Here is a 214,547-nt window from a genome sequence, read left to right on the forward strand (position 1 = left end):
ACTCCCTCGATTGCAGGGGTACCGTTGGTACTTTCTGATAGGGTTAAATATTTGGGGATTGTTTTGGACAAGAAACTGTCCTGGAGACCCAATGCGGAAGATCGGGCCAGGAAGGCCGCCATTGCCTTGTACTGCTGCAGGGGAGCTATCGGAAAGAGATGGGGACTCTCGCCAAGAATAGTACACTGGCTTTATGAGATGGTGGTCAAACCGATTCTGCTATATGGGGTGCTGGTCTGGTGGAAAGCACTGGACACGGCGAGCACCTCCAAAATGTTAGTGTCAGTGCAACGGACGGCGCTGATCGGTATCAGTGGCGCTCTCAGAACAACGCCTACCTTGGCACTGAACGTCATGCTGAACATATACCCAGTAGATATTGCGGGAAAGGCGGCCGCGGCAAGGTCGTTGGTCAGGCTTCGTGATATGGGATATAGACTTTCTCACCGCGGACACTCTAGCCTTCTTACCAGTTTCGACTTCATCCCGGACAGAACGGACTACTGTATGCCGATAACAGCTCCCTATACAACCTTCACCCCAGTTATTCCAGAGAGAGAGGATTGGGGAAGAGGAATTATCTGGGGCATGGGACCGGTTAACTTGTTCACGGATGGGTCAAAGCTGGATGGAAAGGTTGGTGGGGGGGTCTTTTGTCAAGAGCTAAATTTAAGCCGCAAGTTTAAGTTGGCTGATCACTGCAGTGTATTCCAAGCGGAAATTGCTGCGATTAAGGATGCGGTGGATGGAATGCTATCCAGTGCTACCACGGTTAGGGAATTTAACATCTACTCTGATAGCCAATCGGCTATCAAGGCCTTGAGCTCAACTACAGTGCGATCGAGGGTGGTCTGGGAGTGCCTGACCTCGCTTGCGATTGCATCGAATTATTTTACAATTAAGATTATCTGGGTCCCGGGCCATAGTGATATCCCGGGTAACTGTCAAGCGGATCTCTTAGCCCGCATCGGTACAACTGAACCGGATGAAGATGGCTGTAGGGACTTCGGGATCCCGCTGGCCACCTGTGGATTGCTCCTCCATAGCTGGGCCTCGAATCAGCTCAGCAAACGTTGGGCGGATACCACGTCTTGCAGGGTAGCAAGATCTTTCTGGCCGAAAGTGGATGGCAGGAGGTCTGCTGAAATAATTGGGTTCACTAAGGCTCACCTATCAATGGTCATTGGGGTTTTGACAGGGCACTGTCCCATGGGTATCCATGCGGTACGTCTCAATATACTGGAAACTCCATCCTGCTGCAGCTGTATGGAGGATGATGAGGTGGAATCACCAAATCACTTTATGCTTGATTGTCCAGCTTTTGCCAGAATTAGGCGAAAGTACTTCGGTCGCGACTCACTTGGATCTCCCGAGGATATATCCAAAGTTGAGATCGGTATCATTCGGAGCTTTATCGTTGCTACCCAACGATTCTCTAAGTAGCTGGATCTAGGTCACCGTTATTTTTGGTGTATGTGGTATCACAACGGACCTTCGTGTTGTCCAAGTGAGCTATCCTTATCAGGGCAGCTACCACCTAACCTATCCTAACCTATCCTATGTATTTATTTGAAAATTTGTTTCTAGCACAACAACTTTGAAAAAATTATTTAACAGTGCTAGTCATGAATAGCATGAGCTATAAAAATTGAACATTTATAATAATAATAAATTAGATTAATCAAATTAAATTAAATATAACGGATAATAGTGAAATATTTATGTATGTAAAAAACTAAAGAAAAGCAATTAATAAATATTAAAAGACAGCAGTAGTGATGATAACCTTTGGCTGGTTATAGATCGAACAGTATTTAACAAATAAAGAAAGAAGACACAGAGAAAGGAAAAGGACTTAGAAATTAACATTTTAACAACAACAATTTGAGATCCAGTTTAAGAGTCGTTAAAAAATTATGTTAGCTCTTTTTTGAAGTGCAGAGCATTACTTAAGAGTCGAAGACTTGTAGGTAGGGAGTTCCAAAGACGTATTGCAGTAACAAAGAATTATTACTCAAGTCATCGTGTTAACGGAGAGACAGGCGGACGTACGGATATGGCTCAATTTAATTTTTTTTCGACACTGATGATTTTAATATATGGAAGTCTATCCCGATTCCTCTATACCTGTACAACTAACCGTTATCCAATCAAAGTTAATATACTCTGAGTGCAAAGCACGCTGAGAGCAAAAATTAATCAAAAAGAAGATTCTGATTTGTAAAACATGAAAAAGTATTTTTTTATGTGGCTGAAAAACTTCACAAAAAATTTAACTGTTCATGTCAGCTCCCACTTTTTAATATCAAAATGAAATATATAATCGTCAAATAAAACTGCGGTTAGGTTATATTACATATACATAGGGTTCAGATGCGTACTAAATAAGTCATTTGAAAGCGTTTTCATTTTTCCCAGCAAGGCTCGACTGAAAGGATACCAATCCATTGCAAGAAAATGCACCGACGTAGTTGATTAAACAATAGTACGATACAAGTAAAGAAAAACTCTCAAAAGAACAAAGCAGTTTCTGGTAGAATTGTCAGTTTGGCTTTAAAAATCAAGTGGAAAGTGTTATTTAAAGCCCTGGTACTGCATTAAAATTATAACATGTCGTTTAACTATTGTGTTCTTGGCGGATTTCTCTTAGTGAGAAAATCTCAAAGACGTCTGTGAATCGGATGTGAGCATTGCATTTGCGGGCCGACTACGATGAAATGTGCTCAAGTGAGTCATTTCGGAAATGCTATTTGTATGAGGAAATGTGTCGCATTTGAAATTTTTCGACCAAAATGGCGATTTATTCCAGTGTAAATGTGATATTAGGGTTTTTTTTAAGAGATTTAATAAATCCTAGCAGTTAAAGCTGTAAGTGGATATATCAGCTGAATTCAGTAAGCCGTCTCTAGTCACTATTAGATACTATTTGGGGTGAAAATCACTTTCGAGACAATTTGCCATTCTGTAAGCTGTCTCGCGTCTCCAACTTCACAAAAGCAATCACTTATTTGTGAGCTGGGCCGGGGCAGATCACAAACATGCAAATTTCAGAAAAAGGATGAAAATTATTCGCGAAGAACGCTTTAAATATGTTTTTTTATTCCTAAAATTAAAATAAGTATAGAAAAATTAGAAAACAGAAAATACTTAAAAAAAACATAGAACTCTATGTGTCGCAGCTGAGATTCGAACCTACACACTTAGGGATTTTCTATACAAAATTGTGAACGGAGTTTTCGCAATCTCAAGCGGCAGTTACCTACCAACGTGTGCCGTACGTACGGACGTTTGTCGTACGAAACACGTTTGACCGAACCCTCAAGCCCGTAGGAATCAACGTGTGCGTCTGTGTACATGTACATAACATATTTGTGTGTGTATTGTTTACAGCAAAGCACTGTTGCCATTGACCAGTTTGCATGCATGCTTATACAAACATCAACTTTTGGAATTACAATTTTTCATTGTGCAAATGGCAGAAACAAATACTGAATAAGAATTTCTAGTTCATTTATTTGTAACCTCCAATTTTATATAATAATTTTAGGATAATTCAACTAAATTTTAAACAATCATTAGGCCTTTTTGTATAATAATTGCAATTGTTCCAAACATAGCACACAAAATGTTTAATAGGCAAATCTGTCTTGTGAGAGAGCGATCAGCTGACACGTTCTTACGGAAAAAATCAAAAATGTTTTGATTTCTACGTTCCGGGCTACGTACGTACGTGCGTTGACCGTCGGTGAGTTTTAGTTTACATTGCACACTCATAAGATAGGTCGTGTCAGCTGACGCGGTTTTGGTACGTACGTTCGTAACTGCCGCTTCAGCCAAAATACCACCCAACGTTAAGTTGACAAAATGCAATGCTATATTATTTGTTCAATGTATGAGTAAAGCTGGAGACATTGGTGCTTTATCGGTAACCTTTTAACAGCTGATTCGACCAACCTTATGAGAATCAATGAAATCGATTATTGGTGCCGCTAAGGTCGTAACCGTATCGTAGCCAACCAATTGGGTTTTGGTCTACCGTCGTAACGATAAACAGCTGATTACGTTAGGGATACGGATACAGCGATACAACATACGGCATCAATGACTCCGGCTTAAATTGTCTTTTTGGTGAATTTCGCTGATATGGTGAATTGTTTTTCTGACTTTCGTTTACTGAATACCGGAATCATCTCAAGTCACAAAAATTGTCTCTAAAGGAAAATCGCAAATTTACAGACTTGAGATGAGACTGCATTACAGAATTCAGCCGATGATATAACTTTCATTGACGTCTGTGGTAGACTTAGCAACTATATCCACTAACTACCCGTAAGTGTTCTTATAGGGTGTTTGAATAAAAAAAGTTTTGAACACATGGCTAGAATGGCTTATAAACAAACAAAAAATTTAGAAGTGTCAAAAATCATTCGAATAAACTTTTTAATACTTTTCATTCTTAAAAATAAAACATTTATTGGAAAAAATATCGCAGGCAATTTACAACGCGCATTTTGTTACACATAAATTCTAAAGGTCTAATGCCCGTCAAAATATTTAACAATATGTCATTGCATGATGAATTTAATCCTGAAAACGGAGAGCAACAAACCACCATTATTGGCAGTTTGCCATCGCAAGGCAACGCCGATGAGAACGTTAACACACAAGTGACCAGGGAGCTAACACAAACAGACCGTATAAACAAACATTTATTGAAATCATTCCTTGAGCGCATAAATGCAGCTGGTCATTTCATGGAACATTTCACGACGCCAACAACTACGGCTGTGGAGGATAATGATGATTTCGAAGAGCAATTATTCATTGGAACACAAATTATGTAGTCTGTGCTAAATCCACTACGTATTAAAATGTATGTTTCATCTTTATACGTGTACTTTTGTTATTTATATAAATTTGATAAATAAACTATAAGCGTGAATTTCGCAACTTTTATGTTTTATTATTCAAGCTTCATATATTTTTATATTCTTGTATACATACACATATAGATATATATGCAATTAATGATTTCATAAGCTTTTCAAATAGGCGAAAAAGATCTTCGATCTGGTCTAATTTAATTTTATAGATGGGTGAGCTTAGGAACTATACATAAGGATAAACTTAATTACAAGCACATCATAAACAAAAATAAGGTGATTACTTCTAAATATTATTGTGAGTCAAGGACATAATTATTGATTAATCAAGCTTAACACTATTTTGACATGTAGCTATATTTATATTTAAATGCGACGCCTTTTGATGCTATGCACTGGTGGCGGTGTTGTGGATGGGCTACTATTCGATTCTAATGACATCGAACCACGCGTACGCTTTGGTGTACGCTTCGGTATATCAGTTAGCTTCGCTGTTACCTTTTTGTCCAACTCTTTAGTATGATGATTAGATGAGCTGGCTTTGTGCGTTGAAGTTTTATCTTTAAGCAATGTAAATAATTAAAAATTAAAACGAAAAATCAACATGAAAAATGTATGCATACCACCCCCACCGCTGCTCTTGATTGTATTATCAGTGGCAACAGCTATAATAGAAGGCGGACCACCAATAGAATCGATGCTGTTTAGCTGTGGTTGTTGCTGCTGAGTCTCTTCACTCTCAGCCCGCTTCTTTGATAGTAATGCTGAGAACTCTGTCTCCGGCAGTGAGAATTCTTTTTCTTCATTTGGAAATGGTAATGGTTCCAATTCATCTAATACATCCAAATTGTACATGGTACGTAAATGTGCCCAGATCGCTTCGGCTGGTACGTCACGTTGTAAATTCTTTGAAAGTCGATCAGCAATACATGCCATATAGAAATGTTTATTTATCCCAACTGGCTTAAGGCCCTCCAATGCAAAAAACAATTGTATTTCTTCCTCGGCCGACCATTCGATTTGTTCACTCTCGCTGGGTGGGTGCACGACTACAATTGATGCCTTTTCCCGCGACACAGTCATTTTGAAAAATCTCTGAGATTTCACAATTTATCACAAATCACACAGCACCACGTTTGTTTTTCGATGGAAACTTGATCAAGGTTCTTGAAAAAGAAAAATGAATGCCGGCCGAGTGGACAAAAGTTTGAGAAACACGAAAATTCTCAAACTCGTGTTTTTATTCTTCTCTGCATAAAATAATTGACAAGTTCTTTTGTCAATTTGCGGGGATTTTCTGTAGCCATAAATACCGCTTTTAACGTTCCGTTCTATATGAAAATCACAATTTTGTGCGGCACAGTGCGAATTTGGGTTGTCAAAGAACAGTCCTTATTACCGCAAAAATATTGTACTCAGGGTTGCACTAGTTGTTGTGTTTTGATATCACTGGAAATGCAGTGTCATAGAAACTGTTAGTATCTATTGAACAGTGCATCTGAAACGTTACAATTAACAATTCCCTTGCTCTTGTAAATTACAAATTTTCTGTTGATACAAGGCGAATTCAGGGAACAAGTGCAGTATACGGACAATGCTGATATAAAAAAACGAAAAATTGAGATCGATAGGTATTAATAAAAGAAACAACGATATATTTTTTTGTTTGGCAAACAACAACAACAAAAGTTATTAAAGGTCAAAGTTCATAATAAGCTTTTTTTTAAATCTAAATTACTTCTAAAGTATTGAACCGATTATCAACGTCGTTGGATAGGTATTTCCAATAACTTTCATTTGATGTATATCTTAAGTATATAACTGCAAAGAATTTCCTGAAATAATATAATTTTTTAGAAAACATATCAAAATTTTTAAAAACTTAATTTTTTTTAATTTAATTGCTGTATTAAATATATGAAAATATAGTTTGGTAGATGGGAAATAATTTAAGCTTTCATTTAAAATAATATATAATATCCTTAGTCCAATCAATGCAATGCCAACTGTCCCGTTCCTGGTATACCAAAACTTAATTCTGGGCAAATTAACAGTAATTCTGCGCAGAACACCTGGTATTTGTTTCCTTTATGTGCAGAACACCTTTCCGAGTTGGAGGCCTTCGGCCGCCCTTATTTAAATAACCCTGGGCTACGCCATGCCAAGTCCGGGTGGTTGCCTGAACCGTGGCAACATGCCACGGTACGCACTCTTTTGCGCGTTTTTAGGTGCAGCCTAATAAAATTACCACAACCATGTTTTGAAAATGGCAATAAGGCAATACTGGCTTTATTTCCATTAGCAATTGGAAATAAGGCCATATGGCTTTATTTCTCACACTGATTGGAAATAAAGCCGTATGGCGTTATTGCGTATGGCTTTATTGCACCCCACCGTCATCCACAATATTTCTGCGCAGAATCCTTTCACACATACATAGCCCCTTAAAAAATAAGTATTTATTTTGTAACTTACGTTTAAGTCACGCCGACATATCGACCTCATAATCATCTTCATCTTCCTCCTCCACAAGTCGTGGGTTGCATGGGTTGTAAAGGTTCCCAGCCATTTTAAAAAATGTTGTTAAAGGTTCAATATTAGTAGCTTTGCAATGCCGCAAAAAAATAAATTTTGCCAAATAGCCGCAGAAGACTTGCTTTTTGCGGTGGCATTTGGGCATAAAGACCTTGGCATGCTTCCATAACCCTTCGATCGTATTTGTATGCTGGCCAGTTTCGGGGTCTTTAAAGTTGAGCGAGTGGTTCACTTTAAAATGTACATAACCCTCATCATGTAAGCAATAATATGCCTATAAATGTATATTTATAAATGAATGAAATATATAATTATCAAATCAACGAACCTTCCAGAAATCGGACACAACTATGCTACAGGGTAAAATCCATTCTTTTATGATTTGCAGCAAAGTATCTTTGTCCCTTTTCTCCACAGGTACCATAAAACATCGGTTAGTTCCCCTCTCCACCCCACCGAACACCCATTGCCCTTCTACACGATACTTCCGACGACCAAACTTACTTTCGTCGATTTCAACAATCACCCCGTCCCCGCCAATCTTAGTCTTATTTATGATCATACCATCAAACACCACCTCACGACAAAAGCTGCTCCAATCGACCGCCGTATGTTTTGCTATCGTGAGCTCATCTATAATGAAATCGAGGGTAGTGTTTTTAATCCATAAATACGCGAAAGCTACAATTTTGAAAATGGGAAGCTTTGATTTATCGAAAAGTGTATTCTTTCTTAACGAGACTTTAACGTTACATCTATGTTTGCCCTTGCCCTTCTTGAGAGCACAACACCTAAATAATTTTAAAAATTAACTTGTTACATACACATAATCACATGCTAGCATATATAAGCTAACCTCCAAGAGTAACCGTCACCGCTATCAGCATTTTCAATTAACTTGAGAACATGGCCTGCACTACACAAATACTCGCCCTCGCTGGGAACCAATCCCCACTCTTGCAGTGTATGCAGGGCTGACTCACTTATAGGACCACTTTCACAGCACTCAAATATTTGATAAATTTGCAACAACTTTATATTTGCCATAATAATTTGCACTTGTATTTAACAGTTTAAATTAACACTTTTCAATAAATTGAAATAACGGTTATTATCCAAACATCTGTTAAGGTCCAGCTAATCTTCCAACCAACCTTATAGAAATCAATAAAATCGATTAATAGCGCCTTACCATAACGCCATATCCAATACATTTATTCTAATAAAATTGTTGGTTAACGCTATAGAAAATTTATTTAAGCTTTAAATACCAACGTATTAACGAAATATACATACACATACATACATATGTACAAATAAATATGCGTAATTTACTTAGTAAATGTAGCACTTTTAAACATCGAATTTTTTAAGTATTTTACGGGATAGGAATACAAACAGCATATCAAATGAAAGGTAATTTTACTACCTATACAATGAAATTTTGAAAACCGGTTCGATACTTAAAGAGAAATTTAGATTTAAAAAAATGTTTCATATGAACTTTGGCCCTTAATAACTCCTGTTATTGTCATTTGCCCACAAAAAAAATTGAGTAGTTATACTCACCTTGACCATGTCTATCAATCCTCATGCTTCTGTTTTTGATTTTGGGATTGTCCGTATACTGCACTTAAGCCGAGTTCAGATATGGATTCGCCTTGGTTAAGATATATAAAAAATCCTTTGCTGTTGTAAATTAAATTTTTTTGTTAAGATACAAGGCGAATTCAGGTATGGATTCGCCTTGGTTAAGATATTGTAACGAATTTATGGAAATTCCCCTTATTTGCAACCTTCTACTTATGTTCGTATTGCTAAACTGTTGAATAAAACACTCCAATATTCTGTATTACAAAATGGTCTTTATTAGATCATTTTAAGAGTGCTTCGCAATTAAACTTCACTTCGCAACTGATAGCGTGTTTAAAACAAACTGAATTGCCCATGCCTTAGCTGGTGCTGCTTTTATACTCTTCGGTTTCCTCGTTTGCATATTTCTAGGCGTTTCTACTTCTAGAATTTACTAGTTCGCTGAAGATTGCATACTTTTGTGAGTATCTCAGATATATGCATGTGTTTGGGCGTTTCTCGCCGCTGCACAGTGTTTCGTGTAGAACAAGCTAGCTGGACAAAATTATTTTATGAGATTTTCCGTTTCATATGCAGTCATTTATTACAACTACGTCATTTTTTTCAGCCATATAGTCTTTTTTTTAATTTTTTTCCAAAATTTTACTTCATATGCATATTTACTTATTTCATATACAGTAACTCATGTGAATAAGTGACATAGATCCAAAAAAATTTAAAGGACTTAAGATATTACTTTATTGTACTTAAATTGAATGGACTACAAATATCAATACTCTAAAAAATTATAAAAATTTGGAAAAAAAAAATGAAATTTTTTTATGAAAATTCGTCGAATTTTTCAAACATTTTTTAAATATAATTTAGTTTTTGTTATAGATCGTGACAAATTTTCTTATGGGAAATTAGTTAAAATATGAAAATTCGTCAAATTTTTCAAACATTTTTTAAATATAATTTAGTTTTTGTTATAGATCGTGACAAATTTTCTTATGGCAAATTAGTTAAAATAAATTTGCGAAAGTGAAAATTGTAAGAATTGTCCAAAAACGGGTGTCTACTTATTTATGTGAGTGAATGTACATATGTACATACATATTTTGTATTTATTTGAGTATTTATCCTGGCACTACAATTTTTACAAAATTATTTTATAGTACCAGTCAGGAATGTAAAAGTGAATTACAATAATAATAATTACAATGTAAATAATTAAATTAATTATGTGAAAGTTACTTATTACAAAAACTTAAAAGTAAACTATCATACAAAGTAGAAAAGGCAATAGATTTAAATTAAATTATCATCCCTGAATCGTGTCAAATCTTTGTTATGAGCTTCCTGTGGTTCCTCAGAAAGTTGACCCCAATAGGTAAAATTGCTGATTTTATAATATCAATACTATGCACTAAGATTTTATGAACTGTAACAGGCATATTAAACCATGTATAGAGATCTATGTATAGTTTTTTAGTCTCGACCGCAAATTTTTAAAATCTTTGTATATATATATTGTACCCAGATGCTAATGCGCGAAGGAGATTATCTCGGTTAGGCGTAAAGTCCATTATTGATATCTTTTGGAGTGGCACCACAAATATAACACTTTTGTGCGGAAGAAGTTTCAGTCAAAGCATTGCAAACTTTTCCGTCAATCATTGTTAGAAGCATATTGTGATTTACGGAAACTTCGTATTCTTCGAGCATGTACTTTGTTGGCAACAACGCATTTATCTCCTCTAAAACTTTGTTCGTTTCAAAAACAATAAAATCTTTTGTTTCTTTAGAAAAAATAAATTTAATTGGACGACAATACATGGTAGAAGAAGGTCGAGGATTCTGCCAAACAATGTTACACTTTTTCATTCTGTAATTGAACGAAAGAAAATATAAACAAAAACTCATCAGTGTCATAACTGCATGTAAACTTTTGCTTACATGTGCTATGGCCAGAGCTTCCATCGCAACCCCACTTTCTGATTAAAGTATACGTCAAGTTTGTAGGTAATAAACAAACAAAAACTTCTTGATTTGCTAAAACTAAACGCTCAACAGTTTTATCGAACTGGACTTTAATTTCCACACGTGTTTCACCCACATCAATTTCATTTGGATAGCATTCTGCCTTAGCTTTTCTTAGACTATAAAATGATGGATAAACCTTATGGCCTGCCTTCATGCTCCACTTCCGAGTCGTTTTGTATCCATGAGTCGTCGACCTGCTATCTACGAAGTATGCTAAAGCTTCTACATTGCTCAAGCATCTTGCATCTGGCTCACATGTCATCTTTTTGCCGGATATTTGAGTGGTTTCCTGTGATTTTTTTTATAATGTTAGCAACATTTCTGTTGCCGGACATACGCGTTGATACTTCTGCCGCATAAAGTATCTCACCAGGACTTCTAGATTGCAAGAGGTCATCCACTCGACGCCGTTTGGTTTTTTCACTGCAGCTAACAAAGTCCTTCTTTCGTCTTCCGGGGCCGGGGTTACCTGAAGAAGTGGTTGGTTGGTCTGATGGCAACTTTGAATCCACCGTTATTGTAAATGTGAAGTCTGGACCCGAAAGCTACTCCGAGTTTTTATTCAATAATCGCTCCTTATGTCTTCCAGAAGTGATCCACTTTTGATCCAGCTTCGACGAATATGCCGATATTTGTAAGCTTAAACTTTTTATCGAATACTCGGCTGCTTCGCTTAAATCGTACTTAAGTAAAACAAAACTCAATAATTCTTTATATCTGGTTTCCTTCGAATGTTGTATCCAAATATCAAAAACTCCGTTCTTGGTACGGTTATAACTAAACTGTTTTGTGTTGTTGATTTTCCGACAGGGTGAATAGTTGATGATTGTTGTGCTGCCATCTTAAGTGTCGTGGATCGTTCTGATTTGTTATCAGTTGTGCAGTATTTATATTACATTCAGGTACCAAATGGGGTTGTTTTGTGTAGAGTTCCTGTGTGGTTATACCTGCATTAGGATTGCTTTGTATGTACCTGTTTTTATGCCTTGGTGACTAGTGCGGTAGGTTGTGGCAGGTTGAAGTCAGTGATCTTCGCCTTTTTGATTTTGGTGTGCTCTTGTTGACCTAGCGCGTTTATTTTTGTGTTTTTTATGGTTACGTGTTTGTTCCCTGTACCTGGGAATTTGTTTTGCCGTTTGTAGATCAGCTTTAAAGGTTCAAATATATCGTCGGAGCTGGTACGTACATACATCCTATTTTATATGTAGAGATAACTAAATCTACAAAAAAAAATTAAAAATAGATGTGCAAAGAATTCGCAATGGTTTTTTCTTTCGACTATTAGAGAATACTTGCGACTATAACATATGTAAAATTTAGCCCGGATGTCCGCGGATGTATGTAACTTTTTTGTCCCTAAAGTTAAAAATATAGAGAAAAAATACCTTTTCTTCTTAATAACGGAATGTTAAATATATTGAAAATACTCTAATTGCGAAAGAATTACTATTAAACAATTTTACTTACCTTCGAACTTAGAATCCATTAAAAAAATTATATAAAAGTGTTCACTTAAAAGAAATATGAAGCTTAATATTCAACAAGAATTTTGCAAATTAATCAATGCATTTCACGGGCACTCCTGCCTTCTTACTTTAATTACTCAATATATATGAGCAAAAATATCAAAAAAAAGCAAAAATCCCGTTATTTTGTTTGTTTTCTTTCATTTCTCATTACACTTTTCTTGGAATAAGAACTTTGTTTTTGTCCAGCTAGCTTGTTCTACACGAAACACTGTGCGCTGCTGCATGTACATATGTGTAACATAATGATTGATTTGTTTATGTAGATACAAGTGACTGCTTTGTATCGGCTTAGAGATGATAGTATCTCTTAGTGTTGCTATATTCGTCGCAATATATAAAAAATCCTTTGCTCTTGTAAATTAAAAATTTTGTGTTAAGATACAAGGTGAATTCAGGTATGGATTCGCCTTGGTTAAGATATATAAAAAATCCTTTGCTCTTGTAAATTAAAAATTTTCTGTTAAGATACAAGGCGAATTCAGGTATAGATTCGCCTTGGTTAAGATATATAAAAATCTTTTGCTATTGTAAATAAAATTTTTTGTTAAGATACAAGGCGAATTCAGGTATGGAGTCAGGTATGGATTCGCCTTGGTTAAGATATATAAAAAATCATTTGCTCTTGTAAATTAAAAATTTTCTGTTAAGATACAAGGCGAATTCAGGTATAGATTCCCATTGGTTAAGATATATAAAAAATCATTTGCTCTTGTAAATTAAAAAATTTCTGTTAACAATTGTTTTTGTGTTTATCGGCCTGTTGATAAATGATTCAAAAATTATTGTTCTGGCCTTGAGCTCGAATCGAACCTTGAATCAAATTTCTGTTAAGATAAAAAAAATAAATGTAAGGCGCGATAACCTCCGAAGAGATCTAAGGCCGAGCTTCTCTTCCAATTTGCGTCGTACTCCTCTTGATTTTCCCTACAAATTGGCCAGACGGGACCCACATGTTTTATGCCGACTCCGAACGGCATCTGCAAGGCAGATGAGTTTTCACTGAGAGCTTTTCATGGCAGAAATACACCCGGAGCGCTTGCCAAACACTGCCGAGGGGCGACCCCGCTTAGAAAAATTTTCTTCTAATTTAAAAACCTTATTTCTAAAATTTTGATGTTGCTTTGCCCGGGGTGCGAACCCAGGGCATACGGTGTGGTAGGCGGAGCACGCTACCATCACACCACGGTGTTCGCCTTGGTTAAGATATATAAAAAATCCTTTACTGTTGTAAATTAAAATTTTTTGTTAATATATATTTGCGAAAAAATTAGGCCTATTTTAATGTGTTATTGAACACACTCAGATAAACACACACATATGCAGAAAGGTCTTGTTGGACTGCAACAGAAGTGAGTTTACCGGAACTAAAGCTTACAAATTCGCTTTACCAGGTTGAATTGGCCGATTAAAAAGGACCTCACTTACGGCGTTTTCTTTTCTGAAAATAATTTAAGCCTGTTCGTTCTTTTCTGCTACCTCGTAAGTTTGTGTGTTCCTTTCACAACATATTTTCCTTTGAATGAGAAGAGGGCCACAATTACCTACAAATTGAACCATTTTAAATGATAGTAGTTCCCCTACGTTCCGATAACGAGCACCATTACGTTACAAGCCCGATCCTCTTGGGAAAGATTTAATATGACCACATTTAACCTTCTAGGCCGTCCCACACCGCATCCCTTATTTTCATGAGGGACTTAGGGTCGTCAGAGCTCGCTTGATAAAGAAACAGGATTCCCCGCGAGTGGGTGAGGTTGACAATTGGAATGAAGAAGCTACAAATTGCGCTGGAAATCCCTTTAAAGGCACCCTTGAATCCTTTGGGTAATTTGGTTGCCTCTTACGACAGGCAGTGCTGCCGCGAGTATATTCTAAAACCCCTAACCAGCAGGGGGGTTGCCAAGTTCGTGGTCAAATTTGAGATAGTGAAAAACAAACAAGGACTAGATAGGCAATTGGAATGTAAAGTACTTTATCGGCAAAAGAGAATCCTGCTCTACAAGTCATTTCTCGTCCTCGTAACATGGAGCATGACAACGCCAGTTGAGGCGGCTCTGGTAGTGTTCGAGAGGAAAGTTCTTCGAAAGTTCGCGCTGGCAACAGCGATCATGAGCTATACGAGCTTTATGCACCCATCAACATAGTCCAGCGAATTAAAACACAGCGGCTACGCTGGCTAGGTCATGCTATGCGAATTAAAGATGATGCTCCGGTCAAGAAAGTATTTTTATCGCAACCCTAGTATGGAAGCAGAGGAAGAGTGTGGCGTTCACCGGAAAACGATTCAAGTTCCCTTAATGTAACCAATTGGCGCCAGTTAGCCCAACGAAGAGGCGACTGGTGCGCCTTGTTGGACGGCCGTAATCGTTGAAATGGTTAAGGGCCAATTAATGGTGACTTATAACCCTATAACCATAACCAGATATAAAATAATTAAAAAAAAAATTTTAATCCATTCAAGGTTCGAATCCAGCTCAAGGCCAGAACAATAATTTTTTTCTAATGATAATTATTGTTATTTTTTAATTTTTCTAAATTTGAAAAATTGTATTTTGATTTTGGAATAGTAAGTAGAAAAATTTTCAGACAAGCCATAGCTGCGCAGATAGATCCATTTCGAAGGGTACTAAGCCTTCATCATCAGTACGCTTTAGGCATGCTGCGCTAACCATTTAGCTATACAGCGGTGGTGTGTTTGACTGGCAGATTTTGCCATAGCTGCGCAATAAAACCGTTTAACTTAAAATTTTTTTTTTTATTTATTTTATTATACAGAAATTTCACTAGCAAAATTTGAACTTATGTGCTCCAAAGTATTTTGATGCCACTTCTACCGGACTGTATATAATAGGGGGACTCATGTAACCGTATAAATGCCTTATAAAGTGTGTAAACGTATAAATTTATCTAGTTTACGCAGGAGCTGTCAAATTTTGTATGAAAAGTCATTTACACAATTTGTATACATTTACGCGCACATTTCATTGTGTAAACGCGGTAAACTCAAAGGAATGCAACCTTGCAGACATTACAGACGGCATTTTCATCAAAAATCTCCAACATCAGCAAGTAAAGGCGTTTTAGTTTTGATTTTTCACTTAATCCTGGTATTTTTATACTCAGTTGAGCAGAGCTCACAGAGTATATTAAGTTTGATTGGATAACGGTTGGTTGTACATATATAAAGGAATCGAGATAGATATAGACTTCCATATATCAAAATAATCAGGATCCAAAAAAAATTTGATTGAGCCATGTCCGTCCGTCCGTCCGTCCGTCCGTTAACACGATAACTTGAGTAAATTTTGAGGTATCTTGATGAAATTTGGTATGTAGGTTCCTGAGCACTCATCCCAGATCGCTATTTAAAATGAACGATATCGGACTATAACCACGCCCACTTTTTCGATATCGAAAATTTCGAAAAACCGACAAAATGCGATAATTCATTGCCAAAGGCGGCTAAAGCGATGAAGCTTGGTAGATGGGTTGACGTTATGACGCAGAATAGAAAATTAGTAAGATTTTGGACAATGGGCGTGGCACCGCCCACTTTTACAAGAAGGTAATTTAAAAGTTTTGCAAGCTGTAATTTGGCAGTCGTTGAAGATATCATGATGAAATTTGGCAGGAACGTTACTACTATTACTCTATATGTGCTAAATAAAAATTAGCAAAATTGGATGAAGAACACGCCCACTTTTTAAAAAAAAAATTTTTTTAATTAAAATTTTAACAAAAAATTTAATATCTTTACTGTATATAAGTAAATTAAGTCAAAATTCAACTCCAGTAATGATATGATGCAACAAAATACAAAAATAAAAGAAAATTTCAAAATGGGCATGGCTCCGCCCATTTTCATTTAGTTTGTATAGAATACTTTTAATGCCATAAGTCGAACAAAAATTTACCAATCCTTCTCAAATTCGGTAGGAGCATAGATTCTATGACGGTAACTGTTCTCTGTGAAAATGGGCGAAATCGGTGGAAGACACGCCCAGTTTTTATACACAGTCCACCGTCTGTCCTTCCGCTCGGCCGTTAACACAATAACTTGAGCAAAAACCGATATATCTTTACTAAACTTAGCCCACGTACTTATCTGAACTCACTTTATCTTGGTATAAAAAATGGCCGAAATCCGACCATAACCACGCCCACTTTATCGATATCGAAAATTACGAAAAATGAAAAAAATGCCATAATTCTATACCAAATACGAAAAAAGGGATGAAACATGGTAACTGGATTGGTTTATTGACGCAAAATATAACTTTGGAAAAAACTTTGTAAAATGGGTGTGACACCTACCATATTAAGTAGAAGAAAATGAAAAAGTTCTACAAGGCGAAATCAACAGCCCTTGTAATCTTGGCAGGAATACTGTTAGTGGTATTGCATATATAAATAAATTAGCAGTACCCGTCAGATGATTTTCTGGATCACCTGGTCCACATTTTGGTCGATATCGCGAGAACGCCTTCACATATACATCTAAGGGCCACTCGGTTTTAAAACCCTCATTAATACCTTTAATTTGATATCAATATCGTACAAACACATTCTAGAGTCACCCCTGGCCCACCCTAATGGCGATATCTCGAAAAGGCGTCCACCTATAGACCTAATGCCCACTCCCTCTTAAAATGCTCAGTAACACCTTTCGTTTGATACCCATATCGTAAAAACATTCTAGAGTCACCCCTGGGCCACCCTAATGGCGATATCTCGAAAAGGCGTCCACCTATAGACCTAATGTCCACTCCCTCTTAAAATGCTCAGTAACACCTTTCGTTTGATATCCATATCGTACAAACATTCTAGAGTCACCCCTGGCCCACCCTAATGGCGATATCTCGAAAAGGCGTCCACCTATAGACCTAATGCCCACTCCCTCTTAAAATGCTCAGTAACACCTTTCGTTTGATACCCATATCGTACAAACATTCTAGAGTCACCCTTGGTCCACCTTTATGGCGATATCTCGAAAAGGCGTCCACCTATAGAACTAAGGATTACTCCCTTTTAAAATACTCATTACCACCTTTCATTTGATACCCATATCGTACAAACACATTCTAGAGACACCCTGGCCCACCCTAATGGCGATGTCTCGAAAAGGCGTCCACCTATAGACCTAATGCCCACTTCCTCTTAAAATGCTCAGTAACACCTTTCGTTTGATACCCATATCGTACAAACATTCTAGAGTCACCCCTGGCCCACCCTAATGGCGATATCTCGAAAAGGCGTCCACCTATAGACCTAATGCCCACTCCCTCTTAAAATGCTCAGTAACACCTTTCGTTTGATACCCATATCGTACAAACATTCTAGAGTCACCCTTGGTCCACCTTTATGGCGATATCTCGAAAAGGCGTCCACCTATAGAAATAAGTATTACTCCCTTTTAAAATACTCATTACCACCTTTCATTTGGTACCCATATCGTACAAACACATTCTAGAGTCACCCCTGGCCCACCCTAATGGCGATATCTCGAAAAGGCGTCCACCTATAGACCTAATGCCCACTCACTCTTAAAATACTCAGTAACACCTTTCGTTTGATACCCATATCGTACAAACATTCTAGAGTCACCCCTGGCCCACCCTAATGGCGATATCTCGAAAGGGCGTCCACCTATAGACCTAATGCCCACTCCTTCTTAAAATGCTCAGTAACACCATTCGTTTGATACCCATATCGTACAAACACATTCTAGAGTCACCCCTGGCCCACCCTAATGACGATATCTCGAAAAGGCGTCCACCTATAGACCTCATGCCCACTCCCTCTTAAAATGCACAGTAACACCTTTCGTTTGATACCCATATCGTACAAACATTCTAGAGTCACCCTTGGTCCACCTTTATGGCGATATCTCGAAAAGGCGTCCACCTATAGAACTAAGGATTACTCCCTTTTAAAATACTCATTACCATCCTTCATTTGATACCCATATCATACAAACACATTCTAGAGTAACCCCTGGTCCACCCTAATGGCGACATTTCGAAAAGCGTCCACCTATAGACCTAATGCCCACTCCCTCTTAAAATGCTCAGTAACACCTTTCATTTGATTCCCATATCGTACAACTAGAGACACCCCTGGTCCACCTTTATGGCGATATCTCGAAACGGCGTCCACCTAGGGAACTAAGGATCACTCCTTTTCAAAATACTCATTAACAGCTTTCATTTGATACACATATCGTACAAACATATTCTAGAGTCACCCTGGTCCACCTTTATGGCGATTTCTCGAAAAGGCGTTCACCTACAGAACTAAAGCCCATTCCCTTTTAAAATACTCGTTATCACCTTTCATTTGATACCCATATCGTACAAACACATTCTAGAGTCAGCCCTGGTCCACCTTTATGGCGATATCCCTAAATGGCGTCCATCCATAGAACTATGGCCTACTCTCTCTTAAAATACTCTTTAATACCTTCCATTTGATACACATGTCATACAACCACATTCCAGGGTTACCCAGGTTCATTTTCCTACATGGTGATTTTCCTTATTTTGTCTCCATAGCTCTCAACTGAGTATGTAATGTTCGGTTACACCCGAACTTAGCCTTCCTTACTTGTTTAATTTGTATAACAATCAAAAAAATTTTTTTGGAAATAATACAGCTGAAAAACAATCAAGTTTATCAAGAGTATTACTAGGTGCGTTCATATAACCGCGTGTGTAAATGGATATAATTTTACACCTTATAAGTTTATATGCTATCATGAGTCCCCCTAATATTTGTTCAAAGAGCCAAATCGGACAGACAAGTACGAGTTTTTTGAATATTAAGAAATTAAGAATTAAGGCTAAGAAAAATGGTGGATGGCGAGCTTGTGGCGATTACCGCAAGCTTAATGCTGTTACAGTACCCGACAGATATCCAGTCGCACACATTCACGATTTTTCCGAGAGATTGTATGGAAAAACGGTGTTTTCCACCATTGATTTGGTGCGGGCATATTACCAGATACCGATGGCAGAACAGGATGTACAAAAGACTGCTGTATGTACACCATTCGGTCTCATCGAATTCCTTTATATGCCATTTGGTTTGAAAAATGCCTCTCAAACTTTTCAACGATTTATGGATAGTATATTTAGAGGCATTGATTTTGTCTACTGTTATATTGATGACATCCTTATTATGTCTGAATCGTACGACGAGCATGAAAAACACCTACACACGGTATTAGCAATACTTCAGAAGCATGGATTGGGTATCAATGCCAGTAAATGCCAGTTTGGTAAACGCAGGTACGTTTCTTAAGTTATATTATCGACAATGAGGGGATACGTCCTCCGCCGGATCGTGTTGATTTTATCATTAATTTTAAGCGCCCTCAAACAAGAGGCGAGCTCGGGAGATTTCTTGGTATAATTAATTATTATCGACGCTGCATTCCAAATGCATCTAAAATTCAAGCCCTCTTAGCCAAGTTACACGGGGATTGAAAAAGAATGACAAGCGGGTAGTAAATTGGACCCCAGAGCTAATTGAGGCTTTCGAAAACTGTAAGCGAAGTATAGCAAACGCGGTAATTTTATCGCATCCGGCGCCTGATGCCGACTTAGCCCTAATATGTGACGCATCCGATACTGCTATAGGCGCTGCCCTGGAGCAGCGAATTCGTAATGTATGGTGTCCTCTTGGATTTTATTCGCGTAAACTCACCGATACTGAAAAAAACTACAGTACTTACGATCGTGAACTGCTAGCGATATATGACGCCATACGCTATTTCAGGCATATATTGGAGGCACGATTATTTGTTATTAAAACAGACCACAAGCCGTTGACGTACGCATTTTCTCAGAAGCCCGAAAAAGCCTCTCCGCGCCAACTTCGACATTTAGATTTTATTTCGCATATTTTGTACACCTCGCTGGTTCAGAAAACGTTGTTGCCGACGCATTTTCACGTCTTAATGTCATTTCTATGCCGACGGAGATTAACTTGGAGAGAATTAAGGAGGCACAAAATGAACATTCGGAGTTGAGCGAAATTTTGCAAGGGTTATCATCGCTCAAATTGCAACAAGTCGACCTTGGCAATAGTGTTAACGCATATGGTGACCTATCTACAGGTTCCGTAAGGGTCTATATTCCTCAAACTTTGCGATATTCTGTTTTCATTTCAGTGCACGGGTTATCTCATCCCAGCGGAAGAGCGACGCTACAGCAAGTGCGACGAAAATACGTGTGGCCATCGATGAGGAAAGATGTAACCTTTTGGGCCCGTAATTGCCTCCCATGTCAGCGGGCCAAAATTCATCGACATAATTCACAACTACCCAACAAAATAGATATGCCAGACAACCGTTTTGATCATGTGCACTTGGACCTTGTAGTCATGCCATTGGTTAATGGCTATCGGTACTGCTTGACGATGATCGATCGTTTTCACGATGGCCAGAAGCAGTACATATCTGCCGAAACAGTGGCAAATGCATTTTCGACATGTTGGGTGGCACGTTTTGGTTGCCCTAAAACGATAACTACTGACCAAGGGGCACAGTTCGAGTCCGATTTATTCAAATCATTAGCCAAAATGTTGGGTAGTAAGCACATCCACACAACTGCATACCATCCGCAGTGGAATGGTTTGATTGAACGCTGGCACCGATCATTTAAAGCGGCCTTGATGTGTAATTCTGGAGCAAATTGGACAGAGCTATTGCCAATGGTTTTGTTGGCATTGAGAACCTGTTATAAAGAAGATATCGACGCATCGGCTTCGGATTTACTTTACGGGAGTCACATACGCGTACCAAACGAGTTCTACGACGATTTGGATAAACCAGTTAATACCAAAGATTTTGCTAAGAAATTTCGAGATTACATGAGAATGGTACGGCCAAATCCAACAGCCCATCATATCAAGAGGAGTTTGTTCACTCATAAGCATTTAACAGACTGTACTCATGTTTTGTTAGGGACAGACGCAGTGCGCGAACCTCTTGAGCCACCTTATTCTGGGCCCTACGAGGTGGTGAAGCGTTCAACTGATCGTGTTTATGTTATCAAAATCGACGGAAAAGAGGTTGCAGTCTCAACGGAGCGCCTTAAGCCTGCATTTTTTATCGATGGCTCGTATGCCACAGGAATTGTGAAGCCGCTTAGGACATATGAGCGCTCAAAAAGAGTAAAGTTCGCTCCCGGCCTGGTCACTGGAAGGGGGGGTAGATGTGGCGGCTCACACCGACATCTATCCGTGAAGTCACGAAATTGACATGAAATATTTATGTACACAGCTGATGCAATTTGTGGATTCTATTGTATTGTATTTTGTTTGTATTTGTATGTGTATGAATTTCTAGAATCTTCCTGGAATAATAAAAGAATTGTTCATTCTTGTTTGTAAATCCAAAATATCTCAATTTTTGCGACACCTAGCGTGAATTTTTTTTACTAAAGTGGTTCCTGTTTCTGTATGTCAAATATGATTTCCAAATATGAGCCAAATCGGACCACAAATACGATTATACGATTATCAATTTTGTTTCCAAGTACGCAGGCATTGATCCTAAACATCTTTCATGCCGAAAGCTCATCATTCTAGACCCTAATGTATGGCCTTCCGGCGTTAATGTTCGGCCCTTTCGATTCATGCAGCGCCAAATCAATGACACCTAGCGCTTACAATAATAATATAACTGCTGAAAGTTCATATATTCCAAATTCCTTTGTACCGCCTACTGAATGTTTTGGAGTTCGTACCGCTTCCCTGGATGGTAGCCAGAAACATCTAATAATCTACTACCAAAATGTCTCCGGTATGCGCACTAAAACCAACTCATTCTTCAATATTAGTTCGCATGCTGACTACGATAATTTTGTTATAACCGAGACCTGGCTCAATCCTGAATTTCTGTATGGCGAGTTCTTCGACTCGAATTTGTACAACGTTTATCGTAAGGATCGTGATTTTTCAAAAACTAGTCTCTCCAGGGGTGTAGGGGTTTTAATTGCTATTCGCCGTCATCTCCAATCATCGCTTGTTGAGTTATCCGAGGTGGATTCACTTTTGGATCAATTTTGTGTCTCAGTTCGTGGCTGTTCCGAAATGTTTATTTGCGTTTCATACATCCCACCTTCTAGTATGGAATATCTCTATAAATCACATGTTGACAACGTTATAGATCTTGTTCGTAATCATGATGGTAGTAACTTTTGTATACTTGGTGACTTCAATCTACCTAATATTGAGTGGTCCTATGCTAACGATAGCTACACTTTAGTCCCTGAAAATGTACCTCATTGTTAATTTCTTAAGTGTCAATCTTTCCCAGAAAAACACCCTCAGTTATCAGTTATCGAGAACTCTGGACCTTGTCTTCGTTAATGATAATGTCAACTGTACTCTTAGTGAATGTCTTGACCCGTTGTCTTGCGCATGTTTGCATCACATCTCGCTAACCCTGGACATGGAATTTTATACCTTTTGTGGTATCCTTCCATATGACGATGCCCATAGTTTTTCATTTAGACGCGGAAACTTTGATATGATTTTTCAGGAAGCTTCGTCCATTGACTGGGAGTCTCTTTTTCTGGGAAAGGATCTTTCTAGCTGTTTCAACATTTTTAAAACTGTTATTAACTAAATCTGTATTGAGAATATACCTAGTGCGTTGTTACAAGATTCCGTGGTATACCAGAAAGCTGAAGCGGCTAAAGAATTTGAGAAATAGATTCTTCAAAAAATTCAAACTCACTAAGTCCTTGATCTATAGATCTAAATTCCTTCATTATTCTAAAAAATGTAAAGTATTGGGAAAAAGACTCCACAGGAATTTTGTTCGTAACTTTGAACTTGGTATTAAAGATAATCCTACACATTTTGTAGTATTCCGGCATCAGTTTTCTATAATACTGAACATGCCTCTTCACCTGCTCAAGCGGCTAATCTTTTTGCAGATTTTTTCCGCTCCAACTTTGTTGCGCACACGGAAGTCCGGCCGGAGGTCCCCGTTTGGGCTGACTTTTCTATCAACTTTGGCGCTTTGACTTTATCCCTTAAAGATGTTGTGGAGGGAATCCAAAACATAAAATCATCCACCTTTACCGATATTGACGGTAGTCTTATCTTTTTAAAAATTGTTTGACATTGGCGATCCCACTCCTTCTTATTTTTAACAAATCCCTCGAGTGTGGTGAATTTATCGATGCATGGAAGATAACTTTCATTAGCCCAGTTTTCAAGAGCAGTAATAAAAATAAAGTCGCCAATTATAGACCCATAGCAAAGTTGTCGACTATTTCTAAACCTTTTGAGTATATAGTGAAACAGAAAATGTATTTTGCGGTAAAACATTTAATCAGTAACAATCAGCATGGTTTCCTGTCCGGTAGATCCACTGTGACAAATTTAGAAATTTTTTCTGACTATTGCCTATCCGCTTTTAATAATCGTTTGATAAAGTTAGTCACTCAATCCTAATTTCTAAATTGCTTTCTTCGGGTTTCCACTCAACATTTCTTTCTTGGATAAGGTCATATATTCAACAGCGTAGTTGTGTTGTTGTAATTGACAATACGCACTCTCTTTTATTGCCACCTCCGGCGTGCCGCAAGGTAGTATTTTGGGGTCACTGCTTTTTAATCTTTATAAATGATATTTCGGCCTGCTATCAGCGCTCTAACTTTCGTTTGTACGCTGATGATTTAAAGGTTTTTGGAACCATTTCGAATGCCACTGACGCGGAACGGATCCAATCTGATCTCGACAATGTCGCTGTGTGGTGTAATACCAATAATGTGCCGCTAAATGTTGATAAATGCTTTCATGTTACCTTCTCCAACGTTCGCGATAATCTCCCCACCTCTTATTTTATTGGAGGCACCCGCCTCTCAACCCTTAATGAGATAAAAGACTTGTGGGTAGTATTCGACTCGAAATTTTCTTTCACTACTCATTTAAATGCCACCATTGCTAGGGCATATTCAGTGCTCGCCTTTATTCGGCGCTTTAGCTCTGATTTTAGAGATCCCTACACTTCAAAAAATATTGTTCACTGCGCTTGTTCGCTCTAAACTTGAATATGTTTGCTTTATTTGGAGGCCATATCACGAGTACCATATTAAGAGGCTGGAACGTGTACAAAAAACTTTTGTTCGTTTCGCATTGCGATTGTTCAATTTCTCTGATCCTATTCCCTCGTATGAAGACAGGCGTGCACTTATTAGCCTACAGTCTCTTCAATGTAGAGGAACCATTATCTCTCTTACTTTTGTCTATGACATTATTCGCCGAGCAGTTGATGCACCTTGCCTCCTCGCGAGTATCCGTTTTTGTATCCTGAGCAGGCCACTTCGTGGCAGAGTTCCTTTTTATACGGACAATGCCAGGACCCTCTATGCCTCTAATGCACCTTTGTTTAGACCGAGTTTAATCTATTCTCAAATTCTTTAACCATCGATTTTTCTTTGCCAAAGCACACCTTAAAATCAATACTCAGTGATATTTGTTCTGTGTAATCTGCAATTTTATTATAATACAAGTAGTTTGTAATTATCGTAGTTTAACATTAGCTAAGCTAAAATCTGTTATATAGTCTGAAAGGCCTGAAACACCATAGACTGTTAATAAACAAATAAATAATAAAATAAAAAATTTTAATTATGTAAATGCGTCGAGGATTATACGATTTTCACCCATGACGCAATGACATCAAATTAGACTGCTTATGATTTCGAGGGCGGAATCCTTGGCCGAATAGTCACTCCCTAACGTTTCAAGGTGTTTCTCTGGTGTAGCTCGGCAGCATAGCGCGACAAAATCATCCGTTGGAAAGTTTTCGGAGCTACACCTAGAGCTTCTAGGAAAGTGACGTCGACGAAGGTATGAGTTCGAAGTCGCAGTCCTATAGCTTCTGTACTGGCATATGGTGTGAGGGTCAGGAGGCTTGGTAGCGACTGGTGGTAGGGATTCCTACTGTTCGCACATCGGGAATTGCAGCTCTTAAAAACAGCCGAAAAAACTGGAGGCGCCCTGTGCCACGAGAGCCATGAGTATTCATAGACCATTAATAGCAACCCTAAGTCGCCTTTATGCGTGACCGCAAGGAGCGACAAATGATTTAAAGAAATTGTGTTCGCGACGATTATTAGGAGTTAACCCTAGGTGAAACTACGCTTTGCACGAGATATACAGGCAAAAGTGTGACTATTTTATGTATCTCTATTTCTTTTCAGCAGACGTAGCAGTACCAATTCCAAAGACCGGGGTAAGGTTCGAAGCCTCTCTGGAGCAAGCGAACGAGGGATAATCCCTTCGCAAGGAGCTACTCCTGAAAATGTTTGAACGGTCTGCGAGATTTTGATGCAAAAACCACGGATCTTTCGGAAATGGCCAACACGTTGATTTCCTTAAATACATATAAACAAAACCTTTCCTAAATATAATTTTTTTAAATAGAAAAATCAAGCTTTTAAAATAAGAACACCGGCGTACGCCGGCGCGCTGCCGGTATATAATAGAGCCTACGCCACCGCCGCCGATAAAGTGATCGGCGTAAACCTCTACCTCTACCTTTTTTTCATAGGTCGCTTTCTATTCATGTATGTATTATGTGTTGCAAATATGAGCCAAATCGGACCACAAATACGATTTTTTTGAATACCTCGATCCATGCGCCACCTAGCGGTGATTCTTTTCATAGGTCGCTTTCTATTCTTGTATGTATTATGTGTTCCAAATAAGAGCGAAGTCGGACCACAAATACGATTTTTGCGAATATCTCGATCCTTGAGCCACCTAACGGCGATTTTTTTTCTTATTATTGCGTTGTCGTCGGGTGCTGAACTATATTCCAAGTTTCAAGCTTGTAGCTTATCGGGAAGTTATTTAAATTTTAATTACAAAATTCGCGCTGGCCGGCCGGCCGTGCAGCCTGCCTGTCAAGTCAACCTAAATAAAACCGTTTAAAAACAGCTGATCGAACCTACCTTATGGAAATCAATGTAATCGATTAGTGGTGCCATACCATAACGCTAATGCCATAACCATACCATAGCAAACCAATTGGTTTTTGGTTTCTCGCCATATCCGTAACCTAAACATATTTGAGTTGGAGTATTTAATAACTTTTTGTAGATTTTATTTATTGTTTTGGATATGTTATTTTTTGTGGAATAAGTTTGTAATTTTTTGCGTTTTTTCCATTTTTATGAAAATGTCAGATGTTTAAGGTTATGGTACCATTAATCGATCACATGGTAGATGGTTATGGATATGGGTATGGTTTCGAGTATGGCATTAGGGTTAAGGAGTTTAATTAGCCCTTAAAGTAAGTAAGAAAACCAAGCATAAGGGTGATACCAATCTCATTTCCTGTTAAGAAAATAAGTAGAAAAGTAAGTTTCACTAAAAATAAGAAGCAAAACAAATAGGAAAACAACGGAAATAAATACATATGAGCATATAGGAAATGCTTATAGTCTAATATCTACGTGTTTATGTTTTTAAAAAACAATAATATCTACTGCGGCGGCGCGAGCATGGATAAAAATCTCTCACTGAACCGTCGACCAGAATCGCATGAATTCCATATGCTCTTCTAGTGTTTAGTTGTCTGTATAACTGGGTGAAAGGACAAAGGATACGAACAGATGACACTGTCACTTCGTTGCATTGAAGATAATTTTCAAATGCGTTAATTTGCAGTTGAGCATTGACTTTTTCGCGTAACGGACACGCATCAAACAGTACAGCGCATCAAAGAGCATTTGAAGACACAAGAAAAAAAATTGGAAGGCAGCAATTCACAAAAGTCTAGTACTAATTGCATAAAGGAAAAATTCTAAATAATCTTTTTTATTCAAGAAAATAAAAAAATCTAGCTAAAAAATAATAACAAATTTATAAATAATTGAAAAGGGCATACACGAAATTGAAAAAAAGGGGCGTTGGTGCCTTTTCGGGCAATATTTGCTATATCTCAATTAATTTGTGGAAACGTGCCGGTAGTGAAAAAGCTAACGTTTTTTTCTATATAAGAGATATTTTTTATGCTTAAATAGCGAGAAAAAACGCTGAGAAATAATTTCAAAAAAATAAATTAAATTTGATTACACATTTTCAAGCGTTTTAAAGCAATTTGAAGGCACTGCGGGTAGCTGTGCAGTAAAAAGGGGAGAAAATATCGATTTGTAACATATATTTAAATCGTTTGCTAACGAAAATTTTGCAAAGCAACAACAAATGATAGCGCATTGACAGTTAAGCAAGCATCGGGATAATAAGCGAACCCTGCACGAAAGGCGGTGAGCTGTGAAGTGAACTGGAGCAAATGCTAATTGGACAAAAAAAAAGAATACAAGTGAGCTGAAGTGAGCATTACAACAACAGCAAACAACAAACAGCAAAAGTAACAGCTGATAACTAAGCGAAACCCTCAGTGCTTCCCGGGTGAAGCATTTTTACTGCGAAGCGGAAACACAATAAAATAGAGACACAGAGAGAAAGTAAAGCAAGAGAGTTACAGCAAAAATAGCAGAAGAACAACAACAAAAAAGGCAACTGAGTGCGTTTAAAAAAGATTTAAAAAATACGGATTAAACTAAAGCAAAGAAAAACCACTTGTTTTCACTAACATTTCTTAATACCAAAAAAGTGTTCAAATTAAAAACTGCATTCTTAATTATTCGCATTTCGTCGTAATTCTTTGTTGTGTTTACGTCGTCATAAACTCAACTCAGCTTTGTCAATAGACAATACAATATTTTTTTTTAAACCAGCCACAACGGTTTTCGTATAAAAATTTGTTAACACTGTGCCAGTAAAAAAAAAAATTATAAAAATGTTGCCATAAAGAAAACGCACAAACGGTTGACTTGGCCTCTAGTGCAAGTTAAACTTCCTAGCGATATTTTTTTTAAAATTGTGTTTGAAGTTTACTATTTATTCAAAAATTTAAAATATTGCAATAACAAAAAGGAAAAACTAATTAATAAAAGTAACAACTCAAATTTTGTGCCAAAGGCAGCGCCTATAGAAGTAAATATACATAAATACTACAAACCAAACATGCTAAATAACTTTTAAAAATGTATCAGTAATGGAGCCTTTAGTGTTTGGAGATTTCTAAAGGGCCAATTAAACTTCCTTAAGGGCCAATTAATGGTGACTTATAACCATAAAACCATAACCAGATTAAACAGCTGATCGAACCTACCTTATGGACATCAATGTAATCGATTAATGGTGCCATACCATTACGCTAACGCCATAACCATACCATACCCAACCAATTGGTTTTTGGTGTCTCGCCATATCCATAACCTAAAAATATTTAAGGTGGTGAATTTAATAACTTTTTGTAGATTGTATTCATTGTTTTGGATACGTTATGACTAAGAGACTTTTTTTTGTGAAATATGTTTGTAATTTTTTGCGTTTTCTTCATTTTTATGAAATTTTCACGATTTTTAGGTTAAGGCACCATTAAGCGATCACAATGGAGATGGTTATGGATATGGGTATAGTTACGTCTATGGCGTTAGGGTTAAGGAAGTTTAATTCGCCCTTTAACCCTAACGCCATAGTCGTAACCATACCCATATCCATAACCATCTCCATTGTGATCGATTAATAGTGCTTTAAGCTAAAAATCGTGAAAAATTCAAAAAATGAAGAACACGCAAAAAATTACAAACATATTCCACAAACAATAAGTCTCTTAGTCAAAACGTATTCAAAACAATGAATAAAATATACAAAAAGTTAATAAATTCACCAACTAAAATATTTTTAGGTTATGGATATGGCGAGAAACCAAAAACCAATTAGTTGGCTATGTTCAACGTGACTAGCATCAGGCGTAGCAACAACGATAATAGCAAACAACTTGGCTTTCTTGCGTTGATCTAATATAGTTTCCCTCACGTGTTTTGCACAAATTTCTATAAACTCGTTCTGAATGTCTTGTAAACGTTTGTGCTGCTGTTGTGAAATCCTACCTTTCTCCAAGTATCGGACCATAATGGCTTATGAGATCTTAGATGCCCAACAAATGTCCACGTTTCTTTCACCAAGATATATACTTTCGCCTTTGAAAGCTAGGCCTCTTTCACCCAAAAATAAAATAGTGTCCAAAATTCTATATAAAATTTCTTTCCACTTTTGAGTTTCAGTGATTAGCTGTTCATTGATAACTGTATCAATTGTAGCCTTTCGAATATCCGCCAGGACAACAAATTTTAGGTCGATTTAAAGTATTGGTGCTTAACAGACGACATGGTAGGCAATAAAAAGCATTGCTACTGGCACTCCACACTAACCAGTCACGCTCCACTTTCTCTCCATTTGGCAAGATTCTGTTGAACAACGAGGTACGAAATGCCTCGTTATAACAATCACGTGGAAGAACAACCGGACACTTTTAATGACCTCGACGAATTATTTCGTTGACTTCTTCAGATCGCAAAAACTCAGTATTCACGGTACCGATATCGGAGTCGTTTAAATAATCTGGACTTTGATACAGAGTTTGTGGTATTGTTGGAAGACTTTTTGAAGATGAACCTTCATCAGTGTCACCACGAAACTTTACGATTTCGGATTCATGTAAACATACATTTTTGTTTGATGTTTTTATTGTCTCCTCACTATTCGAAGGCCCAGGAAAAAATCATTATCAATATTCGTTGCTTTTGAAATTCGGCTTAAAATTTGCACATGGAACAACTAAAGAATCTCCTGAATTAAAAAAAAAATGTTTTAGTACCTCTAATCGGGAATCCCCCCATTCTACCTCCCTCTCGACGGGCCTGGTTATGGCTTGAGTGTTATGGTATGGTGCCATTAATCGATTACATTGATTTCCATAAGGTTGGTTCGATCAGCTGTTTTATCTGGTTATGGATAAGTCACCATTAATTGGCCCTTAATGATTAAAAGCACTGTGTCAAACTAAAAAAAATACTTCACAGTGATGATATTTTTCTTCTACGCCTAGTGGAGCATAGCGAGAGCGGAATTTATATATTTTCCAAGCACTCTCAAAATCTTAAGTTACGTGTAAGAACCAGGCGTTTGTACAGTTTAGATTGGGTAAGGTTGAACTGACCGGTTCGTCAGGACCTCACATAGACTGAATGAGTCCATTATGTTACGAGAAGTTTGCTGAACGACCAAACTGAAAAATCCTATCAGAAACCAAGATCTATGTTATAAAATAACTTCGTCATCTTCGAAAATACTAGAAGCTTTCTAGGACCTTTGCTATTTGCTGCTTCTAGATCTGATAGCTGTGCTACTCCTAATAGTTTAATTCTTAGCCTGACGAGCGCAGGGCATGACCTTAAAACGAGCTCGATCGTTTCCTCCTCCCTCCAACCCACACTTCCTACAGCTGCTATCACGGACAAGGCTTAATTTAAAATCATGTGAGGCCAGAAGATAGTGTCCAGTGAGAATACCTATAATGAGCCTACAGTCACTTCTTTTCAATGATACGCGTAACTAAGTTAGTCTAAAGTTGTAAGACGTGCACATAATCTTCGACGCTTTGCAGCCCTGCGCTGCTTCCACGCCTTTACTGTTTGGTCGTTAATGTGCAACTCTCGCTTTCTTTAAACCGCGCCCAATCTACGTCTAAGGAACAAACTTCGCGAGATGCGCCATCGGTGTATACGTGTATCGCATCGTCGGTTATTTGAGCGCCCTTGCAACAACTTTCCACCTCTATTGTGGCTCTATGGTGACCCATTAGAACGCAGGTTAGGGAACCAGGTAGCCTGTTCGACTTTCCTGCAATTAAGCAAGCAGCCGATCGATATCGATCTGGATGTACTTCAATGTACTTAAGACTCTCCATGATCACCTATTTAGAGACATTGTTGAAAGCCCCAACCATGTCTAAGAAGACTCCCAAGGCGTACGCCTTATATACCAAGGCTTTGTCTGTATTTATAACCAGCCTATGCAGTGCCATGTCTATCGACTTGCCTTTGGTCGTTGTTGTTGTAGCAGTGCTTCACCCATGTAATAGGTGCGACCACTCACAAATTGTCATCAGTATTCTCTAACGGGAGTCCAAGCAAACTTTCAGTTTCAACAGGGGTGGACCAGAGTGAGAGGGATATTAGAGGCCTTGGTACCACATTGCAATTAAAGATATGGTTGGTGTCATGTGGGGACACATTGCAATCATGTTGTGTTGTGGAGAACAGTTTTTCATACATATCTATCAGCCTCTCAAAAGTTTTGGGCAGAAATGATGTTAAACCCATTAGCTGTAGTCTTTGGGATACAAATGACTGATCTTGACCGCCTTTTGTAGAAAAACGACACGGGAAATTCTCCAAGAGGTGGGTACATGATGCAGTCTTATGCACCCGTCGAATATTATTTTAAGCTATTCCACAATCGCTTTACTCGAGTTTTGTAGCATGGCTGGGAGTATACCATGTGGGACCGACGATTTAAACTAAAAGAAAGCCTTCACCGCCTATTCGATCTTAGTATCGGTCACGAGGCCCGGCTCTACGGCTTCGTGATAGAAGTGTAAAAGCGTCGAGAAGCGCTTCAAGAGCCTCTTCACTACTACTTGACCATTCCCCGTTCCCCTTCTTTATGAATCCCTGCACTATATTTACCCTAAGTAGAATTTTTCTCAAGCGCGCTGTTTTGCTGGAGCACTCGATGTCCGCACAGACATTTTTCCATGAGGCTCTCTTCACCCTGTATATTTCGCGTTTCTAGGTCCTCAACAGATGTCTGTAGTCGTCCTGCACACTTCGTACTATTTATTCACTCATACATTTTTTGACATATATTATGAAGAACAAGTTTGGTATTCTTTGCAAAAGACCGCCGCTAAATTTGCAGCATATGTTGGCAGGGTCTCGCTGAGTTAATTTAGCCATGTCTGTCTGTCCGTTTGTCTTTCTCTCTGTTTGAACGAAAACTGGTTCCTCAATTTTTGAGAAATGTCGATAAAATTCGGTGAGCAGTGAAATTTGCGTATCCCAGTAATCATATGTCGGAATCGGCAGTATCGGACCACTATAGCATATATCTCCCGTACAACCGATTGTTCGGATAAGGTTTTTCGAGAGGCAGTTTAGCAGCTAGAAGCTTGGACGTTCGCACAATTTTTACATATAAGGCAAACATTGTTGCATTAAAAAATCGTCTAGATATATAATATATATAAGATATATAATATATATATATTAGGGCGGGTCAAATTGTATGGGGAAAAATGGGGGAAAAAAACTTCAGGTGCACATCCAGTTTCTGAATCTATGGGTCATACTGAGTAATATTGTCCATGGGACCATAGGTCTGAAATGAATTGGAGCCTCCCTAATTTTGTTAGAAAATTTTATATCCCAAACGGAATCCGAATTTGACATTTATTTTCATGTATTTTATTTGTGAGAGCCGCTATTCGGATTGGGATATAAAATTTTCTAACAAAATTAGGGAGGCTCGAAATTCATTTCAATATTACCCAGTATGACCCATAGATTCAGAAAATGGATGTGCCTTTTCAACAATAAATTTGACCCACCCTAATATATATAATATAAATATATAGATTTTATAAATTTTTAAAATTTCATCACATTATTGTCCAGCTTCATTCATGAGGTCTTTGGCACAGCCCAAGACAGCGCCATCCCGTCTTGTTATTATTACCATTTATTTACATAAATTAGCAAATTTTACATACAATTTTTATTATTTCTTAATAACCGCCGTCAATTAACGCTTCAAACACATTTTTACGCAATCCGTTACTATTGGACAGCGCAGCGCCGCAACAGCAGCAGTTGCAGCAACTTCAGTTAGTTTTGCCGTTGCCGTTGTTGTCGTCGTCGTCTTAGACGTCGTTCTCGTCAATAACGCGATAGTTACTGTGGTAAACAACGTTCGCTGTTGTGTGTCCAACGTTCGCCCTCGCAGTTGTAATACAAAGTAAAAATTCCGCCGACGTTGTTATTGTCGCAACTATTCGCTTACATCAAAAAAAGCCGATTTAAACCAATGCATTTAGGTTTCAAACGTGCAAAACGCCAAAACCAAAAACGTTTTTCGATTAGTAAAAAATGTCTTTACCCCGAGAATGGAGTACTCCGGTGAGTAATGATAAAATAAAATTTTTTAATTTATATGTAAGTATGTGTTTATATCCAGTATTATAAAAATATTATAGCGTGATTCTCACTTAGCTCGTAGTGGACAGTTTCTATAACATTGTCGAATTTTCATTTGTAACAAGTAAGGAAGGCTAAGTTCGGGTGTAACCGAACATTACATACTCAGCTTAGAGCTTTGGAGACAAAATAAGGGAAAATCACCATATAGGAAAATGAACCAGGGTTACACTAGGTTGTGTTTGTATGACATGGAAGGTATTAAAGAATATTTTAGAAGGGAGTGGGCCATAGTTCTATAGGTGGATGCCATTTTAAGAATTTTTTATTTGTCTAGAATACTTTTAATGCTATAAGTCGAACAAAATTCTACCAATCCTTGTGAAATTTGGTAAGGGCATCGCTTCTATGATGATAACTGTTTTCTGTGAAAATGGACGAAATCGGTTGACGCCACGCCCAGTTTTTATACACAGTCGACCGGCTGCACTTCCGCTCGACCGTTAACACGATAACTTGAGCAAAAATTGATATATCTTTACTAAACTTAATTCACGTACTTATCTGAACTCACTTTATCTCGGTATAAAAAATGGCCGAAATCCGACTTTTTCGATATCGAAAATTTCGAAAAATGAAAAAATTACATAATTCTTTACAAATACGAAAAATGGAATCATGGCAGGAATACTGTTCGTGGTATTACATATATAAATAAATTAGCGGTACCCTACAGATGATGTTCTGGGTCACCCTGGTCCACATTTTGGTCGATATCTCGAAAACGCCTTCACATATACAACTAAGGGCCACTCCCTTTTAAACCCTTCATTAGTACCTTTAATTTGATACCCATATCGCACAAACACATTCTAGAGTCACCTCTGGTCCATCTTTATGGCGATATCCCGAAATGGCGTCCGCCTATAGAACTATGGCCCACTCCCTTTTCAAATACTCTTTGATACCTTCCATTTGATACCCATGTCATACAAATACATTCCAGGGTTACCCTAGGTTCATTTTCCTACATGGTGATTTTCCCTTATTTTATCTCCAAAGCTCTCAGCTGAGTATGTAATGTTCGGTTACTCCCGAACTTAGCCTTCCTTACTTGTTTTTATTTAGAACACATATAGTAATAGGAGTAACGTTTCTGCCAAATTTCATCATGATATCTTCAACGACTGCCAAATTACAGCTTGCAAAACTTTTAAATTACATTCTTTTAAAAGTGGGCGGTGCCACGCCCATTGTCGAAAATTTTACAAATTTTCTATTCTGCGTCAAAAGGCCAACCCACCTACCAAGTTGCATCGCTTTATCAGTCTTTGGTAATGAATTATCGCACTTTTTCGATTTTTCGACATTTTCGATATCGAACAAGTAAGGAAGGTTAAGTTCGGGTGTAACCGAACATTACATACTCAGTTGAGAGCTATGGTGATAACATAAGGGAAAATAACCATGTAGGTAAATGAACCGAGGGAAACCCTGGAATGTGTATCAAATGAAAGGCATTAAAGAGTATTTTATGAGGGAGTGGGCCATAGTTCTATAGGTGGACGCCATTTAGGAATATAGCCATAAAGGTGGATCAGGGTTGACTCTAGAATGCGTTTGTACGATATGGGTATCAAATGAAAGGTGTTAATGAGTATTTTAAAAGGGAGTGGGCCTTAGTTCTATAGGTGGATGTCGTTTCGAAACATCGCCATAAAGGTGGACCAGGGGTGACCCTAGAATTTGTTTGTACAATATGGGCATCAAACGAATGGTGTTAATGAGTATTTTAAAAGGGAGTGGGCCTTAGTTCTATAGGTGGATGCCGTTTCGAAATATCGCCATAAAGGTGGACCAGGGGTGACTCCAGAATGTGTTTGTACGATATGTGTATCAAATTAAAGGTATTAATGAGGGTGTTGTATAGGTGGTCGCCTTTTCGAGATATCGCCATAAAGGTTGACCAGGGGTGACCCTAGAATTTGTTTGTACAATATGGGTATCAAAAGATAGGTGTTAATGAGTATTTTAAAAGGGAGTAATCCTTAGTTCCATAGGTGGACGCCGTTTCGAGATATCGCCATAAAGGTGGACCAGGGGTGACCCTAGAATTTGTTTGTACAATATGGGCATCAAACGAAAGGTGTTAATGAGTATTTTAAAAGGGAGTGGGCCTTAGTTCTATAGGTGGACGCCGTTTCGAAATATCGCCATAAAGGTGGACCAGGGGTGGCTCTAGAATATGTTTGTACGATATTGGTATCAAATTAGAGGTATTAATGAGGGTTTTAAAAGGGAGTGGTGGTTGTTATATAGGTGGTCGCATTTTCGAGATATCGCCATAAAGGTGGACCAGGGGTGACCCTAGAATTTGTTTGTACAATATGGGTATCAAAAGAAAGGTGTTAATGAGTATTTTAAAAGGGCGTGGGGCTTAGTTCTATAGGTGGACGCCTTTTCGAGATATCGCCATAAAGGAGGTCCAGGGGTGACTCTAGAATGAGTTTGTACGATATGGGTATCAAATGGTATTAATGAGTTTTAAAAGGGAGTGGTGTGAAGGCGTTTTCCAGATATCGATCAAAATGTGGACCAGGGTGACCCAGAACATCATCCGTTGGGTACCGCTAATTTATTTATATATGTAATACCTGCCAAGATTTTAAGGGTTTTTTATTTCGCCCTGCAGAACTTTTTCATTTTCTTCTACTTAATATGGTAGGTGTCACAACCATTTTATAAAGTTTTTTCTAAAGTTATATTTCGCGTCAATAAAACAATCCAATTACCATGTTTCATCCCTTTTTTCGTATTTGGTATAGAATTATGGCATTTTTTCATTTTTCGTAATTTTCGATATCGAAAAAGTGGGCGTGGTCATAGTCGGATTTCCTTCATATTTCATACCAAGATAAAGTGAGTTCAGGTAAGCACGTGAACTAAGTTCATTAAAGATATGTCGATTTTTGCTCAAGTTATCGTGTTAACGGCCATGCGGAAGGACAGACGGACGACTGTGTATAAAGAATGGGCGTGGCATTAACCGATTTCGCCCATTTTCACAGAAAACAGTTAACGTCATAAAATCTATGCCCCTACCAAATTTCACAAGGATTGGTAAATTTTTGTTCGACTTATGGCGTTAAAAGTATCCTAGACAAATTAAATGAAAAAGGGCGGAGCCACGCCTATTTTGAAATTTTCTTTTATTTTTGTATTTTGTTGCACCATATCATTACTGGAGTTGAATGTTGACATAATTTACTTATATACTGTAAAGATATTAAATTTTTTGTTAAAATTTTACTTTAAAAAATTTTTTTTTTTAAAAGTGGGCGTGGTCCTTATCCGATTTTGTTAGTTTTTATTAAGCGTACATATAGTAATAGGAGTAACGTTCCTGCCAAATTTCATCATGATATCTGCAACGACTGCCAAATTACAGCTTGCAAAAGTTTTAAATTACCTTCTTTTAAAAGTGGGCGGTTCCACGCCCATTGTCCAAAATTTTACTAATTTTCTATTCTGCGTCATAAGTTCAACTCATCTACCAAGTTTCGTCGCTTTAGCTGTCTTTTGTAATGAATTATCGCACTTTTTCGGTTTTTCGAAATTTTCGATATCGAAAAAATGGGCGTGGTTATAGTCAGATATCGTTCATTTTAAATAGCTATCTGAGATGAATACTCAGGAACCTACATACCAAATTTCATCAAGATACCTCAAAATTTACTCAAGTTATCGTGTTAACGGACGGACGGGCGGACGGACATGGCTCAATCAAATTTTTTTTCGATCCTGATTATTTTGATATATGGAAGTCTATATCTATCTCGATTCCTTTATATATGTACAACCAACCGCTATCCAATCAAACTTAATATACTTTGTGATCTCTGCTCAACTGAGTATAAAAAGTGGGCGTGGTCATAGTCCTATTTCGTTCACTTTAAATCTGAGATGAGTGCCCAGGAATTTACATACCAAATTTCATTAAGATACCTCAAAATTTACTCAAGTTATCGTGTTCACGGACAGACAGACGGACGGACGGATGGACGGACATGGCTTAATGAATTTCTTTTTTTGCCTAGATCATTTTGATATGTAGAAGTCTATATCTATCTCGATTAGTTTATGCCGTTACGGGGTACCGTTATGCGAACAAAATTAATATACTCTGTGAGCTCTGCTTAGCTGAGTATAAAAACAATACGCACATAGCAAAAAGGCGTGGATACCAAGTACTGCGGATATTCTATGTGTAAACATACAAGATAAGAAACTGGCAACATTCCGTTAACGAATCTTTATTTTAGTCACCTTTTACGACAGGCATACCAGCGTATACCAAGCCCGATAACCTGCTGGGGTAATTTTCATCGTGCCTTTTGTAAAATTTTGTGAATAACTACAAAAAATCACCCATTTGTTTATTTTTGCCATTATTTCCAAAGAAACAGCAGTGCATACATATCTTCGTGCATTTGCATACATAAAATGCGTAGATATGCTCAGAGACCTTACAGTCTTGGTTACTGTGCTGGTTGGTTGCTGTTCTGTCCGGCCGGCGAGACCGAGCCCAAGTAGCGTTCTAGATGCCAAGTGGTTAGTTCTATAAACCTGTTGATGTCATTTAACGAGCCATTTGATACCTCTGTTAGATTGGACAGCATGAAACCGCTTAGAGTTGGGTACCTGATATTAGCCAGACCTGGATATTCGCAGAGGATATGGGTGACAGTTTTCTTGCAATCTTCTTGGTTGCAACTTCTGCACCTGTCATTGAAGGGTGTCCTCAATATTTGGGCTAAATGGCCAATTTAATGTAGTTGTGGCTGCATCCTAAGTATATGTAAGTATGCCACTTTTCATTAATGCTAAATTTACTGCGACTGCTTCAGTGATTGCTGTCAGTTTATCTGGTTTTTTACTGGCGTCTATATTTCTGTGACCTGGTATACATCTGAGTGTAATATTCGCTGAGGTTGCTGCATTGCGCGGCACCTTCTTACAGTTCTGCTTGAAAGACACCAGATGACTTTGGGAAACGGATATAGAGTATGACTTCTAGCTGTTCGGAGACAACTGCACCAACACCACAGCCAATTTTGGAACTCTCAGTGTAGAACGAGGTGACACCCTTACATACCATATCGGCTGACCAATCCTTTCTCGAGGGTATCCTCCCCTTAAGGTTATTATCAAGTTCAATGTAGGCGAAAGATAATCTGTATTGTAGTCTTACACACTACTTCTAGGCTATTGGATGGATGCAATGGATTCCCCAGGGGCGAAGGACAAGAATTTGTTGGGATGGGTTCTCGGCATCAGGGAAATGAAGGTAATGAATAGGCAGACTAACTCGCTAAGCAGGTTGCATTCTATGGTCCAGAGCCCTTCTGTGGGCTCAGGGAGACCTTTACTTAGGGAAACCATAAGTAACTGGGAAAAAGAGGTGCACACAACAATTGGCTTGATTGCTCTGAGCAAAGGCAGGACAAACAAATTGCTTGTACTCCTAGCAACGAGAGTATCAGCCAAACTCATTGATCTAAGCAGAGAGGGCCTACGAACGCTTACTAGGTATTATAAGGGAGACTGTTGATATTGCTCAAGGTGCTTAGTTTGCTACATGTGGCAGCACGCCACCTTTAATGACACGCCAATGTCAAAAGTGCATAGAATGTGAATAGTCTGGGGTTGCCCTTGCCGCAAGGAGTACAAGAATTCGTATGCTTAGTGGCGGACCTGCAAAGCTACAGGGTAGTCTCTAAATATGGCATGTAGATTAAAGGTTTTGAAGTACAGTGTGACCAAAAAGACTGTCGGATTCTTCTCCCTTTCGGCTTTTCTACAGGATTGCTAACATTGGTGTTGGCGTCTATTGTGGAGTGGCCTGTGCGAAAGCTATGCTGACGGTGGAACAAACCACTTCCATTTTCTCAAAAGTGAGAGAGGACGACCACCCTAATGTAAAAAAAAACTAAAATGCACTTGAACTTTTCAATTCCAAAAAAACAATGTGTTTGCTGCATTACTAAGTAAGTTTAAATCATGGGTTTCCAAAAATTGAAAGTAATTGCGCTTTCGTATACGCAAGGAGAGCACAATTGTGCTATGGAACGCAAACCGCTGGTTTACATGTAGACAATGCATACTTTGTTATACTTTTACAATGTTCGAATCAAATGAATCACGACATAAATGTCGAGGTTTTCATGACAAATGCATGCAATGTTTGTTTGTATGTGTGAAGGTTGGAGAAAAAACTGTGTTAAGGCTTTTGAGCTCATGCGAATTCGGTTTGTGATGACTAAGCATTTCTTTTTCTAGGCTGTTCCTATTAAAAATACATTTTTCATATAACCAAAGGACATACTCGTTATTATTTAGAATGTATTAACTGAAATATTTCATTGAGCCAGAGTTTAGCAAACAGAACGTGTAATGTTTGTATAAGGTATGTGAACCGATTTTTAACCCAACGGTTTTTGTGCCAGATAACCGATTTGTTCTGTTAAATATTTGAACCATTAACTGAACCGAAATCGTTCACAGATACATGGACTGAAAGTCCATTGTATTACCAGAAGTTTGCTCAACGACCAAACTGAAAAACCCTATCAGACACCAGGACCTTTGTATTGTACCGAATTTCGGGAAATTCCGTTCATCTGAACCTTCTGCTAACGTTCGAATCGCTAAACTGTTGAATAAATCATTCTAATATTCTGTATTGCAAAATGGTCTTTATTAGACTACTTTGGGAGTAGTACAATTATACTTCACTTCGCAACTGATAGCGTGTTTAGATCAAACTGAATACTGACTACTCAGCTTGCGCAGCTTTTATACTCTCCGTTGCTTCATGCGCATATTTCTACTAAATCTAGACGCTTCGCCTTCTATTACTGCTGTATCTCATGCTTTGTTATTGAGCTACATATATGTATGCGTGTGTATGTATGAGTAACAACTTCGGCTGATGACTGCATCTGTGTGTGAGGTATCTCTTCGTTGCCTTGTATATAAGAGTGGCTGCTTCATGTTTTTGTTGTTGCGTGATTATTAACTAGCCTAGTGATGTCAACATTCGCCACAGTATGTTATAAAATAACTCTGTCCCCTTGGAAAATACTAGAACATTTCTAGAATCTATGCTACTTGCTGCTTCTAGATCTGACTGATGTCCCACTCTTAATAGCTGGAGTCTTAGCCTGGCGAGCGGTGGGTATGAGCACAAAACGTGCTCCATCCTTACTTCCTCCATCCAACTGACAAAGCCTAATTTGAAAGCATGTGATGCCAGAAGGCCATCATGAGAATTCAGTTCCCCCTTTTCAATGATATGAGTAATTTTGTTAGTCTGAGGCACTTGATTCCACGCCTTTCCTGCTTGATCGATAACGTGTAACTCTCGCCTTTAATTTAATACCGCCCAATGTGATTGGGGCGTCTACGGCGCAAGTTCCAAGGCCTGCTCCCTTTTTAGCTACCTCATCTGCTTGTTCTTTTCCATCTATTCCCATATGCTCACATTCTAATACACTTTAAGATATTTTTTATGAGAGATTATAGGTATAATTGGTACTAGTAATGTTAATTCGGCTGCAGTTTCAGGCTATTTTCCTCCAGTTTGGGTTTTCTAATGCTTTAGTCAAGGCTACTATGTTCCGCCTAAAAAATACTAGTGATCTGGCAGCTTTTAGAAACTCTTTATTTCCGGATCAGCGCAGTGTACCGCAAATCCTACACCATCCTTTACCTTGGAATAAGTGTATCGACTCGCCTGCCATTTGAGCAACCTTGCCCCAGTCTTGCACTTATATTGTGGCTCGAAAAGAATCATAGAGTGCCGGATAGGGAGCTAGTGTGTATGTTCGTCCTATATTTCATGACGCTACGCTATGCTGCAGTTTTTAACGCTATGCTCTTCGCCACTACGTCTACAGGTAGAATGCGCAGAATGGCATACAGTGCAGTTATCGGGGTTTGTTTTCAGGGCTCTGGTTATGACAAGCATTGACAGCCTGCATATCCCCTCAAATTTTTTGAGCTAGGTACTTTTTTGTGTGCCCGTGCACCAAACAAGGACTCAATAGTATAAAATAGGCTTTACAATCGCTATAATCGCCTGCTAGCTAAAGCCTAGTCCATTTCGGAACCTTATACCTCCTTGTGAACAAGACGATATTCGTCTTCTCAGCATTAACACTCAACCTGACATTAGATGTCCAAGTATATATCTCCCGTAGCGCACGATCCATCAATGAGTTAATTGTTGGAAGGTACTTTTCACTTATGACAATTACAATGTAACGGGTCTCAAATCGTGCCGCCTTAGTACTTGGTTGATGATGAGCACCACAACAGAGGTGATAATACTCCTCCTTGCGGCGTGCCCTGTCTACGGAGTTTGTGGCCTCAGAAAGCCCCCACTGCGAAGTAATCCTCCTGCGATTAAGGATGCAGCCGATCTATCTGGGAAGGGCTGGATGTACTTCAATGTACTTTAGACATTCCATAATTGCCTGCTTAGAGACATTGTTGAAAGACGCTACAATGGCTAAGACGACTTCTAAGTCGGATTCCTTATATTCCAATGCTTATTTCCACGCTTATTTCCGCCGTGGTGTGCTGGTTGCGTGCTCCGCCTACCATACCGAAGACCCTGGGTTTTTTTTCCAATTAGAAAATTTTTCTAAGCGGGGTCGCTTCTCAGTGAAAACTCATCTGCCTCGACGACGTCGTTCGGAGTCGGCATTAAACAAGTAGGTACCGTTCCGCCAATTTGTAGGAAAAAATAAAAGGAGCACGACTCAAATTCGAAGAGAAACTCAGCCTTAAATCTGGAGGTTATTTTATTTCTCTATATTTATAACCACCCTGTGCAATGTCATGTCTACCAACTTGCCTTTTGGTGTACGCATGTTGTGTTCGTTTAGGCGAACAGTTTTTCATCCATCTTGTATTTTATGTACACATTTATCAGTCTCTCAGAGGTTTCGGGAAGAAATTATGTTAAGCTAATGTGCTTCTAGTCTTTGGGATACATTTGACCGATTTTCCCATCATTTAGTAGGAAAACTAAAGGAGCAGTTTTCCAAGAGTGCAGTACATGATTCAGTCTTATGCACTCATCGAATATTATTTTAAGCCATTCAACGATGGCTATACGGCACGGCGATTTAAACTAAGAGAAAGTCTTCACGGCGCATTCGATCTTGGTAACGGTCACCAAATCTGGCACTACCCGCTCCGTGATCGCTGTGTAAGTGCTGACTGCTGGCTCTTCTGCATCATCTACCGATGAGAAATGTTCCCCGATCTTCCTCTTTATTAGTCCCTGAACTAAATTTCCTCTTGATAGGACTTTCCTCAACCGCGCTTTTTCACTCACCCGATTTCCGCAAAGAAATTTTTGCATGACTCTCTTTGCCCTGGAAACGTATAAGGTAGTGATAGAACTTTTAGAAAAAGTATCGATACCGGTACTCATATAAAATACTCGGATCAAAGTATCGATGTTAGTACTCATACTCAGTAAAAGGTATCGAGTATACTCGATCCAAGTGAGTACTTCGCAATTTTTACCAAAAGTTAAGAAACTTTTTTAAATGAGATATTTTTTGATTTTAGTAGCAAACAAGTAAGGAAGTTAAATTTTGGACGAAACCGAACATTATATACCCATTTGCACGCTCTTACATATATTTTATGGATACATTTTAAGAGAAACGTCACGTACATTAAATGATTTAAAAAAAATTTTGATGAACTTATGGCATTGAAAAAAAGTTCTTTCAGTTAGGTTAGGTTAGGCGGTAGCTGTCCTGGTCCGTTGTGATACCACATACATTAAAACAAAGGCGACGAAGCTATAGTTTCTTAGAGAATCGTTGCGTAGCAACAAAATATTCTCGAATGAGACCGATCTCAGCCTTGGATAAATCCTCCAAGTAAGTCGCGACCGAAGTACTTTCGCCTAGTTCTTGCAAAAGCTGGGCTATCAAACATAAAGTTATTCGATGATTCCACCTCATCATCCTCCATACAGCTGCAGCAGGATGGGGTTTCCAGTATAGTTAGACGAACCGCATGGACTGCCATTAGACAGTGCCCGGTGAAAACCCTAACGATCATTGATAGATGAGCTTTGGTGAACCCAATTATTTCGGCATACCTCCTGCTATCCACTTCTGGCCAGATAGACCTTGCTACCCTGCAAGCGGTGGTGTCCGCTCAACGCTTTCTGAGCTGACTCCAGACCCATTTATGCAGGATCAAACCACAGGTGGCCAGCAGATTCCCGAAATCCCTACAGCCATTTTCATCCAGTTCAGTTTTACCGATGCGGGCTAGGAGATCCGCTTGACAGTTGCCCGAGATATCACTCTGGTCTGGGACCCAGATAATCTTAATCATGAAACAGTTCGATGCAATCGCAAGCGAGGTCAGGCACTCCCAAAACACCCTCGATCGCGTTATAGTTGAACTCAAGGCATTGATAGCCGCTTGACAATCGCAGTAGATATTAAATTCAGTAACCGTAGTAGTACTGTATATCATTTCAACCACCGCATTTTTAATCGCAGCAACTTCCGCTTGGAAGACGCTGTAGTAATCAGTCAACCTTAACTTGCGGCTTACATTTATCTCTTGACAAAAGACCGCCCACCAACCTTTTCGTCCAACTTCGAACCATCCGTGAGCAAGTTAGCCGGTCCCCTGCCCCAGATGAGTGCTCTTCCCCATTGCTCTCTCGGGAGAATGACTGGGGTGAAAGTTGCACAGTGAGCAGCTATCGGCATACAATAGTCTGTCCTGTCAGGGATAAAGTCGAACACTCTTACCTTTATAGGGTGTCCGAAGTCAGAAAACACATAGCCCATATCACGAAGCCTGACCAACGACCGGGCCGAGGCCGCCTTTCCCGCAATATCACTGGATATATATGTTCAGCATGACATTTAATGCCAAGGTAGGTGTTGTTCTAAGAGCGCCGTCGATACCAATAGGCGCCGTGCGGAGCTTTTACCACATCGTCGATGATCGAATCAGTTTGTGATTGAGTTATGGTGTTAATGGATCGAACTGTGTTGATCTTAAACAGGTAGACTATCGGCACTTGGTAAAGTATCGGGGAAATTTATCGCGGTGAAGTATCGATGCTTTTCTAAGTACTTGGAAAAAAGCATCGAGTACGAAATACTCGAGTATTTTTTGGAAAAGTGTCGATACTACTCACTCAGTAGGTACTCATAACGATCTATCACTACGTATACGTAGTTACGTATACGCCCTGTAGTGCCAGGCACCAGTGCTATGTATGCATATTTGTATATAAAATGCATACGTATGTACATATGTGACCCGGTGTATGAAAAGGTGGCTTATGACTCAAAAAAGAAATTGCGAGAAACAGCTTTTAAAGATAAACAATGCATTTCTTCAGTTTCTTAGTAGTAGTAATTTTTTTTGACTCATAAGCCACCTTTTCATAGACCGGGTCACATATGTTTCTGGATTATTTTTTCTATACATCTGTTCTTCATTTAAAAGTATAAAAGCCTGCTTTTATACCTACATACATATGTAATTTATAGGTATTTGTATGTACATACATACATACACATATCTCCGCCTGGAAAAAATTTGTTTTCATTGCAAAACATGCCCGCTTCAAACTTAGGCCAACAATATTTGTGTTAGAACAAAAGACATATGTTCTTGAACTTCTACAGCTTCTTAAATACTATAAACCTACTCTGAATATATGTAAATGAATTTACTATCATTTTTTATTTATGTACATAGTTACATATATACATGTATACATATATATTGCCATGCCACCCAGCTGATTTCCTCACACAATTTTTTTGCAGTTGTCCGAGATTTTTTTTTTTCAAAATTCCACTTCACTGCCTAAATTGTTCTCAAATATTTTTCTGTTCTGCGCATGTTCAAAAACTTTGTCTGCACTGGCAATATTTTAAATTTCATTTTGTATTTACTTACATTTTTTTACCCAGCTGAGCAGAGCTCACAGAGTATATTAATTTTGTTCGCATAGCGGTACCCCGTAACGGTATAAACTAATCGAGATAGATATAGACTTCTATATATCAAAATGATCTGGGCGAAAAAAAAAATGTATTTAGCCATGCCCGTCCGTCCATCCGTAAACATGATAACTTGAGTAAATTTTGAGGTATCTTAATGAAATTTGGTATGTAAGTTCCTGGGCACTCATCTCAGATTGCTATTTAAAATGAACGAATTGGGACTATAACCACGCCCACTTTTTCGATATCGAAAATTTCGAAAAACCGAAAAAGTGCGATAATTCATTACCAAAGACGGATAAAGCGATGGAACTTGGTAGATGGGTTGACCTTATGACGCAGAATAGAAAATGGACAATGGGCGTGGCAACGCCCACTTTTAAAAGAAAGTAATTTAAAAGTTTTGCAAGCTGTAATTTGCCAGTCGCTGAAGATATCATTATGAAATTTGGCAGGAACGTTACTCCTATTACTATATAAGTGCTAAATAAAAATTAGTAAAATCGGATGACGAACAAGCCCACTCTTAAAAAAAAAAATTTTGCTTGTAAGAGTTAATCGGGGATTGCCCGTATGTATGAAAACATTTATTTCAAGCAATTTTTAATTTTTATAATTTATTTAATAATTTGGGAAAAATTTAAACAACGTGACATCAGGATGGACAAGGCGACAGCTGTTTCGATTATACCTTGTAAATGTCTTCAAAGCCTTTTCTCTCGGGAGTGGGATTCGAACCCGCACTCCTACGATAGTTGAAATGGTTACAAACGCATTCAGCTACGTCTCAGCTACGTGCCTTAGTTGTTGTAAAGTTTTTCCCAATTGCCTTCTTTTGCATATATTAATCTTCTACACATCACATACTTCGTATGTAATTATGTGTTGAAGTTATGCATGTTTGTAAGGCGGTTTCAGAGAAACTGGTATTGTTGCTGTTTTTGTTCTATTTATAGAACTACAACGAATTAACCAAATGTTGTCTCTTTGTAACCATTTCAACTATCGTAGGAGTGCGGGTTCGAATCTCACTCCCGGGAGAAAAGGCTTGAAGAGATTTACAAGGTATAATCGAAACAGCTGTCACCTTGTCCGTCCTGATGTCACGTTGTTTAAATTTTTCCCAAATTATTAAATAAATTATAAAAAAAAATTTAAGTAAAATTTTAACAAAAATTGAATATCTTTACAGTATATAAGTAAGTTATATCAAGATTCAACTCCAGCAATGATATGGTGCAACCAAATACAAAAATAAAAGAAAATATCAAAATGGGCGTGGCTCTGCCCTTTTTCATTTAATATGTCTAGAATACTTTTAATGCCATAAGTCGAACAAAAATTCACCCTTTCCTTGTGACTTTTGGTAAGGGCATAGCTTCTATGATAACTGTTTCCTGTGAAAATGGGTGAAATCGATTGAAGCCACGCCCAGTTTTTATACATAGTCGACAGTCTGTCCTTCCGCTCGACCGTTAACACAACAACTTGAGCAAACATCCATATATCTTTACTGAACTTAGTTCACGAATTTATCTGAACTCACTTTATCTTGGTATTAAAAATGGGCGAAATCCGCCTATGACCACGCCCACTTCTTCGATATCGAAAATTTTGAAAAATGAAAAAAATGCCATAATTCTATACCAAATATGAAAAAAGGGATGAAACATGGTGATTGGATTGGCTTTTTGACGCAAAATATAACTTTAGAAAATACTTTGTAAAATGGGTGTGACACCTACCATATCAAGTAGAAGAAAATGAAAAAGTTCTGCAGGGCGAAATCAAAAGCCCTTGGAATCATGGCAGGATTACTGTTCGTGGTATTACATATATAAATAAATTAGAGGTACCCGACTGATGATCCACATTTTGGTCGAAATCTCGAAAACGCCTTCGCATACACAACTAAGGGCCACTCCCTTTTAAAACCCTCATTAATACCTTTAATTTGATACCCATATCGTACAAACACATTCTAGAGTCACCCCAGTGCACCTTTATGGCGATATCTCTTAAACGCGTCCACCTATAGAACTAAAGTCCACTTCCTTTTAAAATACTCTTTAATACCTTTCCTTTGGTACCCATGTCATACAAACGATTTTCCCTTATTTTGTCTCCAAAGCTCTCAGCTGGGTATGTAATGTTCGGTTACATCCCAACTTAGCCTTCCTTGCTTGTTTCAGTTGCCTTTTCTACTTGCTATTTACTTTCATCAATTCCTCTGTTTTCTTTTGTTAATTTCCTTAAATTCACGTCCATTGACACCGTTGTTTTTTGGACATTGCATGCAAATAGAATTGAAAATATCGCAATTACGTACTGCTTATGTATACCTATATACATATACTCGTAATATATATGTACATCGCCCATTGCTCTGTGAAAATCATATTCTAGGGATCAAAATAAGAAACTTTGCCGAAGGAACCATACCTCTAAAACGAATTCTGATGTCCCCCCCTTTGGGTCGTAGGGGCAAATTTTGATAAATCCCACTTTGAAATGCCTATGTTTTTTCTTTTTGGAGTTTATTTTTCTCTTTAGAAATTTATTTAGTCAGAACAAATGAAAAAATTAATTTAACTTAGTAATAGAAAAGAAATTAAAAAAAAAATTATTAGAAATTAGCGTTTTTACAACCCTCTTTTAAAACCAAGGCATCACTGTGATGCATTTGCATGTCGTAAACATAGTTGTGTGGGTTTTTTATTCAAACGTTTTAAAAAATGAAGGTATCACTGTGACCCAATTGCAGATCGTAAAATTGCTTGTGTTGTTTTTTTAAGCCACCACAAGACACAGCAGGTAGAATTGAAATTGCCCCTACCCAAAAGTTCGACCCAAAGGGGGGGGGGGGGCATCAGAGTTCGTTTTAGAGGTATGGTTCCTTCGGCAAAGTTTCTTATTTTGATCCCTAGAATACGATTTTCACAGAGCAATGAGCGATTTTTAAATCGGCCCGCCCTAGTACATACATACATTAAATTCGTCATCAGTACTTTCGATGTAGGTGGTGCGCTAGGTTAGGTTCATGGCTCTTGAGCTGAATGGTGTTAATTGGAAATCAGTTGGGCTTATTTTTGTTGCAGCGTTTATATGAAATCAAAGTTAACTCCGAAATTAGGTTAGGTTAGGACTGAATCTGTCCTTACTGTAAACTAAATTTTTTTGACGACCAAACGAAATCAGGTACCAGGACTTATTTTATAGAATAACTCCGCCCTCTTGGCAAATACTAGAAGTTTTATGGGACCTAGCTTTATTGCTGCTTCGAGATCTGGCAACTCTGCTACCCCTAATAACTAGAGCCTTGACCTGTGAGCGCAGGATACGAACACAGAACGTGCTCAACCATTTCTTCTGGCAGCTAGCACTTCTTACACTTGCTGTTACTGACATGACCTAACTTATAAGCGGTTGAAGGTAGAAGGCAGTTTCCAGTCTGTGAGTCTAATATCGTAGGCTTTGCACATGATCTTAGACATTTTGCAGCCCCGCGCTTTTGTCAACGGCTTTCCTGCTTGATGGTTCATATGCAGCTCCTGTCTTCTTTTAATTTCTCCCAAACGGATTGAGACGTCTATTGTCGTTTCAGCGAGTGTTGCACGCTCCTTTGCCTACCCATTAGCCTTTTCTTACCTTCTATCTGAATAAAGATGTATGGTCCGGCCTAAGCGAAGTTTTTTCAATGCTTCTTTCCTTCAATGCTTCGATTGATAACATTTGTTATCGATAGCAATTCTGTAACTCGTCTATATCTCATCGATGGCGCATGCATATATCAAACCGATCACTTATTCATAACAAATCGTTACATTTTTCATATCAATCAACAAATTTTCGATAACAAATCCATATCTTTTCTATAACTTTTTGATAACATATTGTGACGAATATTAACGTCACTAATTGATACTCACCATCAGCCGAAGAAGTACTCACATATACATACGCATATGGCTATGCGAGAAAATATAAACTACAAATATACATGTACATATATGGCTGGTAACCAGGCGTGAAGTTCGCGAAGTTACTAGACCTTAGGAGAAATGGGTGAACGAGGCAACAGAGAGTATAAAAGCAGCGCAAGCTGAGGCATGACTAACCAGTTTGATTTAAACACGCTATCAGTTGCGAAGTGAAGTTTAATTGTGAAGTATAATTGTACTACTCCCAACGTAGTCTAATAAAGACCATTTTGCAATACAGAATATTGGAGTTATTTATTCAACAGTTTAGCGATTCGAACGTTAGCAGAAGGGTTGGAATAAGCGGATTTTTCCCCGAAATTCCTTACAATATTAATAACTTTTCGCTAAATCAGCGATAATATTTCGATAGCAAATCCATAAATTTTCGATAACCTTTTGAAAACATATCGATATTTTTTCGATAGATTATCGAAAAACTTTTTGATAACAAACCGATAACTCGTGATTCAAAAAACGGAAACTCACTGATAACCTTCACTGTTGTTAGCAAATTTATCACATTTCGATAACTAAACTATAACTCGTCGATAACACACCTAAATTAAACCGATTGCCGGTCGATAACAAACCGATTAATCATCGGTAACCAATTGATAGCGCACCTTCCCTTAATTTGCTGTGTTATGATTTCGCTCTTATATAAAAGGTCTAGTCAGGGCAGACTAAAAGATAGGTTTTCCTTTAATATTTTATAGGCCGGTTTAATCCTTAAAAGCATACCTGCGGTAGTGCGAGGCTTCGCGTTGCGTTTAAACACAATTATATAAAGATCAAAACGCACTAGAAAAGCCTTGGTCTAAAAATATGACAATAAATTATCTAATTAATTAACAAGAGATAATAGATAATTGATAAGACATTTGAGTCAGTTATAACAAGTAAGGCAAGCTAAGTTCGGGTGTAACCGAACATTACATACTCAGCTGCCAAATTACAGCTTAAAACTTTTAAATTACCTTCTTTTAAAAGTAGGCGGTGCCATGCCCATTGTCCAAAATTTTACTAATATTCTATTCTGCGTCATAAGGTCAACCCACCTATCAAGTTTCATCGCTTTATCCGTCTTTGGTAATGAATTATTGCACTTTTTCGGTTTTTCGAAATTTCCGATATCGAAAAATTGGGCGTGGTTATAGTCCGATTTCGTTATTTTCATACAGCGATCTGAGATGAGTGGAACTAGAGGTTTACGCCGATCACTTTATCGGCGGCGGCGGCGTACGCTCTATTATATACCGGCGGCGGCGTCGTGAGCGGCGCGCCGACGTACGCCGGTGTTCTTACTTTTCTTGATTTTTCTATTTAAAAAAAATACTTAGGAAAGGTTTTGTTTGTATGTCTTTAAGGAAATTAACGTTTTGGCCATTTCGGAAAGATATTAGGTTTTTGTCCCAAAATCTCGCAGATCTTTCAAAAATTTTCAGGAGTAGCTCTTTGCGGAGGGATTGTCCCTCGTTCACTTACTCCAGAGAGGCTTCGGACCTAAACCCGGTATTTGGAATTGGTACTGCTGCGTCTGCTGAAGAGAAATGGAGATACATAAAATGGTCACACTTTTGTCTGTATATCTGGTGCAAAGCGTAGTTTCAGCTGGCGTTAACTCCTAATAATCGTCGCAAACACAATTTCTTTAAATCATTTGTGGCTCCTTGGCTGTCACGCACAAAGGCGACTTACGGTTGCTATTAATGGTCTATTAATACTCAGGACTCTCGTTGCGCATGGCGCCTCCAGTTTTTTCGGCTGTTTTTAAGAGCTACAATTCCCGATGTGCGAACAGTAGCAATCCCGACCACCAGTCGCTCCCACGCCTCCTGCCCTCACACCATATGCCAGCACAGAAGCTATAGGACTGTGACTTCGAACTCATATCTTCGTCGACGTCACTTTCCTAGAAGATCTAGGTGTAGCTCCGAAGACTTTATAACGGATGTTTTTGTCCCGCTATGCTGCCTAGCTACAACAGAGGGACAAACATAGCTAAATAAATTTATTTTTTTCGCCCAGATCATTTTGATATATAGAAGTCTATATCTATCTCGATTAGTTTATGCCGTTACGGGGTACCGTTATGCGAACAAAATTAATATACTCTCTTAGCTGTGCTCAGCTGAGTATAAAAACAGATTAACGCTTTCTTGAACTGCAGTGCATTATTTATTTGCCGTATTCTAGTTGGAAGGAAGTTCAAAAGACGGATCGAAGTGACGAAGAATTGCCATTGAGAAACTAACATACGATATTTAACATGCGTGAGAAGCATTGACCTTGTTGAATGAAGAAATTGAAGCCTTCGAAATAGGTAATGAGGTTCTTTGGTTTAAATTATCTTATGTAAGGTAGTAAGAGTTCTAACCTTTAGAAGGTCGTCAAAGGATATGTCTAGCAAGTCTTCAGAGACTTGATCAAGCCTATTCAGGCTATATACATATCTGGCAATGTTATTGTAAGGAACATTTAACTTCTTTTTGCTCGCATAGCCACAGCTAGAAAAAATCTCACAGCCATAAAGAACCGTAGGTATTAAGTAAATAAAAGTAATCGTATACGTAGCGGGGTGAACTGTGTAAACCAGAATGCTCCGTACACTTTTCCTACCGTACTAAAGATATGGTCTTTCCATGTCAATATTTTGTTAAAAACTATACCAAGATTTCTTGTCGTGTCAACATATTCTATAACAGAGTTTTCGAACATAATATTATCTAAGGCATTTGCAGCGAGCGGCTTTCTACGAATGACGATATATTTCGACTTTCTAGGATTTAGACTTAAGCCGTTCATAGAAGCCATACACCTATTTGGCCCAGATCGTGATTCAAGTTACTTATACATAAAGTGGTACAATCTACAGGACAGCACGTACACAATTGAACATCGTCAGCGTAGACGTGGACGTCGCAATACTTGAGAACACTAGGCAGGACATTAATGTACAATACAAATAACAAAGGACCCAGGATTGAACCTTGACTTCTACTATCTACACATACTGTCTGGGATCTGTCGTCTAGATAAGAACTGATATCTTTTGCGAAAAAGGCAATATTCCCATCGTTCGACCTTGACTTCTGTATCGTGTTGAACAAATTTAAAATGTTTATGTGAATGTTTATGACATACTCCTAAATGCAATTAGTTACTTTTTATTTACTTTTTGTTTAAGCTTTGACTCTCCTCTTGATGAGTTCATTTATTTATTTATTGATTCATTGGGCGGCGCTGCAATGGTGAGGCGCTTTGCTATTAAATCGATTAAACAAAAAGTGAAGTAAATTGTATGCAATTTAAGTAATTGATTGAGTGCGGGTAACTGCATATTTATTTATGAAGCCAGTCGTTTATTGCATACATTTTATACTTATTCATATGTACAGTGACAGACGAAAAAATAACACCATAGCACAAACATTTTAAAAGGAATTGTTATATGATCAAACAATGGTCGAATTAGAAAGCTTTTTAATCAAAACATCCAAAATATCACCCTTTACCAGTTGCCACTGAGCAGTCGAATTCTATTTGTCGAGCATCATATATATTGTAACGAAGTTCGGACTATTCCGCTTATTTGTAACCTTCTGCTAACGTTCGAATCACTAAACTGTTGAATAAATAACTCCAATATTCAATAATGCAAAATGGTCTTTATTAGAATACTTTCACAATAACACGTCTACGCTTAAATCAAACTGATCCCATGCCTCAGCTGGCGCTGCTTTTATACTCTGCGGTTTCCTCGTTTGCATATTTCTAGGCGTTTCTAGAATTTACTATTTGTTTACCAGCTATAAACTCACCAGCTATAACTACAGATGCACTATTATAGCTTCTCGCATAGCCATATGCGCGTGTATATGTAAGTATACTTCCATCGATGATTGCCTACTTTTGGGAGTATCTCAGATATATGCAAGTGTTTGTGCGTTTCTCTCCGCTGCTTGTATGGACATAATGATTGATTTGTTTATGTGCATACAAGTCACTGCTCAGTATGGGCTTAGAGATGATAGTATCCCTTGGTGTTGCTAATATTCGTCACAATATTATTTCTAATTGCTGTTTTTATGTACGGGTCCCTTTTACGCTCTTATTTGGAATCCAAATCTATAAATAAAGTTTTGGTTGTAAAGCTGGAGATTCGAGCTATTAGCGAGCTTTGGGCAATTTTGGTCATAGTGCTTTTGTTTAGCTATATTTTACAAAAATAATTTGTTAAAAATAAACGATTGTGAGCACACAAAGAAATCTATTTGTACTAGGGCACTATTGTGAATATTTGCACTGCATTACAGGCAGTTGCTATTATACGCTAGGTGGCAGCGCAAGCTTTAAGTTAATAGAACAGCTGCTTTCTGTCGATATTTGATAAGAGACTTATATCGGTTGCACAAGATGCGCACGGGTCAGGCTCGTATATATTAATTCTAATTGCTGTTTTTATGTACGGGTCCCTTTTTCGCCTTATTTGGAATCCAAGTCTATAAATAAAGTAAAGATGGAGACTCGGGCTATTAGCGAATAAAGTAAAGATGGAGATTCGGGCTATTAGCGAGCTTTGAGCAATTTTGGTCGTAGTGCTTTTGTTTAGCTATATTTTATAAAAATAATTTGTTAAAAATAAACGATTGTGAGCACACAAAGAAATCTATTTGTAATATGGCACTATTGTGAATATTTGCACTGTATTACCGGCAGTTGATACCATACGCCAGATGGCAGCGCAAAATGTAAGCTTTAATTGATTGATAGAACAGCCGATTTCTGTTGATGTTTGATAAGATATATTGGTTGCGCAAGATGCGCACGGGTCCGGCTCGTTTTTAAATAATTTCCGGGGACGCTGTTTGGTAGCTCATTGGGGGCTATACCTATCTATCCCTATCTCTGTCTCTATCCATGCACCTTTATCGCTATCTCTTTTATTTGATTTCCACTGCTCCGCATGCGCATTTCAATGTGCTCTCATCCAGCAGCAGTCCAACATTCTAAGTGTCTGCACATTAGGGGAACTAAATTCCTTAAGGAAAAATAGTTTTTTTTAAGTGGGTTCGCCCCTCGGCAGTGTTTGGCAGAATGTATTTCTGCCATGAAAAGTGTGTCAGTGAGGATTCATGTTCGTCAGCTATTCGTACTGCTACTACAACAATATCATATGCATAGCCGACAATTTGCGTTTCTCCAGGAAGGTTTCTCCAGGTCATACATCGCATTCCCAGGCGTTGGCCCTAGAACATATCCCTAAAATGTGCTTTCTTGGTTCCTCATCTGTGTCAAAGAAGTGTACTCTGTCACTAAAATAGCTGCCAATTATTCTGCACAGGTAATCCAAAGTATATAAGCCACCTGGGCTTGCCAGGGTCTGCTGCAGACGTTCACTAGTAATACACTGAGGAATCTTTCCTATCGAATGCAACATACAAAGTTGCCTGTATAAGGATGACTAGTCGGAAATCTTACCAAGTTTCAGCAAAAGTACCAGTCTTTTTCATGAGCGGGGGAAAACGCCCTCTAGGATACAGGCGCTGAGGAGAGCTATAAATACGTATGCTCTAGACCTTATCGCTGATTTAAGTGCTATACTTGGCACTCCACCCGGTCCTGGAGACTTAATATCCCCAACTCTTCGTGTTGCATCTAGTACCTCCTGCTCTATTATTTCTAGGATTTCCATACCTTCGAGGTCTTCACTTTTATATGTCCAGTAATCTTGTGCCGGAAAGTGAGTTCCTACGATTATTCTCATTATAATCGGGTATGTAGGCTGCCCTGATTTCCGGCCTTTAATTTTCGCCACCACCGTTATGTAAGCCAATCCCTAAGGATCAAGTTCGGCACTATCCATCAGTTTCTTGAAGCACGCTCTCTTGCTCTTTTTTTATAGTATTTTTAAGCGCCGTTTTTTGGGCTATGTAAGTATTGTGTAGAACATCATATCGTGGCGACGAGCGTGCCTTGTGTGCACTTCGTCGTGCTTTGTGGCATTTTCTACGCTCCTCCGCTATTTCCTCGTTCCGCCAATATACCGGAGTCCGATTTAATTTAGCGCGACTTCTGGGTATGGCAGCATCACACGCCATACTTAAGGACTTATGTAGATATTTGAACCGACAGATCTTCCGCATATGTCCTTCGTATTTTGGCATCATTCAATACAACATCAAATGCTTCTGGTTCAAAACGGTGTTGTTTTCATCTTCTTCTTTGCAGATCCTATCCCTACCTTTATCAGTATCTTTATCCCAATCCCTGTCCATATCTCTATCCCCCGTCCTAAACCCTATTCCTATTTCTAACGTAACATATTCCTATTTCTAACCCTTCCCTATTTCTAACCTTATTCCTATCCCTTTACCTATCCACACTCCTCTCTTTCTCACTTCTAAATTATTATAATTTCCAAACAATGAAGTTTAGATTACTGTTGCTATTTTTTGGTCGCCGCTGTAAGCTAATATTAAAAGGTATGAAATTCGCTTGAGTTCAGGAATAAAAGTATAAAAAGGATTGTTTGGTCCGTCTTTTTACTTCCTTTATATTAGGTCGGTTGAATGTTTGTCCGCTTTTCATACAAATCTTGCAATCGATTTTTAAGTAACTTTTCATTGAGCTACAAACGTGAAACTTTACATATAGTTTAGAACACCGTGACAATGCAACAAAAGGAAAAAAAATCCATTAGGTGGCGCACGGATCGAAATAATTAGATAAGAATTTGAAAATTTTCAAACCAGCTTTTAAGTAACTTCTCGATGAGCTAGAGACTTGAAATTTCAAACTTAATTCAGAGGTCGATGACAACCGATGACGCGATACAAAAAGATTCGCTAGCGGGCGCACGGGATGAGATATTTAGAAAAATCGTATGAAACGGAGGAATTTCGGGACTGATTTTTATGTAAGTTCTCACTGAGCTACAACTGTAAAACTTCACAGATAGGATTTGACGCCGAGAAAATTTAAGAAAAAGAGAAACAAATTCCGTTAGGTGCCGAACGGATCGAAATATTTAGATAAGCATTTGGAAATTTGGTGTTTTAAGATCGATTTTTAAGTAACTTCTAACATGAAACCTCAGAGATAGGTTAAGACACCGTGACAAAGGAACAAAAGGAGAAAACAATTCCGTTAGGTGGCGCACGGATCGAAAACATTAGATAATAATTTGGAAATTTGAAACCGGGTTTTAAGTAACTTCTCGTTGAGCTAGAGGCAAAAAATTTAGAGCTTAATTCAGAGGTCGATGAGAGCCGATGACACAATACAAAAAGTTTCGCTAGGGGGCGCACAAACGGAACGGAGGGAATTTTGGGTTTGATTTTTATGTAAGTTCTCATTGAGCTACAAGCGTAAAACTTAACAGATAAGTTAAGACACCGAGAAAATGTAAAAAAAGGAGAAAATATAAATAAAATAAAAACATTTTAAGCACTTCCTTTATATAAATGGACAAAAACCAGCAAAAAATGTCTCCTTATATGAATACATATTCTTGCTAAACTTTGATTTTTAAATTTTGACATAGAAATTGCAAAAATATTTATGAGAAGTAAAAATATAAAGGGGGAGCGCAATTGATTGACTAATAATATCTCCTTTCCTACCAACTTTCCAATCCACTTTTATATTTTTACTTCTCATAAATATTTTTGCAATTTCTATGTCAAAATTTAAAAATCAAAGTTTAGCAAGAATATGTATTTATATAAGGAGACATTTTTCGCTGAATTTTGTCCATTTATATAAAGGAAGTGCTTAAAATTTTTTTTATTTTATTTTAATTATCTTCTATAAACACAATATTTGTAATGAAAATATCGCTTTGCGTGTTCTCAATTTATTTATGTCATGTAAACACCGCGATGTACTTCATTTCATTAAAGAATTATTAGTTTGAAAAGGCAATTTGTTCTTTTTCGTGGCACTTGGAGTCATGAGCAGATTAATTGCTATGCAAAATTTCCTTTGTCTCCAACTGGCGCTGATGCGCGGTTTTGATACCCCAAATTGTTCATTTAATCAACGGAAATTTTGAAATTTTGAACGTCGAATTTTTAAATTTTAGTATGACATCTTTGTCTCAATCCATCTATGTATGTATGTATGCCGCTGAGTTTAGCTAGCTGAAATGCTAATTAGGCTTAAATTCCTCCATCACTCATGCAACATTAGAAGCCAACAAGCCAGTGATGGTGATTGAGCTATGAGCCTTGAAAGCCGCCTAGAACTTTACGAAGACGCTATGCTATTCCCGGTGCTTTCTGCTTGCACTAATTCTGGATAGCGAAGAAGAATTTACCGCAAGTGCACTTAACTTTAAGCACATCCAGTTCAAACCCTTCCGGTTTAAGTCCTGGAGAGAAATAAAACAAGTTCATAGAGGCTCACGCAAGACCTACCTACTCAGTGCAACCAGAGCTCCTTGCATAATCCCGTTGGGACACATACCAGATACCAACATCGCTATCTCATATGCAAATGACTACACTCTGACCCTATTCCTGTTGAGTTGATGATTTGTTGTCTAGTACTCAAAACTAAAGCAATAATGGTAAGCCACCGCTTTACGGAGTCTCCTTCCATTGATATACTTATATACCTTACTGCTAGTGTAAAGTTCAGATAAGCGGTGCTGAATGGGCTTATTGAACGGATGTGCACCCTGAATTATTCAGTCGTAACTTGCATGAACGGCCAGTAGTCATTCCAAAGACTTTAAAACTACGGACGGAAAACTGATTTACTATTGAATGAAGTTTTCCTTAAGGGAATACAAACCCTAAACATACAATCCAGTATTAGGTCATCCCGTTCGTTCTTCCATAAGAAAGACGCTCTTTACAGAAGCTTTTACAGAATAAAGAGGAATTTATTGATCACACCATGTCTTGGAGTGTCGACGAAGAGACAGGGATTTCTGGGAAACCTTTTCTCTGTTTTTCGTGTTTATAAGAAAAATAAAGTGGTTCAATACGAATTATTAAAAAAGATCTCATATTAAACGAATATGCCCCACCCACACATTTTGAGGGCATTCGCAGTGGACCTTATGTCTCTCCGGGAACAAGTATAGAATAACAGCGCATGCCCGGGCTCTCAACATATTTAGTTCAAGGTTTTTTCGCGACGGATGAGGCCGAAAAACTACTTAATGCACCATCGTGGTTGCTGTCGTAGCAACCGTATTTCGTAGAATAAAAACGTCCATATTTTGGAATCGTTGCCTACTCAGGGACCGCTTCTCTATTGCCTAATGTCATCTCTAAGACAGCACCTTGTAATGCGCTGCAGGTGGCGTGGGATTTGGAATCGGTTCTCTATGGCAGTCAGCATGTCCGCCAAGCACAAGTCTAAATCTAAGTTTTTGTAGCGATAAGGACACTCCCTTGTGGCCTTGGGGAGTGTTATCGATGTTGATTGTCCTTTGCCGGATGCAGATCCGGTACGTTCCGGTAACAAGCACCATAAAGGTACTAGCCCGACCATCTCGGGAACGATTTGGTATGACCACATGCAACCTTCTAGGCCACAACGTCCTCCCCCCCCCCCCCCCCCCCCCTACTTGATACCTACTTTGAAGGAAGTATCGACTACTGAGGCTAATATCACCTTGTTTAGGCTGTCACTTCGAAAGGGCCCTATCTCAGAGAACTTAAGAAAAACGTCCTACATCAGAATTGGTTTAAAGAACGCCCTAGTTCAATTATTTGTTTGTTCGGACACATTACAATACATTGAGTTCATACTGAATGAATACGAATTGCGAAATAGGGCGCTATTCAATGAAGTTTTGATATAGGGCTTTTTTGAAAGAGACTTTCGACTAAGACATTCCTGAAACAAGGTCTGCTGTAGGTCACTATTCAAGAGTTTGCTGTGATATTCGGCTTTTTAAGTAACAGCCGTGATAGCGTTATATTTCACCCAGCATTCGATATATTGATGGTCACTGCCACGTAGTTCAAGACCTGCTTGCCATCAGATATTGAGTTTAGAGATTATTCTAAAAACTTATGCAGCGCAAGTGTTGAGCTAAAACGTCCATCGCCCAATGCTATATCCGAACATTCATGATTTGTAGTTATTAGACAATTAAATTTAATATTTCATTAATTTTAACTTAAATTGAAAATTTTGTTCTAATCTTTATCACCTTTATTTTCTTTTAGAATTCACGGGGATCGTTACAAGGCACGAGTGAATCGTACCCAACTGGTAGAGTCCAGCACCAGTCGGGAGGGTTCATTCTCTCATCCACGGAAGAGCGCGTTGGCGAATGTGGCGTTTACATCACCGACAAACATAATCATCAGTTGTACGCCACCGATATACCACCCTCGCCGCCACCATCGCTTATCGGCCATTCATGTGAAATACCAACGACTGTTTCATGCTCTCAACCCGCCCCGCCATCATTGCTCACCGAATGTCAGCAATCGACTGGTTCACTCTTCTCAGTCGTCTCGGCACCACCGGTACCGCTTGCCGAGCTTGACGTCGTTAAACAAGTTGATGCACTCAATAGTGCTGGCCTCGCCAAAGTCATCGGCATTACACCGGGACTCGGTCTACAAGCGGGCATTGGTTTGGGCTTGTCAACGTTGGGTGGCAGTGCGCATAATGCTTTTTCTACAACATCAATGGATGCAGCAACGGCAGCAACAATACTGGCAGCGGGTGGAGCAATTGGCTGCACAATGGATGGCACAGCCACTATCGCTGGCACCACAACGCATGGCATACAACGTCGACCCGCCACATTGCCAATTAATGCACCCTATTGCCCGGCGCCAACTAGTCGCACATTGCATGCCAGCCTGCTGGAACATCAAATCACTGAAATTGATGAAGACGATAATGAAAATCTGTTGACTGTCTCTAGTATTACGGCGCGTCCTTTAATTGCTAAATCGCGTGAAATATGTTCAAATCGACAGCTACAGCTGATTGAACAATCTGCCAAACGTGTAGGCAAACAGGCACGACGTGCTAACGCATCCATACGTGCCGCCGACGGCAAGGTTGCCGATACGGATCAGTGCATTGCGGGCAAGCGCACCACATCTGCTTCATCACGTTCCTCGGTTAATGCAGATCCACCAGATGGTGGCTATGGTTGGTTTATTGTTTTTGGCGCCTTTTCTGTGCAATTTTGGGTTGCAGGTTTGGTTAAGTCTTATGGTGTGCTTTATGTGGAAATTATGGAAACATTTCCGAGCTCTACGGCAACGGTGGCATCTTGGATACCAGCTATACTCTCGGCGTTATGCTTAGTTTTGGCACCGGTGTCGAGTGCGCTATGCCAGCGCTTCTCTTGTCGTTCAGTGGTTTTTGTTGGTGGTCTATTTTGTGCGCTGGGTCTAACGCTAAGCTATTTTGCTACAAGTTTGCTGCATTTGCTGATAACTTTTGGAGTTTTGACTGGTAAGTTTGAAGCAGTGATGTTTTTGTCGGTGCAGTGAAATAACGCCCGCGGGCTTAAATAAGTTCCCCTAAATTTTTTGTTTAATTGACTTTATCCTACTCTACCTTTATTACCTCATTCAGTTTTCTACATAAATTTGTTTAATATAACTTCACTTTATTTTATTTCAATGAAATTTTTTTAATTTCATTAAATTTTTTTTTTTTATTGCCCTTTGCTTTATTTTATAATTTATAACATTTGTTTTTTATTTCATTTTATTATATTTTATTTTGTTTTATTTTATATAGTTTGTTTTTATTAACTTTTATTTATTTTTTCTTTTGATTTTTATTTCTTTCTTATTTTCTTTTACTTTACTTTATTTTATAATTTGTTTTTCATTTAATTTTATTTTATGTTGTTTTTTGTTTTATTTCATTATATTTTATTTTGTGTTGTTTTTATACTCAGTTGAGCAGAGCTCACAGAGTATATTAAGTTTGATTTGATAGCGGTTGGTTGTACATATATAAAGGAATCGAGATAGATATAGACTTCCATATATCAAAATAATCAGGATCGAAAAAAAATTTGATTGAGCCATGTCCGTCCGTCCGTCCGTTAACACGATAACTTGAGTAAATTTTGAGGTATCTTGATGAAATTTGGTATGTAGGTTCCTGAGCACTCATCTCAGATCGCTATTTAAAATGAACGATATTGGACTATAACCACGCCCACTTTTTCGATATCGAAAATTTCGAAAACCCGAAAAAGTGCGATAATTCATTACAAAAGACAGGAAAGCGACGAAACTTGGTAGATGAGTTGAACTTATGACGCAGAATAGAAAATTAGTAAAATTTTGGACAATGGGCGTGGCACCGCCCACTTTTAAAATAAAGTAATTTAAAACTTTTGCAAGCTGTAATTTGGCATTCGTTGAAGATATCATGATGAAATTTGGCAGGAATGTTACTCCTCTTACTATATGTACGCTTAATAAAAATTAGCAAAATCGGAGAAGGACCACGCCCACTTTTAAAAAAAAATTTTTTTAAAATAAAATTTTAACAAAAAATTTAATATCTTTACAGTATATAAGTAAATTATGTCAACATTCAACTCCAGTAATGATATGGTGCAACAAAATACAAAAATAAAAGAAAATTTCAAAATGGGCGTGGCTCCGCCCTTTTTCATTTAATTTGTCTAGGATACATTTAACGCCATAAGTCGAACAAAAATTAACCAATCCTTTTGAAATTTGGTAGGGGCATAGATTTTATGACGATGACTGTTTTCTGTGAAAATGGGCGAAATCGGTTGATGCCACGCCCAGTTTTTATACACAGTCGTCCGTCTGTCCTTCCGCATGGCCGTTAACACGATAACTTGAGCAAAAATCGACATATCTTTAATGAACTTAGTTCACGTGCTTACTTGAACTCATTTTATCTTGGTATGAAAAATGAACGAAATCCGACTATGACCACGCCCATTTTTTGATATCGAAAATTACGAAAAATGAAAAAAATGCCATAATTCTATAAAAAATACGAAAAAGGGATGAAACATGGTAAGGTAATTGGATTGTTTTATTGACGCGAAATATAACTTTAGAAAAAACTTTATAAAATAGTTGTGACACCTACCATATTAAATAGAAGAAAATGAAAAAGTTCTGCAGGGCGAAATAAAAAACCTTTAAAATCTTGGCAGGTATTACATATATAAATAAATTAGCGGTATCCAACAGATGATGTTCTGGGTCACCCTGGTCCACATTTTGGTCGATATCTGGAAAACGCCTTCATATATACAACTACCACCACTCCCTTTTAAAACTCTCATTAATACCTTTAATTTGATACCCATATCGTACAAACTCATTCTAGAGTCACCCCTGGTCCACCTTTATGGCGATATCTCGAAAAGGCGTCCACCTATAGAACTAAGCCCCACGCCCTTTTAAAATACTCATTAACACCTTTCATTTGATACCCTTATCGTACAAACATATTCTAAAGTCACCCCTGGTCCACCTTTATGACGATATCTCGAAAAGGCGAACACCTATCGAACGAAGGCCCACTCCCATTTAAAAATACTCATTAACACCTTTCATTTGATACCCATATCGTACAAACATAGTCTAGAGTCACCCCTGGTCCACCTTTATTGCGATACCTCGAAAAGGCGTCCACCTATAGAACTAAGGCACACTCCCTTTTAAATTACTCATTAACTCCTTTCGTTTGATACCCATATTGCACAAACGAATTCTAGAGTCACCCCTGGCCCACCTTTATGGCGATATCTCGAAACGGCGTCCACCTATGGAACTAAGGATTACTCCCTTTTAAAATACACATTAACACCTTTCTTTTGATACCCATATTGTACAAACAAATTCTAGAGTCACCCCTGCTCCACCTTTATGGCGATATCTCGAAACAGCGTCCACCTATGGAACTAAGAATAACTCCCTTTTAAAATACTCATTAACACCTTTCTTTTGATACCCATATTGTACAAACAAATTCTAGGGTCACCCCTGGTCCACCTTTATGGCGATATCTCGAAAATGCGACCACCTATACAACAACCACCACTCCCTTTTAAAACCCTCATTAATACCTTTAATTTGATACCCATATCGTACAAACACATTGTAGAGTCACCCCTGGTCCACCTTTATGACGATATTTCGAAACGGCGTCCACCTATAGAACTAAGGCCCACTCCCTTTTAAAATACTCATTAACTTCTTTCGTTTGATACCCATATTGCACAAACGAATTCTAGAGTCACCCCTGTTCCACCTTTATGGCGATATCTCGAAACGGCGTCCACCTATGGAACTAAGGATTACTCCCTTTTAAAATACTCATTAACACCTTTCTTTTGATACCCATATTGTACAAACAAATTCTAGGGTCATCCCTGGTCCACCTTTATGGCGATATCTCGAAACGGCGTCCACCTATGGAACCAAGGATTACTCCCTTTTAAAATACTCATTAACACCTTTCATTTGATACCCATATCGTACAAACGCATTCTAGAGTCACCCCTGGTCCACTTTTATGGCGATATCTCGAAAAGGCGACCACCTATACAACAACCACCACTCCTTTTTAAAACCCTCATTAATACCTTTAATTTGATACCCATATCGTACAAACACATTGTAGAGTCACCCCTGGTCCACCTTTATGACGATATTTCGAAACGGCGTCCACCTATAGAACTAAGGCCCACTCCCTTTTAAAATACTCATTAACTTCTTTCGTTTGATACCCATATTGCACAAACGAATTCTAGAGTCACCCCTGTTCCACCTTTATGGCGATATCTCGAAACGGCGTCCACCTATGGAACTAAGGATTACTCCCTTTTAAAATACTCATTAACACCTTTCTTTTGATACCCATATTGTACAAACAAATTCTAGGGTCATCCCTGGTCCACCTTTATGGCGATATCTCGAAACGGCGTCCACCTATGGAACCAAGGATTACTCCCTTTTAAAATACTCATTAACACCTTTCATTTGATACCCATATCGTACAAACGCATTCTAGAGTCACCCCTGGTCCACTTTTATGGCGATATCTCGAAAAGGCGACCACCTATACAACAACCACCACTCCCTTTTAAAACCCTCATTAATACCTTTAATTTGATACCCATATCGTACAAACACATTGTAGAGTCACCCCTGGTCCACCTTTATGACGATATTTCGAAACGGCGTCCACCTATAGAACTAAGGCCCACTCCCTTTTAAAATACTCATTAACTTCTTTCGTTTGATACCCATATTGCACAAACGAATTCTAGAGTCACCCCTGTTCCACCTTTATGGCGATATCTCGAAACGGCGTCCACCTATGGAACCAAGGATTACTCCCTTTTAAAATACTCATTAACACCTTTCATTTGATACCCATATCGTACAAACACATTCTAGAGTCACCCCTGGTCCACCTTTATGGCGATATTTCGAAACGGCATCCGCCTATGGAACTAAGGATTACTCCCTTTTAAAATACTCATTAACACCTTTCTTTTGATACCCATATCGTACAAACGCATTCTAGAGTCAACCCTGATCCACCTTATGGCTATATCCCTAAATGGCGTCCACCTATAGAACTATGGCCCACTCCCTCATAAAATACTCTTTAATGCCTTTCATTTGATACACATGTCATACAAACACATTCCAGGGTTTTCCTCGGTTCATTTTCCTACATGGTTATTTTCCCTTATGTTGTTACCATAGCTCTCAACTGAGTATGTAATGTTCGGTTACACCCGAACTTAACCTTCCTTACTTGTTTTGTTTAATTTTATTTTGTTTTATTTTTTTTAAGTCAATTTATTTTATTTTATTTTGTTTTATTTTATATTAGTTTGTTTCATTTCATTTTCTTAATTTTTTCTTTTGTTTTTTATTTCCCTTTTATTTTATTTTATGTTGTGTTTTGTTTAATTTAATTTTATTTTATTTTATACTAGAAGACCCGGCAGACGTTGTCCTGTCCTAAATTTGGCCTATCTGCATACATTTTAATAAGCTTTTTCCGTCTGACTCTGCCCTCCCCCCTCTTCACTTTTTCCTAATCCTTTTATTCACTCCTCCCTCCGTCTTTTTCGCTTCATCTATCTCCATCTTCGTCTCATTCTATCTCTTTCTCAATCTCCTTCTCTTCCCTCTCTTTTCTCTTCCTTTTCATTCTTCTGCATCCCTTATTGCCTGTCCCAGAGGGTGGTATGTATTTTATTCCAGTCCCAGTCCCACTCCGAGTTTCAGTCCCAATCCTAGTCCCAATATATTACTCTGTACCAAAGCACTCATCAACAGCTTTCATTTGATATCCATATTGTATAAACACTGTCTTGGCATTCACTGGCCCACGTTTTGGCCTATATCTCGAGACCCTGTACCTATAGTAACCACCGCGTGAGGTTTACGCAACTTGTGTGAAAGTTTGAACAAAATCGGCCGATGCATCTCTTCAAACACCGGCGACCAACTAACACACATTTTAGCTTTTCTTTTTATATATATAGATTTTTATTTTTCACACTTCACTATAATATTAAAACGAAATGCAGATTTTCGTTGCTTTTGAAATTCGGCTTAAAAATTGCACATGGAACAACTAAAGACTCTCCTGTATTAAAAAAAATGTCATAGTACCTCTAAGTCGCGGGCCCCCTCATATATATATATTTGTATTATTTAATTATACTTAATTTTTCTTATTTTATCTTATTTTATTTTATTTTATATTAGTTTATTTTATTTTATTTGATTTTACTTTACTTTATTTTATTTTGTTTTGTTTTATTTTTTTTAAGTTAATTTATTTTATTTTATTTTGTGGTATTTTATATTAGTTTCTTTCATTTCATTTTATTAATCTTTTTGTTTTTCTTTTGTTTTTTATTTCTTTTATTTTTATTTTATTTTACTTTACTTTATTTTATAAATTTTTTTTATTTCATTTTATTTTATTTTATGTTGTATTTTGTTTTATTATATTATATTTAATTATATTTTATTTTTCTCATTTTATTTTATTTTATTTTATTTTATTTTATTTTATTTTATTTTATTTTATTTTATTTTACTTTACTTTATGATTCAAGGTTCGATTCGAGCTCAAGGCCAGAACAATAATCTTTTGGAAAAATTTGGAAAAATTAAAAAATAACAATAATTATCATTAGAAAAAAATTATTGTTCTGGCCTTGAGCTCGAATCGAACCTTGAATCATTTATCAATAGGCCGATAAAAACAAAAACAATTGTTACTTTACTTTATTTTATAAATTTTTTGTCCATTTTATTTTATTTTATGTTGTTTTTTGTTTTATTATATTAAATTTTATTTTATATCTGCTTTATTTAATTATATTTTAGTTTTCTTATTTTATCTTATTTTATTTTATATTATTTTATTTTATTTGATTTTACTTATTTTATTTTATATTAGTTTATTTTATTTTATTTGATTTTAGTTTACTTTATTTTATTTTATTTGTGTTTTATTGTGTTTTGTTTTATTTTGTTTTGTTTTATTTTTTTTAAGTTACATTATTTTATTTTGTTTTATTTTATTTTATTTAATCTTATTAGAAAAATTTAGATTATTATATTTTATTTTGCATTAGTTTGTTTCATTTAATTTTATTAATCTTTTTCTTTTGTTTTTCATTTATTTTTGATTTTATTTTGCATTACTTTATTTTATACATTTTTTTTTTCATTTCATTTTATTTTATTTTATGTTGTTTTTTGTTTAATTTTATTTCAAGTTAATTTATTTTATTTTATATTAGTTTGTTTTATATAATTTTATAAATTTTTTCCTTTTGTTTTTTATTTCTTTCTTATTTTATTTTATTTTACTTTACCTTATTTTATGAACTTTTTGTTCATTTTATTTTATTAAATGATGTTTTTGGTTATTAATTTGTATTATTATTTATATTAATTTTATTTTATATTTGTTTTATTTGGTTTGATTTTACTTTACTTTATTTTATTTGTATTTTATTGTGCTTTGTGTTATTTTGTTCTGTTTTATTTTTTTTTTTTATTTGATATTTTTTTTTATTTATTTCTCTTTTTTTCAATTTTATTTTATTTTTAGTTTAATTTAACGCTCATGGACATAATCTCATAACTTATCCCTCTAATTTTTTTATTTCGCTCCACACAGGCATTGGCGGCGGTCTCTCCACAACGCCAGGCATTGTTATTGTCTCACAATATTTTGACAAGCATCGCGCACTTGCTAACGGTATTTGTGTGTCGGGAACTGCCGCTGGAAGTTTTATACTACCAGTGCTTATAAAGCATCTAGCAGAGAATTTTGGCTTTCATGGCACAATTTTGATTTTGGGCGGTTGTATGTTTCATGTTTGTATATCGGCAACACTTTACCGGCCAATAGAAGATTATAATAGTGAGCATAGCAAACTAAATGAGGAAGAGGAAGAATCGGCAAAACCGTTAAATGACATCAATATTAGTACAACGGGTATGCTCACAGGTTCTACATATTTGGATACGTGTGATGGCACATTAAATAATAAATTTATTGAACATCTCTTCATGGAAGAATCAAAGAATCGTTTAAACGATCTATATTCTGGCAAGGAAACACGTAAGTACCGTTGAAACTTACTGAAAGTTTGCAGGATTACTCAAAAATGATAATATTTTCAGCAACTGAAAAGCAACAAGCCGCCGCACAAGAGAATGATGATGAGATCAAGGATGTTATAGGTGAGACCACATTTATTAAACCCATGAAGAAGGTGCGCAGTTCGGGTATTATGCATTCGGTGGAGGATCTAAGCACCGATTCAACTTGGATGTATCGTAAGAATTCCGGCACTGATTCGAATCGTGGCAGCCGGCGACGTCGCAATGTTTTTGCTAATGATGAAATTATATCCAAGATACAAGCACATCTAGAAAAACCGCTCTCTCCACCCGTGGTGGTAACACGTGGATTAAGCAAGAGTATGGAAATACCTACACCAGTTAGTAATTTTACGGATTTTAATAGACGTGCCGAACTGCATGATCTCAATGGCGCTATAGTGGCTCAACAACCGATTGGCATTCGAATGAGTGATGAGGACGACGAGAATGACGATAATGAAGCGCCACGTACTTGTTGTGAACGCATAGAAATGTATTTGGATATTAGTTTATTGAAGGATACCACATTTATATTGATGTGCTTGTCGGTGACTTTGATGTCGGTCGGTTGCCCATATATGCTTTACTATCTACCAGCGCATGTCATTTCAATAGGTAAGTAAATAAAATGTGAAGCTCGTTGATTCGTTAAAATTTGGTATAAAGAAACGAAGCTTTCGAAGTTTTAATGGGATTAATTAACGAAGTGTTTCTGCAGAAGCGCTCCCCCACAGCAGGAAGCACGTGTAAGCTTGTAAAATAAAGAGTTCCTCCCATCAACTCCTTAACAAAGCTTCCTAAATATCTCGAGATCCTTTGCCTTTAGAGTACAACCCAAGTAATTATAGGAGCTTATCCTGAAACTAATTAAATCACACTTTCTTAGTTAGAGCTCTGTTCAGGTACCTGTTATCAAGAATGGACTCTAGTTAGAGTTTTATAGAATTTGTAACACCAATATCCAAATCAATTTGGAAGTATCATTATTAAACCCCAACCGCTGACAGTGACCCCGTCAGAACCCCACTACCATTGTAACATAAACCTATGCAAACGCAAAAATTTCGGCAGACCGATTGCTATACACACACGGCAAGAGGATCTCGCCACCCTGCAAGAGGTAGTGTAAATACATCGTTTGATTAGCTGAACCGAGGCCCATCTGTACCAGAGCAGATAGATCTACACATCCCGTTCAGATGTAGTAGCCCGAACCCATCCTGCGATTAGGGTGACCAGACGACCGTATTAATATGTATTTAAACCGTAATCCGTATTTTTCACATCGGTCCTCTGGTCACCCTACCTTCGATGCAATCGCAAAGGAGGTCAAGCATTCCAAGACCATTCTCGATCCCACCACAGTTGAGATCAGGGTCATCACAGATGGATAATTTGCCATCCACCGCATTCTTAATCGCGAAAACTTTCGATTGGAAGACGCTATATATTCATGAGTGCGAAACGTAGCATGAATTGACTTTTTTTAAGGGGGCAGGGAGCTTCTGGACCGCAATAAGATCACCCCAACTCTCCCGCGCAAGAGACCGATTAAAATTTCCAGTTAAGAAGACAAAACACAATTACATCGTTATTCGGGAGCGATTTTCCGATTTACTAAGAGCTTTGAGAATATTTTTGAGATTTTATCGAAGAAATCATACGTAAACCAAGCCGTTTTAAAAATAATCGTCTAAATTTAAGACAAGGATTCAACTCCTTTTGAAAGAATCATCATTTTATCTGTTCTACGTGATTCGAATTCAAATTTCGTGGAGTTGGTCCCTCGACTATCTTCGTCATTCGAAACTGATTGACCAGCAGCATGGCTGTTTCCTTATTTATCAATTCGCGACTTATTTTTTAGCTCTGCCACAGCTGTATTTTTTATTGACCCTTGTCTGAAATGTTTTTAGATCAATTTCATGATTCTGCAGCAGTTACGAAACTGTATGCGATATTTTCCTTACTCCAGCCTTTCTGGTTTTTTGCTAAGACGAGAGCGACAAAATCGACGTATCCTCATGCCATCTAATTCGCGTATGTGTTGAGTAAACTTTTGCCATCATTCCAAGGTAGTCGGGACAATGTTGTGGTTAAATTTTTCACAGTTGGGTTCAAGCTGGATGGAGGATTAGGATTCGTGTTCCGATGGCGTTACGAGGTCAGCCGCAGATGGTTTGTAGACTGTTTGTTTGGACAGAAAGGCTGTCGTAGCTGTATAGATGATATCGAGGTGACATCCAGCGAGAGTTGGAGTGGGAGTGAGAACCGGGGTGGGAGTGAGAGTTGGAGTGGGAGTTGGAGTGAGAATTGGAGGGGGAGAGGATGAAGATAAATTGATTAAGGGATGGACAAGAATAAGAAGAACAATTTAAAGAGAGAAGAGGGGAATCAAGGCTCACTTTTTGAATATAGGCAAATGAGTTTGCGGGCAAGAAAAAGTCTGCCGTGTACACTCTTTTATAAACTAAAAAAATTTGTTTCTCTCTAATTCTCAGGCAACAACAAAAGTCAAGCAGGCTACCTTGTTGCAGTAAGCGCTGCATTGGATTTATGTGGCCGTTTGGGACTTGGCTGGTTGTCAGATTTACAATTGTTTGATCGTAAAAAGACCTATATATTTTGGTAAGTATTTAGTACGCACGCTTAACAAACTCATTTTGCACACAGAAACAAATATTTTCATTTTAGTATACTTGGCGCTGGTATTGCTGTACTCACCATACCATCGGCACATTCACTTGCTCTACTTGGACTCTCCGCCGCTGTTTATGGTTTCTGTTTGGGTAGTTGGTATGTTTTGATGCCCGTACTTTTGGCTGATATCTTCGGAACGGATCGTATAAGTTCCAGCTATGGATTGGTGCGTATGTTCCAGAGTATTGGCGCTATATCAGTGCCACCTTTGGCTGGTTTTCTACGTGACCTTTCTGGCAGCTACGATATTTGTTTTTATTGTATGGGTACTTGTATGGTTTTGGGTAGTATACCGTTACTTGTTTCTGCATTACTTGAGAGTAGAGAAGGTGATCCTTTCGAACAACCCGATGAAAGTGATGAGAATTCAACGGTATCTTAAAGAAAAAAAAAAGATATAAGACGGAAAGGAATTATTTTTGGATATCGCAAGTATAAACATTTGATAGTGATACATTACTATGTATTAAAGTAACTTTTAGCCCCCAAATAAATAAATTTAATTTTGAATAGTGAATCACAAAAAAAGCACTACTATTCCCCGGTAGCTAAATAACACAAGTTTGATGTTGTTTTAGTCACTTCGTAAATGCGTTTGAATTCATATGCATAACTGGAAATTTAACTAACAAATACTGCAATATTTAGAAAATGCAAGTAGTTGTGCAACTATACACAAAATGTGTGCCATATACACATAACATACACCGCTTGGCATTTGAATAGGTTCAAAATATAGTTCTCTAAAAAAAAAAATTTTGTCACGAATATTAGCATCACTAAGTGATAAATCCCTAAGGTTATTAAATAAACCACAACAACAATAAAGCAAGCTGCCACTCCTGTGTACGTAGACAAATCAATCATCATTTACACAATACATATAAGGCAACGGAGAGATACGCACAAATACATGTAATCATCAGCCGAAGTAGTACTCACATATACACACGCATATGGATACAAACTACAAATATACATGTTTATAGCTGGTAAACAAGCATGAGGTTCACGAAATTACTAGACCTTAGGAGAAATGGGTGAACGAGGAAACCGAGAGTATAAAAGCAACACAAGCTGAGGCATGACTAAGCAGTATGATTTAAGCACGCTATTGGTTGTGAAGTATAAGTGTTATTGTGAAGTACTTTGAAAGTAGTCTAATAAAGACTATTTTGCATTATGCAATATTGGAGTTATTTATTAAACAGTTTAGCGATTCGAACGCTAGCAGAAGGTTTGGAATAAGCGGAATTTCCCAAAATTCGTTACAATATTAATGTATGTGTTTAACCTCTTCATGGTTTTTACTCAATATCGCGAAGGGATTAACAGTCACGCCACTTAGATGGGTGAGTTTGTACTTTGTCAGAGCGACGCATTCGCAGAGAACGTAAACTGGCATTTCATTCTTCAGTCCACAAAAGCGGCAGATTATGTATACGATAGATTTAACTTACTTAGATCATATCGTAGACTTCAGTGTTACTTATAGTACGCGTTGAGAGTTCCGAGGTACTCTCTAATGAGATTAATGAGTTTGGGCTGACTTTGTCCTGGTCATTTAATCCAGTGTTGTTGTTACTTATGGTATTCTTAGTGTTTGTCACAGAAATGTTCTGGACCATAGAATGCTGCTAAATAACGCTGCTTGACTAGGTAGTCTGCCTGTTCATTATTTTCGTGTCCCCGTTGCCCAGGAACCCATCCTAACAAAACCTTGTTTTTGGCTTCCAAATTATTTGGGACCACAATGCATTCAATACTAGCTCAGAAGTAATTGTATAAGACTACAAGGCAAGTAAGGCTGCCTGGCTTTCTGACATAATGAGGATACTCCACGAAGCACGTGCCATTGGTAACGATTTCTTGAAGTTCGTCGCATAGATGCCAGCTCCTGTTTTTCTGTCATCAAATTTTGATCCATCCGTGAAATATACTGCTGAATCTGGGTCAGTATATAGGCACTAAGTGCATCAGCAGGGGACTCAGTTGTTCCTACCAGCTCAATACTGATTTTTCTTCTATTTAGCATGGATAGCACCCAGCGAATGATCATTGGGCTTATATGCTTGCCAATCATAGCTTGTTCGATAGCTTGATAGGTCGTGTTCATAGAGCAGAGCGCTATATTATTAGACTTCAATGCCTTAACAATTTTTTCCCTGAGGCTATGAATAGCCGTCTCCGTGGATTTTTCTGATAGATAGGCAAATTGAGTTCTACACAGAGGAAATTTGGTTAGGTGGAGCTCCGTAATTTGCTGATTCAAAGTTTCTCCATATGCTTTCAGAGAAACTGATGCTATTTGTTGCTCGTGTTTCCCTGGTTTTGGTATAAATACTACCTTAATCTCCGTCCACCTGTTTGACATATGTATAACCGAAGAGTAGATATGCCCTATATATACAGGCATAGATCACATCCGGTCCTGGTGACTTGAATGGGTTGAAGGTAGAAAAAGCTCTTTCCGCTCACTTGATAGTGAGCAACAAAGGCTTTTTTCTCTATCGTTATTAGTCGGCAAGCCTCTCACTATATGTATGTGAGTGCTGATAGCTTGTTATACAATTTAAGAACGTCCTCTCCAAAATTTGATTGAAACACCTCCTTTGCGAAATACGGTTGAAGAATGCCCTTACTCAGCTCAAATTTTTAGAATTTATGATGAGATAGAAAAAAAAAATTCAGAGATGGGACCTTTTTCAACAAAATTTTTAAACTAGCCGTCTTTTTTTTCATTTTTGATATAGAACGTTTCCGAACTGGCAGCCGAGAGAGAGTGATATTTCACTCAGCAGTCGAAATGCTCGATATAAATTGTACTGAAGAAAATCATGAGATTCGTGAGGTTTTCTTACCCCGATCTGTAATATGTTCGACTGTGGTATAACCGTTCGAAGGGGTGAGACTGATTAAAATCGAACATTTTCAGACATTGCTCAAAATTGCCTTGGCGTCTTCAGCGTTGTGTCATCTTCAGGAAACCCACTTGTGTTCGAACCCAAGTTCACAGTGAAAAATAGTGAAAGCTGAGTAGATTTTTTACTTCCTTTAAATAAGATCCGTTTCATGCTTGTCCACAAATTTTAATACAAAATTGGGAGTTCGGGGCTTCTAGGCAGGGAGAAAAAGGTCCTCTAGATGACGCACGGATCGATGTAACATAGTTCGGAAGGGAAAGTTCTGTGATCAGTTTTGAACAGATTTGCAATTGCGCTACAGACTCCAATCTTCACGGAAAGTTAAGAGCACCGAGATAACTTCTTTTATATAAATGGATCAAAACACAATGGAAATTGTGTCCATAAAAACAGACATTCACACTTATCGCGAAGTTCACACGGAAAAGTGTTCGCCTTCACTTTTTTTGTTCGGGTGAACTTTTTCCGCCTTTCGGCAATTTCGGGCGAACAAAAGTTCACTTCGAAACAGCTGATGGCTCTATTGTGAACTAGCAGTGAACAAATAATTTACTTGCAATTGTGTAAATTTTGTAAACAAGCACATATTTCCTTAATAGACATCAAAAATAGAGGTAAAAATGTATAAAAATATGTTTAGTATTGCACTTAGGTTGGTATTGATTGAGCGCGAGGAGAATATAAATGCGAAAGCGATTCGGAGGCAATTAAGGGACTTTTCTAACCCTTTGGAGCTAAGTGATCCACTGTAAGTTAAAAACTTCTATTTTCAGCACTTTTGAATAACAAGTTAATTTTTGTTCAATTAACTTTCGCCAATATTACAGGCCAAACAAGCCGGCATTCAAATATTTGCTAGATATTCTTAACAACTCCTTGCCACCATTGAAGCAAAAATTTGGAGTTCCAGTAATTGTAAATTTCGTTTTTTCGCAGAGGGAGGACATCAAACAAGCGTTGGAAAGGACCGTGAGGTAGGTCTTAGCCAATCTTGTTTCAGTGGGGTACTTTCAGAGGTGTTGAACATTTTGAACCGTTGCTTTGTCCGTAATGGATAACTTGGCCGACTTTAAAAGAGCAACGTCAAACTGCAAACCATTTTTATACAAAGTTCGGAATGCTAGGAGTTGTAGGATGTTGGGCCACCCTCCTGTCCCCTTCGCATAAATTGTATTTTTAGACGCATTTCGTACATATCTTTTTTGGTCATTCCATACGTAGAAAAAGATACGTTGCCATAAAAATAGAATTTAAATACTAAGCAATAAAAGAATTTTACTTTTTTCCACTCAGCTTCAGTCTTAACAGGTGGACCAAGGCTATTTAAACATAAAGTAAGCTTTCAGAAGTCCGGCACTTTTTCCCGATCATCTTGTCAAGCAGCATTTGCGATTGTGCATTATTTATTGATGTACTCCTAATAATAAAAGTACATATAATTATAAGAATATCAAATTTCCAAACAAAAAATTACTTACATTTTCCTTTTCTCTCCTTCGCCTGTAAAATATAATTGAATAAATTTGGGTTTCCCCGCTATTCATTTCGCCCGAACAAAGAGTTGCCGATAAGGTGAAATCTTTTTCGAACACGAAAAATTGTTTCGCCACCCTCTGCGATAGGGTGAACAAAAACTGTAAATACTTTCGGGTGAAAATAAAACTCGCGATAAGAGTGATTATTTTAAATTTTAAAAGTAGCTTTTGTAAACACCTTAAAGGTAGGACAATTCATCGAAATAAGGCGACCAAGTACTTAAAGTACGTTTAGAATTGAAACCTCGTCTTTAAATTTAAAATTTTGAACCTATTCAGATGCCCGGCAGTGTATTAATATCGAATTATGATTGTATAAATTAAAGCATATACTACAGATGATTATTTTCATAGATTACCTTTAGACATTTATGTACTCGTTACTGACGCAGTCGCCAAATAATGAATTTATTTTTTAAATATTAAATTTTAAGTAACCAACTACTACACACATACATCCATATATTTATTTAGTTCTGCACATATTTCCACACTATAGACTTTTCTTTCATTGAAATTAGTAAATTGAACTATGTGAGAGCTCGAGAGAAGAAATTGAATGGACACTTTAGCCCATAGCTAAGAGCAAATTAGGAAACAGTTGCTACATAGTAACAGCAACTGAGAATCCAATCTTAAAATAAAGCAAGTTAACTGCTTTGAAGATCGATCAAAACTGAAAGAAGTCGTAAAAAACGTGGTATTCCATTCTATTCTTAGGTATACATATGGATTCAGGGATAGAAACTGTTAGGTATCTTAAGCTAGCCCAACCTTACCAGCCCAATAAAAAACGAGACCGTACTAAATTGCACAATATTTAATGCTAATTTAATACGGGCAAATAAAATTTATTACACTTGTTTTTTAAAAAATATCGAGGGTCGGGCTAGCCGAGTCCTCTGTGTTTTACTTTTTTTGCTTTTTTTTAATGGGAAAGAAACTGCATTTCATTTCAACTTAAAAGTTTTACATATTAAAAAAAATACTCAAATATTTTTAGACTCCTTTGAAACATTTTAAACACTTTTTGGGTGTCATTTTTTGTACTACACTTTTTAGTCAAAAACTGTAAAAAAAGCCATAAAATCTAAAAAAAATAAGGTTTCAGTTGCACTTATATAGACCAACTAACATTTTTTTCTTTTAACTACAAACGTATATGGGCAAATCCACCAAACCGTTACCTTTTTGCTCATCTACCCGTTAAAAGGAATTAAAAGGCAGACCTCAAAAACAAACACATTCAAAATTCTTGTGCCGTTTTAAATTCTAAAGTAAGTGGCAGAATCACTGGTTTCATAGTTAGCACGTCTTAACTTTTTGCGGTACCACAATCTCCATTTTAATAATCGGAAATGAAAATCTATAACCACTTGGTGACAATTTTCGCATGGCAAATACATACCCAAACTCATTAACATTAACGCACTCAGAATGTTTATAATTAGGGTATTCACTGTTAATTTTTGATATTAAAATATTTAAAAATTTACGAACCGGCGCACGGTGGGGTATTTGATCAATTTAGCTGGCCAAAATTAAAACAGCAGTTATTTCTGTTCAAAAAGTGGTTGTCACACTTCATTGTTATGAAAGGAAATATTTGACAGTAAATTCACTGTGTTCCGCGCAGAATTACTATGGATCGGACCCCCGGTTTCGTATGGACCCGGTGTAATTTTTTGGAATTATATGAGATATGTACATATGTCAATATGGGTATCAAAGGAAAAGTATTTTACTCCGCATTTGTTTTGACATTTTTAAGAAGGGTTGCCACTTAGGTTTGCCACCTAACATTCTTTTTTATTTTTCTTTTTATATGCACTACCATCTCGGAAGCGGCTTAACCGATTTGAATCAAATTTAGTACATCGATATAGTATTACATTTTAAGACTTTTCACGTTGGTGTTGCCACCGAGGATGTTTTCACAAGGTTGCCACCTTTTGCCAATAGGGATATCAGTATCTTACAAAATGTATCACCACTCAAAAAATCGATATGAATTAAAAACACACTTATCTGTCCTAAAAGAAAATGTAACTAGATTTGATTAAACCTAAACAAGTGAACAAGTATTTAGGTTAGAAGGGTATATTGCTTTTTAATCCAAAAATACATTGAACTGCACATAATTTTTATACAATTTTAAATGTTCGCGGTTAGCTTCGTTGACGTTGCAGATGGGTTTTTGGGTGGGTATCAGTGAGCTGCAATTATTCATCTTTTAAGGTTATTAATGGACTAACGAAAAAATGTGTAGTGCGTACACAAACAAAGAATATTAAGCACTTTATCCACTAAAACACATTTAAATAGTCATGCTTCGTAAAATGAATAACCGCTCATAAGCCACGAAGCAGCTCAGTACTCAATTGTCTTATTGAGCAAGAAAGTCAACTGTGTTATGCGAAAACACTAATTGGAATAAGTAAGACTAACAGTGCAATAAAATGAATAGTCATATCAGTCTTCTGACGCTAGCAACACAACGATGTACACCAAACTAAAGTGAATACAGCGGTAAAGAAAAACCGATAATAAACGCAGTATACAGTGTATTACATACGAAACCAACGTGCTGCTGAGTTAAAGCGACTATGATTTCAATTTATACCAAACATTTTTGAATACGCGAACTTCGGTGGAAAGCAGCGGAGCGTAACAAAATTCTAGTAGGTCACTTTCACCACACCAAAAACTTTAACACAATTTCTAACATAATTTAAGCACAGAAATACACTGATTGGAGTTTTAGAGAGTAAAAATGTGAATTCTGAACACATTAGATGAATAAAAAGTGTACAAATAATTGTTAAATAACAAATACAGACAGTGGTAGTTTAACAAATTCTGCTGTGGTAAGTGGTGAATGTGACCTACTAGAATTTTGTGAAGCTTGCCTCACACGATTTTTCGTCCATGCAATGTCTCTATATTATACCGTTTCTGTTTATACTCAGCAATGTCATATATGTATGAGACATACTATGTGTTGCGGGGCACTCGTATGTATTTTCTATTTTATGTGCTAATCACTCATAATATTTTTCTGTACTTGACTAAGTACACATTTACGCCCCGATTCTAGTGTGGTAACAATATTCTTCACCACGGTAACGAAATCATGTGGCAACTTTTACACCCTTTTGGTATTCTACCCGCGAAAGTAGCCGGATAATTTTTTACCCACAAAAGTAGGTGGTTACATTGAAATAACCACACAACAGCTGTTGTTTACAAAAAAAAAAACTGAAAAATAAAGAATTGTAAGCGCAAATAAGTAAAGATAATAGTAAAAAAGTGTTGCCTCTTGCTATACATTTACATTTGTTTACATTATGTACTTTCACAGAATAAATTACAATATACCTATGTAGAAAATTATCATGCATAATATGCATATACACATCGTCCCGTTTATTCGTTAACCTCGTATCTACAAGTGAGACATTTTCGGTAAAGCGAACACGGCTGCCACACCATGTTTTCATTTGGGACCAAAATTCATCGAAAAAAAGGACCAAATTTTTGTTTTATTTTATTAGTACAAAATAAAAATTTTTTTAATGTTTCCATATAAAATTTTACTAAACATAGTGAAGACTTTCCTTTAATTCAAGCTGAACAAACAAATATATGTGCATGCAACCAAAAATGGTACTATATTTTGACATAGGATAAGTCTATGTCTTTCACCAACCAAACGTTGCGAACCTAGTTTTTGTCACAAAGCACTTGGTTCTAGCATTACGTTATTCATTGCAATGAAATAAAAAGTATAATGCTGTTAGGTTTTAGTAAGAAACGGTTCAAAATTTGCGTTCTAGTGTTGCCGAACTATTATGTGGAAAACTCAGTAAATCATAAATGAAACTCGGTAATTTTGTTAGTGCTATTTTTATAGATACTTACTTTTTCCCTTAACGTTTAAACTTCATATCAGAGCCTAGATTCAGTAAGTGTGAGTTTTGATCCCAAAACATTTCTTCCGAAATCAAATCTCTTTTGCATTTGCTTCCTTCTGTCTTCGAGTTAAAATATTTCTTGTGCCAAGATACTTAGTTTTCAATTATCTTGTATGGCTTAATAACACAATAGTCCTGGAATTCCTTAAGGAGGAAGATTTAAATATCAACGTGTCAAACGAGAAGTAATGCATAGAATTTCTTTGAATAAGTTTTGAAAGTGTTAGGCTCACGGCAGAGTGCTCGCTATAAGCTATGCTAGGCGAGAAGTAATTTTTATTTTCATATATCTTACATAGTGTTGTATAACGGATCAAAATATCTAGCCGTTATTAATATTATTAAAAACAAGAGTTTTTGTTTTGATTAGTCGGTTATTTCATCAACAATTAACGACAATGTGTTTGCCAACACTTTTCTTTTTAATGCCTGGCATAAATTACATCCTAGGTTAAATTTTTTTATTCTGGCACATTTTATTGACTGAGCAATTTTTCATGGTGACAGTTCCATTGAAGTAAATTCAAAATTATATGATGGCTAACGAAAGTGTGGTGAATTTTTGGGTAATATTGTGAATATTATATCATCGGCCTAAACACCCGCGCTGTTAGTTCTGCTTACTCCAAGCTGGAAAAAGAAGCGGTAAAGATGGGTTTGATGGTGAATGAGGACAAAACGAAGTACCTGCTGTCATCGAGCAAAGAGTCAGCGCATATGCGCCTTGGCAACCACGCTACTGTTGGCAGCCATAATTTCGAAATAGTAAAAGACTTCGTTTATTTGGGAACCAGCATCAACATTAGCAACAACATCAGCACTGAAATCCAGCGAAGAATCAATCTTGCCAATAAATGCTACTTTGGACTAGGTAGGCAATTGAAAAGTAAAGTCCTCTCTCGGCGAACGAAAATCATACTCTACAAGTCACTTACCGTACCCGTCCTGCTATATGGGGCAGAAGCATGGACCATGACAACAGCAGATGAAGCGGCTTTGGGAGTGTTCGAGAGAAAAGTTCTTCGAAAGATTTATGGACCTCTACGCGTTGGCGATGGCGAGTACCGAAGAAGATTTAATGATGAGCTGTACGAGCTATACGCAGACATCAACATAGTCCAGCGAATTAAAACGCAGCGGCTGAGCTGGCTAGGCCATGTTATGCGAATGAAAGATGATGCTCCGGCCAAGAAAGTGTTTCTATCGGAACCCGCCTATGGAAGCAGAGGTAGAGGGCGGCCCCCACTCCGTTGGAAGGACCAGTTGGAAAACGATTTAAACTCCCTTGGTGTGACCAATTGGCGCCGGTTGGCGGAGCGAAGGAGCGACTGGCGCGCCTTGTTGGACGGCCATAACCGTTTAGACGGTTAAGCGCCAATTAAGTAAGTAGTAAGTAATTGTGAATTTTTACCTGAGTGAAAAAGAAAGAAAAGTACCAATCGTGGCCAAAATTGAAGATAAGGGACCAGCGGACCAAATGGGGTTGGAAGGGACCATTTTTGGTCCAAATGGACCAAAGTGGCAACCGTGAAAGCGAAGAAAACTACCTTTCAAATTTCTCCACAGACACTGGTGAGTTTTTCGGTAATGACAGCGTTACCACTTTGACCAGAATCGCGGATAAAAGAACTGGTAACGATATTCGGTTACATAATGTTCTGGGTACTATTTTACCGGTAACGCTCAGAATCGGGGTGTTAGACACAATTTTTTGGCTCATGACTAAGTGCACTAATTTTATTAGTTCTCAAAGCAGGTGTGTATGTATACTATTCAGTGGACATCTGGGAACGCCAGGGAGTATATTTAAAAAAAAAATTGGAATATTTTGAAAAATCGACTTTTGGACAGCTAGATTGATCAAATACCCCACCGTACGGCGTCACTTCCCTGTAAGACACCAAAGTCAGATTTAGCAATGCACTAGAAAACAATTTGTTCAAATGAAAACGTTCGGTTTAAAAATACACATAAATTAAAGACAATACACTAAATAAGTAAAAACGAGTATTTGTGCTCAAATAAAATTGTAAATTCCATTAAAAAACTCATATATACAGTCACTGTTATCCCTGGTATTTAACCGACTGTGTTCTTACACCAGACGCACAAATATTTCTTCGCTAGACCAGCTATGGATTCGTAACATACGATCACGGATTGAAAACTATTTTCACTCAAGCGATACAAATTAGGCTATGCAACTATTTAAAAAAATAATAATATATTATGGATCTAAAGAGTACGCGTTGTCATTAGTTCACATATTTCATTAATCCGATACACAATTTGGGAGTTATTGTGTTTTAAAAAACAGCATTCGATCACGGATCGTATATTACGTTTCGACCCCAGAGCTTCCTTGTGTACGTGTCCTAAACAATCTTTAGAAAAAGGTAACTGGAAGCGTACTACTTGACAGACGCAATTTTTCTTGAGCATTTGTCGAGCGTTTCTTTGTAGAATACCGTGCTAAAGTGTTAAAGTTTTAACGGTTAGTAAATTAACACGGCCAGCCTAGATATTTTGTAACCCATTTATGTATATTATTTCGTTTAAATTCAATATCATCTTATTTCAAGCCTTCTAATTTACACTTTTAAAAAGCCAAAAAATGTTGTTGTGTTTTGGAATATTAAGAATCCTTTTTCCTGAAGCGATTATCCATTTCCTGCCATATAAAGATGAATGAAGTTCTAGCGATTTATGCGAAAACGTGCTGTAATCTGAGGTTTAGCTCAAAATTTGCCGATTATGATTTTGATCTACTTTTAGTTACTATTATTTATTAATGTACATAAGACACGAGGGACTGTTTTAACAGACTCTGAATAACGCTGCCCGAAACTGCATTTAACGGATTACCGACGAGTTTTTGGCAATTAAAGTGTCGGTTAGCTTTAACCAAAATGGCAAAAACGGCTCTAAAACTAAAAGTAAAACTAATTTATTGATAGAAATTAGGCTACTTTTTGACCAATGAGGTGATTTGGTACAAGAGAATCTTCACTATTGTGATCCAACGTTTCGTTAGTTTTGTCTTACTCCTGATGAAGCTAAGTAGTTTACCGAATCGTTGGGTTATACTAGTGAAAATCCTCTTTTTGCACTAAAGCACCTGCTATCAAAAATTAAATTAACTTATGCTAAAACTTATTATTTAAGAATTCATGAGCTTAGCACCGGCTTATAATAATTGAATATGCAATTATTATGTTTTCTAAGAGAAACTGAAAAGAAAGAAAGAAAAATTTTATCACACGAATCACACGGTGAAAACTGCAGTTGATAACATTACGAAATTGCCTGATGATGACTACGTGGCGGTTTTCGAAATGGTAGCATCGCAATATGCCAGTAAAATGTTTCTTTCTTTCTTTTCAGTTTCTCTTAGAAAAGATAATAATTGAATATTCAATTATTATAAGCTGGTGTTAAGCTCATGAATTCTTAAATAATAAGTATAAATTGAACACATCATTAAACAAACAAACATAAATTATGTTAAACAAGTAAAACGAGCCTATTACGAACGCCTGGTAGATCCTCACATATAAAAACTGGTATACTTTCTGGTACCGATTTTAGTGTGGGACTTTTATGATTTCCAAATACCTATGTACAGCTGCGAACTAAAAAATCAATGACAATTTATAGGTCATTTCATCAAGTATATTTTTCTTTTTTTTAATTTGCGATAATTTGAGAAAAATTTCATGAGTTATTTAACTGCAAACCAATCGCAAAGATGTTTTCAAGAAGTATGCATGAAAATTTCGATTCATTTACTTAAAATTAAAAAAAAATTGTTTCGAGTATACATTTTTGTAGCCAAATTAATTTTAGTCTTAGTCTTTAGTCGCATTGATTTTTGACATTTTCTTTTTCTATTTATTTATTTGTATGTCTTATATACATTAAAACATTACATTACATTAAAATCCACGTCAAGTGATACACACGTGTAAAAAATTGTTCACCCTGAAGACGATTACCGTGTGTAATCGAAATATATTGGTAATATATAAAAAACCCTTGTGTTTTTATTTCAATTCAGACCTCAAGCCAGCTAAAAAAATAAAAGTGATTCATTAGACATTATAGTTCAATTAATGTTAATTAAATTTTCGAAGGATATTTTAGATTCTGTTCTATATGATGGGTGCAAAAGAATTTATATGGAAAAAAATCTAAAATACTCTCCGGAAAAAAAATTTCAAAAATCCATTCAAAATCCTGAGACACTTAAAACTTATACTTTGTTAGACTTAAACTGATTGGGCGAAAAAAACACATACTCGAAAAAAATTTTGAAATTACCAAGTACAAAATCGAAATTTTCCGTTCAGACTTATTCAGCCCAATTCTAAATATTCCCTCGGAATTTTGTTCTCGCGAATTTTTTTATTCCCGCGGAAAAATTACTCCAATTCTTTTCTCCTAGGGAGAACAATAATTGGGGAATAGGAATTTCGAATTTTCGAAGTCAGCTGTTTTGTCAGTTGAAATTTAGTTGCGCATTTCTTATTTTGTTTAAAAAATTTAAAAGTTTAATTACTGTTGCAAATTTGTTTGAAATTAAGAAATAAAATATAAACAATGCACAGTATTGCATTTCATGTGGTATTCACTGAAATGAGTAATGAATTGGTGCCACAGCAACATCAACAGAGGAGCATAAAAAGAAGAAGACGGCGGGATAACACAAATCCGCCGGAGTTGCCTCCTTACATTCAGCAAAGCAATTTTCTGGCGGCCAAGTCGAGTTGAATTCGTCTTTCGTCATATGTCAAAATCTATTTAAGCCTTCTTAAAAAATCCTTGCGCAATTTCTGGATGGCTGCATCAAATATACCAAGAGCTCTTAGGTTGCTTATGATATACTCTTCGACTTAAAATAAAGAATATTGTGGTAGAATGTACATATTTTAGCACAAATTTATACAAATAAATGTTCTTTCTTAAAAGAACCAATTGCCTTTAACTATTTTGATGCATTCCCTTTAATTTAACAGGTGAAAAAACTCCTAAGAAATGGCAGAGAAATCTCCCTCTCACTCACATTCATAATACCTACTTTTCTTCCATAACCGGTTTCCGTATTTCGAACATTGTTCAGAATAGGAGGAAAGGGAGAAGTGAAAAAACTCACAAATATTTTTTATTTAGAATACGAGGAATGGGAGAAGGGAAAAACTTGCACGGAATTTTTGTTTAGAATGGGGATGCTTGAGTTTTCGAAATTTTTCGAAATCGTTTTTCAGATTTGTTTGCTTGGTTACAGTTACATAACTCATGCATTTTTTTTTCGAAAATAGTAGAATTGATGAAATTTGTTAAAATAGTTACTGATAATTTCGTATTCTCAACTCTACATGGCTCTAAATGGTTAATGCCCGGATTTTCAGTGCGAGTTTAAACTACAGTTAAAGTTGACTAGAGTTTAACCTTGCCACTTTGTTCGATAACATAAAAGTTTGCTGCTCATCTCAGCTTAAGCGGCCAATGTGGCAGGGTTAAACTGTAGTCAACTTTAACTGTAGTTTAAACTCGCACTGAAAAACCGGGCCTAAATGTGAGTCATGATGAAAACTCATAGAAAATCTCGCTGATGTATGTATTACAACAAAAACTACAAAAGCGTTATTTGCGTTACTTGCAAAGTAATAGAAGACACAGTAGTGGTCTGACTTTTCACTTAAAACTCAATATACATGTATATACGTATGTTTATATTAGGGTGTGCTAAAAAGTAACGATAACTTTTTTTCGCTGTCATCCGAAAAAAACAGAGAATATGTTCAAACAAAAATTGTTTCAGAGGCGGAGCACTAAGTTTTAATTTTAAGACGTCCTAAACGGAACTTGAAGTTTTACAAACTAAATAAAAGCAAAAAAAAAATTGTAATTTTTTGATACACCCTAATATGTACACGCCAGAGTACATGTGAAACATACTACATTGTTCACTCAAAAAAATTACATCAAATGTAATATACTAAGTTGTAAATATATATCAACTAATATATGATTGTTTACGACATAGAGACATGTGAAACTCTTTAAAGTGATATAAAAAACAAGAAAAAAAAAAAACAAAGAAATTGTAAATAATAAGTAATGCACTACTTACATATGGGGTATTCCATCCCATTTCGACCAATTTTGAACCCGACCCCTTTAGAATTGGCTAAAAGTTTTTCTTCTTTTTCTAGCTTACGAAAGACGTTTTTCAGAAGTTTCTCAAATTTTTTCATCCAACTCAAAAAAAGTTATGAATTTTTAAAAAAACACCGTTTTTGTTTTCAAAATGCTATAACTTTTTTAAAAATTAACCGTTTGGGATCTTTTTTTTTTTCATTTGTCCTTAAATGTACTTTTCGGAAAAAATTCAAAAAAATTATTAAAGTTTTTTTTTTTGTAATTATTCAGTTTTTCGAGATTTTTCGAATTTCGCCCTTTTTTTTCTCATAAAAAACTTCAATCAATTCTGCAATCATCCCCACTAATGCCGGAGTGGGCCGAGAATTTTTTTTTTTTATTTAATTGAAAAAAAAACTTTAAAATTTTTTTTGTATTTTTTCCAAAAAGTACATTTAAAAACATATTTAAAAAAAATGATCCCAAACGGTCAATTTTTGAAAAAGTTATAGCATAGTGAAAAAACACCGTTTTTTTTAAATATTTAAAACTTATTTTGAGTTGGAAAACGGTGTTTTTTTCAAAATGCTATAACTTTTTCAAAAATTGACCGTTTGGGATCATTTTTTTTAAATATGTTTTTAAATGTACTTTTCGGAAAAAATACAAAGAAAATTTTAAAGTTTTTTTTCCATTAAATAAAAAAAAAAAAAAAATCTCATCCCACTCCGGGATTAGTGGGGATGATTGCAGAATTGATTGAAGTTTTTTATGAGACAAAAAAAAAGGGCGAAATTCGAAAAATCTCGAAAAACTGAAAAATTACAAACAAAAACTTTAAACATTTTTTTGAATTTTTTCCGAAAAGTACATTTAAAAACAAACTTAAAAAAAAAAAGATCCCAAACGGTCAATTTTTGAAAAAATTATAGCATTTTGAAAGCAAAAACGGTTTTTTTTTTTTAAATTCATAACTTTTTTTGAGTTGGATGAAAAAATGTTAAAAACTTCTGAAAAACGTCTTTCGTAAGCTAGAAAAAGAAGAAAAACTTTCAGCCAATTCTAAAGGGGTCGGGTTCGAAATTGGTCGAAATGGGATGGAATACCCCATATACATACATACTAGGGTGGTTACAAGGTATATGGTGAATTTTAATTTTTGTTCTATCTTTCGGGGCACCCTCCTAAAATATGCCAATAGATCAGAAAATGATTATTGCAAAGTTTCAGGCCAATCCAATAATATTAACACGTGTCTCATTGAGGTCAAAGTTAGGAAAAGCAGCGAGTTTTCAGAAAAAATTTGAGTGTTTCGTTAGTAAAAGCGAAACCATTTATGCCAGGAACTTCACTCGTATATCATTCGATATGTAATTTCATTTGTATTAATTTTGATCTTAATAATATTTTTATAAAACCGTTGTTTTTAGCAGTAATACAGTAATACAAATAAAATTACCTATCGAATGATATACGAGTGAAGTTCCTGGCATAAATGGTTTCGCTTTATTTATTTATAAATATTTTTTGAAAAATCGCTGTTTTTCCTAACTTTGACCTCAATGAGGCACGTGTTAACATTATCGGATTTGCCTTTGCAATAATCATTTTCTGATCTATAGGCATATTTTAGGAGGGTGCCCCGAAAGATAAAACAAAAATTAAAATTCACCATATACCTTGTAACCACCCTAATACATACATATTTAACATTAACATAAAATAATAATAACGTATACACTACATATAATATTAAATGTATAACATAGAAATTATTCTTAAATAAAATAAAGTTTAATGTCGATATCTTAACTGTGAGTTTTTATTTACATTTATCAGCCGATTAAACTAAACTAAGTTAAGAACAGCAGTCACTAAAGTGGGGAATGTTTTTGTTGTTGTAGCGATAAGGACATTTCCCGAAGGCCTTGGGGAGTGTTATTGATGTTGATGGTCCATTGCCGGATGCAGATCCGGTACGTTCCGGTAACAAGCACCATTAAGGCACCAGCCCGACCATCTCGGAAACGCTTTAGTATGACCACATGAAACTTTCAAGGCCAAAGCGCCCTCCCACCCCCTAGATCCATGAGGAACTTGGGATCGCCAGAGCCTCGGCTGTTAAAGTAACAGGATTCGCCACGGGTAGGTAAAGTTAACAATTGGGTTGAAGAAGCTATATTTTGCGCTGGCAACACCTTGAAAGGATTGCGCTACACATCCCCTTGAATCAAAATGGTATTTTAGTCACCTCTTACGATAGCCATACCTACCGCGGGTATATTCTAAGTCCCCTAGCCCGCTGGGGAGTAAAGTGGGCAATAGAAAAGTAATGAAAAAATTCCATCCACCGAACCAATGGACGAGATACACCTTGTGGACGTTTTCTAAAAGAGCTTCACTTTTTCGCCCAACCACTCAGAGAGGATGTGCACTAGGGTGGGTCGATTTGTATGGACGAAAGTTAACCGATATCGCGCCATAAATTTTTGGATAGTATTTGGGCTCAGTAAAACAAAGTAAAAAAAAATAAAATTTCGCAGGCTCGAAAATTATTTTTTTGGGTATGCGTACTGGAACTTTTTTTCCTGAGGCCAAATTCTTTTGAAAAATCGATGGCGCGATATCGATTAATAAATCCGGACGCCATTGAAGAAGACCGCAACATGAAACCATTTCACAAAGAAGAGCTCAAAACAGCCTCGCGCCGCATGAAACCTAGAAGACACCTAGGCTCTTACGGAATACCCTTGGAGGCAATTAGGTTAGCTGAAAATATCTGCCTGGTGGAACTTTTGTTGCTCATGTACAACAAATGTTACGAAGCAAGAATTTTCCCCACCAGATGGAACACAGTTTCTTCTTCCCCTCTACACCGCAAACCTTCCACCAACCAATCATAAAGTGATGTTCTACTTTCCCTACCCACCATATATGTATATTGAAAGTTTTTATATAACGCTACCAACTGCCGTATACTTAAAACTTCTGGATGTGATGATCGATCATGCTTTGCTTCAAAAAATGGGGAAAGGCAAAGAAATACCGTTGACCACCTATAAAACATTTGGCCGTTCTTGTCTTACACGTTGCTAATATGGGCTCCGGATCTACACAACGTTCAATGCAAAAAAAAATTGCTGCCCTGCCAAAAATTCTCACTAAGAACTGCCACGTGATGTCTTCTTAAAACGTTACAAAGCTAGGCGAAAAGACTCACAGTTAAAAAAGTTATCAGATGCTGAAAAAGCATCACAACAAACAGTTTCTACATGCGGCTGCCTCCAAGACGAATAAGGAGACATCACTGAAAGCAGGGATGCACCTTAACGTTAAGCTAATCGTTTATCAAAAAATTTCCACCGTTTCCGTTGAAACACTTCGAAATATTATCGATAAAGAAATTACCAAGATAAATTGTATCTCGTTTTTAACCGAAACGAAAAGCTTTCGTTAACGCTAAAAACGTTAACGAAAACGTGATACTTTATGTTTGAATTGTGCTGGCAATGCTATAGCCATGGTGAAGCCGTAAGGTGGCAACAACGAGCGCACATACACACACAAACTCTATGTAATTTGTTTGTGTAATTCGTTGGTGGTAATGTCAAAAATACTCTGAGAAATGTTCGTACTGTCAAAATTCATGAGAAAAGTTGCAATCAGCTTGGCTAATGCTTTCACCTTTAATGACTCCGCCATCAATCAGCTTTGCCAGCATAGTTTGAAATTAATAATCAACATAAACGATTTGATTTCGTTTTGATATGGCAGAAAACGAAACGAAATCATTTCGTTAATTTGACGATCTTAACGTTAATAAACGAAACCAAATGACTTCGTTTCGTTTATTAACGTTGATTATCGTAACGAAATGATATCGTTTCGTTGGTTAAGCATGCCTGACTGAAAGCACTATTGTGACTCCACTGTTTGATCTAAAATAACAAGTGCTGCCTGTAAATGTTATCACAATGAACCGGAGAAGACAGCACAATTACCATGGAGCTGTGCGTCTTACTGGCTCAACTTCGATCTGGATACTGTAATATGTTATACGAGCCGGACCCGTGCGCATCTTGCGCAACCAATATAAAAGTCTCTTATCAAATATCAACAGAAATCAGCTGTTCTATCAATCAATTAAAACTTACAGCTTGCACTGCCATCTAGCGTATGGTAACGACTGCCGGTAATGCAGTGCAAATTTTCACAATAGTGCCATTGTACAAATAGATTTCTTTGTATGCTCACAATCGTTTATTTTTAACAAATTATTTTAATAAAATATAGCTAAACAAAAGCACACGACCAAAATTGCCCAAAGCTCGCTAATAGCCTGAATCTCCATTTTTACAACCAAAACTGTATTTATAGATTTATATTCCAAATAAGAGCGAAAAAGGGACCCGTACATAAAAACAGCAATTAGAAGTAATATATATGATAATTCTAACCTATCCATAGTGAGCCCAGGCATGCCCTGCATGGGGTGCGTCCCCAGATGACACAAACCAACTATGTATGGTGGAAGCAGCGCCTCTAGCAGGAACTTCTTTATGGTGCGACCCTGCTGAAACTCCTATTCCCCTCGGACTCCTGATAGAGAGCATCTCTGACCATTTTTCAATAACTAAGCGCCACGACAGTCGCTTCTTCGCTGTGTTAACTGGTGCTAGTTTGTAACAACAAGGGAATTTAAATCCAGTCCCTCCAGCGGAGTAACGCTGAGCTCTTCCTCTACTTACGTCGGCGGGTGCCCATAAGAACCTTCCTCACGGGAGCATCATCTTTCATTCATATAACATGGCCTAGTCAGAGCAGCCTGGACTAAGTTGATGTCTACGTAATGTTCTTACAGCTCACCATTAAATCTTTTGCGGTACTCGCCGTCGCCAATGCGTAGGGGTATATAAATCTCTCGAGGAACTTTTCTCTCTAACTCTCCCAGAGCCGCCTCACCAGATGTTGTCAGTGCCCTTGTTTCTGCACAATATTCCAGTACGATTCCGATAAGGTACTTGTAGAGCATGATTTTCCGGGAGAAGGCTTTAGTTTTCAATTGCCTACTTAGTCTAAAGTAGCATTTGTTGGCAAGTTCTAATCTTCACTGAACTTATTGGCTTACGTTCTTGTTTGTGTTAATGCTGTTTCATAAATAAACGAAACAACAACTACCTGACTAAATTGAGTCATAATTTAATTAGTTTATGTGCAACAAAAAAAAAATATACACAAATCAACAATGAGGGATAACAATGAGAGGTTCGCGTGGAAAATAAAACTTATGTAATACGCATGCAAGTCGGCACATACATAAATACAAAATTGTACTAACTCCTAAGTACTCAATGAGTACTCCTAAGAAGAATAAAATCTATTTACAATAGTAAAGGGCTCGATCAGCAAATATCATCACATTAAATCTTTAAGATGTAAGACGACAGTCATTTAAAACTTCTCAGCATCTGGCGGACCGTACTCAGAAGCCGGTGCTGGCGGTGGACCATATTGGGCAGCAGGTTTTTTTTGTTGCTTATATTTAATAAAATAAACCTCTGGTTTACTTGGTTCCGTTGGCGCAGGCGATGGTAAGACCAACTGCTGTGATTCCTCCGGTTTCTTTACCAATACATACACCAATGTTTTATGTTCATCCTGTACGGGAGGTGGCAGCACTTGTTGTTGCGGCGTTGGTGGATTTGGTGCCTTAATGAAAATAATCTTATAATGTTTCTTCGGCGCAGCTGTCTGGATGGGTGCTGACGATTGATAAACTTCTGGCTCCTCTGGCGGTACATGCACATATACATTTTTAGTGACGACAGGCTCAGCAGTGGCAGCAGGTGGACCATAAAATTGCGCCGGTGGACCGTAAATTGGTAGTGGTTGCGGTGGTGGTTGTGTAGGTGGCGGGCCATATTGTTCGGCTGGTGCTGGTGGTGGACCGTATTGTTTGGCCGGTACTGGTGGTGGTCCATAACGTGATGATGGTGGTTCAGGGCGTGCCATAGCCACAGCTATGATGCAGGCGAATATGAATAATTTTAGCATTTTTCAACGTTCGATTTCTTAAGCCGGCGTTGAAGTTTAACGTTCGAGCGTTCGTATTGAAATAACGTAATTGTTTGGGTCACAAAAAGCTTTTATATGCGCCTGAAAAATGCTGCAGTCGCTTGCGTATCGATGGATTTCGCTTTCGTTTGCCATTAAAGTTGGTGGCTATTTCGTCAGAACGACCACCCACTACCCGTATTGAGCTTGGCTTATTATGCTTTGCTTCGTTTTAAAATTGTTGCCTACGCTGTGTGCTCAATTAATTTTATTGACATATATTGCATGTATGTATATATAACGTGTGAGTGTGTGTGTGTTGGTATGTGCATTTAATTTTTGGCATAGATTTATAAATTATTTTGATGCGCCGGTCGTAGTCCCACACCCGCAAACTGAGACAGCGTGAACGTCCGTTAAGTGCCGTGCTGCAGTCGTGCGCGCCATCGACGATTACGCGATATAAGCCAAACTGCGTACGTTTCCTGAATGCTTAATGTGATTTCCGAGTTACATTTACTTACTAAAACAATAATCAGAATAAGCGCAATTCGAATTCAGCAATACTCTCATACATATGTACGTGCATACACTAACTGTCACTCATGTGAGACCAGTTTTACTTAAGTCGATTGCTGTCAGTAATCGCGAAACTTGCGACCGATTTGACACTTGGGACCCCATATAGAACTCGATAGAAATGTTATATGACTGAGAAGGATGGCCTATCCAATCATAGCTTGATAAATGAATGTATTGCTTTATGTTGGACCAAGATATTGTGGCGAATGTTGACACCACTAGGCTGTTAGTAAACAATCACGCAACAACAAGAACATTAAAGCGAGCCACACTGGTGTACATGAATGCATCAATCATCATTTATACACATACATAGACGGCGGCGAAGAGAAAACTCTCCAACACATGTAATCATCAGCCGAAATAGTTGCTCACACATACACACGCATATGGCTATAAACTACAAATAAGCATGTACTCATATAACTAAACACCTTATTAGAAATATGCAGACGAGGCAACAGAGAGTATAAAAGCAGCGCAAGCTGAGGCATGACTGATCAGTTTTGATTTAAGCACGCTATTGGTTATGAAGTATAAGTGCTATTGTACTCTCAAAGTAGTCTAATAAAGTCGATTTTGCATTATTGAATATTGGAGTGATTGGAGTCTCCCAAAATTCGTTACAATATGTAGAGACACTAACCCTGTTGGCAATGTGCAAACAATTTGTGATTGCGCGTAGTAAACGCCAAATGCATGCGCGCTAGAAACCTTTCCCCCGATGAAAGTCATGCCTTCTGGATCAGCGCTCGTCAAACGAACCCACCTCGAGGGTTAGGAGGATTTCACTCTACGGTACTTTACTGCATTGTATGTTCCTCTGTACGATTTGCAGTACCATTTGGCTATTTGTAGCCCTTTAGCATCTTCGTCGTGACATCCGCGTCCCCTACATCCTCGGGCGCTCAGTCTCCGGTTCTGTTGAGTCGAGCACTGCTCCCAAGCGTTTGATAATTCTTAGTGCTGCACGGTACCTTTCTCCACTCTACTTGCCGTTTTGATGTGTATGCTTTTTAATCACGGAACTCCTTGATGCTGTACTACTTTCGCTCTCGTACACCACAGCCGCGCCGTTTACTGTGGAAGGACCATCAATACCTCCCGAGGTAGTCCGGTATCAGGAAGGCTCCCTGGCTGCAAATTATCCAACAGACATGGTCCGCTTAACACTCAGTCACCGACATCCCGCCGCCTTCTTATGAGGCGGAACGGCGTAGATGAAAGCCCATAAACCGCTCAGCCACATTTTTGGGCACTATGGAGTTCGGCTGAGCCCTCACATCATCAACATGATGCCTACGCTCGTAAGGGAGCAGATAGAAATGAGTGGGCTAAATATATATAGCGGCAAGCAAAGATGCTTCAAAAAATTTCCCGGGAGTTGAACACAGGATCTGTGGTGTGGTAGGCGGAGCATGCTAGCACCACACCGCGCCGCACGGCGAATAAATCTTAAGGGCGTCATCACGTATCTGATGGCAGAAACTGTCAGGATCAGATCTTCCCCCTGATCCTGCCAACGCCCGGGACTTCAAACAATATGGAAGATTTTCCGACTTGAGTTCATATCTGAAAGCAACTGGTTTATTGAAAACTAATTAGGAAGTATGTATCTGATTGGAGGAATGTGTCTCCATGCGGGACTTGCCCAAGGTATATCAATGTCTCATTCACAAAAGACTATTCTCAATTACAAATGACGCTTTCGCATTTTCATTTGACGCTTTCTTATTTCCAAGTGACTTTTTTATATCGAAATGAGGCTTTCGCATTTACAATTGATTATTCTCATTTTCATATGATGCCTTCGCGCATACATCCGACGATCCTAAATCGGACCTTGAGCAGCACCATTAACTCCATAAGGGTTGGGCAGCACATCCCCAAGCCATTTGAAAAAAATCAAAGCATCCTCTCACGACAAAAAAAAACGTGAATGTGTTGGTGTTAGGCGAATAGAATGGAAAGAAAACATACAACTTTGCAGTTCATGTTTGTTGTCGGAAAACTATGCGCGTAATTAGATAAAATACTAATAAAATAACAAAAGGCGATGTGTAATAATTTGTTGGTAAAAGATTTAACGCAACAAAGTAGTAAATAATTGTTTAAGGCCCGGTCTTTCAGCATATGTTCAACTCAGTTTGACAGTTAAACTACGCTTAAACTTATTCTGCAGATTTCCAGACTACTTTAAGTGAAGTTTAAGCTGAGCTTAAGCGACCGATCTGGCAGGATTAAACTCTAGTTAATCTATCGGTTATTGACGTTCGTTCGCAATGGCGTCAAATATACCCAACAAGCATTTGGGATTAAGTACCATTAGAGCTCATGTTGATAACTAGCATACTTCTAAAATCACAAGAGTTGTTTAGAAACAGTGGCTGAACTTGAGAATCATAGCATTTTCAGCAAAAAGGGGAATCTTTTATAAAACAAAAAATGCTGTTATCTACGTTGAAAATAGATAGTTTTAGCTCGAACTCAAGTGTGGCTTTGTAATTGCACTCAAATGTAAAATTCCAATATTCCAAAGACACGTTTAATTTGTTTTTAATTTATAACGCTCATTACTGCTACCAACCAGGTTTTTATTTCTCACAATAAACTGCTGTTGCCTTTGGTGGTACCATCTCAACTCGATATCAATTGTAGAAATGTTGTTGTTGTTGTTGTAGAAGTGCTTCGCCCCATCCAATAGGTGCGACCGATCACAAATTGTCATCAACATCCTCTAACGGGAGTTCAAAAAAAACTTGCTGTGTCAACAGGGGTGGACCATAATGAGAGGGGTGTTAGAGGCGTTGGTTCCACAATACAGTTGAAGAGATGGTTGGTGTCATGTGGGGACACGTTACAAGCAGAACATATGTTTTGTATGTCGGGGTTCATTCTGGATAGGTAAGAGTTTAGCCTGTTACAGTATCCAGATCGAAGTTGAGGTAGAGTGACTCGCGTTTCCCTAGGGAGTGTGCGTTCCTCTTCTGTAAGTTTTGGGTATTGTTCTTTGAGTACAGGATTCACCGGGCAATTCCTGGCATAGAGGTCCGACGCCTGTTTGTGGAGTTCACTGAAGACCTGCTTGTGTTTTTTAGCTTCATACGGCTTTGTTCTCAGGTGCCGTATTTCCTCACAATGCTTACGGAGATGACTCCTTAAGCCTCTGGGCGGTGTTGGCTCATGAATCAGATGTCTGTTGGGATGCCAAGGTTTCTGGATATTCAACAGTAACTGTTTGGTTAGCATTTCTTTTCTCTCCTTAATGGGGAGTATTCTCGCCTCATTATGTAGATGGTGTTTGGGGACATAAGACAACCCGTGGCGGTTCTGAGGGCAGTATTTTGGCAGGCCTGTAGCTTCTTCCAGTGAGTAGTCTTTAGGCTTGGCGACCATATCGGGGACGCGTAGCATGCAATCGGCTGGCCAATTGCTTTGTAAGTGGTAATGAGCGTATATACCTTCACCACCAGAAGGAGTTACTATCGTTTCCTACGCCGATGACTGCAGAATAATGGTCACAGGCCCAGGCCCACAGATCGATTGGCTTTGCAACAAAATAAACGGCTACCTCCCTGATCTCTCCAGTTTTCTCGCCCCGCGAAACCTGACATTATCACCGACTAAATCATCGGCGACCTTATTTACAACATGGACGTCCCAAATGTCGACCATTTTGAACATCCACGTCAATGGCACTACGCTACCGACTGTCTTACACCCCAAAATCTTGGGTGTGACGTTTGATCAGGATCTACATTTTGGTGAGCATGCAGCTGCAATTGTACCGAAAATCCAGAGCCGCAATAAAATCCTCAAATCTCTTGCTGGCTGTACTTGGGGTTAACATAAAGATACGCTCATTGTAGAAATGTGCTGCATATTGATTTGAGAACTATACATTTCCCAAAATCTCTCAAAGGTTGGAGAATAATTTGAGAATGACGTTGGAGTTCAACTCGAGAACTATAAGTTTTATAAAATGTCTCAAAGGTTAGAAAATGTTTGGAGAATGATGTTGAATTTCAACTTGAGAACTATCAGATCTAAGAAAAATTGCTCTGTAGTTTAACTGGAGTTCAAATTTGACTGGAGCTAAGCAAACTTAGTTTAAGCTTAGCTTAACGAACTACTCAAAAACCGCGCCTAAGTGTTGTTTACATTTTGCATTTTCCATCTCTTTTTAACACAATTTATACGCCAGTGAAATGACAACAATTAATCAGCGCTGATGAGATGAGCCAACCATAAAATTGAGCCATGCCTACGTGTATACCTGTTCTGATGCGTGAATCAACGACGAGTCGAGAGAAAATGTGATGGCCCTTAGAGTAATCGAGCGAAAGTTCACTAAATTCACTGAAAAATCTTTAAAGCTTGGCATTATGCGGCAGTTACTCACGAACGTACGTACCAAAAACGTGTCAGCTGACACGACCTATCTTATGAGTGTACAATGTAAACGAAAACTCACCGACGGGCAACGCCCGTACGTACGTAGCCCGGAACGTAGAAATCAAAACAATTTTGATTTTTTCCGTAAGGACGGGTCAGCTGATCGCTCTCTCACTAGACAGAGTTGCCTAGTAAACTTTTGTGCGCTAATTTTTGACCGTTTACAGTTTTATGCAAAAACACCTAATTAAAGTTTGAAAAATTGTGAAAATAATTCGAAATAATTATGTAAAAGTGCAGATTATAAAAATGTAATCTATTTATATTTATTTAATATTAATTCCAGCCTTTTACAACATCAAAAATTAAATTGGAAAAAGTTGATGTTTCCATAAGCATGCATGCAAAATGGTCAATGGCAACAGTGTTTATCTGTAAACAATACACACACAAATATGTTATGTACATGTACACAGACGCACACATTGATTCCTACGGGCTTGAGAGTTCGGTCAAACGTGTTTCGTACGACAAACGTCCGTACGTACGGCACACGTCGGTGGGTAATTGCCGCTTTAGTCCCGCAGATCTATCATTTTCACCACTAGTGTTTATGGCATTTTTAGGTAGGACATAGTAAATAATCAATGTATGTAATTTAATTACAAAATTCGTTTACACTTTATTCGCAATAATTTTTCGCAGCTATTGACTTTAACATGCCGGTGCTGGTCTCTCTTTGCTGCCTGCACCATCACCACAGTGTTGACACTTATTTGTGGGCTTCCCGGCTGTAAAGTACACAAATCGTCCAAAAATTAAAAAAAAGTGTATATTATTGCTCTCTTTTGTTGGGCGTTGGGTCCGGCAGCGGTCATTGCATTGCAATAAGTTATGTAATTCTCCGAGTAAGGTGGCAGTGGCTGATTGTGAATGATCGTAAATAATACTTATTCGTGCGCGTGTGTAAGTATGTAACTACTTCGGTCAGGGCTACTAATTACGTGATAATTTTGTTTGAATTACTTTGTTCCATGCTGTACTCGTTATGGTACTCGTTATGTCGTGTTTGTAGGTAGGCAAGTATATATGTATGTATATTAGGGCGGGTCGATTTGTATGGACGAAAGTTAACCGATATCGCGCTATCGATTTTTCGATAGGATTTGGGCTCAGAGAAAAAAGGTCCACTACGGATACCCAAAAAAATAATTTTCGTGCCTGCGAAATTTCATCGAAAAAATCGATTTTTCGACCAAAACAAGTGTCAAAACGCAAAAAATATTTTATTTTTTTCAAAAAATAGTTATCGCATAATTTGAAGTGGATTCGTTTTCATCGAAAACATTTTTGCATGTATGCTGAAAAAACTCTTAAAAAATGGCGAAAGGGTAAATTTTTCGACCAAAACCCAAAAAATATTTTTTTTTTTTTTTTTCAAGAAACTGTTATCGCCAACGTTTTCAGCGGACATTTTTGAGTCGGACAGGGTATACATACACGGAAATTTTACAATAAATGAAAATTTTTTTAGTAGGTCATGAAAAAAACCTTAAAAATCAAAGTCGAAAAAAAGTCAAAACAATTAAATTTCGCAGGCTCGAAAATTATGTATTTGGGTAGGCGTAGTGGACTTTTTTTCCTGAGCCCAAATCCTATCGAAAAATCTATGGCGCGATATCGGTTAACTTTGGTCCATACAAATCGACCCACCCTAATGTACATATATATGCATGTATATGTTTACATTTTATTACAATTACCAAAAATGGGTTTTATCAACAAGAATGCACTCGATTTGCGATGTCATCGATGACAAAAGAGAGTGAGCATGACCTTTAAATTTGTACACGTACTCTTCGAGAGCGAATTTAGCGGTTAAAAGTTCAGAAAAAAATAATGAGCATGAATTACAACGTTTATATTAAGACAACACTTTCTTGGTGGCACCCCAATTTTTTGATATATTCATCTTTAGGACTCAATGGAGTTTACAGCAGCATCTGGCCAGCAAGACATATGGCTCCAAGCTGATGTCTATAGATATTTAGTATATATATTTCTGAATCTAGTAAGCTGAGGTCGTGCACAGAGCTTAGGACTCAATCCTCGCATTTGACCAATTTTATTATGACATGTACCTACAATGTTCGCACCCATATTGGCAAAGCTGCTCCTGCCCGCCTCGTTAATATCCTCGTAAATGCAAAAACTGACATCACCGCCCTACAAGAAGCGTAAAGGATGGCACAAGACATGAAATCCGCCTAACTAGAAAGATCGAAGGTGGTATTCCGTTCCTCATGTCCATGCACCAATAAAAGATAAGGATAAGGCGAAAGCTTTTACTGGTAAGTCAATAAAGACCTAACATAGACTGAATGTATGGTGTTACCAGATTTTGTTCGACGAGGGGAAAAGCCCAAAAACAGTCCAGATTTCATATTATAAAATAACTCCGTCATCTTGGCAAATTCTATAAATTTTCTCGAACACAGCCGAAATGATAGCCCTGCCGCCCTTTGTATATCGTTGTCTATTACCTCCGCATCTTTACGCCAACCCTCAACCCCTAATGTGGCTTCAAGTTCTCTTTTGAAGCTCAGACACGGTGCCATGTAGTCTGTCCGCTTTATGTTGAATGACATTGGTCTGCTCTTAAACTGCCCCGATGCGTTACATCTTAAACTTCCTAGTCCATCGGAGAAATAATTGTTGGCAGGCATTTGTCAATTACGATGACTGAAATACATCTGCATTGACTAGTCCCGTGTCGCAGCGTCCACAGCAGTGAGAATACTTACTACTCCGTCCTGCGGTGTTTTTGGGATTCAGACGATTGATTATTTTTGCTTTTTATATGGAGACATATCTGTTGTTGTTGTTGTATAAGCGATAAAAACACTCCCCGAAAGATTTGGGGAGTGGTATCGATATTGATGGTCCTTTGCCGGATATAGATCAGGTACGTTCTAGTAACAAAGCATCATTAAGGTACTAGCCCGACAATCTCGGGAACGATTAACATGACCACATTAAACCTTCTGGCCATCTCGCCCCCTAGTTCGTTGATGAACTTGGGGTCACCAAAGCTTCGCCGGCTAAATATGTGCATGATACATTTATATTTGTAACAGAATTCCCCTCGCGTGGGTGAGGTTGACAATTGGGTTGCGGAAGCTGTAAAGCTGTTGTTGTTGTTGTTGTTGTAGCGATAAGGTTGCTCCCCGAAGGCTTTGGAGAGTGTTATCGATACGATGGTCCTTTGCCGGATACAGATCCGGTACGCTCCGGTACCACAGCACCATTAAGGTGCTAGCCCGACCATCTCGGGAACGATTTATGTGGCCACATTAAACCTTCAGGCCATTCTCACCACCCTTTGAGGCAAATACTGACAGCGACGATGAAGACAACTTTCCACCCTCATCGTCTGCAGCCACAGTCACAGATACAAAGCTCTGCGACGAAAAAGTCAAATTTATAAATCCCGTTCTTTCTCAAAAACCAGGGATCTGCTAACTCTTCTAAAGGGAATTAACTCCGTATTAAGCTTCATGTCTCACTTTGAAAAAGACAGATAGTAGCTACACTGAGCAGCCTAAAGAAAGTAAAGTAAGTTCTTACTTAAAACTCAGTTTTCGGACGGCACAGCATGCTATCAACACTCACAAATAATGGGAGGCTTTTCGACCATTGGTAGAGAAAACAGCCTAGCAACAAAGCTCAACACTGCCAAGTGAATATAATGGGCTTTGTATACTTTTAGTCCATTCAAGGCACCTGCTACGGATAAGGTGTATCATTGGCTGACAGCAGGGAATGAGCTACTTAGCCCCAGCCAAACTATGTTACACCAGGCATCTCTCCTTATCGGCTACATTCCAAACATGTAGACAGGCGTTAAGATAGTTATTATATCAAATCCAGAGAAACCCGAGCGAAGGTAGTTGCTCGTATCGACCAATTAGCCTTTCTCCTGAAGAACGTTGAGAAAATCTTGGAAAGGCATACTGAAAGGTCAACCTAAACAAACTCCCTCTGTCAAGGAATCAAATTGCCTATCAGGCAGGAAAATCCACAAAGACGGTTTTCAACAGCCTTACAGACAAAATTTAAATGGCTTTGGAATCTTAAAATATTACCCTTTGCGCTTTGATTTACATTTCAGAGGCTTTTGAGAGTACGACACAGCATGCTTTCGAACAAGCTGTGAAAGTTCACGGAAGTTTGATGACGGAAAAACGGATGCTGGTATTTATGGGCCGAACTTCATTGATACTAACGGGATACTACCCACCATTTTTTTTGAGTGTCTAGAATGAGTGACTCCTTAATAGCCTGAAGGCCAAAAACAAGGCTTTGTCACTTGGGCTCACAGAGGTCAGGGACATGAAGGTAATGATCATGCAGACTAACTAGCCAAGAAGGCTGCTATGGTCTAGTGCTCTTCTGTGATCTCACAAAGGCACACACTAGGGAAACCATAAGTAACTGGAAAAGAAAGTAGTTCAGACAACACTGTGATGAATACCCAGGCAATGACAGGACAAATTTTGTATACTGCCAGCAATGAGAGTATCAGCCAAACTAATTAATTTAAGCTGAGAGGACCTACGAACTCTAACTGGGTACACTATACGGAGCACTGTAGTCTACGATATCAGTTAATCCGATACACAAATTTATCGCTTTTGTGAGCTGGGGTGATATCGGGTAAAAAGCTCGAATGGATACTTAAGTACACTAAAAGCGTCCACATACATTAATAGGCTGCAAGGTCAAGCACAATAGATCTAAATAAAGGTTTGCATCGAGAAAAAAAAAAACATTCATGTAGAAATTTACCGGCTCCAATTTGATCGAATTTACTAAATATCTCACTCTGCGCACCACCTAGCCAAATCTTCATATTCTTTAAGACGTTGTCAGCGGGTTGTGAGCACTTTCGAGTCGCTACCTCACCAGGGAGGTTGTTTGAAAAACTAAACTCGGCTTTTGTTTTCTAACTGTCTGAGTCCATTTCCAAGATAGTGTAGTTCCTTTGCCCCATATTTCGTTGTCATCGGGCTTTAAATAGCATTTCCGGTTTCTTCGCTGGGAGGTAACCCGAAAATTCAACGAAAGAAATTGGAGGTCAAAAGGGAAAGCGACCTAATATACATACTTCGTGCATAAAGGTACTAAGGAAGGCTAAGTTCGGGTGTAAAAGAACATTACATACTCAGCTGAGAGCTTTGGAGACAAGATTGTCGTTTTCAGGGATACATACAAATGGTAATACTAAAAAGTGGAGTAACTTGCGCGTTTTATCGGTTGTGTTATGATAAGATAAGAGAGCGGTCTGGTGTGAGTTTTCTCGACTGCAATGATGCGCTACATAATTTTCTATACTCAGGTGAGCAGAGCTCACAGAATATATTAATTTTGTTCACATAACGGTACATTGTAGCGGCATAAACTAATCGAGATAGATATAGACTTCTATATATTAAAATGATCTGGACTTGAGTAAATTTTGAGGTATCTTAATGAAATTTGGTATGTAAGTTCCTCAGCACTCATATCAGATCGCTATTTAAAATGAACGAAATCAGACTGTAACCACGCCCACTTTTTCGATATCGAAAATTTCGAAAAACCGATAAAGCGATGAAACTTGGTAGGTGGGTTGACCTTATGACGCAGAATCGAAAATTAGTAAAATTTTGGACAATGGGCGTGGCACCGCCCACTTTTAAATTTGGCAGTCGTTGAAGATATCATGATGAAATTTGGCAGGAACGTTACTCCTATTACTATATGTATGCTCAATAAAATTAGCAAAATCGGATTACGAACACGCTCACTTTAAAAAAAAAATTTTTTTAAAGTCAAATTTTAACAAAAAATTGAATATCTTTACAGTATATAAGTAAATTATGTCAACATTCAACTCCAGTAATGATATGGTGCAACAAAATACAGAACTAAAAAAATTTCAAAATGGGCGTGGCTCCGCCCTTTTTCATTTAATTCGTCTAGAATACATTTAATGCCATAAATCGAACAAAAATTTACCAATCCTTCTCAAATTTGGTAGGGGCATAGATTCTATGACGGTAACTGTTCTCTGTGAAAATGGGCGAAATCGGTGGAAGCCACGCCCAGTTTTTATACACAGTCCACCGTCTGTCCTTCCATTCGGCCGTTAACACAATAACTTGAGCAAAAACCGATATATCTTTACTAAACTTAGCCCACGTACTTATCTGAATCTGGCCGAAATCCGACCATAACCACGCCCACTTTATCGATATCGAAAATTACGAAAAATGAAAAAAATGCCATAATTCTATACCAAATACGAAAAAAGGGATGAAACATTGTAACTGGATTGGTTTATTGACGCAAAATATAACTTTGGAAAAAACTTTGTAAAATGGGTGTGACACCTACCATATTAAGTAGAAGAAAATGAAAAAGTTCTACAAGGCGAAATCAACAGCCCTTGGAATCTTGGCAGGAATACTGTTAGTGGTATTGCATATATAAATAAATTAGCAGTACCCGACAGATGATTTTCTGGATCACCTGGTCCACATTTGGGTCGATATCGCGAGAACGCCTTCACATATACATCTAAGGGCCACTCGCTTTTAAAACCCTCATTAATACCTTTAATTTGATATCCATATCGTACAAACACATTCTAGAGTCACCACTGGCCCACCCTAATGGCGATATCTCGAATAGGCGTCCACCTATAGACCTAATGCCCACTCCCTCTTAAAATGATCAGTAACACCTTTCGTTTGATACCCATATCGTACAAACATTCTAGAGTCACCCCTGGCCCACCCTAATGGCGATATCTCGAAAAGGCGTCCACCTATAGACCTAATGTCCACTCCCTCTTAAAATGCTCAGTAACACCTTTCATTTGATACCCATATCGTACAAACACATTCTAGAGTCACCCCTGGTCCACCTTAATGGCGATATCTCGAAAAGGCGTCCACCGATAGACCTAATGCCCACTCCCTCCTAAAATGCTCAGTAACACCTTTCGTTTGATACCCATATCGTACAAACATTCTAGAGTCACCCCTGGCCCACCCTAATGGCGATATCTCGAAAAGGCGTCCACCTATAGACCTAATGCCCACTCCCTCTTAAAATGCTCAGTAACACCTTTCATTTGATACCCATATCGTACAAACAAATTCTAGAGTCAGCCCTGGTCCACCTTTATGGCGATATCCCTAAATGGCGTCCATCCATAGAACTATGGCCACTCTCTCTTAAAATACTCTTTAATACCTTCCATTTGATACACATGTCATACAACCACATTCCAGGGTTACCCTAGGTTCATTTTCCTACATGGTGATTTTCCTTATTTTGTCTCCATAGCTCTCAACTGAGTATGCAATGTTCGGTTACACCCGAACTTAGCCTTCCTTACTTGTTTTTATATTTTGTTGGACCATATCATTACTGGAGTTGCATGTTGACATAATTTATTTATATACTGTAATTATATTAAATTTTTTGTTAAAATTTGACTTAAAAAAACTTTTTTTTAAAGTGGGCGTGTTCGTCATCCGATTTTGCTAATTGTTATTTAGAACACATATAGTAATACGACTAACGTTCCTGCCAAATTGCAACTTGCAAATCTTTTAAATTACCTTCTTTTAAAAGTGGGCGGTGCCACGCCCATTGTCCAAAATTTTACTAATTTTCTATTCTGCGTCATAAGGTCAACCCACCTACCAAGTTTCATCGCTTTATCCGTCTTTGGTAATGAATTATCGCACTTTTTTGGTTTTTCGAAATTTTCGATATCGAAAAAGTGGGCGTGGTTACAGTCTGATTTCGTTCATTTTAAATAGCGATCTGATATGAGTGCTGAGGAACTTACATACCAAATTTCATTAAGATACCTCAAAATTTACTCAAGTCCATCTGTGAGCTCTGCTCACCTGAGTATAGAAAATTATGTAGCGCATCATTGCAGTCGAGCAAACTCACACCAGACCGCTCTCTTATCTTATCATAACACAACCGATAAAACGCGCGCTGTCACATTGACTGGTATAAACAGTTAGTTGGTCTAAAAATTTTCTTCGTTTCACATACTAAATTTTAAGTCAGTGCAGTGCTGCAGAAAAATGTTTTGGAAAAGTGCAAAAAAGGAACCGAAAAACTCGAATGGATATTCAACTGCATTGGTGCATCAGGATCCACGCACGAAAGTACGCACTGCCAGCGCAGCAACGGAGACAACAAACACTACGGAACGAAATGCAACAATTTTTGATAATCTAAGAAATAAAGTGACACAGCAGACAGTAAGGCAAACGGTGACGCATCAACAAACAGCGAGGGTTACAGAAATTTCTATACGACGTACACCAACGAAGGAAGAATTGGATGAATTACTAAATGTAAGTGGAGCTAATGCAACATTTTTCAAATCATCAACACCTTGGAGTAAACAAGAGACAACAGTGACACAAATAAATGGACAGTCGGAAACTTCTTTCGTACAACAACAACATACGAAATTGAATCAAAGAAGCACAACAACAAACACCGCAACTAAGGGTGCAGAAAAATCAAGATCGACAACAAAAGTGTTTGCAGGTAGTGAGTCGCGCACCAAAGTTCCCAATTACACCGACAGCTTTGGCATAATCTCACCTCTTCGCGCATTGGCGCCTCCTAGTACACCGGCAGTTGTGAGTAGTGCGCCTTTAAGTCATACAACACTTACTACATATAACACTCCACTTACAAAATACAATGCCAATCAAAATGGCAGCATGAACAATAGCTACAGTGCTGGCAGTACGACTAGAAAAGTCGCTGCAAGTCCTACTTGGAGTAAAACTGCAACCGGCGCTTCTAATGATTTCTCAACTAGTGGTACAGCGCCTACTAACGCGAAAACAACAACGATATCAACACTCACAACTTCAAATTATGTCTCACCCTATGCGAATCGTATACGTGGACCATTGGCTACGAGTTACACGTATGCGCAAAGCAAACCCGCAGGCACATTGATTACAACAATGTCTGAGACTCATGCTAGAGCAGATGCGAATCCCACAGCAACAAGCAAACAAATAAAAACAAACCAGCCGCCTATAGAAATAATGGTTAAACCGTTGCCGCAGCTTAAATATCACACTCGTTTGACTGAGACTTCGACTAAACCTCAAAACACGATTGGCATGATTAGTGGCATTAAATCTAAGCTCAGACCTGGCTATGCTGTGATCTTCAATTCAGTCGACTTTGCCGATAAGGAACGTTTTGAGAAGCGTGACGGTAGTGACTATGATGCGAAGATCATACGTGAGACACTGGAGCAATATAAGCTTAAAGTAGACACCATTAAGAATCCGACTGTGAAAAAGATAAAAGATTTTGTGAAATCGTGTAAGTACTGACTTTTTTATTATGTGTATATTTTTGCTCACAGTATATGGAAATCCTGAATGTGAGCGTAGGCGTGAGCGTAGTCTTTGTAAGTGTTGTATGGGAGATATATGTACAATGTAAATGCAGGGCTAGTGAGTGGTATTGGTAATAGAGAGTGTAAGCGTAAAAGCAATCACTACACTGTAGCGTAATGTGGGCACAACGTAGTTAGGTTAGGTTAGGTTGACCGGCCACAATAAAGGCCTCACATAGACTGAATGTGTCCATAGTGTTACCAAAATTTGTTTGACGAACAAACGGAAGAACCCCAATCAGGTGCCAGGACATATGTTATAGAATAACTCCGTCCTCTTGGCAAATACTAGCAGTTTCCTAGGGCCCAGCTTAATTGCTGCCTCAAGATCTGGCGACTCTGCCGCCCCTAATAGCTGGAGCCTTGACCTGGCGAGCGCAAGACATGAACATAGAACGTGCTCAACCGTTTGTTCCTGCAGCTCACAACATACGTAAGAATAAAAACAATAAAAGAAAAGAAGAGAAAAGAAAAGAAAAGAAAAGAAAAGAAAAGAAAAGAAAAGAAAAGAAAAGAAAAGAAAAGGAGTGGAAAGATAAGAAAAGGAAACATAATGAGAAAAAGGAAAATTGGGAAAATGGAAAGAGAAACTATGTAATATATAAATTATAAATTTTGTTTTCGAGTACTAAGGATACCAATGAGTTATTGAGTTTTTTGCTGATTTATCGGTTTGTTATCGAAGTAATAACGATTTCTTATCGAAAAAATACCGATTTATTCATAGAAAATCTGCCGATATGTTAGCGAGAAGTTATCGATATGTTATCAAACATTTATCGTTTTTTAAGTTATCGGTGTGTTATCGAGATTTTATCGAAAAGTTAGAGATTTGTTATCTTGTGTATCGACTTGTTAAGTTTAAACAAGTTTTATCGATTTATCAACGACAATAAAGGGAAAAAAGAGATAGAACTGCGAATCAGCGAGAGTGAGAGGAGAAAGAATAGAGAAAGAGTGAGAGAGTGGAAATAGGAAATTGAGATAAAAATGAACGTGCGGGGGAGGATAGGAAGGAGAAGAACTTAGAGAAGGAAAGGAGATGAAGCAAAATAGAGATAGGTTGAGGGAGATAAATTACGTGGGAGCAGAAGAGAGCAAAATGGAGAAAGTGAAAGAGGGAAGCGCAAAAAGCATAATTTACTTTTAAACCGCTTGTTATTTGTCGCAGTGGGACCGATAACGTGAATTTAAGATTATCGAAGCGTATTCCAATAATGGCCGCACCAATCTATCATATTAAGAGAGTTTTAGTAATATATGGATCATTGAATTCTTTAGATCATCGTTTGAACGAATACCAAAGTTTCTTTGGCTCTGTTCATCCAACATTTGTGAAATTTTAAGTGGAGTTTAGGGTCCATTGTAACGCCTAACTCTACGAAAGGCCAATGTGGTTGCTCTGTGGAACACCAGAGCCAATACGATAGATTCAGACCGACAATTATTAAATATAACCGTTTGTTTTCTTTCCTTCAAGTATAACAATACGTAGGAGAGAAGCAAAGGCGGGAAGCCCAATAGACGGAGTTTGAACAGAAGAAGCGAATGGGAAATTTTAACGAAAGCTGTTGAATGACATCGATTTCGCTATTAGCCTTAAATCCGTTCAGTACATGAGTTGTGAACTTCTACCAAGTTAGTTACGTTAGACTTAACCGTGCAAAACCATGTTGAGACAGAATTATTGAAGTTATTTGATTTAAAGACGGTGGCAAACGCAAATATTAATCATTATAAAATATATAATTATTGTTTTTACATTTTTAAGCAGTAATATAATAATCCAATGCCACTAAGATCTTAAGCGCGCCTATAAATATTCCACACAATTAGGGTTAAAAAGCATATACAATTAGTATGTACCTAAATTTTGAATAAAGGAATAGCAACAAAAAGGCAATATTTAGAGAACAATTGCAATGCAAGCAGCGGGGCATTCATATGGACGAGTGGTTAAAGGCACTAGTATAAAGTATGAATGTTGGAGATCAGCTGATGAAGAAGTGAAATTCAGAAACATGTCCTAGTAATCATCGTCGCTTGTAAACTTTGCAATTTTCTCTAATATCAATAAGTAATATTTTAATTATTTTCAAAATTGATCTTTAACCCTGCAGTAACAAAAAAGGACTACACTCATTACTCTTGTCTCATAATTGCCATACTAAGTCATGGTAGTTTACATGACTCGATCGCTGCCAGCGATGGGGAATATAATGTCGATGACACCATGCTATACCCATTATTGGATATACCAAGTTTAAAGGAGAAACCGAAAATATTCATTATACAGGCATGTAAGGGTGCGCTTGTACCCGGTGAATATAAGAAGGATGCTTCAGTGGCACGTGGATCTCCAAGTGAAATACTCAAATGTTATAGTACATTTGAAGGTTAGTTTTTTGTTTTTATTTATTTTTAAGAACTACTAAAAATTAAGCACTTGTTTTTTTAGGTTATGTTTCGTATCGTACGGAAAAAGGTAGTCCATTTGTCCAGGCTTTATGCGAGGAAATAAAGCTTAAAGGACAAAATACCGATATTGAGCAGCTAATGAAGAATGCCATTGAATCTGTGAAGATTCGTACACGGTGAGAAATTTTAAATGTTTTTGAAATCATACTAACTATGTAGGTACAAATTGCGACTTAATGGTGTTGTAGTTTACCTAACTGTAGTCTTTCTATCTGTAGTCTTTAATAATTTGGAGCTGATAATCTTTTATTGCGCAAAATAAAATTGACGCATCATATTTTGGTAGTAATTAAAAATGTTTACTTTTCTTGAATAGGTCAAATCAGATTCCATGCATGACAACTAATCTTACAAAACCATTCGTGTTTGGAAATTATGTTTAAAATGTATTTCTTATTATTTTGCTTTACTTGTAAAAATTTAAAAACATTTTGCCTTAACTTATTTATGCATCTACATATTTCAATATAGTAAATTGAAAACTATTTACAACATATGTGTATTTTTGTAAGCCCTAAAATAAATTTGTGTAAATATAAAAAATTAATTGAAAATAAAAACGTATCATTGTTATGATATTTGCATCGCACTATGGTGCTTTTTGCGTTTTTTCTTTGCAAAAATGATAGCTTTTGAACTATTTTTGAGAGCTTTTGATGATTAAGGCCCGGGTTTTCAGTACTTGGTTAAGCTAACTTAAACTCTAGTCAAATTTAAACTCCAGTTAAACTACTGAGCAGTTTTTCAATCACGGTTTAAGGGCGCATTTGGGGTATGATTTTTTGTGCGGCAACATTGGCTTTTAAACGGTTTTATTTAGCTTGACATGACAGGCTGATTGGTTGGCTGGCTGGAACGAATTTTGTAATTGAAATTTAAGTAACTTCCCGATAAGCTACAAGGTTGAAACTTGGAATATAGTTCAGAACCCGATGACAACGCAATAATAAGAAAAAAAATTGGCGCTAGGTGGCGCAAGGATCGAGATATTCACAAAAATCGTATTTGTGGTCCGATTTGGCTCATATTTGGAACACATAATACATTCAAGAATAGAAAGCGACCTATAAAAAATCACCGCTAGGTGGCGCAAGGATTGAGATATTCAAAAAAATCGTATTTGTGGTCCGATTTGGCTCATATTGGGAACACATAATACATACAAGAATAGAAAGCGAAATATGGAAAAAATTGCCGCTAAATTGCGCAAGGATCGAGATATTCAAAAAAATCGTATTTGTGGTCCGATTTGGCTCATATTTGGAACGCATAATACATACAAGAATAGAAAGCGACCTAGGAAAAAATCGCCGCTAGGTGGCACAAGGATCGAGATATTCACAAAAATCGTATTTGTGGTCCGATTTGGCTCATATTTGGAACACATAATACATACATGAATAGAAAGCGACATATGAAAAAAATCGACGCTAGGTGGAGCAAAGATCGAGATATTAAAAAAAAATCGTATTTGTGGTCTGATTTGGCTCATATTTGGAACACATAATACATACAAGAATAGAAAGCGACCTAGGAAAAAAATCGCCGCTAGGTGGCGCAAGGATCGAGATATTAAAAAAAATCGTATTTGTGGTCTGATTTGGCTCATATTTGAAACACATAATACATACAAGAACAGAAAGCGACCTAGGAAAAAATCGCCGCTAGGTGGCGCAAGGATCGAGATATTCACAAAAATCGTATTTGTGGTCCGATTTGGCTCATATTTGGAACACATAATACATACAACAATAGAAAGCGACCTAGGAAAAAATCGCCGCTAGGTGGCGCAAATATCGAGATATTCAAAAAAATCGTATTTGTGGTCTGATTTGGCTCATATTTGGAACACATAATACATGCAAGAATAGAAAGCTACATATGAAAAAATCGACGCTAGGTGGAGCAAAGATCGAGATATTAAAAAAAATCGTATTTGTGGTCTGATTTGGCTCATATTTGGAACACATAATACATACAAGAATAGAAAGCGATCTAGGAAAAAAATCGAAGCTAGGTGGCGCAAGGATCGAGATATTCGCAAAAATCGTATTTGTGGTCCGATATGCGTCATATTTGGAACACATAATACAAATATGAATAGAAAGCGACATATGAAAAAAATCGACGCTAGGTGGAGCAAAGATCGAGATATTAAAAAAAATCGTATTTGTGGTCTGATTTAGCTCATATTTGGAACACATAATACATACAAGAATAGAAAGCGACCTAGGAAAAAAATCGCCGCTAGGTGGCGCAAGGATCGAGATATTCACAAAAATCGTATTTGTGGTCCGATTTGGCTCATATTTGGAACACATAATACATACATGAATAGAAAGCGACATATGAAAAAAATCGACGCTAGGTGGAGCAAAGATCGAGATATTAAAAAAATCGTATTTGTGGTCTGATTTGGCTCATATTTGGAACACATAATACATACAAGACTAGAAAGCGACCTATAAAAAAAATCGCCACTAGGTGGCGCAAAGATCGAGATAATAAAAAAAATCGTATTTGTGGGCCGATTTGGTCCATATGTGGAACACATAATACATACATGAATAGAAAGCGACCTATGATGTTCGCTTTGGCTCATATTTGGAACAAATATTACATACAGTCCGGTAGAAGTGACATCAAAATATTTTGGAGTTGGAGGAGGGACAAGCATACGTGGCGCAGAGTCGAGTAAAGTCTTTGGAAGGATTATGTATTGAGGACTTATATTGTAACAAATTGTCAGGAAAGAGTCCTGGTAATAATGAGTCACTAAATGAACTAAATAGAATGAGAAATAATGGACAATTAAATAAAGACTAAAAACTTGAAAATAAAATAATTAAAAACAAATTTTTAAGTTAAACGGTTTTATTGAAAACAATACTTACATGAAGTAATAATAATACTAAAAGCTAGAAAATGATTAGGTAGGTCATAGGTACTAGTCATCACACTCCTCATCAATATAGGGCGTTGATCAGACAATTCAATAAAAGCGTTGGGCGAGTGAACTTTGTATGTTGTTACGTGATTTTCCATATGAATTTACCTCAGCTGATGTTCATAGCGAGTTAGCAGCACGGCGACGTAAGCCAAGTGAGTCCCTTACTGAGTATTATTATATAATGCTGACTATTGGAAGGCGAGGGGATATTGATGAGCAATCAATAAACTCATACACCATCGACGGTTTAAACGACAGTGGGCTTACTAGAACGCTATTAGCGATGAGTTTACGAACCAGCAATGAGTTGAGACAACGTCTTGAAAGTTTACGGTCAACGGCAGAAAGAAGCGGACATCGAAACATACTATGTGGGAGTTCATCGGAGTACAGCCCGGTAACAGTCGACACTAAAGAGAAACAGGTGAAATGTTATAATTGTAATGTATATGGTTATGTGGCAGCGAAATGCCCGCAACCTCAAAAGAAGCAGCGATGTACTAAGTGTTCAAAAGTTGGGCACGACGCAAAAAAGTGTTCAGCAGAATCTAAACATACTGTTGCAAAATAAATGGAAATGAAAATATACAACAAATGGTTCCGCCAATTGTCAAAGAGGTCGAGTGTGAAGGACGGAAGTACCAAGCCCTTATAGATACTGGTAGTGATCATTCACTTATAAAGAAGTCAGCGGTGTGGTTTAGCGCAAATCGAATGCCAACATATCAACGATTGAAAGGTTTTGGTGGCTCTATAGTTGAGGTTACTTACATTGTAAATACTAAGATTAAATTTGCAGACAAGGTTATCAGTGCCAAATTGTATGAGGTACCAGATAACATGCTCAATTATGACTTTTTGCTAGGAAGGGATGTGCTATGCGGTCAAGATCGTCGTTTGATAATTGATTCTGGATCAATAGTATTGGAAATTAAAAGCGGAACACAGTTCAATGTAAACAAGAATTTAGTTCAGAAACAACAGCAGGAAGTACTCAAATTATTAAATGATTATGACGAATGTTTTGCAGAAGGCATATCTACTCTGGGAAGATCCAAAACTACATTAATGGACATACGTGTTACTACTGAGAGCCCAATTGTGGGTAAACGGTACCAGGTACAATTTGCAAAACAATGTGAACTTTAAAGAATATTAAAAGAACTCTTAGACAATAACATTATTCGACGCAGTTCTTCTCCACACGCCGCGTCTGTAGCGATGGTAGCAAAGGCCAATGGGGAGAGCAGGATGTGCGTAGACTACCGTGCATTAAATACAGTTACTGTAAGGAAACATTTTCCCATGCCAGTGGTTGAGGAGCAATTGGCTAAGTTAAGTGGCGGACAATTTTTTACAACTTTGGATATGACTAGTGGATATTATCGAGGCCCGATTCAAGAAGATTGTAAGAAACTTACAGCGTTTCTGACGCATGAGGGATTGTATGAACACAATGTGATGCCTTTTGGGTTAGTCAATGCACCGATGGTATTTCAAGAAATGGTAGTACGAGTAATGTCGTCATTGAAGCACAGAGACAATGTACTCAGTTATGTGGATGAAGTGATCATAGCTATCCCGTCATTCGAGGAACGAAAAATAATAGTTTTAAGAGAGGTGTTGGAAGCGATTAAGCAAGATGGTCTTACGTTACGACCTTCAAAGTGCCAATTCTTGGCGAACGATGTTATTTTCTTGGGTCACGAGGTGTCTAAAGCAGGTATAGCTCCGGGGAAAAAGAAGACGATATGTGTTGAAGAGTTTCCTCAGCCGACAACTGTTACCCAGGTAAGGCAATTTCTTGGATTAACAGGTTTCTTTCGCAAATTTGTTGAAGGCTACAGTCATATCGCAATTCCACTCACTATGTTGTTAAAGAAGGATGCCGGTTTTGAGTGGGGTTCTTCACAGCAACAAGCTTTTGATCAGTTGAAGGGTGCTATATCAAGCAAGCTAGTGTTGGCGTTATACGATTCTCATAAGCAGCACGAGGTACACACTGATGCTAGTCATGTGGGCCTTTCTGGAATTTTATTCCAATATGGAGATGAAGGTATAAAGCTAGTTTTCTTTTATAGTAGGCAATGTAGTGAGCCTCAGTCGAGATATCCGAGTCACGAGTTGGAAGTATTAGCGATAGTTGAAACGTTAACACGCTTCCGTATGTATCTTTTGTGAAAAACATTCACAGTAGTAACTGATTGCAATGCTATTGTTACAACGAAAGCTACAACACCACTTCTTCCACGTATTGCGAGATGGTGGTTGAGATTACAAGAATTTGACTTCAAAACGATTCATCGACAGGATCATAAAATGCAGCATGTAGACTGTATGAGCAGATCACCTAGTTTACCACCAAGCGAATGCCAGACGGTTGCAGAGAATATTTTAGCTATCGCAACAGAAGGAAGCCATGATTGGGTGTATACAATGCAAAAGCAAGATAAGAAACTTCAGGATATCGTGGAAGCATTGAAATCTAGTTCAGTATCAGCAAAGCAAATTCAACAAGATTATGAGTTACACAAGGGTAGGTTATACCGCAAAGTTGAAGGTGGACGACGTTTGGTAATTCCTCAGGCCGTAAGATGGCGTATCACGAAGACTTGTCATGATGATTCCGGGCATTTTGGTGTTGAGAAGACATTACAACGACTTCAACGAGATTTCTGGTTTCATCGTATGAGGCGTTATGTTAAAGGATACATAGCGGCATGTCCAGAATGTTGCATATATAAGGTAAGAGGCAAACCCGATGGGCAAATACATCTCACAGAGATAACACCAATGTGCGTTTTCAAAATATACAATTTTGAAGGCGGTGCGAAATTCAAAATCAGCTCCAGTTATTGGAATGCTACAAAGTGATGTCGACATTTGGTCAACCAGTTCAGATAACTACGGATCGTGGTACAGCATTCACTTCAAAAGATTTCGAGACATTCTTACAAACATATGGTATTCGACATATTAAGATTGCAGTACGGACTCCGCGTGTAAATGGTCAAGCCGAACGTGTAAACAAGACAATTTTGCCAGCGATACGCACTATGATGAAAACTACAAAAGAATGGGACTCTATATTACCCACTGTACAATGGAGTCTAAATTCACAGCTAAATGTAATGACAAAAGTGAGTCCGAATGATGTCATATTTAACTACGACATGCGTGACTATAGTTTGAATAGGCTTATACAGTCAATTCACGACGAAGAAAACCAGGAAACAAATACCAAACGAGGTGACTTATATTTACAAACGAAAGAGCAAATTGAAAAAGAGAGAATAAAGTGGAATCAGCGATTTAATCAACGCCATCAGGGGAGTCACACAAGTTAGATGCGCAATACAAAGGCCCATATACGGTTATAAAGGTTTTGGATTATGACCGACATATTGTAGAAGATATTCCCGATGTACCTGTAACTCAAAGACGTTATTGCGGAATTATTTCAAGTGATCAAATGAAACGTTGGTGCCAGCTTAGTCCAGAACTTGAGATAGAGAACAGCGATGATAGTTCAACCAACGATTAATCGAGGCCGCTTAATTGAAGTCAGGAGAGGCCGAACTGTAAGATACTGTGTCACAGGATTTGATAAAATACTATGAAGTAGACTAGGAAATATGAATTTAGGTTTTGTCATAATTTTTCAGTTTAATTGATTTAAATTTTTATGTTCAAGCGAATTTACTGATTTAATAAATAATTTTTATAAAACGATCGACGTTCATCCTTGACAACTTTCTAAAAATGTGAGGCGTAGCATAACCTGATTAAGGTTCAGTTGGTCTTATATATGACTATCAATAGAAATAGCGTCCAACGCTTTTATTTAATTGTCCGATCAACGCCATAGATTGATGAGGAGTGTGATGACTAGTACCTAGGACCTACCTAAGTATTTTCTAGCTTTTAGTATTATTATTACTTCATGTAAGTATTGTTTTAAATAAAACCGTTTAACTTAAACATTTTTTTTTTAATATTTTATTTTCACGCGCAAACGAAACGTATACGTGTGTAAAAAAACACGGCTAATATGTAGTAAAAAATCATACAATTTTTGTTTACACAGCTATAATTCAAAAACGGATGGATCGACTGTAATATTTCTTCTTTGCAATTAAACTTTGAAATATTTGCCTCCGTTCTGCAACAAAAAAAATACTTGATTTCTTTCTGATGACAGTACAATTGTTTAAACAAAAGTAACACTTTTTCCAAAAATAATGCAGTGCGTGTGTTTGTTCGCTATGATACAAGCAGACTTGCTTTTAGTGGGATATTCACTTCACATTATGCGTCACATACATACATGTTTATACATTTGTACATTGTCAAAACGTGTTACTATTGTTTTGACCTTCAGAAATGATATGAAGATATGCACTGTTTAGCGTGCAACAAATTGAGCTTAGACGTGTCAAAGTTGACAAGCGAAACTCATCCATAAACTACAACACAATTACAAAAAATTACAATATAAACATTCAAAGTCGTTAATATCTAATTTATTTGTAACTGTGCAAATTGTTATTGATGATAATGTTAAGTAAAAATGTGCATATTTATTGCAATCAAAATTTATAGCTCAACTTCCTGCCATACATATCAAATAGATGCAGTATACAGTTGTTACTAAAAGTTTGCATATAAATTTCACAGATTTAATATAAGCACAGTCGTAAAAATTTGAATTTCCATTAACAACGATAAACAAATTTTTACTCTAACTGGCATATGTCAGTATTTGCAATTATAACATGCAAAAGTTGCAGCGAATTTCCAACATGTGATTTCACTCCCACGAAAAATGGCAAGGTTAGGCAATTATTTGCTATAAATACCTTTGATGATTATTTATATCGTTAGCTTAATGTGAAAATGTGCTAAGTCACTTTTTTTGAAAAATTGTATTTTAAAGCAGTTTTAAAATTGAATTCAAAATACATCGATTATAAAAAAAAAATATTTAAATTTTTAATTTTTACGTGCTGTGGGCAATGATGTGTAAATGTGCTAAGTCGTCAGCTGTTAAAAAAAATGTGCTAAGTCAACCTGTCAATAATATCAATCTGAATTACTAGATATTTCTTTGTGCGCGCATTTTATTTATTTATTTAATTCATTCAGTCTAAAAGTAAAGTGCTTTGTTGTTGTTGTTGTGTGTCTTTGCCGGATATAGATCCGGTACGTTCCGGTAACAAAGCACTATTAAGGTACTAATAGCTCGACCAACTCGGGAACGATTTATATGACCACATTAAACCTTCTAGGCCATACCGCCCTCCACACCCCCTAGCTCCATGAGGAACTCGGGGTCGCCAGAGCCTCGGCTGTCAATGAAACAGGATTCGCCACGGTTAGGTGAGTTGACAATTGGGTTGGAGAAGCTATATATTGTGCTGGGAACCGCTTGAGAGGGTTGCGAACACAATCCCTTGAAACTGGATTAACCCAAAGAGACATGCCTTTGGTGTATGATAAATGCTTTGCGCTGACTATAATCTACTTCAATTCTTACATGTCGATAACTACATGCTTTCTTACAGACTAGTTAAAAATAGAAAACAATTCAAGCTTAAACTTATATAAGCTGCTTTTAAAATTAATAACACTACTGAATCGATTTTCTAGATGTATAGTCCTAGTTATAGGTTCATTCATAGCATAATTCGTTTTATGACTTATTTCGATAAATAATCTATTATGCCGAAGATCACGCAGTGGAATATATGGAATGAACAAATTAGATAAATCAGAGCAATTCGTGCTAAAGTTTATTACATTATAGGCAAGCATGAGTGACCAAGCAATTTGTGACTGCTGGTATATGATGGGAGGCCGTCTGGCCAGTGAAGCATACGTAAAGCAATTTTGTAAACATTTTTGGAACTTTCTCAATTTTATAGGAGTTAGATTCATAGAAAGGATTCCATATTATTGAGCAATATTCAATACCACTTCTGACCAAGGATATATAAAGTGCCTTCAACGTCATAGGGTCCTTAAAGTCACTGGTGTTACGTCTACCGACCCCAACCATTGCAACAAATTTTGAAACAACGAAATCAATGTGACTATAAAAAGAGAGTTTGGAGTCAAAAATTACACCCAAGTCTTTACTCTCTTGACAAAGATTAAGATATTTATCATTTATTTTGTAGATAAAGTATGTGGCAGTTGTCTTTATGGAATAAGACACAACACAGCATTTGTTTGAATTTAAAAATAAGTTATTGTCTGCGCACTATCTGGCAAAAGAGTTCAGATTAGAACCGTTAGAGATTTGAGGCCGAGTTTCTCTTCCAATTTACGTCGTGCTCCTTTTTTTAATTTTTCCTACAAATTGGAGGGACGGGACCTACTTGTTTTAGGCCGACTCCGAACGGTATCTGCGAGGCAGATGGGGTTTCACTGAGAGCTTTTCATGGCAGAAATATACTCGGAGTTCTTGCCAAACAATGCCGAGGGGCGACCCCGCTTAGAAAAATTGTCTCCTAATTGAAAAACCTTATTTCTAAAATTTTGATGTTGCTTTGCCCGGGGTGTTAACCCAGGGCATTCGGTGTGGTAGGCGGAGCACGCTACCATCACACCACGGTGGCCGCCAATAGTTAGAAATAGTTTGACAAATAAATAGTATTTTTTGTGAAATATATAGTTTTAGTGTTATATTTCAATCATTAAAGGGGAGGAGTGATGGGGAAACATATTGAGTAAAAAGTGCTAAGTCAGGAGAAAAAAAGCTGCTGGGTTAGCACACATGACTTTTATTTAACTTTTTCAAAGCTTCTACACTCAAAAATATTGCAACTAAGGTATCCTCATTCACAGTTTTGAAAAAAAAGGTTATTTCAAAAATTATTCAGTTTTTTTCGTCTCCTGTAAAATTCGTAAAAAGTGACTTAGCACATTTTCACATTAAGCTAACGATATATGTATGTATGTATATAAAAATGAATTTCTGTGCGTTAGTCTCGCTTAAACTCAAAAGTGGCTTGACCAATGCCGAGAATTTTTCTTGTTTCGTTCGTTATGGTCCAAGGATGGTTTCGAAATTTTTTTTTTTGTAGAAGTAGGCGGTGTCTCGCCCCCTATTAGAAAAAAAAAAACTTGATTTTTTTTATAACATCCGTTGCAGCTGCCGGTGCTAGCGGGTATGACCCTGACACTGAGGGACTCTGCCAAATACCTAGGAGTAATTTTGGATAGGAAACTATCCTGGAGGGAAAACGCTCAGGAGCGTGTGAAAAAAGCAACGGTGGCACTGTACAGCTGTAGGGGAGCTGTTGCACGAAGATGGGGACTATCACCGGATATTACCCTGTGGCTCTACACCGCTGTGGTTAGACCAATCCTTTTATAAGCGGCAGTGGTCTGGTGGACGAGCTTAGATACTAAATCAAACCTACGGGTATTCCAGAAGGTACAAAGAAGTGCTCTAATCTGCGTGGGGGTGCTCTGTGCACCACCCCTGCGGAGGCGCTGGACACTATTTTTAATGCGTTGGCAATAGATTGAATGGCCAAGCAATGTGCGGTCTTTTCTGCTCTGCGGCTGCGAGAGTTATCTGGATGGAGAGACAATGTTGGATGGTCATGCAGCCATCCTTAAGTATCTGGACTCGCCTTCGCCGGGCTATTGCGCTCCGACTGTATTTTTCATGAAGTACGAGATTATTATCCCGGATAGGGCTTTTTGGTTGAAGGAGCCGGACCTGAGCGATAGGCTCCAGATATATACTGACGGCTCCGACCTGGATAATAAGGTGGGTAGCGGTGTTTTTGTACCTCAACTAGGGTGGAATCTATCATTTAGCCTACCCGATCATTGCAGCGTCTTTCAGGCGGAGGTGGCTGATATAAATGAGGCCGCTGATCACCTGGGGAAGGCTGCTCACGGCTATAACATAATATAATAAAAAGTTGCATTTACTCTGACAGCCAGGCTGCATTAAAATCACTTGGATCGGTCACATGTAAGTCCAGGGCAGTAGAGAAGTGCCGCAAATCTCTTAACCAGATCGCTGAGCAAACTTCCCTTAGTCTGGTGTGGGTGCCTGGACACGTGAATATACCGGGCAATGAGATGGCTGACGAACTTGCAAGAGGGGGCACAACCGTTCCGATTTCGTCGCCCTGGAAGGGATTGAGCATGCCGCTCGCTACCTGTAAGCTCATTTTGAAAGGGGTTTTCCTTAGGGAAGCGGGTGTGAGATGGAGCAATCTTGAATCCTGCTACCACTCTAAGCTCGTGTGGCCTGAATGGGACGCGAGACGCACAAAAAGTCTCCTTCTTTTTGGTAGGGGGGGGGGGGGGGGGGGGGGGGCATATCTCTGGTGGTTGCACTTATAACCGGCCACATAGCAATCGGGAGGCACGCACAACGGCTGGGTGCTTCCTATAATGATTACTGCAGGAGCTGCAAAGACGAAGAGGAGATAGAAACAAACACTTCCTGTGCGATTATCCCGCGCTTTGGCAAAAGGGGAAGAAATTTCGGGGATCTCCCTTCTTTGACGATCTTTGTGATCTGGCTAAGTTGGAATCTAAGAAACTCCTGAAGTTTGCTGTATCGACCTGTTGGTTTGAGTAGGGGAGAGATCCACGTGGTATCACAATGGGACCTTTTTGCGCCTAAGTGCACTGGTGCTCGCATCGGTGGCCACTCTAACCTAACCTAACCTTTATAACATCAATTATTTGAGTGGAGGTGCAGTGGGAGTGGCTATGAGGGTTAAACTGGGAATGAGAATGGGAGTAGAAGTGAGAGTTGGAGTGAGAGTGGAAGGTGGAGTTGGGAGTGGGATCGGGGTGTTGGAGTGGGATCGGGAGTGCGAGTGCGAGTGGAAGTTAGGTTGGGAGTGGGAGAGAGGGTGGGAGGGATATAAATGGAATAAGATATTGTAACGAATTTACTGAAATTCCTCTTATATGCAACATTCTACTAACGTTCGAATCACTAAACTGTTGAATAAATAACTCCACTATTCAATAATGCAAAATGGCCTTTCAAGTACTTCACAATACTACTACTTCTCGACAGATAGCGTGCTTAAATCAAACTCATTGCTGATTGCTCAGATTGCGCTCTTTTATACTCTTCAATTTCCTCGTTCCATACTTCTAGGCGTTTCCAGAATTTACTTAGTTACTAGCTATAAAATTATAACTACAGATGCACGTGTATAGCTTCTCATATGCGCGTGTATATGTGAGTGATACTTGCACAAATTATTGCCTACTTTTGGGAGTATCTCAGATATATGCATGTGTTTGTGCGTTGCTCTCCGCTGCTTGTATGGACATATGTATAGACATAATGATTAATTTGGTTATGTGCATACAAGTCACTGCTCAGTATCGGTTTAGAGATGATAGTACCCCTTAGTGTTGCTAGCGAGGCTTACTTTTTGAATGTAGGCGAACCAATTTTCGGGCAGGACAACGTTCGACAGCGGACAAACTAAAATGTAAGCAACTGTTCATGAATTATCTTAAAATTTGAAGTGTACGCCTAGACAACTACGAAAGTATTTTTATCGGAACCCGCTTATGGAAGAAGAGGCAAATGGCGGCCCCACATCGCTGGAAAGATCAGGATGAAAACTATTTAAATTTCCTTGTTATAACCAATTGGCGCCAGTTAACCCAGAAAAGAAGGGACTGGAGCAACTTGTTGGACGGCCATAACCGTTTGAACGGTTAAGCGCCGATTAATTAAGTAAGTCCAAACAACTTTTGTTTTTGAATTAATTAGAGCTCGTCCACGGGAGCAAATTCAATGACCACAGTGGTCATTCCACATACAACGTACACCCAACGACTTAACGGACCATAACCTAGCCTTATGGTATATCAAACTATTTTGTAACTTAAAACAATGACGATTTTTAGAAATTCTTCTTTATAAAGTCGTATCTCAGCGAAGTCATTAATAAAGTATTATCTGACGATACACGACTCAACCTTCTAACATCATCAAGGTATTGCTTATGAAGGACGGTACCAATTTAATCCTGGTTGATGTGTGGCACAGGTTCTACGCTTCCCAAGGCAACCGACCAAGGCCGTCATTTCAGTGTAACCCCATTTGATTTGTTGCGTCCCTCCCACAAATTGTTATCCTCCCAGCAGCTCCTTGCAGCGGGACTGCGCCATACACTCCTGCTCCGGGAAGGTATCGAACCCAATCCGGGTCTTGCTCCTGATCCCGGTCCTAAAAAACAAAACAAATAAAAGAGTTGTCTCATATGTGCGCAGACTACAAGGTCCAAATACGCGCACGCTGTCACTGCTACAACAACAACGCACACGCTGCTGTACATCGCAGAAAGTGCACTCAGTGACTTAAAAAAAGTTTGCCATTTAGAAGCTGCTTATAAAATAGACAGTTGATCATCACGTTATTTGGCTCCCACATATGCTCACTGCCACCAATCTTCAACCTGACGATGTGACCTAGCATTGGAAGCACATTTCTCACTCACTGCGTTCAGCTTCGTCGGTAAACATAGGACACAGTTGGGACCATCTTACTATCTAACAAATAGCCAATTCAAATAATTAGTCATATAATCTCTGTTAATCTAACAGAATAAAGTACAATTAATTGACGTCAAATAAAAGCCAAAATAACACTGTACCCTCCTCTCTTTAGTATGCGCAATGCAAGGGAACTATTTTCTCCTTCTTTTGCTTTCTCAAGCGTATGGACTCTTGTTGTTATGATGCTTCGCAATGGAATGCATTTTAAGTGAAAACTCGCGCTTGTGTAACATCGCAATAAGACATCTGGTCATTTGGCTTGCAGAAGTCATGACAATTGAATTGATTCCATTATGACAACACTTTTTACTTCCTTTATATTAGGTCGGTTGTATGTTTGTCCGCTTTTCATACAAATATTGCAATCGATTTTTAAGTAACTTCTCATTGAGCTACAAACCTGAAACTCTACACATAGGTTAGAACACCGTGACAATGCAAGAAAAGAAGGGGGGATTCGTTAGGTGGCGCACGGATCGAAATAATTAGATAAGAATTTGAAAATTTTCAAACCAGCTTTTAATTTTAAGTAACTTCTAAATGAGCTAGAGACTTGAAATTTCAAACTTAATTCAGAGGTCGACGACAGCCGGTGACACGATACAAAAAGATTCGCTAGGGGGCGCACAGGATGAGATATTTAGAAAAATCGTACGAAACGGAGAGAATTTTGGGATTGGTTTTTATATAAGTTCTCCTTGAGCTACAACTGTAAAACATCACAGATAGGAAAAGACGCCGGGAAAATTTAAGAAGAGGAGAAAAAAATTCCGTTAGGTGACACACGGAACGAAATATTTAGATAAGAATTTGGAAATTTGGTGTTTTGAGATCGATTTTAACGTAAGTTATCATTATGCTGCAAACACGAAACCTCAGAGACAGGTTAAGACACCGTGACAAAGGAACAAAAGGAGAACAAAATTCCGTAAGGTGGCGCACGGATCGAAAAAATTAGATAATAATTTGGAAATTTGATACCGAGTTTTAAGTAACTTCTCGATGAGGTAGAGACTAAAAATTTAGAGCTTAATTCAGAAGTCGATGACAGCCGATGACACAATCAAAAAGATTCGCTAGGGTGCGCACGGACTGAGATATTTAGAAAAATCAAACGGAACGGAGGGAATTTTGGGATTGATTTTTTTTGTAAGTTCTCATTGAGCTACAAGCGTAAAACTTAACAGATAGATTAAGACACAGAAAAAATTTAAGAAGAGAAAATAAAAATAAAATAAAATAATTTTAAGCACTTCCTTTATATAAATGGACAAAAATCAGCAAAAAATATCTGCTTATATAAAGACATATTCTTCCTAAATTTTGATTTTTAAATTTTGACATAGAAATTGCAAAAATATTTATGAGAAGTAAAAATATAAAGGGGGAGCGCAATTGATTGACTAATAATATCTCCTTTCCTACCAACTTTCCAATCCAAGTAATGTGCGCTCCACTTTTATATTTCTACTTCTCATAAATATGTTTGCAATTTCTATGTCAAAATTTAAAAATCAAAGTTTAGCCAGAATATGTCTTTATATAAGGAGAAATTTTTCGCTGATTTTTGTCCATTTATATAAAGGAAGTGCTTAAAATTTTTTTATTTTATTTTTATTATCATGTGCCAATTGTCTTTAGACTTTTTCTTATGAGCTATGGACAAATGAAAAAAGCAGCATTTAAATACAATCATCATTAATTTGCGCTTGTCACGCAAGTCATCCCTGTTTGAAGACAACCGAAGCCAATTGGGAGCACCAAGGTAGAGGCAGACTTGATCTGGCTTGCGGGCTCCAAATTGGCGTCAGTTATCTCGGAACGGGGATGAATGGCGTGACTTCTTTCAATTAATAATGATGAAGATGTATAAACACGGTTGTTTTTTTTTTTTTTGCGCATAGGACGTAAGTAAAAGTTTAAAAAGAATTCGCGCAAATCTATAAGAACCGAGACAGTTTTCTAATTTATCTTAATCGTCTCATCATAACAGCACTGATTGGGGTATTAATGTGGCACCGTCTAATAATTGCAAATGTTGAGCCTTTTGCGAACTCCAACGAACGATTTCATCCGCAGCTGTAGGGAGGATGAAGGGATATTGACTACGACATCTATAGAAAAGTTCGGGTAAGGGGTAATGGTGGTCTTCGCTTTTCTCACCCATCACACTGTGCAATACAGTGTATTTTAACCCGGTCAGGTGATGATTACTTAGAAATAATTAAAATCTGTATTGATCCTGCCACCTGCTATCCAAGAGGCTATGGCCCTGATATCAGTGCGCTACTTAGAGGTGAATACCGTCTTTTTCTTGGTGGACTTTCATTAATTTCAAAAAAGCTAATTGGAAACACTAAAAACCTTTCAAAAGTCAATATTTCGCATTCCCGTCTGCCGCACGTTTTCAACTTGTTGCTAAAGTCTTTTGTCATTCCAGAACAATGGAAAATGGCAGGGATAGTTCCACAACCAAAGCCTGGGAAGCCAACTAACGAAGGTGAGTCAGGCCGACCGATATCAATCTTTTCGCCAGTAGCGAATATTTTGGAAACCGTCCTACTCCCTCATTTTAGTACGAATCTTCGCTTAGCCATCCATAAGTACGGCTTCCGCAAAATGCATAGCACTGCCATCGCGCTATATGCCATACACTCGCTCGTGGCACCTTACATGTCAAAAGGAGTCAACAACGTCACACTACTCCAAGACATAGAAGATTCAACTCCTTCCCCCGCAAATTATCTGAATGGTCTGCAAGCGTCAGTTCAGTTTAGCAACGAAATCTTACAACCTAGGAGAATTAAACAGGGGGTGTCACAGGGTGGTGTGCTGACCCCAGTTCTGTTTAATTTCTGCCTGTCAAAGCTGCATTCCTCACCAGAAGGAGTTACTATCACTTCCAATACTGACGACCGGATGATAATGGCAATAGGATCTGGCTCTCCAATAGACGAATTAGTTTCTAGAACAACCGGCTATCTCCCATTCTCTCTAGTTATTTCGCCTTGTGCGACCTGATACTATCACCGACCAAATTCACGGCCACATTATTTACGACGTGGAAGAGGTAACGTTCGATAACAATTACACCTCGAAGGTATATGCCTCCGAAATTGTATCTAAAGTACAAAGCCGCGACAAAATCTTCAATTCGCTTGCCGGCAACACTTTAGCTTTATCTACATAGTGAGGCAAAAGAGCTCAGCATAAAAGAGCATAGTGAAATGCTGAACAGAAAGTTTTTGCGAAATTGTCACAAACCCGCACGCCCTAGCAAACAACTGCTTGATCGAGCCCCTATCACTATGATGAGATACGGCAGCTGCGTACGCAACCGTTTGATCGAGATAAGCATAAGAAGGCCCTAAGCCGAATCCACACAGAGTCGGTAGACACCTTTTCCAGATCGCGCCTGGTGAACACCGTTATCAGCATACACTATCAAACCTTTGCAGAAGAAGAAAGCAGACAAGAGCGACAGGAATCACTTTGGCCCAACTTCGTTCTGGATACTGTAACAGGTTAAACTCTTAATTGTCCGTAACGTATGTCCTGCATGCCATGTGTCCCCATATGACACCAAAATCTTTTCAATTGTAATGTGGAACGTACCCCTATAACAGCAACATCCCTATGAACCAACCCTGTTGGACTCCCGTTAGAGGACCTTGTTGACAATTTGTTAGGGGTCGCACCTATTGAATGGGGCGAAGCACTGTTAGCTCAACAATAACAACAACATGAGATATTAAATGTTGGACATTTCTTTGGGGATGCCTTGCTTCCTTAACGGTTTAGGGAATTTCAACTCTTCTTCTTCCTTCACTCCTGCGCTCGCATTACCAAATCCATAGCAACATAGTAGATCAGATAAAGCGGTGGTTAGGAAAAATAAATCTTATATGATTTTTAAACTGCAAAATCTTTTGTGATAAGTTTTGAAATTGAGTGGAAATTCTAATTATTTTATTCTTTTTTTTTAAAGAAATTTTTAGTGATTGACAAGAGAAAGATAATGACAATTTGTTTTATTCAACCGGTTTTAGTTATCATGTACATACGTAAGCGTACTAATTTTTTAAACCTAAAAATATATATAACAACAAATGATAAATCTGTAATTTAGCCGGTAAATCCAATTGACTTCTACCCAATGACTCATCAAAGTTTTACGCAAGCCATTTGGGATTTTTTCTCTAAATTACAACACGCACGATTTAAGCCAATTGTTGTGAAATTACTGTTCATAAATATATAAATAAATAGAATGGGAAAATAATTAGTTTGAATTTCCCCGCTGAGTAACTCCCACAGTAACGGAAAACTGTAAATGTTAACAGCAAGAGCGAAGAGCGTAGGCCTACGAGGGGTTACAGTTATGTTTCCGGAATTTGAGAATAAAAGAAACATTAACATAGTTAGAGTCTTTTTATTTATACCCAGCTGTACTTGTACACAGGTTATTATAACTTTGATTGGATAACGTTTGGTTGTACAGATATAAAGGAATCGAGACTTCCATATATCAAAATCATCAGTATCGAAAAAAAATTTGATTGAGCCATGTCCGTCCGTCCGCCCGTCTGTCCGTTAACACGATAACTTGAGTAAATATTGAGATATCGTCACCGAGCTTATCTCAGAATAAATTGGTATTGAAAATGAGCGAAATCGGATGATAACCACGCCCACTTTTTATATACATAACATTTTGGAAAACACAAAACCTGACTATTTAGTAAATAATACAGTTAGAATGTTGAAATTTGACATGTGGACTGATATTGAGACTCTTGATAAAAATTTGAAAAAAAAAAAATGTCAATGGGCGTGGCACCGCCCACTTGTGACAAAATCAATTTTAAAAATATTATTAATCATAAATCAAAAATCGTTAAACCTATCGTAACAAAATTCGGCAGAGAAGTTGCCTTTACTATAAAGAATGCTTTGACGAAAAAGTAACGAAATCGGTTAAGGACCACGCCCACTTTTATTAAGAGATTTTTAAAAGGGTCGTGGACGAAAAAAATAAGCTATATCTTTGCAAAAAAGGGCTTTATATAAATGGTATTTCATTTTCCAAGTGGATTTATAACAATAAATAGGAAAAACTTCAAATTAAAAAAAATGTGCGTGGCACCGCCCCTTTTATTACTAAGCAATTTTCTATGTTTCGGGAGCCATAACTCAAAGAAAAATTAGCTCAGAATAGAAGCATATGTATATGTATTATTGCGCAGCCTTGTAACACTATTAAGCACACAAAACAAACAACAACAGCATTTCAGGTGTACACCTGGGTATGTAATTTCGGTTTCACTTGAACTTAGACTTCCTTACTTGTTTTTATTAGCTCTATGCGCGGCAGTAAAACAAGTTATCTTAACTTTATAATAAAAAAAAAAAAATAAATGTAAGGCGCGATAACCTCCGAAGAGATCTAAGGCCGAGCTTCTCTTCCAATTTGCGTCGTGCTCCTCTTGATTTTTCCCTACAAATTGGCCGGACGGGACCTACATGTTTTTATGCCGACTCCGAACGGCATCTGCAAGGCAGATGAGTTTTCACTGAGAGCTTTTCATGGCAGAAATACAATCGGAGCGCTTGCCAGACACTGCCGAGGGGCGACCCCGCTTAGAAAAATTTTCTTCTAATTGAAAAATCTTATTTCTAAAATTTTGATGTTGCTTTGCCCGGGAGTTGAACCCAGGGCATACGGTGTGATAGGCGGAGCACGCTACCATCACACCACGGTGGCCGCCGTACTCTTATATATATATACTCTTTACTATATATATATAGTATATCTGCATAACTTTGAACAAGCTCTTACCTCTTATTTTTCTCCCACTTTCTCCCCCTTTTCATTATCCTATTATTCACTCTTTCCTCTGCGTCTCTTCCTCCCTCTGCGTCTCTTCCTCCCTCTTCGCCACACTTCTTTTCCGCTCCATCTATCACTATCTCCCTTTATTCGTCTAGCTCTTTCTCTTTCTCTGTCTCTTTCTCCTTCCCCTTTCTTTCTAGTTTTTCTTATTCTCCATCCCTTATTCCCAGCCCCAGTCGGTCCTTGGTCAATTTCCCGGTCATTCGTTTGTTTTTTATAGCTGTGTGGCGGTCGTCGTAATGTGGTGGTAGCGTAATCCGTCTACCACACCGAAGATTCTGGGCTTAAGCCCCGTGCAAAGTAACATCGAAAATTTAGAAAAAAGTTGTTTGAATTAGAATACAGTTTTTCAAGCAGTGATTTGGACAACACTTAGAGTGTATTTCTGCCAAGAAAAGCTTCTCAGTGAAAATTTATATAACTTGCAGATGCCGTTCGTAGTCGACATAAAACATGTAGTTCTCGTTCCGCCAATTTGTAGGAAAAACTAAAGGAAGCACGACGCCAATTGGAAGAGAGACTCGGCCTAAAATTTTTACTAATTGTTAGCAATTTGCCACGCCCCTATAATATATATCTTCCTGTCATATTAAAAATGTTCATCTCACGTAGCTAAGCTTTCAAATGCAAAAAACCGTTTTAAAATCGTACCATTCTGTGTAAAGTGATGGCATTTCAACCGTATTTATAGATTATTTCAAACTTAAGATATGATTGTAGCGACCTTTTTACTTTGACTTTATCAAACTGTGATTTTTGCTGGCTCAAGGTCCAATGTAATAAAACACTTTTTTAAATATTTCCCAATATATTTCAATCTACTTCGGAGATCGTCTTCAGGGGCTATAACAATAACAAACAAATATTCACATATAAAACTGCATACAATTGGGGTACAATTTTTCCATACATACATACATTAATTCTCTTGTCCGATACACGACACTTGTTAGTTCGCGATGCAGTTCAGAACTAATTTTTTGTTTTTTTGTGAGTCAAGTAAGTGTCTATAAATTTGTGAGCAATTTTCTGTGTCCGTTTTGTAGTTTAGTCTCTTGCTTGGTGGTGTATTTGCTATATGTAGCATTTCTAACGTAAACCTTTTGCTATAATTTGTCTCCTGCTCTAGTATGCTCACCGCTTTAAAATCTGGTTGGTGTCCGTTCCTTGAACAGTGGGCCGCAAGTGCTGTTGCCAGATAATCTACATTTAATATCCGATCTGTGTCCTACTATTCTTGTTTTTAATTTGTTCTTTGTTGTACCCACATATTCTTTTCCACAGTTATTATTTTCATTTCCCGCACATGTAATCTTATATATTACATTTGAATTTGTTATTTTGCTTTTCATGTTATTAAAAAATATTGTAACGAATGTTAGCAGCACTGAGCGATGCTATCGTCTCTAAGCCGATGCTAACCAGTGACGTGAATGCACATCAATAATTCATCATTATGTATCTACATAAACGAATAAATAATTGAGTCTACACATATGTACGTATACGAACATCTGAGCGGCAATGCACAAATACATGCATATATCTTATCTGAATTGTCACAAGAGAGAGCAATAATTTGTGCACGTAGTTGTGGCTGGCGATTTTGTAGCCGAAACAACTAGTAACTTCTGGAAATCGAAGAGCCTAGAAGTATGCAGCGTAAACTATAAAAGCAGTGCAGGCGAGTAAGAAGTAATTCAGTTTGATTTGAATTGTCAAGCAGTTACGAGTAGACGATATCTAGCGAGCAATAGCACTATTATTTTGATTAGTGGAGTTTCATTTGAGCTATCAGTTTGGTTATTAAGCTATTCGTTGCACAGTTTGAGTGTATTGTGAAGTACTTAATAAAGGCCATTTTTCCATCATTCAATATATTCAATCGCATACAACAAGTCCTTCGCATAAAAGAAAGGTGGTGTGATATCAAAAAATTGTCTATCAATCCTAAAAAACTGTCCGGTGCCTTTTTGCCGCAGAAGAAAAATATAATAAGAAATCTGATTTTAATTGGAACCTCTAGGCTAACACTGGACGGGCTCTCATATTAAATGATCATCTAGATGCTACCTTAAACAAAGCAACATGAGATTTTTTCGCCTGCACTGGGGCTATCTCCCAAAATTGTATACTAGAATTTAATACTGTTGTGAAACCAATAGTCAGATATGCTTCCTTAGTCTGGTGGCCGAAGACCGCGCAAAGAACGGCAATAACAAATTTAAACAAACTGCATCGTCTAGTTTGTATTGCCATGCACTTAGTGCCTTATAGATATCCGATCCGGCCTTCCCTATTTTAATAGAGAAGTAAGCAACACTTGCTGCTCTACTATTTCAAAATATCTGAAAGTAATAAGAAAATAAATAAGAAATCCCGTATTTCAACTACGCGATGTATTGGCCTCTACGCTCAGACTTTTCGACATTTCGAGGTGTTCATTGTGGATAGAAATCTTTGGGAAACAAGGAGTCCATATACTGACCCTAACTCTGGTTGAGCTCTGGTTTACGGATGGATTGTTTTTTTTTTTCAGGCAGACATCCATGCAATAGATGTTTGCGGTAGATAATGTCTACTAAGAGGCTTATCATCGAGAAGTATTCTCAATATATGAGACAGTCAGGCAGCCTTACGTGTTTTGCCGTCTTACACAATTACTTCTAAACTAGTTGATGGATGAAATTGAGCCCTAGATGATCTGGTAGCAAAAAGCAAGGTTTCGTTGGAATGGGTTTCCTGGCATCAGAGACATGAAGGAAATAAGCAGGCAGACTATCGAGCAAAGAACGATGCTTTAGCAGCATTCTATGGTCCACTGTCCTTCTGTGGACTCACAAAGACACATACTAGAGAAACCACAAGTAACTGGGAAACAAAGCAGTGCAGACAACATTGGAATGAATACTCAGGGCCTAAGTTTTTATACTCCCAGCAACGAGAGTATCAGCCTAACTCATTACTCTAAGCAGAGAGAACCTACAAACTCATTTGGGGTACTATACCGGCCACTGTAGTCAACGAGTCATCTAAGTAAGTTAAATCTAACCGAATCACAAATTTGCCACTTTTGTGAGCTGGATTATGAAAGATTTATGGACCTCTACGCGTTGGCGATGGCGAGTACCGAAGAAGATTTAACGATGAGGTGTGCGAGCTATACGCAGACATCAACATAGTCCAGCGAATTAAAACGCAGCGGCTGCGCTGGCTAGGCCATGTTATGCGAATGAAAGATGACACTCCAGCCAGGAAAATGTTTCTATCGGAACCCGCCTATGGAAGCAGAGGTAGAGGGCGGCCCCCACTCCGTTGGAAGGACCAGGTGGAAAACGATTTAAAATCCCTTGGTGTGACCAATTGGCGCCGGTTGGCAGAAAGGAGTGACTGACGCGCCTTGTTGGACGGCCATAACCGTTTAAACGGTTAAGCGCCAATTAAGTAAGCAAGTAAGGTTAACGTTCTATGTGAATGCGACGCGTTGGCAAGGCAGATACTCTCTCATCTAGGTGGTGTGACTCTTAATCCCTACGTGAAACAGATTTTTTAAATTGGAAGAAAGTTTTTCTAAGCGGGGTCGCCACTCCAGTGTATTTCTGCCTTGAAAAGCTTCTCAGTGAAAACTCATATGCCTTGCCGGCGACGTTTGGAGTCGGCGTGAAACATGTAGGTGCCATCCCGGCAACTTGTAGAAGGCACTAAAAAGGAGCACGACGCAAATTGGGAGAGAAGCACGGCCTTAAATCTCCTCGGAGATTATCGCGCCTTGCATTTATTTATTTTATCGGTACTGATGTAAAAGAATTAAAAATGAAACGTCGTTGTTTAGAGTTTGACAATAATTGAGTTTTATTAGAAAATACTTTCTCTTTTATACAAAATTTCCTACATGACAAATACATATGTGTTTACACTAACACTTACAAACTAAAAAGTACATACATTCATAATGCATATATGAAAAGTCAGCATATTATTATGGTGACCTATTTATGTACACATTTAATTAGATGCATATAAATATTTTGGCAGTCAATATGACCAACAGACAAATATGTCGATCAGCGTGACTGATCGATACGCGTGTTGGTCAATGTGACGGGTTGAAAAATGTAAACAGATATGTGCAGTGTCGGCATGCACATATGATGTTGAACTGCTGCTGAGTTCAAATAATTATGTGGGTCAGTTTAACTTGAATACTTGTGTGGTCGATATGTGTGTATGTATATTGTACTATCAAGAATGCATTGAAAAAAAGCATTCATAGTAATGCTACAGTACCACACCCTAATGTTTATATGTAGGTATTTAAAAAAAAATTTGCGTCCAATAAAAAAATAACATGCCCTCATACTTTCTCCGGCTTTGCGCACAACGAGCATCTTCTACTCGTAGTGCGAGAACACTGCACTACACACTGCTAGTTTTTCTCTGCTCTTTCGTACTTTTACTAAAATTTCATACAGGCAATCTAACAATAAGAGAAAAACTTTCATTTTCATTCATTCATAAAGCATTTTTACTCCCAACGCCGCTTCGCATTGTTCTTCATCTAGCGGATTTTCCACATTTTCATTATTTCAGTATTAAACGTGCTGCCATTGAGGTAAAACCTACAACAAAAAATCACGCGTCAAATGCAATTGTTTGTTTGAAAAATTCTTTTTGTCTGTGACGGCGACTGTTGATCGAGAGTGAATGAGTGGACGAAAACGTAACAATTGCAGCCCAGACGTGTGTTAATCATCAGCCATAGAATAAAAAAAAATATTATATACGAATCAAAGATAATAACACAAGAGTTGTAATAAATGTGCATTTTCATTGTTGTTTTTGTTTTTAGTGTTTATTTTGTTATTAAATAAGACTTTTAAAAGTTTGTTGTGAGAAATTAAGTGCCGTTGTAAGTGTTTATCAAATAAAAAGAAATTAACACAAAAATAAAGCGATAAATATAGAAAACAAAAATATAGAAAAATGACTATGGATTTTGATCAAATATTAGAGGAAATTGGCGAATTTGGTCGCTATCAAAAGACCAATTATTTACTAATTTGTTTGCCGGTAATGTTTGCGGCAGCAAATAGTTTGTCTTATGTGTTCACAGCTGGAGTGCCATCCTACAGGTTAGCTAAATTAGATTAGAATTAATATGTATGTATGTATGTTAGGGTGGGTCGATTTGTATGGACGAAAGTTAACCGATATCGCGCCATCGATTTTTCGATAGGAATTAATTTTCCCCCACCCGATTATGACGAAGTCAGAATAGCAATAACCAGATTGAAAAACAAAAAGGCCGCGGGCGCTGATGGATTGCCTGCGGAGCTATTCAAATACGGCGGCGAGGAGTTGGTAAGGCGCATGCATCAGCTTCTTCGCAAAATATGAGCGGCCGAGTGCATGCCCGACTATTGGAATCTAAGTGTTCTTTGTCCAGTCCACAATAAGCGGGATACTGCAAACTGCACCAACTATCGCGGAATCAGCCTTCTTAATATCGCATATAACGTCCTGTCAAGTGTATTGTATGAAATATTGAAGCCCACCGTGAATCGGTTGATTGGATATTATCAGTGCGGCTTCAGACTTGGTAAATCTACCACCGACCAGATTTTCACTATGCGCCAAATTTTGAAAAATCTCTCGAAAAAAGAATCGACTCTTCGTCGATTTCAAAGCCGCCTTAGACAGCACGAAACGGAGCTGCCTATATGCCGCTATGTCTGAATTTGGTTTCCCCGCAAAACTTATACGGCTGTGCAAAATGACGTTGAGCAACATCATCAGCTCAGTCAGAATTGGCAAGGACCTCTCCAAGCCGTTCGAACCTAAACGAGGTTTCAGACAGGGTGACCCCATATAGTGCGATATCTTTAATTTAATGCTGGAGAAAATTATACTAGCTACAGAACTTAACCGCTCTGGAACAATCATCATCATATATATTTTTTCTAATTGCTGTTTTTATGTACGGGTCCCTTTTTAGCTCTTATTTGGAATCATCCAAATCTATAAATAAAGTTTTGGTTGTAAAGATGGAGATTCGGGCTATTAGCGAGCTTTGGGCAATTTTGGTCGTAGTGCTTTTGTTTAGCTATATTTTATTAAAATAATTTGTTAAAAATAAACGATTGTGAGCATACAAAGAAATCTATTTGTACTATGACACTATTGTGAATATTTGCACTGCATTACCGACAGTTGCTATTGTACGCTATATGGCAGCGCAAGTTGTATTGTACGCTAAATGACAGCGGAAGTTGTAAGTTTTGATTGACGGCCGTTGCAAACTGTAAGTTAATACAACAGCTGATTTCTGTTGATATTTGATAAGAGACTTTTATATTGGTTGCGCAAGATGCGCACGGGTCAGGCTCGTATTCTATAAAAGCGTGCAATTACTGGCATATGCTGATGACATTAATATAACACTCGCGTCGTTAGTTCTGTTTACTCCAACCTGGAAAAAGAAGCGGTAAAGATGGGTTTTATGGTGAATGAGGACAAAACGAAGTACCTGCTGTCATCGAGCAAAGAGTCAGCGCATATGCGCCTTGGCAGCCATAATTTCGAAATAATGTAACGAATTTTTGGGAATTCCGCTTATTTGGAACCTTCTGCAAACGTTCGAATCACTAAACTGTCGAATAAATAACTCCAATATTCAGTGAAGCAAAATGGTCTTTATTATACTACTTTGAGAGTACTTCACAATAACACTTAAACTTCACAACTAATTGCGTGTTTAAATCAAACTGATTACTGACTACTCAGCTTGCACTGCTTTTATACTCTCCGTTGCTTCATTCGCATATTTCTACTAAGGTCTAGTAATTTCTTGGTTACCAGCCATATACAGGTATACTTGTAGTTTGTAACCATATGTGAGTACTATTTCGGCTGATGATTACATGTGTTTGTGCGTATCTCTCCGTTGCCTTGTATGTATGTGAGTAAATTATGATTGATTTGTTTACGTACACAGGAGTGCCAGCTTGCTTTATTGTTGTTGTGCCTTTATTTAATAACCTTAGGGATGTGAGTATCAATTAATGATGTTAATATTCGTCATAATAGTAAAAGACTTCGTTTATTTGGGAACCAGCATCAACACTAGCAACAATATAAGTTCTGAAACCCAGCGAAGAATTACTCTTGCCAATAAATGCTACTTTGAACTAGGTAGGCAATTTAAAAGTAAAGTCCTCTCTCGGCAAACGAAAATCATACTCTACAAGTCACTTATCGTTCCCGTCCTGCTATATTGTGCAGAAGCATGGACCATGACAACATCGGATGAAACGGCTCTGGGAGTGTTCGAGAGAAAAATTCTTCGAAAAATTTATGAACCTCAATTTTGTCGGTCCATTAAACCTCAAACACCTGTCGTTGTAACGCCACACTTTCAGTCTATATTACTGTCACCGTACTATGGCGCACTTTTTTCGCTTGCGGCTTTTACGCCTGAACTTTTTTGCTAACACAAAAAATTAAAGATAGAATCAACAAAAAATAAAACAATAAACAAAACGTGTAATTTATGTTTGTTTCGTTTTGAGAGAGGTCGGTCAATTAGTTCACCTGAAGGTTAGTCAGTTATAACTGGACGCGTCATTAAATTTGTATGAACTAAGCGAGGATGGATTGCCCTAATTGCTTTTTTAAATGTATGAAAACATTTTTTTGAAGCAATACTTTTTTTTTTGTACTAAATTCAATAATTTGGGAAAAAATTAAAACAACGTGACACAGAACGGAAATGGCGACAGCTGTTTCGATTATACCTTGTAAAGCTCTTGTTGTTGTTGTTGTATCAGTGCTGTGTTGTAAAGCTCTTCAAAGCCTTCTTTTCTCTCCGGAGTGGGATTTGAACCCGCACTCCTACGATGGTTGAAGTGTTAGGTTAGGTTAGGTTAGAGTGGCCACCGGTGCGAGCACCAGTGCACTAAGGCCCCATTGTGATACCACTTGTATCTCTCCCTTACTCAAACCAACAGGTCGATTCAGCAAATGTCAGGAATTTCATAGGTTACAACTTAGCCAGATCACAAAGATCGTCAAAGAAAGGAGATCCCAGAGATTTATTTCTCTTGCGCCAAAGCGCAGGACAGTCGAACAGAAAATGCCTGACTGTTTCTATCTCCTCTTCGTCTTTGCAGTTCCTGCAGTTATAAGGAGCACCCAGCTGTTGTGCATGCTTCCCGATTGCTTAATGGCCGGTTATAGGTCCAACCACCAGAGATATGCCCCCCCCCCCCCCCCCCATTTCAAGAAGAATTAGACTTCATGTACGTCTCGCGTCCCATTCAGGCCACACGAGATTGGTGTGGTAGCAGGATTCCAGATTGCTCCATCTCACACCCGCTTCCCTAAGGAGAATTCCTTTCAAATTCAGCTTACAGATAGTGAGCGGCATGCTCAATACCTTCCAGGACAACGCAATCGGAACGGATGTGCCCCCTCTTGCAAGTTCGTCAGCCATCTCATTGCCCGGTGTTTCCGAGTGTCCAGGCACCCATACCAGACTGAAGGAAGTCTGCTCAGCGATCTCGTTATTAGATTTGCGGCACTTTTCTACCGTCCTGGACTTACATGTGACCGCTGCAAGCGCTTTTAGTGCAACCTGGCTGTCAGAGTAAATACAAATTTTATTATAGCCGTAAACAGCATTCCTCAGGTGATCAACGGCCTCATTTATAGCAGCCACCTCCGCCTGAAAGACGCTACAATAATCGGGTAGGCCAAAGGATAGATTCCACCCTAGTTGAGGTGCAAAGACCCCGCTGCCCACCTTTTTATCCAGTTTGGAGCCGTCATTATAGTATATCTGCAGCCTATCGCTCAGTTCCGGCGGCTCCTTCGACCAATAGGTGTTGAAGTATTACACACGCATTAATTGTTGTACATTTAAACCAACAGCGTGCCCCCGCCATGATATAAAAGTCGTACTTTTCGACTTCAACGCCAAGATAGGCAAATAATGTGTTCTTAGCCCACGGTCGGAAAGTTCAACCTCCACATGGAAACCTCTTCTAACGGACTGAGACTGATCGAGACTTCAGCGCTGCTCGAAACATGGTCGTATACAGCGCGAGGTACATGCATAAAAATATTCATCCAGCTGCATTGCTGCCCTCCGATCGAAATACACGCAATGAGTGCAACCACATTGTGATAGATGGACGGCATGGCTCTAGTGTTTTAGATGTGCGCACAATTCGAGGACCTAACATCTACTCGGATCACTATCTCGTTGAAGACAAAATACCAAACAAGAAACACAAGCAAAGCTAGACGTCGAAAGGCTGCAATCGCAACAAATTTGCAACTCGACTCTCACACCTGCTCACTGAGAGCTCATGTCAACCAGACGTAATGCAGGAGCAGTGGGAGCATATCTCAAAAAGCACTTCGTACCGCTGCCAAGGAAAAACTGTTTTCCGGGGACCACGGAAGAACAACTGCTACGATGGATGGAATTATTGTCTCCCCACACGATTATGATGAGGTCAAACAAGAAATAACCACATTAAAAAACAACAAGGCCGCGGAAGCTGATCGATCGCCTACGGAGCAATTCAAATTATATATTCAAATACGGCGACGAGGAGTTGGTTAGGTGCGTGCAACAACTTCTATGCAAAATATGGCCGAACGAGTGCATGCCCGACGATTGGAATCTAAGTGTTCTTTGCCCAGTCCACAAGAAGCGGGATACTGCAAACTGCACCAACTATCGCGGAATCAGCCTTCTTAATATCGCATATAAGGTCCTGTAAAGTGTATTGTGCGAAAGATTGAAGCATGCCGTGAATCGGCTGATTGGACCTTTTCAGTGCGGCTTCAGACCTGGTAAATCTACCATCGAACAAATTTTAACTATACAGCAAATCTTGGAATAAAACACGCATCGACAGCACGAAAAAGGGCTACCTATATGCCGCTATGTCTGAAAATGGTTTCCTCGAAAAGCTTAGTCAGACTTGAGAGGGACTTCTTCGAGTTGTTCAAAGCTGAACGAGGCTTCAGGTAGGGTGACCTCCTATACCGCAATTTATTTTATTTCGTGCTGGAGAAAATTATACTTGTCGCAGAACTTAACTGCTCAGGGAAAAAGTCTATAAGAGCGTGTAATTACTGCCTTACACTGACGACATTGCTATCATCGGCCTGAACACCCGCGCCGTAAGTTCTGCTTACTCCAAACTGGACCATGCATGGACCATGACAACATCAGATGAGGCGGCCCTGGAAGTGTTCGAGAGAAAAGTTCTTCGAAAGATTCATGGACCTCTTCGCGTTGGCGATGGCGGGTACCGAAGAAGATTTAACGATGAGCTAGCTGTACGAGCTATACGCAGACAGAAACATAGTCCAGCGAATTAAAACGCAGCGGCTGCGCTGGCTAAGCCAAGTTATGCGAATGAAAGATGACGCTCCGGCCACGAGTGTTTCTATCGGAACCCGCCTATGGAGGCAGAAGTAGCCGGCGGCCGCCTCTCCGCTGAAAGGACCAGGCGAAAAACGATGTAAACTCCCTTGGTGTGACCAATTGGCGTCGGTTGGCGGAGAGAAGGAGCGACTGGCGCGCCTTGTTGGACGGCCATAACCGTTAAAACGGTAAAGCGCCAATTAAGTAAGTGATAGCCTGCTATACAGTCCGGAATGTGAGTTTTTAATAAAAGCTTAAATGTCTCTTCCGTTAGTGTAGCCGTCGTCAGTCCTTTCCAGAGAGCCAACTACATTTCTGTAATCTCTATAGAGGGCCTTTTTGGAGTCGGCCCGCTGTTGGAAGATCATTAATCCTGTCACAATTTTCTCCCCAGGTAGCCCTTTTAGATTTAAATTTATATGATTTTGAATACTGAAAATCAAAAAATTCCGGCCTTACCGTCTCTAATCGGTACCAATATATACAAGTAAAGTTTATGAGGAGCCCCTCTATCAGAAACCATGGCGTAAGTTATAAAATATCTCTGCCTTTTTGCAAATACTACAAGCTTTCTAGGACTTAGGCTACTTGCTGCTTCTAGATCTGATAGCTGTGCCACTCCTAAAGGCTGGAACCAGCCTGGCGAGCGCATTTCACGAAAACACAATGTGCTCAATCGTATCCTTCTCCAAACCGCACTTCCTACATCTGCAATCACGAAACAGCAAGTAGGTATGCCTGTCGAAGGAGGCGACTAAAATATCCTTTCAGGTTGCCAGCGCAATATATAGCTTCTCCAAACCCAATTGTCAACCTCAACTATCCGTGGCGAGTCCGGTTTCACTAACAGACGAGGTTCTGGCGACCCCAAGCTCCTCATGGGACTAGGGGGTGGGGAGGGAGGGATGGCCTGAAGGTTTAATGTGGCCATATAAATCGTTCACGAGATGGTCGGGCTAGCACCTTAATGGTGCTGTGTTATCGGAGCGTACCAGATCTGTATCCGGCAAAGGACCATCACATCGATAACACTCCCCAAAGCCTTCGGGAATAAACCTTATCGCTACAACAACAACAACAGCCAGTTTCCTCGGTCTCCCGCTAAAGGATGTTATTGACAATTTGTTAGCGGTCGCACCTATTGGTTGGGGTGAAGCACTGCAACAACAATAAGCTCAAGAAGTTTGCTTAAATTCTAAATTAAATATAATATAATTATGATTTTTTTAATTTTTCTACATAAAGTTTTTCAAATTCTTTCGAACCCGTTTTCAAAATTATTTCAGAAAGTTTTCATTGTACGATTCATAAACTTTTTTCTAGCTAGACTACAATAAAAAAAGAAGCAAATAGCTGATAAAATTTTCAAATAATTTTTATACTCAGTTGAGCAGAGCTCACAGAGTATATTAACTTTGATTGGATAACGGTTGGTTGTACAGGTATAAAAGAATAGAGATAGATATAGACTTCCATATATCAAAATCATCAGTATCGAAAAAAAATTCGATTGAGCCATGTCCGTCCGTCCGTCCGTCCGTCCGTCTGTCCGTTAACACGATAACTTGAGTAAATTTTGGGGTATCTTGATGAAATTTGGTATGTAGGTTCCTGGGCACTCATCTCAGATCGCTATTTAAAATGAACGATATCGGACAATAACCACGCCCACTTTTTCGATATCGAAAATTTCGAAAAATCGAAAAAGTGCGATAATTCATTACCAAGTACGGATTAAGCGATGAAACTTGGTAGGTGAGTTGAACTTATGACGCAGAATGGAAAACTAGTAAAATTTTGGACAATGGGCGTGGCACCGCCCACTTTTAAAAGAAGGTAATTTGGAAGTTTTGCAAGCTGTAATTTGGCAGTCGTTGAAGATATCATGATGAAATTTGGCAGGAACGTTACTCTTATTACTATATGTCTGCTTAATAAAAATTAGCAAAATCGGAGAACGACCACGCCCACTTTAAAAAAAAAAAAAAATTTTTTAATTCAAATTTTAAAAGAAAAGTTAATATCTTTACAGTATATAAGTAAATTATGTCAACATTCAACTCCAGTAATGATATGTTACAACAAATCAGCCTTCTTAATATCGCATATAACGTCCTGTCAAGTGTATTGTGTGAAATATTGAAGCCCACCGTGAATCGGCTGATTGGATATTATCAGTGCGGCTTCAGACTTGGTAAATCTACCATCGACCAGATTTTCACTATGCGCCAAATTTTGAAAAATCTCTCGAAAAAAGAATCGACACACATCATCTCTTCGTCGATTTCAAAGCCGCCTTAGACAGCACGAAAGGGAGCTGCCTATATGCCGCTATGTCTGAATTTGGTTTCCCCGCAAAACTTATACGGCTGTGCAAAATGACGTTGAGCAACATCATCAGCTCAGTCAGAATTGGCAAGGACCTCTCCAAGCCGTTCGAACCTAAACGAGGTTTCAGACAGGGTGACCCCCTATAGTGCGATATCTTTAATTTAATGCTGGAGAAAATTATACTAGCTACAGAACTTAACCGCTCTGGAACACTCATCATCATATATATTTTTTCTAATTGCTGTTTTTATGTACGGGTCCCTTTTTAGCTCTTATTTGGAATCATCCAAATCTATAAATAAAGTTTTGGTTGTAAAGATGGAGATTCGGGCTATTAGCGAGCTTTGGGCAATTTTGGTCGTAGTGCTTTTGTTTAGCTATATTTTATTAAAATAATTTGTTAAAAATAAACGATTGTGAGCATACAAAGAAATCTATTTGTACTATGACACTATTGTGAATATTTGCACTGCATTACCGACAGTTGCTATTGTACGCTATATGGCAGCGCAAGTTGTATTGTGCGCTAGATGACAGCGCAAATTGTAAGTTTTGGTTGACGGCAGTTGCTATTATACGCTAGATGGCGGCGCAAACTGTAAGTTAATACAACAGCTGATTTCTGTTGATATTTGATAAGAGACTTTTATATTGGTTGCGCAAGATGCGCACGGGTCAGGCTCGTATTCTATAAAAGCGTGCAATTACTGGCATATGCTGATGACATTAATATAACACTCGCGTCGTTAGTTCTGTTTACTGCAACCTGGAAAAAGAAGCGGTAAAGATGGGTTTTATGGTGAATGAGGACAAAACGAAGTACCTGCTGTCATCGAGCAAAGAGTCAGCGCAAATGCGCCTTGGAAGCCATAATTTCGAAATAATGTAACGAATTTTTGGGAATTCCGCTTATTTGGAACCTCCTGCAAACGTTCGAATCACTAAACTGTCGAATAAATAACTCCAATATTCAGTAAAGCAAAATGGTCTTTATTATACTACTTTGAGAGTACTTCACAATAACACTTAAACTTCACAACTAATTGCGTGTTTAAATCAAACTGATTACTGACTACTCAGCTTGCACTGCTTTTATACTCTCCGTTGCTTCATTCGCATATTTCTACTAAGGTCTAGTAATTTCTCGAACTTCTAGCTTGGTTACCAGCCATATACAGGTATACTTGTAGTTTGTAACCATATGTGAGTACTATTTCGGCTGATGATTACATGTGTTTGTGCGTATCTCTCCGTTGCCTTGTATGTATGTGAGTAAATTATGATTGATTTGTTTACGTACACAGGAGTACCAGCTTGCTTTATTGTTGTTGTGCCTTTATTTAATAACCTTAGGGATGTGAGTATCAATTAATGATGTTAATATTCGTCACAATAGTAAAAGACTTCGTTTATTTGGGAACCAGCATCAACACTAGCAACAATATAAGTTCTGAAACCCAGCGAAGAATTACTCTTGCCAATAAATGCTACTTTGAACTAGGTAGGCAATTTAAAAGTAAAGTCCTCTCTCGGCAAACGAAAATCATACTCTACAAGTCACTTATCGTTCCCGTCCTGCTATATTGTGCAGAAGCATGGACCATGACAACATCGGATGAAACGGCTCTGGGAGTGTTAGAGAGAAAAGTTCTTCGAAAAATTTATGAACCTCAATTTTGTCGGTCCATTAAACCTCAAACACCTGTCGTTGTAACGCCACACTTTCAGTCTATATTACTTTCACCGTACTATGGCGCACTTTTTTCGCTTGCGGCTTTTACGCCTGAACTTTTTTGCTAACACAAAAAATTAAAGATAGAATCAACAAAAAATAAAACAATAAACAAAACGTGTAATTTATGTTTGTTTCGTTTTGAGAGAGGTCGGTTAATTAGTTCACCTGAAGGTTAGTCAGTTATAACTGGACGCGTCATTAAATTTGTATGAACTAAGCGAGGATGGATTGCCCTAATTGCTTTTTTAAATGTATGAAAACATTTTTTTGAAGCAATACTTTTTTTTTGTACTAAATTCAATAATTTGGGAAAAAATTAAAACAACGTGACACAGAACGGAAATGGCGACAGCTGTTTCGATTATACCTTGTAAAGCTCTTGTTGTTGTTGTTGTAGCAGTGCTGTGTTGTAAAGCTCTTCAAAGCCTTCTTTTCTCTCCGGAGTGGGATTTGAACCCGCACTCCTACGATGGTTGAAGTGTTAGGTTAGGTTAGGTTAGAGTGGCCACCGGTGCGGGCACCAGTGCACTAAGGCCCCATTGTGATACCACTTGGATCTCTCCCTTACTCAAACCAACAGGTCGATTCAGCAAATGTCAGGAATTTCATAGGTTACAACTTAGCCAGATCACAAAGATCGTCAAAGAAAGGAGATCCCAGAGATTTATTTCTCTTGCGCCAAAGCGCAGGACAGTCGAACAGAAAATGCCTGACTGTTTCTATCTCCTCTTCGTCTTTGCAGTTCCTGCAGTTATAAGGAGCACCCAGCTGTTGTGCATGCTTCCCGATTGCTTAATGGCCGGTTATAGGTCCAACCACCAGAGATATGCCCCCCCCCCCCCCCCATTTCAAGAAGAATTAGACTTCATGTACGTCTCGCGTCCCATTCAGGCCACACGAGATTGGTGTGGTAGCAGGATTCCAGATTGCTCCATCTCACACCCGCTTCCGTAAGGAGAATTCCTTTCAAATTCAGCTTACAGATAGTGAGCGGCATGCTCAATACCTTCCAGGACAACGCAATCGGAACGGATGTGCCCCCTCTTGCAAGTTCGTCAGCCATCTCATTGCCCGGTGTTTCCGAGTGTCCAGGCACCCATACCAGACTGAAGGAAGTCTGCTCAGCGATCTCGTTATTAGATTTGCGGCACTTTTCTACCGTCCTGGACTTACATGTGACCGCTGCAAGCGCTTTTAGTGCAACCTGGCTGTCAGAGTAAATACAAATTTTATTATAGCCGTAAACAGCATTCCTCAGGTGATCAACGGCCTCATTTATAGCAGCCACCTCCGCCTGAAAGACGCTACAATAATCGGGTAGGCCAAAGGATAGATTCCACCCTAGTTGAGGTGCAAAGACCCCGCTGCCCACCTTTTTATCCAGTTTGGAGCCGTCATTATAGTATATCTGCAGCCTATCGCTCAGTTCCGGCGGCTCCTTCGACCAATAGGTGTTGAAGTATTACACACGCATTAATTGTTGTACATTTAAACCAACAGCGTGCCCCCGCCATGATATAAAAGTCGTACTTTTCGACTTCAACGCCAAGATAGGCAAATAATGTGTTCTTAGCCCACGGTCGGAAAGTTCAACCTCCACATGGAAACCTCTTCTAACGGACTGAGACTGATCGAGACTTCAGCGCTGCTCGAAACATGGTCGTATACAGCGCGAGGTACATGCATAAAAATATTCATCCAGCTGCATTGCTGCCCTCCGATCGAAATACACGCAATGAGTGCAACCACATTGTGATAGATGGACGGCATGGCTCTAGTGTTTTAGATGTGCGCACAATTCGAGGACCTAACATCTACTCGGATCACTATCTCGTTGAAGACAAAATACCAAACAAGAAACACAAGCAAAGCTAGACGTCGAAAGGCTGCAATCGCAACAAATTTGCAACTCGACTCTCACACCTGCTCACTGAGAGCTCACGTCAACCAGACGTAATGCAGGAGCAGTGGGAGCATATCTCAAAAAGCACTTCGTACCGCTGCCAAGGAAAAACTGTTTTCCGGGGACCACGGAAGAACAACTGCTACGATGGATGGAATTATTGTCTCCCCACACGATTATGATGAGGTCAACCAAGAAATAACCACATTAAAAAACAACAAGGCCGCGGAAGCTGATCGATCGTCTACGGAGCAATTCAAATTATATATTCAAATACGGCGACGAGGAGTTGGTTAGGTGCGTGCAACAACTTCTATGCAAAATATGGCCAAACGAGTGCATGCCCGACGATTGGAATCTAAGTGTTCTTTGCCCAGTCCACAAGAAGCGGGATACTGCAAACTGCACCAACTATCGCGGAATCAGCCTTCTTAATATCGCATAGATTGAAGCATGCCGTGAATCGGCTGATTGGACCTTTTCAGTGCGGCTTCAGACCTGGTAAATCTACCATCGAACAAATTTTAACTATACAGCAAATCTTGGAATAAAACACGCATCGACAGCACGAAAAAGGGCTACCTATATGCCGCTATGTCTGAAAATGGTTTCCTCGAAAAGCTTAGTCAGACTTGAGAGGGACTTCTTCGAGTTGTTCAAAGCTGAACGAGGCTTCAGGTAGGGTGACCTCCTATACCGCAATTTAATTTATTTCGTGCTGGAGAAAATTATACTTGTCGCAGAACTTAACTGCTCAGGGAAAAAGTCTATAAGAGCGTGTAATTACTGCCTTACACTGACGACATTGCTATCATCGGCCTGAACACCCGCGCCGTAAGTTCTGCTTACTCCAAACTGGACCATGCATGGACCATGACAACATCAGATGAGGCGGCCCTGGAAGTGTTCGAGAGAAAAGTTCTTCGAAAGATTCATGGACCTCTTCGCGTTGGCGATGGCGGGTACCGAAGAAGATTTAACGATGAGCTAGCTGTACGAGCTATACGCAGACAGAAACATAGTCCAGCGAATTAAAACGCAGCGGCTGCGCTGGCTAAGCCAAGTTATGCGAATGAAAGATGACGCTCCGGCCACGAGTGTTTCTATCGGAACCCGCCTATGGAGGCAGAAGTAGCCGGCGGCCGCCACTCCGCTGAAAGGACCAGGCGAAAAACGATGTAAACTCCCTTGGTGTGACCAATTGGCGTCGGTTGGCGGAGAGAAGGAGCGACTGGCGCGCCTTGTTGGACGGCCATAACCGTTAAAACGGTTAAGCGCCAATTAAGTAAGTGATAGCCTGCTATACAGTCCGGAATGTGAGTTTTTAATAAAAGCTTAAATGTCTCTTCCGTTAGTGTAGCCGTCGTCAGTCCTTTCCAGAGAGCCAACTACATTTCTGTAATCTCTATAGAGGGCCTTTTTGGAGTCGGCCCGCTGTTGGAAGATCATTAATCCTGTCACAATTTTCTCCCCAGGTAGCCCTATTAGATTTAAATTTATATGATTTTGAATACTGAAAATCAAAAAATTCCGGCCTTACCGTCTCTAATCGGTACCAATATATACAAGTAAAGTTTATGAGGAGCCCCTCTATCAGAAACCATGGCGTAAGTTATAAAATATCTCTGCCTTTTTGCAAATACTACAAGCTTTCTAGGACTTAGGCTACTTGCTGCTTCTAGATCCTAAAGGCTGGAACCAGCCTGGCGAGCGCATTTCACGAAAACACAATGTGCTCAATCGTATCCTTCTCCAAACCGCATTTCCTACATCTGCAATCACGAAACAGCAAGTAGGTATGCCTGTCGAAGGAGGCGACTAAAATATCCTTTCAGGTTGCCAGCGCAATATATAGCTTCTCCAAACCCAATTGTCAACCTCAACTATCCGTGGCGAGTCCGGTTTCACTAACAGACGAGGTTCTGGCGACCCCAAGCTCCTCATGGGACTAGGGGGTGGGGAGGGAGGGATGGCCTGAAGGTTTAATGTGGCCATATAAATCGTTCACGAGATGGTCGGGCTAGCACCTTAATGGTGCTGTGTTATCGGAGCGTACCAGATCTGTATCCGGCAAAGGACCATCACATCGATAACACTCCCCAAAGCCTTCGGGAATAAACCTTATCGCTACAACAACAACAACAGCCAGTTTCCTCGGTCTCCCGCTAAATGATGTTATTGACAATTTGTTAGCGGTCGCACCTATTGGTTGGGGTGAAGCACTGCAACAACAATAAGCTCAAGAAGTTTGCTTAAATTCTAAATTAAATATAATATAATTATGATTTTTTTAATTTTTCTACATAAAGTTTTTCAAATTCTTTCGAACCCGTTTTCAAAATTATTTCAGAAAGTTTTCATTGTACGATTCATAAACTTTTTTCTAGCTAGACTACAATAAAAAAAGAAGCAAATAGCTGATAAAATTTTCAAATAATTTTTATACTCAGTTTAGCAGAGCTCACAGAGTATATTAACTTTGATTGGATAACGGTTGGTTGTACAGGTATAAAAGAATCGAGATAGATATAGACTTCCATATATCAAAATCATCAGTATCGAAAAAAAATTCGATTGAGCCATGTCCGTCCGTCCGTCCGTCTGTCCGTTAACACGATAACTTGAGTAAATTTTGAGGTATCTTGATGAAATTTGGTATGTAGGTTCCTGGGCACTCATCTCAGATCGCTATTTAAAATGAACGATATCGGACAATAACCACGCCCACTTTTTCGATATCGAAAATTTCGAAAAATCGAAAAAGTGCGATAATTCATTACCAAGTACGGATTAAGCGATGAAACTTGGTAGGTGAGTTGAACTTATGACGCAGAATGGAAAACTAGTAAAATTTTGGACAATGGGCGTGGCACCGCCCACTTTTAAAAGAAGGTAATTTGGAAGTTTTGCAAGCTGTAATTTGGCAGTCGTTGAAGATATCATGATGAAATTTGGCAGGAACGTTACTCTTATTACTATATGTCTGCTTAATAAAAATTAGCAAAATCGGAGAACGACCACGCCCACTTTTTAAAAAAAAAAATTTTTTTAATTCAAATTTTAAAAGAAAAGTTAATATCTTTACAGTATATAAGTAAATTATGTCAACATTCAACTCCAGTAATGATATGTTACAACAAATCAGCCTTCTTAATATCGCATATAACGTCCTGTCAAGTGTATTGTGTGAAATATTGAAGCCCACCGTGAATCGGCTGATTGGATATTATCAGTGCGGCTTCAGACTTGGTAAATCTACCATCGACCAGATTTTCACTATGCGCCAAATTTTGAAAAATCTCTCGAAAAAAGAATCGACACACATCATCTCTTCGTCGATTTCAAAGCCGCCTTAGACAGCACGAAAGGGAGCTGCCTATATGCCGCTATGTCTGAATTTGGTTTCCCCGCAAAACTTATACGGCTGTGCAAAATGACGTTGAGCAACATCATCAGCTCAGTCAGAATTGGCAAGGACCTCTCCAAGCCGTTCGAACCTAAACGAGGTTTCAGACAGGGTGACCCCCTATAGTGCGATATCTTTAATTTAATGCTGGAGAAAATTATACTAGCTACAGAACTTAACTGCTCTGGAACAATCATCATCATATATATTTTTTCTAATTGCTGTTTTTATGTACGGGTCCCTTTTTAGCTCTTATTTGGAATCATCCAAATCTATAAATAAAGTTTTGGTTGTAAAGATGGAGATTCGGGCTATTAGCGAGCTTTGGGCAATTTTGGTCGTAGTGCTTTTGTTTAGCTATATTTTATTAAAATAATTTGTTAAAAATAAACGATTGTGAGCATACAAAGAAATCTATTTGTACTATGACACTATTGTGAATATTTGCACTGCATTACCGACAGTTGCTATTGTACGCTATATGGCAGCGCAAGTTGTATTGTGCGCTAGATGACAGCGCAAGTTGTAAGTTTTGATTGACGGCAGTTGCTATTATACGCTAGATGGCGGCGCAAACTGTAAGTTAATACAACAGCTGATTTCTGTTGATATTTGATAAGAGACTTTTATATTGGTTGCGCAAGATGCGCACGGGTCAGGCTCGTATTCTATAAAAGCGTGCAATTACTGGCATATGCTGATGACATTAATATAACACTCGCGTCGTTAGTTCTGTTTACTGCAACCTGGAAAAAGAAGCGGTAAAGATGGGTTTTATGGTGAATGAGGACAAAACGAAGTACCTGCTGTCATCGAGCAAAGAGTCAGCGCAAATGCGCCTTGGAAGCCATAATTTCGAAATAATGTAACGAATTTTTGGGAATTCCGCTTATTTGGAACCTCCTGCAAACGTTCGAATCACTAAACTGTCGAATAAATAACTCCAATATTCAGTAAAGCAAAATGGTCTTTATTATACTACTTTGAGAGTACTTCACAATAACACTTAAACTTCACAACTAATTGCGTGTTTAAATCAAACTGATTACTGACTACTCAGCTTGCACTGCTTTTATACTCTCCGTTGCTTCATTCGCATATTTCTACTAAGGTCTAGTAATTTCTCGAACTTCTAGCTTGGTTACCAGCCATATACAGGTATACTTGTAGTTTGTAACCATATGTGAGTACTATTTCGGCTGATGATTACATGTGTTTGTGCGTATCTCTCCGTTGCCTTGTATGTATGTGAGTAAATTATGATTGATTTGTTTACGTACACAGGAGTGCCAGCTTGCTTTATTGTTGTTGTGCCTTTATTTAATAACCTTAGGGATGTGAGTATCAATTAATGATGTTAATATTCGTCACAATAGTAAAAGACTTCGTTTATTTGGGAACCAGCATCAACACTAGCAACAATATAAGTTCTGAAATCCAGCGAAGAATTACTCTTGCCAATAAATGCTACTTTGAACTAGGTAGGCAATTTAAAAGTAAAGTCCTCTCTCGGCAAACGAAAATCATACTCTACAAGTCACTTATCGTTCCCGTCCTGCTATATTGTGCAGAAGCATGGACCATGACAACATCGGATGAAACGGCTCTGGGAGTGTTAGAGAGAAAAGTTCTTCGAAAAATTTATGAACCTCAATTTTGTCGGTCCATTAAACCTCAAACACCTGTCGTTGTAACGCCACACTTTCAGTCTATATTACTGTCACCGTACTATGGCGCACTTTTTTCGCTTGCGGCTTTTACGCCTGAACTTTTTTGCTAACACAAAAAATTAAAGATAGAATCAACAAAAAATAAAACAATAAACAAAACGTGTAATTTATGTTTGTTTCGTTTTGAGAGAGGTCGGTCAATTAGTTCACCTGAAGGTTAGTCAGTTATAACTGGACGCGTCATTAAATTTGTATGAACTAAGCGAGGATGGATTGCCCTAATTGCTTTTTTAAATGTATGAAAACATTTTTTTGAAGCAATACTTTTTTTTTTGAACTAAGTTCAATAATTTGGGAAAAAATTAAAACAACGTGACACAGAACGGAAATGGCGACAGCTGTTTCGATTATACCTTGTAAAGCTCTTGTTGTTGTTGTTGTAGCAGTGCTGTGTTGTAAAGCTCTTCAAAGCCTTCTTTTCTCCCCGGAGTGGGATTTCAACCCGCACTCCTACGATGGTTGAAGTGTTAGGTTAGGTTAGGTTAGAGTGGCCACCGGTGCGAGCACCAGTGCACTAAGGCCCCATTGTGATACTACTTGGATCTCTCCCCTACTCAAACCAACAGGTCGATTCAGCAAATGTCAGGAATTTCTTAGGTTACAACTTAGCCAGATCACAAAGATCGTCAAAGAAAGGAGATCCCAGAGATTTCTTTCTCTTGCGCCAAAGCGCAGGACAGTCGAACAGAAAATGCCTGACTGTTTCTATCTCCTCTTCGTCTTTGCAGTTCCTGCAGTTATAAGGAGCACACAGCTGTTGTGCATGCTTCCCGATTGCTTAATGGCCGGTTATAGGTCCAACCACCAGAGATATGCCCCCCCCCCCCCCCCCCCCATTTCAAGAAGAATTAGACTTCATGTACGTCTCGCGTCCCATTCAGGCCACACGAGATTGGTGTGGTAGCAGGATTCCAGATTGCTCCATCTCACACCCGCTTCCCTAAGGAGAATTCCTTTCAAATTGAGCTTACAGATAGTGAGCGGCATGCTCAATACCTTCCAGGACAACGCAATCGGAACGGATGTGCCCCCTCTTGCAAGTTCGTCAGCCATCTCATTGCCCGGTATTTCCGAGTGTCCAGGCACCCATACCAGACTGAAGGAAGTCTGCTCAGCGATCTCGTTATTAGATTTGCGGCACTTTTCTACTGTCCTGGACTTACATGTAACCGCTGCAAGCGCTTTTAGTGCAACCTGGCTGTCAGAGTAAATACAAATTTTATTATAGCCGTAAACAGCATTCCTCAGGTGATCAACGGCCTCATTTATAGCAGCCACCTCCGCCTGAAAGACGCTACAATAATCGGGTAGGCCAAAGGATAGATTCCACCCTAGTTGAGGTGCAAAGACCCCGCTGCCCTCCTTTTTATCCAGTTTGGAGCCGTCATTATAGTATATCTGCAGCCTATCGCTCAGTTCCGGCGGCTCCTTCGACCAATAGGTGTTGAAGTATTACACACGCATTAATTGTTGTACATTTAAACCAACAGCGTGCCCCCGCCATGATATAAAAGTCGTACTTTTCGACTTCAACGCCAAGATAGGCAAATAATGTGTTTTTAGCCCACGGTCGGAAAGTTCAACCTCCACATGGAAACCTCTTCTAACGGACTGAGACTGATCGAGACTTCAGCGCTGCTCGAAACATGGTCGTATACAGCGCGAGGTACATGCATAAAAATATTCATCCAGCTGCATTGCTGCCCTCCGATCGAAATACACGAAATGAGTGCAACCACATTGTGATAGATGGACGGCATGGCTCTAGTGTTTTAGATGTGCGCACAATTCGAGGACCTAACATCTACTCGGATCACTATCTCGTTGAAGACAAAATACCAAACAAGAAACACAAGCAAAGCTAGACGTCGAAAGGCTGCAATCGCAACAAATTTGCAACTCGACTCTCACACCTGCTCACTGAGAGCTCATGTCAACCAGACGTAATGCAGGAGCAGTGGGAGCATATCTCAAAAAGCACTTCGTACCGCTGCCAAGGAAAAACTGTTTTCCGGGGACCACGGAAGAACAACTGCTACGATGGATGGAATTATTGTCTCCCCACACGATTATGATGAGGTCAAACAAGAAATAACCACATTAAAAAACAACAAGGCCGCGGAAGCTGATCGATCGCCTACGGAGCAATTCAAATTATATATTCAAATACGGCGACGAGGAGTTGGTTAGGTGCGTGCAACAACTTCTATGCAAAATATGGCCGAACGAGTGCATGCCCGACGATTGGAATCTAAGTGTTCTTTGCCCAGTCCACAAGAAGCGGGATACTGCAAACTGCACCAACTATCGCGGAATCAGCCTTCTTAATATCGCATATAAGGTCCTGTAAAGTGTATTGTGCGAAAGATTGAAGCATGCCGTGAATCGGCTGATTGGACCTTTTCAGTGCGGCTTCAGACCTGGTAAATCTACCATCGAACAAATTTTAACTATACAGCAAATCTTGGAATAAAACACGCATCGACAGCACGAAAAAGGGCTACCTATATGCCGCTATGTCTGAAAATGGTTTCCTCGAAAAGCTTAGTCAGACTTGAGAGGGACTTCTTCGAGTTGTTCAAAGCTGAACGAGGCTTCAGGTAGGGTGACCTCCTATACCGCAATTTATTTTATTTCGTGCTGGAGAAAATTATACTAGTCGCAGAACTTAACTGCTCAGGGAAAAAGTCTATAAGAGCGTGTAATTACTGCCTTACACTGACGACATTGCTATCATCGGCTTGAACACCCGCGCCGTAAGTTCTGCTTACTCCAAACTGGACCATGCATGGACCATGACAACATCAGATGAGGCGGCCCTGGAAGTGTTCGAGAGAAAAGTTCTTCGAAAAATTCATGGACCTCTTCGCGTTGGCGATGGCGGGTACCGAAGAAGATTTAACGATGAGCTAGCTGGACGAGCTATACGCAGACAGAAACATAGTCCAGCGAATTAAAACGCAGCGGCTGCGCTGGCTAAGCCAAGTTATGCGAATGAAAGATGACGCTCCGGCCACGAGTGTTTCTATCGGAACCCGCCTATGGAGGCAGAAGTAGCCGGCGGCCGCCGCTCCGCTGAAAGGACCAGGCGAAAAACGATATAAACTCCCTTGGTGTGACCAATTGGCGTCGGTTGGCGGAGAGAAGGAGCGACTGGCGCGCCTTGTTGGACGGCCATAACCGTTAAAACGGTTAAGCGCCAATTAAGTAAGTGATAGCCTGCTATACAGTCCGGAATATGAGTTTTTAATAAAAGCTTAAATGTCTCTTCCGTTAGTGTAGCCGTCGTCAGTCCTTTCCAGAGAGCCAACTACATTTCTGTAATCTCTATAGAGGGCCTTTTTGGAGTCGGCCCGCTGTTGGAAGATCATTAATCCTCTCACAATTTTCTCCCCAGGTAGCCCTATTAGATTTAAATTTATATGATTTTGAATACTGAAAATCAAAAAATTCCGGCCTTACCGTCTCTAATCGGTACCAATATATACAAGTAAAGTTTATGAGGAGCCCCTCTATCAGAAACCATGGCGTAAGTTATAAAATATCTCTGCCTTTTTGCAAATACTACAAGCTTTCTAGGACTTAGGCTACTTGCTGCTTCTAAATCTGATAGCTGTGCCACTCCTAAAGGCTGGAACCAGCCTGGCGAGCGCATTTCACGAAAACACAATGTGCTCAATCGTATCCTTCTCCAAACCGCACTTCCTACATCTGCAATCACGAAACAGCAAGTAGGTATGCCTGTCGAAGGAGGCGACTAAAATATCCTTTCAGGTTGCCAGCGCAATATATAGCTTCTCCAAACCCAATTGTCAACCTCAACTATCCGTGGCGAGTCCGGTTTCACTAACAGACGAGGTTCTGGCGACCCCAAGCTCCTCATGGGACTAGGGGGTGGGGAGGGAGGGATGGCCTGAAGGTTTAATGTGGCCATATAAATCGTTCACGAGATGGTCGGGCTAGCACCTTAATGGTGCTGTGTTATCGGAGCGTACCAGATCTGTATCCGGCAAAGGACCATCACATCGATAACACTCCCCAAAGCCTTCGGGAATAAACCTTATCGCTACAACAACAACAACAGCCAGTTTCCTCGGTCTCCCGCTAAAGGATGTTATTGACAATTTGTTAGCGGTCGCACCTATTGGTTGGGGTGAAGCACTGCAACAACAATAAGCTCAAGAAGTTTGCTTAAATTCTAAATTAAATATAATATAATTATGATTTTTTTAATTTTTCTACATAAAGTTTTTCAAATTCTTTCGAACCCGTTTTCAAAATTATTTCAGAAAGTTTTCATTGTACGATTCATAAACTTTTTTCTAGCTAGACTACAATAAAAAAAGAAGCAAATAGCTGATAAAATTTGCAAATAATTTTTATACTCAGTTGAGCAGAGCTCACAGAGTATATTAACTTTGATTGGATAACGGTTGGTTGTACAGGTATAAAAGAATCGAGATAGATATAGACTTCCATATATCAAAATCATCAGTATCGAAAAAAAATTCGATTGAGCCATGTCCGTCCGTCCGTCCGTCTGTCCGTTAACACGATAACTTGAGTAAATTTTGAGGTATCTTGATGAAATTTGGTATGTAGGTTCCTGGGCACTCATCTCAGACCGCTATTTAAAATGAACGATATCGGACAATAACCACGCCCACTTTTTCGATATCGAAAATTTCGAAAAATCGAAAAAGTGCGATAATTCATTACCAAGTACGGATTAAGCGATGAAACTTGGTAGGTGAGTTGAACTTATGACGCAGAATGGAAAACTAGTAAAATTTTGGACAATGGGCGTGGCACCGCCCACTTTTAAAAGAAGGTAATTTGGAAGTTTTGCAAGCTGTAATTTGGCAGTCGTTGAAGATATCATGATGAAATTTGGCAGGAACGTTACTCTTATTACTATATGTCTGCTTAATAAAAATTAGCAAAATCGGAGAACGACCACGCCCACTTTTTAAAAAAAAAAAAATTTTTTAATTCAAATTTTAAAAGAAAAGTTAATATCTTTACAGTATATAAGTAAATTATGTCAACATTCAACTCCAGTAATGATATGTTACAACAAAATACAAAAATAAAAGAAAATTTCAAAATGGGCGTGGCTCTGCCCTTTTTCATTTAATTTGTCTAGGAGACTTTTAATGCCATAAGTCGAACAAAAATTTACCAATCCTTGTGAAATTTGGTAGAGGCTTAGATTCTAGGACGATAACTGTTTTCTGTGAAAAATGGCGAAATCGGTTGAAGCCACGCCCAGCTTTTATACACAGTCGACCGTCTGCCCTTCCGCTCGGCCATTAACACGATAACTTCAGCAAAAACCGACATATCTTTACTAAACTCAGTTCACGTACTTATATGAACTCACTTTGTATTGGTGTAAAAAATGGCCGAAATCCGACTATGACCACGCCCACTTTTTCGATATCGAAAATTACGAAAAATAAAAAATGCCATAATTATATACCAAATACGAAAAAAGGGATTAAACATGGTAATTGTATTGGTCTATTGACGCAAAATATAACTTTAGAAAAAAACTTGGTAAAATGGGTGTGACACCTACCATATTAAGTAGAAGAAAATGAAAAAGTTTTGCAGGGCGAAATCAAAAGCCCTTGGAATCTTGGAAGGAATACTGTTCGTGGTATTACATATATAAATAAATTAGCGGTACCCGACAGATGATGTTCTGTATCACCCTGGTCCACATTTTGGTCGATATCTCGAAAACGCCTTCACATATACAACTAAGGGCCACTCCCTTTTAAAACCTCATTAATATCTTTAATTTGATACCCATATCGTACAAACACATTCTAGAGTCACCCCTGGTCCACGTTTATGGCGATATCTCGAAAAGGCGTCCACATATAGAACTAAGGCCCACTCCTTTTTAAAATACTCATTAACACCTTTCATTTGATACCCATATTGTACAAACGCATTCTAGAGTCACCCCTGGTCCACGTTTACGGCGATATCCCGAAAAGGCGTCCACCCATAGAACTAAGGCCCACTCCCTTTTAAAACACTTATTAACACCTTTCGTTTGATACCCATATTGTACAAACGCATTCTAGTCCACTTTTATAACGATATTCCGAAAAGGCGTCCACCTATAGAACTAAGGCCCACTCCCTTTTAAAATACTCATTAACACCTTTCATTTGATACCCATATAGTACAAATTCTAGAGTCACCCCTGGTCCACCTTTATGGCGATATCTCGAAAAGGCGTCCACATATAGAACTAAGGCCCACGCCCTCTTAAAATACTCATTAACACCTTTCATTTGATACTCATATCGTACAAACAAATTCTAGAGTCAGGCCTGATCCACCTTTATGGCGATATCCCTAAATGGCGTCCATCTATAGAACTATGGCCCACTTCCTCTTAAAATACTCTTTAATACCTTCCATTTGATACACATGTCATACAAACACATTCCAGGGTTACCCTAGGTTCTTTTTACAACATGGTGATTTTCCCTTACTTTGTCTCCACAGTCTCAACTGAGTATGTAATGTTCGGTTACACCCGAACTTAGCCTTCCTTACTTGTTGTTACTATTTTTAGGTAAGGTTGGTGCCTCTTCGAACCATTTTGAGGACCTGAAAAAGGCTACCAAGTCCTTGATGTTATACTCAACGATCTGGCGCAGATTATGCAGAAACGGAGCTCCCAGGAAGTGCTGCCTTGCGCCCCTTACCGCCGGCTAGTTGCAGAGGGGGTGAACCAATGTTTCCTCCCCTTTGTCCTTTTTACAACTCCTGCAGCAACGGCGATAAGGCGCTCTTAACTTTTCCGCATGCCTGCATATAAGACAGTGCTCAGTTAGTACTCCTAAAAGTGCGTAAATTTTAACCTTACTTAGGGTGCAAACGTGACGGGAGCTTTTGGTATCCCATTTTCGTCACGTTTCCTTCGATGTCCGACACCCACTGTTTGTAGCCATGTTTCGTCGTGGATGCGCTCCTTTAGCCCACTGTTTGTAGCCATGTTTCGTTGTGGATGCGCTCCTTTAGCCTTTTAGCTTGCATGTGGCGAGGTGCATACCTAAACGTTCTTGGTCAGGACGAATCTGCCTGGTCTTACCCTGCCTGGCCAGTTCATCTGCAATGCACTTTCCTTCGATTTCCCTGTATCCCGCGACTATGTGAGATGTACACTAGACTGGGTCGATTTATTAACCGATATCGCGCCATCGATTTTTCGATAGGTTTTGGGATCAGGAAAAAAGTTCCACTACGCATACCCAAAAAAATAATTTTCGTGCCTGCGAAACTTCATTTTTTTTTTTAATTTTTTCGCCTTTGATTTTTAAGGTTTTTTCATGATCTACTAAAAAAATGTTCATTTGATTGTAAAATTTTCATGTATAAAAATATTTTTTTTTTTTCAAGAACTGTTATCGCCAACGTCTTTAGCGGACATTTTTGACAGGGTATACATATGAAAATTTTTTTTTGTTGGTCATGAAAAAACCTTAAAAATCAAAGTCGAAAAAAAGTTAAAAAAAATGAAATTTCGCAGGCTCGAAAATTATTTTTTTTGGGTATGCGTAGTGGAACTTTTTTTCCTGAGACCAAATCCTATCGAAAAATCGATGGCGCGATATCGGTTAACTTTCGTCCCTACAAATCGACCCGCCCTAATGTACACGCTATTTTTTACTTGTAGGTTTATTTGAATGTTTACATAACTTTATATATATGTATGTATGTAGTTATACTATTATATATAGATATATTATACATTTTCATATTTTTCCTATAAACTAAAGATGCCTTATACCACAGTGCGACGATCTGATCGCATCACAATTACACACAAATTGGTTATCCAACGCCACACCTGGCACCTACGATAAAAATGGCCAATTTACACCGGAAAATTGTTATCGATATAAAGTTAACGATAGTTACGAAAAAGCAGCGGATGCGTGTCCGAGGGATGCATTTGAGCTCAATACACGTGAACGTTGTGATGCTTGGGTCTATGACGATCAGGAATGGACAATTGTACAAGAAGTAAGTATAATTTTATGCTGAACCAACCCGCCCCCTCCCCCCACCCCTCTAACTAAACCAACTATAACAACAAAAAACATGAACTAACCAAGATTAAATTTGGTAAACATTTTCTTTTATTGCTTATTTCTTCACATTCAGTGGGAGCTGACATGCAAAGAAAATGCTTGGAAGCTTGCTTTTGTTGGCACAATACATTTTGCCGGTCTCGTTGTTGGAACTGCATTCTCCGGCTATCTCGCCGATCGGTAATACTTGAATTATACACTAGAGTACGCAAACCGATATTTTCAATTAAAACAGTTATTTAATGAACAATTTTTAAATAACTGTTATATACCGGTTTCGTCGGTTTCTCACAGAGAACGACCGTTTTGCTAGCAAAATAAAGGGAATTGTCAGTGAACGAGAAAATGGATTACCGAAAAAAATGAATCGCGTTCTTTTAAGACGTACGTACATACATATATGTTTTCGATAACAAATCGATATGTTTTCGATAACAAATAGATATTTCTTCGATAACAAATCGATATTTTTCGATAACAAAAGGATGTTTTTGATACCAAATAAATAATTTTTCCAAATCGATATTTTTTTGATAAGAAATCATATTTTTCGATAACATAAAGATAAACTTTGCGATAACAAATCGATATTTTCTCCGCAACAAAGGGATATATTTTCGATAACAACTATATAATTTTTTTTAAAGCAAATCGATATTTTTTCGATAACTTTTTAACAAGAAATCGATATTTGTTTGATAGAAAATTGATATTTTTTCGATAACAAATAAATATCTGTACGGCAACTAATCGATAGCTTCTCGATTACAACTCGCCTTTTTAATAACAAATCAATAATGTTTCAAAAACAAATCAATCTTGTTTTCATATTAACCGATAATACGTCGAAAAGTCACAAATATTGCACTGATAGCTCTTCGGAAACAATTGGTATCGATAAAAAGCCGATAGCACGTTGATTACAAACCAACAACATGCCGTTAACAATGCGATAATAATAATATTCGAAATGATCACGAAATAGTCGCTAATATAATTTCGAAACTACATATCTCGAAATAGCTCCAGAATTATTCTATGATGATCTCATAATGATTTCAAAATAGTCTTGATATATTCCAGCACTAGTTCCGAAATAATCACGAAATTTTTCCTAAAATATTCCCATAACGATTTCGAAACAGTACTAAAACAATCCCGAGAAAATCTAAAATGCCCTCAAGATAGTCCGGGAATGATAAGATAACAATTCGATAATATTAACAGCAACATAACTGTTCGTATCTGCTAAATGATTCCAAAGTAGTCATGAAATCATCCCGGAACATAATCATAGAGTTCCTTCGAAATAGCTCCCCACAACGATTTCAAAATAGTCCCGATATAGTGCCGAAATGTTATATAAAACAGATAAATCACAACTTATCTCAAAATAGTATCGAAATGATCCCAAAATTATCACACAACATACAAGCAATCATATACATTATTTCTAAATGCTGTTTTTATGTCCGGGTCCCTTTTTCGCTCTTATTTGGAATCCAAATCTATAAATAAAGTTTATGTCGTAAAGATAGAGATTCGGGCTATAGCGAAGCTTTGGGCAATTTTGGTCGTAGTGCTCTTTGTTTAGCTATATTTTTTTATTAAACTAATTTGTTAAAAATAAAAGATTGTGAGCACACAAAGAAATCTATTTGTTCTATGGCACTATTGTGAATAATTGCACTGCATTACCGGCAGTTGTTACCATACGCTAGATGGCAGCGCAAGCTGTAGGTTTTTATTGATTGATTGAACAGCTGATTTCTGTTGATATTTGAGAAGATACTTTAATATTCGTTGCGCAAGATGCGCACGGGTCCGGCTAGTATGTATTATTTTCTAATTGCTGTTTTTATGTACGGGTTCCTTTTTCGCTCTTATTTGGAATCCAAATCTATAAATAAAGTTTTGGTTGTAAAGATGGAGATTTGGGCTATTAGCGAGTTTTGGGCAATTTTGATCGTAGTGCCTTTGTTTAGCTATATTTTATTAAAATTATTTGCTAATAATTTGTGGTCGGCCGCCGTGGTGTGATGGTAGCGTGCTCCGCCTACCACACCGAAGATTCTGGGTTCACGCCCTGGAAAAAGCAACATCAAAAATTTTAGAAACAAGTTTTTTCAATTAGAAGAAAATTTCTCTAAGCGGGGTCGCCCCTCTGCAGTGTTTGGCAAGGACTCTGAGTGTATTTCTGCCATGAAAAGCTCTCAGTGAAAACTCATCTGCCTTGCAGATGCCGCTCGGAGTCGGCATAAAACAAGTAGGTCCCATCCCGCCAATTTGTAGGAAAAAAGAGGAGCACGACGCAAATTGGAAGAGAAGCTCGGTCTTAGATCTCTTCGGAGGTTATCGCGCCCTACATTTATTTATTTTTTTAATTTGTTAAAATTAAACGATTGTGAGCACACAAAGAAATCTATTTGTACTATGGCGCTATTGTGATATTTGCACTGCATTACCGACAGTTGCTACCATACGATAGATGGCAGCGCAATCTGTCTTTAATTGATTGATAGAACAGCTGATTTCTGTTGATATTTTATTATGGTTGCGCAAGATGCGCACGGGTCCGGCTTGTGATTTTAAAATGGTACTGGAAATAGTCCCTGCATAAACCGACGTATTATGATTTCTCTGGTTAAAACTTTGAGGAATCAAAACTTGCAATAACACAATGTAAACTTAACATTATATTATTACAAAGTAACAGAGCAGATGAGAGATTGAACATTTACGATTCCTATTTCGGTCGCAAAATAACAGTTTTAAGAACACCTCAGGCAATAAATTACACTAAACAATTTCAGTAATAGTGAGAAAACATTTGAAAATAAAGATCTATCACTGAGAAAGAACGAAAAAGTTCTAAAATAAACATAAAGCACTAAGAAAGCCATTTATTGTTTTTGAATATCGGTTGTAATCCGTGATAAACCGAATTGCTTTTTCGTTTTATCCGTTAAATGCAATCTCTGCCGTATACCATAAATAATATAAAAATTATTAAATTTTCTTCAATTATTCTCTACACAGCTTCGGACGCAAAAATATTTTCATACTTTGTAGTGTCTTCATGGCTATCACTGGTATCGCGCAAGGCCTAGCATGGGACTATAATAGTTTTCTTGTTTTTGCTTTTCTGAATGCTGTCGGCACCTCTGGCGTATATCCGCTAGCTTTTATTATCGGTGTTGAAATGGTTGGACCCAGCATGCGTGAAATGTCATCGATTGTGCTCAATTATTTCTATGCCGTTGGTGAGGCTATGGTTGGCGCCGCAGCTTGGCTGTTGCACGATTGGCAATTATTACAATATGCCCTCTCAGTGCCACCGCTCTTCTTTATCGTTTATTATTGGTTTGTACCAGAATCGGTACGTTGGCTGATTGCAAGAAATGAACGTGAAAAAGCTGGTGTTATTATAAAGCGTGCTGCGGCTGTAAATAAGCGAGAACTTTCATTGGCATTATTGGCCAGCTTTAAGATGGAAAATTTTGTAACAACACCAACTAACGTGAAAACGGGGCATAAGAATGATAGAGATGAACATTTGGAGATGGAAATAAAAAAATGGCATGAAAATATGAATGTGGAAAAAAATGAAATTTGGCTAGCGGTGCGTGAGATATTCAAATCAAAAACGCTGTTACTGCGTTATGCAATCATGTTGTATATATGGTAAGTGTTAGTTAGGCCCAGTTTTTCAGTACAAGTGCAACTTAGTTTGTCCGTTAAACTACGCTTAAACTTATTCTACAGTTTTCCGTCTACTTTAACTGAAGTTTAAGCTGATCTTAAGCGGTTGATCTGGCAGGGTTAAACTCTAGTTAACCTCTATCCGCGTTCGTTCGAAATGGCGTCGAATATACCCAATAAGCAGTACCGTTAGAGCTCATGCTGAGCATGCTTCTCAAATCCCATGATTTGTTTCGAAACAGTGGTTCAACTCGAGAAGCATAGCGTACTCAACAAAAGAGGGAATTTTTTATAAAGCAAAAAACGCTATTACTTAAATTGAAAAAATTTAATTCCAAACGTGTGGTTCTCTAACTGGACTCGAATGTAAGTTTTCATACCACACTATTTTCACGAAAATAAAATAAACAAGTAAGGAAGGCTAAGTTCGGGTGTAACCGAACATTACATACCCAGCTGAGAGCTTTTGAGACAAAATAAGGGAAAATCACCATTTAGGAAAATGAGCCTAGGGTAACCCTGGAATGTGTTTGTATGACATGGGTATCAAATCGAAGGTATTAAAGAGTATTTTAAAAGGGAGTGGGCCATAGTTGTATAGGTGGTCGCCTTTTCGAGATTTCGCCCCGCAGAACTTTTTCATTTTCTTCTACTTAATATGGTAGGCGTCACACCCATTTTACAAAGTTTTTTCTAAAGTTATATATTGCGTCAAAAAACCAATGCATCACCATGTTTCATCCCTTTTTTCGTATTTGGTATAGAATTATGGCATTTTTTCATTTTTCGAAATTTTCGATACCGAAAAAGTGGGCGTGGTCATAGTCGGATTTCGCCCATTTTTAATACCAAGATAAAGTGAGTTCAGATAAGTAGGTGAACTAAGTTTAGTAAAGATATATCAATTTTTGCTCAAGTTATCGTGTTAACGGCCAAACGGAAGGACAGACGGTCGACTGTGTACAAAAACTGGGAGTGGCTCCAACCAATTTCGCCCATTTTCACAGAAAATAGTTATCGTCTTAGAAGCTATGTCCTTACTAAATTTCACAAGGATTGGTAAATTTTTGTTCGACTTATGGCATTAAAATTATTCTAGACAAATTAAATGAAAAAGGGCGGAGCCACGCCCATTTGAAATTTTCTTTTATTTTTGTATTATGTTGCACCATATCATTACTGGCGTTGAATGTTGACATAATTTACTTATATACTGTAAAGATATTCAATTTTTGTTAAAATTTGACTTTACATATTTTTTTTTTGGAACTGTGGGCGTGGTCGTCATCCGACTAATTCTTATTTAGAACACATACAGGAATAGGAGTAACGTTCCTGCCAAATTACAGCTTGCAAAACTTTTTACCTTCTTTTAAAAGTGGGCGGTGCCACGCCCATTGTCCAAAATTTTTCTAATTTTCTATTCTGCGCGATAAGGTCAACCCACCTACCAAGTTTCAACGCTTTATCCGTCTTTGGTAATGAATTATCGCACTTTTTCGAAACTTTCGATTTCGAAAAAGTGGGCGTGGTTATGGGCCGATTTCGTTCATTTTAAATAGCGATGAGTGCCCAGAAACTTACATACCAAATGTCATCAAGATACCTCAAAATTTACTCAAGTTATAGTGTTTACCGACGGACGGACCAAATTACCAAATTATTAAATGAATTTCTTTTTTCGCCTAGATCATTTTGATATATAAAAGTCTATATCTATCTCGATTAGTTTATGCCGTTACAGGGTACCGTTATGCGAACAAAATTAGTATACTCTGTGAGCTCTGCTCAGCTGAGTATAAATATATATAATTTAATTTTGATAAATTAAGCTTCATTACTGCTATTAACCAGTTGTTTATTTCTCACAATAAACAGCTGCTGCTTTTGGTGTTACCACCTTGGAGATTTTATTTTCAACTCCACCTAAACTCGATATCCAATGTAGGATACCAACTGGAGTAGTGTGTTGAATATTCATTTGAGAACTGTACATTTCTCGAAATCTCTCAAAGGTCGGAAAATAATTTAAGAATGACGCCTTAAGGAGGGTTTCGACGTTGGAAATGCGAGAACTATAAATTTTACAAAATTTCTCAAAGGTTGGTAGTGATTGGAGAATGAAGTTGGATATCAACTCGAGAAGTATCTGGTTTAAGAATAATTAAATAATGATGTTGGATATCACTTCCGGAACTAGATATATTTCGCTGGAGAAATTTTTTCCATGTTTGTTGGGTAAACAAAATCCAGCTGTTGCCGTATCTACAAATTATCTAGATAATAAAAAAACCAATGTTGCCGCACAAAAAAGCCTACCCCAAAGGCGGCCTTAAACTGTGACTGAAAAACTGTTCAGTAGTTTAACTGGAGTTTAAATTTGACTAGAGTTTAAGCAAACTTAGTTTAAGATTAGCTTAACCAACTACTGAAAAACCGGGCCTTAGTATGGGCAGTTCTCGATATAAATATACCTAGGCCCACTTGCAGAACGGCAAGTTATCTTTTTAACGTAGAGTTAATTGAAAAAAAAAATTGTCAAAACTGTATGAATTTAACCCCTCATGTCACGTTAACTCTGCGTTAAAAACATAACTTGCCGTACTGAAAGTAGGCTTTAATAGACTTGATATTTCAGGGCTATAAATGCAGTCGTTTTCTATGGACTTTCATTGAATTCAACAAATCTTAGCGGCAATAAATATTTGAATTTCGTTTTAGTTTGTCTTATTGAAATACCCGGTTATACGCTGGCATGGGTAAGTTAGCATGTGGAGCGCCTGGAAGCAGATTATGTAGATTAGGGTGAGCCAAAAATAATTTGTATATGCTGAATTTCAAAAGGCACATTTTGAACCCGACCCCCTCATATTGTGATGAAAATTTTTATACAGGTACACTTTACCTATACAAACACAACCTCATTTTTAGAAATTGCATTCTTGAAAAATTGTGGGCAAGGTGTCAAAGTTGTGAAAAATGCGTGAAAAATGGCGGTAATAGGTACTTTTGAACTGTGATAACTACGGACTGGCTGAACCGATTTTAAAGATCTTGGTACCATTAGAAAGGTATTCAAATAGGCTTACGAAAACGTATACTGTAAGGATAGGACATAACATAGCTACAACAATAACAAAGATAAACACAAAATTTGGCTCACCATAATTTGCTAGTTTGAAATTGATTTTCATGAGTAAGCACTCTTTCTCTTTTATCTCTTAATTCCCTTTTATTTAGATATCACTGCGAAAATTCGGTCGACGCATAGCGCTTTCGGGGTCGCTGTTTCTCTGCGCCGCCACTTGCGTCGCTGGCGGCTATATAACTAAAGGTGATTTTTTCGTTTTATTTAGTATACAAAAAATAGTAATATTTACACTTGGCTCAACAATTCCTTAGTCGATGATCTGTATGTATTAGGGTGGGACAAATTTATTGTTGGAAAGACACATCCAGTTTCTGTATCTAAGGGTCATACTGAGTAATATTGCCCATGGGACCATAAGTCTGAAATGAATTTCGAGCCTCCCTAATTTTGTTAGAAAATATTTTTTTTAGAAATTTCTATTATTATTTTTGTTAGAAAATATTTTGGGCCATTTAAAAATTGAATTTGCAATATGGAAAAGTAAAATAATCGTCGCTATAGGGCGCTTTCCTACTATTTTCGACGAATATTTTGCTTTTCCATATTACAAATTCAATTTTTAAATAGCTCAAAATATTTTCTAACAAAAATAATAATAAAAATTTCTAAAAAAAATATTTTATAACAAAATTAGGGAGGCTCGAAATTCATTTCAGACCTATGGTCCCATGGGCAATATTACTCAGTATGACCCATAGATTCAGAAACTGGATGTGCACCTGAAGTTTTTTTTTCCCATACAATTTGACTCGCCCTAGTATGTATACTTATTTTTGTATAAGGTTATCAATACAAAAACAAAACTACCGACTGTAGAATTAACGGGCCAGATGTGAGTTTCGCTAGTAATTCAGAGTAAAGCTGACAAAATTTTGGGTTTCCCTGCAATTCAAAGTAATAGTTTACGCTGAAAGAAACAAAGCTAGTAAAATCAACAATTCAGGTTTGTTGCACTTGAATTAACAGACATTCAGTAAAATTGGTCGCATTATGATTAATTCAACAGAGCTTCCTGTCAAGAAAACAATTCTGTTTAGTTATTTCAACATAAGAAAAACTGTTGGTCTCAACTTAACAATATTCTGTAAATTTTACAGATTTCAATCAATCTAACTGACTTTTCTGTTAAAAGAACTGATTTCATTGGTCATTTGAACAGCGAACAACTGTCAACATTATGCTAATGCCTCAGCTAATTTTGAAGAAAAACTTACGTCTACGGGCTCTCAATACTTTGCTCTTTTGACCATGGCGCTACATAAATCGCTGTCATATCAACAGCTTTCACTGTTATTCTAACGTTGATAAAAATCTGTTATTTAACAGTTTTCATTGGTATCTTTAGTGTGAAAATAATAATTTTTAAGTTAGCAGAACTTTGGTTTACGTATGACGAACTTTATTTTTGCTGATCTGACTGGTAAAACGATCAATTTAGAATCAACAATTTGTGCGAAGTTGATTCAACACTGAATTGACACGTAATTTGGTTGATTTTACTAGCTTTTTTTCTTTCAATTTGCATTCTATATTCCTCCATATAGCATACCATTTCTTAAAAACTATTTTAAAAACTCGACAATTTTTGAAACAATTAAACAAATAAATTTGTCAGCCTTACTTGTTACCTATTAATACTTATATATCTTATTTTATTTGCTTGTAGTTAATAAATTTCTATTTATATATTTTCTTTTTAATTATTGCTATCGTAAACTCCTAAATGTAGTGCAAACTAACTTGGAGACACGTAAATTAATGCAATTTTTATAATCCTAATGCAGGCGAAACATTTTTAAGTATATTGTGTTGAATGTTATCAATTTTTTTGGCAATTTTTAAAGGTTCCACATGGGCAATTGTAACACTTTTTCTAATTGGAAAATTGGGAGTTACATCATCGTTCGCAGTTATTTACACATATACAGCGGAAATGATGCCAACTGTGAGTTAAAGATTGTTTTTTTTTGCACAATTTTTTAGCGCTTTTTGGTTTTTGCAATTTAAAGGATTCAAATGTTGTTTTTTTTTAGTGTCTTTGTATAATTCTGTTATTTAATTTTTTTATTATCTAGAATGAAAAAAAAATAAAGAAATGCAGCAAAAAAACTTACAAAAATAAATTTTTAAAATCTTTGTACTAAATTTACTGAACAAATAGGGACAGCCTTCTTAATTGTTTATCGTTTTTTTATTTTTCTTTGTTTTGGTTTTTTATTTAGTTATCTATAATAAATAGGCAAGTTGAAAATTTTGCGCCTTTTTTACAGCAAACCAAATGAAATAAAATAAAAGAAAAAAAAACGAACATGAAATGCAATAAAATGAAATGAACTGAAATAAAATGAAATAAAATAAAATAAGAAATTTAAAATGAATTAAAAAATAAAATTAAAATGAAATAACATAAAAAGAAATGAAATAAAATGACAAAAAATAAAATAGAATAAAATAAATAAAATAAAATGAAATAAAACAAACGAAAATTGAATAAAAAAATCAAATGAAATGAAATGAAACGAAATGAAATGCAATAAAGTGAAGTGCATTGAAATGAAAAGAAATTAAATAGAATGAACTGAAATAAAATAAAATAAACGAAATAAAAAAAATAAAAAAATTAAATTTAATTAAAAAATAAAATAAAAAAAAATTAAAAACAAATAAAATACAATAAAACTTAATCAACTAAAAAATTTAATTGAATTATAAAACAAAATAAATATTAAATTGAACAAACAAAATATAATAAAATAAACAAAATAAAATGAAATAAAAAAATTATATTGAATTAATAAATAAAATAAAATAAAATATAAAAAAATTAAAAAATTAAATAAAATAAGATAGAACAAAATAAAATAAAATAAACAAAACAAAAGAAAATAAGATAAGAAATTATAATAAAATTAAAAACATTAATTTGAATTTAAAAATAAAATAAAATAAAATGAAATGAAGTAGAATGAGCTGAAATAAAATTAAATAAACAAAAAATAAAACCAAAAAATTCAATTTAATTAAAAGATAAAATAAAATAAAAACAATTAAATTGAATTAAAAATAAAATAAAATGATAAATAGGAAAATTATGATAAATTAAAAAATTGAAAAAAATAAAATATAATAAAAAAATAAAAATAAATAAAGGAAAATAAAACAAAATAAACTAAAAAATTTAATTGAGTTATAAAATAAAATAAATATTAAATTGAACAAACAAAATATAATAAAATAAACAAATAAAATGAAATAAAAGAATTATACTGAACTAAAAAATAAAATAAAATATAAAATAAAAAAATTTAAAAATAAAATAAAATAAGATAGAATGAAATAATACTAAATAAAATAAACAAGACAAAAGAATATAAGATAAAAAATTGGAATAAAATTAAAAACATGAATTTGAATTTAAAAATAAAATGAAATGAAGTAGAATGAACTGAAATAAAATTAAATGAACGAAAAATAAATTAAAAAAAATAAATTTAATTAAAAAATAAAATAACAAAATAAAAACAATTAAATTTATTAAAAATAAAATAAAATAATACATAGTAAAATTAAGTTTAATTAAAAAATTAAAACAAATAAAATATAATAAAAAAATAAAAATAAATAAAGTAATATAAAATAAAACAAAATAAACTAAAAAATTTAATTGAATTATAAAATAAAATAATAATTAAATTGAACAAACAAAATATAATAAAATAAACAAAATAAAATGAAATAAAAGAATTATACTGAACTAAAAAATAAAATAAAATATAAAATAAAAAAATTTAAAAATAAAATAAAAAAAGATAGAATGAAATAATACTAAACAAAATAAACAAGACAAAAGAATATAAGATAAAAAATTGGAATAAAATTAAAAACATTAATTTGAATTTAAAAATAAAATGAAATGAAGTAGAATGAACTGAAATAAAATTAAATAAACGAAAAATAAAATAAAAAAAAATTAATTTAATTAAAAAATAAAATAACAAAATAAAAACAATTAAATTTAATTAAAAATAAAATAAAATAATATATAGTAAAATTGAGTTAAATTAAAAAATTAAAACAAATAAAATAGAATTAAAAAATAATAAAACAAAATAAATTAAAATAAAAAAAATAAAAAAATAAAATAAAAAATTTAATTGAATTATAAAATAAAATAAAATTAATATTAAATTGAACAAACAAAGTATAAAAAATAAGCAATATTAAATGAAATAAAACAATTATATTGAATTAAAAAATAAAATAAAATATAAAAAAAATAAAATTAAAAAATTAAAAAATAAAATAAGATAGAACGAAATAATACTTAATAAAATAAACAAAACAAAAGAAAGTAAGATAAAAAATTATAATAAAATTAAAAGCAGGAAATTGAAATGAAAAATAAAATAAAATGAAATGAAGTAGAATGAGCTGAAATAAAATTAAATAAACGAAAAATAAAACAAAAAAATTTAATTTAAGTAAAAGATAAAATAACAAAATAAAAACAATTAAATTGAATCAAAAATAAAATAAAATGATATATAGTAAAATAAAGATAAATTAAAAAATTGAAACAAAAAAAATAGAATAAAAAAAATTAAATAAAATAAAATAAAATAACATAAAATAAAATAAAATAAAACAAAATAAACTAAAAAATTTTGAAAAAATTGATTTGTAAGATCGCGGGTTCGAATCGAGCTCAAGGCCTAACAATAATTATTTTATCATTATTATTGTTATGATAAATTTTTTCTTAATTGAAAAATTATTAAATTAGAATAGAAGAAAGAAAAAAAAATTTGTTTTTTTAGACAACTGCCAAAGCTCGTTGTAAAGATCCATTTCGGGACTCCTTCATCGGCAACGTTTAGGCGCCGCTGCTATAACCATTCAGCCATCACAGCGGTTTTTTGTTTGTCTTCATTAATGATAAAATAATTATTGTTAGGCCTTGAGCTCGATTCGCACCCGCGCTCTTAAAAAAATTATAATGATTTAAAAATTAAAATAAAATATAAAATAAAAAAATTAAAAAATTAAATAAAATAAGATAGAATGAAATAATACTAAATAAAATAAACAAGACAAAAGAATATAAGATAAAAAATTGGAATAAAATTAAAAACATTAATTTGAATTTAAAAATAAAATGAAATGAAGTAGAATGAACTGAAATAAAATGAAATAAACGAAAAATAAAATAAAAAAAATTAAATTTAATTAAAAAATAAAATTAAAAAAATAAGACAATTTAATTTAATTAAAAATAAAATAAAATAATATATAGTTAAATTTAGTTAAATTAAAAAATAATAAAATAAAATAAATTAAAATAACAAAAAATAAAACAAAATAAAATAAAATAAAAAATTTAATTGAATTATAAAATAAAATTAAATTAATATTAAATTGAACAAAGTATAATAAAATAAGCAAAATTAAATGAAATAAAACAATTATATTGAATTAAAAAATAAAATAAAATATAAAAAAAAAATTAAATTAAAAAATTTAAAAATAAAATAAGATAGAACGAAATAATACTAAATAAAATAACCAAAACAAAAGAAAATAAGATAAAAAATTATAATAAAATTAAAAGCATGAAGTTGAATTGAAAAATAAAATAAAATAAAATAATTAAATTGATTAAAAAATTTTAATTAAATAAAATAAACAAAATATAATAAACAAAATAAAAAAACAAAAGTCAAATTGAATTAAGAATAAAATAAATTAAATTAAATAATATAAACTAAAAAACGAAAATGCAATAAAATAAAGCAAACGAAAATGAAATAAAATAAAGCCAAATTAAATAAAATGAAATGAACGCCAATAAAATGAAATGCATTAAAAAAAATTTACTTAAATGAACTTAAATAAAATAAATTTAAATAAAAGCAAATAAAATAAACAAAAATAAACTAAAGGAAATAAAATGAAATGAAAATAAAGGAAAGGAAATAAAAACGAAAGTATAGGAGAATAAAACTAAGGAAGGCATAGCGACGACTGTAATGGTTGAATTTCAACCACTAGGCGAACTGTAATTATTTTAAATAGAGACTGAAAAAAATATTTTAAATTATGTCCAACATTTCAGGCATGCAACACATGTTCTTTTTTCACTTTTCAAAGCAGCTGTAGATTGAATTTATTTTCTTATCACTTTCAGCTAATACGAAGTGGCGGCGTAGGTGTTATGTCTACATTCGCGCGTTTTGGTGCTATGGTTGCACCTTTTGTGCCGCTATTGGTATAAATAAATTAACTTACTACTTAAATTGCATGATTTTTTATATTTTGCTTTTTTTTTTTTTTAAGGGCACATACTATGAAGCTTTGCCTTTGCTACTATTCGGTGCAGCATCGTTATCAGCGGGCCTGTTAGGACTACTGCTACCAGAAACATTTCGCAAAAAATTGCCTGATACGGTGAGTTAATTACATTATAAGTATGTAAGTATACATATATGCACGCGTAAAATGCGTACCTATATGTAGAATATCACGCAAACAGGAACCAAAATTAAAAATCTGATTCAGTATTTAAAATTGAGTGAACCAAAGACCTTTAGAAAAGTATAAGCTCGTTTCTGAGTCTGGACCTTTTTTTTTCAAATTTTGACTGCGTAGTTAGAGGGATGGGCCAAAGGGAAGATCGAAAGAAAGAAAAGGATAAGGAGGCAGAAGGCTAGAGAAAGGAAGATTAAGAAGAAAGCGAAGAAGGGCAACAGCATGAGTAAGAGCAAAAGTAAAACTACAAATATAAAGAAATCGACAGAAGAATATATTATGTAATGACCTAAATTGCTTTGGAACTATATTGATATAAGACGTAATAGGGCAGCGTGGGAGCGTATGCTAATAAACAAACCCGAAAAAAAAATTGGGAAACACTCACGGAACACTAAGGGGTTACACTGAAATCGCTTCATACGCCGATGACTGCACAATAATGGCCACAGGCTCAGGCCCACAGATCGGTGAGCTTTGCAACAGAATAAATGGCTACCTCCCTGATCTCTGCAGTTTTTCCGCCTCGCGAAACCTGGTATTATCACCGACTAAATACTCCGCGACCTTATTTACAACATGGACGTCCCAAGTGTCGACCATTTTGAACATCCACGTCGATGGCACTACGCTACCGACTGTCCTACACCCCAAAATCTTGGGTGTGACGTTTGATCAGGATCTACATTTGGGTGAGCATGCAGCCGCAATTGTACCGAAAATCCAGAGCCGTAATAAAATCCTTAAATCTCTTGCTGGCAGTACTTGGGGAAAAGACAAAGAAACGGTCATTACTACTTACAAAGCAATTGGCCAGCCGATTGCGTGCTACGCGTCCCCTATATGGTCGCCAAGCCTAACAACTACTCACTGGAAGAAGCTACAGGCCTGCCAAAATACTGCTCTCAGCACCGCCACGGGCTGTCTTCTCATGTCCCCAGAACACCATCTACATAATGAGGCGAGAATACTCCCCATCAAGTAGAGAAATGAGATGCTAACCAAACAGTTCCTGTTGAATACCCAGAAAACTGGGCATCCCAACAGGCATCACATTGATGACCCAACACCACCCAGGGGCTTAAGGAGTCATCTCCGTAAGTATTATGAGGAAATACGTAACCTGAGAACTCAGCCGTATGAAGCCAAAAAACACGAGCAGGTCCTCAGTGAACTCCACAAACAGGTGTCGGACCTTTATGCCAGGAATTGCCCGGTGAATCCAGTACTAAAAGAACATTACCCAAAACTTGCGGAGGGGAACGCACACTCCCCAGGGAAACGCGAGTCACTCTAGCTCAACTTCGATCTGGATACTGTAACAGGCTAAACCCCTACCTATACAGAATCAACCCCGACATACCAAATGTATGCCCTGCTTGCAATGACACCAACCATCTCTTTAATTGTAATGTGGAACCAACGCCTCTAACACCCCTCTCGTTATGGTTCACTCCTGTCGCAACAGAAAGTTTCCTTGGACTCCCGTTAGAGGATATTGATTACAATTTGTGATCGGTCGCACCTATTGGATGGGGCGAAGCACTGCTACAACAACAACAACTGAAATGACAGCCCTTGGTCGGTAAAAATCCCGAGTCGCTTCGGTACATAGAACTGACTGCCATGGGATATACACAAAAGGGCGTTGGACCTCTGTCAGGGATTGCGCGTTCTTAAAGTCAAATACCCTGAACTAGCAGTAGAGGGAAGTAACCTCTCTAGGGAGACGCGCGTCATTCTAGCTCAGCCACACACCACATAAAACCTTCTAGGCCATCCCGGCCTCCCACCCCCTACATCCATGAGGAAGTTGGGTGCGCCAGAGCTTCGGCTGTTAAACACTATTAACCACGGGTAGGTGACGTTGACAATTGGGTTGGAGAAGCTATAAATTGCACTACACAACCCCTTGAAAAAGCAGGTATTTTACGACAGGCATACCTGCCGCGGTTATATTATAAGCCCCCTAACCAGCTGGCGATTCATTTTAATTTATAAGATAACTAACATTTGTTTTTCTTGCACGCATTGCCGACGCAGGTTACAGAAGCAAAACAACTGCACAAAAAAGACAAGAAACCATCCAGCACAATTGCATTTGATACAAAACCAGATACCGGTATGAATGTGATAAATGGCGATAGTGGGCTTAGCGGCTACGAATTGCAACACAACACCATACCAACGCGGCATACCGTTACATAGATATAAATATTTATAGATTTATTTTAAGTATTTTAATATTTATGATAAAGATAAGATTTATTTTGTTAAAAAAAGAAAAAAATTGCTTATATACAACAACAGTTGTATGTAAATATTTAGTTATGTTTTAGAGATGGGAAAGGGGTAAATACCCATATGGTAAATACCCGGTAAATTGGTTATATATGGTAAAAATGGGTAAATACTAGAGCTGGGACTATCCGCATATTCGAATATCCGGATATACATAGAGATATCCGTTGACACGGGATAAAATCCTGACGGCATGGATATCCGGTTAATATTCGTTTGTGAAGCTATCCGGATTTATGGCGATCCGGTTAATAGCCGTATTTTTGGATATTATTTCTTTATTTCAGTCTATGGCATTTAAAGCCCTTACAGACTAGATAACAATGTTAAATTAAAATTAGATAATTATTTAATAGTATAGTACATAAGTTGAGTATAGACACAATAAAACTTACATGCTATGAAGAGATTGACCAGCACATTTATCTGTTTAAAAAGATATCAGTAAGTATTGTTTTAAAAGTAAACTTAGAAAGAGAATCAATAGCCGAAGAATCAGAGATGCGATTAAAGTCGGTCATAGCTCTAAGCAAAGGTGCGTTTGAGGCATAGAGGGTTCGGACACAATCCGTATAGAAAATAGGTATATTACGAAGAGGCCTTATAGGGATATGGAATCGGAGACTCCCGAGGAGACAAGGCGCATCAACTACACCATTAATGATGTCATAAACAAACGTGAGCGATAGGACAGTTCTTCTGCATTCCAGGGACTCTAATTTGATAAGTGAGCACCTGGATTTATAAGATGGAATCGGTTCAGAAAAGTTCATCGAGCGCAGCGCGAACCGAACAAACGCTTTCTGCACACGTTCAAGCCTAACAATATGGCATTCATGATTCGGCCTCCAAATAAAACAAGCGTATTCCAGCTTCGAACGAACTAGTGCAGTGAACAATATCTTGAGGGTGTAGGGATCCGTGAAGTCCGTGCAGGAACGCCTATTAAAAGCCAGAAGTGAATACGCCTTAGTAATAGTAGAGTTTATATGAGTCGTGAAAGAAAATTTCGAATCGTAGACAACACCCAAGTCCTTTATCTCGTTAAGAGTTGAGAGGTGGGTACCATCGAGAGAGTAGGAAGTGGGAATGAGGCCACGTGATTTAGAAAAGCTTACAAGAAAGCATTTGCTAACATTTAGTGGCAAGTTATTGGCACAACACCAAACAGCAACGTTATCTAAATCAGATTGCAATTTAATCAAGTCGTCTGAGTTGGTTGTTGGTTGGTTGTTGCTTGGAAATAATTCCTTGGTTTGTGTTTGCGATTGCGTTTGCTTATATGCGTATGCGTTCGATTCTTTGCGATGGTATTAAAAATCTTTAGGTCATCAGCGTATAATAGAAAATTAGAGTGCTGGAAGCAGGTGGAAATATCGTTTATAAAAATTACAAAAAGTAATGGGCCAAGTATGCTACCTTGAGGCACCCCGGAGGTGGCTGTGAATGTGTTTGAAGAGTTATTGTCTATAACCACAACACAGCTACGCTGGTGGAGGTATGATTTAATCCATGATAAAAACATCGAGTGTAAGCCCACGCGAGTCAATTTAGAAATCAGGATAGAATGACTAACTTTATCAAATGCTTTTGAGAAGTCGATGTACACAGTATCGACTTGACAACGGTCATTAAAAGCAGATATGCAAAAATCAGAGAAGATAGATAGGTTAGTTACAGTGGATCTACCGGCCATAAAACCATGCTGATTTTCAGTGATTAGAGGTTTAAGAGCAAAGTACATTTTTTGTTTCACAATGTACTCGAATAATTTTGAAACCGATGATAATTTTGCAATATCCAGTGAAAGCAACAAATTTATGTGCCATATATATTTATTTAACTTTAATAACAATAAATTCGTGGCTCATTTAAATCAATTAACAGCGTTCACAATATAAACAAATGGCACTGTTCTTATTTTCACTTGTTTGTAAAATTGTAGCTTTTTAATTTTTGACGTTAATTTAATAATCCACAAACAAATTTTGTGAACAATTTTTCGATGTTTGTTTCGTTCAATTCTGATATGCACATATTTGACTTATATATTCCAGTATCCGGACATACGGATATCGGGATTTCCGGTGACGTATCTGGATAGCCGAACATTTATGAATCGGGATATCCGGATAGCCGGATTTTTTTCTTAGCTATCCGGTTATTCGAATATCCGGTGTATCCGGATAGTTGAAAAATCCGGATGCAGTTCACAGCCCTAGTATTTACCCATAAAAATGGTAAATACCCGATACAATCCTAACTCTAGTTATGTTTGTAGGCTGAGAAGATTTGTATGCTTCGTTAATTTTCACTTCGTTATTTTTAATAACTACCTTGAAATGCAAAATATAGATTTTTACATTTAGAAATAAAATTAATAAGGCGCAAATGTTATAGAAAATATATAAGCAATATCAGGGCTCACTCACAGAACCTTCCAACTCAGAGTTAATTTTTTAAATTTGTCAAAGTCTTAGACTTTAACACTTCATGAGACGCTAGCTCTTATTTAAGAAAATAGCTTATAATTCGAAACTCTATAAATTTAATACTGGCATAGCTTTAACTATGTGTTTTATTACTTACAGTTGTTGTTCTGACGGCCACCGTGGTGTGATGGTAGCGTGCTCCGCATACAACACCGTAAGCCCTGGGTTCACACCGCGGGCAAAGCCACTTCAAAATTTTAGAAATAAGATTTTTCAATTAGAAGAAAATTTTTCTAAGTGGGGTCGCCCCGCGGCAGTGTTTGGCAAGCGCTCCAAGTGTATTTCTGCCATGAAAAGCTCTCAGTGAAAACTCATCTGCCTTGCAGATGCCGTTCGGAGACGGCATAAACCATTTAGGTCCCGTCCGGCCAATTTGTAGGCAAAATCAGGAGGAGCACGACGCAAATTGGAAGAGAAGCTCGGCCTAAAATCTCTTCGGAGGTTATCGCGAATTACATTTTTATAGTTGTTATTGTTATTGTAAAAGTACTTCGCCCTGCTTAGCTGAAATCATAGAAATGAAAAAATGAGGTATTTATTATATTAAACTGGAATAAAATCGCTTTGTCCGCCAAAACCCAAGTGATTACAGTAGAAAGAATTGGTTTGTAGTGGAAATGTCTGACTGTTACCAAATCGTTTATAATCATAACTTGGCGGCATATTCCTTCGAGGAGATAAGGTCCTAAATACCACGGTATATAGAGAGAAATTCGTGGAGGCTCAACTTCGATCTATGTACTGTAACAGGTTAAACTCTTGTCATTACAGAATCAACCCCGACATACAAAATGTATGTCCCGCTGACAAGTTGTCTCCACATGACACCAATCATATCTTCAATTGTACTGTGGAACCACCCCTCTCACTATGATCCACCCTGTTGGAACTGCAAGCTTCCTTAGACTCTCGTTAGAGGATATTTATGACAATTTGTGATGTTGTTGTTGTTGTAGCGATAAGGTTACTCACCGAAGGCTTTGGGGAGTGTTATCGATGTGATGGTCCCTTGTCAGATACAGATCCGGCACGCTCCGGCAACACAGCACCATTAAGGTACTAGCCCGACCATCTCGGGCATGATTTGCATGGCCACATTAAACCTTCAGGCCATCCCTCCCTCCCCACCCCCAAGTTCCATGAGGGCATGGGGTCGCCAGAGCCTCGGCTGTTAAAGAAACAGGATTCGCCACGGATAGGTGAGGTTGACAATTGGGTTTGTAGAAGCTATATATTGCGCTGGCAACCTGAAAAGGTTGCACTACACAACCCCTTAAATCTGGTATTTAGTCGCCTCTTACGACAGGCATACCTACCGCGGGTATATTCTAACCCCCTGACCCGCTGGGGGACAATTTGTGATCGGTCACGCCTATTGGATGGGGCGATGCCCTGCTACAACAACAACAACAACAACAACTACACCAACAACAGGAGGCCTGCATTTAAGGAACGTAAAATCAAATCCCAGAAGAATTAAACAAGTGGTGCCGCAGAGTGGTGTCGCATCCTCACTCTTGTTTAACTTTTACTTATCGAAGCTCTCTTTCCCACCAGAAGGAGTTACTATTGTGTCATATGCCGAACTCTGCCATCGATGAGCTATGCTATAAAATCAACGACTATCTCCCTAGTGCCCATTGAATGGGGCGAAGCAGTGTTAACACTACAACAACAACTATCTTCCTAGTGTTTTCAGTTTTTTCTCCTCGCGAAATCTGACACTGTCATCGACCAAATCCTCGGCGACCTTATTTACAAAGTGGACATAACAAATGTCGACCATATTGGACATCCATGTGCAACGTTCGATAAGGATCTACATTTTGGCGAGAATGCAGTCGCTATTGTACCTACAGTCCAGAGCCGTAACAAAATCCTCAAGTCTCTTGCCGGCAGCACTTAGGGCAAAGATTTCTTACGCTCTTAATTATTTATAGAGAAAGTAGCCGGCACATGTATGCTACGTGTCCCAATATGGTCGCCGAGCCTGCAGGAAATACCCCGGAGGAAACTGCAGGCCGGACAAAAGACCGTGCTCAGTACTGCTACGGTATGTTTTCTTATGTCTCCTGAACATAATCTACAGGGAGAGGCGAGAATATTCCCCATAAAGTAGACATGAAATGCTGAACAAACATTTACTGCTGAATACCCAGAAACCTAGGCATCCCAACCAAAATCTGATTGTAGAGGTCCTGACTCCCAGGAACTTAAGAAGTTGTTGTTGTTGTTGTAGCGATTAGGTTACTCCCCGAAGGCTTTGGGGAGTGCCATCGATGTGATGGTCCTTTGTCGGATACAGATCCGATACGCTCCGGTAACACAGCACCATTAAGGTGCTGGCCCGACCATCTCGGGAACGATTTATATGGCCACATTGAACCTTCAGGCCATCCCTCCCTCCCCACCCCAAGTTCCATGAGGAGCTTGGGGTCGCCAGAGTCTCGTCTGTTAGTGAAACGGGATTCGCCGCTCGAAGGTGAGGTTGACAATTGGGTTGGAGAAGCTATATGTTGCGCTACACAACCCCTTGAATCCCGAACTTAAGAAGTTATCTCCGTAAGCACTATGAAGAAATCTGGTACTTAAGAATTCAGCCCTATGAAGAAAAGGAGCATGAAAAAAAAAGAAGAAAAGGAGCATGAAAAAGCCCTCAGAGACATCCGAAAAAAGCAGTCGGAATACTATTTCAGGGTTGATGACAATTTGTGATCGGTCGCGGCTGTAAGGCGGGGCGAAGCACTGCTACAACAACAACAACTATTTCAGGTATCGCCGGTCAACTCCGTTCTTGAAGACAAATACCCGGCGGTCGCAATTGGGGAAATTAATCGCCCCAGGAAGACGGACGGCGCTCTAGCTCAACTTCGGCTTGGATACTGTATTAGTTTTAACTCTTACTTATCTAGAATCAATCCCGACACACCCAATATATATCCCGCTTCTAACGTTTTCCCACATGACACCAACCATCTTTTCAATTGCAATGTGGAACCAACGCCTCTAACACCCTTATCTCTCTGGTCCAACCCGGTTTAAACTGAAAGTTTCCTCGGACTACCGCTGGAGGACATTGAACACAATTTGTGAGCGCTCCCACCTATTGGATGAGGCGAACCACTGCTACAACAACAACTACTACTTCAACAACAACTAGAAAAAGATAGCTGAAGTCCTTGGTTTGGGACGCTTTTTTTATAAAAGCCGATATCTTTCGCTACGGGCATTGTCAATAATCGTTACTGATAAAGGTTGTAAAGTCTGTGATAGATAAATCATTACAGAATGCTAAGCTGTCTTTTTTGTATCATAGTGTAATATATTTAAATAAATTTCTTATGCTATAAATTCGACATCTACATATATTAATATGCATGTACGTACTTGTTTATGTCACTTTACTCTCAACTCATTCGCCAAATATACCCGCAAAAGTCTCAGGTTCCTCAATAATCCCATAATTAAGTATTAACTTAAACTCTTGCTTTTTGTCACTATACAAAGGTATATTTTGATATACATTAAATGCAGCCGGCCCCTCTTTTCCCCAATCAATATCCAAGTCATTTAAAGCAGCAATGACATGGCAACGTTTACCCCAATAATCAACATAAGCCAGCTTTACTTTATCACAATCTTCATTGACATAAATGAATCCAACAATATTGCGCGCAATAATACCGCAAAGTGCCAACGTTATCAGCCCAGTGCCACCAATAGCAGCTATAACCACAACTGCACCGCTTGACACAAAATCAGCCTGTGATAATGCAAAGCTTATTGGTACCGCTAAAGCTGTTAAAGAACCTTGATAGATTTTCAGTCGCTGAAAACCGGCAACTAGTCGTATCAATGGCAGGCGATAGATGGTTATCCAGTTTGTAGTATTACTTTGTGTAGTTGCTGCGGTAGCTGCTGCCGCGTAATTTGCAGCGTCGATTATTTTTGTTGATTGCGCAAGCAATGATGTAGGAACGGTGGTGCTGCATTTGGAATAGGCTGAACGCAAGTGGATACGTTTTGGTAGATGATGGAGTAAATTGATACTTTTTGGAGCACACAGTAAAGAGCGGAGACTCATCTACAAACATAAATGGAAAACGATTAATAATTTATATGTTTTCACTTTTTTTAAATGGGATTATTAATTTTACCTCAGTTTAAAGATGGACTAAATTTCGTTAATATTCTACGCGCCGGACGCAGCTGATTAGATTCGAATATAGATAGAGCCAGCTGTTCTCGGCAGAGTTGATTGTTTAACCACCGAAACACATTGAATGTTGCTTCGTGTTGTCGCAAAATTTAAGCTGGAGACATTGGTGCTTTATCGGTAACCGTATCGGTAACCTTTTAACAGGTGATTCGTCCAACCTTATGAGAATCAATGCAATCGATTATTGGTGCCGCTAAAGTCGTAACCGTATCGTAGCCAACCAATTGGGTTTTGGTTTACCGTCGTAACGATAAACAGCTGATTACGTTAGGGATACGGATACAGCGATACGACATACGGCACCAATGACTCCAGCTTAATTCCGCTGTTTGAAAAGCGTAAAGGGGCAATTAATGGTGACTTATAACCATATAACCATAGCCAGATAAAACAACTGATCGAACCTACCTTATGGAAATCAATGTAATCGATTAATTGTGCCATATCAAAACGCTAACGCCATAACCATACCATAGTCAACCAATTGGTTTTTGGTTTCTCGCCATATCCATAACCTAAAAATATTTGAGTTGGTGAATTTAATAACTTTTTACAGATTTTATTCATTGTTTTGGATACGTTATGACTAAGAAACTTATTTCTTGTGGAATATATTTGCAATTTTTTTCGTTTTGTTCATTTTTATAAAATTTTCACTATTAATCAATCACATTGGGGATAGTCATGGATATGGGTATGGTTACGACTATGGAGTTAGGGTTAAGGAAGTTTAATTAGCCCTTAAACTGGCGCGTGATAGAATTGTGGCGTTTTGGTAAATAAAAAGTCGCAATTGATGCCATCATTGAGTATCCCCTTTCTCGATAGCCATTTCGAAAACACCTATCACAGAACAAATACCATTGTGGGTAAAACAAGTGTGATATCTTATCCGTCAACTGCTTGACAGGCTCCTTTAGCGTTTTGGCAGCGTTTTGATAGGATGTTCAATATGGCGGTGCATATGACCGGCTGTCTTCAGCGCGTGATAGAAGGAAATACAGAATGAGACCACGACAGTCAATACAAAATCAGGTAATCGCTTCTATTTGTAATTTTGACGTCTATGCAGAAGTTATAACACTTGTCTTATCCACAATGACAAATATTATCTCATAATATAAATAAATAAATGTAAGGCGCGATAACCTCCGAAGAGATCTAAGGCCGAGCTTCTCTTCCAATTTGCGTCGTGCTCCTCTTGATTTTTCCCTACAAATTGGCCGGACGGGACCTACATGTTTATGCCGACTCCGAACGGCATCTGCAAGGCAGATGAGTTTTCACTGAGAGCTTTTCATGGCAGAAATACAATCGGAGCGCTTGCCAGACACTGCCGAGGGGCGACCCCGCTTAGAAAAATTTTCTTCTAATTGAAAAATCTTATTTCTAAAATTTTGATGTTGCTTTGCCCGGGAGTTGAACCCAGGGCATACGGTGTGATAGGCGGAGCACGCTACCATCACACCACGGTGGCCGCCATATATATATCTCAAGTTTTTTGCATTTACTTCTGCCCATAATGCATTCAATTTATAAAGAGCGGTACGCAGAACACAAGTAATTGCTTAAGAAAAATTTAGCCTTTTTTCTTGCGTGAAAAATAGTAGTATGGAAGTAATTTTGACGTTTAAAAATCCACTGTGAATAGTGAAACAAGCAAGAAACAGAGCACATAAACAAATGTAAAGAATGTCACTTCCCTTATAAGTGCCCGTTTCTCCTCTGCCGTGAAATTCACTATGCGCTTTTTGCGTTTTGGTGCTGCAGCTATTGTTATTTACATTCTGAAATAAAATAATAATTATTTATTGCATCCACCGCTGTATAGATAAATTGGTTAGCGCAGCGTGCCTAAAGCGTACTGATGATGAAGGCTTAGCACCCTTCGAAATGGATCTATCTGCGCAGCTATGGCAGGTTGTCTGAAAAATTTTCTACTTACTATTCCAAAAACAAAATACAATTTTTCAAATTTAGAAAAATTAAAAAAATAACAATAATTATCATTAGAAAAAAAATTATTGTTCTGGCCTTGAGCTCGAATCGAACCCTGAATCATTTATCAATAGGCCGATTAAAACAAAGACAATTATTGCAGAAAAATTAAAAATCATGTACTTACCTAATTTTTCCAGCTTGTTTACCTTTTTTTCTTCAAGAAATATATCGCACTTGACATATTTCTTGCGGAAACCGGTGTTGCCGTATGCAAATTTTATGGAAAAATAGTAGTAAAGTAGCGTACTAAATTTCTTGTAAACTGCGTACTGCCTCAAGAAAATTTACCACAAGGAATTTTCTTGAGCATTTCTTTGGCGTTTTTTACATGGAATTTTTACGTTCTGCGTACCGTTCTTAATGACGAATTTTGCACCCAGCGGTCCTCGTTTTCATATATGTATGTTATAGCTCACGTTCGCCGTCCGACAACACGCTTACGGTTTTATTGTACTTCCACAGTCATGTCGGATTTTCGAATATCGAAAGTAATTGGATATAACAGTATTGAGCGGGAAATCGGTAAATTTAATTTTTTAAAAGTGGATTATCGATATTTTCAAAAGGGTTGGACCATAAAAAGATATACAATCCCCCCAACGGGTTAGAGGGCTTAAAATAAACCTGCAGCAGGTATCTTGTTGTAAGAAGCGCCTCAAATACCCAAATGATAAAAGGGATTGCCAGCGCAATTTATAGCTTCTCCAAAACCTTCAGGGAGTGTCTTTATCGCTATAACAACAACCACCATGAAAAGATGCGTTGGTTTCAAAACACAGTTAGAAATATACTGCTATATATCGCATGCAGACCATATTTGACATATCGGGGTTGAGATGTGAAAGAGTTGATACAAAGCGCAGGTCCAAATTGAGCCAATGTGACACGAGGCTCCATAGAAAGTCTGCTTAGCTCTTCTACATGTACTGAGTTTTTTTTTTTCTCTAAAAACGAGGTTATTGGGCGAATGGCGTTGTGGGCCTTCTCCATATTATTGTGTATGGAGTTGCCGTCTTACTTTCCTAAAAGGCGGAACTGTGCCAAACCATTGTATGCTGGGATATCTAAGTTTGTGACAAACCAGCAATAATAAGCATTTTCGTCTCCCTATGCAGATAGTTTTCGGTCGCAGTAAGAAGTCCAGTGGCAGTTCTAAGTGCGGTGTTCTGGTATTGCAGCAAACTCCTCCAGCAGGTGTCGCATAAGTAAAGTGCATATAATAGCGACGCGTAAGCATCTGCTGGACAATTTCTTTGCATGTCATGAGCGACGTTTCTTCACCTTTCCCACGTATACTGTCAGCGCCCTATCGTAACCTACAGCCTAAGGACGCGACCTTTAGCCACGCGTGTTTCGAAGGACTAACGCAAGAAGATCTGAAAGAGAATTCAAGAATGGACTCGGAAAAAGCAGTGTGAGGTACTTTTACTACAACAGCAACTCCTGCACCTTTAAGAGCTGGTTGATGTTCTATGGGATTTGAGTTTAAACTAGGAGAGTGAGAAGTAATCCTGTTTCACCAATTTTGCCCAGAGGCGACAGTTTTGATGTGATAATTAACTGACTAAACAGGGTTATGCTGAAATAGCAGCATTTGATAGCGTAAAACCTAAGTTATTCAAAAACGCTATAAGTAATTCGAGAGACACACCTTAACATACCCAGCGTCTATCCTGCATAAAAAGAATATTGAAGAGAACACAAAGTCCATGTGTTGTTGTTGTTTTAGCAGTATAGGCACTGATCCAAACTTTCGAAGTGTGCTACCAATAGAACAATACTTGGCGGTACACCCGGTTACTAGCCCCTCAAAGGAACTAGCACGACTTTCAACCAAACAATTATTACAATAACCATAACGGTAGCTGGAACTGAACAGTAACAGTCAGCGTAACCGTTCGCTGTAGCTGTATTAATTACAATTCTAGGGGGAAACTGTAACCGTTATGGTTATGGTTTCAGTCAATCTTATGGCAAAGTTATCCGATAAGGGGACTACTCCTCTCACTCTTTCGGTGACTGTTTAGTTTAGAGCTATGGCTAACCAAACTGTATTGAGCTGTTCACAAATCGGCCTTACGATTACACCTTTTCCAAATTTATTTGAGAACTAAGCAAGTTTATTTAAAAAATGGAGAAACAGGCAAGTAAATTTGAGAATGACCATGAGTTAAGACCATCTCACCTTGCTTGTTTGACAAACAGGCCACGATGGCCACGACATGGAGTGTGAGATGGAATGATCATTATACACGTCGTCGACACTCTGCTTCATATTTTCAATCCTCAAAGAGTTCTAGGGCAAGCTATTATAGCCTAGCGTACATGGCTACGAAACAGCAATGATAATATCTAACCGACAACTCAATGAGAAAGAGCTACCTTCCACCCAAACCAGGAGGCACGTCAATAAGCTGGATACTTAAATCAACCGTTTTATTCGACTGCGTACTAACGGTAAATTTAATTGGTTTCTCAATTTTTGTGCATTGAATGCCCTTAGTTTGGCCCAATAAACACTTTTCACAAAGAAAGAACATGAGTTTTTCTAAGGGGTAGATCCTGTAATTCCCAAATTATATGCTACAAGATGTAAAAAACCGAGCACGAAAAAAAACTCATGTAAAATCTCTCATTCCTGGAGCTATTGTTTTATGATATTAATCACAACAGCAACAATAGACCCATGAAGTTGGCAAGTAGCCAGAAGGATTGCTATGTTTTCTACCGACACTCGTTTATTCTTAACGGAGAGAACTGAAGAAGGAGTAGTGTAACAACATTATGCTTATCAACACCTAAAAAAGCTTGGATTATACTTAGACAATAAACTCTATTGGAAAAGAAAATATATTGTGGCAAATGTTGACATCACTAGGTTAGTTATTAATCACGCAACAACAAAAACATGAAGCAGCCACTCTTATGTACAAGGCAACGAAGAGATACCTCACACACAGATGTATTCATCAGCCGAAGTTGTTACTCACACATACATACGCATATATGTAGCTCAATTAGCAAGCAGGAGATACAGTAGTTCTAGAAGGCGAAACGTGTAGACCTTAGTAGAAAAATGCGGACGCGGCAACACAGAGTATAAAAGCAGCGAAAGCTGAGGAATGATGATTCAATTTTGATTTAAGCACGCTATTGATTGTGAAGTTTAATTGTGAAGTACTACTCCCAAAGTAATCTGAATAAAGATCAGTTTGAAATGCTAAATATTGGAGTGATTTATTCTACAGTTTAGCGATTCGAACGTTAGCAGAAGGTTTCAAATAAGCAGAAATATCCTAAAATGAATTCATGGCGTGATATACCTCGGAAAAGATTTAGGCCGATCTTGTCTTACAATTTGCGTCAAGCTACTTTCTCATTTTTCTTACAAATTAGCAGACCGACTCCGCACGCCATGTGAATGCAGATTAGTTTTCAAAGAAAATCTTCTCATGGCACGCTTGTAGTATTTGCACAACCAGAAAAACTTTATCTAAAGTGTTTTGATGTTGTTATTCCCAGGTCTTGAACCCAGGACTTACCTAATCGATTTCCTGCTCTCCGCCAACCCACGCTCACCGTACCCACTCTGTTTTATCTCCGTTTTTGTTGTTGTTGTTGTAGCGGTAAAGACACTCCCCGAAGGCCTTGGGGAGTGTTATCGAGGTTTATGGTCCTTTGCCGGATGCAGATCCGGTACGTTCCGGTACCAAGCCCGACCATCTCGGGAACGTTTTGTTATGACCACATGCGACCTTCTAGGCCATGATCAGTTCGGGGGCGCCAGAGCCTCAGCTGTTAACGAAACAGGATTCGCCACGGATAGGTGAGGTTGACAATTGGGTTTGGAGAAGCTATATATTGCGCTGGCAACCTGAAAGGATTTCGCTACACAACCCCTTGAATCTATTTGGTATTTTAGTCGCCTCTCCGTCGCAGTTACTTCCTATTCTGCAGGTCCCCTTCTCCATATGTGACGACGCAAAAGGACAATAAATGCAGCGATGCATCCAGACCAATGCCAGCTGTTGTAGAGAAATCTACCGCAGCGATTGTTCTTTGAAATTTGGCATGTGAAATATGTTGCAAATAACTAATAAACAAAAATAAATTACAAAACACAACAAAAAATTATTGTTCAAAGAACAAGAGATCAGCATCGTTGGCGTCGCAAGATCAGCGCGCTACGACTAGTCAACCCTCGTCCATAGGAACGGTCGCACCAATTCTAACGGGTAAATTAAAGCGTTGAAGCATACGCAAAAGTAAATTTAGAATTATAGTATTTTTTCTATTACGGATGCTGTGTATTGCAGAGCCAAATTGTGTTGTACAGAAGATCATTGATCTTTCTTTTTTGTGTTAGATCCACGGTGGCATTGTTAATTGATGTTACAAATTGTTTTGCATTTGTTGTTGCGTAAAATTTGCTAATTATCGAAAAAAATATTTTAAATTGATTTAATAGACATGATCAATGCTGATCATTTGTGTGAAAATTCAAAAAGGAAAAACTATTTTTAGTACCGCCAGCTAAGCGAATTTGGTGCGCTCAGTAGTGATGGTCAATGAGTACGAACGAGCCCATGAATGAGGGACAAGAGTAAACAAGAGTCAAGCAATTTGTTGTCATTGTTGGTTTTCAGCAGAAAATTTTGATTTAGTATGATTATAGCACAACAAATGGATTTAACGAAAACTCGTGCGTCTATACTCTTAAGAGAAATCATTTGTATGTAGGCGATGAGGGAGGATGAGCTATTGAGCGTTCGTAAAATTGAACTTGAAAGGAATTTTGAATTAAAAGGTGCTAAGAAATACTTTTGGAAATTATCCAGAACAAGTTAGGTTAGGTTAGGTTGAACTGGCCGGTCCATGAGAACCTCACATAGACTGAATGAGTCCGTAGTGTTACCAAAAGTTTGTTTTAACGACCAAACTGAAAAACCCTATCAAAAACCAGGACCTATGTTATAAAATAACTCCGTCCTCTTGGCAAGCTTCCTAGGACTTAAGCCACTTGCTGCTTCTAGATCTGCCAGCTGTACCACTCCTAATAACTGGAGTCTTAGCCTGGCAAGCGCAGGGCACGAGTACAGAATGTGCTCGATCGTTTCCTCCTCCAACCCGCACTTCCTACATCTGCTATCACTGATCAAGCCTAATATAAAGGCATGTGACGCCAGAAGGCAGTGTCCAGTCAGAATACCCGTCATGAGTCTACAGTTCTCTCTTAATGATAGAAGCAACTTACTCTAAGGTTGTAAGACCTACACACAATCTTCGACACTTTACAGCTCCGCGCTTGAACCCACGCCTTTCCTGCTTGGTCGATCATGTGCACCTCTCGCCTTCGCTTAATCTCGCCCAGTCTAATTGGGACGTGTACGGAGCAAGCTCCAAGAACAGAACAAGTTAACCATTTAAAGATCAGCCATCCATTGTTGACAAAACGATTCGCATTTTGTGCTCTTGGCTGTACATTAGATAAAAGTGGCGCAAACCCTTCTCACGATAAAGGTTCGTTTCACGGAGAACAAGTTATTCCAGGTATAAGGAATCAATTTTTTTCAAAATGTATAGGGAGGCGATCTTTGCTCAAACGTTCATGCTATTAAGGCTTTGGAAAGAGAGTGCTGAGTGCCGTCAATGAGTCTACCTCATGGTAGTACCAAAGCTGAACCTTATCGTAGAGTGTTCGTAGACTTAACGGTGACAACGTTAGGTTTCGTGAAGCGAAGATAACTTTTGTTTTGCAGCAAAGCTATTGAATCGTGGTTATTGACGCTATTATCGGATTTTAACTTTTTCTGTAGGCTGTTCGTTAAAATATGTTAAAACTAAATGAAACACCACCGTGTGTGACTTATTATTTGCTTGGTATCCTTTGCTCTGAAAGCATTGGAGAAAGCCATAGACCACGAGATCAGATAAAACACTCTAAAGAAAATACACTGCTCTAAGCTTTGCCGGATATAACGCCAGTGCGCTCCCGCACTATTAATTCAGCATACTAACCGCATGGTCGTGGGAACAAAGTCGTGCGAACGATGGATGGCATTGCCCCCCAGCGGGTAGGGGTAGGAATATACACGCCGCAAGTATGACTGTCGTAAGAGGCGACTAAAATACTCCGATGATTCAAGCAGCTGTGTCGCCCAATTTATAGCTTCTCCAGCCCAATTATCAACCTGATGATCTAGCCATGGCGAATACTGTTTCCTTGTGCCCGTGTGCAGCCTGAAGCTAATCGAATAAGGAATCCTTTAAACTAGCGACAGTTAGTATTCTCAATTGTTCCCAAGTGCGTTGACATATCCGCGTAGAAAACAGCACAGCATCCGTTTAGCCTGGGCTGGCGAGACACAAAGAAAGTGTTGGATAGGAATGAACAAGTAGTCAGCCTGGGCAGATTGGCAGCTACCAAATACCTATATGGCGCAATCTCTTCACAGCAACAGGGTCCAGGAGGAGTAGCATCTCTGAGATCAACACTGATTTGGAAGCACAGAATTGCGTCAGGACAAGGGTCTGCACAACAAAAAGCGATATAAAGATCATAGCTCCATATAGGCCGTTCGGCAGCTGCCAATCTGCCCAGGTCCTTCTTTTCCTTCCAAAAAATTTAAAATTTCAATATTCATGCTCGCAGGTCACTGCAAACTCAAAAGCTAGATGCAAAAACTAAGCTTATGGTCGAGTAGCCTCGGTCGGTTCTGCCACGATGCGACTGTAGAGCATATCCTTTTAGAACCAAGATTAACTTTTCAAGTTTCTGAAGAAGTGTATGGTATGATTGATAGCACCGAAGACCTACGATTGGTCTGTTAGTTCTCTTTAATAGATAACTGTTTCCCCAACAACACTCAGTTATAAGGCCAACTGCGACAGAGAACTGCAACCAAAGAACGTCTCTATAAAAATCTGCCTCAACTTTTATTGTATCCTCCAATCTTCGCCATTTTATTAAAGAACGAGAACAACGAGCGACTAATAAAGTATTGACTGTTTTCTATTTTGTCATGAAGTCCGCTAGTCTGTTCACATAGCCTCGTAGACAGAGAAAGAAATAAACTCCACCTTTTGTTATATTCTAGCAGCTAATCTAAAAAAAAAACACTTATCTCTTCCACACAGACACACCATTGATTGGCAACCCAATATAGTCATAGATCTAAGTTCTAACTTAAGTCAAGTCGGAAACTGCTCGCGACTCCGATCAGAAAATGTCCATGACATCATTGGGCGTCAGTACCGGTTTTATGATCGGATACTGTGTACTAGCCCAGACAGCACGTCGTCTTGCGAAACGTTTTGTAGATCGAGAAGGCATTGTACCGGTATTAGTAAATGAAGCTATCGCAGCAGCTGAGCTCTGTGCCTGCTGTTTTGAATTGATTATTGGTAAGTTTAAGTACAACTTATCTTGTTTGGTTCATTTTCCGACAGGGTGGATAAATGATGTATATTGGAACGATTTTCCGTCATCCCTTGTCAAATTTGGTTTTGAGACAAACCGGTTTCGGCGTTGTGCCATCATCAGTGTCGATTTTCGTTCTGATCTGTTGTTGTCGTTTGTCCTGTATTTATAGTTCGTAGGTATATGAGCAGGTATTGTCAAATTGATGCTTGTGTATATTTAGTTATGTGTATGTGCTGTGTGTTCATTCAGAACCGAGGGTGGTTTACTAATCGATTTGTGTGGCTGACTGGGGTAGGTAGAAATCTGTGATTTTACTCGTTTGACCTTCTTTGTCGGTTTTTTGTTTTGGTGTGTTAATTGTTTTGTGTTTATTTGTTGTTGTGTGTTTGTCTGTTGTACCTGTGTGATTAAGTTGTTTTCTATAAACAAGTTTTAAAGGATCGAATATTGTGTCAGAAATTGTGTTTATCTGTTCGTTTATTATTCTACCGTCGAATGTTTTCTGTTTGTAGATTTCCATGTTTTCGTGTACGTTGAGACGTCGGCCCTTTTCCTGTATGTGAAGAACCCTAACTGTTTTATTGATGTTTGCTGGCGAACATTCATTCTCGACCATGTGACTCGCGAAGTTAGACTAGGGTATAATGTTTGGATTCCGTATTTTTTTGTTGTAATCTCTAATATGTTCTCTGAACCTCGTTCTTATTTGCCGTCATGTTTGTCCTATGTAACTATGCTGGCATCCGCAGGTAATCTTGTATACGCCGTGGCTGCTAAACGGATCCTCTGAGTTAATGTTAGTTCTTAGTTTTCGCCCTAGATTGTTCGATGTTTTGAATGCTGTGTTAATGTTGTATTTTTTAAAGAAGTTTGCCAATTTATATGTTGCTTTTCCAGTATATGTCATAGTCGTCCATCTATTATTTTCCTTTTCATTATTTCTTTTTGGTTCTCCATTTTTCCTTCTGAGCTTATCTACTAGTGCTTTTTTATATCCGTTGTTTGCAGCGATATTATATATGACCTCAAGTTCTCTCTTATATGCCTCTTGTGTAAGAGGTGTTCTTTCAAGTCTATGTACCAAGTGCCTTAATGCTGCATTTTTATGCTGTTGAGGGTGATTTGAGGTATTGTGTATTATTGTGTCGGTGGCCGTTGACTTTCTATATATGTCATAGTTAAATCTTTTGGCTTCATTATCAATATTTATCGTGAGGTCTAGATAGTTGATTCCTCCGTCTTTTTCGGTTTCCATTGTAAATTTTATATTTCCGTGCTGCTTGTTAAGGTACTCCAGTACAAGCTCTTCGTAAGAAATAATGAAAAGGAAAATAATAGATGGACGACTATGGCATATACTGGAAAAGTAACATATAAATTGGCAAACTTCTTTAAAAAATACAATGTGTTAAAGCATTCAAAACATCGAACAATCTAGGGCGAAAACTAAGAACTAACATTAACTCAGAGGATCCGTTTAGCAGTCACGGCGTATACAAGCTTACCTGCGGATGCCAGCATAGTTACATAGGACAAACAGGACGGCATATAAGAACGAGGTTCAGAGAACATATTAGAGATTACAACAAAAAAATACGGAATCCAAACATTATACCCTAGTCTAACTTCGCGAATCACATGGTCGAGAATGAATGTTCCCCAGCAAACATCAATAAAACAGTTAGGGTTCTTCACATACAGGAAAAGGGCCGACGTCTCAACGTACTCGAAAACATGGAAATCTACAAACAGAAAACATTCGACGGTAGAATAATAAACGAACAGATAAACACAATTTCTGACACAATATTCGAGCCTTTAAAACTTGTTTACAGAAAACAACTTAATCACACAGGTACAACAGACAAACACACAACAAATAAACACAAAACAATTAACACACCAAAACAAAAAACCGACAAAGAAGGTCAAACGACTAAAATCACAGATTTCTACCTACCCCAGTCAGCCACACAAATCGATTAGTAAACCACCCTCGGTTCTGAATGAACACACAGCACATACACATAACTAAATATACACAAGCATCAATTTGACAATACCTGCTAATATACCTACGAACTATAAATACAGGACAAACGACAACAACAGATCAGAACGAAAATCGACACTGATGATAGCACAACGCCGAAACCGGTTTGTCTCAAAACCAAATTTGACAAGGGATGGCGGAAAATCGTTCCAATATACATCATTTAAGTACAACTCTGAAAATAAAAAAGTGTCTCCAATCCGAAGCATGCTAAAATGTTTGTCATCTTTTCTTCAAATTCACAGTGGCCGATAATTTCGGTGTTGCTGCATATGCAGTCCTCCTTTTCATGCTCACGATTTGGTGGGGCAAAGTTTGGGGTGATGCCTCCGCCTGTCCGTATACACACATGGAGGACTTAGTTGAAGGCAAGACGTCATTGAAAGAGGTGGCTTTACGCACATGGGCTGAGCTTATGGGTGGCTGTTGCGTTTACCGTATTGTACAAGTCTTTTGGTGGTTTGAGTTTGCTGAAACACACAAGGGACGTGCTTTTGAGGAATGTAATTCTGATCTACAGGTAATATTATTATTGAAAAAATACTTTGCGAGGTTTGCCTCCGAGTACATTTAGGCCAATTGGCGTCGTGCTCCTTTCTGCCGAGGGGCGACTGCTTAGAAAACATGTTTCTAATTGTAAACGCTTATTCCTAACTAAATGTTTAAATTTCTTTGCCCGGGTCTTGAATCCAGGACCTTCGGTGTGGTACCACCGCAACACGGCGTACCCATGATTATGAAAACAGAATATTGGGTTGTATCTGGAATAGTAAAATGTTATATCACGAAAACTGCTTTTTTGCGGCTGTGTGACCTCTTTAGGCATCTGTACACTGGCGGATTTTGAAATCCGACAGGCGTTTTGAAGCGTTCAATCCAATCCAGCCATCATAGTGGGTCCAGCGGGTTGTTGTTGCTATTGTAGCAGGTCTTCGCCCCATCCAATAGGTGTGACTGGTCACAAATTGTCATCAATATCCTCTAACAGGAGTCCAAGGAAACTTGCTGTTTCAACAGGGATGGACCATAACGAGAGGGGTGTTAGAGGCGTTGGTTCCACAATACAGTTGAAGACATGGTTCGTGTCATGTGGGACACGTTATAAGCAGGCATGTAGCTTCTTCCAGTGAGTAGTCTTTAGGCTTTGCGACTATATCGGGAACGCGTAGCATGCAATCGGCTGGCCAATTGCTTTGTAAGTGGTAACGATCGTTTCTTTATCTTTTCTCCAAGTACTGCCAGCAAGAGATTTGAGGATTTTATTACGGCTTTGGATTTTCGGTACAATTGCGGCTGCATGCTCACCAAAATGTAGATCCTGATCAAACGTCACACCCAAGATTTTGGGGTGTAGGACAGTCGGTAGCGTAGTGCCATTGACGTGGATGTTCAAAATGGTCGACATTCGGGACGTGCATGTTGTAAATAAGGTCGCCGATGATTTAGTCGGTGATAATGTAAGGTTGCGCGCGGTGAAAAAACTGGAGAGATCAGGTAGGTAGCCGTTTATTTTGTTGCAAAGCTCATCGATTCGTGGGCCTGGGCCTGTGGCTATTATTGTGCAATCATCGGCGTAGGAAAAGATAGTAACTTCTTCTGGTGGCGAAGGTAGCTTTGATATGTAGAAGTTAAACAAACGTGGGGATAGCAAACCACACTGTGGCACCCCTTGTTTAATTTTTTTTATGACCGTCCTAAAAATATTCTTTTCCGGCAGACGCGGCAAAACCATTTCTTAGAACCGGGGTCAGGAGACGGACCCGTATTGGATTCGATACCTTCCCGGAGCAAGAGAATATGGAGCAGTCCCGCTGCAAGGAGCTGCTGGGAGGATGAGAATTTATGGGAGGGACGCAACAAATTAAATGGCGTTACACTGAAATGACAGTCCTTGGTCGGGAAAAATCCCGAGTCTCTCCGGTACATAGAACTATATCGTATTTGATAAATACGATAAAGCGTTCTTTATTTTTCAATAATTCTTTAGCAACTAAAATTTATTTAGAGTGAAAATATTTTTTTCATTTTGATGTTTTACAAAAAGTTATATAAAAAATTGTTTGATAAAATTAAAATAAACAAGTTGTTTTTTAACAAGTGAATGTCCTACATATTTCCCCCTCCAGAGACTTTGTTTAACGATGAAGTCTCGATCTAAAGCGTACATGACGTGGAATACGACTTCTTACATGAGGGTGTATTGGAACACAAATCGTTCGAGGATTTTCACAAATATCAGTATTAAATACGAATGCTGGCTTGAGTCGATCAATTGATATTGATTTGGTACAATTATTAATATTGACGTTAAAAATTTTATCATTTCTGCTCACCACTAGATATGGACCATCATACGGTGACTGAAGAGACTTTTTAACAGCGTCGCGACGAACATATACATGAGTGCAAGTAGCAAGATCTTTGTGTACGAAAACATAACGATTTGATTTATACGAAACTTCAATTGGACGCAGCGAGTTCATTGAAGATTTCAGTTGCTTGACAAATTCATCGGAAGGAGACAAATCATTCTTAGCGTCGAAAAAATCACAAGGAAGCTTTAAGGAAGTTCCATAAACCAGCTCAGCAGGACTGGCATTTACATCTTCACGTAAACTTGATCGCAGTCCTAACAGCACAATTGGTAAAATTTCCATCCAATTTTTAGTGTTGTGACACATGAAAGCAGTCTTCAGCGAACGATGCCACCGCTCAATCATACCGTTGGCACAAGGATGATACGACGTAGTGCGTATTCGTTGAGAACCAAGAAGTTGTGCAAGTTCCTTAAAAAGATTGGATTCAAATTGACGACCTTGATCCGTTGTAATTTTTGAAGGAACTCCAAACCGAGATATCCACCCATGAAATAAAGCTTCCGCCACAGAACGGGCACTTATGTCAACTAAGGGAATTGCTTCCGGCCAACGAGTGAACCGATCAATGCAAGTTAAAATATACGAATATCCATGTGAGGAAGGCAATGGTCCAACAAGGTCAATGTTAATATGCGAGAAACGTGAACTTGGGTTTTCATAACTACCTATCACACTATGATTATGACGATGAATTTTTGATCGCTGACAATTAGCACAAGCTTTTGACCATGTCCTAATATCTTTTTTCAAATTCGGCCATATGAAACGCTGTAGAATTATTCTAGCTGTCGCATTAGCTCCTGGATGAGACATATTGTGAGCTTTTGCTAACTCTTCATAGTTGATTAGATTCGGAGAATCAATAGTCGAAATTCGTGAGTGTATCTGCTATAATATTTTCATTTCCTTTGATATGACGTATGCCGGTGGAAAGTTGCGAGAGAAAATCTAGTTGACGAAACTGCCGAGGCGAAGCTTTTTCAGGTTTCTGTTTAAACGCAAAAGTAAGGGGTTTATGATCCGTATAGATTATAAAATTACGACCCTCTAGCATATAGCGAAAATGCTTTACCGTAAGGTATTCCGCAAGAAGTTCTCTATCATAAGTACTGTAACGTTTCTGGGTGTCATTTAGCTTCAATGAATAGAATCCCAGAGGTTTCCAAACCTCATCAACTTTCTGTTGTAGAACACCACCAATTGCTTCGTCAGATGCATCAACCATAACAGATATCGGTGCAGAATCTATAGGATGAGTCAATAGAGTACCTCGAGACAATTCATTTTTACATTTTTCAAACGCGGATTGAGCTTCAGGTGTCCATTCGATTTGAGATTTGTCATTCTTCTTATTACCTTTCTGATAAATAAGGAGTGGAATTTGCATCTCCGCCGCATGTGGCAAAAATCTTCGGTAAAAATTCAACATCGCAGTAAAACGTCGCACTTCCTTGACAGTTTTCGGTTGCGGAAAGTTTATAATTGCATCAACTTTCTCAGGAATTGGCTGAATGCCTTGAGCAGACACTAAATGGCCGAGAAATGTTACTTTATCTTGTCCAAAATGGCATTTCGCAACATTTACTGTTAGACCATATGACTGAAGGCGATTAAACAATTGCTCAAGATGAAATAAGTGTTGTTCAGAGGATTCAGAAGCAATTAAAACATCGTCGAGATAAGGGAAACAAAAGTCTAACCCTCGAAGAACCTCATGCATGAACCGCTGAAACGTTTGAGCGGCATTACATAAGCCAAAAGTCATAAATCGGAACTCAAATAATCCGAACGGAGTAATTATAGCCGTTTTTGAAACATCGGTAGGAGCAACCGGAATTTGATTGTAGGCTCGAACTAAATCAATGGTAGAAAAAACTGTCTTTCCTGAGAGCCCATAAGCGAAATCATGGATGTGCGGAATGGGATAACGATCAGGAAGAGTTTGAGCGTTAAGACGACGATAGTCTCCGCACGGACGCCACTGACCATTTTTCTTTAATACCATATGTAACGGACTTGACCAAGAACTTTTAGATGGGCAACAAAGTCCTTGATCGACCATAAATTGAAACTCTCGTTTTGCAATTTCGAGCTTGTCCGGTGCTAAACGACGAGGCCTTGAAAATATCGGAGGACCTTTTGTCTCGATGACATGTTCAACACAATGGGGAACTTTTTTCTGATGCAACGAAGGATTCGTTAAATCCGGATATTTAGATAAAAGTTTATGATATATGGTTGAACTTACAAGAGTCTTTATCGCTGGTAACTCTCTTAATTCACATAACTTACCGGAAGAGCTCAGACCAGTTTCACAATCTACCAAACAGCCTTCTTTTAAATCCACCAACAATCCAAAATGTTTCAAAAAATCTGCGCCAATTATAGGACTGCTAACATCAGCAATAATGAATTCCCAAGCAAAGGAACGACGTAAACCAAAAGTTGGGGTTAAAAGTTGAGTACCAAATGTGTTGATAACTGTACCATTAGCAGCAAAAAGTTTGTATTTGTCTTGCTTTTTGTTAGATATACCTGCTGATGGGAGAACCGACACATCCGCTCCAGTGTCTATCAAAAACTTTTTGTTGGTGGACTTATCAAAGATATGTAAACGATTAATTGTAGAGTATCGGCCACTAGCTTCATCTAGTGACCGACCGGCGAGATTCCCTGATGGTGTTGCTTGAATGAACACGGCTGTCGACAATTCCGGGCTTGAGACCTAAATCTACGATGATAATAGCACCACTCGGTTGTATTAGCTGACTTAGTTGTGTAACGCCTATGCGAATTTGAGCGACTTCTGCGTCGAAAGTGTTGTTTTTGAAGATTGCCAATAGCTGTGCTCAAAGTTGTTATTTGTTGTTGAAGATCCGATAGATTAGGAAACGATTGTATTGCTGCGATAGTTGATTGTTGTTGTGCTGAAATTGCTTGAATTTTATCTGCCATTACTGCAAGTTTATCCAACGTTTCAGAAGATGTTGCCAAAACAGCTTGCGTTTGTGAAGGTAGACGTTGTAGCCACAATGTTTGCAGGAAGTCATCGGTAACTCCACCATGCGAGAGACCACGCATTTCCCGCAGAAGACAACTAGGTTTTTTGTCCCCTATGTCCAAATCGTTCAACAACTTTTGGAGTCTCTTCTCTTCGGAAATTGAAAAATGATCGATGAGACGTTGTTTAAGCTGCGTATATATATTCTGAGGTTGTGCCAGAATAATATCGCTTACCTGACTTAATATATCAGATTCTAATTCAGGAAGAATCGTGAAATATTTTGTTTTCTCTGACACAATTCCGTGATGTTCGAACTGTGCCTCGATTTGTGCAAACCATATCAATGGGTTTTCCTTCCAGAATTTCGGAATTCGTAGATGAATTCCTCCTTGTGAATTGCTTGAAGATGACACAATCGTGTTGCTGATTGTGGATAGCGGATTCGTGTTTATTGTGGTTGATTGCTGTGATGAAACGGTATTGTCTCCGGAGCGTGTATTCGGCATGATGCGTATGAATATGTTCACTGGTTCGGGGTCACCAATATATCGTATTTGATAAATACGATAAAGCGCTTTATTTTTCAATAATTCTTTAGCAACTAAAATTTATTTAGAGTGAAAATATTTTTTTCATTTTGATGTTTTACAAAAAGTTATATAAAAAATTGTTTGATAAAATTAAAATAAACAAGTTATTTTTTAACAAGTGAATGTCCTACAGAACCGACTCCCTTACCTATGCAGAATCAACCCCGACATACAAAATGTATGCCCCCGCTTGCAATGTGTCCTCACATGACACCAACCATCTCTTTAATTGTAATGTGGAACCAACGCCTCTAACACCCCTCTCATTATGGTCCACCCCTGTTGAAACTGCAAGTTTCCTTGGACTCCCGTTAGAGGATATTGATGACAATTTGTGATTGGTCGCACCTATTGGATGCGGCGAAGCACTGCTACAACAACAACAACAACCCCTTTTTTAATTCTTCTTGGTTTTAATGTTGCGTTTCTAAATTGCACCGATGCCTGCCGGCCACCCAGATAATATACGGTCCACCTTTTAAGACTTCGAGGAAGGGTAGACCCTTCCAGGCCTTGCAGTAAAGATGGCTTTTAGCGGGTCGTACTTCGGCCCTAACCTCAAAAAGTGAAAACATCCTTGGCGTTTTTTTGAGGTTACGGCCGAACTTTGCCAATTCTGATAGCATATTCGAATTCAGTGCATCAATATTCATGGGAATACTTATGTCAAATTACTAAACTGTGTAATTTATCCCTTTCTGTTTTCTTCTTGTGTAACTGTGTAATTTATCCCTTTCTGATGTTTTCGAAGATCATCTGCTTTTAGTCAGTTATAATAATTCTTAGAAAAGAAAAAAATGTATACAACTCAAATAAGACAAAAAAATCGCGCCAGCAATTTACTTTTAAAATCCTTTAAATGCAATAAAAAAAATCAAATATATAAGGAAATACCTAAGTTAGAGTTTCGAAAGAAAATATCTGTGTTTTGGGGGCTAACTTCGAAAACGTGGTGAACTACATTTTGCTTATGGATCCATCTCTCAAAAAAGTTGGTTTGATGCAATACACAGAAATAAAGTGATGGTAATCGTTTAACTTAATCATCCAGTTCACCTCTTTATCCGATCCATAGGTACATCCCTATCTCGGCGCTACTATCGAGGGAATAGCCACACTACTTTGTCGTCTTGCCTCAAAAGCGCTTAGCGAAAAAGATCCAAAGTTCAGCAACATTATTGATTCTTTTATTGGTACAAGTTTGGTGGTTGCAGGTAAGCATGGCACGCGCTTACTCTTAACACGCTATAGCTATTAGCTCACTTCGTACACAACAATGGAACACGTATGATTTGTCTCAAGAAAAGTTTATGCTTTTAATTATGCAATGTTTTCAGCATTTAACTTCTCTGGTGGTTATTTTAATCCTGTACTGGCAACCGCACTGAAATGGGGCTGCCGTGGCCACACCAACATCGAGCATATCATTGTCTATTGGATTGGAGCATGTTTGGGGGCATTGCTGTCGGTGCCAATTTATAGAGTACCAATGGTAAGACGCTTCCTAGTGGGTGAGCGCAAAGAAAAGGAAGAATAAATGAACAGATGAAGTGATGGAAAAAAACAAAACGTACGCAGAAATTGGATGCAAAAACGAAGATTGGTTGCCTGAAAGAGTAACATTAATTAGTATACGTATAATACTGTGCATCGGACGAAGTAATTTCAACTGCGGATGATGCACTCAGACGCATATGGTAAAACCACAAAATCGTTTTATATTTATTATTTTTTTTTTTTTTTAATTTTCTGTAAATTTTTCGAAGAAAGATTTTATTGAGAATTTTATTCCATCAAGTAAAAAATTAGCATAAAATGGCATTGAAGAAATAATAAAATAGAATAAAAAGGGAAATTTGCGCCTAGAAGTATGCAAAATTGTTCAGACTTTATTTAAATCGAATTTTCAGTGCAAAGGGACATTGCTAGTACACATGTTCCTTTGGTGTATTTCCAAGCAGTAATATAAACTTGTAGGAAACCAAGGGTTAATATGAGAATGATCAAAAAACTTATTGCATATCTTGAGAAGCAACTTTTTTTTTTGTATTTTACGTTGTTTGTCTCTGTAGAGTGCTCATGCTGTAATTTTTCAGTGAAAATTTTTAAAGAACATTTTAACCCTTTGGTGATCGCTGGAATGTAATATTTTTATACTCAGCGTGCTTTGCACACAGAGTATATTAACTTTGATTGGATAACGGTTGGTTGTACAGGTATAAAGGAATCGAGATAGATACAGACTTCCATATATAAAAATCATCAGTGTCGAAAAAAAATTTGATTGAGCCATGTCCGTCCGTCCGTCCGTCCATCCGTCTGTCTGTTAACACGATAACTTGAATAAATATTGAGTTATCTTCACAAAATTTGGTACACGAGCTTATCTGGACCCAGAATAGAGAAAATAAGCGAGATCGGATGATAATCACGCCCACTTTATATATATATAAAATTTTGGAAAACACAAAAACCTGATTATTTAGTAAATAATACACCTAGAATGTTGAAATTTGGCGTGTGGACTTATATTGAGACTCTTGACAAAAATTTGGAAACATTTTTTTTAAATGGGCGTAGCACCGCCCACTTGTGATAAAATCAATTTTACAAATATAATTAATCATAACACAAAAATCGTGAAACGTATCGTAACAAAATTCGGCAGAGAGGTTGCCTTTACTATAAAGAATGCTTTGAAGAAAAGTTAACGAAATCGCTTAAGGACCGCGCCGACTTTTATATAAAAGATTTTTAAAAGGGTCGTGGGCGAATAAAATACGCTATATCTTTGCAAAAAAGAGCTTCATATTAATGGTATTTCATTTACCAAGTGTATTTACAACAGTAAATAGGAAAAACTCCAAATTTTAAAAAATGGGCGTGGCACCGCCCCTTTTATGACTAAGCAATTTTCTATGTTTCGGGAGCCATAACTCGAAGAAAAATTAACGGATCGTAATAAAATTGGGCACACAAATTTTCCCTATAGTAGGAAATATTTCTAGAAAAAATGGACGAGATCGGTTAAAGATCACGCCCACTTTTATATACAAATTTTTTAAAAGGGTCGTAGGCGAAAATAATAAGCTATATCTAAGCGAAAAAAAGCTTTGTATCAATAGAATTTTACTTTCTAAATTGAATTATAACATTAAATTGGAAAACAATACAATTTTTGAAAATGGGTGTGAATATAATTAATCATAACACAAAAATCGTGAAACGTATCGTAACAAAATTCGGCAGAGAGGTTGCCTTTACTATAAAGAATGCTTTGAAGAAAAGTTAACGAAATCGCTTAAGGACCGCGCCGACTTTTATATAAAAGATTTTTAAAAGGGTCGTGGGCGAATAAAATACGCTATATCTTTGCAAAAAAGAGCTTCATATTAATGGTATTTCATTTACCAAGTGTATTTACAACAGTAAATAGGAAAAACTCCAAATTTTAAAAAATGGGCGTGGCACCGCCCCTTTTATGACTAAGCAATTTTCTATGTTTCGGGAGCCATAACTCGAAGAAAAATTAACGTATCGTAATAAAATTGGGTACAGAGATTTTCCCTATAGCAGGAAATATTTCTAGGAAAAATGGACGAGGTCGGTTAAAGACCACGCCCACTTTTATATAAAAGATATTTAAAAAGATCGTAGACTAGAATAATAAGCTATAACTTAGCTAAAAATAATTATGAATCAATGATATTTCATTTATCAAGTTTTATTGTAAGAGGAAATGGGGAGACATTTTTTTTTAAACGGGCGGTGCCACGTGTTATGTAGAAAAGTAATTTATATGAAATGAAATGTGCAATTGAAGCTGACGCTGAGTATATAATGTTCGGTTACACCCGAACTTAGACACCCTTACTTGTTTATTCATTGTTTTGGATATGTTTTGACTAAGAGACTTATTTTTTGTGGAATATGTTTGTAATTTTTTGCGTTTTCCTAATTTTTATGAAAATGTCAACTGTTTAAGGTTATGGCACAATTAATCGATCACATTGGAGATGGTTATGGATATGGGTATGGTTACGACTATGGCGTTAGGGTTAAGGAAGTTTAATTAGCCCTTAAGGAAGTTTAACTGGCCATTTAATATGAGAATGGTCAAAAAAATTGTTGGATTACATGTTCCATTTTCTTCATGTTGGAGTACTCTAACAATACTTCTTTGCAATGCGTTTGCGGACCACCATCAGCCGATCATTGCTCGTTTTTTAACGACCGCAATCACGACACGACGACGATCGAACAGAGTTGCCAAAAGTAAAATATTGCATACAAATAACTGATAATAAAATTTTACTATGGCAACTCTGATAAAATGCAACCGCGCACTGGTTTTATGTATACATACTAAAGTATGTATAGACAAATATTAGTTTCTTTATTCACGCCATAGATAAGAATTCACGCAAACGCTAAATAACATAAGAATATTCGTAGTAAAAAATATAAAAGTTGTATTGCCCCTCTTAATTTACCTTCATTTTAAATTAAATTCACTCCGATAATTCTTTCCGACACAATTCCTCTTTAGTACTTTGGCATATGATCCTCTGTGGGTACTCCATGGAGTACTACAGTGAAAGTACTTTGGAAAGCACTCTCACGTATGTATTCCATGGAATACTCACAAACAAAGCGAGAGTGGGATCACCTACTCCTCTCCTAGGACATCGCAATGTTAATTGGAGCACATTTTTTGTATGAATACAGATTAGTTTTGGAATACTCCTATACTCCCAAAGGAGTATTCCTTACATTATTTATGGAGTACTCGCGTTTTTTGAAAGGTATCTTGAGGGGCAACTTTTTTTTTTTTTTTTTGTCTGTTACGTTCTTTGTACAAGCGTGCGAATATTTCTCAAGAACATTTTAACCCTTCGGTGTTCGCCAATGTAATATATTTTTCTTATTAACTATACCAAGGACCTAAAAAAAACATTTTATAATAGAGGTAAACGGTTAAAATTTTGGACAAAATATTCTTCATCAAATTTAACAAACGTACGTTTGATTAAAGAATTGCAAAAGGATTTTGCGGTTTTACCATAGAGGGCTATGTTTGCCGTTTAAGGAAATAAAAAAAAGACGTTTGTTAAAGGCAACGATGAAAAAAATGCTTTTCATTTCTTTTTTATTGTTATTATGTTGGTTAATTAGTTCACAAATGTTATATTAAAATATATATATATATATATATATGTAATGAAATGTAATGTAAATACAATTACATTGCTTAAATGAATTAAAACGAAAAGCAAATACAAAACAGTTATTTTTATAGAAATATGTAGTATGTATGTATATTATATATTTTACTTAAAACACTAGCTTACATGCTACGTTGCTGTTTGTATTTTATTTGTTTTTGTTGTTGTTGCTGCTGTTGTTGTTGCTGCAGCAGCTGCAGCAATATTAGCCATAGGCTTTCTTTTTCCGCGACATTTACGCGTTATAAACAAGTTTACAACATTATCCGATACCTTTTCGAAACGATAATCACTTGAACCGAGCGAAATATGTTTCGTACACAAACTACTATCGCTAAGTGATGAAGAATTCATACTAATATCCATTTCATTAACTTGCGTTTCATCTATAGTAATATTTCGACTGGATACTTGAAAGGAGTTACTATTGAAATCGCTAAAACTCGTATCGGAGACATTAAAGTCGTTGTGTTTTGGCGCCATATCAAGCGATGGCGCTTTCAACACTGCTAATGGTGATGTAGCTCTTAACTCCATTGTCGATTTTATGGCAGTTTGCGCATCCTGCGCATCTCCAATCAACGTCATAGGTTGCTGTATTGGTTGTTTAATGGCATCAGTTTTAACAGCAACTACTTTCGCATCCAAATCTCTAGTTGCCGTTTTATCAGCTAACTTGGGTGAAGCAAACATTAATTGCATACGCGAATCAATTTCTTTATATTGCTCATCCTGACTTATATCAGCCGGCAATGATGAGGGTGTTTGTGGCCCTGGCAATACGCCGCCAACACTCGACTCATTATTACCATTGACACTATCATTTTGTAGTATGGCGAGTATATCCTTATTTTCTGTTGTATCCGCTTCACTTATTACACATTTTTTAGCTGACATAGTCGTTTGTTGATACTCATCATCATCGCTATCATCAATACGCATTTCACAGCGTTTACGTTTACGCGGTTTAGGCATTACTTCTTCACTCTCATAATTATCACTCTTTGTGTCCAATCTCTGGCGTTTATGTGTTTCAATGTTTTGTTTAGTTGCAATTGGTTTATCAGTACTTGTTGTTGCTGCTGCTTTGGAATGATTTTGACCCTTGTTTGATTTGGTTGCTGAATTCGCTGATTCAGCTTTTGTTACATGACTAGTAGGAACTTGATCTTTTTGAGTCCATGCGTTTTCTGTAACTGTTTTTGCGTTTTCTATTTTTTTCGCATCCAAATCGAACTTGGCACGTTTCTCTTGCATATCAGCCTCTTCTATGGCTAATGGTAACTTGGTTTTACATCCGTCTCCTGCTCTTTTTAATACCGTGCCTGCTTTTTTATCTTTTTCATTTTGATCGTTAAATTTTGGAATCGCACTAGCATCATGTTTAACTTCGAGTGACACATGAGCTTTATCCTTCAACTGTGATTTCTTAGTTTTAACCTCTAACTCTTTACTTACGCTTGCTCTGTCTTCAGTTACTTTATCAGTTTTTGTTATTTCAATTAGGGCTTTGTTGTTTTCTTCCCCTCCTTTCTTTTTTGCATTTGTGGCTCCATCTATTTCTAACGAGCTGCTACCCCTGATCGCCTTTTTTACCACAGGCATGCTGTCCACCTTCACAGATTGCGTGAGTGACTGCTCAGTATTAGCCTTAAAACTGTTATTTGTAGTATCATGCGTTTGTCTTTCACATTTCCTCTGCGCTTCCCTAACGCTTTCTAATGTGTCTTTGTCATTGTTAGAGCATATCTTTTGTGCTTTGCTTTCAGTTTTTGTTTCTGTAACTCGCTTTTCCATATCAGTCTTATGCTTCACTTGTGTTTCAGTTGCATTATCATATTTACCACGTTTACTTGGTAAACGCTCACCTTGCCGACGACTTTTGAAATCCACATTTTTTTCTTCAACTCGATTTGCTAATTGTTTTTCATTTTCTTTTTCGTGTTGTTCACATAGCGTCAATACCAAAAGTGGTGCGTATGTCTTTTCAGCATTTTTCAATTCCGTTTTTGTTTCACTTTTGTTAGATTTTGCGGTTTTAATTGATTTACGCTCGCCTTCCGCTTTTCTGTTGTCTATTTTTTCGCTTGATTTTGGTTTTTCTTCAATTCTCTCTTTAACTTTTATACTATCTACTTGCGCCGTTTCCAAAAGTAGGGCAGATTCTATAATATCCGGTATGTCCCCTACCTTTCTTCTTGCCCAATTATCAATTTCTTTAATTATGCGCTCACTTTTCTCTCGATCAGCGGACAAGGTTCGTTTTTCCTCTGGTGTTTGTCCAGTTAGCAAACGTGTTTCTATTAGGTCTATATCATCATCTATTTCAACGATTTCAATTTCATCTCGCATCAAGTACAGTTTTTTATCTTCAGAATGTATTTTCTCAGTTTTTTCAAATTTCTTATTTAGATGTGTATTTTGGCATTGTGTATTTTGTTGTTGTAGCGGCTTATCTTCATTAATTTTGCCGTTCGTTTTAACGGCCTTTTTCACATTATCTTCTGCTTTCTGTTCACCATTTACGGTACTATCATTTGACTTGCTGTCTTCATCACTTTGCTCCCTTTTCCGTTTAGCACTTAGTTTAGGTATTTTAAATTTCCAGAGAATTTCCGAACGTTTCATTTTATCAAGTAAGACATTACGTTCAGTAGATAATATACTAGGGCATGGTGCCATCTTTAGATTCAACCCTGCATTTGAGCCCGAAAGTTCCATATTTGCATTCTTTGTATGCTCTGCTGACGTATTCGGCACAATATTTGTTTTTTCCTCCTTTGAAAGCTCCCGCTCTGAATTATCCAGAAGCTTTGAATTTGTATTTTTCGAAAGTTTCACATTTGTATTCTCTGTATGCTCTGGAACCACATTCGGCAAAAGTTTTAGTACTTTGTTCTTTGGATGCTCCAGCTCCATATAATCAATATTTAAATATTGATTCCTAGAAAGCTCAGTGCTTATATTCTTTGCTTCTTGTGGAACCAAATTCGGTAAAAGCTCTACTTCTTTGTTCTTTCTAATTCCAAGCGCAACATTATTCAAAAGCTTTACATTTGCATCCTCTGATAGCTCCACTGTTGCATTATTTTCTTGCTCTGGAACCGCAATCGACAAAGACTTTACTTTTGTGCTCTGTGAAACTTCCAGGTCTGCATTATTCAAAAGCTTTTCATTTGTTTCCTCTTCTACCTCCATGCTTCCATTCTTTATGTGCTTTGGAACCACATTCGGTAAAAGCTTCAAACCTATGCTTTGTGAAACTTCTAGCTCTGTATTATTCAAAAGCTTTCCATTTGTATCCTCTGATAGCTCCACGCTTGCATTATTTTCTTGCTCCGGAACTACAATCGACAAAGTCTTTACTTTTGTGCTTTGTGAAACTTCCAGGTCTGCATTATTCAAAAGCGTTTCATTTGTTTCCTCTTCTACCTCCATGCTTCCATTCTTTATTTGCTTTGGAACCACATTCGGTAAAATCTTCAGACCTGTGCTCTGAGAAACTTCCAGCTCTGCATTATTCAAAAGCGTTTCATTTGCATGCTCTGATAACTCCCCGCTAGCATTATTTTCTTGCTCTGGAACCACAATAGACAATGGCTTTACTTTTGTGCTCTGTGAAACTTCCAGGTCTGCATTATTCAAAAGCTTCTCATTTCCTTCCTCTTCTACCTCCACGCTTCCATTCTTTATTTGCTTTGAAACCACATTCGGTAAAAGCTTCAGATCTGCGCTCTGAGAAACTTCCATCTCTTCATTATTCAAAAGCTTTTCATTTGCATGCTCTAATAGCTCCCCGCTAGCATTGTTTGCTTGCTCTGTAGCTACAATCGGCAAAAGCTTCAGACCTATGCCTTGTGAAACTTCCAGCTCTGCATTATTCGAAACCTTTGCATTTGCATCCTCTGAATGATCAAGGCTCGCATTCTTTGCATGCTCGGAAACCACATTCGGCAATAGTTTTCGATCTGCGTTACGTGCAACTTCCAACTGATCCTCTGATAATTCCTGGCTTGTATTCATTAACTTTGAATTTGCATTATTCATTAAATTAAGGTTTGCACTACTGGTATTCACTGGAACTGTAATTGCCAACAGCTTAAGACTTTTATTATGCGCCTCTTCTAGTTCTAGCTTACTGCTTGTATTTTGAGGGTTGTCGTAAGTATCATTTTTATTTTGGTTTGAATATGCAGCATCGTCCTTAGGTTCAATAACCTGGGATGATTGTTGGTAGTCTTCCAATTGCATATCAACATTGATAGAGTCGTCATTCAAATAAAATTTGCTATCTACATCCATAGTATTAACTAAATAAGCTACTGCATCTTCGAGCTCTTTGTCAGCCGCATTGCCCATGTCTTTTGTTTGATTGTCTATCGATTCTAAGTTTTCTTTATTCTCTAAAGCAATATTTGTGGAGTCAGCGACGTTTTGTGCATCTATATTGATTTGACAATCAAAATTGGATTGTTTAAGATCAGTGATATTTTTAGTTTTATCATTTATTAGTGTTGTGCATATATCCGCGATCGGTTTGTCCTTAATGATATTACTCGCTGCAATACATTCATCTGCACTTTTTTCATTAAAATTAATGTCGCTGTTTTCTTTGTTATTATTAGCTTTTGAACAATTACCCGCTCCTTGATCTTTAGTAATCGAAGATTTAATTGCTGTAACCGCAGTGCTCTCCGCACTTTCCTTTTCAACGCCGCATTCGACTTCTGTCGCTGACTTCTGTTTATAAGCACTCTCTACTGTTATGTGAGGAGGCTTTTCTTCATTGCTTAATTTGTCAACCGAGTGGTTATATATGCCAGTTGTGCTTTCATCTTTTGTGATTAAATTTTCTGCAATTTTTTTCAATTCGCCGTCAGTTTCGCGTTCTGGCCTAATTTCCTCGTCATCGCTAATCTCTACAACAAGAACAAGTGAAGCATCTTTGGGGGCGCAGTTACCTTTTTTACTATAATTTCTCACTTGAGAAATTGTTGTATTATTGGCATCACAATCAATTCCTTTTAATTCATCCCCTGACTTGCTACATTCTGCCACAATTTTAGTATTTGTAGTGGTTTTTATTGTTCTAGCACTGTGCTGTGCGTCCTTTGCAAGTTCTTCAAGTGCCATCTCTGTTGTTAAATCAACTTGCACTGATGTTTGTATATCTTTTACACACTTTTGTGAGCTTTTATATTCAGCAAAAGCTACTAGTTGTGTTCCGCTTTTTACTGGGTCTTCGATGTTATTTTGGAATTTTGTATATGTTTGATTTAATTTGTTTGCCTCTGCTGTGTCATCAGGTTGCTCTTGATTAAACGCCTGAGTCTCTGAGTCAACCTCTGTCATCCCAATCACAGAGTCAATAGTAACCGAGGAATTCGATTTTTCGGGGTTTTCAATTGCCATTTTTAACTCATTTCCTAAATCAGTAAATTTAGGTTCAAAAGCTTCACTACCATTTTTCGCAATATTATTTGAGTCCTTTACTACACATACTGAATTCACTTTTTGATATACTGCATTCACATCTTTTTCGCCTTCCTCTTCAATCAAATATATTTTGTCATACATTAATTCAGTATCGCTTCCAGTAGTTACGGAAGCTTTGCTAGCAATAACCGAATTGAAGTTTGAACCATCCACAGAATACACTTCGATTTGATTTGCATTACTTTCACCTTTGCAGTATTGAAAATCAGAATCTAATGTTTTCAAAGTATAATTAATAAATTTTTCTGTACAATATTTTACTTTAGCTTGCTCTTGAGCTGCCATCTTACAGTTTGCAGCTTCTTCTCTGTCCTCCCTTGTTTTTCCATTCATACCGATTTCAATAGGATTGTTCACTAACCTTGATAAGGCACCATTATTTACCGCGGCAAGTTGCTTACTCTCCACGTTTTTGGCAGCCTCCTCTCTGAGACGTCTCTGCTGTGCTCTAATTTCATATATGTTTGGCAAGCGTATGTTCTGCAGAATTTTTATTTCGCCTAAATTAATTTAAAAAAAAATCAAATTTAAAGCATACAAATACAAATGTACATAATTAAAAGACGTCCTATAAGCTCTGCTAACTAATTTATCCTTGTCTAAAAATGCTGCAAGGCCTTACTATTTTGCCCAATAGTGCGCTTAAACTGAGAGCAGAAAAATTGTATTCAAAAGGCTAAAGTAGCATGGTTAAACTTTGGCTAACTTTAAGTGTAGTTTAACCTACCACTCAAAAACTCAGCCTTAATATACTAATTACTTGCGGTTTTAAAAAGCATAATAAAACTTTCGAAAAATATATACCTTTACTGTTACCACTAGCTCGTTCAACATTTTCCAATTTCTGTTTACTCCCCTCGATACAATGCTCTTCATTTATAGCATTAACATCAATTTCATCTTCATCATCATCATCAGACAGTAAAATGATTGCAGCGCTCTTTTCTTCCTCAACGTTTTCTAGTGATTTGTTAACTTCTTGAGACTTTTTATTAAGGACATAACTGGCTGTTTGGCTATTTTTTCCAAGCTTTTGTTCACTAACTTTGTTAAGTACAAAGCATTCATCTATATCAGGCTTTAACGTATTATCTTTCGTAGATTGTGATATAAGCGGTTCATTGCTGGTATCAGTATAATTGCTTGGTGAAGTTGTTGCTGTGTAGCAGTTATTTTTTAATAAAACCATCACATTACTTAACATGGTATTGTTCACATTTTCAGCATTGTTTGGTGTGCTACCAAAGAGACTATTATATAACGTTGTCTTCTTTGGCGTAATCATGCCATTTATAGAAAATGTGTTATTTGAATTTATATGATTAGTTTTGTCATTAAATTGTGCATCTAATGCCAATAGCTTCTCTTTTGTTAGGCTATTATTTTTGGTTATTGATTTTTCATTTAAATCAAGCATGTCTTCATCTCTTGGTAATTTATTGCATAACATATTATTAATATTTGATATTTCAATACAGTTTGAGTTTTCCGCCATGCGTCCGGTTTCGTTATCTTTGCTTAATAGCACAGCTTCTCCACTTTTAGGGCCAACAGCTTTTGCAGATTTGGCATGTGTATTATATTGAGGCTGCTTCTTATCGTCTAAGTGGATGATACGATTGTTAGTAGAATTTTTACTAATTTTGTCAAGTGATGATCTTTTATCAACATCCTTACTTGGATTACGTGTTTCTGCAGTAATTTTATTGCAATCATTACGGCTTTCTTGGTTACCATCTGTTATACTTGACCTAGACTTGTCTTCTTTACTGTTTTGCCTATTACAACAATTTCATAACTAATAAGCACAACATAACCATACTTATTACACTTACCTTATGCGGTCAACTATTTTTTCAAGGGAATGGTGTCGCCTATTGTTGCCATCGTATTTGCTAGCGTAAGTATGCTTTTCTTTTTCTGAAGAACAACTACGTATACTTCTGTTATTACGTTCTGTCCAACGATTTTGTTCTAAATTACGTTCACGTTCTTCCCCATGATTACGCTCTACCCTATAGTTTCGTACATCTCTCCGATCACGTTCCTCTCTACGATCGTATTCCAACCTACGCCCGTATTCATCTCTACGTCCATATTCTTTAGCCCGACTATCTCGACTATTTCTTCTGGTAACACCGTGACCACATTCATCGTACTCTCTACTATGTGCACCAAAATTGGGTACATGTAGATGAGTGTCAATTACAGGGTGCATCTCATTTTCATGTTTGCGTTCACGCACACGTGGATCTCTTGCATGGACTGTTTTTACAATATTTTTTGACTCATTCTTGACGTTTAGTTCCAATTTAGCATCATGCTTTGTACATTTTTGTTCCGTTTTATACCAGTTATCTATTTGAGTACCACCAGTTTCTCTATAATATTCTGCCCGCAGTTGCTTGCGCCTAAAGCAGATATCATCCTTTCTGCGAAATAGAATGCAAAATAAATATATTATTAATGGCCACCTTTTCTGTGCACATTTTTGTACGACGTGCAGCTAAACCCTTTTACACCCTTACTCTTTGCGCAGTTGTTCTATCTGTTTGTCCTTGCGTTTTATTTCGGCCTTTGCAGTATCCAATAAGTTTTGGAAATTTATACCTATCCTTTTTATTTGCTTTTTGAGATCTGCATTTTCTGTTTGCAAGGCTTCATTTGCTTTCAAGGATTCATTATACTTAGCTTCTAGCGCAAGAAGCTCGGCACTTTTCTGAAAAGAATAGGAGACAAACGAATAAGACTCTAAGGCCAATTGGCCAACTCAGATTTTGTAACTCACTTTTTCTTCCTCTTCATGAAATGTGTCCAAATCATCATAAATATCCAATTCATCTAAATCCATTTGTGCAAGTTCTTTTAATTTAATTTTTTTCACTACCCAATCGAAAAATTGCAAATGATGGACAGGTTTTTAGATAGAAGTGCGTTGATATTACAAAAATAAAATTTATTGCTGATATGGTAGGGTTGTATTTTAAATGAAGTACCTTTTTTATTTTAGAGTTTCGTATCGGAAATTAAGCTCGTGGAAAACTTGCCATATTCATATCCAAATAAAACAGCTCATTAAAGTTGACATAGCATAACGCCATAGTCATAACCATATTTGATAATTTTTTACTTTAGCTCACAACTGCTAAAACTCGTCCAAAAATGTCGGGTATCAGGAGACACGCTTTGGACCCAAGACCACGAATCCGAAAGCGAAAATTAAAAATTTAATTTGGTCAAAAGATCTTTCCAAAAAACCAAAAAATGACCTGGGAGGCTCCGAAACCGCGGGTGTTATCCATAATATTTTTATAACGATTTAAAAATTACACGATAATAATTCAATTACAATATGACAATATAAAAAAAATTAGATGGCAAGAAAAAATATTACAATTAAAAATCAATGCCAATGCCTAACTATAATTATGAAAGAATTTCAAAAGGACAGTGTTTTGCGCAGAACACCTTTCTGCATTGGCGACCGCGATTATAAAAAATTACCCTCGGTGGGTCCTACACCGGTTTGGAGACCAAAACTATATTCGCGCAAAACACTTTTACCCACAATTTTTTTGTGGGTACGCCAAAAGCATCAAAATTATAACAACCACATGAAATATATCAATTTCGTTAGCAAATATCTATGGAAGGAAATAAAATTTTCAATTTCAATTTCAATTTCCTGGATCCAAAGCGCGTTTTTGGACATCTCTCCCGATATTTTTGGACGAGTTTTAGCAGTTGTAAGCTAAAGTAAAGGATTACCCCATATTTTTACTTATCCATATCAAGTTGGTGTCAGTTATTGGTGCCTTAACCTAAAAACTGTGAAAATTTCATGAAAATTAAGAAAACGCAAACGCAATAATTACAAACATATACCACTCTTAGTCAAAACGTATCCAAAACAATAAATAAAATCTACACAAAGTTAATAAATTCTCCAACTCAAGGGCGAATTAATGGTGACTTATAACCATAAAGCCATAACCAGATAAAACAGCTGATCGAACCTACCTTATGGAAACGCTAACTCGATTACATTTCCATAGGGTAGGTTCGATCAGCGTTTTTATCTGGTTATGGCTTTATGTTTATAAGTCACCATTAATTCGCCCTTCAAATATTTTTAGGTTATGGATATGGCGAAAAACCAAAAAACAATTGGCTGGCTATAAATTTCCTTAAGCGGGAGTCATTGGTGCCGTATGTCGTATCGCTGTAGTCGTATCCCTAATGTAATCAGCTGTTTATCGTTACGACGGTAAACCAAAAACCAATTGGTTGCCTACGATACGGTTACGACCTTAGCGGCACCAATAATCGATTGCATTGATTCTCATAAGGTTGGTCGCATCAGCTGTTAAAAGGTTACAGATACGGTTACCGATAAAGCAACAATGTCTCCAGCTTAAACCCTAATAGCTCCGACACATAAGCAGTTTTTCATATATGTAGATGAGTTTAACACAAGCTTATGCATTATGTTTAGATTGCACCTATTTTTATGTAGAATGATAAAATGACACTGGCGCCATCTAATACTGAAAAGTAGCCAACTCCCCAATTTTGTTCCAAGAGAATCATAAGAAGAAGAATTTGACATTTGCTTTGGCTAAGGGTGTTGGCACACTTTACAAGTGAAATTATTTTTCCCACTGGTTGGTAAATTTTCTAACAAATTTCACAATTAAAAACTGCAATATAACAATCAACTACGACACAAAATATATTAGCAAGTATTTTTGTTGTATAGGGAGAATGTTTACAACAGTGCTTCGCTAAATTTTTTATGTGAATGGGCAAGGCGTAATAAACTTCAATTGCCAGGTATGAAGTTCCTTCATATTTACAAACGCAACATCATGGTTGATTGTGACGATGTTATTGGAATGCATGAGCTTGTGTTAAACACATTCATGATGGAATTATAGAAGGTGGCGCATTGCGCGAGTAAACATTATTTTTGTTACGGTCTGCTCTTATGGTCTACGGTTACGGTCCACTTGGAAGCGTTTTCGTGCGAACACACCTAGTGACTAGTGATGGGACCAAAAAGTTGCGATGCAAAAGTATCGAAAACAAGGAAGAGAAGATCTGCGATCACTAGCTGAAAAATTGCCACGAGTTTCCGGCGGTAAAGAAACCATAGAAGTGGGAAAAAAATTGAGAAACAAAAAAATAGAGCAGACAAATTTGCAACAATCTTTTTAGTGAAAGTTTAAGTGCAGCTGCCGCCACCACCACAAAACACAGCAGCCGCAACCGTTTGCCAGATCGAAAGATGGGAAGCAGGTGGTTAAACAAAACCAGGGGATAGATAAGCAAAGTCTGAAATATACATATTTCTTTGCTCAACGACAACGCAGACAAAGAAACATTAAAATATATATAACAAGTAAGGAAGGCTAAGTTCGGGTGTAACCAAACATTACATACTCAGTTAAGAGCTATGGAGACAAAATAAGGAAAATCACCATGTAGGAAAATGAACCTAGGGTAACCCTGGAATGTGGTTGTATGACATGTGTATCAAATGGAAGGTATTAAAGAGTATTTTAAGAGAGAGTAGGCCATAGTTCTATGGGATTTAGGGATATCGCCATAAAGGTGGACCAGGGCTGACTCTAGAATTTGTTTGTACGATATGGGTATCAAATGAAAGGTGATAATGAGTATTTTAAAAGGGAATGGGCTTTAGTTCTATAGGTGAACGCCTTTTCGAGAAATCGCCATAAAGGTGGACCAGGGGTGTCTCTAGTTGTACGATATGGGAATCAAATGAAAGGTGTTACTGAGCATTTTAAGAGGGAGTGGGCATTAGGTCTATAGGTGCACGGCTTTTCGAAATGTCGCCATTAGGGTGGGCCAGGGGTGACTCTAGAATGTTTGTACGATATGGGTATCAAACGAAAGGTGTTACTGAGCATTTTAAGAGGGAGTGGGCATTAGGTCTATAGGTGGACGCCTTTTCGAGATATCGCCATTAGGGTCGGCCAGGGGTGACTCTAGAATGTGTTTGTACGATATGGGTATCAAACGAAAGGTGTTACTGATCATTTTAAGAGGGAGTGGGCATTAGGTCTATAGGAGGACGCCTTTTCGAGATATCGCCATTAGGGTCGGCCAGGGGTGACTCTAGAATGTGTTTGTACGATATGGGTATCAAACGAAAGGTGTTACTGATCATTTTAAGAGGGAGTGGG

The 214,547-nt window shown here is 37.8% G+C and overlaps 8 protein-coding genes across 18 annotated transcripts; 4 read left to right on the forward strand and 4 right to left on the reverse strand.

Moving 5' to 3' along the window:
* Positions 1 to 4,938: 4,938 nt before the first annotated feature.
* MrgBP (MRG/MORF4L binding protein) lies at positions 4,939 to 6,238 on the reverse strand. 2 transcript variants are annotated; one of them, XM_067771557.1, is made up of 2 exons: positions 5,510 to 6,238; positions 4,939 to 5,443 (listed from the first exon to the last, which is right to left on the reverse strand). In XM_067771557.1, exons 1-2 carry the CDS (start codon positions 5,964 to 5,966, stop codon positions 5,250 to 5,252), a joined length of 651 nt encoding a protein of 216 aa, XP_067627658.1. In that variant the 5' UTR covers positions 5,967 to 6,238; the 3' UTR covers positions 4,939 to 5,249. The 2 variants fall into 2 exon arrangements, with proteins under 2 accessions (XP_067627658.1, XP_067627657.1); XM_067771556.1 differs by having other exon boundaries at positions 5,507 to 6,225.
* Positions 6,239 to 27,284: 21,046 nt separating this feature from the next.
* On the forward strand, positions 27,285 to 72,250 carry Sln (Silnoon). 2 transcript variants are annotated; one of them, XM_067771542.1, is made up of 7 exons: positions 27,285 to 28,591; positions 33,354 to 33,681; positions 59,947 to 61,201; positions 67,925 to 68,371; positions 68,434 to 69,030; positions 70,917 to 71,043; positions 71,110 to 72,250. In XM_067771542.1, exons 2-7 carry the CDS (start codon positions 33,652 to 33,654, stop codon positions 71,495 to 71,497), a joined length of 2,844 nt encoding a protein of 947 aa, XP_067627643.1. In that variant the 5' UTR covers positions 27,285 to 28,591; positions 33,354 to 33,651; the 3' UTR covers positions 71,498 to 72,250. The 2 variants fall into 2 exon arrangements, with proteins under 2 accessions (XP_067627643.1, XP_067627645.1); XM_067771544.1 differs by having other exon boundaries at positions 33,359 to 33,681.
* Positions 67,734 to 208,784, reverse strand: LOC137243648 (transmembrane protein 186). 2 transcript variants are annotated; one of them, XM_067771555.1, is made up of 3 exons: positions 208,700 to 208,784; positions 179,337 to 180,033; positions 67,734 to 71,492 (listed from the first exon to the last, which is right to left on the reverse strand). In XM_067771555.1, exon 2 carries the CDS (start codon positions 180,031 to 180,033, stop codon positions 179,362 to 179,364), a length of 672 nt encoding a protein of 223 aa, XP_067627656.1. In that variant the 5' UTR covers positions 208,700 to 208,784; the 3' UTR covers positions 67,734 to 71,492; positions 179,337 to 179,361. The 2 variants fall into 2 exon arrangements, with proteins under 2 accessions (XP_067627656.1, XP_067627655.1); XM_067771554.1 differs by lacking the exon at positions 208,700 to 208,784 and adding an exon at positions 180,107 to 180,192.
* Twdlbeta (Tweedlebeta) lies at positions 89,927 to 92,218 on the reverse strand. Its single transcript, XM_067777457.1, has one exon. The coding sequence runs from the start codon at positions 91,741 to 91,743 to the stop codon at positions 91,141 to 91,143; it is 603 nt and encodes a 200-aa protein (XP_067633558.1). The 5' UTR covers positions 91,744 to 92,218; the 3' UTR covers positions 89,927 to 91,140.
* Positions 97,639 to 109,284, forward strand: LOC137246360 (uncharacterized). Its single transcript, XM_067777458.1, has 5 exons — positions 97,639 to 97,686; positions 104,856 to 106,152; positions 108,349 to 108,624; positions 108,687 to 108,822; positions 109,023 to 109,284. Exons 1-5 carry the CDS (start codon positions 97,654 to 97,656, stop codon positions 109,087 to 109,089), a joined length of 1,809 nt encoding a protein of 602 aa, XP_067633559.1. The 5' UTR covers positions 97,639 to 97,653; the 3' UTR covers positions 109,090 to 109,284.
* On the forward strand, positions 132,652 to 173,864 carry LOC137243645 (organic cation transporter protein). Of its 6 annotated transcripts, none has more exons than XM_067771545.1 (12): positions 132,652 to 132,852; positions 132,962 to 133,244; positions 157,464 to 157,710; positions 157,852 to 157,958; positions 160,818 to 161,462; positions 164,119 to 164,239; positions 164,721 to 164,814; positions 166,361 to 166,381; positions 166,476 to 166,576; positions 170,816 to 170,896; positions 170,965 to 171,075; positions 173,200 to 173,864. In XM_067771545.1, the coding sequence occupies exons 2-12, from the start codon at positions 133,096 to 133,098 to the stop codon at positions 173,362 to 173,364; spliced, it is 1,842 nt and encodes a 613-aa protein (XP_067627646.1). In that variant the 5' UTR covers positions 132,652 to 132,852; positions 132,962 to 133,095; the 3' UTR covers positions 173,365 to 173,864. The 6 variants fall into 6 exon arrangements, with proteins under 6 accessions (XP_067627646.1, XP_067627647.1, XP_067627649.1 ...); XM_067771546.1 differs by having other exon boundaries at positions 132,652 to 132,832; XM_067771547.1 differs by having other exon boundaries at positions 132,655 to 132,724.
* Positions 186,294 to 202,974, forward strand: AQP (aquaporin). Of its 2 annotated transcripts, none has more exons than XM_067771551.1 (5): positions 186,294 to 186,404; positions 189,307 to 189,573; positions 191,891 to 192,165; positions 198,693 to 198,831; positions 198,955 to 202,974. In XM_067771551.1, the coding sequence occupies exons 2-5, from the start codon at positions 189,396 to 189,398 to the stop codon at positions 199,152 to 199,154; spliced, it is 792 nt and encodes a 263-aa protein (XP_067627652.1). In that variant the 5' UTR covers positions 186,294 to 186,404; positions 189,307 to 189,395; the 3' UTR covers positions 199,155 to 202,974. The 2 variants fall into 2 exon arrangements, with proteins under 2 accessions (XP_067627652.1, XP_067627653.1); XM_067771552.1 differs by lacking the exon at positions 186,294 to 186,404 and adding an exon at positions 186,447 to 186,976.
* FLASH (FLICE-associated huge protein) lies at positions 202,724 to 211,288 on the reverse strand. Of its 2 annotated transcripts, XM_067771541.1 has the most exons (7): positions 211,127 to 211,288; positions 210,867 to 211,057; positions 210,174 to 210,770; positions 210,016 to 210,116; positions 209,143 to 209,940; positions 208,629 to 208,838; positions 202,724 to 208,550 (listed from the first exon to the last, which is right to left on the reverse strand). In XM_067771541.1, exons 1-7 carry the CDS (start codon positions 211,187 to 211,189, stop codon positions 202,972 to 202,974), a joined length of 7,539 nt encoding a protein of 2,512 aa, XP_067627642.1. In that variant the 5' UTR covers positions 211,190 to 211,288; the 3' UTR covers positions 202,724 to 202,971. The 2 variants fall into 2 exon arrangements, with proteins under 2 accessions (XP_067627642.1, XP_067627641.1); XM_067771540.1 differs by having other exon boundaries at positions 202,724 to 208,838.
* Between the last annotated feature and the right edge of the window lie 3,259 nt (positions 211,289 to 214,547).

Source organism: Eurosta solidaginis, chromosome 3, assembly GCF_040869045.1.
Source record: "Eurosta solidaginis isolate ZX-2024a chromosome 3, ASM4086904v1, whole genome shotgun sequence".
NCBI classification, from domain to species: domain Eukaryota; kingdom Metazoa; phylum Arthropoda; class Insecta; order Diptera; family Tephritidae; genus Eurosta; species Eurosta solidaginis.

Bases quoted from the DNA above. Each gene is read 5' to 3' on its own strand.
- MrgBP (XM_067771556.1), bottom strand. From the start codon at position 5,966: ATGACTGTGTCGCGGGAAAAGGCATCAATTGTAGTCGTGCACCCACCC. The intron at 5,444-5,506 runs GTATGCATACAT...CATTGCTTAAAG, and splicing joins CAAGAGCAGCGGTGGGGGTG to ATAAAACTTCAACGCACAAA.
- Sln (XM_067771542.1), top strand. From the start codon at position 33,652: ATGTCTTTACCCCGAGAATGGAGTACTCCG. The intron at 68,372-68,433 runs GTAAGTACCGTT...TAATATTTTCAG, and splicing joins ATATTCTGGCAAGGAAACAC to CAACTGAAAAGCAACAAGCC. The intron at 71,044-71,109 runs GTAAGTATTTAG...TTTTCATTTTAG, and splicing joins AAAAAGACCTATATATTTTG to TATACTTGGCGCTGGTATTG.
- Twdlbeta (XM_067777457.1), bottom strand. From the start codon at position 91,743: ATGCTAAAATTATTCATATTCGCCTGCATCATAGCTGTGGCTATGGCA.
- LOC137246360 (XM_067777458.1), top strand. From the start codon at position 97,654: ATGATCGTAAATAATACTTATTCGTGCGCGTGT. The intron at 106,153-108,348 runs GTAAGTACTGAC...TTAACCCTGCAG, and splicing joins AAAAGATTTTGTGAAATCGT to TAACAAAAAAGGACTACACT. The intron at 108,823-109,022 runs GTGAGAAATTTT...TTTCTTGAATAG, and splicing joins TCTGTGAAGATTCGTACACG to GTCAAATCAGATTCCATGCA.
- LOC137243645 (XM_067771545.1), top strand. From the start codon at position 133,096: ATGACTATGGATTTTGATCAAATATTAGAGGAAATTGGCGAATTTGGT. The intron at 157,711-157,851 runs GTAAGTATAATT...CTTCACATTCAG, and splicing joins AATGGACAATTGTACAAGAA to TGGGAGCTGACATGCAAAGA. The intron at 161,463-164,118 runs GTAAGTGTTAGT...TTGATATTTCAG, and splicing joins GCAATCATGTTGTATATATG to GGCTATAAATGCAGTCGTTT.
- LOC137243648 (XM_067771555.1), bottom strand. From the start codon at position 180,033: ATGAGTCTCCGCTCTTTACTGTGTGCTCCAAAAAGTATCAATTTACTC.
- AQP (XM_067771551.1), top strand. From the start codon at position 189,396: ATGTCCATGACATCATTGGGCGTCAGTACCGGTTTTATGATCGGATAC. The intron at 189,574-191,890 runs GTAAGTTTAAGT...TCAAATTCACAG, and splicing joins CTGTTTTGAATTGATTATTG to TGGCCGATAATTTCGGTGTT. The intron at 198,832-198,954 runs GTAAGCATGGCA...CAATGTTTTCAG, and splicing joins TACAAGTTTGGTGGTTGCAG to CATTTAACTTCTCTGGTGGT.
- FLASH (XM_067771540.1), bottom strand. From the start codon at position 211,189: ATGGATTTAGATGAATTGGATATTTATGATGATTTGGACACATTTCAT. The intron at 210,117-210,173 runs GTAAGTGTAATA...TTGTTGTAATAG, and splicing joins AAAATAGTTGACCGCATAAG to GCAAAACAGTAAAGAAGACA. The intron at 209,941-210,015 runs GTAAGGATGTTG...TCATCCACTTAG, and splicing joins TGCAGAAACACGTAATCCAA to ACGATAAGAAGCAGCCTCAA.